Source organism: Heterodontus francisci, chromosome 5, assembly GCF_036365525.1.
Source record: "Heterodontus francisci isolate sHetFra1 chromosome 5, sHetFra1.hap1, whole genome shotgun sequence".
Classification (NCBI taxonomy): Eukaryota; Metazoa; Chordata; class Chondrichthyes; order Heterodontiformes; family Heterodontidae; genus Heterodontus; species Heterodontus francisci.
This window is the reverse complement of record NC_090375.1, coordinates 196,548,818-196,837,175: the sequence shown is the minus strand read 5'-3', so window position 1 is coordinate 196,837,175 and position 288,358 is coordinate 196,548,818. Positions and strand designations below refer to the sequence as shown.

General features: G+C 43.9%; 3 protein-coding genes across 5 annotated transcripts in view; 1 reads left to right on the top strand and 2 right to left on the bottom strand.

The window, feature by feature from the left end:
* The window catches only part of pkhd1l1.1 (PKHD1 like 1, tandem duplicate 1), a 258,831-nt gene extending 208,231 nt beyond the window's left edge, over positions 1 to 50,600 (bottom strand). Inside the window, exons 1-13 of the mRNA XM_068032692.1 lie at positions 50,567 to 50,600; positions 49,347 to 49,458; positions 48,914 to 49,000; positions 48,674 to 48,818; positions 48,338 to 48,419; positions 47,659 to 47,716; positions 44,160 to 44,253; positions 42,824 to 42,877; positions 36,220 to 36,293; positions 35,294 to 35,336; positions 34,772 to 34,842; positions 9,812 to 9,922; positions 8,847 to 8,936 (exon numbers count right to left, since the gene is read on the bottom strand). Of these exons, the coding sequence (XP_067888793.1) occupies positions 8,847 to 8,936; positions 9,812 to 9,922; positions 34,772 to 34,842; positions 35,294 to 35,336; positions 36,220 to 36,293; positions 42,824 to 42,877; positions 44,160 to 44,253; positions 47,659 to 47,716; positions 48,338 to 48,419; positions 48,674 to 48,818; positions 48,914 to 49,000; positions 49,347 to 49,419 (982 nt within the window). The 5' untranslated portion in view covers positions 49,420 to 49,458; positions 50,567 to 50,600. The remainder of the gene's footprint in view (positions 1 to 8,846; positions 8,937 to 9,811; positions 9,923 to 34,771; positions 34,843 to 35,293; positions 35,337 to 36,219; positions 36,294 to 42,823; positions 42,878 to 44,159; positions 44,254 to 47,658; positions 47,717 to 48,337; positions 48,420 to 48,673; positions 48,819 to 48,913; positions 49,001 to 49,346; positions 49,459 to 50,566) is intronic.
* A 23,380-nt stretch (positions 50,601 to 73,980) lies between these two features.
* Positions 73,981 to 93,342, bottom strand: eny2 (ENY2 transcription and export complex 2 subunit). 2 transcript variants are annotated; one of them, XM_068031011.1, is made up of 5 exons: positions 93,249 to 93,342; positions 90,660 to 90,736; positions 90,500 to 90,570; positions 84,322 to 84,396; positions 73,981 to 74,316 (listed from the first exon to the last, which is right to left on the bottom strand). In XM_068031011.1, exons 2-5 carry the CDS (start codon positions 90,725 to 90,727, stop codon positions 74,240 to 74,242), a joined length of 291 nt encoding a protein of 96 aa, XP_067887112.1. In that variant the 5' UTR covers positions 90,728 to 90,736; positions 93,249 to 93,342; the 3' UTR covers positions 73,981 to 74,239. The 2 variants fall into 2 exon arrangements, with proteins under 2 accessions (XP_067887112.1, XP_067887111.1); XM_068031010.1 differs by lacking the exon at positions 93,249 to 93,342 and adding an exon at positions 91,863 to 92,050.
* Positions 93,343 to 93,725: 383 nt separating this feature from the next.
* On the top strand, positions 93,726 to 231,476 carry nudcd1 (NudC domain containing 1). Of its 2 annotated transcripts, none has more exons than XM_068032588.1 (10): positions 93,726 to 93,869; positions 129,358 to 129,512; positions 151,318 to 151,503; positions 153,907 to 154,087; positions 157,714 to 157,902; positions 168,372 to 168,576; positions 197,463 to 197,607; positions 200,648 to 200,773; positions 223,688 to 223,844; positions 230,430 to 231,476. In XM_068032588.1, exons 1-10 carry the CDS (start codon positions 93,755 to 93,757, stop codon positions 230,726 to 230,728), a joined length of 1,758 nt encoding a protein of 585 aa, XP_067888689.1. In that variant the 5' UTR covers positions 93,726 to 93,754; the 3' UTR covers positions 230,729 to 231,476. The 2 variants fall into 2 exon arrangements, with proteins under 2 accessions (XP_067888689.1, XP_067888690.1); XM_068032589.1 differs by lacking the exon at positions 93,726 to 93,869 and adding an exon at positions 93,886 to 95,210.
* Positions 231,477 to 288,358: the final 56,882 nt, after the last annotated feature.

The following is a 288,358-nucleotide window of genomic DNA, read 5'->3' as shown; positions in this document are numbered from 1 at the left end:
CTTGCGTCCCTGTAACCTTATCCCCTACCTCACTACTCTCAACAGCCTGTACACTGGAACTACAATTTAGGTTCCCATTCCCCTGCTGATTTAGTTTAAACCCCCCCGAAGAGCACTAACAAATCTCCCCCCCAGGATATTGGTACCCCTCTGGTTCAGGTGAAGACCATCCTGTTTGTAGAGGTCCCACCTACCCCAGAAAGAGCCCCAATTATCCAGGAAACCAAAACCCTCCCTCCTACACCATCCCTGCAGCCACGTGTTCAACTCCTCCCTCTCCCTATTCCTCTCTTCGCTAGCACGTGGCACAGGCAACAACCCAGAGATAACAACTCTGGTTGTTCTCGCTCTAAGCTTCCACCCTAGCTCCCTGAATTTCTGCCTTAAATCCCCATCTCTCTTCCTACCTATGTCGTTGGTGCCTATGTGGACCACGACTTGGGGGTGCTCCCCCTCCCCCTTAAGGATCCCAAAAACACGATCGGAGACATCACGTACCCTGGCACCTGGGAGGCAACACACCAACCGTGAGTCTCTCTCGTTCCCACAGAACCTCCTATCTGTTCCCCTAACTATGGAGTCCCCAATGACTAATGCTCTGCTCCTCTTCCCCCTTCCCTTCTGAGCAACAGGGACAGACTCTGTGCCAGAGACCTGCACCCCATTGCTTACCCCTGGTAAGTCGTCCCCCCCAACAGTATCCAAAACGGTATACCTGTTGTTGAGGGAAACGGCCACAGGGGATCCCTGCACTGCCTGCTGGTTCCCTTTCCTTCCCCTGACGGTAACCCATCTACCTACTTCTTTTACCTGAGGTGTGACTGCCTCCCTATAACTCCTGTCAATAATCCCCTCCGCCTCCCGAATGATCCGAAGTTCATCCAGCTCCAGCTCCAGTTCCCTAATGCGGTCTGCGAGGAGCTGGAGTTGGGTGCACTTCCCGCAGATGCAGTCAGCAGGGACACTCTTGGCGACCCCTACCTCCCACATTCTGCAGGAGGAACATACAACTGCCTTTACCTCCATTCCCACTATTCTAGATTCCCAATAAATCTACTGAAAAACCAAACGAAAAAAAAAAAGTCAAAACTTGTTCGCTTAGCAATCCGACGGACTGAAGTTTTAAATAAAAAGCTTACCTTATCAACACCCTAGAGTCCTTTTTTTTTTTGGTTAGAGGAGGAGGGTGGGTGGGAGACACTACACGTGTAGTGTCTCGGGTACTGCCACTGCCCAAATAAATAGTTTTCCCCTACCCAGCAGTCCCCGGTCCTCCGAAACAAAAAAGGGATTAACTTGTAATTTACTGAAATTGACCGCTCAGCTGAAAGTCCGCTCCGCACCCCGTTCTATCAAGGCTGCTCCTCGCAAAAGACAAAGATTTTAAAACTGCCCAAATAAATAGTTTTCCCCTACCCAGCAGTCCCCGGTCCTCCGAAACAAAAAAGGGATTAACTTGTAATTTACTGAAATTGAAGGCTCAGCTGAAAGTCCGCTCCGCACCCCGTTCTATCAAGGCTGCTCCTCGCAAAAGACAAAGATTTTAAAACTGCCCAAATAAATAGTTTTCCCCTACCCAGCAGTCCCCGGTCCTCCGAAACAAAAAAGGGATTAACTTGTAACTTACTGAAATTGACCGCTCAGCTGAAAGTCCGCTCCGCACCCCGTTCTATCAAGGCTGCTCCTCGCAAAAGAGCAAATCTTTGGATATTGCTAAAGCAAAGACTTCCACTTCCTTCAGGAATGAGACATCTCCCAGTTCAGGTAGAACGCTTGATGCTCTCGATAATGTGTCAACTGTCACCTGCTGCTTCCCTGGGACATATTCAGCTGTTGTGTCAGATCTCATAAGTTGTAGTCGAAATCTCTGTACCCTTGGGGGTAATTTTGCTAACTCCTTGGAATTAAGTAACGTTACTAACGGCTTGTGGTCGGTTTCGATCTTGATCTTGAGGCCCAGTACGTAGTCTGAATTTTTTTTCTGCACGTCCATGTTGCTGCTAATGCTTCCTTTTCAATCACTGTGTAGCTTTGTTCTGACTCTGACAGTGAACGAGAGGCAAAGTATATCAGCCTGCATCGTGCATCTTTTTGAATCTGGAACAGGACTGCACCTAATCCTGTTGATGATGCATCTGCTGCAATAATTGTCTCTAGTTCCAGATGATAATGTGCCAAAACCTTTGGTGAAATCAACATTTCTTTGATCTTCTCAAAAGAATCTTTCTGGCTGTCTCCCCAGTACCAGGCATTGCTGTTCTTTAGCAGTTGTCGTAGAGGCTTGCTAATAGTTGCTAGATTTGGTAGAAATTTCCCTGCCTAGTTAACTATACCCATAAATTTATGTAGATCTGTTATATTCCTTGGCTCTGGGAAAATCTTTTATTGCCTTCAGCGTCTATGGATCTATCGTAATTCCATATCCATCAGTTATGCGACCAAGGAACCTCACTGCCGACTGTGGGACTACACACTTGTCCTTCAAGGTGAGCCCTGTCTCTTGTAACCTGTGTAATACCGTGCTTATCCTTGCGTCGTGCTCTTCTTGGTTTACTCCATGAATCAGAGCATCATCCATGTGGCAGATGATTCCCTCCAAGCCTTCTAAGATTGTTGACATTGTCCGCTGGGGTATCTCTGGTGCCAGCGCAATACCGAATGGCAATCTTTTGAAGCGGAATCTACTGAAGGGTGCGATAAAAGTGCTTAACAACTTAGACTCATCTAAAGGTAACTGTCAGAATCCACTATTTGCATCCAACTTTGAGAATACGGAGCGTTTTCCCAATTTGGCAAGGCTGTTGTTGACTGACACCATTGGGTGTATCTCTCTCTCTGCTGCTTTATTGAGTTGGGTTAGGTCCACACAAATCCTAATAGACCCCTGTTTGGTTTCCTTACTGGAACCACCCCAGAGCACCACCTAGTGGGTTTTGTCACTGCGAAAATAACTCTGTTTTAGCATGACATCAATTGCTTCTTTTCCTTTTCTAGGCGCGGGTATGGTCTTTCTTGGTGTGAACAAAAATACTGGTTCTGCCTCTTTATTGAGGGCAATATGGTACTCAGTTTTTAATTTCCCTAAGCCCTCGAATAGTTTGGGGAATTCTGCTCTAAAATCACTGTTAATCTCCTGTTAATCCTACATAACAGCTTTAAGGCTAGGCATACTTTTTTTAAAAAAATAAGGAGCGAACCTGCTTGTTTCCTAATGATACACAGGGTTTCCAGGATTGTGTTGTTTCTGTGTGTTAAGGTTGTCTATATTTCACCCAGAACCTTCAACTGAATCCTTCCTGGCCCATATAAATTTTTGCTGGTTTTCCTAAGTCTTTCTTTCCTCAGCCAAGGTGTTTGATCAGACTGGATAGAAACTGCTGCTCCTATATCTAATTTAAAAGTAGTTTTATTTTCTCCTACTAGAATATCTGTTTCCCAGCAATCTACATTTTTTTCCCTGTACTTCTCCTAGGAAGGAAGTATTAATTCTTTGACTCTCCTTTATTTCCTCGATCTTTTTACTAGTCCGCAGTGCTTCTTTTCGGCTGTGACAGACCTGCTGAAAGTGCCCCTTTCTCTTGCACCAGAAACATTCAGCTTTCCCTGCCTGGGCTGCTCCCAGCCACACCAATGCATTTCAGTCTTACTGCCTATAGGTGCCTTTCCTGCCTCTCTAATTTCTGGTGCCATTTCTCTGTTTTCTCAATGGACCCGACAGATTCCAGAATTTGAGAGGCTGGACTCCCCCGATCCCTCCAAACTATTAGCCGATTATTCCTTCGTACTTCTGTCTGCCTGCTCAATAAAATGGCTTTTTTTCCCCAAAGGCAAATCTTCTTTCGACTGAAGCTGGTCTGACAGCACTTCACCTATAACCCCGACTACTATTCTGTCCCGAATCATTTCCTCTCGCAGACTCCCATAGTTGCAATCCTCAGCTACGTTATACAGATCATTAATTAGCGAATCGATACTTTCACCGACTTTCTGGGCGTGCCTGTTGAACTTAGTTCGCTCCATGATTACATTTTTCTTGATCTGAAAGTAATCTTCCAATGCTTTAACCACCTCGCCATATGGGGTTTCTTTGTTGTCAATCTCCAGGGTAGTCAAAATGTCGTCCGCACTGTCTCCCATGGCATAAAGCAAAACACTGACCTCTTCTTTGTCCGACCGTGATGTTAAACCTGATGTGGAATGGTACCTGTTGAATCTTCGAATCCATCTCGGCCACACTTTGGTCTGGTTGGGCCCTGCTGCTTGCTCAAAGCTTTCTGGTAAAGGAATCGATTTTTCCAAGTTTCTTCAAAGTCTTCAATTTCTTTTGCTTTCTTATGCTCGGAAAGTCCTTTTTACTGCTGCCACCATATACTATCTTGTCAATGTCCTATTAGCATTGAACGAGAACAGTAGACTCTGGGTCAAAGTAACAGGAGTTTATTTACAGGGGTCTTCTTATTAGGCTGCTACACTGAGTAGCACGAGATATAGACTCATGACATCACATCCTCTGATGATGCTAAGGTCTATATACATAATCTACCCAGCAACAGCTTATGTACATTATACTACACTAAAAGGAGTGGGGCCAATTATGGACCAAAAAGGGGATTTACGTATGGAGGCAGGGGGCATGACTGAGGTGCTAAATGAATACTTTGCATCTGTCTTTACCAAGGAAGAAAGTACTGCTGACGTCACAGTGAAAAAGGAGGTAAAAATTGATAAGGAGGAGGCATTAGATAGGTTGGCTGTACTTAAATTGATAAGTCACCAGGACTGGATGGAATACATCTGAGGATACTGAGGGAAGTAAGGGTGGAAATTGTGGAGGTACTGGCCATAATCTTCCAATCATCCTTAGATTCAGGGGAGGTGCCAGAGTTCTGGAGAATTGAAAATTTTACACCTTTGTTCAAAAAGAGTGTAAGGATAAACCCAGCAACTACAGACCAGTCAGTTTAACCTTGGTGATGGGAAACTATTTAGAAACAACAATCCAGGACATAATTACCAGACACTTGGACAAATGTGGACTAATTAAGAAAAGCCAGCATGGATTTGTTAAAGGCAAATCATGTTTAACTAACTTGTTTGAGTTTTTTGATGAGGTGACAAAGAGGGTTGATGAGGATAATGCGGTTGATGTGCTTTTCATGGACTTCTAAAAGATGTTTGATAAAGTGTCACATAATAGGCTTGTCAGCAAAGTTAGAACCTATGGAATAAAAATGACAGTGGCAGTTTGAATACAAAGTTGGCTGAGTGACAGGAAACAGAGAGTAGTGGTGAATGGTTGTTTATTTGGAGTGAAGGAAGGTATATGTGGGGTTCTCCAAGGTTCGGTACCAGGATCATTGCTTTTATTGATATATATTAATGACCTAGACTTGGGAGTACAGGGCACAATTTAAAATTTTGCAGATTACAAAAAACATGGAAGTATTGTGAACTGTGAGGAGGATTGTGATAGACTTCAAGAGGGCATAGACAGGCGGATGGAATGGGAAGCACGTGGCAGATGAAATGTAATGTGTGAAGTGATACATTTTGATAGAAAGAATGAGGAGAGGCAACACAAAATAAAGGACACAATTCTAAAGGGGATGCAGGAACAGAGAGATCTGGGGGTATATGTGAATAAATCATTGAAGGTGGCAAGGCAAATTGAGAAAGTGATTAAAATGTCATAGGGATCCTGGGCTTCATAAGTAGAGGCATAGAGTGCAAAAGTAAGAAGTTATGATAAACCTGTATAAAACCCTGGTTTGGCCTCAACTGGAGTATTGTGTTCAATTCTGGGCACCACACTTCTGGAAGGATGTGAAGGCTTTAAAGAGCCTGCAAAGAAGATTTACAAGAGTGGTTCCAGGGATGAGGGACTTCAGTTATATGGATAGATTGGAGAAGCTGGGGTTGTTCTCCTTAGAGAAGAGAAGGTTGAGAGGAGATTTGGTAGAGGTGTTCAAAATCATGAGGGGTGGGGACAGAGCTGATAGGGAGAAACTGTTCCCATTGGCAGAAAGGTCGAGAGTCAGAGGACACAGATATAAGGCAAATGGTAAAAGAACCAACAGCAACATGAGGAAAAGATTTTCTTTTACACAAACACAACAGGCTGAATGGCCTCCTTCTTTGCTGTAACCATTCTGTGATTATACGCTTCTGTAATTCTAAGCATGTATTTTAAAGGCCAGTATAACAAGTCAGTCTAACAGCCACTCAATACAAGCTTTGTTCAGTGGTATCATTGTCCCCTTTGAGTCTGAAGTTTATGAGTGTTTAAGAGCCACTCCAGAGACTTGAACACATTACCTAGGCTGATAAACACTGCATTGTGGATGGAATATTAAACCAAGGCACTGTCTGCCTTTTGAGTTGCACTCAAAATATCATACAAGAGTTCTCCATTCATCCCTCAATCAGACCAATAAAACAGATTATCTGGTCATTTATTTCATTGCTGTTTGTGGAACCTTGTTGTGTTCAAATTGGCTGCTGTGTTTGTCTACATTATAACAACACAGTAAAACATCCCAAGACGCTTCATAGGACTGTTATCAGACAGAATTTGACACCAAGCCATATAAGGAGATGGCTTGGTCAAGTAGCTTGGTCAAAGAAGGAGGTTTTAAACAGTGTCTGAAAGGAGGAGAGAGGTGGAGGGGTTTAGGGAAGGAATTCCCGAGCTTGGGGCCCCAGGCAGCTGAAGGCACGGCTGCCAATGGTGGAGAGATTAAAAACAGAGGCCAGGATTGAATTAAATTCACACACCCAGATTAAAGCCTCATCTAAGGGAAGCTGGTGTCATTGTTCCATTCCTTATGGATGGAGAAATTTGTAATAGGCAGTGAAGTTACACATCGAGTATGGGTTTGTAAAATTACCCCTTTCATCTTTTCTGCATTTATGCACGATTGACTAAGTCCAATTAGATTTTCAATAGATGTATTAACAACCCAAACCAACCAAAGAAGAGGTTGTTTACCAACAAGAGATGAATAGCAACACGTTTCCTATTACAGAAAATAGCATTTTACCAAGAAGGTTCAAGAAGGCTAGAAATGTATGTTAGATTAGATTCGGTCCATGTCACTAGGCTATTTGAGTTAGGGAGGAGCAGGGGGCATAAGTTATGTAATTGGAGAACTAAGCGATGTTTTAAGAGATATTTCTTTGTGCAGAGTGTCACTGACCTCTGGAACAAACTGCTGGGTCAGCCAGTGAGTGCGAATCCACTGAGCACATTCAAAAGGGAGCCGACATGTTGGTGAGTGTGGCCAGCCTGGCTTTGTACAGGAGGGTTGAACATTAGGGGGATGTGTTTCTCAGTCAATGTGGTCCCCTGGAATTTGTTTGGTCGCATTGTAGGTATTGTTCTCCTATTGGCCGAAGGTCTGTTCTGTCTTTTTTGTCTCTCCCGGGAGATTGTGTGAGGCTGATGGATGGGGTCAGTCGGTGTATAAGTTGTACAGTCTGGGGCAGGGTCAGTGAACTAGCTGGTCTATTCCTCGGCTTCATTTCTGTATGTTCACTCTTTACTCAGGGAGGGGTTTAAAATCTATGATCTTTGAGACCAGCATGAAGCTCCAATCTCAGAGCCTCCAGAAACATACATTGAGGTTGGAAACCAACAGATATCCTTCTGGAAAATCCCGATTACAATCCTCTGATTTTAGATATCATTATTTGCCTTAGAACCTTACAAAGAAAAGCAACGTATTTAACCATTAGGTTTTCTGGAGAAAGTAGTGGACAGTTCACCACAAATGGTAGCACGACCGTGGGACTTGCAAACACAGACAGCTTGTTGTGTGCGCTGGATACTTTGGTGTAGTAGGGATTTGGATTTCCATACTGCTGCCTTTTCAGAAGGCAAACTAAAAATTGCCCTAATGGGGAATTTTAAAGCTGATTTTAAACCAGTAAACTTTGATGTCAAATAATGGGATGAACAGAATATAGTTTTCACAAGAAAATTTAAACATCTCCCTGTCACTCCTCACACCATAAAATAATCAGACAGCCCTGCCTCTGTTATAAACTAAACTTATTTTACAAGTTAGCTGTCCCTGAATTAACTGGCACTAGCCTTTGGTTATAAGCAATATTGATTTATTCTGCTGCATTTGAGTCCATGTTCTTCTGACTGACCCCAAAATAGTTGCGGGGGTGGGAGGAGGGAGGAGGGGGCGTTGGGAGGGAGGTGGGGGGGGGGGGGGTAGTGGGGTGTTAGATACAGTTGGAGAATAATAGAATAGATCTATTTTAGGATACCAAGCGTATGAATTAAGTTGAAATAACTAGCAAGTCACATGTCACATAGCGTTTCTAACACATTGCCCTGTATATAGTTTAGTTTAGTTTAGAGATACAGCACTGAAACAGGCCCTTCGGCCCACCGAGTCTGTGCCGACCATCAACCACCCATCTATACTAATCCTACACTAATCCCATATTCTTACCACATCCCCACCTGTCCCTATATTTCCCTACCTATACTAGGGGCAATTTATAATGGCCAATTAACCTAGCAACCTGCAAGTCTTTGGCATGTGGGAGGAAACCGGAGCACCCGGAGGAAACCCATGCAGACACAGGGAGAACTTGCAAACTCCACACAGGCAGTACCCAGAATTGAACCCGGGTCACTGGAGCTGTGAGGCTGCGGTGCTACCCACTGCGCCACTGTGCCGCCTACACATATGTATAGTCCGATCCATTTTCAGTAACTAAAGACTTTTACATACATCTCATTTGACATCAGCTGACAATATAATTTGATAATAGTTACAAAATTAAAATTTGTGAAGAAAAATTATAAATCAGCAAAAAATAAATGTCACCTGGAAAAACTGCTCTGGAAAGATTGGTTTCCTTTGCGATCTGACAGATTATTTGAATTGTATTGATACTTCGAATCTCACAGCTCTGACCTGTGTGTAAAACATGAAGAAAACAAAATATAGAAACCAAAACTAGGAGAATGGGTTTAGTTTCACATTTAGCGTGAACATGGCTGGTTTGTTAAATGAAAGCAAGCTTTTTTATTAAACTGATTGCAGTGTCATAGATGACAGGTTCATTACAAATGACTGTGGATATGTTCAAATAAAAATGGGTTCACATCACAGACCATAAACCACACTCCCCAGGACTGTATCTATATTTAAATTATAAGTGGTGTTAGAAAATAGGATCAGGCTTGAAGGAGGCATTAGTTGGGAGGTGGGAGTCACCTCCCATTGAGTGGAGCTCTCAGTGGGTTGGTCCATTTATCGCAGAGTTATTTTATAATAAATGGAGCATCTTGCACAGACTGGCTGTTAGCTGTGTCAGCCTTGACTCAGTGGGTAGCATTCTCACATCTGAAGTTTGTGGGTACGAGTCCCATTGCACAGACTTGAGCCCATAGTCTATGCTGACTCTCCCAGTGCAGTACTGAGGGAGTGTTGCATTGTCACAAGTGCCGTCTTTCAGATGTGATGTTAAACTGAGGCCCCATCTGGCCTCTCAGGTGGATGTAAAAAATCCCATGGTGCTATTTTGAAGAAGAGCAGGGGAGTTCTCCCCAGTGTCCTGGCCAATATTTATCCCTCAATCAATATAACTAACGGAGATTATCTGGTCATTATCACATTGCTGTTTGTGGGATCTTGCTGTGCACAAATTGGCCGCTGCATTTCCTACATTACAACAGTGACTACACTTCAAAAGTACTTCATTGGCTGTAAAGTGCTTTGGGATGCACGGAGGTGATGAAACATGCTATAGAAATGCAAGTCTTTCTGGTCATTCTCTTTTTACCTACCCCCTACAGTAACTCTGGCAGGGGCGTCTGTTTCATCAAAGAACCGCCCATTCACAGTCAGGTGGGTTCCTCCTTCCACACTCCCTTCAGACGGGTGGATCCCAGTCACCTCTTGAAAGATAGAAACAAACATTTTGTTTGACCCTGTAACATTTCAGGACTACAATGCGCTTCAAAACTGTCTCCACTCCAAATGGTGAGGCTCCAACAGGTAATATTTGATATTAAACAAACCATACATTGGCATGTATGTTATGTCAGAATGGTTTTTCTCCCAATCAGAAAATTTATCCAGCGAGTAGCTGAGACTGGCAAAAAGCAAAATGCTGAAATTCCTGAACAGAGACAGAAAATTCTGGGAACACTCCGCCAGTCAGTCAGTATCCATGGAGAGAACAGATGAGAAGGGTGACACCTGAAACATTAACTCCTCACTTCTCGCCACAGTTACTGCCTGACCCGGGTGAGCATCTCCAGCATTTCCTGTCTTTTAGCATACAGACCAGGTGATAGGAGTTCTGCACGTGTCCTCAACTCTCCTCCGGAAAAGAATACATAATCAACCAACACCTCCTCCCCCCTTCCCCACAATTGCTATTGAGTGACCCTGCTCCCAACACCAGATGTAAGATGTGAAAGTTGGGTAAGGACAGGATTGGGGTTGGGATTGAGACAGACTTTTGATGCAGAGTAGGGGAAGTTTCACTCTGATCTTGGAATTACACAGGAACAGGGGGCTTGGCCCCCAAGCAGTGCTAATCCTCCACATGACCCATAGTGTTAATCCCAAGTACCTTCCCTGTTCCCAAATCCCTTTATCCCCTTTTCATTGAACCACCTATCAAACCTTCAATATTGACATGGTCTTTGCTTCAATCACTAATTCCAGTGGTGAATTTCATTGTCTCACAAACCTCCATGTAGAAACATCTTCCCCCGTTCTCTGTCCTAAATCTCTTACAATGAATTTTTAAAATCTATGTCCCACAGTCTAGATCCATCTACCACTGAAAGCAGAGTTTCTATCTCCCCAGTCTCATCCCTTCATAATCTTAAAGTTCTCTATCAGCCCCCCTTCTAATGAAAACAACTTCTAGCTTCCTCAGCTTGATGTTGACATCAGAGCGTGGATTTGCCTTTGAAAACTGTCTGCCTTTTCCAGATGGTTTGAGGTTGTTACAAACCATGAACCAGCTGATCGTATTAATTTTCTAGAGATAATTTTTAATTTGGAATTGATTTTTTTTAATGCAAACCAAATGAAAACACTTGGTTTGAGAAGCTGGTAAACAAACCTAGGATGGTTACAAATTAAAGGGTGAATATGTTTATTTAGTAAGGTCATAATGGGAAGTATGAAGGACTTAAACAATGGGAACCTCTCTGACCTTGTTGATGGAGATGATATGTTTGCAGCTGCCTCTATCAGGGATTTAAATTATTCTGATTGAAACAGTTCTGATGAAAGGTCACAGACCTGAAATGTTAGCTCTGTTTTCTCTCTCCACAGATGCTGCCAGACCTGCTGTGTATTTCCAACATTTTCTGCTTTTATTTCAGATTTCAAGCATCTGTAATATTTTACTTTTATTTAAATTATTCATATGTTTTCCCGGAACAAAGAGAAGATTTGGAGCTGGAAATAATTAGTTTAAATTGCTATCTGGGACATCCCATATGTACCACTTGCTATGGAGAGAGATGATGCAGGGGGTATCTGCTGATGTTTTGATCTGTGTGCCTTCTGACAGACAGGTAGTTGGCCTTTGGAAGTCAGTTGGACTCCGAAGCAAAGAAGCCATCAGGAACTAGGTGTGATTCTGTTTTGAGGCAGGCCCATGCTCAAGCTGGGAAGTCCAAATTCGGAAGATATCACATCTCAGAAGATAGCTGAGAAACTAAGGAATCAAACTAAATTCCTAAGAGCTGCGGTATGCTTTGGATTGGTCCCAGCAGTAGTGAACAAACTGACAAGATTCTGTCACTTATAGGGGACTCTTGGGGTGGAAGTAACAGTAAAATAGGAGTGTTCCATTGCAGTTTAGCACTTAAAGCATACAACGTCATGTTCTGTTAAGATTTTAAGTTAAAAGTATAAATGTTACCAAATTGTCATGTTGTTAGTAGTGTTTTGCTTTGTTTAACTCTTGTACAGTAAAGTTTTTTGTTTAAAACGTGAAATCTTGTGGTGTAATTCTTTCAGTAGTAACTGAGAATTAGACTCTCTTTTTAAAAGTTAATGGTCCCTAAAGGGATTGTAACTAGTTGCAAAAATAAGATAAAATCCAGCAATGGGCTCACAGCCACAATCCTGCCTCAAGGTCCTGACCATGACTCTCCTCCCCAAGAGCAGCTTATCCCATTAGCTGCCCCTACACACCACGCCACCCCCACACCACCCCCCCACCTCCATTCCACCCACAGCCACCATTTTCATCACCTGATTCTACAACAATAGGGGCATTAAACCCTCTTTATGAAACATGGTGTTAGTTTACCAGGGGTAATTCATGTGTCTTGAGGGACCACATGTGTAGAAAGCATCTCCAGCTGCTTGAGCTCAAGCTCAGGATTTATAAGCTTGAGGGGCAGCTGGAGTCACTGTGGAGCATCAGGGAGGATGCAAATTTCCTAGGTCATACATTCCAGGAGTTGGTCACTCCACATGCAGTGAGTGTTTAGGATAGTAGATGTGTGGCTATCTGGAAGAGTAGGAAAAGGCAGAAGTTCAGGAGGCTTCGGGGTGTGTGCCACCCTCAAACTGGTACTCAGCACTGGAGACTTCTGAGAGTGATGACAGCTTGAAGGAGTGCAGTTCAGACAATGGCATCAATGGGCAAGGGACTGCACAGGAGGGAACAGCAAAGTGCAGAAATGCAATCATTATCGGACATTCCATAATTAGGGGGACAGACAAGCGTTTTGGCAACAGTCATCATGAGTCTCTCATGGTGTGTTGCCTCCCTGGTGCTGGGGCTGCAGTTGGGGGTGGGGGGGGGGGGTGGGTAAAAGGACACCACTAAGATGGTGCACAATATTCTGCAAGGGAAAAGGAGTGAGCCAGAAGTTGTGGTTCACGTCGGTGCCAGCGACATAGAGAGCGCTGGTATTAAGGTTCTACGGTCAGATTTTCAGGAGCTAGGGAGGAAGTTAAAAAGTAGGTGTTCGAAGGTTGTAATCTCTGGTTTACTCCCAGTGCCAAGCGCTAGTGAGAATAGAAATAGGAAGATAGGGAGGATCAATGCGTGGCTTGAAGCATGGTACAGGAGGGAGGCTTCAGGATCTTGGGACATTGAGGCCAGTTCAGAAGGCACCTATTCAAAAGGGACAGGTTGCACCAAAACAGTACTGGGACCAATGTCCTTGTGGCAAGGTTCACTAGCCTGGTTGGGGAGGGTTTGAACTGAATTGGCAGGGGGATGGGCACCAGCATATAGAAGTAGAAGAGAGGAATAAGGTGCATAAAGGAGTGAAAGGGTTGGATGGTACTAGAGAAGGCAACAGTACAATATTAGATAGGAACAGACTAAGAAGGACTATGCGGAATTCAAAGACAGGTTTACAATGCATGTATGTAAATGCACTAAGTGTGGTGAATAAGGTTGGTGAGCTACAAGCACAAATATCCGTGTGGGAATATGATGCAGTGGCAATAACAGAAACGTAGCTTAAAAATGGTAAGGACTTAATATTCAAGGATACAAAGTGTTCAGAAAAGATAGGGGAGGGAAAAAAGGAGGTGGGTGGCAGTACTGATTAGGGAAGATATTGTAATGTTGGAAAGAGAGGGGGCAAGGACAAAATCCATTTGGTTAGAGTTGAGAAGCCAACAGGGGATGATCACACTACTTGGGGTATTCTATAGGCCTCCAAATAGTGAGAGGGAGATAGAGGAGCAAATCTGCAGGGAAATCAGAGAGATGTGCAAGAACTATAAAGTGATGAATGGGGGACTTTAATTACCCAAATATCGATTGGGATAATGTTAAAGGGTAAGGAGGGAGAGGAATTTCTGAAATGTGTTCAGGAGAACTTCATTCACCAGTATGTTCTCGGTCCAACTAGGAAGGAGGTGTTGCTGGATCTGGGGTATGAGGTGGGCCAAGTGGACCATGTGCCTGTGGGGAACACTTGGGTCAGTCTGATCATTGTATCATAAGCTTTAGATTAGTAATGCAGAAGAGCAAGGAACAATCTAAAGTAGAACTTCTAAATTGGAAGAGGGTTAACTTCAAGGGAATGAGAGGCGATCTAGCCAGGGTAAAATGAAACCAAAGATTGACAGGAAAAACTGTAATGAAAAAGGGGTGATCTTTAAGGAGGAGATGTTTCAGGTACAGGCCAGGTACATTCCAAAACTGGTGAAAGGTAAAGGAACCAAAAACAGCAATCCATGGATGATGAGCGAGATAGAGGATATGATGAAACAAAAAAAAGAGGGTGTATTTTTCAAGCGAGAACCAGGACAAAGACAATAAGTTGAGAGGGGAAGGGAAGAGGAAAATAAGACTGGCAAAGAGAGAATGTGAGAATAGATAGCAGTTAATATAAAAAGGAGCTCAAACTCTATCAGCATGTAAATAGTAAGCGGGTTGTAAGAAGCAGGGTGGATAAATAAAAAAATAAATAAAATAAATGAAAAAAAAATTAAAATAAAAAAAATAATAAACTATTAGGGACAAAAGAGGGTGAAATATGCTTAGGAGGTACAGGACAAGGCTAGAATACTTACTGAGTACTTTGTATCAGTGTTTACCAAGGAAGAGAATGCTGACAAAATATCGGTAGAAGCGAGATGGTAGAGGCAATGGATGGGGTGGAAATTGATAGGCAGGATGCACTGGAAAGGCTGGCTATGCTGAGAGTGAATAAGTCACCTGATCCGGATGGCTTGCATCCCAGGTTGCTGAAAGGAAGTGGGGGTGGAGATAGCGGAAGGGCTTGCCATAATCTTCCAATTTTCCCTGGATATGGGGAGGTGCCAGAGGACTGGGGAGTGGCAAATGTGACACCCTTATTCAAGAAAGGGTCTAAGGACAGTCCTAGCAACAACAGACAGGTCAGTTTAACATCAGTGGTGGGTAGGGGAATTATCAGCGAAAAAAATAACAGGCACTTGGAGAGGTTGGAGTTAACTAAGGCGAGGCTGCATGCATTTGTAAAAGGCAGATCGTGGTTGACTAAGCTAATTGAATTTTTTGATGAAGGAACAGAGAAGGTTGATGAAAAGAATACATTGGATGTTGTTTATGTGGATTTTAAGAAAGTCTTTGACAAAGTACCACATAAAAGACTGGTTAGCTAAATTCAGGCTCATGGAGTAGGAGGATCAGAGTCCAATTGGATAAAAAATTGGCTGAAGGACTGAAAACTGTGAATTGTGGTAAATAGTTTTTTCCACACTGGAAAACGGTGGACAGCGGTGTTCCCCAATAGTCAGTGCTAGGATCACTGCTTTTTTGACATAGATAAATGACTTGGATCTTGGAATACAAATTCTAAAATTTGTCAATGCTATCGAACATGGAGGTGTGGCAGTAAGGATGATACCAATCGACAGCAACAGGACATAGATAGGCTAGCAGAATGGGCAGACAAGTGGCAGATGGGATTGAATACAGAGAAGTGTGAGGTGATGCAATTTGGCAAAAGGGATAGGGAGAGGGAATATATAGTTAATGGCACAGCTGTAAAAAGAGTGCAGGGATAGAGGAACCTGGGGATTCATGTGCATCGATCTTTAAAAGGTGGCAGGACATATTGAGAGAGTAATTAGCAAAGCATATGGGATCTTGGGCTTCATAAAGAGAGGTATTGAGTACAAAAGCAGGGAAGTTCTACTGAACCTTTATAAAGCTCTGGTTAGGCCACAACCAGGGTATTGCGTCCAGTTCTGGTCACCACACTTTAGGACAGATGTGAGGGTCCTGAGAAGGTGCAAAGGAGATTCACCAGAATGGTTCTAGGGATGGACGATTTTAGTTACAAGGTTAGGTTGGTCGTAGAGTCTTTTACGACATAGAAGGAGGCCATTTGGCCCATTGAATCCATGCCAGCTCTCTGCAAAGCAATCCAGTCAGTCCCACTCCCCCGCTCAATTCCCATAGCTCTGGTGAAGCTGGGATTGTTCTCCTTGGAGCAAAGGAGATTGAGGGGAGATTTGATAGAGGTGTAGAAGATTGTGGCAGGTTTGGATAGGGTAGACAAAGAAAAGCTGTTCCCATTAGCTGATGGTACAAGGACTAGGAGACACAGATTGAAGGTTTTGGGCAAAAGATGCAGGGGGGAATGTGAAGAAGAATTTTTCTTTTACACTGTGAGTGGTAAAGACCTGGAACTCACTGCCTATGAGGGTGGTGGAAGCAGAGATGATGAATGATTTCAAAAGAAAATTGGATGGACACTTGAGGAAAATAAACTTACAGGGCTACGGGGATAGAGCCAGGGAATGGGACTGATTGGATTGCTCTACAGAGAGCCAGCATGGACGTGATGGGCCAAATGACCTCCTTCTGTGTTGTTATTGACTCTAGAAACTGTTCTGGGCCAGGGGCCTCACTGCATGGCAATGTGGGTTGGAGATATAAGGCTTTTGGGCCAATTCTGTGACCAACTCTAATGTCAAATCAGATTCTATAGAAGCCTCCCCTCTCACAATGAGCAGTCTCGAATCGAGGCTGTGCTGTAGGATTGAATAGAAACATTAAGACAGAGATGGACAATATGACTGAATCAGTGGTCAATCAAGAAATGCGGGAGATGTTTTGAAAGAAGGAGGGTGATAAAGCAATGTGCCTGGATGCTGAGAGATTGCTTTAAATGATGGGGCAGATTAAATCTTTGCAGATTTGTATTTTCTTATATGTAGTAATTGATGCAAAGCCATGGCACTGTCTGGAGCCCAGAGACCTGATTAATCACAGCAGATGCTTCAAGACAATTACCCAAATGACACTTTTATTATTCATCTGGATTTCTTTGCCTCCTGATGCTAACTAACAAAGAAAATTTTTGTACCTTTTCTTATTCATTCATGGGATGTGGGCGTCGCTGGTCAGGCCAGCATTTATTGCCCCTCCCTAATTGCCCTTGAAAAGGTGGTAGTGACTGCCTTCTTGAACCGCTGCAGTCCATGTGGGGTAGGTACACCCCAGTGCTGTTAGGAAGGGAGTTCCAGGATTTTGACCCAGTGACAGTGAAGGAAGGGTGATATAGTTCCAAGTCAGGATGGTGTGTGACTTGGAGAGGAACTTGGTGGTGTTCCCATGTATTTGCTGCCCTTGTCCTTCTAGTTGGTAGAGGTTGCGGCTTTGAAAGGTGCTGTTGAAGGAGCCTTGGTGCGTTGCTGCAGTGCATCTTGTAGATGGTACACACTGTTGCCACTGTGCTTCGGTGGTGGAGGGAGTGAATGTTTGTAGATGGGGTGCCAATCAAGCGGGCTGCTTTGTCCTGGATGATGTCGAGCTTCTTGAGTGTTGTTGGAGCTGCACCCATCCAGGCAAGTGGAGAGTATTCCATCACACTCCTGACTTGTGCCTTGTAGATGGTGAACAGGCTTTGGGGAGTCAGGAGGTGAGTTACTCGTCGCAGGATTCCTAGCCTCTGACCTGCTCTTGTAGCCACAGTATTTATATGGCTACTCCAGTTCAGTTTCTGGTCAATGGTCGCCCCTAGGATGTTGATAGTGGGGGATTCAGCGATGGTAATGCCATTGAATGTCAAGGGGAGATGGTTAGGCTCTGTCTTGTTGGAGATGGTCGTTGCCTGGCACTTGTGTGGCGCAAATGTTACTTGCCACTTATCAGCCCAAGCCTGGATATTGTCCAGGTCTTGCTGCATTTCTACATGGACTGCTTCAGTATCTGAGGAGTCGTGCATGGTGCTTTCAACTAACAAAGTATTTTTACAGCTTTGCAATAAAACTACATTAGATGAAGAAAGCAAAACGAGCTAACAGGTTTTACTAAACATATACCTGTATATTAAATTATACAGAGGTATGGGAAATCTGCCACCCTCCCAGAATGCTCCCATCTGCAGGGCTCCAGCACATGATTCTAGCCTGGACGCCTGCCTCTTCTGCTGGAGCTATACATGGTTCTACTAAGCATAGAGGCAGTAGATAGGGACTTGATGAGACCAGGTGTAAAAAGGCCAGAAGTTGTGGGGTCCACCTGGAACAGGAAGTGGAGAGAGAGGGGGTGGTCAGGACTGCTGCTTGAAACCCCTTAGAAAAGACTGCAAATCTGTTAAACCAAAAAAAAAGTCTCCTGACCTCATAGACTGTGGCTGAGTTCAACACTGGAGATCGTGGCTGGGCCAACCTGAGCCCTTTCACCAGGAAACGCTTCGCCCAGGGCCCACCATGGAGTGTTGTTTCCATAGTCTTTAGACATTGTCCTGCTGAAAGTTTCTGGTGATGGATAGGGAGTGGCAGCACAGACATTTGACAAAATTATTGACTCAATCACGTACATGGGGGCAATTAATCTGTACATAAAGTGTATAGCCAAACTAATGCCATCAAAACTCAGTCTGATTTAAAATGCATTTCCCCTATAAATAAACGTAGCTAAGCGTACAAACATCAATGGAGAGCAGCACAACTGTATTAGCTAGCTAGCATGCAAAATAGTATGCAAAGCCAATGCAAATTACTTTTATTGACAGAATAGAACTAGCTGCACCATGTCACGGGGTGGTCGAAGAACCTTGTTGGTTGACTTCTATGGATTCACACTGTGTCCTGAATTCAAATTCATCCAATAAACCATGAAACCCAAGGAGAGGATTGTTATTGTGGTTATTGAGGTGATGCAGTGGAAAAATCAGCAATAGGAAGACCGATCATTTCTCACACTGCTGTTGTCACAAAAGAGTTTACAAGAGAAGGTCAATGCTTGTGCAACTTCTCCACCTGCTCGTAATAATGTGTCCGAAGACACAGCAGCCAACAACAGGGCACTGATCAACAAATCAGGAGTATTTTATAGTATGGAGTAGATAGTACTTCATAACAGTCATGTAAAACAGAAAAACAGAATGGGACAGGAAGGGACAAAGAGATTAACGGTAGGTAGCCATGACTAGTTTATTCATCTTGACAGGCTGTTAAACCAGGTCCTGGATTCTAAAATACAATAACAGAATCTCTCATGGACAAAATGTCATTTACTCAACAAAGCTAGTGACAAAATTACATTCACTTATGTCTATATCTCAGTCTATCACTGTCAATTCCAATTCAGATTCTCTAGCCAGAGGAAAAGCTCCTGGAAAGGACGGCATTACCCCTGAAATAATCAAGTGTGCCAAGCCTGCTATACTCTCAGCTCTCCATGAACTGCTTTGCCTGTGCTGGGATGAGGGAGCAGTACCACAGGATATGCGCAATGCCAATATCATCACCCTCTATAAGAACAAGGGTGACCGCGGTGACTGCAACAACTACCGTGGAATCTCCCTGCTCAGCACGTTTGAGAAAGCCTTCACTCGCGTTGTTTTAAACAGACTCCAGAGCTGGCTGAGCATGTCTACCCTGAGGCACAGTGCAGCTTTCTAGCAGAGAGATCCACCACTGACATGCTGTTCTCCCTTCACCAGCTACAGGAGAAATGCTGCAAACAGCAGATGCCCCTCTACGTTGCCTTCATAGATCTCACAAAAACCTTTGACCTCGTCAGCAGACGTCGTCTCTTCAGATTACTAGCAAAGATTGGATGTCCACCAAAGTTACTCAGCATCATCACCTCATTCCATGACAATATGAAAGGCACAATTCAGCATAGCGGTGCCTCATTAGACCCCTTTCCTATCCTGACTGCTGTAAAACAGGGCTGTGTTCTCGCAACCACACTGTTTAGGATCTTCTTCTCCCTGCTGCTCTCACATGCGTTTATGACTTCCGAAGAAGGAATTTTCCTCCACACAAGATCAAGATGGCAGGTTGTTTAACCTTGCCCATCTTAGAGCGAAGACCAAAGTACGGAAAGTCCTCATCAGGGAACTCCTCTTTGCTGATGATGCTGCATTAACATCCCACACTGAAGACTATCTGCAGAGACTCATCGACAGGCTTGCGGCTGCCTGCAACAAATTTGGCCTAACCAGCAGTTTCAAGAAAATGAACATCATGGGACAGGATGTCAGAAATGCTCCATCCATCAATATTGCCGACCACGCTCTGGAAGTGGTTCAAGAGTTCACCTACCTAGGCTCAACTATCACCAGTAACCTGTCTCTCGATGCAGAAATCAACAAGCACATGGGAAAGGCTTCCACTGCTATGTCCAGACTGGCCAAGAGAGTGTGGGAAAATGGCGCACTGACACGGAACACAAAAGTCAGAGTGTATCAAGCCTGTGTCCTCAATACCTTGCTCTACGGCAGCGAGGCCTGGACAATGTATGTCAGCCAAGAGTGACGTCTCAATTCATTCCATCTTCACTGTCTCTAGAGACTTCTTGGCATCAGGTAGCAGGACCGTATCTCCAATACAGAAGTCCTCGAGGCGGCCAACATCCCCAGCATATACAACGTACTGAGCCAGTTTGAGATGGCTTGGCCATGTGAGCCGCATGAAAGATGGCAGGATCCCCAAGGACGCATTGTACAGTGAGCTCGCCACTGATATCAGACCCACCGGCTGTCCATGGCTCCGCTTCAAAGATGTTTGCAAATGTGACATGAACTCCTGCGACATTGATCACAAGTCGTGGGAGTCAGTTGCCAGCGATCGCCAGAGCTGGTGGACAGCCATAAAGGCGGGGCTAAAGTGTGGCGAGTCGAAGAGACTCAGCAGTTGGCAGGAAAAGAGACAGAAGTGTAAGGAGAGAGCCAACTGTATAACAGACCCGAGAATCAACTTTACCTGCAGCACCTGTGGAAGAGTCTGTCACTCTAGAATTGGCCTTTATAGCCACTCCAGGCTCTGCTTCACAAACCACTGACCACCTCTAGGCGTTTATCCATTGTCTCTCGAGACAAGGAGACCAAAAAGGAAAAAAGGACCGTCAATTCCAATTCAGCTCTGATAAGATAATTATTAACAAAAAGCTTTTCTGCAAAAAGTTGAGCGGTTGTACTGCATGTATTATTTAATTACAAAATATTTAGTCATTATCTGTAAGATTGTACTCCAGATTAACCAATTTATGTCCAAGCCAAATCTCTTACCTGTTAGCAAAGATGCTTTTTTAACATAATGTAATTATATGATACAGACAACTTTCAAATGACATTGGCCACTCAGGTTATCTGCCCTCAAACAGAATAGCAAATGGTACATATTGCAGTTACGAACCTTTGACATACTTGGAAGCTTGTCCTTTAATCCAATTCACAGCAAAAAAAAATCAGTTAATGACTGTATTAGAAACAGTCATTTAAACATAGTAAAATTTATTATGTCATCCCCAACAGTTTTTAAAAACTGCAAATACAGCATGGATTTTGTTAAAGAATCATAAACAGTTCATCATAGTTTAATAAACCTTAATCTGTTACATTGTCTTTACTAACTATTTTATATGGGTCAGCGGTTTCCTGTTTTTGCCAATATCACTCAGCTCCAACACAAAGATAGGTAGGAAAGTATGTTGTGAAGAGAACATAAGGAGTTTTCAGACCGATACAGATAGGTTGAGTGAGTGGACACAAATCTGGCAGATGGAGTATAATGTGGGAAAATGCGAAGTTGTTCACTTTGGCAGGAAGAATAAAAGAGCAGAGTATTTCTTAAATGGAGAACTACTGAAAATTCCGAGATGCAGAGGGATCTAGGTGTTCTAGTGCACGAGTCACAAAAAGTTATTATGCAGGTACAGCATGTAATAAAGGCGGCTAATGGAATGCTATCCTTTATTGCGAGAGGAATTGAAAATAAAAGGAAGGATGTTATGCTTCAGTTACACAGGGCATTGGTGAGACCACTTCTTGAATACTATGTGCAGTTTTATTTAAGGAAGGAGGTGAATGTGTTGGACAGACAGGGCTTGTCTTCACTGAAGAGTGAGGGGTATATTTCCAGTGAAAACAGGCTCAGTCTGCCCAACCTTTCCTCATAAGACAACCTGCTCATTCCAGGTATCAATCTAGTAAACCTCCTCTGAACCACCTCCAACACATTCACGTCCTTCCTTAAACAAGGAGACCAAAACTGCACACAGTATTCCAGATGTGGTCTCACCAATGCCCTGTATAACTGAAGCATAACATCCTTACTTTTATTTTCAATTCCTCTCGCAATAAAGGATAGCATTCCATTAGCCTTCTTTATTACTTGCTGTACCTGCATACGAACATTTTGTGACTCATGCAGTAGAACACCTAGTTCCCTCGGCACCCTGGAATTCTGCAGTCATTCCCCCTTTAAGAAATACCTTGCTTCTTTTATTCTTCCAGCCAAAGTGAACAACTTCACATTTTCCCACATTATACTACACCTGCCAGATTCTTCCCAACTCACTCAACCCATCGTGGATAGGAAGGACCTGTTTCCCCTGGCAGGGAGATCAGTTACCAGGGAATACAGATTTAAGGTGATTGGTAGAAGGATTAGAGGCAACATGAGGAAAAGCCTTTTAACCCAGAGGGTGGTGGGTGTCTGAAATTCGCTGCCGGGAATGGTGGTGGAGGCAGAAACACTCAATTCTTTTAAAAGGTACCTGGACATGCACCTGAAGTGCTGTAACCTGCAAGGCTATGGCCCAGGTGCTGGAAGGTGGGATTAGATTGTTCGGCTAGTTTTTCAGCCGGCATAGACATGATGGGCTGAATGGCCTCCTTCTGTGCCGTATTTGTTCTATGGTTCTATATAAGATCCTGAACAGTCTTGACAAGGTGGATGTGGAAAGGATGTTTCTTCTTGTAGGTGGGTCCAGAACAAGGGGGCACTGTTTTAAAATTAGGGGGCACCTGTTTAGGACAGAGATGAGGAGAATTTGTTTCACTCAGAGGATTGTGCGACTTTGGAATTCTCTGCCGGAGGAGGAGGAGGAGGAGGAGGAGGAGGAGGAGGAGGAGGAGGAGGAGGAGGAGGAGGAGGAGGAGGCGGAGGCGGAGGCGGTGTCGTTTGCACAGTGGCGCAGTGGTTAGCACCGCAGCCTCACAGCTCCAGCGACCCGGATTCAATTCTGGGTACTGCCTGTGTGGAGTTTGCGAGTTCTCCCTGTGACCGCGTGGGTTTCTGCCGGGTGCTCCGGTTTCCTCCCACAGCCAAAGACTTGCAGGTTGATAGGTAAATTGGCCATTATAAATTGTCCCTACTATAGGTAGGAGAATTGAGGGAAGGTGGGGATGCTGTAGGGAATATGGGATTAATGTAGGATTAGTATAAATAGGTGGTTGATGGTTGGCACAGACTCAATGGGCCAAAGGGCCTGTTTCAGTGCTGTATCTCTCCATGACTCTATTAAATGTTTTTAAGGCAGAGGTAGATAGATTGTGAAAGCAATTCTTGTTCGGCAAGGGAAGCAAAGATTATCAGGGGTGGATGGGAATGTGGAATTCGAGACGGAAACAGATCTGCCATGATCTTATTGAATGGTGGAGCAAGCTCGACAGGTCGAATGGCTTACTTTGGCTCCTAGGTCGTTTGGTCGTACACCGTACCCTTGTATCCGTGAGGAAAATACAGTGCTGACTTCTGGAGATTCCTTGGATTTTCTTGCCTGTTTTCCCATTAATACATGTTCTGGAACAATGTGATTCCAATGTATAGCAGCAGAATTGTGACATTTATATAGAAACTTTCAACATGTCACTGAGCTTGTGTCCCAAGTGAAAGTAATGCCAGAACATAGAAATTGAGACATTCCCTAAGTGCCTTTTTCCATTTTTAGATGAGTTTACACAACACAAACCCTTAAACGTGTTTTAAAATAACCTAGCTGCTACGTTATTTTAAAATACAGGGTTAAGCCTTGGAGCAGGGCTGTCCAACCTTTTTGTGTGAGTGGTCACATGACAATTTTTGTCTTACATAGGGGGCTGGTGAGACAATTTTGGAAAGATAAAGGCATTAAAAATCTTATAAATCAAAAGAACAAATGTACATTTCTGAGAAGATGCTTTAAATGCAAAGACTAATTTATTGACTTAATTTCTTATCACTATGTTGGACACTGATTTAGTGAGATACTACTTGCTTACACAAGTAGTCACTGTTTACTCGCACACTTGTGTGATGATGTGGAGTATTCTGGATAGAAGTGAATCTATCAGGAGATATTTGATTGCTCTCTCTCTCTCTCTCTCTCCTCCCTCCTTCCTTGTGTCAACCCCGCACCCCCCCCCAACCCCAACCCCGGGGTCCCCTCTTCCCCACTCTCTGTTGCTTCCCTCCCACATCATCCCTAGTGTTACTTCTCCTCCTGATGCCCCGTGTCGTACCCACACTCTGCCCCCTCTCCTCACCCTACACTCCCCCTCTGCACCCCAACCCCCCCTCCTCTCTTTCCCACCCCCCTCCTCTCTTCCCCTCCCTCCCTTCCCCACCCCCTCCATCCCTCTCTCCCCCACCCCTCCCTCCCTCCTTCCCCACCCCTCCCTCCCTCTCTCTCTCCCCCCACACCCCTCTCTCCCCCACCCCTCCCTCCCTCTCACCCCCACCCCTCCCTCCCTCTCACCCCCACCCCTCTCTGCCCTACCCCTCCCCCACCCTCACTCTGCCCCACCCCTCCCTCCCTCACACCCCCACCCCTCTCTGCCCTACCCCTCCCCCGCCCTCACTCTCTGCCCCACCCCTCCCCCACCCTCACTCTCCCCCACCCCTCCCTCCCTCTCCCCCCACACCCCTCCCTCTCTCCTCTCTCTCTCTCTCTCTCTCCTCCACCCCCTCCTCTCTCCTCCACCCCCTCCCCCACCCCTCCCTCCCTCTCTCTCTCTTCCAACCCCCCTCTCTCTCTCCCTCCCCCACCCCCCCTCCCTCTCTCCCCCCCACCTCCTCCACCCCCTCTCTCCCCCACCCCCTCCCTCCCTCCCCCACCCCCTCCCTCTCTCTCTCCCCCACCCCTCCCTCCCTTTGTCTCCCTCTCTCTTCCCCACCCCTCCCTCCCTTTGTCTCCCTCTCTCTTCCCCACCCCTCCCTCCCTCTCCCTCTCTCTCCCCCACCCCTCCCTCCCTCTCCCCCACCCCTCCCTCCCTCTCCCCCACCCCCTCTCTCCCTCTCCCTTTCCCCCACCCCCTCTCTCTTCCCCACCCCCTCTCTCCCTCTCCCCTTCTCTTCCCCACCCCCTCTCTCCCTCTCCCTCTCTCTTCCCCACCCCCTCTCTCCCTCTCCCTCTCTCTTCCCCACCCCCTCTCTCCCTCTCCCTCTCTCTTCCCCACCCCCTCTCTCCCTCTCCCTCTCTCTTCCCCACCCCCTCTCTCCCTCTCCCTCTCTCTTCCCCACCCCCTCTCTCCCTCTCCCTCTCTCTTCCCCACCCCCTCTCCCTCTCCCTCTCTCTTCCCCACCCCCTCTCTCCCCCACCACCCCCTCTCTCTCTTCTCCACCCCCCTCCCCCCATCTCTTCTCCACCCCCCCTCCCCCCATCTCTTCTCCACCCCCATCTCTTCCCCAACCCCCCTCCCCCCATCTCTTCCCCAACCCCCCTCTCTTCCCCTCATCTCTTCCCCACCCCCTCGCTGTCTCTTCCCTATCCCTCTCTCTCTCTTCTGCATGATTGCCTTTAAGAGTAATACACCTTTAAGATCTTAGTATGCTAATGAGCCAAGTACCAGGACATAGTCATGTGACTACATGACTCTACTACTGTAACACCAAGAGGCAAGTCCTGTAATAGTTAGCTCTGTACTGCATATAGTTGTTAGCTGTTTAATAAACCTGTTTGAGATCTTCAAACAACTAGAACTCCATGTATCTCATTTAAGTTTCATCATGGATTCCAAGTTTTCCAGCATGAACTGGAAAGCCAAGGATATCCTATCAGAGTTCCAACTGTTCAAACAGAGAATGCTGTTACGCTTCACGGACCAAGTGATGGTAGAACCAGAGAATCAAACTCTAAAAACAATGATAGTGATTGGAAATGAGGGATTGCACAGAATCAATACCGTTAGATTGTCTGCAGAGAATCAGAGAGATCCCAGAAAGATATGGAAAGTGCTGGAAGATCAGCTCAGATTAAGAGTGAATTTTAGCATTCACCACCTAGAACTGATGTCCTATAAGCAACAGCCACAGGAATCAATAGACCAGTTCATCAGTAGATGCTGAAGGGCAACAAATGCAACTTCTCAGAAGCTGAGTTGTCGGAGTGAATAATGGAGTTGGTAATTGTATCGAGAGCCATTGAAGTGTTTCAGAAAGACCTCTTGGGGAAATGAAAGGTCACAGCATCAATGCACTGCTGGAAGATGGCAGGATGTACAAAGCCATTGTAGCTGGACAACAGCACCTGCAAGCACTAGGTGCAGCCGACAGTATCGGTGTGAAAACCAGGCTGAAAAGGACAAGCAAGCTGTGTGGTAAGTGTGGTTGCTCCCACTTACGGCGAAATTGCCCTGCATTTCGAGACCTGTACAAGGCGTGCGGTGTAAAAAGACATTGGGCCCACCTATGCAGGATTGCTGGCTCGAAAGGTGCAGCCAGAAGACACGGTAGGACACGAGCCAACAGAAGACAGGTGCAGCAGCACTGCAACAGTCGCAAGGACAGCGGCAGAGTCATGCATCGATGCAAGCCGATACACGAGGCCCACAGCCAAACAGACCTGAGTCAAGACTCAGGTAGGAGCAAGTCTCAGTCAGAAGACGAGCAAGCATTCCACATTGTGAACCTGACACATCATGTTGATGAAGTCAAGCAACTGGAAGCTTTTGCCACTGTCAACATCATGTGCCCAAAGAAAGCTGGTGAACATACACTCAAGGTCAAGACTGACACCGGCACTAGTGCAAATATCCTACCAGTCAGATTCCTCGAAGATATGTACTGGAGTCGTTGGAAGTCTATGATACAACCAAAAACTGCCAAACTATCTGCATACAATGGGTCACCCATTCCTTGCACATTAACAATGCAATGCAGATACAGCAAGTTGGCATGGAAACCACAAACATTCTACCTAGTAGACACGAGCAGACCAGCAGTGGCAGGACTACCAGTGTCTAAGGATCTCAGCATCATAACCATCCATGAGAGCATTGCCAAGGGGAAATCTCCAAGTAGTGGAACCAGCTCGCGGACTCCAACCAGCAACCAACCAACCAGGGCGGGAGGGAAGGGAGCGAGCGGGCGGGAGGGGGGAGGAGAGCGCACCTGCCACCACCAAGCTCTCTCCCCTCTTCCCCCACCCCCACTCTCTCCCCGCATTAGTCGATGACGTCATCTGCACATGCGCCAACCAGTCCTGGCAATGCGGAACGCAGCGCATGCGCAGAGAGTATGAGCAGATTGGCACAGACTGATGACGTCAGCTGCCAGCTGCGTTGTCAGCAATCAGTTTGTTAAGAGTAATGCACCTTTAAGATCTTAGTATGTTAATGAGCCAAATACCAGGATGTAGTCATGTGACTACATGCCAGTCTGACTCTGCTACTGCAACACCAAGAGGCAAGTCCTGCAATAGCTCTGTACTGTATATAGTGGTTAGCTGTTTAATAAACCTGCTCAAGATCTTCAAACAACCTAAACGCCACGCATCTCATTTATGTTGCATCAAATAGGCTGAATTGCCTACTCCTGCTCCTAGTTGTTATATTCTTATAAAAGAAGCTTCTCATTGCATCTGTACCCCCCACTCTCTCTCTCATAAGAATATAAGAACTAGGAGCAGGAGTAGGCAATTCAGCTCCTCGAGCCTGCTCTGCCATTCAATATGATCATGGCTGGTCTCATCTCGGCCTCAACTCCACGTTGCTGCCCGTTCTCCATAACCCTTCAACCCATTACTAATTAAAAATTTGTCTATCTCCTCCTTAAATTTACCCAATGTCCAGGCATCCACCACACTCTGGGGTAGTGAATTCCACAGATTCACGACCCTTTGAGAGAAGTAATTTCTCCTCATCTCTGTTTTAAATCTGCTACCCCTTATCCTAACACTATGATCTCTCATTCTAGATTGCCCCACAAGAGGAAACATCCTCTCTATGTCTACTTTGTCAATCTCCTTAATCATCTTATATATCTCAATTAGATCTCCTCTCTTTCTTCTAAACTCCAGAGTAAAGGCCTAAACTGCTCAAGCTCTCTTCATAAGACAAGCCCCTCATCTCTGGAATCAATCTAGTGAACCTCCTCTGAACTGCCTCCAATGCAAGGGGACCAAAACTGTACGCAATACTCCAGGTGCGGTCTCACTAATGCCTTGTACAGTTGCAGCAACATTTCCCTACTTTTATATTCTATTCCTTTAGCAATAAATGCCAAAATTTCATTTGCCTTCCTTATTACCTGCTATACCTGCAAACTAGTTTTCTGCGATTCATGCACGAGGACACCCAGATCCCTCTGCACTGAAACACTCTGAAGTTTCTCTCCATTTAGATAATAATTTGCCTTTCTATTCTTCCGACCAAAATTGATAACCTCACATTTATCCACGTTAAAATCCATCTGCCAAATTTTGGCCCATTTATCTAACCTATCCATATCCATTTGTAGATTTCTTATTTATTTCTTGCAACTTACTGTCCCACCTATTTTAGTGTCATCTGCAAATTTGGTTATAGTACCTTCTATCCCTGCATCTAAGTCATTAATATAGATTGTAAATAGTTGGGGCCCGAGGACCGAACCCTGTGGCACCCCATTAGTTACATCTTGCCAACTAGAAAAAGACCCAATTTTCCCGACTCTCTGTTTTCTGTTGGTTAGTCAATCCTCTATCCAAGCTAATAAATTGCCCCTAAGCCCAGGTGAACTTACCTTGTGTATTAACCTTTTGTGCGGCACCTTATCAAATGCCTTCTGAAAGTCCAGATATACTACATTTACAGGATCCCCATTATCCACTTTGCTTGTTGCAGCTTCGAAGAACTCTAGCAAATTAGTCAAACACGATTTATGCTTCATAAAACCATGCTGACTCTGATGGTTTGCATTTTGACTTTCTAAATGTCCTGTTATTACTTCCCTAATAATGGATTCTAACAATTTCCCAACGACAAATGTTAAACTAACTGGTCTATAGTTTCCTACTTTCTGCCTCCCTCCCTTTTTGAATAAGGGTGTTACATTAGCTTTTTTCCAATCCATTGGAACTTTTCCCGTATGCAGAGAACTTTGGAATATTATAACCAATGGATCCACTATCTCCACTGCCACTTCCTTTAAGACCCTAGGATGTAGGTCATCAAGCCCTGGGGACTTGTCTGCCTTCAACCCCAATAGTTTGCTCAGTACTTTTTCCCTAGTGATGATGATTGTTCTAAGTTCCTCCCTTTCTATAACCTTTGCATTACCTGGTACTATTGGGATGGTACTAGTGTCCTCCACTGTGAAAACTGAGGCAAAATACTGATTTAGTATCTCTGCCATTTCTGTGTTCACTTCTATTAACTCCCCAGTCTCATCCTCCAAAGGACCAACATTCACTTTAGCTACTCTCTTCCCTTTTATATAATCTTTTGCTATCCGTTTTTATATTTTGCGCTAGTTTTCTTTCATAATTTACCTTTGCTCTTTTTATTACTTTTTTAGTAACCCTTTGTTGATCTTTAAAAGTTTCCCAATCCTCCAGCCTGCCACTGGCATTTGCAATATGGTATGCCTTAGTTTTTGTCTTTATGTTATCCTTAACTTTCTTGCTTAGTCATGGATGTTTTTCCCCCTCCTAGAATCTTTCTTCCTCTCTGGAATATATTTTAGTTGGAATAAATTGAATATCTCCTTAAACATCTGCCACTGCTCGTCAACTGTCCTACCTTGTAGTCTTCCTGCCCAGTCCGCTAGGGTCAAATCTGTCCTCATGCCTATATAATTACCTTTGTTTAACTCCAGAACGCTCCTGTGGGACTCCAGCATCTCGCCCTCAAACTGAACTTGAAATTCTAGCATGCTATGATCACTTTTCCCGAGAGGATCCTTAACTATGAGATTATTAATTAATCCCACCTCATTACACAACACCAAATCTAGAATAGCCTGTTCCCTGGTTGGTTCCACAACATATTGCTCCAAAAAACAATCTCTAATACATTCAATAAACTCTCCCTCGAGGCCAACCTTGCCAATTTGACTAATCCAGTCTATATGCATATTAAAATCACCCATGATTTTTGCCGTACCTTTCTTACAAGCCCCCAGTATATCCTGGCTTATACTGTGCCGCACTGTGGAACTACTGTTTGGGGACCTATAGATTACTCCCACCAGTGACTTCTTTCCCTTGCTATTTCTTATTTCCACCCAGAGTGATTCTACGTCTTGATCTCTAGTGCCTATATCATTTCTCACTACAGCACTGATCTCTTCCTTTACTAACAAAGCTACACCATCTCCTTTTCCTTCCTGTCTATCCTTCCGAAATACTGCGTACCCTTGGATATTCAATTCCCAAACCTGGTTTCCCTGCAACCACATCTCAGTAGTTGCCAATAAATCATACCCATTCGTCTCTATTGCGCTGTTAACTCATTTATTTTATTCCGAATGCTTTGTGCGTTCAGATACAAAGCCTTTAAGTTTGTTCGATTATTAAATTTTCCTACTCTTGTACAATTCCCTGGTGCGATATGATGTTCACACATTCTGTCCCTTCCTTTTATTTTCTGGTAACAATCAGCCTCATCACTAACCTGCACTCCTACCTTCTCCTTTAACTTCCTAATTTTCCATGCAACTAAACCCTCCCCCCCGTTATTTAGTTTAAAGCCCTATCTACAGCCCTAGTTATGCAATTCACCAGGATTCTGGTCCCAGCATGATTCAGGTGGAGCCCGTCCCATCGAAACAGCTCCATCCTTCCCCAGTACTGGTGCCAATGTCCCACGAATTCGAACCCATTTCTCCCACACCAATCTTTGAGCCACGCATTTACTTCTTTAATCTTATTGACCCTTTGCCAATTTGCTCGTGGCTCAGGTAGTAATCCGGAGATTATTACCTTTTTAGTTCTACTTTTTAATTTAGCCCCTAGCTGCTCATATTCCCTCAGCAGAACCTCTAACCTCGTTCTACCCATATCGTTGGTACCTACGTGGACCGCGACAACTGGATCTTTCCCCTCCCACTCCAAGTTCCTCTGCAGCCCAGATGAGATATCCCGAACCCTGGCACCAGGTAGGCAACAGAGCCTTCGGGACTGTCAATCCTGGCCACAGAGAACAGCGTCAATGCCTCTCACTATACTATCCCTGATTACGACTACATTTCTCTTTTCTCCCCTCACTTGAATGGCTCCCTCTACCATGGTGCTGTGGTCAGTTTGCTCATCCTCCCTACAGTCCCTGCTCTCATCCACACAGGGAGCAAGAATCTCAAACCTGTTAGACAAGGACAATGGCTGAAGCTCCTGCAGCACTACCTCCTGGATCCCTCTACCTGCCTCATTCATAGTCACACCCTCCTGTCCTTGACCACTGGCCGAATTCAAGGTAGTTAATCTAAGAGGTGTGACTGCCTCCTGAAACACAGTGTCCAGGTAACTCTCCCCCTCCCTGATGTGTCGCAGTGTCCGAAGCTCAGACTCCAGCTCATCAACTCTGAGCCGGAGTTCCTCGAGCAGCCAACACTTGCTACAGATGTGTTCACCAGGAACCACAATGGGGTCCACCAGCTCCCATATCATGCAGGTACAACATCACCTGACCCTGAATTTCTATTTTATATAATTAGATTTTAATTTGTTATTTAAATTTCTGACTGGTCTTTCGTTTCTTTTAATCCGCTTTAGTCTTTAGTTTAAAAACTTACAAATCAATCAAGTCTTACTCTATAATAAAAGCAAAATACTGCGGATGCTGGAAATCTGAAATAAAAACAAGAAATGCTGGAACCACTCAGCAGGTCTGGCAGCATCTGTGGAATGAGAAGCAGAGTTAACGTTTCGGGTCAGTGACCCTTCTTCGGAAGTCTTACTCTATGTTGATTCAATTAAATTAAAAACTTACCTGAATACTGACCCCAGCTGCTCTCACTGTTCAATGTGACGTCACTCTGATGTCACTTTGAGTTTTCTCCGGCTCTTCTCTGTCTCTCTCCCACACGGGTTTTGGCGCGCTTTTTGAAACCTCTGGTCCTGTTGCTCCTCGGGCTCTGCTCCTCTCTGTCTCTCTCCACCACTCTCTCCCTCTCTGCCCCGTCACTCCCTCTCTCTCTTTCTGTATCCCCCCCCACTCTCTCTCTCTCTCTGTACCCCGCACTCACTCATTCTCTGTACCCCGCACTCACTCACTCTCTGCCCTTCCCGCTTTCTCTCTGACCGTTGCTGAGAGTGGGAACAGCACTTCTGAACTTCGGACAGATTCGTGGCTTTCTGGAGGGTTCCGATTTTTTTTTTTTTAAAAAGCCCGTAGGACAACCCTGAATCTGTCCTAAGTTCAAAAGTGCTGTTCTGCTTCAGCATCTGTCAGCTGTGAAAGTGACACTTGCAATTTTTTTTAAAAAGCAAGTCTGAAGAAAACAATGGGAAATTCCTCATCCGTGAAATTACCCGTCACGGACCCCAAAATTGTTTATGATGGACACTGGTGTCCGTGTACGGACACATTGCCAACCATTGGTGATGGAGCACATTACATGCACGCCCCACGCATGCATACCCCATGGCAGTTCTTCCCCTAAGGCATTATTGGCTGCCAGTGGCCACTTGGGAGGGAGCAGGGATAGGAGGAATCAATACGGACCCAGCCACCCACTGACATTTAATGGGATGGGGTAAGCGTAAGGATATCCACACCAACTGGGGCAAAGGAAGATCTTCTCGGATGTGTCTGGGTGCAGACCTAATATTGTGCCTGAATCCCACAATCTTTTTCCATTCTTACATTACAACAGTGGCGGTGCTTCAAAAGAGTCTTTCTTTTCATTGGATCTTTGGAATTCTCTATCCCAGAGAGCTGTGGATTCCTAGTCATCGAGTACATTTAAGACAGAGATCAATAGATTTTTGGATACTAAGGGAATTGAGGGATATGGGGATCATGCAGGAAGGTGAATTTGAGGTAGATCAGAAATGATTATACTGGATGGCAGAATAGGCTGGAAGGGCCAAATAGCCTACTCCAGCTCCTATTTCTCATGTTCTTATTGGCTATCCTGGGATGGCATGAGAATGGATGAAAATGCTGCCCATCAAGGAAGTTCATTTTCAATATTATTCAGGAGCAGAATGGGAGCAAATGATTCGGGCTCATTTCCTCTGCATTGTATGTGTGGTTTGGGTGCTACTGGGAATAGGACAGGGAGAATATTTCATTTCCTTGGATTTCCTACCACCGTGGGAACCTAATTAATTTCTTGGAATGAATTTTCTCTTCCAGGATTTCCAAACTGACTGTTTAATTTGAACAGAATGGCTTCTTTTAGTATCGAGGTGGGGCGGTGTAGGTTTCAGAAGGTGGCTCACCACCACCTTCTCAAGGGCAATTAGGGATGGGCAATATTGCCAGCGATGCCCACATCCCATGAGCCAACAAAAAAAAAAATCTAGGGCATGAGTTGCTAGGACATTCTGGATTTGGAATATTTCAGATTTGAAAGGGAACCATCAGCCATGTATAAACTGAACCAATCAGATATCATTGCTTACGTTTGAGATATTGCAGTCTCCAGCTTGAATTAACTTTGCAATATTGTACTAAAATAAGCCTGTTGCAGTGATTGGGATTGTAGATACTTTTTACATTGCTCGTGTAAGATTTGCAGGAACAGGGTGGTTTTGAGTTTCTCGCTATCCTGTTTCAACTGGAAGGAGGGTCAGTAATCAGAGAACACAGATTTAAGATTATTGCAAAAGGACTGAAGGGGAGATGAGGAGAATTCTTTATACTCAGCGAGTTGCTGTGATTTTACTGCCTGAAAGGAAGTAGATTCAATAGTAACTTTCAAAAGGGAATTGAATAAATACTTGAAAAGGAAAAATGTGCAGGGCTAGGAGGAAAGAATGGGACTAAATGGATAGCTCTTTCAAAGAGCCAGCACAGGCACAATGGGACAAATAGCCTCCTTCTATGCTATATGATTCTACAAAACTAGACAGAAATACCTCAATTTTGTCACACAAAATATCAATGTTTTGCTCCTGATAATTCTTTATCCGCAATTAGTGCGTAGAAGAGTATTGCCCTTTGAACTACCATGGTATTATTCTTAGCATTAAATGGACATGCTACAGAACAAAGTCTGAACCCTAATGAGTTAGTGCCAGACTTAACACTAAAGAAAAAGGAATGCCAATAAAGATGTAAAGCACCCTTGGAAAGCCCACCAAACTCCACCACCCCAAACCCATTTCCTTGATGGCCACATTCTGAACAGAGCTTTCAAATACCTCCATGGCCTCACCCCTCCCTATCTCAGTAACCTCCTCCAGCCGTCCAGCCCTCCAAGGTCTCTGCGTTCCTTCAATTCTGGCCTCTTAGAGCATCCCTGATATTAATCATTCCACCATTGGCGGCCGTGCCTTCAGCTGCCTGGGCCCGAGGCTCCGGAATTCCCTCCCTAAACCTCTCCACCTTTTTTGTCTTTCTCTTCTCCTTTAAGACACTCCTTAATACCCTGCCTCTTTGACCAAGCTTTTTGTCGCTTGTCCTGATATCACCTGTGGCTCAGTATCAGTTTTTCTTTGCTAACACTCCTGTGAAGTGCTTTTGCGGGTTACACTAAGTTACACGTCACACACGCACATGCACACACAGTTGCTATTGTTAACTTTGATATTCAATAGTGAATCGTATCCATAACCAAGTGTCATGGAGATGGTGGTGGCAGCCTGTGACTCCAGTCAACATGGTGTCGCAGAAAGAGATCAGGAATCACAGCTAGTTAACCCAAATAAATAACGGTGTCCTTACCTGCATAGGTTTGGAACATACTGAGTTTATTGAGAGAAGAAACAAAGTAAGTTTTCACATCAGGCAAAGACCTACAGTGGGAAAAATTAGGGCAACTTAAAAGAAAGCAGGACTTCCGCCACATCTGAACGGTGCAGGGTTCTGTATATTGTGACTATTAAAACAATTTCAGTCTAATGTCTAATTCTATGAAATAGTACAAGGTAGTGCAGTTTGGAATATATTGTTTGAAAAATTTATATTTTTACATGCCTATATATATATATATATATATATATATATATTCAAAGTTTCTTTAAAAATTAAGATTCCCATTGAAAATAAAGTTCTAGCTTTTGACCACGGCGATGATATATTTGGAGCTTGTGAAAAGCAAATAGTAACTGGTGTTATGTAATTACTTCTGTATAATAGCACAGGACCCATTGTGTCCTGGTAGAACTCCACACAGTGCTCCTGCTATATAATTACTACTGTATGAAGTTTAAATTCACATCCTATTAGTTGCTGTAAATACCTTACCTTCCGTGGCCATTGTCCAAAATGAAACTCACATTGTGGTGACCTGAAATAAATATTTACAAGTTGTCACATTGTATCAGTTACTGCAGGCTGGATTTTATTTGCACGGCACGCTTTAAACTTGGCGGCCTTCCGACGTGGAAGGGTTGCTGCACAGCCCCCGCGATATTACGCATGGGGTCTGATTTAAATAGAGGGGGCGGAGCAGCTACCCCCGATGACATAGAGGGGGCAGCCACTGCGTCCCTGGCAACGGCGTCCGGCGCCACTGCGCAGGCACCATTTTTAAAGGGCTTCAAGCCCTTCAGTAATATTTCAATATGTAATGGTCCCAGTCTCCAGGAAATAACAATAAGGTTTTATTTACACTCTAAATTCTGTCTCCCAACCCTCAAAGGGTAATTAATATACACATTTCCTTCTCCCCATGATTAACTTGTTTTGATCTCCCAAACTTACAACCCGAAATTTGTTCCCTTTCACCCACAATCCCTTCCCACCATACCCACAACCAATAAAACTTGGTTTCCCCACTCCCCCACCCCTCCCGCCCTGAAAATTTTATTGCTCCCCCTCCCGACTAGGTTCTCGCCTCGGAACTCTGTACCGAGTTCCGAAGGCGTGCGAGGTATGAACGGCGGCGGTAAAATTGGTGTGGTAAGTTTATTTGCATATCATTTAGATTCATTTTAATATGCAGATGAAGGGCCCGCAGCCAGGCAGCATGGGGGCCTCACTGAGGTCCCCTCCCCCGCCGCCAGTATTATGCAGTGGGCCCTTCTCAACGTCACAGGTTGAGGCAGCCCTCTCTCGACAAAATTTTAACCGGTGCCTCCCCCCCACCCTCGATCTCGAGGGGCTGGTAAAATTTAGCCCCGCATTTAGAATGTCATAAAGAACATTAATGAAACAAATATAAACCTTACCAACATATGTGCCAGTCATTTTACAAGTCATGGTGCCTCTGCTGCTGTACTCATGGTCAAGTTTCAAGCCATACCTACAATTGTAATATAAAATCTTGCAGTTATTCAATAATAATATAGAAACATAGAAAATAGGTGCAGGAGTAGGCCATTCGGCACTTCGAGCCTGCTCCACCATTATGATCATGGCTGATCATAAAACTCAGTAGCCTGTTTCCGCTTTCTCCCCACGCCCTTTGATCCCTATAGACCCAAGAGCTATATCCAACTCCTTCTTGAAAACATACAATGTTATGACGTGCCAAGTGCTCATCCAGGTACTTTTTAAAGGATGTGAGGAAACCCACCTCTACCACCCTCCCAGGCAGGGCATTCCAGACTGTCACCACCCTCTGGGTAAAAATGTTCTTCCTCAAATCCCCCTTAAACCCCTGCCCCTCACCTTAAACTTGTGACCCCTCGTAACTGACCCTTCAATTAAGGGGAACAGCTGCTCCCTATCCACCCTGTCCATGCCCCTCATAATCTTGTACACCTCGATCAGGTCACCCCTCAGTCTTCTCCACTCCAGCGAAAACAACCCAAGCCTATCCAACCTCTCTTCATAGCTTAAATGTTCCATCCCAGGCACCATCCTGGTGAATCGCCTCTGCACTCCCTCCAATGCAATCACATCCTTCCTATAATGTGGCGACCAGAATTGCACACAGTACTCCAGCTGTGGCCTTACCAAAGTTCTGTACAACTCCAACATGACCTCCCTGCTTTTGTAATCTATGCCTCGATTGGTAAAGGCAAGTGTCCCATATGCCTTTTTCACCACCCTATTAACCTGCCCTTCTGCCTTCAGGGATCTATGGACAAACACACCAAGGTCCCTTTGTTCCTCAGAACTTCCCAGTGTCAGGCCATTCATTGAATACTTCCGTGTCACATTACTCCTTCCAAAGTGTATCACCTCACACTTTTCAGCATTAAATTCCATCTGCCACTTTTCTGCCCATTTGACCATCCCGTCTATATCTTCCTGTAACCTAAGACACTCCACCTCACTGTTAACCACTCGGCCAATCTTTGTGTCATCCGCGAACTTACTGATCCTACCCCCCACATAGTCATCTATGTCGTTTATATAAATGACAAACAATAGGGGACCCAGCACAGATCCCTGTGGTACGCCACTGGACACTGGCTTCCAGTCACGAAAACAGCCGTCTGTCATCACTCTCTGTCTCCTACAGCTAAGCCAATTTTGAATCCACCTTATCAAGTTACCTTGTATCCCATGTGCATTTGCTTTCTTGATAAGTCTCCCATGTGGGACCTTGTCAAAGGCTTTGCTGAAATCCATGTAAACTACATCAACTGCACTACCCTCATCTACACACCTGGTCACATGCTCAAAAAATTCAATCAAATTTGTTAAGCATGACCTCCCTCTGACAAAGCCATGCTGACTATTCCTAATCAAATTTTGCCTCTCCAAGTGGAGATAGATTCTGTCCTTCAGAATTTTCTCCAATAGGTTCCCTGCAACTGACGTGAGACTCACTGGTCTATAGTTCCCTGGCTTATCTCTGCAACCTTTCTTAAATAGTGGGAGCACATTGGCTGTTCTCCAGTCCTCTGGCACCTCCCCCGTGGCCAGAGAGGAATTAATAATTTGGGTCAGAACCCCTGCAATCTCCACCCTCGCCTCCCACAGCATCCTAGGACACAAATCGTCCGGACCTGGAGATTTGTCCACTTTTAAGCCTGCCAAAACCTCCAATACCTTGTCACTCCCGATGACAATTTGCTCAAGAACCTCACAGTCTCTCTCTAAGTTCCATATCTACATCCTCATTCTCTTGGGTGAAGATAGATGTGAAGTATTCGTTCAACACCCTACCAATGTCCTCTGACTCCATCCACAGATTTCCCCCTTGGTCCCTAATGGGTCCTACTCTTTCCCTGGTTATCCTCTTCCCATTGATATACTTATAGAATATCTTGGGATTTTCCCTACTTTTACCAGCCAGAGCTTTCTCATATCCCCTCTTTGCTCTTCTAATTGCTTTCTTAAGCTCCATCCTACACTTTCTGTACTCCACTAATGCTTCCATTGATTTGCTCTCCTTGCATTTGCTAAAAGACTCTCTTTTCCTACTCATCGTACCCTGAATGTTTTTGGTCATCCATGGTTCTCTGGGTTTGTTGCTCCTACCTATTACCCTAGAGGGAACATATTGGGCCTGTACCCTCCCCATTTCCTTTTTGAATGCCCCCCACTGCTCTTCTGTAGATTTCCCGACAAGCAACTCTTTCCGGGTGTGGCCTCACCAAGGCCCTGTATAATTGCAGCAAGACATCCCTGCTCCAGTACTCGAATCCTCTTGCTATGAAGGCTGACATACCATTTGCCTTTTTTACCACCTATTGCACCTGCATGGTTACCTTCAGCGACTGGTGTACGAGAACAACCAGGTCTCACTGCATATTCCCCTCTCAGTTTATAGCCGTTCAGATAATAATCTGCCTTCCTGTTTTGTTCCCAAAGTGGATAATCTCACATTTATCCACATTATACTGCATCTGCCATGCATTAGCCCACTCAACTCAACATATTCAATAATATAGCTACTTTGTACAATTTATTAATTGAATGGAAGGATTGAATCCATAGAGGAAATCCTTCATTCATCGATTGGGGTAAGCCTTATAACATGTTGTACCCAGGCTTCCAGAACGTTTCCTGCTAAACTTCCACCTTAAAGGCTGTTTGTCAAGCACAAAGTTGCAAAATTCAGGGTAGAACTTGGGTATGGATAAGAAATTGGGGGTGGAATTGAGCTTAGTGCTGAAACACAAAACAGGCGATAGTGAATCAGCTTGAATGGAAATGAGAATCAGGTGTGATGTAAACTGACTGCAAATTTAAGATCTCTCAATTTACACTACTGCCAAAGCCAAATTCACACCTTGTTGAGAAAGAGGTCTAGGGCTTCCTCTCAGCCTTCACTGGGTCTTACTGTAACAGGGTTTAATTTTAAACACACTGTTTCTAGCACCCCCTTGGTAAATCCTTGTTCACCGCTTTCCAATTATAAGGCAAAGAAACCAGCACAAACAGGTTTTCTTAGGTTTAAAGAAGAAAAGTTGAAATTTATTAAACTTGAACTTAAACTCTAACTCGGTTGACGCCTATGGATACATGACACATCCACGCTAGCATACATCCGTGATATACATGCAAACAGAGACACAAAAGAGAAGAAAAATAAAGTGGAAAGGTTTGAGGCAATATCTGAAAAGTTTTTGTTACAGTTCTTAGAGCTCACTGTAGAGTCCTTGATTGTAGGTAGATGTAGCTTTTCATTGGGGCCCAGTATTCTTCTTAAACCTTGTTCGCTGTAGAAAACTTTTCCTGCGCACTCTTTAGAACTGTGCCATTAAGTATATGTTGCCTCCCCCTGTTCGCTCTGCCAAAATGCATCACCTCATACTTGTCAGTATTAAATTCCATCTGGTACCTGTCTGCCCACTGCGCTAGCCTATCTATGTCCTGTTGCAGGCAGTTCATATCATCCTCACTGTTTGCCGCAACTCCAACTTTGGTGTCATCAGCAAATTTTGAGATCTTATTCTGTATTTCAAGATCCAAATAATTTATATAGAACAAAAAAAATCACTGGTCCCAGCACCAATCCTTGGGGAACACCACTGTCTACCATCCTTCAGTCTGAAAAACCACCTTTTTTAATTCATTCATGGATGTGGGCTTTGCTGGCTAGGCCAGCATTTATTGCCCATCCCTAATTGCCCTTGAGAAGGTGGTGGTGAGCTGCCTTCTTGAACCACTGCAGTCTATGTGGTGTAGGTACACCCACAGTGTTGTTAGGAAGGGAATTCCAGGATTTTGACACAGTGACGGAACGGTGATATAGTTCCATATCAGGATGGTGTGTGGCTTGGAGAGGAACTTGTAGGTGGTGCTGTTCCCATGCATCTGCTGCCCTTGTCCTTCTAGGTGGTAGAGGTGCTGGGTTTGAAAGGTGCTGTCTAAGGGGCCTTGGTGAGTTGCTGCAGTGCATCTTGTAGATGGTACACACTGCTGCCACTGTACGTCGGTGGTGAAGGGATTGAATCTTGAAGGTGGTGGATGGGGTGCCAATCAAGCGGGCTGCTTTGTCCTGGATGGTGTTGAGCTTCCTGAGTGTTGTTGGAGCTGCACCCATCCAGGCAATTGGAGAGTATTCCATCACATTCCTGACTTGTGCCTTGTAGATGGTAGACAGGCTTTGGGGAGTCGGAAGGTGAGTTACTCGCCACAGAATTCTGAGCCTCTGACCTGCTCAGTAGCCATAGTATTTAAATGGCTCTTCCAGTTCAGTTTCTGGTCAACGGTATCCCCCAATATGTTGATAGTTGGGGATTCCGCAATGGTAATGCCATTGAACATCAAGAGGAGATGATTAGATTCTCTCTTGTTTGAGATGGTCTTTGCCTGACACTTCTCTGGCGCAAATGTTACTTGCCACTTATCAGCCCAAGCCTGGATATTGTCCAGGTCTTGCTGTATATGGACATGGGCTGCTTCAGTATCTGAGGAGTTGCGAATGGTGAACATTGCGCAATCATCAGCGAACATCCTTACTTCTGACCTTATGCTGGAGAGAAGGTCATTGATGAAGCAGCTGAAGGTGGTTGGGCCTAGGACACTACCCTGAAGAACTCCTGCAATGATAGCTTGGGACTGAGGTGACTGACCTCCAACAACCACAACCATCTTCCTTTGTGCTAAGTATGACTCCAATCAGCTGCGAGTTTTCCCCAATTCCCACTGACTCCAATTTTGCTCGGGCTCCTTGATGCCATACTCGGTCAAATGCTGCCTTGATGTCAAGGGCAGTCACTCTCACCTCACCTCTGGAGTTCAGCTCTTTTGTCCACGTTTGGACCAAGGCTGTAATGAGGTCAGGAGCTAAGTGGCCCTGGCAGAACCCAAACTGAGAATCAGTGAACAGGTTATTGCTAAGCAAGTGCCATTTGATAGCACTGTTGATGACCCCTTTCATCACTTTATTGATGATTGAGAGTAGACTAACAGGGCGGTAATTGGCCAGGTTGGATTTGCCCTGCTTTTTGTCCTGAGGCCCAGGCTAATGTCCTGGGGACATGGGTTCAAATCCCATCATGGTAGCGGGTGGAATTTAAATTGAATTAATTAATAAAAATTCAATTAATTAATAAAAATATGAGATTGAAAGCACGTCTCAATAATGGTGCCATGAAACTATCATTGATTGTTGCAAAAACCCACTTGGTTCACTAATGTCCTTTACTGAAGGAAATCTGCCGTCCTTACCTGGTCTGGCCTACATATGGCCCCAGATTTACAGCAATGTCATTGACTCCTAACTGAAATAGCCTAGCAAGGCTCTCGGTGGTCAAGGGCAATCAGGGATGAGCAACAAATGCTGGCCTGGCTAGTGATACCCACAATCCACGAACGAATAAGAAAAGTATTTGTTAATATATTCCCTGATTATTGTTTCTAAAACCCTACCCACCACTGATGTTAAACCAACTACCTGTGGTTGCTAGGACTGTCCTTACACCCTTTCTTGAATAAGTGCGTCATATTTGTCACTCTCCAATCCTCTGGCATCATGTCAGTATCCAAGGAAGATTGCAAAATTAAGGCAAGCCCTTCCACTTTCTCCATCCCCACTTCCTTTCGCATTCGGACCAGGTGATTTACCTTCCCTAAGCATAGCCAGCCTTTTTAATACCTCCTCTCTCTCAATTTTTATCCTATCCAATGCCTCTACTCTCTCCGCTTCCGCTGATATTTTGAGAGATTCTATTCCCTTAGTGAACACGGATACAAAGTACTCATTAAGTATATTAGCCTTACCCTGCGCCTCTAAACATATATTACCCTCTTTGTCTCGAATAGGCCCCACTCCACCTCTTACTATTCGCTTTCTATTTATATGCTGGTAGATCTTTGGGTTCCCTTTTGTGTTGACTGCCATCCTATTCTCATTCTATCTTTGCCAGTCTTATTTTCCTCTTCACCTCCCCTCTCAACTTTATTTTATATGGCCTGATTCTCACTTGATGTGTTCACCTGACATGCATCATACACCCTTATTATTTGTTTCATCATAATCTCTATCTCCCTCGTCATCCAAGGGGCCCTGTTCTTGGTTCCCCTACCTTTCACCCTTGTTGGAATATTCCTAGTCTGTACCTGAAGCATCTCTTCCTATTGGCTGAAAGATACTGCTAAGAGGAGGCAGGATGGGTGGGGGAAGGCAGCGTACTGAATAGAGTGACCCAGGGAGATTGGTTAGGAGTGTAGTAACAATGGCATGTGCAGAAACCCAAATTGATGACCTCTGCAGATGGCATTCAACTGGAGGGGCACTGGAATTGGAGGAGGTAGGTCAGAAATTACAGGACGAGTTGGACAAAATATGTAAATGGAAATCCTGAATCACTGAATTGGATACTGCAGTGGGAGGACTAGAGAATCAGACCGGATAGATGAACTAAAGCAGGCCAGATGGAATTTGATCATCCATAACTATCTTGCAATCTGTGTTACAAAACTCACAATGTGTCCGAATGAGGGTGAAGGAGGTCACATAGCCTTCCTCCAGCGTAGACTCTGGAATTGAAAAACACATCACGTGATTAGTTACTCGGTGTTATTTGCAGTTTCTGTTTATAACTTTTATTTTCAAGGCTTTTCATTCTTAATAAGAAAGGCCAAAGGCAAGATTTTTCCCGCCGTCAGGTTCAGAATGGGGTCAGAAGGCCTCACTGTGTGGGGAATACTCACTCAGCTGTGATTTTCCCCGAATTGGCCGATTAGTGGCCAAAGGGCATACTCATCGTCCAATTAAAGACAGTGGGTGGGTTCGCGAAGCTGGAGGTTCAATAAGAGGCCCTCCAGCAATTAAGTAGCAGAAGCTGGCCTTTCAGGTTAAGTGAGGTAAGGTACCCCAAGATGGAGGCGCCCTCTCTCCAACTTTTTAAAATTTCAAATAATAAAAGCCTTTAGCAGCCGGGCTACAATTGTGGAGAGGAAGCCCTTGCACATGGTGGCCTACAGCTGCAGCTGTAGCCAGGCAGATGGGGAAGGCCTCTAAGCCTGCCTGGAGTGCTGCCCACCATCCCCTGCCCAGTCTGCCGATAGGAGACTGGCTCCAGGCAGCTACACAGTTTCCCTACACCTCCAGGGACCTGGAGTTTTCCAGTCGGCTTACGACAATAGGCCTTAAGTGGTCATTAACAAGGCCAATTTGACTCTCTGTCGCTTGCAGGTGGACAGCCCTGCCACCCAACCCCCAATTCCGCGTCCGGGAAAATGTCCTGGGAGCAGAATGGAGCCAGGGAACCGTGCTAGAACCTGATCACTCCCTCATCGGGGCCTAAAAGTTCAGCCTCAAGTTTTGAAAAACACAAGTAATGAGCTTTAGTTACCACAGACACCAACCTACAAATGCTGATAGACCCCATATACTAAGAGATCCATAACTAAGAGAGTAGAACGGGACTTCTTGGCAAAAGATTTGATTCAATGATCATCCTCTGATGTGTTGAAAAGACTTTTCCTTGCTGTGTTGTCTCTGTTCTTTTGGCTAGATGTTTTAGTTTGAAGATTCTCAAGGACAAGGACAACCCAAACTGTGACCTCCCACAATCAGCCCAGGATTTTGACCCAGTGACGATGAAGGTCAAAAGGTGAAAAAGAAAACTGCACATCATCACAATTTATGCGAATTCAGTGCTATGACTGAACCACATTCCAACACCCTGATCAAGAAGCTACTTTCATACATCAGAGGAATGGGAATAACCCACTGAGCCACTTGAGTCTGATCCAAACTGCATTGTGTTTATGGCTGGGCTGTGTCTACACACTTTTCTCAAAGGTACATTTTTACCTCAAAATCCTGGTGTTTCTGTAATTGGAATCCTTTAGTTTATTACTGCCATATATATCAGTAAAAATACTCCCTCGGATGGTAATGAGTTGACCTAGCAACCGAAAGGAATAAGGAATAGCGAATTAAGTAAAAAGGTTAAAGAACCTTGTCACTGAAGCACAGTACACAAAGTTAGAACTCGTTATAACATTAACACAGGTATTATTTCTAAAGTCATAGGTTCAAGCCCCACTCCAGAGACTTGTGCACATAATCTAGGCTGACACAGAGAGTGCTGCACTGTCAGAGGTGCTGTCTTTTGGATGAGATGGTAAATCGAGATCGTTGTTTGCTGTCTTGGGTGGATGTAAAAGATCCCATGGCCACTATTGGAAGAGCAAAACAAGTCGGGGTGGAGGCTGAACTAGCTGCGGTTACAGAGAAGGTGCAACAGCCGAAAACTGCAGGATAATACGCAATAGTCATCACAAAAGGGAGGAGAAACCAGCTTGGTAAGACAGTGAACACAGCAGAGAAAAACAGAAATAAAAAGGGACAAACCAAAAGCTCCAAAAGGGGGCGGGGGCAGTGAGTAGGAGGTCAAGCGGAAAGTCATTACAAAGACCAGAAATAGAAATGGGAGAGAGATAGCGGAGGTATGGTGCCTGTTCAAGCCATTGGCTCAAAATTCCCACGGCGAGGGGACTGGGTGGCGGTTGGGGTTTCCTGACATTGTGCAGTAACTTCAGTGGAGACCCCAGATAACCCATTCATCTTCACTATACAGGATACAAGTAACATCCCAGAGTTAGCTGTAAGTCAGAAAATGGAAGGGAGGGAGCAACTCAATAAAATTACAGTCACCAGGGAAGTGGTACTAAACAAACTGTTGGAGCTGCAGGCTGACAAGTCCCCAGGTCCTGATCGACTTCATCCTAGGGTCTTAAAAAAAGTGGCAAGTGAGATAGTTGATGCGTTAGTCTTAATTTTCCAAAATTCCCTAGATTCGTAGAAGGTTCCTTTAGATTGGAAAATAGCGAATGTAAACCCTTTATTGAAAAAGGGAGGGAGACAGAAAGCAAGAAACTACAGGCCAGTTAGCTTAACATCTGTCTTAGGGAAAATATTAGAAGTTATTATTAAAGACATTATAGCAGGGCATTTAGAAAAATTGAAGGTAATCAGGCAGAGTCAACATGGTTTTGTGAAAGGGAAATCATGTTTAACCAATTTATTAGAGTTCTTTGAGGGAGTTACATGTGCTGTGGATGAAGGAGAACTGGTGGATGGATTGTACTTAGATTTCCAGAAGGCATTTGATAAGGTGCCACATCAAAAGTTATTGCAAAAAATAAAAGCTCATGGTGTAGGGGCTAACATATTGGCATGGATAGAAGATTGACTAGCTAACAGGAAACACGAGAGTAGGCATAAATGGGTCATTTTCTGTTGGCAAGATGTAACGAGTGGTGTGCCACAGGGATCTGTGCTGGGGCCTCAACTTTTTACAATTTATATAAATGACTTAGATGAAGGGACCGAAGGTATGTTTGCTGATGACACAAAGATAGGTAGGACAGTAGGTTGTGAAGAGGATATAAGGAGGCTACCAAGGGATATAGATATTGTTAAGTGAGTGGGCACAAATCTGGCAAATGGAGTATAATGTGGGAAAATGTGAAGTTGTCCATTTTGGCAGGAAGAATAAAAAAAAGCATATTATCTAAATGGTGAGAGATTTCAGAGCTCTGAGATGCACAGGGATCAGGGTGTCCGAGTGCATGAATCGCAAAAGGTTAGTATGCGGGTACAGCACACAATTAGGAAAGCGAATAGAATGTTATTGTTTATCACAAGTGGAATTGAATACAAAAGTAGGGAGGTTGTGCTTCAGCTATACAGGGCATTGGTGAGACCACATCTGGAGTACTGTGTACAGTACTGGTCTCCTTATTTAAGGAAGGATGTAAATGCGTTGGAAGTAGTTCAGAGAAGGTTACTGGACTAATACCTGGAATGGGCAGGCTATCTTATGAGGAATGATTGGACAGGCTAGGCTTGTATCCGCTGGAATTCAGAAGAGTAAGAGGCACCGTGATTGAAACATATAAGATCCTGAGGAGTCTTGACAGGGTGGATGTGGAAAGGATGTTTTCCCTTGTGGGAGAATCTAGAACTAGGGGTCACTGTTTAAAAATAAGGGGTCGCCCATTTAAGACAGAGATGAGGAGAATTTTTTTCTCTCAGAGGGTCATGAGTCTTTGGAATTCTTTTCCTTAAGATGCAATGGAAGCAGAGTCTTTGAATATTTTTAAGGCAGAGGTAGATAGATTCTTGATAAGCAAGGGGGTGAAAGGTTATCGAGGACAGGTAGAAATGTGGAGTAATCAGTTCAGCCATGAACTTATTGAATGGCGGAGCAGGTTCGAGGGGCCGAGTGGCCTAGTCCTGCTCCTAATTCGTATATTCGTATGTTCATGTGGTTTCCCTGGACAGTCTGCCAATCTGCGGGCAAAAATGAAGCTGGAGGTCGGGAGAAATGAGCAGAGATCCAGAGCCCAATGGCAGGTCCTGACTCATTTCCTCTTTTAACTTCAACGAACATCTCTAGTACATTCCGGGCAGTTTGAGAATTTGAATTCAATTTAAAAAGAAACAAATCTGGAAATAAAAATCTGATACCAGCAAAAGTAACCACGAAGCTGTTGGATTATTGTAAAAACCCAACTGGTTCACAACTGTCCTTCAGGGAAAGAAAACTGTCGTCATTATTATCCAGTAGAAACACAGGAACAGGAGGAGACCATTCAGTCCCCCTGCTATTCGACGGCTGATTAGTGTCCTAACACCATCTAATCCACCTTGGTTCCCTATCCCTTAATTCCCTTGCCTCACAAAAATCTATCAATTTCAGATCTGAAATATTCAATTTGTGCCCAGCCTTGACAGTTTCTTGTGAGAGAGAGTTCCAGATTTCTACTCCCCTTTGTATGAAGATATAGGTGCCCTATATGTGACTCTAGTTCCACAGCAATGTAGTTGACACTTAATTTCCCTCTGAAGTGTCCTAGCAAGCCATTAACTTGTATCAAGCAGAAGCCCCATCGCCACATTCTCAGGGCAACAAATGCACATCCTGAGAATAAATACAAAAACTCCCAGGAGTTCAAATATTGGAAAGTCCAGAAGCTGAAACAGTGTTGTTGAGAACACAGAGTTGTTGATATGAGAAGGATCTGTTGTTAGGAAATGCAATGTTAGGCCTTGTCTAAGACAATCAGCTGTCTGCAAAACCTGGACTGCACTCCTCCTACTCAGCTCCCGATCGATATGATTTTATCAATCAGTCTGGGTGTTTCATGAATGTACCAAAGTTTATCCGTTCCTCCTATTCACATGCTACTTCCATGGGAAGGTGAATACGACATGCAAGTTGCATGTGTGGTATTTTAGGGGGATTTTCGGATTTTCTTCTCTGACTCGTGAAAATATCTAAGAACATAGTTTTAGCACAGACCTGGCAATCCAGACACTGGTGAAATCCCATCAATAGTTGGGGTGTAATAGCGTTGTGACTGTTAAAAGAAAAGTAATAAATTAATATCTGGTGAAATCACGGTCTTGAGCTTCAGTTGGAAGGTGGGTGTTTGTTTTATCTCCTGTATTCCCAATAGTTGGTCTTTTCCTGAACATAATGGGGGAGGGGTACATATGCATGGAATGAAATTTGGGCAGATTCTATAATTGGCGAGTGAGCCGTTCCTTCAGATCACAGCCTAGACAGGTAGGGTGAAAATCTACCAACAGAATCATAAAATCATAGAATGCTTACAGCACAGAAGGAGGCCATTCAGCCCATCATGTCTGTGACAGCTCTCTGCAAGAGCAACTCACCGAGTCCCACTCCCCTGCCTTTTACCTCTTAGTCTTTCCACAAGAAATTGAACATGGACCCAAGTCTGACTGGCAGGATGGATTCTTTCACTCACTAAATGTGTGTGGCGGGTGCAAAGACCTTTTAAGAGCCAGCAGTGGCTACACCTTTAAAGTGCCAAATTTTGATTTTTTTTTACATGTTAGGATCACAGCACAGTTTCCCCATTATATTTATCAGTCAAGGTTATCATAGAATGAACAACACATGAAAGGCTTGGTCTGGGAGTATGTATGTATGTGTTTAAAAATGTTCCACTTACCTTAAAGATCATTGTGTTGCTGCCATCAATAGGAAACCCATCTACACTCACTACAACATGGTAGCTGTCTTCTGGTAGAGGTCTAAAACAAGGGAAAACATTCATTTAAACCAAAGGAACATGTTTTACACATCGAGTCCTTAATGCAACATCAGCAAAGCTCTCACTATCAACAACCAAAGCAGCATTCAAAATCTTTCATTTTGATCGTCTGGGTGTCAAAGGGATGGACAATAAATGCTGACCTTTGGTTTTCTGACTAGGAGATGATTTTTTTTTTTACTTTTAGGAAGCCTTGCAGGGTTGCCAGTACAGGGAGACTGGATGTATTTGTACCTGGTGTAGCAAATGACCTGTGTTTCATGACTGGAATCTTGCTCCACATCGCAGGGGATGGACCTGGTTTCCGACAGCAGCTGCACGCTGGTGCCCAGCTTTTCATTTGCTGCTCTGAAGTCAAACTGCTTCTCTCCCGAGAATCCTGTCAAGGCAGGCCAAAGTAGATTAGGAGCAGCAGCAGAGAGGTTGATCAATCAGCCCATTGGGGATTGGGGGGGAACAATCTTGCTGCCTTACCCTGTCCTTTAATCGTCAGCCTGGTTGCTCCATTTTTGCTGCCGTGGCGAGGATAGACATCAAAAACTCTGGGAACGGCTTGGGAAACTGATAATAAATAAATAAATAGAGAGGTAGAGATTTAATAGATGAGACAGATAAACAGTGATGGATACTATAGGTAGATAAATAGAGAGAAAGATGGATAGATAATATAAATAGAGACAGATAGCCGATTAGATAGATATAAGGGGAGCTAGACAGTTGGTGATAGCTCCTTGTTAAATTCGTTAAATTTGGGTTTAGTATCATGATTGATTGAACTCTGATAAAAAAAATACAGTTCGATAAATGCGATTTCGAAAAGCCGCCTGGCACTTACTGAGCACAGGCGGTTAAGATTCGTGATAGCACTAGGCTGTGCTCGGGCTGTTTTGAGTTGATCTGTCTTTACCTGATCCGGCCAGTGAGCAGAGACTGAGACACAGAGCGATAGCCAAACTCCACCGCAGCGACTGGCCTGCCATTGCCAGCCCACAACTCCTGTTCCCCTCTCCGTCTGTCTGCTGGGAGAAGGAGCACATTAGCCAACATCAGGCTGGACACATCCACTGTGATTGACTCAGCCCTGCCCTCCACCTTGTTGTCTCCTTCCCAACTCCACTTTGCCCGTACTTGCTGACAAGCTGTTAAATCTCCAGTTCTGATGAAAGGACACAGACCTGAAAACGTTAACTCGTGTTTTTCTCGCTCCACAAATGCTGCTTGACCTGCTGAGTATTTCCAGCACTTTCTGTGTTGTTTTTTAATTTCAGTGGTCAATGGCTTTAAATATTATAAAAAAGTAGATTTCATTCAAGGGTCACATCAATGGATTTTGCACTCATTTCCGGTTTTAAAATGCACCAGAATTCGGTTGGTGTTCATTTCAAACATCCAAGGTCACGGTGTTTCCAACTAGATTTTTCCCCCAATAAAGCACACATGTTCTCCCTATTGGGGAGCATGAGACACAGAATATTAAAGACAGCAGCTCAGTGTTTACCCCATTTATCTGGGGATAACGCGATTGGCTGGTTATATTGTCCCAATTCAGTCAGAATCGTGAGTGCGAACCGATACTGCAGATGCTGGAAATCTGAAATAAAAACAGAACATTCTGGAAACGTTAACTGTTTTTTTTTCTCTCTCTCTCCCTCCAGATGCTGCCAGACCTGCTGCGGATTCTATTGAATCAGTGAATACTGAGGCAGAGAGGGAGTCAGGACTTGGAATATAGATCATTATATATAATTGCTGATTTACCGAATCTATACGTTACTGTAGACCATGTGCATTTGTTTAACCTGTATGTTAAAGCATATACTTTCTGATTTGCTCAGTCTATATGCTGTAGTACACCATTCCTGATTTGCCTGATCGATGTTATCACACACAATTTTTGATAACTGGACCAGAGAAGGCTGAGGAAGATCCATCAACTTAAAGTCAAAAACCAAATTCCATCCACCAACAGCATCGCTGGGATTTTCTAACCCTGATTTTTTTGTCTGGTCCCAATTTAAACTCCCAATGCTGGGGGTTTGTAACCTGCGCTTTGGCTCATTCCAACGTTGGAAATAGTGACTAGAGTGAGACAGTGTAGATCTCTAGGGACACAGAGTGTCTCCTTACCTTTCCCCGGGTAAACGGCTGCTTCCCGCCAAGGTTCTGGATTCCCAATGTGGGGATGCAAGGAGTTCGCTGGATATTTGGATCACATCACCAACATTCAAATCACGCACACTGTGGTCACCATGAGCAACATGGCTGTAAACATTAGCCCAAGGAGGTTCCACCTGGACACCCGAGCCTGACTCTTGTGCTCATTGATGCTTTAATAGATACTTTGAGCGGTAGAATGGATAATGGGCCGATCCCAACGCATACAACCCGCTTCAATACCTGTCTTATCTAAATGAATGTTATTACAATACTCAATGTCATTCTGCCTCTGTCTGCTTATTTGTTTACGCTCTAGTTTTACAATTTCCCAATGCTAAGGTTTTACAATGCAATGCAGTGGAACAGTAAACCATAGCAACCACCGTCTCCACCTGCAATGGTTTCTGTGTGCTAAGGGCTTTGTTATCTGCAGTGGCGCAGTGGTTAGCACCGCAGCCTCACAGCTCTAGCGACCCGGGTTCAATTCTGGGTACTGCCTGTGTGGAGTTTGCAAGTTCTCCCTATGTCTGCGTGGGTTTACTCCGGTTTCCTCCTACATGCCAAAGACTTGCAGGTTGATAGGTTAATTGGCCATTATAAATTGCTCCTAGTATAGGTAGGTGGTAGGGAAATATAGGGACAGGTGGGGATGTGGTAGGAATATGGAATTAGTGTAGGATTAGTATAAATGGGTGGTTGATGGTCGGCACAGACTCGGTGGGACGAAGGGCCTGTTTCAGTGCTGTATCTCTAAATAAATAAAAAAATAAAAATAAATGAATATAATATAGCGAATAGTTGAGGCTACAGCACAGATCCTTGTGGGACACCATTGGCTGCCTCCTTCCAACTTGAGTACCTACATATTATCCCTACTCTCTGTCTTTTACCACCTAACCAAATCATTAATGTGACTTCAATTCTATGTGCTTTAACTTTTGCTAATAATCTCTTGGGTGGAAGCTTATCAAATGCCTTCTGTAAGTCCATAAAAACTATATCCATTGCCATTCCTCCGTCTACTATTTGAGTTTCTACCTCAAAAAAATCAATTAGGTTTGTGAGATATGATCTACTCTTTACAAATCTATGTTGGCTCTCTCTCTCTAATCAGCTCTAATTTCCTTAAGTACTCCAGTAACATTGTCCTTAATTATAGCTTAATTTCAATCCAATAACTTCCCCACAATAAATGTTAGACAAACAGTACTAGAATTTTTGGTTTTTTTTCTCTCTATCGTGTTTCTTAAACAATGAAGTTACATTTGCAATTTTCCATTCGAAAGCCCCTTCTCAGGTGAATGTAAAAGACCCCCTGTTGCTATTTCAAAGAAAAGTAGGGGAGTTCTCCCCAGTGTTCTGGCCAACACTTACCCCTTAGCCAAAATCACTAAAGCAGAATATCGGGTCATTATCACATTGCTGTTGGTGGGAGTTTGCTGTGTACAAATTGGCTGCCACATTTCCTACATTACAACAGTGACTGCACTTCAAAAAGTACATCATTGGTTGCAAAGTGCTTTGGAACATCCCAAGGTTGTGAAAGGTGATATATAAATACTTTTTTGCTGAATGATCCATAATACTAAATTCATACCTAAAATATATTTTATTATTTTTATTTAGAGACACAGCACTGAAAGAGGCCCTTCAGCCCACTGAGTCTGTGCCGACCAACAACCACCCATTTATACTAATCCTACATTAATCCCATATTCCCTACCACATCCCCACCATTCTCCTACCACCTACCTACACTAGGGGCAATTTACAATGGCCAATTTACCTATCAACCTGCAAGGCTTTGGCTGTGGGAGGAAACCAGAGCACCCGGCGAAAACCCACGCGGTCACAGGGAGAACTTGCAAACTCCGCACAGGCAGTACACAGAACTGAATTCGGGTCGCTGGAGCCGTGAGGCTGCGGTGCTAACCACTGCGCTGACCATTAATATTGAAACAATGCCATCTGGCAAAGCAGAATTCTTGCTGTAATTGAAAGAATACCCAGTCAGAATGGTCAAATTTTACAACAAAAACAACTGTCAGAGTTTTCACATTCTACTGCCAACGTACCTGGCTCGGAATGTGTGATGGCATGGCACAAACACCGGAGTTACAAAAGTGTTTTATGAAGAGCACCTGAACAGGGACTTGAACTCTGGACCCTCAGATTAAAAAATCTGATACTCTACCAACTGAGCTATCCAGACGTCAGATAGATTTTATCTCAATCACATTCAATCTCTCCTGCCATTCACTCAACCTACCCTTTTCTTCTTTCCTCCCCTCCCCAACATTCCCTGCCTCTGCTTGCTTAAAACCTGTCACATCTTGAACATTTTCTAGTTACAACAAAAGGTCATTGAGCTGAAACATTTGTTTTTTCTCTCCATCAATGCTGCCTGACCTGCTGAGTGTTTCCAGCATTTTCTGCTGTATTACAGTATTAAATACTTACATAACAGGTGTTAACCAATTAGTTTTTTGATGACTAGTACAGACATGTTGGAAAACAAGGGCACTCAGCAACTTTGGAAACTAGATCAATGAGGACAGCCACCCATTACAGTAAGCAGTAATCCTTGCCACTTAAAATATTAACAATAGGTAACACGTTTAGACATGTTCCTTTTCCTCATTTCTGGTAATCAGATACAGATGCCAGTGTCTGTAATGGTTACCTCATTATAGACTGTTTGGGAAGTTTGATGCTGTTTATTATGGAGAAGTAGCAAGTAGAATATTGAAAAACTAAGCTATCCCCCGTTTCCAAAGGGCCCCAATTCTTCAAAACACGACTGAAATATTCCAATTCCCTATTTTCTTCGGGTTACACACTGAAAGTAAAAATTATTTGCTGTCAAATGGAAAGTGCTGAGAGGTGAACTTATGGGGATAGCACAAAAATAAATGTGAACAAACTCCTGATCTGTCTCAGCAACTCCAGCAGCTGGATGAACATTTATCTCCTTTACTCCTAGTTCCTCCTCATTATGACCAAGGACTTACTTTCAGCATCTTTTGTGCTTAGTTTAATAGGTGGCATATTTTACTCTACGTTTCAATGTGTTTTCACATTTTTCATTCAAGCCCTTATTGCAGGTCTAGCACTCTGAGGGTAAATTTTCACTCCCGTTTGCAGGACATTTGTGATAATATAAACTGCACAGGGAAGGTCCGTACTGGGCATAAGACAATTGTGACTGGTTTCAGACATCAAAACACTTATCCCGTGTTTCCACGTGCTCTTTGAATCTTCTTGCGGTCCACCCGCCAAGTGTCTGTGTTGCTGAAGCTCCTAGTTTCCTGGGTTCACACTCACAATGCACTTTGGTTAACATAGACTGAGATTAAGAGGCACAGACTCTGCCAGGATATGCTGGTCAAAGAGCAAGTGACAGCATTTTTTAAAAATTCTTTCATAGGATCTGGGCATCGCTGGCAAGGCCAGCATTTGTTGCCCATCCCTAATTGCCCTTGATGATTGCCAGGCCATCTCAGAGGGCAGTTAAGAGTTAACCACATTGCTGTGGGAATGGAGTCACATGTAGGCCAGATCAGGTAAGGAACTTGAAGATTTTGAACACAGATTTATGCAGCTGGGAAATTACTGCTTTTATGATTTTATTGTTGCCATTCTGCCTGTAGATACTTGGACTTGCTTCTGAGCTTTTCTCACAGGGTAGATCTTTGTCCCTTCCCTGATCCCCAGTGAGGGCTTCCCAGGAGCAGGAATGGCGTTCCTTATTGGCATACCTTGGATGCCATTATCAAAGAGGAGGAGAAGCATAGGACAAAGGGGACTTGTTCAACATTTAACAAGGATACGACTCATCAGGTATGACTCTCCCTACATAGATTATTCAGGTAGCACAGTTCATATTGTGAAGTTGGCCATCAGAACAGAGCAGCTCTGCTACCCACTGCAGCCACTCTCGTCCGCCCACACTGCTGTCTGTGTGGTCATGAAGGTGAACACCGCACAGAACTTTTATGGCATAGAGTAATTGCAGGCAGTCGTGTGCAATCCTTGCAATATCAGTCAGGCTGACTTGGTAAATGCATGTATGCATCAGGTCACTGACAGTCTTTACCAGACAGCTGGAGAATCCAAGACCTGTGGCATCACAGAGAGGCAGCAGTGAGATGGGGCCTGTAAGATACCCTAGTTGTTAACATATATACATATGTAAGGCCTGGACAACGTATGTCAGCCAAGAGCGACCTTTCAATTCATTCCATCTTCGATGCCTCCGGAGAATCCTTAGCAACAGGTGGCAGGACTGTATCTCCAATGCAGAAGTCCTCGAGGCAGCCAACCTCCCCAGCATATACACCCTGCTGAGCCAGCGGCGCTCGAGATGGCTTGGCCATGTGAGCCGCATGGAAGATGGCAGGATCCCCAAGGACACATTGTACAGCGAGCTCGTCACTGGTATCAGATCCACCAGCCGTCCATGTCTCCGCTTTAAAGACGTCTGCAAAGGCGACATGAGGTCATAGTCATAGAGAGATACAGCACTGAAACAGGCCCTTCGGCCCACCGAGTCTGTGCCAACCAACAATCAGGAATAAAAGAATGACTAGAGTTAGATTAGGGCCAATCAAGGATTGTAGTGGGAAGTTGTGTGTGGAATCAGAGGAGATAGGGGAAGTGTTAAATGAATATTTTGCGTCAGTATTTACAGTAGAGAAAGAAAATGTTGTTGAGAATACTGAGATTCAGGCTACGAGGCTAGATGGGATTGAGGTTCACAAGGAGGAGGTGTTAGCAATTTTGGAAAGTGTGAAAATAGATAAGTCCCCTGGGCCAGATGGGATTTATCCTAGGATTCTCTGGGAAGCTAGGGAGGAGATTGCAGAGCCTTTGTCCTTGATCTTTATGTCGTCATTGTCGACAGGAATAGTGCCGGAAGACTGGAGGATTGCAAATGTTGTCCCCTTGTTCAAGAAAGGGAGTAGAGACAGCCCTGGTAATTATAGACCTGTGAGCCTTACTTCGGTTGTGGGTAAAATGTTGGAAAAGGTTATAAGAGACAGGATTTATAATCATCTTGAAAAGAATAAGTACATTAGAGATAGTCAGCACGGTTTTGTGACGGGTAGGTCGTGCCTCACAAACCTTATTGAGTTTTTCGAGAAGGTGACCAAACAGGTGGATGAGGGTAAAGCAGTGGATGTGGTGTATATGGATTTCAGTAAGGCGTTTGATAAGGTACCCCACGGTAGGCTATTGCAGAAAATACGGAAGTATGGGGTTGAAGGTGATTTAGAGCTTTGGATCAGAAATTGGCTAGCTGAAAGAAGACAGAGGGTGGTGGTTGATGGCAAATGTTCATCCTGGAGTTTAGTTACTAGTGGTGTACCGCAAGGATCTGTTTTGGGGACACTGCTGTTTGTCATTTTTATAAATGACCTGGAAGAGGGTGTAGAAGGGTGGGTTAGTAAATTTGCAGATGACACTAAGGTCGGTGGAGTTGTGGATAGTGCCGAAGGATGTTGTAGGGTACAGAGAGACATAGATAGGCTGCAGAGCTGGGCTGAGAGATGGCAAATGGAGTTTAATGCGGAAAAGTGTGAGGTGATTCACTTTGGAAGGAGTAACAGGAATGCAGAGTACTGGGCTAATGGGAAGATTCTTGGTAGTGTAGATGAACAGAGAGATCTTGGTGTCCAGGTGCATAAATCCCTGAAGGTTGCTAACCAGGTTAATAGGGCTGTTAAGAAGGCATATGGTGTGTTAGCTTTTATTAGTAGGGGGGTCGAGTTTCGGAGCCACGAGGTCATGCTGCAGCTGTACAAAACTCTGGTGAGACCGCACCTGGAGTATTGCGTGCAGTTCTGGTCACCGCATTATAGGAAGGATGTGGAAGCTATGGAAAGGGTGCAGAGGAGATTTACTAGGATGTTGCCTGGTATGGAGGGAAGGTCTTACGAGGAAAGGCTGAGGGATTTGAGGTTGTTTTCGTTGGAGAGAAGGAGGAGGAGAGGTGACTTAATAGAGACATATAAGATAATCAGAGGGTTAGATAGGGTGGATAGTGAGCGTCTTTTTCCTCGGATGGTGATGGCAAACACGAGGGGACATAGCTTCAAGTTGAGGGGTGATAGATATAGGACAGATGTGAGAGGTAGTTTCTTTACTCAGAGAGTAGTAAGGGCGTGGAACGCCCTGCCTGCAGCAGTAGTAGATTCGCCAACTTTAAGGGCATTTAAGTGGACATTGGATAGACACATGGATGAAAATGGAATAGTGTAGGTCAGATGGTTTCACAGGTCGGCGCAACATCGAGGGCCGAAGGGCCTGTACTGCGCTGTAATGTTCTAATTCACCCATTTATACTAATCCTACATTAATCCGATATTCCCTATCACATCCCCACCATTCTCTTGCCACCTATCTACACTAGGGGCAATTTACAATGGCCAATTTACCTATCAACCTGCAAGTCTTTGGCTGTCCTGGGACATTGACCACAAGTCGTGAGAGTCAGTTGCCAGTGATCGCCAGAGCTGGCGGGCAGCCATAAAGGCGGGCTAAAGTGTGATAAGTCGAGGAGACTTAGCAGTTGGCAGGGAAAAAGACAGAAGCGCAAGAGGTGAGCCAACTGTGTAACAGCCCCGACAACCAATTTTATCTGCAGCGCCTGTGGAAGAGTCTGTCACTCTAGAATTGGCCTTTATAGCCACTCCAGGTGCTGCTTCACAAACCACTGACCACCTCCAGGCGCTTACCCATTGTCTCTTGAGACAGGAGGCCAAAGAAGAAGAAGACATACGTAAGGTTTTGATTTTGTTAAAGGATCAATAGGGTTACCTCCCTACTTAGGGGAAAATGGGATAATTGTGTTAATTTCTCTGTTTGTCTACTGCTTAAAGATATTGCATGTGTGTGGACTTGTCAAACACAATAAAAGAATTTTGTTGCAAACATATTGGGTGTTGAATTTGAATCGAATTTGAATTTGTTGAATTGCAATCCATCCACCTTTTCAGAATTGTTGGCTTCAAGGTCCAGGATTAATGGCTCCCACATTGATTCGCTGGGTTCCCACAAAAATCTCTTCAACAGGAAGGGTATCCACTCCCTCAATGTGTAAATTGTATATCACAACAGGCAGAGGGATCTAAAATCAACGCCTGATATGCTAGTGGTTGCAACTGTGCCTTCACAGTACAAAATTTGGCCCGCCCAAACCTCCACAGGAAAGAAAATCAGGTCAACGGATGGCTTCTAAATGAGAAAACCCACCCTCTGATCCCATGGATAATGCCTCGTATGCATTGTTCCATCCTTACCAGTTCTCACGAAAAGTCGTCTGTTTTATTTCCTTCTTTCCTTACCCTTGTTGATCCCCAATCTGCTGTTGAAGTGTACAGACTGAACTGTCATGTTAAAGGCTGCACTCCAATTTCCAAGCAATGTAGCTAATTGCATCTGTTTTACATGGGAATTACTCCAATGAGCATGCAGATGAACTGATGCAGGACATTCTTCTGTAACTACCTCTCCTGACCACTAGCAGACCCAACTCTTTCCTCAATTCTGTGACAGCAGCATAACTCTCAGCAGGCATATTCAACACCTACATGTTTAGTTGAATTACATTAATGTGCGTCTCTTCCAAAATGTTTTGGGCTTTTATTGCTACACAAGTTATTTTAGATATGTGTTTGATTTGGGGGTACATTTGCCTAATGGGAAAAAGATTAGGAAACACACCATTTGCTTCTGCGCGATATCTCAGGCATTTGTTCTTACTTTAACAGCGAGTTCAACGCAATGTTGATGTAAAAGCAAAATACTGCAGATGCTGGAAATCTGAAATACAAACAAGAAATGCTGGAAATACTCAGCAGGTCTGGCAGCATCAGTGGAGAGAGAAGCAGAGTTAACGTTTCAATGTTATTCATGTATAAGTAACTCAGCAATTTGTAGTGACAAAGAGATAAAGCATGAGTTGCAAATTGGCACAAGTTGCTGGATGATTAGTGCCACTCCACCATTAGTTTCATGACAATGCAAAACTTACTGTTAACCTCCCCATGAGTTTTAAGAAATTGCTGCATTTGTGCTACCGAGAGCTCCATGCTGCAGTAAACACTGCTTTAGGAATGATGTTTTATCCCCAATCTGTCCATAACAGATTTTATTCACACTGTGCTGAATATACAAGGAATTCAACAACAGCCATTCTACTTTCCCACTTGGAAATATGCAGCATTTATCCAGATATTAATCAAAGAATTTGCAATTACTACCAAAACAAACATCAGTGAAAAACAGGAATAATCCTTTAATACGAGAGCAAAATACTGCAGATACTGGAAATCTGAAATAAAAACAATAAATGCTGGAAATACTCAGTAGATCTGGCAGCATCTGTGGAGAAAAAAAACAAAGTTAACTTTCAGGTCGATGACCTTTCATCAAAACCTGAAATGTTAATGCTGTTTTTCTCTCTCCACAGGAATAATCCATTACTGGTTTGCGAGAGAAGTTGCAAAATTAAACCATCAAGAACAAGAGTGAAAATCTACCAAAGACCCTGGAACCTCTGAACAGACTGTTAATTATAAATAAACACATTCTTTGTCAGATGAAAGTGAGAAGGGTCTGTTCAAAACAGTATGGGGCACATTAGTGTTGTGGTTGAATAATCTCCAAGCCTAAACTATGGAATGCAGAGTTCAAATCCCACAGCAGTTTAAGAATTTGAATTCAGTTTTTAAAAAGCTGGAATTGTTTCCAGTGGCAGGAGATTCAGTAACCAGAGGACACAGAGTTGAGGTAATTGGCAAAAGAACAGAGGGGGAGATGAGGAGAATTTTTTTAATGCAGTGAGTTATGAGCTGGAATGCATTACCTGAAAGGGCGGTGGAAGCAGATTCAACAGTAACTTTCAAAAGAGAATTGGATAAATACTTGAAGGGAAAAATTTGCAGGGCTAAGGGGGAAAGAGCAGGGGAGTGGGACTAGTTGGATAGATCTTTCAAAGAGCCAGCACAGGTATGATGGGCTGAATGATTACATGAAAAAGCCTGGAAATAAAAACTGGTATCAGTAAAAGTGACCATGAAGCTGTTGGATTGGTGTAATAAGTCAACTGGTTCATCAATGTCCTTTAGGGAAGGAACCTGCCGTCCATTACCCATTCTGGGCCTGTGTGTGACTCCGTCCCACACCAACCTGGCTGAATCTCAACTTCCCTTCGAAATAGCCACTCAGTTGTATCAAATTGCTACAAAGACTATGGAAGGCAGTAGTTTAAGAGGGCCGACCACAACCTTCTCCGGGAAACTAGGGGATGGGCAATAAATGCCAGCAATGCCCACATCCCAAGAATGTATTGGAAAATAAATAGAAAGAATTCAACAGGATTGAAGGAAGGAAATCAACTAAACAGATTTAGAAATCCCTGGATTAAAATATATATGACGGTTTCAAAAGTCCAGGGGCCATGCAGCTATGTTGGGATGTGTCCTCGCGTATTAACCCTCCCACAGTTTGATGAGTCAGTGGGAGGGCACCTCATTTATAGAGGGCCAGTGGTACCCATGGCACTACAGGAGCATCTCACATGGCCAGCTACCCACAGTCTAGAGATACCTGGACCCTCACCCAAAGAAAACATTTTTCAACCTCCTGTCCTGCCATTTATTTCTTACTTCCTAAATTTTTTTGTTTTGAAACAGAAAACAGTGACCACAAAGGGAACTATTGGACATCAAAAGCTAAAATACGCACAAAAAGAGCTGGTGGAGTGTGAGAAGGGCATTATCAGAAGGTATTCAAAATATATGCTAGTCATGCCTGTTGTATGTTTTGCTAGTCTAGCTAGGAGAGATTACCGATTCTTCGGTAAGTTTTAACAATAACTAGTTGATTACACTACACTACACTTTACTTAAACATGTCTAACTCCTCTGATGGTCATGATGCTTCTTCTCAAGTCTCTTTCTCATGTGATCTCTTACATCATCATAGTGAGAAGTGTTACACTGTCCCAGACTTTAACCCTTTCAAACCCTTGTACTACATTGACCCCCCCCTCCCCACCCCCCTCACCAAGTCTTTGTCCATTTTTTTTTGTACATTCATTTTCACTTTTACATACCACCCCATCTTCCCCCAAGTCTCTGACATCGCAGATTCAATCTGTCAGGAGGTTTCACAACTCTCCCTGATTGTATTGTTGTCAGACTTGGAAGATCAGTAGTCTTTCTCTGAACTCTTGTCTCTTGACTTGGATGGCCTTCATTGAGGTTTGTAGTATCCGATGCTTTCTGAATTTCAGGTTCAACATTCCATTCATCCAAATGTATGACTGATTGATGTCTTTGATGAATGGAAACAAGATTTCTCCTATTCTTACAGTATCTTCTGAAGTATGCACTAAATATGCTCTCTGTTGATTATCATCTCTCTGGATGATTATTCCTTCTCTGCCTTGGTCTTGTATCCATACCTTTTCTCCTTCCATCAACTAGGGTAAGTTCCTGGTATGATATCTCCTATTATAGTTACAAGCTTCTTGTTTTTGATAAGACTTTCTTCTGTCTTGAACTCTTATAATCCTGCTCTTCTAGTCCTGGAAGTAATTTTTAGGTAGGTTAGGAAGTTGTTCCTTCCTATCAACAGTTCTGATGGTGCTAATCCACATTGAACGTCTTTCATTAGTGGGTATGGTATCTTCCTAGGCATGAAAAGACATGCAGGTTTAGCATCTTTTCACAAAGTAATACTTTATTCGGTCTTAAGTCTTCCTAGAACAGTAAATAATTTCAGAAAGTCTTTTTGGCAGTGATTCCTGGATTCTTGCTGCTTAACCTCTTCCATTTTCCTGATAAGGTGAAGGTCTATACAAGCTCTTCTACTTAAAAGAGAAGATTCTTGATTCTGTTGAACATAGTGTTTCCAATATCTGCTTTCCCTTGTACTGGAGTGTTGCCTGTAGCTTTCCCTTCACTATCAGTTCAATCCCCTCTGGACCATGAAACTAAGTTTCTGTTGGTTGCAGGCAATGTGTTGATAACCACGATTCATTGTCTGATAAAACTATTATGCTTGCTCCAGTGTCCAGTTTAAAGTTGGTGATATCTCCATTGACATATATATCTGCAGTCCAGAATGTATGATTAGGGTCATTGATCTCACTAAGGAAGTTTTCTGATTTCAATTCTGATTGAGATTGTTCAACTTTATGAATAGCTCTATGTGAGAAGACTTTTCCTTTAGAATCTGTGAAAGTAGAGGTTTTGCTTTGGCATGTCTTCCCAAAATGGCCAACCTTCTTGCAGTGAAAGCATTCTGCTTTGTTTGCAGGACACTGTTCACGCCTGTGGGTCTTTGTGGTGCCACTGCGCTGGCAGGGTTTCATAGCATCCTGCACTTACCCTCCCATATGTACCTTCTTTTCTGGTGCTTTTTTTAAGTCCAGTGCTGAAGGAACTGTATGGTGATTGGAGATTTCCTGAAGTAAGGTTTTTCTTCACCTCTCAGGATTGCTCTGTTCTGCTTATGGACCTCTGCTTGTCTCACCAGCAGTATTGCTTTATCTAGGGTGAGGTCTTCCTTAGACTGCAATAATAGACTGATAATGATTCATCAGCAATACCGATTACAATGCGGTCTCGTATTAACTCTGCTTTTAGGTCTCCATATTTAAATCCTTCAACTAGCCTGTAAAGGTCATCAATAAAAGCATCTACCTGTTCACCAGGTTTCTGAACCCTTCTGTTGAATTTGGTCCTTTCTAGAATCCTCTTGTTCCTCAGGTTTAAATAATTATCAAAGGCTTTTAAGACATCTTCAAATTTATCTGATGCCTCATTAATGCTTTGTCTTGCAATAACATCATCTGCTATTGCTCCCATGGAATAAATCAAAGTGCTGACTTATTCTGCTTCAGACTTACTGTCTAATTTTCAATTCATTCTGTACATTAAAAATCATTTTCTCCAAAGTGACCAGTTTGAGTTTGATTTGGTCCTTCCATGTGTCCAAACTTCTCTGGTAGCGTAAATTTAAGATCCATGGCTTTTCTAAACATTTTAGGTAGTTTTCTTGCTATTTTAAATTTTCCTTCTAATACTGGAACTTTTCCTGTGCTTTTCAGAAGTATTCCCATGCTTTTCAGTCTCGCGGTCGTCCCATGTAATATCGCCAACCTCGGATCTGCTCTTGTTAAGATTTTGGTTGTTCCCAATGCTGCCTGCCTAGTGAGCCGTTAGAAACAATTTTTCACCCTTCTTTTTTAAGTGTTGCTCACCAGATCCCCGACCGTTGCTTGGTCCAACTTGAAGCCTGCGATCGCTGGACCCGGATTTTTTTTCACATACCAGCACGCCTTTGTGGTGTAACCTGAATGGCTCTGCAAGTGAACTCCCCAACTCTCTGTTTCATCCACAGATCAGCTGCGGAGCTCTTCACCACCTCTTCTTGAGTCTGCAGCTTTGGCGCTACTTCTCCAGGTGTGATGATTTTCAAACTTTTCTGGGTGATGTACAGCAAGAACAGCTGCTGTTCACCACGTTGTTTGTTTGGCTAGTCTAGCGGGGAGAGATTACTGAGTCTTTGGTAAGTTTTAACAGTAGCTAGTTTATTACATTTCAGGAACTATATACACTTTACTTAAACATGTCTAACTCCTCTGATGGTCATGCCACAAGTCTCTTTCTCATGTGATCTCTTACACCATTATAGTGGGAGGTGTTACTCACACTGTCCCAGACGTTAAACCTTTCACACCCTTATACTATAATGTCTTGTGGGATTTCTGCTTTTTTTTTATTGTGCAAAATAGCTTTCAACATTATTTCTAAGATGAATATATTTTCCTGAAAAGCAACTCAATTACTCACCAAGTTTTGATTAGAATTGCTCATCCTTCAGCCCCTATATCAATCTGAGAGCCTCAGTGTATTTGAAGGCTGTCTGTCCACAGACAGCAGAGGTAGGTACTGGCAAAGAAAAAATGAACTCAAAGCTAAATAAAAATTATAAAGCAAAACTCCAGAGTGAATTTTGTCTTGCAACTGAGACTCCACTCCTGACACAGTAACTCCTCGCTCACCTAACAGTATGGATCGCAGAGTCACAATTGAAGTTGCTGTACTTAATTTGTATTGATCTCAATTTTCCAGTGATTGATGGCCAGAGAATCAGGAATGCCTTGAATCATTAGCTCGATTCTCTAATCTGTCCCAGGAGTAGTTTCGCGTTTTCAGTGTGTTACGGCCATGTGCTGCGATGTGGGTGATTCCCGCTGTTTAACTCCCCAATTGACCGTAGCAAGTGTTTTGTTATTAGTGTTTAACCCCTTGGTGTTTTATTTTTCAAATAAATAGACAGCGACATGCTTTTTTTTTAGAACATTACAGCGCAGTACAGGCCCTTCGGCCGTCGATGTTGCGCCGACCTGTGAAACCATCTGACCTACACTATTCCATTTTCATCCATATGTCTATCCAATGTCCACTTAAATGCCCTTAAAGTTGGCGAATCTACTACTGCTGCAGGCAGGGCGTTCCACGCCCTTACTACTCTCTGAGTAAAGAAACTACCTCTCACATCTGTCCTATATCTATCACCCCTCAACTTAAAGCTATGTCCCCTCGTGTTTGCCTTTCTTGTAGGTTTATAAAAAACAGAAACTCAATTGTTTATTGATGACTACGCCTTATCCCAAAATTGTCGCAACCGCATCTGCTCTCACACTCACTTGCACAGACATACATACGCACACACATGCACAAACAATTAGATAGAAAGGGAAAAAAGGGAAGTGATTTCTAGTGGCAGGAGATCACAATAAACCCATTGAATTCTCTTGGAAATCAAGTTCTCAATGGGTGCAGGCCTGAGATGATTGTAGATTTCTCTCTTGATTGAAAGTTCAGTTGGAGATGGTGGGTCACTTCTAGTTCACTGCCGTTTAATGTAGATGTAGGATTCTACTGCATGGCACATGCCTTCTGGCTTGCTGGAAATCAAGCTATTGGATATTGTTTCTCTGTCTTTCTCTCTGGCTCTCTCTTGTTAGGCTGCCTTTTTTTATTAAGGTAAACCTGCTGTTACTTCTCACCTCCTGGTAGGAGACATTCTGATCTCTACTCCACGGTGATCACACAATGGCCCAGGGTGTGGTTACTTTACACCTTTTGCTTCAGAAGTAGACATTCAATTCTGGAATATTTTAGGGTGGGGTGCAATTAGCTTTGAAGATTTGTCCTTTGTCTTTGTCAGACAGTTTGAATACACAAAGACTAATCCCTTTTCTTCAGCCATTTTGGACCATTGTTCACTTTTCAAAATAAAGGTTCATTTTTTAAAAGACCAAGTCAGTTTTTCATAACGCTTCAGAGTTAGTCCGTAATTTGTATCATTGCATTTCTGGTGTACATGGCAAGTGCTTAGATACATCTACTTTTAAGATTTGGTGAATTTAATGGCAACACTTTCAAATCATTATAAACTATACAAGTTTCAAACTATTTGTCATATAAAGCCCTCAATGGCCAATATTTCAAGATTCTCACAACTGTAGCTTCACATCACTGTCATCTTGATGAATCTACATTGTACAATCTCGATGGCTTTAAATGTCCTTGCTATAATGGGTTGTCCAAAACTTCACAGTGCTGCAACTGTGACTTAACCAATATTCTGTACAGATTTACCATTACCTCAGTAGCACCGTACAAGGGTAAAGATCAAGGTTATTTCACTACAACTGTGCTTTGAAGAAAAAAAAAATGAATGTGGACTATGGTTTTACCAGCTATCAGTATTCCAGCTGTGTGCAGAATCCAAGCCAAACACTATTGATATAAGAGGCTCAACTAGAGCTTTGAGGCTATTTATTATTCATATATAAAATAAGGTGCCCATAGTTTCTTTTCAGGCAAAGCCCTCTAGGATACAGGACTAGTGTATTATTTAAGGCATATGGAATTAATTTTTCAAACCACCATCAGAGGTATCCTCAGGGTCCAGCAGGCTTCAAACAAAAACATCCATTACACCTAACTGTAAGCAACAAAAAACCCAATGCAATATGTTGTGGCACAGCAAGTGAGCCCATGAAGGAATTGCTTATGTATTTCCAACAGTGAGACTCTTGAATCTAGAAAGGGTTTGAAGAAAAACTACAGGAAAGTCTAAAAGAACTTCTCAAATTTCTCAATTAAAAAAAAAGATTAACAGGAACGTTTCTCCAGAGGGTCACGTTTGCCAACTCCCCCAGATTTCCATGCACTTTCTGCCAGCCGATTACAATGGGATGCTAGCAGGTTAATAACCTATAGAAATAAGAAAAAACTTATACGGTAAAATAAAAACAACAAGTGCTGAAAATACACAGCAGGTCTGGCAGCATCTGTGGAGAGAGAAGCAGAGTTAACGTTTCAGGTCAGTGACCTTTTATCAGAACTGGCAAAGGTTAGAAATGTAATAAGGATTTGAGCAAGTGAAAATGGGGATGGGGGAAGAAGACAAAAGGGAAGTTGTGTGATAGGACGGAGGGCAGGAGAGATTAAATGACAAAGATGTCATGGTATAAAAGGCAAAGGGAGTTGTAATATCCATGGTAAAAGACAAAACATTTGTCCAGAAAGAGTGTTAATGGCAGAATAATGAACAGCTCTATCCAAAAGCAAAAACATGAAAAACAGGTTTAAGACTGGTACATGATTTAAAAAACCTCATCAAAATGGTGGTCATGGTCTGAAGTTGCTGAACTCAGTGTTGAGTCCAGATGGCTGTACAGCGCCTAATCAGAAGATAAGGTGCTGTTCCTCGAGCTTGTGTTGAGCTTCACTGGAACACCGCAGCAGGCTGAGGACAGAAATGTGGGCATGAGAGCAGGGTGGTGAATTAAAATGGCAAGCAACCAGGAGTCCATGGTCATGCTTCCGGACTGACTGGAGGTGTTCTGTAAAGTGGTCACCCAATCTGTGTTTGGTCTCCCCATTGTAGAGACCACATCATGAGCAGCGAATACAGTATACTAAGTTGAAAGAAGTACAAGTAAATCGCTGCTTCACCGGAAAGGAGTGTTTGGGGCCTTGGATGATGAGGAGCAAGGAGGTAAAAAGGCAGATATCACACCTCCTGCGATTGCATGGGAAGGTGCCGTGGGAGGGGATGATGGAGGAGTGGATCAGGGTGTTGCGGAGGGAATGATCCCTTCAGAATGCAGAATGGGGAGGGGAAGGGAAGACGAGTTTGATGGTGGCATCACGCTGGAGGTGCTGGTTCCCTCTACTTTGGGGAGACCAAACGCAGATTGCGTGACCGCTTTGCGGAACACCTCCCCTGAGTCTGAAAGCATGACCCCAAGCTTCCGGTTGCTTGCCATTTTAATTCACCACCCTGCTTTCACACTTACATTTCCGTCCTTGGCCTGCTTCTGTTTTCCAATGAAACTCAAAACAAACCCGAGGAACAATATCTTTATCTTCCGATTAGGCGCTCTACAGCCCTCTATCTCAGACAATGGTTGTAATTTTGATTGTTTTTTACTATGTACCAGTCTTAAACTTATTTTTCATGTTTTTGCTTTCAGGCACAACTGTTCATTATTCTGCCATTAACACCCTCTCTGGACAAATGCTTTGTCTTTTACTGTGGCTATTATTACTCCCTTTGCCTTTTGTTCCATGACATCTTTGTCATTTAATCTCTCCTGCTCGCCATCCTATCACAGACCTTCCCTGCTATTCTTCTTCCCCCCCACCCTTCCCTCTTTCACTTGCTCAAAGCCTATGACATTTCTAACCTTTGCCAGCTCTAATAAAAGGGCACAGATCGGAAACATTGGGCTGGATTTTATTTCCAGCCCGATGTCGAGTTCTGTGACGGGGGCTGGAGATTTGGAGTGGCAGTGGCCGTCAAGGAACCCAATGCCGGGATTGCCAGGCCCGATTTTCCCAGCGGTGGGGAAGCTCCGTGGAAGCCCCTTGTCGCTCTGCGATGGGACATTGTTTTCCATATGCTAATTAAATCTTTGCGTTAATTTAAATGTAACCTGCTGTGATCTTGTCTTCAGTTCCTGATCTTCAGCGCGACTTGCGGCACTCACGCGCCTTCACTTTCCTGTTCAGGGAAAGCTGGCGCCACCAAGGTGGGGAAGGGGGTCAACTCTGCACCTTGCGTATTGGGAACGGGAGGAAAGGCTCAACTCTGCATGATGTTGAGTTGTTTGCAGGGCTGGCAGCCTTTTAAAAATGGCACCAGCAACTGCTCCCGCATCAGGTGACGCTGTGAACAGTGTTGCTAATGCTGTGCCCACCACATGACTGGGGGGGGGAGGGTGGCGGGGGAGGTGGGGGGAAAGCTGCATGTGTATGTGGCTGACTGCCGCAGGATTGTGGTGGCACAGTGTCATGGGTCCTGTGCAGGGTGGCCGCCATTTTCTGCTTTCCTTTCTGGGTGGCGGGACAACAAAATCCAGTCTGTTAACTCTGTTTCTTTGTTGTATGTTTTGGCAGTCTAGCTAGGAGAGATTACCGATTCTTCGGTGCTTTGTTGAAAGATAATTTTCTTTATTCCACTGACTGGAGACCTGAATTTATATTTTTTAAAGAAATTTAAAAAGGAACAGATAAAAGATGACTTTGCTAGCAGCTTAGGACAGCCACCTAATTTGTAACGCTGTGTCCTACATTGCAAGGCCTGTGAGGTGGAGATGAAATGTCTGCTCATCCCAGCAAGAACCAAGATCCAGGAAGTTTAATGGAGCTGCCTGTTCTGTTTAGCAAGGAGAAATACACTGCTAACTGCCATGCTTGAATTACTGTGTGACTATTATGCCACAGGCTCTCACTCTCTCCCTCCCATTCCAGCCTGCAAGCTTCAAACTCTGCCTGCTGACTAACCACCTTTGCACACACCGGCTACAATCAGAAACCCCTTTGGAGGAAATCATCTGCATCGCTATCTCCAAGAGACCCACCGAATCAATCATCTATCTCTTCAAACTAAAAGCCTCAGGACCGCTGAATTCAGCTGGATGTCAGCCAAATTACCAAACTCCACAGACAGTATACCCTTAATTTTTCAATGGTCTCTAATTCGACAAATCTACACTTCCCCACTCTGTAACCTAGTTGAGTGCGTGTGAACCTCTTTTGTGTGTGTGTGTGTGTGTGTGTGTGTGTGTGTGTGTGTGTGTGTGTGTGTGTGTGTGTGAAAATTGTCGCATAGTTTATTATTTCACTTAGTTCGGTTTGAGTACAATAAAGTTAACCTCTTTCTTTGTTAATCTCAAGAAAACCTGTCTGATTGGTTCTTGCTATGATCATAGCAAGTAAGTACTCAAACACCAACTGAATTGGCCAGTAAATTCACTTTAAAAAAAGAATGAAACCTGTTGTGGTGAAACAAGGAGACGGAAAAGAGAGAAGCCCTTCGACCTCCTCCTCACACAACTGTAACAGAAATTTGGGGGCTCATCCAGAATGAAACCCAAAAACAAATGGGAAATTGGAAATGGGAAACCAAATTGATCCCTAGCAATAATTTAAAAACGTCAGTACAGGTTTTCTTGTTGTTTTCAGTGCTAGAGTACCAAAATGTTCATGTTCAAGGCCAGTGCCTTTCTAAACCAGAGTGAAGTAACTTGGGACAGGTTAAACCCCCTATCTATTGAAGAGTTGAGGAATGTAGTTGGGCAGTTAGGGATTACTATCCATCCAAAAGCTAGGACACCTAAAATCCTAAAACATGTGGCCAACCATTTTGCACTTGAACCTGAAGTCTCATTAATAGGTCAGAGATGGAAACAGATAAAGTTACATTAGCTAAGGTACAACTAGAACAGAGGAGACGAGAATTAGAATTCCAGAAGGAGAAAGAGCAGAGAGTGTTTCAGGGAAGTGAAAAAGAGAGAGCTTTCCAGAAGAAGGAGGAGGAAAGGGAGTTAAGGCAACTCGAACTACCTAGGAGAAGACCCAATACAACAAGTGAAGGTACCACTAGTGAAGGAGTTATCCCTAGCTCAGGATCAAGTGCTGAGCTCTTAAAGTTCTCCCAGTTGATATTAAAGTTCAATAAGGGGATGTAGAAGCATTTTTCATCTCTTTTGAAACGCTTGCAAAACAGCTGAAGTGGTCAACAGAGAGCTGGACATTGTTATTGCAAAGCAAACTAACAGGAAAAGTCCATGAAGTTTATTGACCGTTGCCTGATGAGAGTTCATTAGACTATGAGATGACCAGAAATGCTATCCTGGGAGCATATAAGCTGAGACGTACTGCAAAAAATTCTGAACCCCCGAAAACAGCCTGAACAAGCTTACGTAGAGTTTGAAAGAGTTGAGCAGCTTGCTTTTGACCAGTGGAAGTGGGGACTTAAGATACAGCCTGCATATGAAAACCTCAAAGAGATGATCCTCCTAGAGGAGTTCAAAAACTTTCTCCGGCATTTCCATTAAAACCCACACAGAGGAACAAAAGTTTCCAACAGCCAGGCAGGCCACAATCCTGGCTGATGAATTTACGCTGTCCACAAGCCCTTACCCCAAGGGAAACCCTTCCCTAGTTACCCCCAAAAACCCAAAAAGGATAAAAGGTGGGAGAGTGATAGGAGCCCGAACACGGATGGGCGAGAAGGGAAAGCTGGACACATAGGGACTCTTCTCAGGGCAAAATGGATGGTGCTGAGAGCAATATTGATGCCTCAAAACCTGTGTGATTCCATTGTAACAAGGTCACCTTCGAGCTGACTGCTGGAAGTTACGGGGAAAACCTATAGGATTAATCGGGCACACCAGGCCAGTGCAGGAAAAGGGGCCATGATGAAGGCACAGCCGACCAGGCTATGGCTTTAACTATGGCAGTAAGACCCCAGTAAACATACCACTGTGAGCGCAGGAAAACTTAACAAAATCCCTGAGAATTACCAGGATTATGTGTCCAAAGGAAAAGTGACCCCTCAAGTGAGGCACACAAGCCCATAGTCATATTTAGGGATACAGGGGCCACCCAATTCCTTCTGCTGGGCAAAGGCATGACCTTTCCCCCAGAGAGTGCATTGAATACCAGAGTGTAAGTAAACGGTATCAGAGTGAAATATAGGCCCATAATTTTATACCGGGTGCACCTGGAGTGCGACCTTGTTTCAGGATGGTAACCGTGGGGATTGTCCCCAGTTGACCTCCTCTGCTAATTGGTATTTTGGGGTGGCACAGTGGTTAGCACCGCAGCCTCACAGCTCCAGCAACCCGGGTTCGATTCTGGGTACTGCCTGTGCGGAGTTTGCAAGTTCTCCCTGTGACCGTGTGGGTTTTTGCTGGGTGCTCCGGTTTCCTTCCACAGCCAAAGACTTGCAGGTTGATGGGGCAACTTACAATGGCCAATTTACCCTTGTGTAGGTAGATGGTAGGGAATATGGGATTACTGTAGGGTTAGTATAAGTGAGTGGTTGTTGCTCAGCACAGACTCGGTGGGCCGAAGGGCCTGTTTCAGTGCTGTATCTCTATGACTATGACCTGTGGACAGGGTCGACTTGCTCCTGGGTAATGATCTGGCGGGGGTGATGGTGATAGCTTCCCTAGTGGCTTTAGAGAGACTGAAAGAGGTCAGGGAGACAGAGCAGTTATAAGACAAGGTCCCTGGCATTTTTCATAGTAAGTAATCAAATACTGACTGAATTGGCCAGTACATACACTTAAAAAAAGAATTAAATCTGTTGTGGTGAAACAAAGAGAGGGAAAATAGAGAAGCCCTTCAACCCATCCTCACCTGACCGTAACAAAAGCAAATGGAATGTTGTTGCTTATTGCAAGGGGAATGGAATATAAAAGTAGGGATGTTTTGCTACACTTGTTTTGGGTATTGGTGAGACCACATTTGGAGTACTGTGTGCAGTTTGGTCTCCTTATTTAAGAAAGGATATAAATGCAGAGAAAGTTCACTCGACTGATACCTGGGATTTGGGCGTGGGGGATGTTATCTTATGAAGAAAGGTTGGACAGATTGAGTCTGTATCCAATGGAGTTTAGAAGAATGAGAGGTGATCTTATATGTTTCAATAAGATCCTGAGCGGACTTGACAGAGTAGATGCCAGAAGGATGTTTCCCCTTATGGGAAAGACCAGAGCTAGGAGACACAGTTTAAAAATAAGGGGTCCCCTATTTAAGATGGAGGAGAGGAGAATATTTTCTCTGAGGGTCATTAGTCTGTGGAATTTACTTCCTCAGAGCAGTAGAGGCAGGGTCATCAAATATATTCAAGATGGAGTTAGATAGATTCTTGATTGACAAGCTCATCAAGGGTTATGGGGGGCAGGCAGGAAATTGGAGTTGAGGCCACAATCAGATCAGTCATGATCTTGTTGAATGGCGGAGCAGGCTCGAATGGCCTACTTCTGCTCCTAATTCGTATGTTGGTATGACGTGTTCTGCTTCAGACATGCTGTCTAATTTTGAAGCAATTCTGTACTGTAAAAATCATTTTCTCCAACGTGACCAGTTTTGAGTTTGATTTGGTCCTTCCATGTGTCCAAACCTTTCTGGGAGTGTAAATTTAAGATCCATGGCTTTTCTAAACTTTTTAGGTAGTTTTCTTTCTATTTTAAATTTTCCTTCTCATACTGGAAGTTTTCTCGTGCTTTTTGGAAATTTTCCTGCGCTTTTCAGCCTTGTGGTCACCTTGTGTAATATTGCCGACACCAGCTCTGCTTTTAAGGATTTTTGTTTTTTTCCCCGGTGCTGCCTGTTTCGTCCGCTATTAGAAACTATTTTGTACCCTTTTTAAAGAGTTGCTCACCAGATCCCCGACCATTACTTGGTTCTCTGACTTGAAGCCTGTGATCATTGGACCGGGATTTTTTTCCCCCACAGGCCATCACGCCTCTGTGGTGCAGCCTGAATGCGACACCCTGTCTCTTCGTGCCTCACTTGTCCATGGATCAGCTCTGGAGCTTTTCACAGCCTCTTCTCCAGTTGTGCAGTCTTGGTGTAGCTTTGTTGCCATGTCTTCAGGTTTGACGATTTTCAAATTTTTCCGGGTGTTGCACAGCAAAAACCATTTGCCATAGAATCATGGGAGGTTTATGGCACAGAAAGAGGCGACTTGGCCCATTGTGTCTGCGTTGGCTGAAAAACGAGCCACCCTTTCTAATCCCATCTTCCAGCATTTGGTCCATAGCCCTGCAGATTACAGCACTCGAGTTACATATCCAGACTTCTTTTAAATGAGTTGAGGGTTTCTGCCTCCACTATCCTTTCAGACAGTGAGTTCCAAACCCCCACCAATCTTTTGGTGAAAAATGTTTTTCTCATCTCCCCTCTAATCTCTCTACCAATCATTTTAAGTCTATGCCCCCTAGTCACTGACCTCTCTGAGGTAAATAAGCCCTTCACATTCACTCTATCCAAGTCCCTCACAATTTTGTACATTTCAATCAAATCTCCCCTCAGCCTCCTCTGTTCCAAGGAGAACAACCACAGCCTATCCAATCTTTCCTCATAGCTGTAATTTTCCAGTCCCACCAACATCCTCATAAATCTCCTCTTTACCCTCTCTAGGGCAATTACATCCTTTCTGTAATGAGGTGACCAGAACTGCACACAATATTTAAGTTGTGGCCTAATCAATGAGTTATACAGTTCCAGTATAACCTCCCTGCTCTTATATTCTATACCTCGGCTAATAAAGGACTCCATATGCCTTCTTAACCACCTTGTCGACCTGTCCTGCTAGGGATCTGTGGACATACATTCCAAGGTCCCTCACTACCTCTGCACCTCTTAACCAGTTAACCTATTTGATCGTAAATACAGAAAATGCTGGAAATACTCAGGTCATTGACCTGAAACATTAACTTTGTTTCTCATTCCAGAGCTGCCAGATATGAATATGTCCAGCAATTTTTGTTTTTATTTCAGATTTCCAGCATCTGCAGTATTTTGCTTTTGTAACCTGTTTGACAGTGTTGGTCAAGGGATAAATATTTATCTAGTAACCAGAACTCCCCTGCTCTTCAAATGCAGTCATGCCATATATTACCTCCACTTGAGCAGAGCAACATGATGACACTTCTGACAATTCAGCACACACTCACCAGTGTCAATATGCTTAAATCCTGAGTGGGGTGTCAACCCATGACCATATGGCTCAGGCGAGAGTGCTCATCACTGAGCCAAACTAACAGGTTAGTGGCTGTTCACAGAACAAAAATGATGCAACAAATTCATGGACAACTTGAGCCAAAAAACAAAGGCACGTTTCACACACAGGCTTAAAGAAATGCAACCTGGACTTTGACAGTAGCAGCTTGACAGCAATAAAAATTTCCATTCACTAACTGTTCTGAACATTGATAACTGCATGTACAAGTCTACACTTCACAAAATAAAAGTAGATAAAGACAACAATCATTTCAAAATAATTTTATTGAAACAAATTTCTTAACATATCAAGGAAAAGGCAGAAGTGAGTAGAAAAGCTGCTTGTGAATCACGTTAACATAAAAAAAATGAGACAATAAATGTATCAAAAAAACTGTCACAAAAGCTTGTCACAAAAATAAAACTATGTGCAGCTTCATCTGAGCACTGGAGCCACTCTGACGATAGATGGACTCCATGTTCTGAAACAGCAAAGAAATGGCCATCTAATTTGGTCATCCCAAACTCAGAGACTAGCATGCTGAGAAAGGAAGGTCCTTATCCTCTGCAAAAGTTCCTTCTTCACACTGTCTGGCACTAGGGCTGAAAGAAAAACACATACAAAAAAAAAAAACACAAATGTAGCATAATGCACTGAAGTTGGAATTCCATCTCTGAATCATATTAGTCTGCATTACAGAAGTACACACATTTGAAATATCTACATTACTTAAATCTGTCACACGTTTACAGCAAGAATGCACCAATTCAAATTTCCAATGCTTTACATTTTACACAGGGCCAAGGAGTGGAGTGATTAGCTGAAGTATTTGGAGCATAAATGTAGCAGGCTGCAAGGCCTAAGTTGCAACAGGGGTGGAGTAGGACCAGTTTCTGCTTAACCGGCAGCAGGGAGCAAACAGTCTTGGGGTAGATGACGAGAGCACAGGCTCTCATGGGAGCCGAGGACCAGGCTAGCATGGAGCCTTGGCTTTGAGGTTGGGATGTTGACCGTGGTAGGGTTAATCCAGATAGTATGTAGTGTGTGTAGTATTACTTAAGGAAAGGAGACCCAATAAATAAAAAAGATCATATTCTGCTCCCACACTGTCACTTGTAATTGCTTTTCTGCCATTGACCCTGGCAGAAAAATTGTTGTAACGCAAATGGAAAGTTAAAAAGACAAAAAGGAGGGCTTTTTATTGCACTGTAGCAACACTTACCTGTCCAGTGCAGAGCTAGCCTAGGTTTGGTGGCAAAATAAAGTTACTGGAGAGAGTTATACCACATCTCTCATTCTCGCTCTCGCGCTCTCACCCATCCACTCTTTTCCAACATTCTCTGAGATTTGAAATTGTAATATGAGTGTTGGGGCTGGCAAGGGAAGGAAAAATAGAAAATCAATGGGAGTGGCCAAGGGTGGAAAGGATGAGACGAAGAGAGTGTGTTGGCTGAATGAACAGCAATAGTGATTGAAAGAAAAACAAGAAATACTGGAATCACTCAGCAGGTCTGGCAGCATCTGTGGAACTCCGAAGAAGGGTCACTGACCCGAAACGTTAACTCTGCTTCTCTTTCCACAGATGCTGCCAGACCTGCTGAGTGATTCCAGTATTTCTTGTTTTTCTTTCAGATTTCCAGCATCCGCAGTATTTTGCTTTTATTTTAGTGATTGAAAGAACTTGGGGAGTATTTCCCCCTCCCCACCACCACCGTGCTTAGAGTAAAAGCAAACTATTTTTGACTGGTGAATAACTCACTCCTCCCTACACGATCTCACACTGAATCATAGCTCAGTTGTGATTGACATTTTGCTGTCTTGTCTAAAATCTATTTTTTGCATCTGATGTGATTAGTTTGCATAACTGAAAGACAAAATTATATCTTCTAACCTTTGTAGACCTGTTACAGATGCTAAATGTATCTTTTTAAAATTTGAAAATCAACTGCTATAAAAAAAAATAAGTCAGCCATTCAGCCCCTCGAGCCTGCTCCACCATTTAATATCATGGCTGATATGATTGTGGCATTAACTCCACTTCCTGCCTGTGCCCCCATTACCCTCAACTCCCTTGTAGATCAAAACTCTGTCTAGCTCTGCCTGCAATATATCCAATGTCCCAGCCTCCCCTGCTCTCTGGGGAAGAGAATTCCAAAGATTAATAACACTAAGAAATTCTTTGTCATCTCCATCTAAAAAGGGAGATTATGAAACTGTGCCCCCAGTTCTAGATTCCCCGAAGAGGGGAAACATCCTCTCAGCATCTATCCTGTCAAGCCTCCTCAGAATCTAATATGTTTCATTGAAATCACCTCTCATTCTGAATGCCAATGGCTATAGGCCCAACCTGCTCAACCTTTCCTCATAAGATAACCCTGTCATCCCAGGAATCAGACTAGAGAACCTTCTCTGAACTGCTTCTATGCAAGAATGTCCCTCCTTAAGTAAGGACACCAAAACTATATGCAGTACTCCAGGTGTGGTCTCACCAATGCCCTGTACAGTTGTAGCAAGACCTCCCTACTTTTATACTCCATCCCCCTTGCAATAAAAGACAACATTCCATTTGTCTTCCTGATCACTTGCTGTACCTGCATGCGAACATTGTGATTCATGTACAAGGACACCCAGTTCTCTGTACCACAGCATTCTGCAGTTTCTCTCCATTTTAATATTATTCTACTTATCTATTCTTCCCGCCAAAGTGACAACCTCACATTTTCCCACATTATATTCCATCTGCCAAATTTTTGCACACTCACTTAACTGACCTACATCCCTTTGCATACACTATATGTCCTCCTTACAACTTGCTTTCTTACCAATCTTTGTATCTGACCAACTAAATGCATAAAATAAAAGCAAAATACTGCAGATGCTGGAAATCTGAAATAAAAACAAGAAATGCTGGAACCACTCAGCAGGTCTGGCAGCATCTGTGGAATGAGAAGCAGAGTTAACGTTTCGGGTCAGTGACCCTTCTTCGGAACTGGATGCAACTAAATGCATACTTTGGTTCTGTCTTCACAAAGGAGGACACAAATATCATATCAGAAATGTTGGGGAACTCAGGGCTTAGTGAGAGAGAGGAACTGAAGGAAATCAGTATTCGTAGAGAAATGGTGTTGGGGAAATTGATGGGATTGAAGGCCGATAAATCCCCAGGGCCTGATAATCTACATCCCAGAGTACTGAAGGAAGTGGCCCCAGAAATAGTGGATGCATTGGTGGTTATCTTCCAAGATTCTACAGACTCTGGAACAGTTCCTACAGATAGGAGGGTAGCTAATATAACCCCACTATTTAAAAAGGGAGGTAGAGAGAAAGCAGGGAATTATAGACCAGTCAGCCTGACGTCAGTACTGGGGAAAATTCTAGAGTCCATTATCAAAGATTTTATAGCAGAGCACTTAGAGAACAGTGGTAGAATCGGACAGAGTCAGCATGGATTTACGAAAGGGACATCATGCTTGACAAATCTACTAGAATTCTTCGAGGATGTAACTAGTAGAGTTGATGAGGGGGAGCCAGTGGATGTGGCTTATCTGGACTTTCAGAAGGCTTTCGACAAAGTCCCACATTAGAGATTAGCGTGTAAAATTAAAGTGCATGGGATTGGGGGTGGTGTATTGCGATGGATAGAAAATTGGTTGGCAGTCAGGAAACAAAGTGTAGGAATAAACAGGTCTTTTTCTGAATGGCAGGCAGTGACTAGTGGGGTACCGCAGGGATTGGTGCTAGGACCCCAGCTATTCACAATATACATGAATGATTTAGATGAAGGAACTAAATGTAATATCTCCACATTTGCAGATAACACAAAACTGGGTGGGAGGGCGAGTTGTGAGGAAAATGCAGAGAGGCTTCAGGGTGATTTGGGCAAGATTTTGTAGCAAAAACAGGAAGGCAGATTATCTGAACCGCTATAAACTGAGAGAGGGGAATATGCAACGAGACCTGGGTGTTCTCGTATACCAGTCGCTGAAGGTAAACATGCAACAGGCAGTAAAAAAAGGCAAATGGTATGTTGACCTTCTCAGAGAGAGGATTCAAGTACAGGTGCAGGGCTGTCATGCTGCAATTATACAGGGCCTTGGTGAGGCCACACCTGGAATATTGTGTGCAGTTTTGGTCTCCTTATCTGAGGAAGGATGTTTTTGCTATAGAGGGAGTGCAGTGAAGGTTTACCAGACTGATTCCTGGGATGGTGGGACTGATGTATGAGGAGAAATTGAGTCGGTTAGGATTATATTCACTGGGGTTCAGAAGTGTGAGGGGGGGGGGGGGGGGGGGATCTCATAGAAACCTATAAAATTCTAACAGGACTTGACAGGGTAGACGCAGGAAGGATGTGCCTGATGGTGGGGGGAGTCCAGAACCAGGGGTCATAGTCTAAGGATACGGGGTAAACCTTTCAGGACTGAGCTGAGGAGAAATTTCTTCACCCAGAGAGTGGTGAGCCTGTGGAATTCGCTACCACAGAAAGCAGTTGAGGCCAAAACATTGTATGTTTTCAAGGAGTTAGATATAGCTCTTGGGGCGAAAGGGGTCAAAGGATATGGGAGGAAAGCAGGAACAGGTTACTGAGTTGGATGATCAGCCATGATCATAATGAATGGCAGAGCAGGCTTGAAGGGCCGAATAGCCTACTCTTGCTTCTATTTTCTATGTATCATTCGCATATTTGGCTACAGTACGCCTGGCCCCGTCATCCAAGCCATTAATATAAGTTACAAATATTTGAGGCCCCAGCACTGAACCCTGTGGCACTCCACTAGTTACAGTTTGACAACCTGAAAATGCCCCATTTATGCTTACTCTCTGTTTCCTGTTAGTTAGCCAATCCTCTGTCCATGCTACTATATCACCCCCAACACCATGAGCTCTTCTCTTATGTAGTAACCTATGATGAGGCACCCTATCGAATACCTTTTGGAAATCCAAATACATTACATCTACTGGTTCCATTTCATCCATCTTGCTTGTTACATCCTCGAATAAATTTGTTAAACGCTATTTCCCTTTCATAAAACCATGTTCACTCTGCCTAATTGCATGATGATTTTTTAAATGTCTTGCTATTTCCTAAATAATGGATTCTAGCATTTTCCCAATGACAGATGTTCGGCTAACTGGCCTATAGTTTCCTGCTTTCTGTCTCCCTCCTTTCTTGAAGAGGTGGTACATTTGCAGTTTTCCAATCTACTGCGACCTTTCCAGAAACTAGGGAATTTTGGAAGATTACAATCAGTGCATTCACCTTCTCTACAGCCATTTCTTTTAAGACCCTAGGATGCAGGCCATCAGGCCCAGGGGATTTTTCAGCCTTTAGTTCCATTAGTTTTCCTAGTACTTTTTCCTCTAGTGACATTGATTGTTTTAAGTTAGTGCCTCCCTTTTGTCTCTTGATTTTCTGCTATTCTTGGGATGCTTTTTGTGTCTTCTACTGTGAAGACAGATACAATCTTCCTGCTCCTCCAGTTGTTCCGTCGTCCACTCCCTTGTCAAAACGGTTCGGAGAATACTCCTGCCCTGACAGTTCAGCAGTTGGCTTTCTGAAAAGAAAGCTGATCTTTTGGCTCACTTGCCTTCCCAAATTCTAATCTGGACAATTGCCATAGAAGACCTTCCCCCATCTGATTGAACCAATCATAATGATCAAAATCAAGTTCACCATCTTCACGTCTGACAGATCCACTGCTCTTTTGACTCCAGTAAGTCCTTTGGCTTCCATACTAACCTTTATAATGTCCATAAGATGTGTGCTTCCATATTTGCCTTTCCAGTGACATCTCTTCAGTCTCCTAATCTCATTCATCATTCCCTGTTGTTGGAAATGTGCTTGTGTTCACTCTGTTCCCAAGAAATATATTCCTCCTACCCTCATTACTACTGCCTTGTTACTGTGAGACCAGTACGTTACAAAGTTTAGAGTTAAATCTGACACTATCTTTAAAGTTCTGACTAACCCTGATCACCAGTCTGGTTCTCGGCATGAGAATAACTGGAATTCAACTCTTGGAACAGTATGGCCCATGAAAAACACAATATTAAGGGGCCTGTAACTGCATGGATAAAGGGATGGCCGAGACAAAAAGCAGAGTATGGATAAATGAACATTTTATGGATTAACACAGAAGTGGTATTTCCCAGGAATCGACTGGGACCTCGATTGTTTTCATTTATATAAATAGTTTGGACATAGGCATAACAGCAACAATATTGAACTTTGCTGTTTTCTACCAGATTCAGGGTCATGGAAAACTAAGGAAGATTGCAGGAAGTCACAGGCAGGCTAGCAGCCTGGGCAGATAGGTGACAGATGCAGTTCAACATTACATTGGATATATTGAGAGGAAAAACTGGAATGAAGCACACTAAATGGCAGATTGTGAACAGTCAGCATCAGGCTCCAATTACAGGTTTAAGAGCTCTAAAGGTACAAAGAACAAAGAACAGTACAGCACAGGAATAGGCCATTCGGCCCTCCAAGCCTGCGCCGATCTTGATGCCTGCCTAAAATAACACCTTCTGCACTTCTGGGGACTGTATCCCTCTATTCCCATCCTATTCATGCATTTGTCAAGATGTCTCTTAAACGTCACTATCGTATCTGCTTCCACCACCTCCCCCGGCAGCAAGTTCCAGGCACTCGCCACCCTCTGTGTAAAGAAATTGCCTCGCACATCCCCTCTAAACTTTGCCCCTCACACCTTAAACCTAGGTCCCCTAGTAACTGACTCTTCCACCCTGGGAAAAAGCTTCTGACTATCCACTCTGTCCATGCTGCTCATAACTTTGTAAACCTCTATCGTGTCGCCCCTCCACCTCTGTCGTTCCAGTGAAAACAATCCGAGTTTATCCAACCTCTCCTCATAGCTAATGCCCTCCAGACCAAGCAACATCCTGGTAAACCTCTTCTCTACCCTCTCCAAAGCCTCCACGTCCTTCTGGTAGTGTGGCGACCAGAATTGCACGCAATATTCTAAGTGTGGCCTAACTAAAGTTCTGTACAGCTGCAGCATGACTTGCCAATTTTTATACTCTATGCCCCGACCGATGAAGACAAGCATGCCATATGCCTTCTTGACTACCTTATCCACCTGCACTGCCACTTTGTGACCTGTGGACCTGTACGCCCAGATCTCTCTGCCTGTCAATACTCCTAAGGGTTCTGCCATTTACTGTATTTCCCACCTGCATTAGACCTTCCAAAATGCATTACCTCACATTTGTCCAGATTAAACTCCATCTGCCATTTCTCCGCCCAAGTCTCCAACCAATCTATATCCTGCTGTATCCTCTGAAAATCCTCATCACTACCTGCAACTCCACCAACCTTTGTGTTGTCCGCAAACGTACTAATCAGACCAGCTACATTTTCCTCCAAATCATTTATATATACTACAAACAGCAAAGGTCCCAGCACTGATCCCTGCGGAACAACACTAGTCACATCCCTCCATTCAGAAAAGAACCCTTCCACTGCTACCCTCTGTCTTCTATGACAGAGCCAGTTCTGTATTCATCTTGCCAGCTCACCTCTGATCCCGTGTGACTTAACTTTTGTACCAGTCTGCCATGAGAGACCTTGTCAAAGGCTTTACTGAAGTCCATATAGACAACATCCACTGCCCTTCCTTCATCAATCATCTTTGTCACTTCCTCAAAAAAACTCAATCAAGTTAGTGAGACACGACCTACCCTTCACAAAACCATGCTGCCTCTCGCTAATAAGTTTGTTTGTTTCCAAATGGGAGTAAATCCTGTCCTGAAGAATCCTCGCTAATAGTTTCCCTACCACTGACGTAAAGCTCACCGGCCTATAATCTCCTGGATTATCCTTGCTACCCTTCTTAAACAAAGGAACAACATTGGCTATTCTCCAGTCCTCTGGGACCTCACCTGTAGCCAATGAGGATGCAAAGATTTCTGTCAAGGCCCCAGCAATTTCTTCCCTTGCCTCCCTCAGTATTCTGGGGTAGATCCCATCAGGCCCTGGGGACTTATCTACCTTAATGCTTTGCAAGACACCCAACACCTCCTCCTTTTTGATAATGAGATGACTGAGACTATCTGCACTCCCTTCCCTAGGCTCATCATCCACCAAGTCCTTCTCTTTGGTGAATACTGATGCAAAGTACTCATTTAGTACCTCATCCATTTCCTCTGGCTCCACACATAGATTCCCATCTCTGTCCTTGAGTGGGCCAACCCTTTCCCTGGTTACCCTCTTGCTCTTTATATACGTATAAAAAGCCTTGGGATCTTCCTTAATCCTGTTTGCCAATGACTTTTCATGACCCCTTTTAGCCCTCCTGACTCCTTGCTTAAGTTCCTTTCTACTGTCTTTATATTCCTCAAGGGATTCGTCTGTTCCTGGTCTTCCAGCCCTTATGAATGCTTCCTTTTTCTTTTTGACGAGGCTCACAATATCCTGTGTTATCCAAGGTTCACGAAACTTGCCAAAAACTTATCCTTCTTCCTCACAGGAACAAGCCGGTCCTGGATTCTAATCAACTGATATTTGAAAGACTCCCACGTCAGATGTTGATTTACCCTCAAACAGCTGCCCCCAATCCAAATTCTTCAGTTCCTGCCTAATATTGTTAGAATTAGTCTTCCCCCAATTTAGCACCTTCACCCGAGGACTACTCTTATCCTTATCCACAAGTACCTTAAAACTTGTGGAATTATGGTCACTGTTCCCGAAATGCTCCCCTACTGAAACTTCGACCACCTGGCCGGGCTCATTCCCCAACACCAGGTCCAGTATGGCCCCATCCCTAGTTGGACTATCTACATAGGTAGGCGGGGCTATGGACAACACCATCTTGGAGATGGAACTGGACCATCGGCACTCAGTATACAGCAACACCATTTACCTTGAAGACCAGGACTGGGAGCACAAGATAAATCAAAAGCTAAATAAAATGAATAGGCAGGTTTCATCATAACAGAAAATGGAATACCAAATAACTTCTACATATCCAAAATGTAAAATGTTATTTTGATTTATGGTTGGAGAAAATAATGCATGATTGCACTAGTTTATTTTATTATTGTGAGGGTTGACTAGAATGATATCCTGCTCACCAATCACCTGTGCCCTTGCTGACTTACACTGACTGTCTTTCGGTGCCTGTCATTTAAAATGCTTATCCTCGTTTTAAATCCCTTCGCGACCTCACTCCTCCATCCCAGCAACTCCTGCAGAACTCCCGTCCTTCTGACTCTGGTTTTGTGTATCCTCTGCCTCTTCGCTCCAACATTAGCATTCGTCCCATCAGCTGTCTCAGCCCTATGATCCAGAATTTTCTCGCGAAACCTCTCTGCCTCTTCAGTCTCTCTCGCTCCTTTCAGACCCTCCTAAAAAGCCATCCCTTTGACTGAGCTTCGGGTCACCCCTTCCAATATCTAGCTGTTTGGCTCAGCATCCAGTCTGATGAGGCTTCTGTAAAGCACTTTGGAATTTTTTCCTACCTTAAACAGGTGCTACATAAATGCAAGTTGTTGTTACAGATAGTCATTCTTCAATTCAAATTGTATTTGCAAAGAAGAAAATATTTACATTTTTGTTTGATGGAGAGGGATAATATAGCGAGTATAAAAGTAATACCCCACCCAATATTTCTCTAGCCTTTCAGTATATTTTGTCTCGTGGACACCTGCAACTTTAAGTCTCTTCTTGCATATAGGAACACCACCAATGAATGAATCCCAAAACAGATCCACAGACTAGACCAGAAATTGCTTCAGTAGATTGGCTCACATTTGAAGTCAATAAATGTATTGCCATTCTGTTGTACACTCCACGTGATTCATTTTGGTAGGAAGAACACGGAGAGACAATATAAAATAAAGGGTACAATTCTAAAGGGAATGCAGGAACAGAGGGAAGGTGTCACTGAAGGTGGCAGGACAGGTTGAGAGAGTGGTTAATAAAGCATACAGTATCCTGAACTTTATTAAGAGAGGTAGAGAGGACAAGAGCAAGGAGGTTATGTTGAACTTGTCTAAGGCATTAGTTTGGCCTCAGCTGGAGTATTGTGTCCAGTTCTGGGCACCGCACTTTAGGAAAGACGTGAGGGCATTGCAGAGAGTACAGAAAAGATTCACAAGAATGGTTCCAGGGATGAGGAATTTCAGTTATGAATACAGATTGCAGAAGTTAGGGCTGTTTTCTTGGAGAAGGCCGAGAGGTGACTTGATATAGGTTTTCAAAATCATGAGGGGTCTGGGCAGAGTAGAGAGAGAAACTGTTCCCACTTGTGAAAGGATTGAGAACGAGAGGGCACAGATTTAAAGTATTTAGTAAGAGAAGCAAAAATGACACGAGGAAAACTTTTGTTTTGTTTTTTTTTTTACACAGAGTGGTTAGGATCTGGAATGCACTGCCTGAGAGTGTGGTGGAGACAGGTTCAATTGAGGTATTCAAAAAGGAATTAGACAGTTATATGAAAAAGGAAGAATGTGCAGAGTTATGGGGAGAAGGCAGGGGAATGGAACGGAGTAAACTGCTCTTTCGGAGAGGCGGTGCGGACACGATGGGCCGAATGTCCTCCTACTGCACTGTAACAATTCTGTGAATGAACACATATACATACCTCTCCCTTTTGGTGTAATTTCTGCCACCAAATCATCAACTGTAACATGTTCCAACCCTTTTTCCCTGATCACATCTATAAGAAATTTGGAAAACAATTTCAAAACCAAGACAAAAAGCATGCATCAAAATGACTAGCTCACTAAATATTCAGTTTAAAACTCCACATTTTGAGATTTGAGATTTGTTGGGTTAATGCCAAGTACATTGTACTTTTTTACTCAATTTGTAAAATCAACTGAGATTATCCCTTTCTGTATTTTCTTTACATTACTTAAATTGTATTATTGGTTATATACTTAAAGTGGATACAAAATGTCAGAACCTAGCAACAAATACAAACTGTAAATTCATACCTCAACAAATTCCTACAACTGGTTCAACAAACTTGTCCCCAGAACATGAACCATTAAAGCCATGTCCACACGCACCAGAGAACAATGTGCCGGAGTGGTACTCCAGGGCACTGGACAACACAGCTGGAAAATTGCCCTTCCACATCTGGGACTTGTCACAATAACTCGTTCAATCTAACTATCCATAACTGGATAGCTCTTTCAAAAGAGCCCAGACAACAGAATATTGCATGCAATTCTGGTCGCCACACTAACAGAAGGACGTGGAGGCTTTGGAGAGGGTACAGAAGAGGTTTACCAGGATGTTGCCTGGTCTGGAGGGCATTAGCTATGAGGAGAGGTTGGATAAACTCGGATTGTTTTCACTGGAACGACGGAGGTGGAGGGGCGACATGATAGAGGTTTACAAAGTTATGAGCGGCATGGACAGAGTGGATAGTCAGAAGCTTTTTCCCAGGGTGGAAGAGTCAGTTACTAGGGGACATAGGTTTAAGGTGTAAGGGGCAAAGTTTATAGGGGATGTGCAAGGCAAGTTCTTTACACAAAGGGTGGCGAGTGCCTGGAACTTGCTGCCAGGGGAGGTGGTGGAAGCAGATACGATAGCGATGTTTAAGAGACATCTTGACAAATACATGAATAGGATGGGAATAGAGGGATACAGTCCCCGGAAATGCAGAAGGTTTTAGTTTAGGCAGGCATTAAGATCGGCGCAGGCTTGGAGGGCCGAATGGCCTGTTCCTGTGCTGTACTGTTCTTTGTTCTTTAAGTACAAGGAATGGCCTCCTTCTGTGCTACGTGATTCCACAATTTGAGCAACCCTCAGTTCAGTTCACTCAGATCGACTCCATTTCCCAGTCACTACTGCTAGCACCAAGGTGCATGCTTATGTACTGCTTAAGAGATATAACTCCATTTTACTGGGGCTATTGTAAAGACAGTTTAATACTTGCTCATTGCAACTGGGACAAGTATTTCCAAGTGTTCCTCCAGGGATAAGGACGCAATTAAAACAGTCCAGTCGATTAAAAATAACTTGACATATTATTTAGCAATTCCATCCTCAATGCTGTTCAAACAACATCCTGTGATGCTCATCAGTTGAAGGAGGCTTCAAAAGTAACCAGTGAATACTGCACAAGCCCTCTCCACGTGCACTAGAGCTCAAAAACAGGGGAAGGAGTCAAAGCAACGCACTCTGGTTCCGGTGCTTGATTTCTTCCCCAACTGTCCTTAAAAACCCCTTTTATAAAGGCTGCAAATTAAGAATTGAAACGTGAGTGAATGTGTGAACCGATAATCACTGGGGAAGGAGTTGAAGCTACCCAAACTTATTTTAGACAACTGACAAAAAAACAATCTTGTTTATCGCTGTGGCGAATTTAAAACCCAAGTCACTAAGATGTCTCTTATGTTTAGGAGCATTTTGTGAACTGAATAGAAGAAAGTAGAAAAGTTGCATGAATGTTATACATCATCTTTTCTCTTTCATTTGGTGCTTTAGTCTGGAGAAAAGCATAATATTTAAATTCTCTTCAGTGTTCTGGGATTTCTTGGTTTTTTTTTGAAGAAATGTATACTGAAATACCATATTAGTTACAAAACAATACATGTTCTAAAGCAAGGAATTTAATCTCTCCTAGTGCATCTGTGGGTAAATGCCTGGTCTATTGCTACTCAGCTTTACAGACCAGAAAGTTCCTAGATTTGATACTAACCAGCGCTGATCTAGCCAGTCCCAGATGGGGTATGGTGGAGGTTGCAGAAATGGGCTTGTCAATTTTTCCCTCCTCAGCCTGAAAATATTGTGTTCCTGATCAATATCCTGTGATCACTGCTGGAAAGTGACATTACAGTTTCCATGGTTTATAGTAGGTGCATTGGCATCAGTTCAATTTATGCAGTGGATGGTAAAACTAAAAATCAATTGTAACCAAAAAATTAAATAGTAAGCGCCAAAGGTAAAGCCTGTGTAAAAGGTAAGGCAACATTCTAGTGCCAGCCTTAAATTTCCACACTGGGTATGCAGCAGGTGGTGAGGGAACCAAGAGGGAAAAACATACTTGACCTCGTCCTCGCCAATCTGCCTGCCGCAGATGCTTCTGTCCATGACAGCATTTGTAGGAGTGACCACCGCACAGTCCTTGTGGAGACGAAGTCCCGCCTTCACATTGAGGATACCCTCCATCGTGTTGTGTGGCACTATCACCGTGCTAAATGGGATAGATTTCGAACAGATCTAGCAATGCAAAACTGGGCATCCATGAGGCACTGTGGGCCATCGGCAGCAGCAGAATTGTACTCAACCACAATCGGTAACTTCATGGCCTGGCATATCCCCCACTCTACCATTACCATCAAGCCAGGAGAACAACCCGGGTTCAATGAAAAGTGCAGGAGGGCATGCCAGGAGCAGCACCAGGTATACCTCAAAAATGAGGTGTCAACCTGGTGAAGCTACAACACAGGACTATCTGCGTGCCAAACTGCATAAGCAGCATGCGATAGACAGAGCTAGGCGATCCCATAACCAATGGATCAGATCTAAGCTCTGCAGTCCTGCCACATCCAGCCGTGAATGGTGGTGGACAATTAAACAACTAACTGGAGGAGGTGGCTCCACAAATATCCCAATCCTCAATGATGGGGGAGCCCAGCACATCAGTGCGAAAGATAAGGCTGAAGCATTTGCAACAATCTTCAGCCAGAAGTGCCGAGTTGATGATCCATCTCAGCCTCCTCCTGAATTCCCCAGCATCACAGATGCCAGACTTCAGCCAATTCGATTCACTCCGCGGGATATCAAGAAATGACTGAAAGCACTGGATACTGTAAAAGCTATGGGCCCTGACAATATTCCAGCAATAGTACTGAAGACCTGTGCTCCAGAACTTGCCGCGCCCCTAGCCAAGCTGTTCCAGTACAGCTACAACACTGGCATCTACCCTCCAATGTGGAAAATTGCCCAGGTATGTCCTGTACACCAAAAGCAGGACAAATTCAACCCGGCCAATTACCGCCCCATCAGCCAAACCTCAATCATCAGTAAAGTGATGGAAGGTGTCATCAACAGTGCCATCAAGCAGCACTTGCTTAACAGTAACCTGCTCAGTTTGGGTTCCGCCAGGGCCACTCAGCTCTTGACCTCATTGCAGCCTTTGTTCAAACATGGACAAAAGAGCTGAACTCACGAGGTGAGGTGAGAGTGACTGCCTTTGACATCAAGGCAGCATTTGACCGAGTATGGCATCAAGGTGCCCTAGCAAAACTGAGGTCAATGGGAATCAGGGGGAAAACCCTCTCCTGGCTGGAATCATACCTAGCGCAAAGGAAGATGGTTGTGGTTGTTGGAGGTCAATCATCTGAGCTCCAGGACATCACTGCACGAGTTCCTCAGGGTAGTGTCCTAGGCACAACCATCTTCAGCTGCTTCATCAATGACCTTCCTTCAATCATATCAGAAGTGGGGATGTTCGCTGTTGATTGCACAATGTTCAGCACCATTCGTGACTCCTCAAAGCAGTCTGTGTAGAAATGCAGCAAGACCTGGACAATATCCAGGCTTGGGCTGATAAGTGGCAAGTAACATTTGCGCCACACAAGTGCCAGGCAATGACCATCTCCAACAAGAGAGAATTTAACCATCTCCCCCTTGACATTCAATGGCATTACCATCACTGAATCCCCCACTATCAACATCCTAGGGGCTACCATTGACCAGGAACTGAACTGGAGTAGCCATATAAATACCATGGCTACAAGAGCAGGTCAGAGGCTAGAAATCCTGAGGCGAGTAACTCATCTCCTGGCTCCCCAAAGCCTGTCCACCATCAATAAGGCACAAGTCAGGAATGTGATGGAATACTTTCCATTTGCTTGGATGGGTGCAGCTCCAACAACACTCAAGAAGCTCGAAACCATCCAGGACAAAGAAGCCCGCTTGATTGGCACCCCATCTGCAAACATTCACCAAAGCACAGTGGCAGCAGTGTGTACCATCTTACAAGATGCACTGCAGCAATGCACCAAGGCTCCTTAGACAGCACCTTCCAAACCCGCGACCTCTACCAACTAGAAGGACAAGGACAGCAGAGGCATGAGAACACCACCACCTGTAAGTTCCCCTCCAAGTCACACACCAACTGACTGGGAACTATATCGCCGTTCCTTCACTGTCGCTGCGTCAAAATCCTGGAACTCCCTTCCTAACAGCACTGTGTTTATACCTACCCCACATAGACTGCAGCGGTTCAAGAAGGCAGCTCACCACCACCTTCTCAAGGGCAATTAGGGATGGACAATAAATGCTGGCCTGGCCAGCGATGCCCACATCCCACGAATGAATTAAAAAAAAAGAAAAATGAAAGTCACTATCTACATACATCATTAAGGTAATCGCACTTTCATGAAGTCTGAACAGCTGGTTGAAGCTGTGTGAACTGCCCAAAATAGTCAGTGCCCGAGTGGCATCTTTTGTAATTAACTTCTATGGTCATATTGAGCATGATTCCCTGATTATATGCTTCCTCCCGCGATAAGTGGGGGCTGTTTATGAATTTTTGTAGTTCTAGCATCAGTTGTGATGGGTGACCCTTATGATTGACTAGCCTGGTGACTCTTGCTGGCCAGACTAGCACTTGGCCAAGGTTCTGGAAAGCTGAAGACACCTATTGAACTGTATGTTGTCATGATTGGCAAAAGAGCCAAAGACATGAGGAAAACTTTTTAATGTAGCAAATGGTTACAATGTGGTATGTATTGCCTGAAAGGATAGTGGAGGCAGATTCAACAACAAAAGGGAATTGGATAAACATCTTAAGAAAAAATGTTTGTGGGTTACAAGGAAAGGGCAGGGGAGTTGGACTAGTTAAATTGCTTTTGCAGGGAGCTGGCATGGGCTCAACGGGCCAAATGGCCTCCTTCTATGCTGTAACCATTCTATGATAAAATATCAATGTTCTGGTCCAGGCTCTCCCATTCATTCAGAAAGAACTTGTTTCCCCACTTGCTGTACGCAGACACAATGCGTCAAAAGATCTCCTTCCAAGCTATATGATTCCCTCACGATTCCACATTTAAATCAAACTTTGCATTCTTCACCGGCCAATTAAAGTTTTTCTTTGTCCTTAAACCTAACTAGATTTTAAAAGAAAGGAATACAGAGATGCTAGTTATTTAGGCTGCACACAAAAAAAATTACACCGAAGCTGAACTGTGCGTGCTTTTATGTACAGACTATCAGAACCCCGGATGCAGATAATAATGTGAAAGCAGTGAATGATGAGGGATGGTAGCACAGTGGTAATGTTATTGGACTAATGCACTGGATACGCGAGTTCAAATCCCACCATGTCAGCTAGGGGAATTTAAATCCAATTAATTAACAAATCTAGAATAAAATGCTCATCGCATTCATAAGGATCACGAAGCTACCAGATTGTCGTAAAAACGCATCTGGTTCACCAATGTCTTCAGGGAAGGACCTTTACCTGGTCTGGCCTCCATATGACTCCAGACTCACACCAATGCAATTGATGCTTAACTGCCCTCTGAAATGGCCTAGCAAGCCACTCAGTTGTGAGCAGCTCACCACCACCTGCTCAAGGGCAATTAAGGACAGGCAATAAATGACAGCCTTGTCAGTGACACTCACATCCCAGGAATGAATAAAAAGAGGATCCCAGTGCTCATTCTCAGTCAATCAACCTGTAGTCACCGCTGACCTGGTGCCAACTAGAACATTTTTCTAAAGTTCACAGGGTTCAAGTTGCAGCTGAAAGGTCTCCTGCAAAGTGAGGTCAGCCCTCTTCCCCAAAGAAAGTTTACCTTTACAGTGTGCTTTCAACTGATCTTTCCATCCACATTCAGTGAGCTTTGCTCGAAGCAACTCCTTCAGACTGTGGGCAAATAAGACAGACTAGAGTGAACTGATGGGTCCCAATTATTTTGAAGTTTGAAAATACATTTAAGGCAGAAACTGTCTCACCGTTCTCGCTCTCCCGTTTCTATCAACTTCTGGTTTATAGTTGCTCGGAGTTGTGTGTCTTTATTCATTTCAGAAACCTGGTATTTGCAACAGCATGAAAACATCAGCATTTATGAATATGAAAAGGAACAAAGGCATTTTGTTTTGACAGCTAACATGTCTCCAAACACTTGTTAAGCAAATTTATCAGCTGACCTTTTACTGCATTGGAACTTTTCACAATTGGTTCATATTCAGAGTGTGAGCAGCAGATGAGAATATAACATACAAATGTGAGAAGCCCCAAGTGCATAAAATAAAGGATTTCTGTCACATTAATAAAGCACGGAGCTCTTAGATATGAAGCCATTTTTCACAAGGGCATTGCATTGGAAGTTACCAGCACGTTCAGATTTTATACACTTCAGTTTCTTGTTCAATACAAACCACCACCTTGAATGGGCAGATGGGCACATGGGATAGGAGATAAACAAGCTGCAAGTTAAAAGCAAAATACTCTGTTTGGAAAAATCCCCATTTTCAATCTGTTTCTAGGTCTCAAAAGTAATTTTTGCCCTCTAGTTGTCCTTTAGTTTTCTTTCATTTTCACTTCATGCCAGCATATTACCTCAGATATATAGTATTTGGGTTACACTAACAAGTAGAGGGGCAATTTAGAGAGGGAAGAGGGCCTGTGACTGTCTGGTGGCTGTTCGGTTTTGAAATATTTGGATACAATACTCAATAAGGGGCAGGTCATTTAGGACTGAAATGAGGAGGAATTTCTTCAGAGGGTGTCACCACCCTCTTTGGAATTCTCTGCCCCACAGGACTGTGGAGGCTCAGTCATTGAGTATGTTCAAGACAGACATCAATAGATTCTAAAATATTAAAACAAAGGGATATGGGGAGCGTGCAGGAAAATGGTGATGAAGATCAGCACTGATTTGATTGAATGGCAGAGTAGGCTCAAAGGGCTGAATGGCCTGCTCCTGCTCCTATTGCTTATGTTAAGACAGAAAGCAACCAGAAACAGAACAAAAGCTTTTAACAAACAACCGCCCACCCCCACCCAGCCTGCAATTCCAGCCCTCTCCCCAATTGTTTAGGTTAAATCAGATGCCATACAATCCCCATGCCCAGTCCCACCCTGAACTGAGTTTCAAACCCCATGTTGCATCAACTACCAAGATTACTTTCTTCCACTTCTGTAATATTACTAACCTCTGCCTGTATTTCACCAAGTGCCACTGAAAATCTTATCCATGCTTGCTAATTCCAGAATCAACATCTCCAACACCCTTCCAGAGTTCCACCCAATACAAACTACGCACAAGTGTCCAATAAAAAAATGACTCTGGAAATAATTGCGTTGATGACTTGATTAGCTGGATCTAGTCTTCCCTGCAAATACATATTGCAGTTAGGAGACAAGGTTGTAACAAAAAGGAGATGCATTCACACCAACACAAGTTGCAGCTGCAAGCTTTTAAACTTGGCATTTTTCAACTCACTAAAAACTGCTGTAATATGTGACCCCTAGTGGTTCCAAGGATATTTTGCAATAATTGCACTTCAATTAACATGGGTGAGATCTAACAATCTCACTTGCAAATAAGAATGACTGAACAAAGCTTCACTTTTATCAAAAGCCTGGAAGGGACTGTAGTCCATCCTTTCTCCCAATATACACTGCAAATCATCCAGGAGACAGCCCTGCAATTAACATTGCTTCTCCACCACAACTGAAGTACCAAATTCACACTGTTCCATTAGATAGTTCTGAAAATCTCAGTGCTGTGTATAATCGAGCTGTCACTCAGGTGTCTTTGCAGCTATATTAACTGTGGTGCTCTTCAGTGCTTGAATTGCAACCCACGTTGTTGCCTTGCATCTTGACACTAGAATTTACATAACTCAATTAAAGTGCATTTCTGGCTAATCATATCCAGTTAGGACATCTTTCATCTGCACCTATGCTTAAGAAAAAAAGAGAATCGTTAGCAGAACAAAGACAGGGAAAAGCCAAAAAGAGATAATGGCTACTTTTATACAGCACCAGGACCTCTGCTAATGGTGACAGCATAGAGAGACAGAAAGAAGTGCCAGTGAAAATCTGGGTGCAAAGAGGCTATAGCCACAATTCAAAGAGAAGCAATCATTTCTGAATGAACTCATCTCTCTTATCCATGTCTTCTTTCCCCATACACAGTCCTGCTTCTCACTCACTGTCACATACCGGTTCACCGCAGCACCATCACCACCCAGGCACGTTCACCCCTCTCTTGCTTTGGCCTGCCCCCTCCATCCCCTTTCCTCTCTCTACCACCACCACCCACCCCACTCGACTCGACTTTCCTCCTCTACCAGCTCAGACCCAACTTCTCTTCCCCCTTACTCCACTGGTTCCTTCTCTCTCTGAACTGCCTCCTCCCCCTCCCTACCATCCCTTTCATTAGAACATGAGAAATAGGAACAGGATTAGACCACATGGCCCCCTCTCTCCTCCCCCTCCCGGTTCCCGCGCCCCTTCCCTTCCCGACTCGGGCTGCCATTCTTTCCCCTCCCGGGCTCGGAGTGCTGTGATCTGGGCCGGAGCTCCGGCCTCACCTGCGCCTCTCTCCGCCACAACAACCCGAGCGGATCCAAGGCGACAGTGCTCAGCGACTCCACTCCCCGGACACCCGCGGTCCCGCAGCACAGTTCCTGCCCACAAAGAACCAGTTATATAATCCATTGCTGGGGTGAATCAAAAAAAAACCCACAACACGCAACAGAAAGCGAGGAAGGGAAAACAAATTAATTCTGTTAACTTCTGGTTGAGAACCGGCGTAACGTTTTTATGGGAACTGACAAGTGCCTCCATGATTATCTTCCCCCGAAGATAATCACTGAACCGAACTACAACAAACCATAAACTTAAAACAAAGCTAAGCTTGTGTTACAAACTCAGAAACTATTTGTAAATGAACATTGATTAATAAAAATGAACCAAATCGTGGATATGTAGCTTATAAATGGGAAATCTAGCTGTAGAACTACAACTCCCGGCATGCCTATGGAGGGTGGCCGGAAGTGCATGGCGGCCGGAAGTGAGCGGAGTCGGTGTGGTGAGGATGGCGGCTGCTAATTGCTCCCTCACAGTCGCCCGGCATCTTATCGACCCTAAGTTTGACAGTTACAAGTTGTCTCTGGAGTCGCTGCCTACTTACACGGTGGAGTTAGATGGCGGTGAGTTACCCGGGCAGCCGCCCTTCCCCCAGCAACAACGTGTCTGAACTTACTGCTGAGGGATGCACAGAAGGATAAACTTGTGTTTCTATGGCGACTTTCTCATCCTCAGGAATTCCCAAAGCGCTTCACAGTCAGTGAAGTATTTTTGAAGTTTAGGAAACATGGCAGCCAATTTGTGCATAGCAAGATCCCACAAAGAGCAACGTGATAATGACCAGATAATCATCGCTTTGTGATGTTGATTGAGGGGTAAATATTGAGGCCCAGAGCATCAGGGAGAACTCCCCGGCTGTTCTTCAAAATATTGCTACGGAATCTTTTATATCCACCTGACAGGGTCTCGCTTTATAATTTTCTCCGAAAGATGCACCATTCCCTCCCTCAGTGCTGCACGAAGATTGTCAGCCTGGATTTTTGTGCTCAAGTCCTGGAGTGGGACTTGGACCCACAACTCTCTGACTCAGACACAAGAATGCTTCCAAATGAGCCACAGCTGACACACAAATGACTAGATAATCTGTTGGTAGTTGAATTAATACAGGTCCAGGACACCAGAGAGAATTTTTCTTCAAATAGTGGCCTTTGAAATCTGAGAGGGCAAACGGCCTCAGTTTGATGGCACAGCTGACAGTGCAGCACTCCCCTTGTGCTGGGAGCATCAGCCTGGAATTTTGTGCTCAAGTTTCTAGAGGGGGTTTGAATTCACAGTCTTCTGAGGCAAGAGTGAGGCCAACTGAGCTATGGCTGGCACCGTAACTTTTCTGGATTTTTTGTTGGACTTACCCAGGAACAAATTGTGCTTGAAAAAAAAAACTTCTAAGGCTCCTTCAGAAAAACAACTGTAAGATTCATTAAGCACTGGGATTCAATGTGCTGTGTTGCCTCATGGTAATGGCCAATTATTATTGGTAATGTTATAAAGAGGGAAATGTCAGTTTGTCTCAGATGGTGGCACTCTTCTCTTGAGCCAGAAGGTTGTGGGTTCAAGGCCTGTTGCAGGATTCTAGCAAATAATCTAGGCTGACACCTCTGTGTGTTAGTGAGGCGGGCTGCATATTGAGTGATGCTCACTGTGTTAAACTCAGAGCCTGTCTGCCTAATCAGGTGGGTTTAAAATATTGTGAGACACTATTTGACTAAGTAGAGTGGAGTTCACCTGGTGTTCTGCCTAACAATAATGCTGTGATCAATGCCACCAAAACCGATTTACTGGCACTTTTAATACTGTTGGTTGGATCTTGCTATGCCTAAATTGGCTGCAGTGTTTGCTTACTTGTCAACGACAGCACTTCAAAAGTAGTTGACTGGGAATTGCTTTAAGATGTGGTAAGCTGCTATGTAAGTACAAGTTCATAATGCTATATCTATTTTACTTATGTATTCCCTTTATGTTTCACTTAGTAAATTTACTGTCCATTGGGAAGCAGCCACACAGACCAGAAATGGACCAGGCTCAAATCCTGATCTATGCTGATTTAGCTGATATCAACCAAAATAATGAAGAGGTTTTTTATGGAGAGGGTTATTTGGACATGGATAGCTCTCTGGGGCATAGTGATTGAAGCAGAATTCTTAGAAACATAGAAAATAGGAGCAGGAGTTGGCCATTTGGCCCTTCGAGCCTGCTCCACCATTCATTATGATCATGGCTGATCATCCAACTCAGTAGCCTGTTCCAGCTTTTGCCCCATACCCTTTGATCCCTTTAGACCCAAGAGCTATATCGAACTCCTTTTTGAAAATATTCAATGTTTTGTCATAGTAGCTTTTTAAAGGGAACTGGTTAAAGTTTGAAAGTAAAAAATATTAGGATGTGGGGGAAGGATAAGGGAATGAGTAATTGGAGAGCCAACACAGGAGTGAAGACCCCAATGGCTGCCTATGCTGCAAAATGTGGTTTATCTATAATTCGAGTACATTTTACAGGTAGCATCTTGCATGCTGCATTATGCTGTATTATAGGATAGTCACTATACTTTCCTCTTACTAACCAGGTTATATGAGTGGAATCCACTAGCCTTAGATGAGAAAAAGGAGGACAACTTTTGTGTTCATTGCATATTAATAAGACATATTGGCATATGCTGACCCCTAGTAGGATAATAGTGGCATGAATTTCGTCAGTCATTGCTGCATACCCTCTGGCTTGTATTATAGAATCATACTGCGCAGAAGGAGGGTATTTGGCCCATCGTGCCAGTGCTGGCTCTTTGAAAGAGCTATCCAATTAGTGCCTAACACCCCTACTTTTTCCCCCTAGTCCTGCTCATTTTTCCTTTTTGAAGTATTTATCCAATTCCCTTTTGAACGTTACTATTGAATCTGTTTCCACTGCCCTTTCAAACCTCATACCCTTTGATCCCTTTAGACCCAAGAGCTATATCTAACTCCTTCTTGAAAACATACAATGTTTTGGCCTCAACTGCTTTCTGTGGTAGCAAATTCCACAGGCTCACCACTCTCTGGGTGACGAAATTTCCCCTCATCTCAGGTTTACCCCGTATCCTTAGACTATGACCCCTGGTTTTGGACTCCCCCACCACCGGGAACATCCTTCCTGCATCTACCCTGTCAAGTCCTGTTAGAATGTTATAGGTTTCTGTGAGATCTCCCCTCACTCTTCTGAACTCCAGCGAATATAATCCGAATATAATATAATCAAAGTGAGAGGGGAAAGGTTTAGGGGGGATATGCGTGGAAAGTTCTTTACGCAGAGGGTGGTGGGTGCCTGGAATGCGTTGCCAGCGGAGGTGGTAGACACGGGCACGATAGCATCTTTTAAGATGTATCTAGACAGATACGTGAATGGGCAGGAAGCAAAGAGATACAGACCCTTAGAAAATAGGCGACAGGTTTAGATAGAGGATCTGGATCGGCGCAGGCTTGGAGGGCCGAAGGGCCTGTTCCTGTGCTGTAATTTTCTTTGTTCTGTGAACCGACTCAATCTCTCCTCATACGTCAGTCCCGCCATCCCAGGACTCAGTCTGGTAAACCTTCGCTGCACTCCCTCTATAGCAAGAACATCCTTCCTCAGATAAGGAGACCAAAACTGCACACAATATTCCAGGTGTGGCCTCACCAAGGCCCTGGAAAATTGCAGTACGACAGCCCTGCTCCTGTACTTGAATCCTCTTGCTTTGAAGACCAACATACCATTTGCCTTTTTTACTGCCTGTTGGATCTGCATGCTTACCTTCAGCGACTGGTGTACGAGAACACCCAGGTCTTGTTGCATATTCCCCTCTCTCAGTTTATAGCCGTTCAGATGATAATTTGCCTTCCTGTTTTTGCTACCAAAGTGGATAACCTCACATTTATCCACATTATACTGCATCTGCCATGTATTAGCCCACTCACTCAACTTGTCCAAATCACCCTGAAGCCTCTCTGCATCCTCCTCACAACTCACCCTCCCACCCAGTTTTGTGTCATCTGCAAATGTGCAGATATTACATTTAGTTCCCTCATCTAAATCATTAATATATATTGTGAATAGCTGGGGTCCTAGCACCGATCCCTGCGGTACCCCACTAATCGCTGCCTGCCATTCGGAAAAAGACCCATTTATCCATACTCTTTGTTTCCTGTCTGCCAACTAATTTTCTATCCATCGCAATACACTACCCCTAATCCCATGCACTTTAATTTTACGTGCTAATTTCTTATGTGGGACTTTGTCGAAAGCCTTCTGAAAGTCCAAATATACCAAATCCACTGGCTGCCCCTGATCAACTCTACTAGTTACATCCTCGAAGAATTCTAGTAGATTTGTCAAGCATGATTTCCCTTTTGTAAATCCATGCTGACTCTGTCCGATTCTACCACTGTTCTCTAAGTGCTCTGCTATAAATCTTTGATAATGGACTCTAGAATTTTCCCCAGTACTGATGTCAGGCTGACTGGTCTATAATTCCCTGCTTTCTCTCTACCTCCCTTTTTAAATAGTGGGGTTATATTAGCTATCCTCCAATCTGTAGGAACTGTTCCAAAGTCGATAGAATCTTGGAAGATGACCACCAATGCATCCACTATTTTTAGTGCCACTTCCTTAAGTACTCTGGAATGCATACCATCAGGCCCTGAGGATTTATCAGCCTTCGATCCCATCAATTTCCCCAACACCATTTCTCTACTAATACTGATTTCCTTCAGTTCTTCTCTCACTAAGCCCTGTGTTCCCCAACATTTCTGGTATGATATCTGTGTCCTCCTTTGTGAAGACAGAACCAAAGAATGCATTTAGTTGGTCAGCCATTTCTTTCTTCTCCATAATAAATTCCCGTTTCTGACTGTAAGGGACCTACATTTGTCTTCACCAATCTTCTTCTCTTCACATACCTATAGAAACTTTTACAGTCAATTTTTATGTTCCCCGCATTATACTGCATCTGCCATGCATTTGCATGGAGTATTAGTCTAGGCCTCTAGATTACTGGTCAAGTAACATTACCTCTGCCCTACCATCTCCTACTTGCTTTTGCTAACTATCTTAAATCTGTGTCCTCTAATTACTGACATATTGTAGGCCATCTATCATGTTGCTGCTATTTTTTGCAATGAAAAGTCTGAAAGAGCTTGCAGGCATTTTTGGCAATTAAAAGTTAATGTTCTGTCCTGCAAATGAAATCTTAAGAGCAGTTGGAATGGATAGTGCAGTAATGTTTTGCCAAAGAATTTAGATTAGTTGTGTAACTGGGTAAACAAAAACGTTAAGACAAATGCAAAGTGTTACATATTGGAAGAAAGATTGAAGAATGAACAGGGACCTTGAAGTAAAAGTAGATTCGTCACTTCTGAATTTTGTGAATTAAAAAGAATAAGTTGCTGAATACTTAGCCAGAAGAGTGCAGTAGAAGTCTGCAAAGTGATAGACTGATTGTGTCTGTGCTCGCGGGTCCCTGGCGAGTGAGGACAACATGCCTGCTGGAAGGCTTGAGGCCTTCCTGGGGAGGCGGTGGCGTAGTGGTATATGGACTAGTAACCCAGAGACCCAGGGTATTGATCTGGAGAAATGGGTTCGAATCCCACCACAGCAGAAGGTAGAATTTGAATTTAATAAATCTGGAATTAAAAGCTAGTCTAACGATGGCCATGAAACCATTGTCGATTGTTGTAAAAACCCATCTGGTTCACTAATGTCCTTTAGGGAAGGAAATCTGCTGTCCTTACCTGGTCTGGCCTACATGTGACTCCAGACCCACCGCAATGTGGTTAACTCTTACATGCCCTCTGAAATGGCCTAGCAAGCCACTTAGTTGTACCTAACCGCTACGAAGTCAATAAAAAGGAATGAAACCGGACGGACCACTTGGCATCGACCTAGGCACTGGAAACGACAACGGCAAACCCAGCCCTGTTGACCCTGCAAAGTCCTCCTTACTAACATCTGGGGGCTTGTGCCAAAGTTGGGAGAGCTGTCCCACAGACTAGTCAAGCAACAGCCTGACATAGTCATACCCATGGAATCATACCTTACAGACAATGTCCTAGACACTGCAATCATGATCCCTGCAGAGGTGGCGGGTCAGTGGTCTACAGTAGGGAGGGAGTTGCCCTGTGAGTCCTCAACATCGTCTCCGGACCCCATGAGGTCTCATGGCATCAGGTTAAACATGGGCAAGGTAACCTCCTACTGATTACCACCTTCCCTCAGCTGATGAATCCATGTTGAACACCATTTAGAGGAAGCACTGAGGGTGGCAAGGGCACAAAATATACTCTGCGTGGGGGACTTCAATGTCCATCATTGAGTGGCTCGGTAGCACCGAGTTGGCCGAGTACTAAAGGACATAGCTGCTAGACTGGGTCTGCGGCAGGTGGTGGGGGAACCAACACGAGGGAAAAACATACTTGACTTTGTCCTCTCCAATCTGCCTGCCGCAGATGCTTCTGTCCATCACTGTATTGGTAGGAGTGACCACCGCACAGTCCTTGTGGAGATGAAGTCCCACCTTCACATTGAGGATACCGTCCATCATGTTGTGTGGCACTATCACCGTGCTAAATGGGATCGATTTCGAACAGATCTAGCAATGCAAAACTGGGCATCCATGAGGCACTGTGGGCCATCGGCAGCAGCAGAATTGTACTCAACCACAATCTAACTTCATGGCCTGGCATATCTCCCACTCTACCATTACCATCAAGCCAGGGAACCAACCCGGGTTCAATGAAAAGTGCAGGAGGGCATGCCAGGAGCAGCACCAGGTATACCTCAAAAATGAGGTGTCAACCTGGTGAAGCTACAACACAGGACTATCTGCGCGCCAAACTGCATAAGCAGCATGCGATAGACAGATAAAAGCAAAATACTGCGGATGCTGGAAATCTGAAACAAAAACAAGAAATGCTGGAATCACTCAGCAGGTCTGGCAGCATCTGTGGAAAGAGAAGCAGAGTTAACGTTTCGGGTCAGTGACCCTTCTTCGGAAGAAGGGTCACTGACCCGAAACGTTAACTCTGCTTCTCTTTCCACAGATGCTGCCAGACCTGCTGAGTGATTCCAGCATTTCTTGTTTTTGATGCGATAGACAGAGCTAGGCGATCCCATAACCAACGGATCAGATCTAAGTTCTGCAGTCCTGCCATTGTGAATGGTGGTGGACAATTAAACAACTAACTGAAGGAGGTGGCTCCACAAATATCCCCATCCTCAGTGATGCGGGAGCCCAGCACATCAGTACAAAACATAAGGCTGAAGCATTTGCAACAATCTTCAGGCAGAAGTACTGAGTTGATGATCCATCTCGGCCCCCTCTTGAATTCCCCAGCATCACAGATGCCAGACTTCAGCCAATTCGATTCACTCCGCGTGATATCAAGAAACGACTGAAAGCACTGGATACTGCAAAGGCTGTGGGTCCTGACGATATTCCGGCAATAGTACTGAAGACCTGTGCTCCAGAACTTGCCGCACCCCGAGTCAAGCTGTTCCAGTATAGCTACAACACTGGCATCTACCCGGCAATGTGGAAAATTGCCCAAGTATGTCCTGTGCACAGAAAGCAGGACAAATCCAACCCGGCCAAATACCGTCCCATCAGTCGCCTCTCAATCATCAGTAGAGTGACGGAAGGTGTCATCAACAGTGCTATCAAGCAGCACTTGCTTAACAATAACCTGCTCAGTGATGCTCAACTTGGGTTCCGCCAGGGCCATTCTGCTCCTGACCTCATTACAGCCTTGGTTCAAACCTGGACACAAGAGCTGAACTCCAAAGGTGAGGTGAGAGTGACTGCCCTTGACATCAAGGCAGCATTTGACCGAGTATGGCATCAAGAAGTCCCAGCAAAACTGGAGTCAATGGGAATCAGGGGGCAAACTCTCTGCTGGTTGCAGTCATACCTAGCGCAAAGGAAGATAGCTGTGGTTGTTGGAGGTCAATCATCTCAGCTCCAGGACATCACTGCAGGAGTTCCTCAGGGTAGTGTCGTAGGCCCAACCATCTTCAGCTGCTTCATCAATGACCTTCCTTCAATCATAAGGTCAGAAGTGGGGATGTTCGCTGATGACTGCACAATGTTCAGCACTATTCGCAACTCCTCGAATACTGAAGCAGTCCGTGTAGAAATGCAGCAAGACCTGAACAATATCCAGGCTTGGGCTGATAAGTGGCAAGTAACATTTGCGCCACACAAGTGCCAGGCAATGACCATCTCCAACAAGAGAAAATCTAACCATCTCCCCTTCAACAGTATTATCATCGCTGAATCCCCCACTATCAACATCCTAAGGACTACCATTGACCAGGAACTGAACTGGAGTAGCCATATAAATACTGTGGCTACAAGAGCAGGTCAGAGGCTAGGAATCCTGTGGCGAGTAACTCACCTCCTGACTCCCCAAAGCCTGTGCACCATCTACAAGGCACAAGTCAGGAGTGTGATGGAATACTGTCCACTTGTCTGGATGGGTGCAGCTCCAACAACACTCAAGAAGCTCAACACCATCCAGGATAAAGAAGCCCGCTTGATTAGCACCCCATCCACAAACATTCACTCCCTCCACCACCGATGCACAGTAGCAGCAGTGTGTACCATCTATAAGATGCACTGCAGCAATGCACTAAGGCTGCTTAGCACCTTCCAAACCCGCGACCTCTATCACCTCGAAGGACAAGAGCAGCAGATGCATGGGAACATCACCACCTGCAGGTTCCCATCCAAGTCACACACCATCCTGACTCAGAACTATATCGCCGTTCCTTCACTGTCACTGGGTCAAAATCCTGGAAATCCCTTCCTAACAGCACTGTGGGTGTACCTACCTCACATGGACTGCGGTTCAAGAAGGCAGCTCACCACCACCTTCTCAAGGGCAATTAGGGAAGGGCAATAAATGCTGGCCTAGCCAGCGATGCCCACATCCCATGAATGAATAATAAAAAAAAGACTGGTGGGCATTGGAGGGACTGGAGTGCATTATGGGTACCAGGAACAACAATATGCTTTAATTGATTTTCCTTTAATTTACTTAAAATTTGCAGTTTATTGTTTATGCTTCTTTAAAAAGGGGGCACTTTGTTAACTTCTGTTAATTTCTATTGATTACGCCTTTCATCCTAATTGCCATTTTATAAAAAGAGTGAGCAATGGACTGCTCAGGCTGCGCATGTTGTCCCCTGTGCAATTCTGGATGAGGGGAGTGCAGGGAGGAACAACAAGAATGATCATAAGTGTAGAAGGAATGAACTGCAAGGGAAGATTAAAATGAAGCACGAGTCCAGAAAGAAGGCTTACTGACATACATGAAATATTGAATGGCAGAGATACTCCAAGGTAGATCAAGCCTGTAGAAGGGTGATTCATGTAAACTACTAATGAAGGGAATGGAGCCAAAGTCCATATATAGATCCATATTTTTATGTAGATTTAAATTTGTCTTTTAACTGAGCCATGATCACATGTTAAACCATTAACTTTTAGCACAAAAATGATGCATCTGGAAGTATGTATTAATGTTAGTTTACATAGTCTGCATTCCGATCTTATTAAAGTCTGGATCAATTCAAAAGGAAAGGTCATGCTTGAACCACCTTATTGAATTATCTGAGGAAGTAACAGAACAGGCAAAAGTATTGTAACAGGTGCAATATATTTGGATTCCCAAAAGGCCTTCAGTAAGGTACCGCATTGTAGGCTCATGACTAAGGTCGGAGGGGGTGTGGTGCTCCACAGGGGTCGGTGCAGGGATCACTGTCGTCAGTATTTACATAAACGATTTGGACTCGAGAATTGGAAGTACAATTTCAAAATTTGCGAATGACAGACACCACATTGGGGGATATATTTAATACGGAGGAGGACTGTGACAAAGTACAAGAAGACACTAAAGTTGCAGGATTCATGTGGAATTGGCGAGTGAATTTCACTAAGTCTGTGTGATGTATAAGGTAAGTGTGTGTGATGTTACATTTTGATAGCTAGAATAAGGAGGCCACATACTACTTCACTAATCGTCTGGATGGTGTAGAGGAACAAAGGGATCTCGGGGTACAGATACATATATATCACCAAAAGTAGTGATACAGGTTTTTAAGGCTATTAAAAGCAAACCAAACACTGGGGTTCATTTCTAGAGGCATAGAATTGAAACGTCAAGAGGCTATGTCAAACTTGTACTCAGCCTTGGTTACACCAGACTTAGAATATTGTGCATAGTTCTGATCTCCATGTTGTCATGCAGACCCCCACCTGCCAAGAATGAGACATATTAATTTTGTCATATGAACATTGATTTTAAACTGTTGCTGGAGTGAAGAATGACTTGTTTGAAGATCACCAGACACTGGGCTGGAAGGACATTTGCATACTAAGAGACACTGCTTGTGGAGACAAAGGACTATTCCCTGCTCCAGTTAACCCAAATGGATTTTGATCACCAGGCACTGAAGGTGTAAGGAAGTGCATTTCAGAGACTGCTAAGGTACAATCCACAAACCTCGCAGGAGAGACTGTTCCATATAAGGAGCTAGTCACTTGACTAACCTGCTGGGCAACCTGGGGTTTTTAAAATTGTTTCACAGAGAAAGAATGAGAAGGCTGTTTGAACTGGAAACTGGAACAAGAAAACCTCTCTCTCCTGGCTGGCTCTCTCTTGCTTTCTCCCCAAGCCACCGGACCCATAGAAGACACGTAAACCTCAAGAGAGAAAAGACTCCTACATCGGAACAAGTTGAAGCGTGAACTTGGCCCCAACGAATTGTAAGACTTACCGGCAACCAAAGACTCCACGTTGAACTCAAAGGACTGTAACTGCCAGATATTATGTCAAGCCTTTTGGCAGATGGAATATAATGTGGAAAAATGTGAAGTTATCCACTTTGGTAGGAAAAACAGAAATGCAGCGTATTTCTTAAATGGTGAGAGATTGGGAAGTTGATGTCCAAAGAAACCTGGATGTCCTGATTTATAAGTCACTGAAAGCTAGCATGCAGGTGCAGAAAGCAATTGGGAATGCATATGGTATGTTGGCCTTTATTGCAAGAGGATTTGAGTACAGGAGTAAAGAAGTCTTGCTGCAGTTGTGTAGAACTTTGGTGAGACCACACCTAGAGTACTGTGTTTGGTCTCCTTAACGAAGGAAGGATGTACTTGTCGTAGAGGGAGTGCAACAAAGGTTCACCAGACTAATTACTGGGATGGTGGGATTGTCCTATGAGGAAAGATTAAGGAGACTGGGCCAATAGTCTAGAGTTTAGAAGAATGAAAGGTGTTCTCATTAAAGCATACAGAATTCTTACAGGGCTCGACAAGGTTGATACAGGAAGGATGTTCCCCCTGTCTGGGGGTTTAGAACCAGAGGACACAGTCTCAGAATAAGAGGTGGGCCATTTAGGACTGAGATGAGGAGGAATTTCTTCACTCAGGGTGGTGAATCTTTGGAATTCTCTGCTCCATAGGGCTGTGCAGGCTCAGTCATTGAGTATGTTCAAGACAGAGATCGGTAGATTTCTAGATATTAAAGATATCAAGGAATATGGGGATAGTGTGGGAAAATGGTGCTGAAGTAGAAGATCAGCTATGATCTAGTTGAATGGCAGAAGAGACTGGAGGGGCCGAATGGCCGCCTGCTCCTATTTTCTATATTCCTAAATATTCTATTCTGAATAACTGTTTTGCCCCTTTTATTTCATTTAGACTGATTTATTTTCAAAAGTTTTCGAAAATGTTCCATCTCGGGTTTGTGCATAACTGATTTTTTTTCTCTCCACCCCCACCCCCCCCCTTGATATTACATAATTTTTGCACATACTTTCCCTGACAGAGGTGGAGGTAAGAGAGGAGGGGGAGTTGCACTATTGATTAGGGAGGACATCACGGCAGTACTTAGAGAGGATATCCCAGGGGGAAAGTCCAGCGAGGCCATATGGGTAGAACTTAGAAATAAGAAAGGGGTGATCACTTTGATGGGATTATACTATAGGCCCCCTATAGTCAGAGGGAAGTGGAGGAGCATATATGTAGGGAAATCAGAGATTTCTTTTGGGCCTCCTTATCTCGAGAGACAATGGATACGCGCCTGGAGGTGGTCAGTGGTTTGTGAAGCAGCGCCTGGAGTGGCTATAAAGGCCAATTCTGGAGTGACAGGCTCTTCCACAGGTGCTGCAGAGAAATTTGTTTTGGGCTGTTGCACAGTTGGCTCTCCCCTTGCGCCTCTGTCTTTTTTCCTGCCAACTACTAAGTCTCTTCGACTCGCCACAATTTAGCCCTGTCTTTATGGCTGCCCGCCAGCTCTGGCGAATGCTGGCAACTGACTCCCACGACTTGTGATCAATGTCACACGATTTCATGTCGCGTTTGCAGACGTCTTTATAACGGAGACATGGACGGCCGGTGGGTCTGATACCAGTGGCGAGCTCGCTGTACAATGTGTCTTTGGGGATCCTGCCATCTTCCATGCGGCTCACATGGCCAAGCCATCTCAAGCGCCGCTGACTCAGTAGTGTGTATAAGCTGGGGATGTTGGCCGCTTCAAGGACTTCTGTGTTGGAGATATAGTCCTGCCACCTGATGCCAAGTATTCTCCGAAGGCAGCGAAGATGGAATGAATTGAGACGTCGCTCTTGGCTGGCATACGTTGTCCAGGCCTCGCTGCCGTAGAGCAAGGTACTGAGGACACAGGCCTGATACACTCGGACTTTTGTGTTCCGTGTCAGTGCGCCATTTTCCCACACTCTCTTGGCCAGTCTGAACATAGCAGTGGAAGCCTTACCCATGCGCTTGTTGATTTCTGCATCTAGAGACAGGTTACTGGTGATAGTTGAGCCTAGGTAGGTGAACTCTTGAACCACTTCCAGAGCGTGGTCGCCAATATTGATGGATGGAGCATTTCTGACATCCTGCCCCATGATGTTCGTTTTCTTGAGGCTGATGGTTAGGCCAAATTCATTGCAGGCAGACGCAAACCTGTCGATGAGACTCTGCAGGCATTCTTCAGTGTGAGATGTTAAAGCAGCATCGTCAGCAAAGAGGAGTTCTCTGATGAGGACTTTCCGTACTTTGGACTTCGCTCTTAGACGGGCAAGGTTGAACAACCTGCCCCCTGATCTTGTGTGGAGGAAAATTCCTTCTTCAGAGGATTTGAACGCATGTGAAAGCAGCAGGGAGAAGAAAATCCCAAAAAGTGTGGGTGCGAGAACACAGCCCTGTTTCACACCACTCAGGATAGGAAAGGGCTCTGATGAGGAGCCACCATGTTGAATTGTGCCTTTCATATTGTCATGGAATGAGGTGATGATACTTAGTAGCTTTGGTGGACATCCGATCTTTTCTAGTAGTCTGAAGAGACCACGTCTGCTGACGAGGTCAAAGGCTTTGGTGAGATCAATGGAAGCAATGTAGAGGGGCATCTGTTGTTCACGGCATTTCTCCTGTATCTGACGAAGGGAGAACAGCATGTCAATAGTCGATCTCTCTGCACGAAAGCCACACTGTGCCTCAGGGTAGACGCGCTCGGCCAGCTTCTGGAGCCTGTTCAGAGCGACTCGAGCAAAGACTTTCCCCACTATGCTGAGCAGGGAGATTCCACGGTAGTTGTTGCAGTCACCGCGGTCACCTTTGTTTTTATAGAGGGTGATGATGTTGGCATCGCGCATGTCCTGGGGTACTGCTCCCTCGTCCCAGCACAGGCATAGCAGTTCATGTAGTGCTGAGAGTATAGCAGGCTTGGCACTCTTGATTATTTCAGGGGTAATGCTGTCCTTCCCAGGGGCTTTTCCGCTGGCTAGGGAATCAATGGCATCACTGAGTTCCGATTTGGTTGGCTGTATGTCCAGCTCATCCATGACTGGTAGAGGCTGGGCTGCATTGAGGGCAGTCTCAGTGACAGCATTCTCCCTGGAGTACAGTTCTAGGTAGTGCTCAACCCATCAGAGATAGGTGTAGGAATTATCGGGTTGTAATAGGTGATTTTAACTTCCCTTAGCGCTAAGGGATCAGATGGGGAAGAATTTGTTAAGTGTGTCCAGGATAGTTTTCTGAAGCAGTATGTGGATGGCCCTACTAGAGAAGGATTTACACTCGACCTCCTCTTAGGAAATGAGGATGGGCAGGTGGTTGAGGTGTCAGTGGGGGAGCACTTTGGGACCAGTGACCATACCTCTATTAGCTTCAAGATAGTTATGAAAAAGGATGGGACTGGTCCTCAGGTTGAAGTCCTAAATTGGGGGATGGCTAATTTCGATGGCATCAGACAGGAACTCTCAAAAGTTGAATGGGAGAGGCTGTTTACAGGTAAAGGGACGTCTGGCAAGTGGGAGGCTTTTAAAAGTGAGATAGGAAGCGTTCAGGGCTGGCATGTTCTTGTTAGATGGAAGGGCAAGGCTGGCAAGTTTAGGGAACCTTGGTTGATGAGGGATATTGAGGGTCTGGTCAGGACAAAGAAGGAGGCATATGTCAGGTGTAGGCAGCTGGGATCGAGCGAGTCCCTCGAGGAGTATAGGGGATGTAGGAGTACACTTAAGAAGGAAATTAGGAGGGCGAAAAGGGGCCATAAGATTTCCCTGGCAGATAAGACAAAGGAGAATCCTAAAAGATTCTATAAGTATATTAAGAGTAAAAGGGTAGCTAGGGAGAGAGTGGTCACCTCGAAAAACTCAAGGATCAGTGTGGCAATATATGTGTGGAGCCACGGGTAATGGGCGAGGTCTTAAATGAATATTTCTCGTCCGTATTCACCGTGGAAAAGGTCATGGAAGCTAGTGAGTTCAAGGGAGGGAACAGCGATATCCAGGAGCATATCAACATTACAAAGGAGGAGGTGTTGGAGGTTTTGAAGCGCATTAGGGTGGATAAATCCCCAAAGCCTAACCAGGTTTATCCTAGGATGCTATGGGAAGCAAGGGAGGAAATTGCTGGGGCCCTGGCAAAGATTTTTGTATCATCGTTAGCCATGGGTGAGGTACCGGAAGACTGGAAAATAGCTAATGTTGTGCCTTTATTTAAGAAGGGCAGCAGGGATAAGCCAGGGAACTACAGACCGGTGAGCCTTACATCAGTGGTGGGAAAGTTATTGGAAGGGATTCTGAGAGACAGGATTTCTATGCATCTGGAAAGGCATGGTCTGATTAGGGATAGTTAGCATGGCTTTGTGCGTGGGAAATCATGTCTCATGAATTTGATTGAGTTTTTTTGAGGAGGTGACCGAGAGGATTGACGAGGGCAGGGCGATGGACATTGTCTACATGGACTTTAGCAAGGCCTTTGACAAGGTCCCGCATGTTGGTTGGTCCAGAAGATTTGAACACATGGGATCCAGGGTGAGCTAGCAAATTGGATACAAAATTGGCTTGGTGTTAGGAGGCAGAGGGTGGTAGTGGAGGGTTGTTTTTCAGATTGGAGGCCGATGACCAGTGGTGTGCCGCAGGGATCAGTGCTGGGCCCTCTGTTGTTTGTCATATATATTAATGACTTGGATGTGAATGTAGGGGGCATGATCAGTAAATTTGCAGATGACACCAAAATTGGTGGTATAGTGGACAGTGAAGAAGGTTGTCTAAGGTTACAACAGGATATAGATCAACTGGGAAAGTGGGCAAGGGAGTGGCAAATGGAATTTAACGCAGACAAGTGTGAAGTGATGCATTTTGGGAAGTTAAACCAGGGCAGGGCATATACAGTGAATGGCAGGGCCCTGGGGAGTGTTCTTGAGCAGAGAGACCTTGGGGTGCAAGTACATAGTTCCCTGAAAGGGCAACACAGGTAGACAGGGTGGTGAAGAAGGCATATGGCATGCTTGCCTTCATCGGCCGAGGCACTGAGTGCAAGAGTTGGGACGTCATGTTACAGTTGTACATAACGTTGGTTAGGCCGCATTTGGAGTACTGTGTGCAGTTCTGGTCGCCGCACTACAGGAAAGATATGATTAAGCTAGAAAGGGTGCAGAAAAGATTCACAAGGATGTTGCCTGGTTTGGAGGGCTTGAGTTATAAAGAGAGATTGGATAGGATGGGTCTGTTTTCCCTGGAGCGAAGGAGGCTGAGAGGGGATATGATAGAGGTATATAAAATTGAGAGGCATAGTTGGGGTAGATAGCCAGAGTCTGTTTCCCATGGTAGAGGTGACTAAAACTAGAGGGCATAGATTTAAGGTGAGAGGGAGGAGGTTGAAAGGGGATCAAAGGGGTAAATTTTTCACACAAAGAATAGTGGGTATCTGGAATGAGCTGCCTGAGGAGGTGGTGGAGGCAGGAGCTGTAGCAACATTTAAGAGGCATCTGGACAGGTAGTTGAATGAGCAAGGCATAGAGGGATATGGAATTAATGCAGGCAGGTGGGATTAGTATAGATAGGCATTATGGTCGGCATGGACGCGGTGGGCCGAAGGGCCTGTTTCTATGCTGTACGACTTTATGACTCTGACATATTGACCCCCAAACCTTAACTCAGTTGTGAGTGTGCTAACACTAGGCTAAAACTAATACTCTGAAAGAGGGAGACAGACAGACAGACAAACTGGAAGAGTGAGGGACAGACAGATGAGCAAAGCGAGAGACGGTGGAGGAGGAGATACGGACCGATGTAGCAACCTTATTTTGCCTGTCAGTAGTGATGTGAGAAAAATACCTGATATTACTGAATCATAAGGTCCTGGGTTCAAGTTCTATAGCGTATAATCTACACTGACATTCCCAGTGCAGTATTGAAGGAGTGCTGCACTGCCGGAGGTGCTGTCTTTTGGATGGCATGTTAAGCTGAAGCCCAGTCTGGCCCCTCAGGAGTATGTAAAAGAACCCATGAGACTATTTCAAAGGAGCGCATGGGAGTTCTTGTGTCTTGACTAATATTTATCCTTCAACCACCAGTCACTTCAAAAGTGCTTCATTGGATGTAAAGGACTTTGGGAAATGCTTGGTCGTCAAAGGCGCTAAATAAATGCAAGTCTTTTTCTTTAATGTGCCAGGTATTGTCAAAACAGAGAAGACCAGCTTTGTGACTAGATCCTGAGATTACAGTACCATAAATGAACACAGTGTGGTGTGCATGATCTTGAAATAAGAGTGCAGCATATTAGAAGAGCAGTCTGCCTTCACTGGAATTGTTCCTGCTATAGAGTTGCTAATAATGTGATATTGCAACCAGTAATCTTGTTATTTAGAATATAATTTTCTTTTTTATGAATATCAGTAGCATTTCTCTACTTCCTTAGCAGAGGACACTGATTGAAGATAATTGGCACAAGAACCAGAGGCAGGATGAGAATATTTTACACAGCGAGTTGTTGTGATCTGGAATGTGCTGCCAGAAAGGGTGGTGGAAGCAGATTCCATACAAGCTTTGAAAAGGAAATAGAATATGTGTTTGGAGCAGAAAATTTACAGGGCTATGGGGAAAGTCCTCGAGGCGGCCAACATCCCCAGCTTATACACACTACTGAGTCAGCGGCGCTTGAGATGGCTTGGCCCTGTGAGCCTCATGGAAGATGGCAGGATCCCCAAAGACACATTGTACAGCGAGCTCGCCACTGGTATCAGACCCACCGGCTGTCCATGTCTCCGCTTTAAAGACGTCTGCAAACGCGACATGAAATCCTGTGACATTGATCACAAGTCGTGGGAGTCAGTTGCCAGCGTTCGCCAGAGCTGGCGGACAGCCATAAAGACGGGGCTAAAGTGTGGCGAGTCGAAGAGACTTAGCAGTTGGCAGGAAAAAAGACAGAGGCGCAAGGGAAGAGCCAACTGTGTAACAGCCCCGACAACCACATTTTTCTGCAGCACCTGTGGAAGAGCCTGTCACTCTAGAATTGGCCTTTATAGCCACTCCAGGCGCTGCTCCACAAACCACTGACCACCTCCAGGCGCTTACCCATTGTCTCTCGAGATAAGGAGGCCAAAGATGGGGAAAGAGCAGGGGGAGTGAGACTAATTAGATAACTCTTTCAAAGAGCCAGCACAGGCAAAATGGGCCGAATTGATTCCTACATGCTGTAAAATTCTGTGATTGTATGAAAATTGTAGGCCGGCAGGGACTGACCTTTGTTGCGTGATTGGTGCTCAGTAACTGTAGATGCATTATTGTGACTTATTGCAGCTGAATTTGAGATATAAATGTGTTTTTTAGGGGTCTGATTCCTTACCTATTTTGCTTGCTTTTTTGCATCTCTTTCTTGATAATTTTTCTTCTGTCCCCTTTTCCTCCTGTCCAGTAAGTGTCGGCTCTATAACTCTCCTTTTAACCATGGTCCCCATGGGTGGGGTGTCCAAGCTATGGCCTGTGCTTTTCTATTTTCGCTTAAATATCTTTCTTGTTAGCTAGTCCTGTTTGAGATTTGTGGGCCTGGAGATTTGGAAAGAACGTTAGTATTGCTTCCTTATTGGCAGATAAATCCTAAAACAGAACACCAAGACCTGTTAGCTTCAGCACACGCACTAGTGGGGTTCCATAGTATGCAATTAAGTGGCCAGTGAAGACTCCAAGCTTGGATGCTGCCGCAATAAGGCCTCTCAGCACTTCAGTGCAGCATCAAATAACTCAACTTAAATGTTTGATGCAGTACTTCTAGATGTTGAGAGAGAAGACACAATAAAAAATTCACATCGGAGCAGTAAATTCAGCTTCTGCAGTTCAATTATTATTGTTGCCTAACTTATCACATGATGCAAGTTGCCTACTTATGCTGATTAAGGCACTCTATTTGCCAGCTTTCTGCCCCTCTGCCACTTCAGAATAAAACTTGCATTTTAACCATTTTTTAAATAGCATGATTGTCATAACTGTATGGCTCAGGCATGGAGCAAGCATACTGAGTCCAGCATACTTTCAAACAAAACAATGTAAATCAGCAATCAAAGCTCTGAAGTTCTGTTACTTTTAAATAAACCACGTCTTTCCAAGATCCCTTGCACCCAACAGACCAAAGGTGCTCTTTGCATCTGATGCATTCTCTTTACGTTCACCACCCTCCTAACCTTCCTTAATCTCTCCCTCCATATAAACTCCTAACCCATATTGATGGCCATCCCCCTAACCTTGCTATCTCATGTTAGTGTCGCTACTCCCATCATGTCAATCAGAGTTAAATGCCATCTTTGATCACTTCCTTGTATCGCTCTCCATCTACAACCCCTTCCTAACCCTACTTCTGTCCATTTCTGAAAAAAAACTCCCTCCCAATTCACTTGCAAATGCACTTCCAAAAACCCAAGTGTTTAACCTTTGGTCCTCCATTCACTGCAATATTTCTGCAGCTATCAATCTGCTCAGCCATACTCTTACCTCCACCTTTGATGCCCTGGTCCCCATTAAAACCATTATTCTCTCTTACCCTGCCCATTTGCCCCGGTACAGTCCTCAGCTCTGCTCCCTTAAGTTCAAGGGCCACAGATTTGAATGGGGAGGGCAGACATCTGGTTTAGTCATTTACCACTAGATCTGGCTGACCACAGAAAGCATTATAGGGTCATGTTCTCATCTGCCAAAACTGCTCAATATTTCAGGATCATTTTGGAATGAAAAGGTAACCTCCCGGCTTCTTTACTGCAAACCGGCTTCTTAAATCTGTCTCCCTCACTCTCACCTCCAGCAACAAGTTATGAGGAGCTTGTGGACTGCTTTATTACTAAGATTGAGGCTATTTGATCAGCTGCCTCTGCCACTTCCCTCCCATCCACAAGCCCACTGGGACAAACCTCCTCCACATCTTCCCCCTGCCCTAGCCCTGAACTGGTTTCTTTCCTATCTTCCCTCATGCCCCCTCAAGTTCATCTTCCATAGAGACCCACCTCCTGCTCCCTTGACCCTATTCCCACTGAACTGTTTACTACCCCATCTCTCTTTTTGGCTCCCATGTTAGTTGGCATTGTCAACAGTTCTGACCCACTCCAAATCTGTCGTCGCCATTGTTCTTCTAAAAAAAAAACTAACCCTTGACCCCTCTGACCTTGCAAACTAGTGCCCCATCTCCAACCTCCCTTTTCTCTCAAGTCCTAGAATGTGTCAAATCCTTGCCAATCTTTCCCAGAACTCCACGTTTGAATCCCTCCGATCAGGTTTCTTCCCCTGTTACGGTACAGAAACTACTCTTATCAAAGTCACAAATTACATCATGTGTGACTGTGACAAAGGTAAACTCTCCCTCCTCGTCCTTCTCGACCTGTCGGTAGCATTTGACACGGTTGACCATACCATAGGAGCACAGGAACAAGAGGAGCCCCTCGAGCCTGTTCTGACTTTCAGTGAGATCATGGCTGATCTACAACCTAACTCCATTTACTTGCCTTTGCCCCATATCCCTTAATACTTATGGTTAACAAAGACCTAGCGAACTCAGATGTAAAGTTAACAATTGATCTAGCATAATTTGCTTTTTGCAGAAGAGAATTCCAAACTTCTACCACCCTTTGTGTGTAGAAGTGTTTCTCTACTTTTTAGACAATGGGGGGAATTTTATGCTCTTCCCCCACGGCGAGTTTGGAGACGAGGAGAGCATAAAATCGTGAGGGATGGTGGTGGGGTCCCCCCTGCCACTATCCTGCCTTGGCCAAAATTTAATCTGGGTCAGGGAGGCCTGTGTTCTGCCTTCCCGCCCTGCCGCCAATTGAGGCCCTTAACTGGGTAATTAACCCCCAATTAAGGGCCTCTTCCCGCTGAAGCTGCAATTACCCGTGTGGCAGGCAGCCCTGTCGCCGCATGGGAAGCATGGCACGAAAACCGCGGGCTGCTCCGCATCGGGAACCCTGCCCTTGCTGCCGACACCCCCCCTCCCCCTGCAACCCCCACCCTGCGAGACCCCTCCTGCCCTGACCTACCTGAGGCCTGGGTTTCAACGCCTGTGCAGTGGCATTGCAGGTACTGGCCTCTGATTGGCTGGCAGCTCCTCTGGAGTGGGGCTTCCAGTGACTGGGTCCTAAATCCTATGGCAGGCCTGTGGCTGTCCACTTAAGTGCCTAATTGGCACTAAATTTGACAAGCCTTCTGAGAAAGAGGTAATGCAGGGATCTTGTCGGTTTCCCCTGACGGCGGGAACCCCGTTGCCAGCATAAAACTCCCCCCCCCCCCCCCCCCCCCCCCCCCCCACTGCGTGTTCCTAGTCTGTCCCTCTTCCTGGTAACTGTCTGAGGCTGTCACCGACTGTTTGGAACCTTTGTCTCATGTTTGACCCCACGATGAGCTTCCAACCACATACGCATGCCATCACTAAGACTTCCTTTTTCCACTTCCGGAACACAGTATGACTCTGCCCCTGCCTCAGTTCATCTACTGAAACTCTCATCCATGCCTTTTTTACCTCTAGGCTTAAGTATTCCAATGCAATCCTGGTGGGCCTCCTACATTTTACCCTCCGTAAACTTGAGGCCATCCAAAACTCTGCTGCCTGTGTCCTAACTCGTACCAAGTTCCGTTCATCCATCACCCCATGCTCACTGATATACTTTGGCTTCCCTGGTTGAGCAAAAACTCCATTTAAAAAAAAATCTTATCCTTGTTTTCAAACCCTTCCATGGCCTCACCTCTCCCTATCTCTGTAATCTCCTGCAGCCTCACAATCCTCCAAGTAATCTGTGCTCCTCTAATTCTAGCCTCTTGAGCATCCCCAATTTTAATCGCTCCACCATTGGTGGCTGTGCCTTCAGCTACCTGGCCCCAAGCTCTGGAATTCCCTCCCTAAACCTCTCTGCCTCTATTTCTTTCCTCCTTTAAGTTGCTCCTTTAAAACCTACCTCTTTGACCAAGTTTCTGGTTGCTGTCCTAATACCACCTCATGTGGCTTGTGTGTTGAATTTTCTTTGATAATCACTGCTGTTGAAAGACCTTGGTGCATTTTACTACATTAAAAACGCAATACAATTGCAGGTGGTTGTTATTCTAGCAGTAGGACCCAGGGCTGCCGACTGTTTCCATTTAAAAATTGGAGCAATGGTTACTAGGAAGGTCCTCTGCTCCTTTAGCGTAGTGATAATTAAATGGGAACTGTTTTTTGCTTCTGAGTGCAGCCCAGGCTGCTAATGCTGAACTTAAAGTTGGAGACAGCCCCGCAAAATAGAAATCTTTAGGTTAGCAGTAGAATAAAAGAATCCTTCAGCGCTGTGAATATTTAAATCCCAATTCTCTCTCTCCCAAGTTCAGCGCTGGCTCCATTGTTAGTTAAACTCTAGCAATATCTCATCTCTTGCTGATGCCAACCTGTGTAAAATCTCTAGGTTTAGGTCTAAACGTGGAGAGAATGTACATTCTACATCAGTCAAATAAAACCTCTTGTTTGAGGTTTTTTTCGTTCATGGAATGTGGGCTAGGCCAGCATTTATTGCCCATCCCTAATTTCCCTCGAGAAGGTGGTGCTGAGCTGCCGCCTTGAACCGCTGCAGTCCTTTGGGTGTAGTTACACCCACAGTGCTGTTAGGAAGGGAGTTCCAGGATTTTGACCCAGCAACAGTGAAGGAACGGCGATATATTTCCAAGTCAGGATGGTGTGTGACTCGGAGGGGAACTTGCAGGTGGTGGTGTTCCCATGCATCAGCTGTCCTTGTCCTTCTAGGTGGCAGAGGTCGCGGGTTTGGAAGGTGCTGTCAAAGGAGCCTTGGTGTATTGCTGCAGTGCATCTTGTAGATGGTACACACTGCTGCTACTGTGCATTGGTCGTGGAGGGAGTGAATGTTTGTGGATGGGGTGCCAATCAAGCGGGTTGCTTTGTCCTGGATGGTGTCAAGCTTCTTGAGTGTTGTTGGAGCTGCACCTATCCAGGCAACTGGAGAGTATTCCATCACATTCCTGACTTATGCCTTGTAGATGGTGGATAGGCTTTGGGGAGCCACGAAGCGAATTACTCGCCGTAGTATTCTCAGCCTCTGATCTGCTCTTGTAGCCACAGTATTTATGTGGCTGGTCCAGTTCAGTTTCTGGTCAATGGTAACCCCCAGGATGTTGATGGTGACGGATCCAGCGATGGTAATGCCATTGAACATCAAGAGGAGATGGTTAGACACTCTCTTGTTTGAGATGGTCATTGCCTGGCACTTGTGTGGTGCAAATGTTACTTGTCACTTATCAGCCCAAGCCTGGATGTTGTCCAGGTCTTGCTGCATATGGACACGGGCTGCTTCAGTATCTGAGGAGTCACGAATGGTGCTGAACATTGTGCAATCATCAGCGAACGTCCCCACTTCTGACCTTATGATGGTGGGAAGGTCATTGATAAAGCAGCTGAAGATGGTTGGGCCTAGGACACTACCGTGAGGAACTCTTGCAGTGATGTCCTGGGACTGAGATGATTGACCTTCAACAACCACAACCATCTTCCTGTGATTGAGGTATGAGTCCAACCAGCAGAGATTTTTCCCCCGATTCCCATTGACTCCAGTTTTGCTAGGGCTCCTTGATGCCACACTCGGTCAAGTGTTACCTTGATGTCAAGGGCAGTCACTCTCACCTCACCTCTGGAGTTCAGCTCTTTTGTCCATGTTTGGACAAAGGGTGTAATGAGGTCAGGAGCTGAGTTCCCCTGGCAGAACCCAAGTGGATTCTTTGGTAGCATTTTTCAGAGAGATTTCATCTTTGTGATGGATTCCTGTGTGCATCAAGCATCTGGCTGGTCAAAAGACACAATTGATTTAAAATTTACAGCCCTTCAGAATAAATATTACTGCATATAAAATAACCACACAGACTGCACACCCTCACAAAGGCACTCACGCTCACACATGTCCACATAGCGCACACGTTGGAGTCATACCTAGCACAAAGGAAAATGGTTGTGGATGTTGGAGGTCAAGCAGCTCAGCTCTAGGACATCATTGCAGGAGTTCCTCAGGGTAGTATCCTAGGCCCAACCATCTTCAGCTGCTTCATCAATGACCTTGCTTCAATCATAAGGTCAGAAGTGGGGATGATTGCACAATGCTAGCACCATTCGCGACTCCTCACATTCTGAAGCATTCCATGCAGCATGACCTGGACAATATCCAGGCTTAGGCTTGTAAGTGGCAAGTAATATTTGCATCACACAAGTGCCAGGCAATGATCATCTCCAACAAGACATAATCTAACCATCTCCTCTTGACATTCAATGGCATTGCGATCACTGAAACCCCCACTATCAACATCCTGGGGGGTTACTATTGACCAGAAACAGAACTGGAGTAGCCATATAAACACCGTGGCTACAACAGCAGGTCAGAGGCTAGGAATCCTGTGGCGAGTAACTCACCTCCTGACTCCCCAAAGCCTGTCCACCATCTACAAGGCACAAATCAGGAGTGTGATGGAATACTCTCCACTTGCCTGGGTGGGTGCAGCTCCAACAACACTCAAGGAGCTTGACACCATCCAGGACAAAGCAGCCCGCTTGATTGGCACCCCATCCACCACCTTCAAGATTCAATCCCTCCACCACCGACGCATAGTGGCATCTACAAGATGCCATCTACAAGATGCACTGCAGCAACTCACCAAGGCTCTTTAGACAACACCTTCCAAACCCACGACCTCTACCACCTTGAAGGACAAAGGCAGCAAATGCATGGGAACACCACCACCTGCAAGTTCCCCTCCAAGCCACACACCATCCTGACTTTGAACTATATCGCCGTTCCTTCACTGTCACTGGGTCAAAATCCTGGAACTTCCTTCCTCACAGCACTGTGGATGTACCTACACCACGTGGACTGCAGCGGTTCAAGCAGACAGCTCAGCACCACCTCTCCAGGGCAATTAGGGATGGGAAAGAAATGCTGGCCAATCCAGCGATGCTCACATCCTACGAACCAATAAAAAAACATGTTCACACACGCACAGGCACAATTTTAGTTTCAAAAATGGGCATACATTCTCATTTTAAGCTTGGTCTTTCTACATTGATCCTGGGTGTGTAGTGGCCAGAATCAGTAATGGGGTTGCTCCTGTGGCCAGATACTGCAGTGCAGTTTGACTCGACATTTTGATTACACAAGGTTTTCTTTCCTGATTTTGATAATATAATACAAGCCTCTGAATTGAAATGAATAAGTGGGATGTCTGTTTTGGTTTGACAACCCACTGGGGACCGATTTCCTGCAATATATTTTTTACAGACTGATGGACTGTTTTAGTAAGATGCTGATTTGCAGGCACTCCACTTAGGTTTGATTAGTTGCTTCATCCTGATGTGTTTGTCAGCAAACTGCCTAATCAATCCCATTGGCAAGGGGTCCGGGAATTGTTAATGAGCTGCAGTACTTAGTACTTAATCCTTGCTATTCAGCATGCATACTGATCCTATTTACACTTGTTATTTGAACCAATAAAGTGGCATTGTTTCCTTCATTACCCAAAATAACCATCAGTTGTTGGCAAGTCTATGAGGAGGCCATGCGAAAACTATCCGTTTTATACTGGCAGGGTTGTGAAATTAATCACACAGGAATCTGCCAGGTGGAGTTTGAGTCATCAGCTGTTAACAGTTGTTTGTCCTGAGGCAGGCCAGCAGATTAAAAAAAACTCAGGGTGATTTACACTCTGCTGGGAAAACCTGCTACATCTCACATCTGATTGAAATATGAAATGCTGAAGATCACAGTCTTTCAAGTTTTGATATTTTTTCTTTGCAAAGAATTTTTTGTACCTTTTTTATTTTTCCTTTACTTCTGTCTCCTCATGTTGGTATTTCTTAATTCTTTCCTGTACTTGATATGACATTTGTCCTCCACTCTTGGTTCCTGTGTCTTCAGTAGGACAGTTCACGGTTGTGATCCTGCCTAATTATTGAACCATAGGATCGTACAATACAGAAGGAGGCCATTTGGGCCATCTTACTGTGTGGGCCCTTTGAAGGATCTGTCCAATTAGTCTCACTACAGCAGCTATTTCACCATATCCATTCAAATGTTTCCACTTCAAGTATTTATCCAATTTGCTTTTGAAAGTTATTCTGCTTCCACCTCCCTTTCAGGTAGCACTAACAGGTCATAACTCACCGTAAAAAAAATAACAATTCTGCTCATCTCCCTTTTAGTTCTTGCTAAGTGGTTTCAATCTGTGCCCTCTGGCAATTGAAGTATAGGTGAGAAACACTTCTAGCTATTGTTGAAAGGAAGTGAGGGGAAATGAGTCGAGTTGAAATCCTTGTGTCCATGTATAGAAATTCCTCCTGCTGTCCTTGGACAAAGGAGGGGAAAATTAGCCAGGGTTCCCATTGATTGATGGCTGTCTGGTGAACCTCTGGAACTTGCAAATGTGTGACCGTCAGAAAAGGATGTCATCAGGCTTGGTGTGCTCCCACAGTCGAACAGCCTGCCAGTTCTCATGAAGAAAATCCACTCGGGAGGGCTGCTGGTGTCTATGAAACAGTGTGCTAGAAGAGAAGGGGAAAAGAAAAGCGACCTTCCTATGCCTCCAGATGCTGGCCTGGCCAGCGACGCCCTCATCCCATGAATGAATAAAAAAAAATTGTTCTGCTGGAGTGTTGTTGAGTCACGTCTTACTCACTTGACCACACTCCTGAAGTAGAAGTGATCCTATTCTGGCTGCAGAAGAGACTGATTCTTTCAAGTCCTGCTATGTGCTGTCAGAACCGTGGCTACTATATGTACTGAGCTAGCATCAAAATCTAGCTGATTGGAAGCAAGCCATTAAATAATTTGGGGCCATTCGGTGTAGAAGAGCTGTCTTCTGCACTCAATCAATTTCTAGTGGGCCTGGAGGAGACCAACAGCAGACCTCAAATCTAAAATATGGGGAACAGTGGCAGGGAAATCATCTGTTTCTCTCACTCTCGCAGGAGCCATAACGTGAAAGGGCCATCTGATAGACATTTTTATTATGCACAGAGGTACAGTAAACATTGTAATAGCTTTTTCTTCCCTTCCTGTGGAAACAATAGTCAAACCTGTTACCAGGACAAGTTCTACTGAATTATATTGAAATGTAGGGTAGCTACAATGAATTTTAATCTGTTTCAAAGTGCTTTTTTCAACTTGATATAGGGAGTTATTTGATTATTGCAAATTTCATCTGTTTCATTACATGCTCTGTTATGATGCTTCCATATTGATTAAATTTGTATTGCCTTTGTTTTTCTCTCTTTAATTTTTTTTATTTTCTCTCTCAATCTTTCTCTCTCCTCCCAAAAAACTTTCCTCAATGGAATATTGCAATGAAATATTCTCACCATACCTGTGGCAATACACACAAAATTTCTCACACTCAGTCACTGTGACAGTTCTTCACCCACTGCTATACTCCTTAAAAACAGCATGATAGGCACAAGAAGTTCAACAATTTAGAACAAAGATTATAAATGTATCCATAAACGTAACTGACACATCTTTTCTAATGACTCCCAACAACTATTTTCTTTCCATGGCTGGCTGTTGATGATTGCACCAGACTTCTCCAACAACCTCAAGCCTGGCTATGCTCTTCTCAATGAGCGGATAGGACCAGGTATACCGATGCCTCATTTCTGTGCTCTGGCCTGTAAGGCCTCCAGATGAGCAGAAGATCAAAGACCCACATACAGCACTCTGCAGTTTTTATTTAACCACATTATCCTGCTCCTTCATTGACCCAATGCTGGCTCTCTCCTCTCCTGCCTAATCTGAGGGCTCCAGTTTTGCTCCCTTTCTTTTCATACCTGCTTTGGTTTCAATTGCGCTGTGCTGCGCTCAGCTCCCTTCCTCGTAGGTCAGTCTGAGATCGCAAGCTCAGGTTCAGGGTCCCTTCCTCTTTCGCAGGCTTGTTCTTGGTGGCTTGACTCAGTACCACCTTCTCCAGTGCAGCTCCACTTTAGGGCTAGGATTCACTTTGATCTCTCTCTCTCACAGGCCTGACCTGAAAACTGCAGTTCCTTCCCTCCTTTATGTGCTCATGCTGAATGTTTTGATCATCTTCACTCCCTCCATCCTTCCAAACGCCCACTGCAAGACCCCTGCCTTATCAAAGTGGGACACGTCTCAGATAGAAGCTGTATATGTTAAAAGACGTGAGGTGATTTCCTGAGACACATTTGTCACATTCACAAATGAGGGCATTTTATTTGGTTCAAATTTTATATTCATACAATCAAGAACAAATGTGATTAATTTGCACATAGTTTCAGCAGTGTGCTGCATAATCTCTGCCAGGTACGTACAGGGACATAGATTGTTGGCATCCACACTTGATGTAATGGCTGCTTGTCTTGTCTGTGCTTTTTGGCGAGGAGTAGATTCTCTCCAAGCTCTAAAGATGGTGAAGTTGCATGTTGTACTCAGTAGAATTGCTGTCCCTCTAGTAATTCTGAGATTGCTGTAGGCTTTGTTCAGCCAGAAGGGCAAGTGTGACGGACAACAAACTGCTCAGAGCTGTCAATGTCCAGTCTTTCTGCTAAAGACCCATCCAAGCCACTAAATAACTGCCAACTAGCAAGTTACCTTGAGGCAAACAAAGCATTTAATGGAAAAGGCTCCCTAATAAAACAGTTCACAACAGAATTGCTAGAGCCTCATGGCGGAAGCTCTGCAATAGCAGTGCCTAATAAATAAAAGTTGCAGTCTGCATATTTAAAATGAAATGATTTCTCACTTTCCAGTGTTTTAAATTCATCTGATAAAGAAGATTGTCTTCAACAGAAGTACATAAATAGAAGGCTGGGGTGGCATGTTTTATTATAGGAAATTAAACTTCCCAGTCAATGCATGTTCTGCTTTGTTTGCTAATGTCCTATATTAATGGGGAATGACTTTAAATGTCATTTACAAGTTTTGTAATCTGGTTTTACTGTACAAAATGCATGTGATGGCTTATTCTGTATAATGGTTTAGATTATGAATGTTATATTGGATCTCCATTCTAGTTCATGCAGTGACTTGACTTTTGTTCTTAATGTTGATCACTAAATCTTGACATCAATCATCACTTCTCTACCAGGTGAATCACAGTGTGCAGCCCACAAGAATTCTTTCCTTCCTTCCCTTCCCACAGCAATCTTTTGCACCCCAATGAATTCTGTCTCCAACACTACTTCTTCTTTGGCCACCTTGTCTCGAGAGACAATTGATACGCGCCTGGAGGTGGTCAGTGGTTTGTGAAGCAGCGCCTGGAGTGGCTATAAAGGCCAATTCTAGATTGTCAGACTCTTCCACAGGTGCTACAGATAAAATTGGTTGTTGGGGCTGTTACACAGTTGGCTCTCCCCTTGCACTTCTGTCTTTTTCCCTGCCAACTGCTAAGTCTCTTTGACTCGCCACACTTCAGCCCCGCCTTTATGGCTGCCCGCCAGCTCTGACAATCACTGGCAACTGACTCCCACGACTTGTGATCAATGTCACAGGACTTCATGTCGCATTTGCAGATGTCTTTAAAGCAGAGATATGGACGGCCGGTGGGTCTGATACCAGTGACGAGCTCGCTGTACAATGTGTCCTTGGGGATCCTGCCATCTTCCATGAGGCTCACATGGCCAAGCCATCTCAAGCACCGCTGACTCAGTAGGGTGTATATGCTGGGGATATGCCTTGAGGACTTCTGTGTAGGAGATACGGTCCTGCCACCTGATGCCAAGGATTCTCCGGAGGCAGCGAAGATGGAATGAATTGAGACATCGCTCTTGGCTGACGTACGTTGTGCAGGCCTCGCTGCCGTAGAGCAAGGTGGAGTATTGAATGGAGCATTTCTGATGTCCTGTCCCATGATGTTCGTTTTCTTGAGGCTGATGGTTAGGGCTCACTTTTCACCCCTCTCTTGCCCAGTGGGAATGAGGTGTGGGGTGGGGAGGGGGGGTGGTTGGTGTTTCTGGTGGTGGTTAAGATCCGGCTGAGTCTGCTTGCTGGCCTGTTCCTGCATTACACCATTGTATCTGCGCCGGCTTTGAAGTCAGCTGAGGCTCCTGCTGCGGGCAAGTGTAGGTCTCATTTAAATTCAAATGTTGGGGCCTGCTGAAAAACACAAGAAATAGGAGCAGGAGTAGACCATATGGCCCATTGAGCCTGCTCTGCCATTCAATGCGATCATGGCTCATCTTGGGCTTCAATTCCACTTTCCCGCCCGCGCCCCATATCCCTTGATTCCCTGACAGACCAAAAACCTAACTATCCCAGCCTTAAATGTATTCAATGATGGAGCATCCACAATCCTCTGGGGTAGAGAATTCCAAAGATTCACAACCCTTTGTGTGAAGTAATTTCTCCTCATCTTAGTCCTAAATGATCATCCCCTTATCCTGAGACTGTGCCCCCATGTTTTAGATTCCCTGACCAGCAGAAACAATCTCAGTGCGGCGCAGTGGTTAGCACCGCAGCCTCACAGCTCCAGTGACCCGGGTTCAGTTCTGGGTACTGCCTGTGTGGAGTTTGCAAGTATTCCCTGTGTCTGCGTGGGTTTCATCCGGGTGCTCTGGTTTCCTCCCACATGCCAAAGACTTGCAGGTTGATGGGTAAATTGGCCATTAGAAATTGCCCCTAGTATAGGTAGGTGGTAGGAAAAATGTAGGGACAGGTGGGGATGTGGTAGGAATATGGAATTAGTGTAGGTTAGTATGGATGGGTGGTTGATGGTCGGCACAGAGTCGGTGGGCCGAAGGGCCTGTTTCAGTGCTGTATCTCTAAACTAAAAAACTAAAAGTGTCTACCCTCTACAGTCCCTTCAGAATCTTGGATTTTCAATGAGATCATGTCTCATTCTTCTAAACTCCAGAGAATATAGGCCCCATTTACTCAGCCTCTCATGATAGGACAACCCCCTCATCCCAGAGACCAATCTAGTGTACCTTTTGCATCTCCTTTCTTAAATGTGGAGACTAAAACTGCACATAGTAGTCCAGATGTGGTCCCACCAAAACTCAAATTTGGTGCCACATGTGATTTTCAAAGTGAGATGGGGGAGGTATGACCAGTGTTAGTCCCGACAGCCGAGCCAAAGTGGCTGGAAGAGGCCAAAGTAAGTTTTGAAAAATTACTTCTGTGCGAAATCCTTGTGGGCCCGGAGTAGCAGGAGCTTCCACCCCGCCCTTTGAGTCTCCCCAGCCTGACTTGACGTCCACTTCTGCAGCTGGCATCAGTTGTCAAAAGCCATTACCCAACACTAACTTTATGCAGATGACTGTCTTTTGGATGAGATGTTAAACTAAGGCTCTGCCTCTGCTCTCAGGTGGATGTATAAGATCCCATGGCATTATTTCTAAGAAGACCAGGGGAGTTATCCCCGGTGTTCTGGCCAATATTTATCTCTTCAACCAAGATCACAAAAACAGATTATCTGATCATTATCAGGTTGCTGTTTGTGGGAGCTTGTTTTGCGCACATGGGCTTTTGCAGTTTTCATATTACAATGGTGACTACACTTCAGAAGCACTTCATTGGCTGTGAAGTATTTTGGGACTTGAAGCCATGAAAGGTGCTATAGAAATGCAAGTCTTTCTATATTTAACACACACTTTTCAAAGCCTGATAGCTCATGAAAGGGGTTTGACACCTTTACAGAAATTTCTTCACCACCTTTATATTCTTTTAGTTTTAATTTTGAAAAGGTTACTCAGTGAAAATTAGTTGTAAATGCCTCGATAGCTTTGCAGCCAAGAGCAACGTCTCAACTCATTCCATCTTCGCTGCCTCCAGAGAATCCTTGGCATCAGGTAGCAGGACCGTATCTCCAACGCAGAAGTCCTCGAGGCGGCCAACATCCCCAGCATATACACCCTACTGAGCCAGCGGCGCTTGAGATGGCTTGGCCATGTGAGCCGCATGGAAGATGGCAGGATCCCCAAGGACACGTTGTACAGTGAGCTCGTCATACTCGTCACTGGTATCAGACCCACCGGCCATCCATATCTCTGCTTTAAAGACGTCTGCAAACGTGACATGAAGTCCTGTGACATTGATCACAAGTCGTGGGAGTCAGTTGCCAGCGATCGCCAGAGCTGACGGGCAACCATAAAGGCGGGGCTAAAGCATGGCGAGTCGAAGAGACTTAGCAGTTGGCAGGAAAAAAGACAGCAGCGCAAGGGGAGAGCCAACTGTGTAACAGCCCCAACAACCAATTTTATCTGCAGCACCTGTGGAAGAGTCTGTCACTCTAGAATTGGCCTTTGTAGCCACTCCAGGTGCTGCTCCACAAACCACTGACCACCTTTAGGTGCTTACCCATCGTCTCTCGAGACAAGGAGGCCGAAGAAGAAGAAGGCGCTTTGTATCCTAAAGCTGTTGGGTTTAGCATTTAAAGTGGCACGTATGCTGTTTGTTCACTGCAGAACATAATGTAGAAACCACGGCAGCCAATTTGCACACAGTAAGCTCCCACAAACAGCAAGGTGATACTAAGCAAATAACTTGTTTTGTTGGTGATATTATTGAGGGTAAATATTGGCGTTACGATCTTGGGAAGTGATGTGAATTCTACTGTTAGCTACTGAAACAGTTTCTTGAGAGGTTACCTAGAAATACAGAAGGAACCAGTTTGTGATTGATTTTAACAAAAGCAAAACATTTTTTAGTTAAAGTGTATTTAAGGTTAAATTTTATGGTCAGTGCAATCTATTTAGACTTGGTCAAGTGGAAACCACAATATGTGCAGCCACAGTTTTAACGTAACATTTTGTATAGTAACCATTTAATTCCAGTCAGCCATGGCTCATGGGTAACACTCTCATCTCTGAGTCGGAAGCTTGTGAGTTCAAGTCCCACTTCAGTGACTTGAGTCCATAATCCAGGCTGCCACTCCCAGTGCAGTACTGAGAGAGCGGCACTGTCAGAGGTGCTGCCTTTCCAATAAGACTTTAAACTGAGGCCCCATCTGTCCCCTCAGGTGGATGTAAAAGATTGCATGGCACTCTTTGAAGAAGAGAAAGGGAGTTTTCCCCCATTGCCTTGGCCAATATTTATCCCTCAATCAAAATTATCTGGTCATTATCTCATCGCGGTTTGTGGGAGCTTGCTGTGTGCTAATTAGCTGTCACGTTACCTACATTTATAACTGTGACTACACTTCAAAAAGTACTTCATTGGTTATAAAATGCTTTAAGTCATCCTGAGGTTGTGAAAGGTGCAAGTCTTCTCTCTCATTTTTAGCACTGCATGGAAAATGCTATCAACAGATGAGGCTAGAGTTTTCTAATTTGTAATATGATTTAGGGTGCGGTAGCAAAGTCGTTATATTAGTGAACTAGTAACGATGCTGCTTTAACATCTCACACTGAAGAGTGCCGGCAGAGTCTCATCGACAGATTTGCGGCTGCCTGCAATGAATTTGGCCTAACCATCAGCCTTAAGAAAACGAACATCATGGGACAGGACGTCAGAAATGCTCCATCCATCAATATTGGCAACCACGCTCTGGAAGTGGTTCAAGAGTTCACCCGGTGAACTATCTCTATATTGATAGGCTCAACTATCTCCAGTAACCTGTCTCTAGATGCAGAAATCAACAAGCGCTTGGGTAAGGCTTCCACTGCTATGTCCAGACTGGCCAAGAGAGTGTGGGAAAATGGCACACTGACACGGAACATAAAAGTCCGAGTGTATCAGGCCTGTGTCCTCAGTACCTTGCTCTATGGCAGCGAGGCCTGGACAACATATGTCAGCCAAGAGCGACGTCTCAATTCATTCCATCTTCGCTGCCTCCGGAGAATACTTGGCATCAGGTAGCAGGACCGTATCTCCAACACAGAAGTCCTCGAGGCGGCCAACATCCCCAGCTTGTACACACTACTGAGTCAGCGGCGCTTGAGATGGCTTGGCCATGTGAGCCGCATGGAAGATGGCAGGATCCCCAAAGACACATTGTACAGCGAGCTCGCCACTGGTATCAGACCCACCAGCCGTCCATGTCTCCACTTTAAAGACGTTTGCAAACGCGACATGAAATCCTGTGACATTGATCACTAGTTGTGGGAGTCAGTTGCCAGCGTTCGCCAGAGCTGGCGGGCAGCCATAAAGTCAGGGCTAAAATGTGGCGAGTCAAAGAGACTTAGTAGTTGGCAGGAAAAAAGGACAGAGGCGCAAGGGGAGAGCCAACTGTGCAACAGCCCCGACAAACAAATTTCGCTGCAGCACCTGTGGAAGAGCCTGTCACTCCAGAATTGGCCTTTATAGCCACTCCAGGCGCTGCTTCACAAACCACTAACCACCTCCAGGCACGTATCCATTGTCTCGAGATGAGGAGGCCCAAAAGAAGTAATCCAGAGACCTAGACTAATGATATTGAGACGTGAGTTCCAATCCCGCCATGTCAGCTGGGAAATTTAGGTTCAGTTAATTAAATAAATCTGGAATACAAAACTTGTAACAGTAATGGTGACCATAAAATTGGATTGTCATTTTATACAACAGCAACTGCACTTCAGAAAGTACTTGACTGTAAAGCACTTTGGGACATCCTGAGGTTGAAGGTGCTATGGAAATGCAAGTCCTTCTTTCTTTCTTGTAAATACTGTGATGGATTAATTTATTCTAACTTTCATTTGATAAGTCTTATGAGATTTTTTTTCTGACACTGACTGTTGTTTGGTCATTTATAACATCTTAGTCAATTGATTTTTTTAAAGATCATTAAACATGAATCAAAATGGAGTGAAGTTTTCTTGATGGCTTAGTGAATAAAGGCACCACACAATCTTCTACATTACAAGCCATGTAGCCCAGTAAATCCCAGGTTAATTTCCTGATCTGTGCTGTGTTATCTGATTAGCTTGAGCAGCCATGTGGTGATGCGATTCCTCCTTGGTCACCTTGGACTAGAGAATGAAATCTGCCGGCATTCTCTCAATGCCGCCATCCAGTGTCTTATGCAGAAAAGGCATGTGTATGGACATTGGATGAGAGTGGGATCATGCTTGGCTAAACTGTTTTCACGGTCAAATAGACTGCCTTCACTGACCCCATTTACATGTGAAGAATGACTACCTGGATGAGGTAGCAGAAACGTGTCAACGCCTTTGGGGAAGAGGAAGGGAAGGAAATTGAGTGGCGCAGTGGTTAGCACCGCAGCCTCACAGCTCCAGGGACCCAGGTTCAATTCTGGGTACTGTCTGTGCGGCGTTTGCAAGTTCTCCCTGTGACTGCGTGGGTTTTCACCGGGTGCTCCGGTTTCCTCCCACAGCCAAAGACTTGTAGGTGATAGGTAAATTGGTCATTGTAAATTGCCCCTAGTGTAGGTAGGTGATAGGGAATATGGGATTACTGTAGGGTTAGTATAAATGGGTGGTTGTTGGTCGGCACAGACTCGGTGGGCCAAAGGGCCTGTTTCAGTGCTGTATCTCTAAATAAAAGTGCAGCCTTGCTGGAAGTAAAATGATCTATTATTGTTTGGGATCAATCAAGTGAGCTGGTGTTGGAATGGAATACATTATGATTCAGGCTTTAAGGTTGAGGCGATTGCATCTCACTTGACTCTTTTACACAAGTGGAAGCATGAAGCATCTTTTAAGTGAAGGTTGAATGGATTTGAGGTAATGCCTACTTGTGCCTGTGCTCCTGTCTTACTGTTAAATTAAAAAAAAACAGTTGTTGGTGAAATCTTGAAGCGCGATTGATAGTTACAAAAAGCAATTAACTATTAACCTTAAGATTCTTGGAAGTCAGTAACTTTATATTTAAATACATCATAGAATTTTCTTTGCTATGGGTGTAATTTCAAATAGTACATATAATTAGCATACTTGGAACACAGACCAAGAGAGAAAGTATCAAGCCAAAATTTTGAGTATGTTCAAATTGTCTTATTTTCAACACAGTGTGCTGGCAATAAGCTTTGCTGTTAGAAGCCAGCTTGTAGTTGTCTGCCTTTAGCAAACCCTGCTGCATATGCACAGCGAATGCTAATGCATGCTATAAGCTACTTGCAATCGTAGAAAGACAGACTTGCATTTATATAGTGCCTTTCATGACCTCAGGATGTAAGAGTAGAAAAATTGTACTGACTTCTGTGCATCAAAGACATTGTTTTTTTTGTGTCTGCATTTTGTTGAGCTGAAATGATTGATTCTGATTCAGATGTTGGGAGAATTCAATTTAGTAGCCAGCTAGAAATGGAATCTCTTGAGTGTGTAAGAAATTTGTCTTTGAGTTGTTGTTGGTTATTCTGATCATGCCTTTGATTTTTATTTAGCTGTAGCTGAAGTGAAACTTCGAGAGGATCAGTACACCCTGGACCATATGTGTGTCTTTGGCATGTACAACTACCTGCACTGTGACAGGTGGTATCAAGACAGTGTCTATTATATCGATCAGCATGAGAGAGTCATGCACCTGGCTATCACTTTGGTAAGTTTGTCTTATTCTATCTCCATTTAACTTTTTGAAACGATATATGCTGTGAACTTGTGAAGGATTGAGAGATTAAACCTTTGTCTTCATAAAGGAAACTGTCAATTCAAATATCTGCAACTCCTGTAGGAAGTGTAGCCTGGAAAGAGTTGAATTTGACTTGATAGTGAATTGTTGCAACAGATGTAATCTAATACTTCAGTAATTTTCCATCTTGAAAATCCAGTTTGTATTTTTCATTAGGGAATAATGAGTCTGCTATACCTGTTCACATTCTGAAATGGATCTTTACTGTTGGACTAAGGGGAAAAAAACTGGGTACATAGGAACAGGAGTAGGCCATTTAGCCACTCAAGCCTGTCTACCATTCAAGGAGATCGTGGCTGCAACCTAACTCCATATACCTGCCTTTTCCCCATATTCCTTAATATCTTTGCTTAACAAAAATCTATCAATCTCAGATTTAAAATTAATAACTGATCCAGCATTAATTGCCTTTTGCGGAAGAACATTTCAAACTTCTATCACCTTTTGTGTGTAGAAGTGTTTCCTAATTTCACTCCTGAAAGGTCTGATTCTAATTGCCTATGCCCTTTAGTCCTAGATGCCCTAACCTGTGGAAAGAGTTTCTATTTACCCTAGCTGTTCCTCTTAATATCTTGAAATCTTCAATCAAATCATCCTTTAACCTTCTAAATTCCAGGGAATGCAACCTTAGTTTGTGTAATTTCTCCTCGTAACTTTGGAGTCCAGGTATCATTCTCGTAAATCTACTCTGCACTCCCTAAGACCATAAGAAATAGGAGCAGGAGTAGACCATTTGGCCCCTCGAGCCTGCTCTGCCATTCAATACAAACACGGCTGATTTTCTGCCTCAACTCCACCTTCCCGCCTGCTCCCCATCTCCCTTGATTCTCTGAGAGACCAAAAATCTGTCCGTCTCAGCCTTAAATATATTCAATAATGGAGCATCCACAAGCTTCTGTGGTAGAGAATTCCAAAGATTCACAACCCTCTTGAGTGAAGAAATTTCTCCTCATCTCAGTCCTAAATGACCATCTCCTTATCCTGAGATTGTGACTCTGTGTTTTAGATTCCCCAACCAAGGGAAACAACCTCTCAGCGTCTACCTTGTCAAGCTCCTTCAGAATCTTCATGTTCCGATGAAGGGTCACTGACCCGAAACGTTAACTCTGCTTCTCTTTCCACAGATGCTGCCAGACCTGCTGAGTGGTTCCAGCATTTCTTGTTTTTATTTCAGATTTCCAGCATCCGCAGTATTTTGCTTTTATTCCCTTCAGAATCTTGTATGTTTCAATGATATCACTTCTCATTCTTCTAAACTTCTGAGAGTATTGGCTGAGTAAATTGAGCCTCTCATCCCAGGAACCAATCTCGTGAACATTTGCTGTACCACCTCCAGTGTAAATATATCCTTCCTTTAACATGGAGACCAGGTGTTGTCTCACCAAAGCCTTGTACAATTGTCGTAAGATTTCTTTATTCTTGTACTCCAATCCCTTTGCAATAAAGGCCAACATGCCATTACCTTCCTAATTTCTTGCTGTACCCACACGCTAACGTTTTGTGTTCCTTGTACGAGTACACCCAAGTCTCTCTGAACATCAACATTTAGAAGTTTCCCGTTTTAAAAAAAAAATTACTCTGCTTTTCTATTCTTACTAACAAATTGAATAACCTCACACTTCCCCACATTATACTCCATCTGCCACCTTCTTGCCCACTCACTTAACCTGTTTATATTTCTTTGCAGCCTTTATGTGTCCTCCTCGCAGCTTACATTCGCACCTAGCTTTGTATTGTTAGCCAACTTCGATACATTACTCTCGGTCTCTTTGTCTAAGCCATTAATAAATATTGTAAATAGCTGAGGCCCAGCACTGATCCTTGCGGCACTCCACTAGTTACAGCCTGCCAATATGCAAATGCCCCATTTATCCCTATTTTCTGCTTCCTGTCCATTAACCAATCCTCCATCCGTGTTAATATATTACCCCCAGCTCCATGAGGTCTTATTTTGCCAGTTAACCTTTTGTGTGGCACCTTATCGAATGTCTTTTGGAAATCCAAATAAGCTACATCTACTGGCTCCCCTTTATTCTACTTGTTCCATCCTCAAAAAAATTTGTCAAACAGAATTTCCCTTTCTTTAGGGGTGGCGCAGTGGTTAGCACCGCAGCCTCACAGCTCCAGCGACCTGGGTTCGATTCTGGGTACTGCCTGTGGGAGTTTGCAAGTTCTCCCTGTGTCTGCGTGGGTTTTCTCCGGGTGCTTCGGTTTCCTCCCACTGCCAAAGACTTGCAGGTTGATATATAAATTGGCCATTATAAAAAATTGCCCCCAGTATAGGTCGGTGGTAGGGGAAGGTGGGGATGTTGTAGGAATATGGGATTAATGTAGGGTTAGTATAAATGGGTGGTTGATGGTCGGCACAGACTCGGTGGGCCGCAGGGCCTGTTTCAGTGCTGTATCTCTAAATAAATAAATAAAACCATGTTGACTTTGTCTGATCATACTATGATTTTCTAAGTTTATTGTTACGATTTCCTTAATAATGATGACTGATGTCAGGCTAATTGGCCTATAGTTCTCTGTTTTCTCTCTCCCTCCTTTCTTGACCGGTGTTACATTTGCTAACTTCCAATTCAATGGGATTGTTCCGGAATCTAAGGAATTTTGGAAAATCATGACCAGTGCATCCACTATCTCTACAGCTACCACTTTTCGAAATCTAGGATGTAGGCTATCAGGTCCTGGCGATTTGTCAGCTTTTAGTCCCTTAAGTTTCTCCTATACTTTTTCTCTGCTGATATTATTACCTTAAGTTCGTCACTCTTATTAGCCCCTTGATTACCCTCTATTTCTGGTATGTAATTTGTCTTCTGCTGTGAAGCCACATAAATATTTGTTCAACATCTCTGCCATTTCCTCATTCTCCATGATAATTTCTTTGCCTTCAAGGAGCCAACATTTACTTTAGCTACTCTTTTTATATACTTGCCAAAGCTCTTACAATCTGTTTTTATATTCCTGCCTCAAGACTTTCATATTCTTCCTAAGGTGTAGTGCCCAGAACTGAAGACAGTATTCCAGCTGTGATCTAACCAGGGCTTTGTACTGCTGAAGCATGATTTCAATCCCCTTGTATTCTAGTCCTCTAGACATAAAAACCATCACTCTATTAGCCTTTTTGAACATTACAGCATTACATTTTAAAAACAAACTGACACAGTAATATAGCTGCACTAACTATGCTTGTTCCTGGATATTTTCTCCCTTCCATTCTCTGTCACAACTAATATGGGTAATAATGACATTTCAGACTTAAGTAAAACTACAGGATCAGCCTATAGAAAAGTTTGATCAATGTGGAAGTCAGTCAGACCTCTCCCCTCTTCCTTCCTCCTTTCCCTTCTTGGCATAACTTGCATTTTACACTTGTAAGGAGGGGGTCAAAGGGCTTCCCTCTTTTCCCTCTCCTTGTTTGACCACAACAGGTTTAATTCTTTCTTAAAGTGAATGTACTGGCCAATTTAGTAGCTGTTTGGTTCTTATGATCATAGCAAGTAAGTAATCAGACAGGTTTTCTTGAGTTGACAAAGAAAGAGGTTAACTTTATCGTACCTAAAACGAGCTAATAAAAATAATAAACAACACACCAACTTCCACTCGCAGATACACTCTGGAGGTTTACACACACAAGTAGGTTACAGAGTGGGGAAAGGTAGATTGGTTGAGTTAGAGTCCATAAAAAAAGGTATACAGTCTGTGAAGTTTGGTGATTTGGCTGGCTAATTCAGTAGTCCTGAGCTTTTAGTTTGAAGAGGTAGATGACTGGTTCAGTGAGTCTCTTGGAGATAGTGATGTGGATTATTTCCTCCATTGGGGTTTCTGATTGTAGCCGGAGTATGCAAAGGTGGTCAGACAACAGGCAGGGTTTGAAAACTTTCAAGCTGGAATGGAGAGAGAGACCCCTACTCGGGTCTGCACATGTCAAGAGTCCTCTGCTGCAGAGAAAACAGAAGCTTAAAACCATTGATGGGGAGGGGCTTGTCACATGACAGTCACTCAGTGATTCAAACATAGCATTTAGCAGTATTTCTTCTTCTTGCTAAAAGAAAGAGAACAAACAGTTCCTTTAAATTTCCTGGGTCTTGGTTCTTGCTAGGAAATGCAGACATTTTGTCTCCCTCAACACAGTCCTTTGCAATGTAGGGTACAGTGTTGCAAACTAGGTGATTAGCTTAAGCTGAAAGCTTGACTTTACTGGCAGCTTATCTTTTAAAAATTTTTTAAAAAGTATATAAATTCATATCTCCAGTCAGTGGACCAAAGAAAATTATCATTCCACAAAACACATTGGTGTGACACACTGCATTATGGTTTCTGACCAATAGCTATCAAAAACTCTTGCTATTTAATGTGCTGAGCAAAGCAAAGTAAATGAAGTTGTAATGTAGTAATGGTGCTGCTTGAGTTACCAGTGCATTAACCTGCGAAGATTTTAAAGAATGCAAAATTTGACATTAAGGAGCATATAAGAAAACAAAATAAAGGTCAGAGTTGAGAAAAACCTAAAAAATGTTTATCCCTCTATTGCTCTAACTGTCCTGTTGTAGTATTTAATTATTTTGAACATCCCTAATGTTGTTAATACCCTGCCAGGCTGATTCTGAACATCTGTCTCTGAGTAAAGAACTGTTTTCTGACTGGTCTAAGCTTATTTTACTACTTTTTATTTGGTCCTGCTTCTCCCAGGTTACTTTGGAGCCATAATCTGAGTTTGTTTTATCTATATAACACAGTATCAATACACTTTAATTGCCTGCCAACTCGGCTGTCAGACTTAAGCTTCTCTAATCATTCCTCAACTCTCATCCACTTTCCATTTGGGAGAGTGTTATTGCTCTTCTTTGCATCCTTTACAATGTACTTGTATCTTTTTGTGGCATGGTGATTAGAACTGAACACAATATGCTAAGTCTGATCTGATTGTGCATTGAAAAAGTCGACCAGAACTTCTGTGTCTCGCATTGCCTATATATGCGAGCTTTTAATTGCTTCACTACGCTGGACTGATGTTGAAACTGCTCCCAGGTCTCTCTCTAAAGTCACCCGGTGTCAATTTGATTCAATTCCATTCGTGGACACTTACAACAGATTTTTTGAACTATGCACTGCTAGTTTATTTGCCATTTGTCAGTTCGGTTGCACAATAGATCTAGGACAACATTTTTCATGCAGCAATGTGGTTGACTCTCAAATGCCCTCTGAAATGGCCTAGCAAGCCACTCAGTTGTATCAAACCGCTACAAAGTCAATAAGGAATGAAACCACCTGGCATCGACCTAGGCACCGGAAACAATAACTGCAACGGCAAACCCAGCCCTGTCAATCCTGCAAAGTCCTCCTTACTAATATCTGGGGGCTTGTGCCAAAATTGGGAGAACTGTCCCACAGACTAGTCAAGCAGCAGCCTGACATAGTCATACTCAGTGAATCATATCTTACAGACAATGTCCCAGACGCCGCCATCGCCATCCCCGGGTATGTCCTGTCCCACCGGCAGGACAGACCCAGCAGAGGTGGTGGCACAGTGGTATACAGTCGGGAGGGAGTTGCCTTGGGAGTCCTCAACATTGACTCCGGACCCCATGAAGTCTCATGGCATCAGGTCAAACATGGGCAAGGAAATCTCTTGCTGATTACCACCACTGCCCTCCCTCAGCTGATGAATCAGTGCTTCCCCACGTTGAACACCACTTGGAGGAAGCACTGAGGGTGGCAAGGGTGCAGAATGTACTCTGGGTGGGGAACTTCAATGTCCATCAACATGAATGGCTTGGTAGCACCATTACTGACCGAGCTGGCCGAGTCCTAAAGGAGATAGCTGCTAGACTGGGTCTGCGGCAGGTGGTAAGGGAACCAACACGAGGGAACAACATACTCGACCTCGGCCTCACCAATCTGCCTGTCGCAGATGCATCTGTCCATGACAGCATCGGTAGGAGTGACCACCGTACAGTCCTTGTGGAGACGAAATTCTGTCTTCACATTGAGGATACCCTCCTTCATGTTGTATAGCACTACCACTGTGCTAAATGGGATAGATTTCGAACAGATCTTGCAATGCAAAACTGGGCATCCATGAGATGCTGTGGGCCATCAGCAGCAGCAGAACTGTACTCAGCCACAATCTGTAACCTTGTGGCCTGGCATATCCCCCACTCTGCCATTACCATCAACCTGGGGGATCAACCCTGGTTCAATGAAGAGTGCAGGATGGTATGTCAGGAGCAGCACCAGACATACCTCAAAATGAGGTGTTAGCCTGGTGAAGCTACAACCCAGGACTACTTGCATGCCAAACTGCGTAAGCAGCATGCAATAGACAGAGCTAAGCGATCCCACAATCAATGGATCAGATCTAAGCTCTGCAGTGCTGCCACATCCAATCATGAATGGTGGTGGACAATTAAACAACTAACAGGAGGAGGTGACTCCACAGATATCCCCATCCTCAATGATGGGGGAGCCCAGCACATCAGTGCAAAAGACAAGGCTGAAGTATTTGCATAGTGGCGCAGTGGTTAGCACCGCAGCCTCACAGCTCCAGGGACCCGGGTTCGATTCCGGGTACTGCCTGTGTGGAGTTTGCAAGTTCTCCCTGTGTCTGCGTGGGTTTTCTCCGGGTGCTCCGGTTTCCTCCCACAAGCCAAAAGACTTGCAGGTTGATAGGTAAATTGGCCATTATAAATTGTCACTAGTATAGGTAGGTGGTAGGGAAATGTAGGGACAGGTGGGGATGTTTGGTAGGAATATGCGATTAGTGTAGGATTAGTATAAATGGGTGGTTGATGTTCGGCACAGACTCGGTGGGCCGAAGGGCCTGTTTCAGTGCTGTATCTCTAACCTAATCTAATCTAATCTTCAGCCAGAAGTGCCGAGTGGATGATCCATCTCGGTCTCCTCCTGAGGTCCCCAGCATCACAGATGCCAGTCTTCGGCCAATTCGATTCACTCCACATGATATCAAGAAATGACTGAAGGCACTGGATACTGCAAAGGCTCAGATACCATTCTGGCAATAGTACTGAAGACCCATGCTCCAGAATTTGCTGTGCCCCTAGGCAAGCTGTTCCAGTACAGCTACAACACTGGCATCTACCTGGCAATGTGTAAAATTGCCCAGGTCTGTCCTGTACACACAAAGCAGGACAAATCCAACCTGGCCATTACCACCCCATCAGTCTACTCTCAATCATTGGTAAAGCGATGGAAGGTGTCATTTACAGTTCTATCAAGCGGCACTTGCTTAGCAATAACCTGTTCAGTGACGCTTACTTTGGGTTCTGCCAGGGCCACTCAGCTCCTGACCTCAACAGCCTTGGTTCAAACATGGACAAAAGAACTGAACTCCAGAGGTGAGGTGAGAGTGACAGCCCTTGACATCGAGGCAGCATTTGACCGAGTATGGCATCAAGGAGCCCTAGCAAAACTGGAGTCAATGGGAATCAAGGGAAAAATCTACTGGTTGGAGTCATACCTAGTGCAAAGGAAGATGGTTGTTGTTGTTGGAGGTCAATCATCTCAGCTCCAGGACATCACTGCAGGAGTTCCTCAGGGTCGTGTCCTAGGCCCAACCATCTTCAGCTACTTCATTAATGACCTTCCTTCAATCATAAGGTCAGAAGTGGGGATGTTCGCTGATGATTGCACAATGTTCAGCACCATTCACAACTCCTCAGATACTGAAGCAGTTCATGTAGAAATGCAGCAAGACCTGGACAACATCCAGGGTTGGGCTGATAAGTGGCAAGTAACATTTACACCACACAAGTGCCAGGCAATGACCATCTCCAACAAGAGAGAATCTAACCATGTCTCCTTAATGTTCACTGGCATTACGATCGCTGAGTGCCCCACGTTCAACATCCTGGGGGGTTACCATTGACCAGAAACTGAACTGCAATAGCCATATAAATACCGTGGCTATAAGAGCAGGTCAGAGGCTAGGAATCCTGCAGTCATCTCCTGACTCCCCAAAGCCTGTCCACCATCTACAAGGCACAAGTTAGGAGTGTGATGGAATACTCTCCACTTGCCTGGATGGGTGCAGCTCCAACAACACTCAAGAAGCTCGACACCATCCAGGACAAAGCAGCCTGCTTGATTGGAACCCCATTCCCAAACATTCACTCCCTCCACCACTGAAATACAGTGGCAGCAGTGTGTACCATCTACAAGATGCACTGCAGCAGCACACCAAGGCTTCACCTTCTAAACCCGCGACCTCTAGCAACTAGAAGGACAAGGGCAGCAGATGCATGGGAACACCACCACCTGCAAGTTCCCCACCAAGCCATCCTGACATGGAATATATCGCTGTTCCTTCACTGTCACTGGGTCAAAATTCTGGAACTCCCTTCCAAACAGCACTGTGGGTGTTCCGACCCCACATGGACTGCAGTGGTTCAAGAAGGCAGCTCACTACCACCTTCTCAAGGGCAATTAGGGATGGGCAATAATTGCTGTCCTAGCCAGCGACGCCCACATCCCATGAACGAATTTAAAAAAAGGTATTGAATTTGGTCATCTGATTGGGTTTCAGTGCCTTATCAATCCCACCACGGCTATGCAGGACCACGTGTATGTGGTCATATCATGCTCTCAGCAAGGGGGCAGGGGGGTCTTGGGTGCATACCACCCATGCATGTGATAGCTGCATCTTGATCAGGCAAGAATGAAACCATTCACACACATTTCAAAAGGCCATTGTCCTTAAGAGTGGTTGTGGACAGGCTGACGGATATAACAGCCCAGGCTACCACATCAGTGGCATGTTCTGATTTGTCTGTGTGTGTGTGTAATTATATATATTCCAATATGAACCTTGGCAATGATGTCTTCAGTCAGAATTCTGCTCCCTTTGTCCTGATGTCCTTCACCTCCACATTTTTACCACCCGGTGAGCCCCACACGCTGGTCCACGCCACAACTGGTTGCATTTTACTCATGAACAGAAATGCAAGAGATAAATGCCTCACAGCATAACGAAAAATACAAGTGATATGCAAATTCCTTATAGTGTGAGAACATTTGCAAACCATAGTTGCTTTCTGTATCAAGTTGGCTTGTGTGGATTAGTATTGACATGGGTCCAAGCATTTATTGTTTTGTTGCTACAGTTAGCAGCAGCTCTCCCTCGGTCTGAAGGTATAGCCTGTTCTGTATTCTTGATTTTTATCCTTTAATCAGTTGCTCATTCTGTATTTTTTTCACCTTAGTTAGTCATGTGCACCTCTTGTCTATTGCATTCTGAAATTCTTAGTGAAACTTCATATGTTTCAGTTTATTATCTAGTTTATCTGTAACATCCTCAAAGGAGACAGTTGTTTGTCATACAAGGTCTTCCCCTTTTAAATCTGTGTAGGCTATTTCAAGTTCTTGCAATGTAGGTGTGCCTTCTACTCCTTAAATGGGGCAACCATTTTGCACATTGCAAGATCCCACAATAGATTGTATTATTGTACCTGTATTGGGATTATGGGCCTGTAGTTTGGGTAAGATTAGTTGCCTTTTTTAAATAAAGACATTCCATTTACTTCCTTGCAGTCCTGTGAAACCTCTAATGAGATTTCTTAGACAATACCCAGTTACCCACCAAATTTCCTCCCTCATTGCCTTCATCCTCCTAGAAAATCCCTTTATCAAGTACCTTCCCCACAGTGACCTTCAGTATCATCTAGAATAGTGGGTGCAATACAAAACTTGGATAGTTTTATCATTTTCCTCTGTTGGTAAATGCTCACAGGTAATCATTTAATGCTATAAATCAGGAAATGTTCACTTTCAAATGAATCTTGTCCATTTGACTACAGTGGACTGTTGTGAGGCTTGGTTGGTGATGAAAGTTTGAAATGATACATTCAACCAGGATTCATCTATCTGTTCCGAAGAAGGGTCACTGACCCGAAACGTTAACTCTGCTTCTCTTTTCACAGATGCTGCCAGACCTGCTGAGTGGTTCCAGCATTTCTTGTTTTTATTTCATCTATCTGTTGCAGCTGGTTCAGTTGAGTGTTGCAGTTTTCAAAGAGCAAGGAGTTCCCTGTGACCTGGCCCACATTTCTACCTCCAAACAATATCACCAGAAAATCACCCAACTGGCCATTCTTCTTGCTGTTGAGGGATCGTGCTGTGCAAAAATGGTTGCCACATTTACTTACAGAAATCACTATACCTCAAAGCCAAGTCTTGCACAAAAGGAAGTCTTTGTTTTAGGTGTGAGGAAATTGTGGAAAGTGCCAGTGTTACAAACATTAAGGATTAATGAGAATATATGAGCAGGTGTAAAAGATGTTAGAGTTGAGTGGTGCTGCAAAGATCAAACTGTTAATGGTAAAATAATTGGGACATGATGCAGTTTGAAGGGAATATTTGAATAATATAACTGTCAGTGATAGATCCTGGGGAAAAAATTAAGTGAGTCATTTTAGATTAACTCTTCTGTATTTGTGGGAAAAGGCTAATTGAATTCCATTTGTCTAGAATTCTTTAAAGATTCTTTCCTTGTTCTTGAGAGTACAAGGAAAATGCAATTACAGAATCCTCTGAGATTAATGTGTACTACTGTGGCTAAACAGGTTGTAGCAGGATTCTTAATTGAAGGATAAAATGTCACATGCCAGAGTCAAAAGACATACCTAAAGGCAATCCTTAACTGGCTTCTGATACATGCGCTTGTTTTCAAATTCCACCATTGCTTTGCCCCTCCCTATCTCAGCCCTACAACGGCACCCCACCCCACAACCACTCTCACACCACCCCCAGCCCCCCCCCCCACCCCCCCCACCAACCTTGATCTGTGCGCTGCTCCAATTCTGGCCGCTTGCGAATCTCCATCGTTGGCAACGGTGCCTTCAGCTGCTTGGATCCTAAGCTTTGGAATTCCCTCGCTAAACCTCTCCACCTCTCTACCTCTTTCTCTTCCTTTAAGATGCTCCTTAAAACCTAACTCTTTGACCAAGCTTTTTGGTCACCTGTCCTAATATCTCCTTATGTGACTCGGTGTTAAATTTTGTTTGATAATGCCTCTATGAAGCGCCTTGGGGTATTTGCTATGTTACGGGCACTCCAAGTTGTTGTATAGAATTCCAGTGAAGCGAGGCTGATTTGTTGTCACCGCCACTGATGGTGTGCGTTACTGCTGCCAATTTTAGTGAAGTCACAATCTCTATCACTAAAAAATGGCAACTGATTCTTCAGTTTTCTTCTAAAAGTTCTTTGCCAATTTGTATTTATTACAAAGTCTTGTTTCAGAATCAGCATTAGGAGGTGAAAACATTATCAGTACCATAGCTAAATCCTTAAACAGTTTGATTCAAGGAAGTGCACATCAAACTTACTGAAAGATATAAGCAGTTGGTGTAGTTATCAACGCACACAATTGCAAAACATTTCTGTGCTGTAAAACACTCGTCGTTTGGCTTGTTGCAATAATTATTTCTCATCTAATATTTGCTTTGACATTCCCCACATGCTTTAGCATATTTGGAGCACTGATGCATGAGATCACTGGCTGTTACTACAATATAGGATTAGATGCAAGGCTTATTCAATACTTTCACTGACTTCTAATGACCGACAAAGGCTGTTTATTTTAAGGATAAATGTTGGAGTGTGGTTCACCACGGAATGAGCTCTTGAGTAATGTTGAATTGCCTTAAAATAATGGCATCTATCCTTACAAGTTGACTCATTCATTTGGCTAATAGCTGCTTTCTGTGATTGTTTAATGTAGGTTGAGTTTCTTTTTAAATATATAAAATCTGAACTTATTTCCATTGGCTTTAAAAAAAAAATTGAGAAGCAAGGTGAGAGCAGATTAATTGCAGCCTGTTACTGGATATCACTTTTACTGTTGACAGCAGAGAAAAACTGTAGGCTTTAAAAGAGTGAAAATTACCTTCAGTATTTGAAGGTAGGGTTCAAGAACTATTGAGAGTAATACTCTGTACTTTGCCTCTTTTCATGTTGAGAAGGATCAAAGAGGAACTGAGTTTAATCGTGTGAAAGGAGAAGATAAGTCAGTTATGAAAAAGAAGAAAGACATAGCGAAAGCTATTGAAAGAAAAAGTAAATTAGCAAGGGAATAGCAACTGAATGGAGTGGCTCAGAGGTAATGGCTGGATTTGGCATTAAAAGTAATGGTGAATCTAACATGTTATTATGAAATAAATTAGACAGCAGCTTCCAGAGTCTACACATACATAGTTAAATGCGGAAATCCGGAAGTTACTGTCTGAGTTACCATGCCTTTCCATAGGCTGCGCTATAACTAAATCTCGCCAATAGACTTGGTATTTAACTACATGCAATGGCGTGAAGTTGCAGTGCGTACTCACTCGTTTTCTACTGAAGACACCAGAAAAAGTAGGGCTGGTGCATTTAGGATTAAGTGAATTTTTTAACAGCGTGATAGGCCTTAATTACTGCTAAACAACCTCTCTAGCCCTGAAAATTTAATCTTTGCTAGTGTGGAGTCTCATTCTTTCAGAAAATTAATGTTGAAGTTTTTTTTTACTTTTTCTCTTTTATCTCTCTCTCTCTCTCTCTCTCTCTCTCAATCCTATCTGTTTTGCCCAATATTTATTCTGCCTCTTTTTAGGCTTCATTTGCTGACAGTGCAAGCACGAGGTGGTGCCCTACCAGCACATGTGCATATGCTGCCTCATCGACTGGAATGTCACTGTCTGCGACTTCTCAGGCAGCTGCCAGTAATAAAGATGGCGCTGCTCAATTTGACACAAAAAACAAATTGAACCCAAACCCCATTTACCCCTCAATGGCTGCGATCGCCACCTCTACCCCCTCCCCCCAACAACAATACTCTGCTCTTGCTGCAACTGCCACCTAAATCATCGTTTCCCTTCCCCCCCCACCCCCGGCGCAATCGCATCTTCATCTCGCTGCCGTCGTCTCGCCGCTTCTGGCTGCTCACCGCTACATTCCGCCGTTCTCTTCCGCGCCCGTCTCCTCGCCATTCTCTCCCGCTGCTCGCTCCTGCCTCGCCACCCGGAACAGCAGCAGTATGGAGCATATGGTTTGCTAGTGGCGAGGTGGGGACGCGACGGGATGGAGTGGTGAGCTGGGAGCAGACGGGAGCGGGATGAATTGGGGAGGCGGGAGCAGGAGGCAGCGGGGAGCGGGGAAGCGATGTGGTGATGACCGGAGGGAGCGAGGAAGAAAGCAGCGATTAAGGTGGCAATCGTGAGAGAGCATGGATGGGAGAGAAGCGGGGAGCGCGGGAGAGATGCGGGGAGCGCGGGAGGGAGTGCAGGAGAGAAGCGACGATCACAGGAGGGAGCGCGGGAGAGAAGCGGCGATCGCGGGAGAGAAGCGGCGATGGCGGGAGGGAGCGCGGGAGAGAAGCGGCGATCCAGGTGGTGATCGCGAAAGGGGGCAGTATGCTGTTGGGGGAGGTGGAGGTGTCGATCACGGCCATTGAGGGGTGAGGCAACATTGGGACATCATTGCGTCAGACGTCATTACGCTGGAGTTGTGGATAGTGTGGAAGGCTGTTGTAGGTTGCAACGGGACATTGACAGGATGCAGAGCTGGGCTGAGAAGTGGCAGATGGAGTTCAACCTGGAAAAGTGTGAAGTGATTCATTTTGGAAGGTCGAATTTGAATGCGGAATACAGGCTTAAAGACAGGATTCTTGGTAGTGTGGAGGAACAGAGGGATCTTGGGGTCCATGTCCACAGATCGCTCAAAGTTGCCACCCAAGTTGATAGGGTTGTTAAGAAGGCGTATGGTGTGTTGGCTTTCATTAACGGGGATTGAGTTTAAGAGCCGCGAGGTTATGCTGCAGCTCTATAAGGCCCTGGATTGACCACACTTGGAATATTGTGTTCAGTTCTGGTCTCCTCATTATAGTAAGGATGTGGAAGCTTTAGAGAGGGTGCAGAGGAGATTTACCAGGATGCTGCCTGGACTGGAGGGCATGTCCTACGAAGAAAGATTGAGGGAGCTAGGGCTTTTCTCATTGGAGCGAAGAAGGATGAGAGGTGACTTGATAGAGGGGTACAAGATGATGAGAGGCATAGATAGAGTGGATAGTCAGAGACTTTTTCCCAGGGTGGAAAGGGCTATCACCAGGGGGTATAATTTTAAGGTGATTGGAGGAAGGTTTCGGGGAGATGTCAGAGGTAGGTTCTTTACACAGAGAGTGGTGGGTGCATGGAATGCGCTGCCAGCGGTGGTAGTAAAAGCAGATACGTTAGGGGCATTTAAGCGACTCTTGGATAGGTACATGGATGATAGTAGAATGAAGGGTAGGTAGTTAGTTTGATCTTAGAGTAGGTTAAAGGTTCAGCACAACATCGTGGGCCGAAGGGCCTGTACTGTGCTGTACTGTTCTGTGTTCTATCTATGTTCTATGCATGCACGGACTCGTACTGGCAAGCTGGCAAATGTTTGGATGTACTGATGACGTTGGCGAATGCTCTGCTTTGTCAGGAGTCACTCCGTTTTTAAAATTCTTTAGTGGGATGTGAACATCGTTGGCAAGGCCAGCGTTTGTTGCCCATCCCTCATTACCCTTGACAGCTGAGTGGCCTGCCAGGCCAATTCAGAGGGCATTTGAGAGTCACCACAGTTCTGTGGGTCTGGAGTCACATGTAAGTCAGGCTGGGTAAGGACAGCAGATTTCCTTCCCTAAAGGACATTAGTGAACCAGATGGGTTTTTACAACAATCAATGATAGCTTCATAGCATCATTATTGAGACGAGCTTTCAATTCCAGATTTTTAATTAATTGAATTTATGAATTAATTGAATTTAAATTCCACCAACTGCCACGGTGGAATTTGAACCCTTGACTCCAGAGATTGAGCCTGGGCCTCTGGATTACTAGTTCAGTGACATTACCACTATTGTCTCTCCTTGCTTGCTGTACATGATTTAAATCTAATTTCTACTTCCTGCTTTATACTTGCTTGTTTAGATTCTGCATGTCTCAGTGATGATTCTGCAATCTGATTAGTTGAAGAGCCATGGCGATACTTGCCTTGCTTTCATATGCCTTGTAAAGGACACCCCTGCTCAATCAGATTCTGGATCAGAGCAAGGCTCTGCTCAAAAGCTGGCAAAAACTTTGTGGGCAACCATCAGCAAGGTGACCGGCGATTGCAGTTCCTTCGCTGCTTGACCAGAAAAGCCAGGCCAATGTGTGTGATTGATGGGACTTTCATCCTCTGGCTCAAACTAGTGCATCATGTCTGGATAGGGTAGTTTGATGGAGATTTGCTATTCAAGTATTTGCTCCTGTCCTATAAATTACATTAAACTGACATACACAGCCAATGCAACAGGTTTTGTTTTTTAAAAAACATCCACAAGGTTGCTGTAATTATTCTTTCATAAGTTTTTTCGCTCACTGCTTGTTCTTTCAGCAGACTCCCTTGAGAGATTAGGCAATGCTGTACTGCCACTATTGATTTTTTTTTTCCAAGAGTAGGGAGCAGCTACTCAATTTGTTCTGCTTGAGATCTTTTGGTGCATTTCTGTTCTGGGAACAACAAACTGGTAACTAGAATTAAGTGCGAGCAACACAAAGCCCAAAGCAGTAACTTCTTTACGAGATGTAAGTATGATGCTACTACAATCTATCCATATTGATATAAAAGCAAAATACTGCGGATGCTGGAAATCTGAAATAAAAACAAGAAATGCTGGAAATACTCAGCAGGTCTGGCAGCATCTGTGGAGAGAGAAGGTTTCAGGTCAGTGACCCTTCTTCAGATCCATATTGATAGTTGTATAGATCAGCTAACCTGGACTTAGAGTTCTTTAGCTGGAAGCTTTGCAGGTTTTCTAAAGATAGTGCCAACGAAGTCCTGGCATTGTTTGCATAACTATGTCAATGGGGAATATGCAATTAAATTGCCCACTTAGAACAGAGTGGCAGAGTTCTGTGTACTCGAACAAGTGACCAGGATTCCATCAGAGGGTTGTGCGACTTTGGAACTCTCTGCCTCAGAAGGTGGTGGAGGCGGGGTCATTGAATATTTTTAAGGCGGAGGTAGATAGATTCTTGTGAGGCAAGGGAATCAAAGGTGATCGGGAGAAGATGGGAGTGTGGAATTCAAAACACAAACAGATTAGCCATGATCCTATTGAATGAAGGAGCAGGCTCGAGGGGCTGAAAGGCCTACTTCTGCTCCTAATTCGTATGTTCATATGTACTTCACCACTTGTCCAACCAGTGAATTTTCTATTGATTTGGAAAGACCTGAAAGGACCGCGGTCTCCTGTCCTTCCGCTCAGGGCCTCTCCACAGCAGCACAATCAAAATCACAAACTCAGCACATAGAAAAACTACAGTGGAATTCCACATCCTGGCGTTTCTGCGAGCAGTGTGTTGTGCTATGCCACTTCTTCAACTTTTAAAACAAAAAGTCTTCTCATAATTTTATGCCATTTTTCAGGTTATGTGGAACCATGTCCATATAACCATGTAACGACAGATCACTAATTGTCATCCTGTGCACACTGCATTGTGTAAACAGTGACCAACTAAAGTTTGAAGGTGGGCCACATCCTCATTTTCTTGTTTTCAGCAGTAAAATTGCTTTTGACCAGGAATAACTAACCGCAACACCCCAATATTTCATTGTACACATGTCTTGTACTTGCATTTACTTCAATTATCAAACTTTGTACTAATCATTTACAGACATAACTGAGATGACTCATTTTGAGTTTCCCCTTTTTATATTCGCCACTTTCCCACATAATTTCCCAACCAGAAGAGTGGATGAGCTACTTGTCCAAGGCTTCTGCAATGCAACAATCCAGTATATGTGCAAGTAGCATATACATAGACCTCTGGTTATCCCACTTGCTCATACAAAGCCTTCTGGCTTCTGTTTGGCATTGCCAACCCTTTTTGGGCCGTATTCTGGAAAACTTTGTCCTATGACCAAGCACTTCCAACCACTCACCGCACACGTTCCCACCACAGGACATCCGATGTTGAGTCATTAATGGCAACTACGATACCCATAATCCTATGTGCTTGAGAAACCTCTCCATCCATTACGTGGTTTTACCAGAGTGCGCATGAACCAGGATTGTTTTCCGTGTTGCGGCCTAACTGTTTAGTTTGGCTGGAGGAAGCAAGAAGAAAAGTCTCCTATGATTTTTCTTTTATTAATTTTTAATTCTAAAGGAGATGCATGACCTGGGAGTATATATGCACAAGTCCAGAGCTCCTTGGATGACAAAAGAGATAGAGATGAAAAAGAAAAAGTGTGCTTTTGACAGATGTCACGTGGATAACACAATGGAGAACCAGGCTGAATATAGAAGGTTCAGAAGAGAAGTGAAGACGCAGATAAGAGAAGCAAATAGGGAGTATGAAAAGAGACTGGCGGCTAACAAAAGGGAATCCCAAAGTCTTCTATAGGCATATAAATAGCAAAAAGTTGGGAAAAGGAGGAGTAGGGCCGATTAGGGACCAAAAAGGGGATTTACACATGGAGGCAGGGAGAATAGCTGAGGTGTTAAATGAATATTTTGCCTTTGTATTTACTAAGGAAGAAGCTGCTACCCAGGCCACAGTGGAAGAGGAGGTAATTAATACACTAGAAGGATTTAAAATTGATAAGTATTAGATAGGATGGCAATACTTCAAGTTGATAAGGCACCAGGACTGGATGAGATGTATTCAAGGATACTGGGGGAAGTGAGAGTGGGAATTTTGGAGGCACTGGCCAGGATTCTCCAGTCTTCCTTAGACTTGGGGGTGGTGCCAGAGGACTGGAGAATTGCAAATGTTACACCCTTGTTCAGAAAAGGATGTAAAAACAAGCCCAGCAACTACAGGCCAGTCAGTTTAACTTTGGTGGTGGGGAAAGTTCTAGAAACAGTAATTTGGGACAAAATTAGTAGGCAAATGAACAAATGCAGATTAATTAAGGAAAGCCAGCTAGGATTTGTGAAGAGAGAATCGTGTTTAATTAACTTGCTGGAGTTTTTTGAAGAGGTAACAGGGAGGATTGATGAGGGCAATTCTGTTGATGTGTATACGGACTATCAAAAGGCATTTGATACAGTGCCATGCAACAGACTTGTGAGCAAAGTTATAGGTCGTGGAATAAAAGGGACAGTAGCAACATGGATATGAAATTAATTGAGTGACAGAAAACAGAGAGTAGTGATTAATGGTTGTTTTTTGGACTGGAGGGAGGTTTGTAGTAGAGTTTCCCGGGGGTCAGTGTTGGGACCCTTACTCTTTATTTATTTTTATTTTAGAGATACAGCACTGAAACAGGCCCTTCAGCCCACCGAGTCTGTGCCGACCATCAACCACCCATTTTATACTAACCCTGCAGTAATCCCATATTCCCTATCACCTACCTACACTAGGGGGCAATTTACAATGACCAATTTACCTATCAACCTGCAAGTCTTTGGCTGTGGGAGGAAACCGGAGCACCCAGCGAAAACCCACACGGTCACGGGGAGAACTTGCAAAGGCAGTACCCAGAATTGAACCTGGGTCCCTGGAGCTGTGAGGCTGCAGTGTTAACCACTGTGCCACTTGATATATATTTATGACCTAGATGCTGGTGTACAATTGCAGGGTACAATTTCAAAAATTTGGGGATGATCCGAAACTTGGAAGCATTGTGAAGAGGATAGTGTGGAACTTCAAAAGGACACAGACAAGCTGTGGAATGGGTGGACGAGTGGCAGATGAAGCTCAATGCAGAGAAATGTGAAGTGATTGATTTTGGTAGGAAGAACATGTAGAGACAATATAAAATAAAAGGGTACAATTCTAAAGGGGGTGCAGGAGCAGAGGGACCTAGGTGTATATGTGCATAAGTCATTGAAGGTGGCAGGACAGGTTGAGAGAGCTGTTAATAAAGCATACAGTATCCTAGGCTTTATTAATATGGGCATAGAATACTAGAGCAAGGAGGTTATGCTGAACTTGTATAAGACAATACTTCAGCCTCAGCTGGAGTATTGCATCCAGTTCTGGGCACTGCCCTTTAGGGAAGATGTGAAAGCATTGGAGACAGTGCAGAAAAGATTCACAAGAATGGTTCCAGGGAAGAGGAACTTCAGTTATGAAGATAGATTGGAGAAGTTGGGTCTGTTTTCCTTTAGAGAAGAGAAGGCTGAGGTGATTTGATAGAGGTATTCAAAATCATGAGGGGTCTGGACAGAGTAGATAGGGGGAAACTGTTCCCACTCGTGAAAGGAACGAGAGGGCACAGATTTAAAGTAATTGGTAAGAGAAGCAAAAGTGACATGAGGAAAAACTTTTTCATGTAGCGAGTGGTTAAGGTCTGGAATGCACTGCCTGAGAGTATGATGGAGGCAGATTCAATTGAAGCATTCAAAAGGGAATTAGACTGTTATATGAGAAGGAAGAATGTGCAGAGTTACGGGGGAGAAGGCGGGGGAATGACACCAGATGAATTGCTTATTCGGAGTGCCGGTGCAGACACGATGGGCCAAATGTGCTGTAACAATTCTGTGATTCTGAAATCATTGATGGTTGCAGGGCAGGTTAAGAAAGTGGTTAATAAAGCATATGGGATCCTGGGCTTTATAAATAGGGCATAGAGTATTAAAAACAAGGAAGTTATGATAAACTATATAAAACACAGCTTCGGTCTCAACTGGAGTATTGTGTCCAGTTTTGGGCACCACACTTTCGGAAGGATGTGAAGGCATTAGAAAGGGTGCAGGAAAGATTTATGAAAATGGTTCCAGGGATGAGGAACTTCAGTTACATGGTTAGATAGGAGAAGCTGGGGTTTATTCTCCTTGGAGAAAGGAAGGTTGAGAGGAGATTTGATAAAGGTGTTGAAAATCGTGAGGGTCTGGACAGAGTAGATAGAGAGAAACTGTTCCCATTGATGGAGGGATCGAGAACCAGAGGACACTGATTTAAGGTGATTGGCAAAAGAAGCAACAGCACATGAAGAAAAGTTTTTTTACACAGCGAGTGGTTAGGATCTGGAATGCACTGCCTGAGAGTGTGGTGGAGCCAGGTTCAATTGAGGCTTTCAAAAAAGAACTTGATAATTATCTGAAGAGAAACAATTTTCAGGACTGTGAGGAAAAGGCAGGGGGCTGCGACTAGGTGAGTTGCTGATGCAGAGAGCCAGAATGGACACGATGGGTTGAATGGATTCCTCCTGTGCTGTAACCATTCTATGATTGTATGAGCGTCTGGTAGATTAATTTTTAATGCCTGGAGACTCCAGGATAATCCGGGAGAGATTGCAACCTAGTTCTGCTAAATATATCAAATCCTACTTGTAAGTAGTCTTCACCACTGGGGGTTTTCCTCACCTTGTGACTGGGTCTGTTGTAGTCTACTTGATAGAGATTGATGGCTGTGATTAGTGAACAACTTCATTATCATTGTATCATGTGACTATCAGGAGGATAGAAGGCGAATTAGGTGGACCCTAGTCATCTTTCGTCCAGCGTTTCCTATATTCATGTGTGATTTCATATTGCTTGTCAATTCTGTTACGACCAGGTAAGGACGGGGTCTCAGGCTCCCCTTTCACCTCTTCTCTGGTTTGACCGCAACTGGTTTATCTTTTAAACACAATGGTTTAACTTAACAACTCAGTGAGTACTTGCTCCTGTTACTCTGGTTCATTTGCAATTATAATTAATCAGACAGGTTTTCTTGAGTTTAAACAAGAAAGATGTAAGTTTATTAACCTTAACACTCTAAACTGGTTAAAATTACTAAAATACGCGATGCATCCACGTGCACATTCATACGAGATGCACACATACATGAATAGATACAGAGAGGAAAAGATAGAGTTGGGAGGTTGAAGTAAAATCCGTAATCAGTGGAATTCAAATACTGAGTTTCAATGTCCTCAGTTGAAGTTAAAGTCTTGAAGTCCTCGCTGGGGCCACGTGCACAATTCAGGCTTGCTTCTCTGGTTCCAGAAGGCCGAAGAGAGGTTTTATCCATCCTCTGTGTTGTTGCCTGTGAGGGTCTGTAGATTTGAAGTTTAATGGTAGCTGAGACTCCCCTGGGACTTTGTTGGAGAGGGAGGGAGGGAGAGAGAGAGAGAGGTGCATCTTTCCTTCTTTGAGTTCAGTTACTGTCTCTCTACTTTCTGAGGCACAATTCACAAAACTCAATGTTACACCAGCAGATATGTCATATGTGACCACCTCTTTGTTTGAAAACGGAAGTTTCTGGAAGGTTGTTTTAAATTCAAAGTTCTTCAGACATACTAGATATGGGGCGCGGTTTGACTCTTTGAAAGTCAAAGGGCGTCGATGGCTTTTGATCACCACTATCGACAAAACCATTCTCGTTAATTGAATCAATTGTTCTAGCTAGACTGGGCAATTTACCTCTGTCTCCCAGCCAGCCTTTTGGCTTCTCATATGCAAATTGTGTGTGGCCATCTTTAGCTGTTCTGTTCTGCTTTTTTAAAAAAAGTTATTTGTGATACTGTCCAGTAAAAGTTCTCAATCAAAGTTTCATACGACAAACTTAATTGGCATGTGGGTTTTTTCGTCACAATTCCATTGTTAAATTGTTAGCTATAGTTGTTGCGCATCAGTTTATCTCAGTGACAATTAATAATGCCTGTTTAGGGCATAAATATGATGCAGGAACGTAATGTGGCTTTTTTTTAAATGTTAATTTTTGTTTGACTAAAGCTTCACTGATCTCTTGACTTTACAAAATGTGCATTTGTATTCAAAGGATACCGCAATAAGCAAACCCAGGGAGGTGTTCAGGCTATCACCAGAGATTAAATCTTGTGACACCTTGGTCTGCGCATCTATGCATTTTACATCACCTACATGGGCAGCCTTGTCAGATGGAACAGGAAAGCTGTACCTCCTCAGAACAAGCAAACGTGGAGCAAATAACATTGAGAAGTGGGAGGTGAGTTAACTATATTTAAGCAGGTGAGCTATGAATATTTATACACTTGTTATTTTGTATTATGGCTTGGGTTTTATTTCTAGAGGGAGCATAGCAATCTCTAGCAGCTGTTGTGGGAGAGAGGAGAGAAGAAAAGGCATTAATGCATTGTAAGGTTTGTACAAATTGTCCCACTTGGCGCTTTTTAAAAAGAAACTCTGCACTGAATTTGTTCAAACAATAAGATTATAAAAGAGAACACCTTCAAATACCTTCAGGTAGAATTTCATTGGCAGTTCCCTGATCTCTCATTATAACTGGGGCAGAAGATCAGTTGAAACCCTGTTTGCGCCATTTCTCCAGGGTTTCCTGCTGATTTTAATGGGACTGGATGTGTGCTGAGGTGGTGGGGATTATGTATCTCCACTGTGTTGGGTAAAAACAAGGTTCCTTTGTGTATGGAAAACCTTGTAGAACAGCTCATCACTGAATAATGGTATGAATTGCTGCTATTGCGACCTATGGATAGATATTCCAACTGTCTCGTCTTGACTGCTACTGTCTCCCTGCTCTCCACAATCCACAGTAGAAATTCCCTCAGTGCCTCATTCATTCTCAGATCTTTTCTCCTTGGGGTGGAGTAGGGGTGGGAATTATTTTTAACATAAAACCTATACAATGTTGAAAGGTTTCTGGACAGATGTAAAACACTTGCCCCAGTGTTGCTGTGGCAGCTTTTTGCTAGCATTCTTTGCAAGAGCAACAGAAAACAAATCCCATTGCCTCACTCTCATCCCTTAACCCTGTATCGTCCTTTGCTTCAAACATTTATCGACTTTTCAGTCTCTGTGGCAAAGCATTCCATATGCCTACAAGTCTGTATAAAGAAGATTCCCCAACCTCCTCATGCATAGAATTATATAGAATGTACTGCACAGAAACAGGCCATTCAGCCCAGTTAGCCCATGCTGGTGTTAATGTTCTACACAAGCTTCCTCCATCCTCCTTCATCTCAACCTATCAGCATATCTTACTATTCTTTTCTCCCTCATGTACTTATTTAGCTTCCCCTTAAATGCATCTAAGCTATTCACCTCAATTACCACATGGTGATGAGTTTCACATTCTCACCACTCTTTGGGTAAAGAAGTTTCTTGAGTTCACGAATGGATTTATTAGTTACTATTTTTATGTTTCTGTCCCTAGTTTTAAATTCCCGCGCAGTGGAAACTTTCTCTACATCTACCCTATCAAACCCCTTCATAATTTTAAAGAACTTTTATCAAATCACTCATCAGCCTTTTCTAGAGAAAAGAGCCCCAGCCAGTTCAGTCTTTCCTGATAGGTATAACTTCTCAGTCTGGTATCATCCTGGTAAATCTTTTTTGCATCTTCCCCCTTTGCTTCTATATCCTTTTTATAATATGGCGGCACAAACTGTGCACAGTACTCTTCTCTGTCTCAAAGACCATTTTTAATAGCTGATCCTTCAACCCTGACTTTCTGGGAGGGTATAATCTTTCCCTATCCATCCCATCAAAACTCTTCATAATTATTAATTTTAGATTACATTCTGTTGCAGGATGATTATGCTTTACTTTGCTGACCCTTATTTGGTCCTTTTATTAAATATCTTGCAGTTCAGTTGGTGCATTTTTGGTGTTTTGTTTTAAACAGCTTTGAAAACTTCACTTGTTTTCTACATCAAAGGATAAACTATTGAAATCTGCAGAAACACCATAGAATTGCATCGAATCTACAGCACCGATACAAGCCATTTGGCCCACCCAGTCTATGCTGGTGCTTATGCTGCACTTGAGCATATCACAGCACTAATGCCAGGAGCTGGCTCCGGATTGCTAACATTTCAAGGATTGTACTGCAAACGGCGTATGCCAAGCTTTCCACAACTTAGTACAGAATTTGTAAAAGTGTATTCTTGTACTGGTATTTGCACAATGTAGCTCCTGTCACGATCCTAGAGGTGCACACATTTCATTCTTTACAGGTTGTATTCCTCTTGGGAAGCTATACTGGTGTATTTTAGCCTTTCTGAAAGATTTATACATCAGTGCCTGAAAAATCCGTAAAGAGATTCTGCCTGTAAGAAAAAAGTACTTTTAGGATTTCTGCAATAAAAGTCACTGGACCCCTTTGTGAATGATATGACTTTGCAGCTAAAATTTCAACTTACTGCAAATTGTTCAAAAAGTGCAGTCAAATCTGTATAAATTCCACTTTCATGCAGCTGTTAGTGGATCATTGGAGGAATGAAGAAAAGTTTTTAAGTCTGAAAACTGCTATGGAACAGGCCAGTTTTAAATCCAAAGTAGGATTTTTGCACGTTTGGTGATGCACCTTTTAATGCTTGAGGATGCTCAAATCTAATATTCTGATCTTCTGACCATTTTCTTCCTATTACAGATAATGTTCCAGCACGAACTCGGGGAGCCCTTTGTGATAGTCCATAGCCATTCTTATCTGAAAGAAAGTGCTCATTCAGTAGATGTTGTTTTACTCAAGACAGAGAAGGACGAATCAAACATTAGAGGAAGTGGGTTCCACTCAGCTGTAGATTGGCTGACCATCACTAGTGCAAACAGTGGTAAGCTATAACCTGTATCCTTAGAAGAGATTACTGAATACAAATTGAAAACACTTCTTGTCTGGAGTGAAGGGACATTTGAAAAGTAGAATGAAGCAAAGCTATTATATGAATTCACATCCAGAAGCTGTTTGGTACTAGTGTGAAAAAATAACTGGTTTAATACTGTTTCTAGCAAAGCACTGAAGGATTAAATAATATACTTCTGATGATGTATACATTATTCATATTTCCATATACAGTTCATACTGAATTTTAGAGATTGGAATTTCTACTCACTATTGTTGGTTGAATTTATTCTCATTATTTTATGATTCACAATTGGGTTTATTGAAATTAATAGATATCTGCAATTGATTTCAGGTCAGCAGATTGGTGTTAGTGTACAGATGTGTTAAGCTCTAAGATCAAGACATGAGTGGTTTACAGCAGCCATCTAAATCCTATGATTAGATCAGTATCTTGGAATGACTCCAGGGTACTTGTCCTTTAAACATCGAGATTTTATGGATTGGATTTATTTAGTTTTCAGATGTTTATATGCCACCAGCATCTGTTGGTACAGATGTTAAGTGCCATTGTGCTGGATGACATTCAAGCTGAAGCATCCACAATTGTACAAGGTTAGGAAATAATTTGCAGCTGGCTTGTAGGAAATTATACAGCCAGTCTGCCATCTACTCCTGTTAATTCAAAGTAATTTTCACGCTTCAAAAAAATTCAAATTAGCCAGTAGTGTGCACTCAAGAATTTGAATGCAGCAGCTCATCGAATCTCTACGGGAAAGAATAGAAAGGTTAGTGGGAGGGATGTTAAATTTCTGTGGCACACCTTTCTTCATTTTCCAAGACGCATCTTCACACATTTTATCGTGTATTTTTCTTTTAGTGACTAGGGGTCTTGTACTCCTGGTATGTTCTGATACTGCTGTGTCTCCACTTATGAATGCACTGCAGTCAGGGAGGGAGGGCTGTCTGACCTAGGCACCTGATGTTGATCAAGGGGTTGAATTTGAATGAACCAGTGAATTTTACTGGCCAGGACTCATTGGTGATGGGAATTTGAAATTACTCAATAATTTGAATTAAGAGGTAGGGATTAAGCAATGGAATTTCAATGAGCGGCATTATTGAATGTTTTCAACTTAAATTAACAGACAATGCAAATAAAGTAACTCCAAAAGTAAGAGTGAACTGTATGTTAAATATAAATAATGTTTGGTGATACTGTTGTAATGCATCGCAGTGAATAACTTGCCACCAGTGTATGAAAATTCTGTGTGCAACAGAGTATTGTGAAACATTATCAGTAGAATAGTGGCTGGTTCATTAATAGTATGCAATCTTATTCCTTAACCTTCATTTAATGTAAATTCCTGATAAATAGCACTTTATTTGTGGGGAAAGGGAGTAGCGGATGCAGAAGAGGCCAGTTGGAAGAGCATAGAGTTCTCTCTGTTGTAGGCCTGGAGAAGGATACATAGATAGGGAGGGATGAGTGCAATGGAGGGATTTGAACACAATGATAAGTATTTTAAAATTGAGGCTTTGCTGAACTATGAACCAATATAGGTCAGCGAGCACAGGGGTGATGGCACTTAGTGCGAGTTAGCAGAGTTTGGGATGAGCTTAAGTTTATTGTGGATGAATGATCGGAGACCAGCTAGAAGAATATTGAAATAGTTGAGTGTGGAGGTAATAGCAGCAGGTGAGTGGAAGCAGGGGTGGCAATGGGTAATGTTATGGAGGTGGAAGTATGTATAAGTTGTTGCCTTTGGGAAAGGTGTAAGGAAAGAATACTGGGGTGGGGGGGGAAGGGAAAGGAAGTTGAGGGAAGATAAATCTTTTGTTGATGCTGCAGTAACTTCATGGGGAAATATGAGTAAAATCCTTCTGTGTTCTATCTGCTCTGAATCGAACAACCTGCGTCCTTCGACTAAGTTGCTGTCAGACATATTAAATCTAGATGACAAATGGTTTTGTGCTTCTGTGCTTTAATCGAGTAATGTCATAAAAAGAGACATGTTGAGTGATGAATGCTCCATTGAAGTGGTCACGATAGCACACTTTGACCAAAACATTCCTGAAAGCTGAGCAGGTAACTGGTGCACATGGTGTAATGGCTGAATCAAACCAACTAGGAAATTCCCTGGCTTGTGGCAAGCAGCTGGTCTCAGTCTAGGCATCAACAGAGTTGCTACAGCTGGTTCCTGTGTTCCAGGATAGGGGAGTGTTACGATCAGGTGAGGAGGAGTCGAATGGCAACCCTTTTGTCCCTTTCCTTTTTTGACCGTGACAGGTTTACTTTTTTGAAAAGGATATACTTGCCAATTCAGTGGGTGGTGTTTAACTGTTTACGTGCTGTGATCATAAAAATAACCAATCGGACAGGTTTTCTTGAGTTTAACAAAGAAAGAGGTTAGCTTTATTATACTGTAAGCGATCTAAGTAAAATAATAAAATACACTCCGACTTTCACATACACACATGCTCGAAGTTCACACAAACATACATAGGTTACAAAGTGAGGGGGGAGGATAGATTGGTCAAATTAGAGTCCAGAGAAGGTTGGTGACATGGCTGGCTTCAGGCTGAATTTGGTGGTCATGCGACTTTCCGTTGGTGGCCCTGAGGCTTCCGATTTGAAGATGTGGTCGACTGATTTGGCTGTTCCCCTGGTGACAATAGTGCGGGGCTGATTTCCTTCAAGGAGTCTCTGTCTGTAGCAGTGGCATCCCTGGATGGTCTTGGTCAGCAAACAGGGTTCGAAGCTTGCAAGGTGGGTTGGAGAGAGAGAAAGGAAGGAGAATCTTCTCTTGTCAGTGTCTAGCTGCTTGTCCGCCTTTTTCAGAGGTACTTAAGCACACGAAGGGTGGGCCTGTCACATAGCCGTCACCCAGTGAGTCAAGCACGGTTGTTACTAGTGTATTCCCTCTTGCAACTTAATTAGTCCATGTCTGGGAATCCCCTTATCACAGCTAGGGTCCCATTGTTCAAGTGATTAGGTTGAGTGTTTTGTCTCTACCATTTGAATACCTCAGGTAATGGCCTTGATGCCTTGCTAATGGGAGCAGGATATGTGGTTTACTCAGATTCCCCAGGTCATTGTCCATGATGGGTCTGTGCAGACATGCTGTCTCCATCTCTGTACTGCAATGTGGAAGGTACAGTGATACATATTGGTGTAGCCATCTTTAGCTGCAAGCATCGAGTCACCTTTAGTCTCTGTTCTGTTAAAATTCAATTCGGGTTTCCAGCTGGTGGATTAAAAATCATAATTCGGCATAAAGCACGCTTTTGTGACAGGAGGGAAATGAATGAGAGACGATTCCCTCTTCTGATTGAGGTAGTGTGACACTTGAATATAAGTGAATATTAAATGAGGATAAAACTGGCACTCCCAATGATTTAGTAGCTTGCTGGTGCTAATTGCCTGAGGTCACAACTGAAGAATTGTCCCTCAGGCAAGGGGCCAGAGAATGTCTGTGGTAACAAACATTTGCATGAGTTATTGTTTGGAAGAGAGAAGACAAGGAAATTTCTTTGGGTGTACAGAAGACAATGGAACTTCTCACTTGTGTCTTGCAAAAAGCAGAGAGTGAAACTCTTCTTTTTGTGCATTTGCAGAGAGCAACAAATATGAAATTTCAAGGCACAGAACTCTGCATGGAAAACTCGCTCCACACTATGCAGCTGTAGAGCAGGATGGCACTGGCCTGATGATAGCTTCTGACAAACCTTTCAAGTTTGTGCAGAATGATGGGAAACCTGTGGAGGAGCAGAAGCTGGAGAAAATGGACACCAGCCAGAAAAAAGGTTAGATTTCGTGCCAGTGGGGATGTTTATTTTTCCTCTTGTTGTTTGAGGCCGGTTACCGTTTTTCAAAAAGAACTCAAAATGAAAAATACAAACATATGAATTAGGAGCAGGAGGCCACTCGGCCTTTCAAGTCTGCTCTACCATTTAATAAGTTCATGGCTGAACTGATTACTCCACATTTCCACCTACCCCCCAATAACCTTCCACCCCCTTGCTTATCAAGAATGTTTCGACCTATGCCTTAAAAATATTCAAAGACTCTGCTTCCACCACCTTTTGAGGAAGAGAATTCTAAAGACTCATAACCCTCAGAGAAAAAATTTCTCCTCATCTCTGTCTTAAATGGGAGACCCCTTATTTTTAAACAGTAACCCCTATTTCTAGATTCTCCCACAAGGGGAAACATCCTTTCCACAACCACCCTGTCAAGACCCCTCAGGATCTTATATGTTTCAATCAGGTCGCCTCTTACTCTTCTAAGTTCCAGCTGATACAAGCCTTGCCTGTCCAACCTTTCCTCATAAGACAGCCTGCCCATTCCAGTTATTAGTCTAGTAAACCTTCTGTTTACTGCCTCCAATGCATTTCCATCCTTCCTTAAATAAGGAGACCAATATTGTGCACAGTACTCCAGATATGTTCTCACCAATGCCCTGTATAGCTAAAGCATAACTTCCCTACTTTTGTATTCAATTCCCGTCATGATAAACAGTAACATTCTATTAGCTTTCCTAATTACATACTGTACTTGCATACTAACCTTTTGCGATTCATGCACTAGGACACCTAGATCCCTCTGCATCTCAGAGCTCTGCAATCTCTCACCATATAGATAATATGCTTTTTTATTCTTCCTGCCAAAGTGGACAATTTCCCACTTTCCCACATTGTACTTCATTTACCAGGTCTTTGGCCACTCACGTAACCTATCTATATCCCTTTGTAGCCTCCTTATGTCCTCTTCACAAGTTACTTTCCTACCTATCTTTGTGTCATCAGCAAATTTAGCAACTATACATTCGGTCCCTTCATCTAAGTCATTTATATAAATTGTAAAATGTTGCAAACGTACAGCAGGTCAGTCAGCATTTGTGAAGACATGAGACAGATTGTTAACGACTCCTGACTATTCACTTTACAGATGCTGACTAACCTGCAGTGTGCTTGTTTCCAGCAGTTTTTTGGTTTTTTCTATATTTCTGATTTATAGCGTAGAATTACATAGATTATCCAGCACAGAAACAGGCCATTTGGTCCAACTGGTCTGTATCGCCGTTTATGCTCCACACGAGCCACCTCCCACCCCTCTTCATCTTCATCTCACCCTATCAGCATATCCTTCTATTCCTTTCTCCCTCGTGTTTTTATCTAGCTTCCCCTTAAATGGTATCTTTGCCATTTGCCTCAACCATTCCATGTTGTAATGAGTTCCACATTCTCACCACTCTCTGGGTAAAGAAGTTTCTCCTGAATTCCCTGTTGGATTCAGTGGTGGCTATCTTATATTTATAGCCCCTAGTTTTGCACTTTTTGTTTTTAAATTTACAGATTTAAAAGTTTACAAAGAAACTCTGACTCCATTAGGCTTCTAATTGCTTTAGGCACTGCCAGTGTGAATCAAAGAACCTCCATCAAATGGGACTGCCAGAGAGTACTTCTAAACAGAGATTGCACGATCAGGATTGCTTCAGTGGGCAGTTCAGTGAGGAATGTAACTGTCGGGGAAGTATTTTCGCAGTAAAATCTCGTGATGGATTTCTGTTGCATGAAATTAGTTTCCTTGCAAAGACACATTCCCAACGATGAATTGTGTCGCATCCCTCTGTTTTTCATGAGGCTGAAGGCTAGGAAGAATAAAGTAATGTTGATGGGAGAAATCATATTTTTATGAAATACCAGAGATGTATGTGCCCTGGGCACAAAACATCAGATTGAAATTTCACACTTCAGAGCACAGAGCATCAGCTCATTGTCTAAGCTCACATAGGACGAATGCACAGTTCAGGCACAAGTGGGAATGTATTCCAGTGAGAATCAAGCTTCAATGGGTGGCAGCAGCCTTTCACCTTACTCTAAATATTCTTGCTGTAATGTAATTCTTCCTGTGGCGTACCTGAGCCTGTCTTCACAGTGCATGGAGAATACTGACGTTACAAGGTCAGTAACTTAACTAATAGCGTTGCTGACCCTTGAATGCATTTGCTATAATCAATAAACCAGCACCGATGACCCTTTTTTTTTTGTTTCCCCAAATTATTATTGATGGCTGTTCTGCTTCTCATGAGCTTCCCGCAGCATAACAACTACGGTTGTTCCTACACTGATCTCAGCACGAAACGTGCGCAGTTCAAGACAATGGGGATCATTAACGGAACAAATGGTGTATTCTTTTATATCTTGAAAGAAAACTTGAGACTAAATTTCAAACTTTTTGCATCAGCAGGATATGATTGTACTCTAGGATTTGCAATTTTAGCTGAACCATATGACATGGAATACTGAATGATAAATACTGTAGTTTGTGCAAAGTATGTCTCTGGTAGATAAATCACCCACTGGTGAAATGTCTGTATACCAGCCGTTTAATGTTGCGAAACTGAATTTAAACAGGTACAGGGATGCTTCTGCTGGCTTTCCAAATTAATGGTTAAACATTAAGCTCTGTGCAGTTTTCTCAACCATTTCAGAAAGACTATTCAAAATTACAGCCTGATTGTGGTTTGACTTGTATACGTTAATAGTCTGTTTGCCCCAGGGTAGAAAAACTGTTTGGCAGTGTTAATAGATCTACATGTGCCAGCAACACAATATTTTCAATATCTCTGCTATTGAAAGTTAGCTCTGTGCTCACTTAACATATTAACAATAGCATTACAAATGTGCTCAGATAGAAATGGTTGAAATCGCTCTATAACTTTATTAAGGTGGTTCGCTTTTCATTAACTCGTTGATCTGAGCTGCTCTGTTATGTAGAAATATCAAGTATGGTCCCACGTGCTTTACAGCAGATGGAATGGGTTGAAAATCAAAGGGAGGGCTGCTGCCTGACTGCTCTGTGCAGCTTCTCCTGCAAGGATGTCAATGCCATTGGATAACTGACAGCCGGTCCCCACCTGCCTTGGCTGCAGGAAGTGTACAGTCAGAGCGAAGGAAAAAAATAGAGCGAGTCCTACCAGTGCACTGAAAAAAAAATTACCTAATGTTCTTGCATGTAAAAAAAAAAATGCCCAAGATCCAGCCAGTCTATCCCCTTTATAAGCCTTTCAAAATTAAACAATTAGGACTATATTATATATTATTATATATTGAAGCAGCATTGTGAAGTGATAGAGAAAAAAAGTAACAATCACTGGCTTACATTATTGTCACTATGCCATAAAAGTTTTTCTTCAGTCCATGTATTTTTTGTTTGATTTATTCTTTTCTAATCAATTTTCTAGTTATTAATGTCCAATTTCAAATTTCACTGTGACTGAAGGAAACTTCACCATGAATGATGGTCAGAAATATCTCTTTAGTTTACTCTCCTCAATTGTCTGCTTGATTGGCACCTCATCCACTATCTTAAACATTCACTCCCTCCACCACTGTGCAGTGGCAGCAGTGTGTACCAAGTACAAGATGCACTGCAGTAACTTGCCAAGGCTTTGTCAACAGTACCCTCCAAACCTGCATCCTCTACCAACTAGAAGGACAAGGGCAGCAGGTGCATGGGAGCACCACCACCGACAAGTTCCCCGCCAAGCTACACACCATCCGGCCTTGGAACTATATCACCGTTCCTTCACTGTCGCTGGTTCAAAATCCTGGAACTCCCTCCCTGCCAACACTGTGGGTGTACCTACACCACATGGACTGCAGTGGTTCAAGGAGGCAGCTCACCAACACCTTCTCAAGGTCAATTAGGCTTGTGTAACAAATGCTGGCCTTGCCAGCAATGCCCATATCCCAAGAATGATTAAAAACGCATATTATCTCGTGAAAGTTTTCTGCAGGCTTCAAATGGAGCTTAGAAAGATAAATAGGCTTCTAAATGCACTGAAAGCATTCCATGTTAATTTACTCTTTGATTTTTTTTCCCTCTCTTCTGTGCCTTCATCTGCAGAATGAGTAATGCATCCTGTGATTAAGAAAAAATAAACCGACGTCCATCAGTATCCCAGGTTACCAAGGCATTTCAAAAAAGATGTTAGAGAAATAGTTATTAGTGCTTAAACTGCGAGACCGAGCTGCAGGAGAAACCACTAATGGTTGGCTTGAAGGCAGTCATACATCAATGCCAGAAATCCTAAAAATAAATTGAAGTTTTGGAGAACATGTGCTAAAGCCAATAACTTCAGATGCAGTTGCAATTATTTTAGCTGTGGATCTGCATCATATGGTTTTCCTCTAAAGAATTTTGGAGTTCTAACTTCTTGTACTTGCTTTTTAGGAAGGAAAGAATGGGCTTGGTAAGAATGGTTAGGATTTGGAAAGCACTGCCTCATAGGATGGTGGCTACAGATCCAATAATAGCCTTCAAAAAGGAATTGGATAAACACGTGAAGGAGAAAAAAATTGCAGGAATACAGGGAAGGAGCAAGGGAGTTGGATGAACTGGATTGTTCCTTGAAAGAACCAGTGTAGGCTCAATGGGCAAATGGCTGCCTTCTGTGCTGTACTATTGTGCAATTCTAAGAGAGTAGAACACAGTTAATAGTAAGGGAAAAGAACACATGGCTGTTAGCTTGGTTTAAATCAGAGTGCATTATAGTGTTTGCTTACCGTCCATGATGCCTTGGGAAAGATTTGTTTTGCCGGGAGGCAAGGCTAACGGACAGGATAAGCAGAGACTAACAAAAGACCGCTGTGTTGCTGAGCTGTGAGAAACTGACATGAACATTAGCCTGTTCTATGCAGCAGCATGTTCTTGGACTGTTAAAATGGAAAAAGTGCACAAATATGGCATGAGCAAACCTGAGGGAGAAAAAAACTCAAAACCATTCTGCAGTTACGTTTAGGAGAATTATATGCAACATTGGAACAAGATGGCGTAGGAGAGGAACCTTCTTAGCTGCCAAGAAAAAGGACTTAATTAGTCTTTTATTCTTGAGTTGCATTCACAAAAAAGGTTGTTTCAGATGTTATACTTTCTGGTAAAATCTGTTGTGTCTGCAAATCAGACTGAAAATTCCTCAGTGTTAAATAACTGCAGTATCGTGCTTGATCCTTGACCTTTCATATCCTGAACCAGAGAGAGAGAAAGATATGCCTTAACCACAACACTTTCCTGGAACCCCAGTTGCAGAGCAGCAGGTTGAGAACCTCAGATGGGTAAAGCTTACAGTCCATAAAATGTACGCCAAGCAATTAGTGCTTGTAGCAATGCATTTCTTTTTGCCCTTTCTCTGGAAGCTACCAGCTTATCCTGGGGAATGGTTTCCATTCAGTTGCCAAAGTAACCATTTTTCACATGTGACCCTAGTATGTGCATTCTTCTTTCTCAAGTTGCAATCTGACATTTTGCTGCTGAAGTTATTCTAAGTGTCTGTTGGTAGGTTACTCAACTGAAGGTGGGGGAGATTGTCAAAACTGGTCCAATTATCTCCATCCCACATCCACATACACTCGTCAATCAGAGTCACTGGATGGTGATCAACTCTATTGCAGCAACTCACTGAGGCTGCTTCAGCAGCACCTTCCAAGCCTGCAATCTCCACCACCTAGAAGGACAAAGACAACAGCCGCAGGCAAACGCTGCCACCTCTGAGTCACACGCCATTCCAACTTGGGAATATATCCCCATTTCTTCAACTCTGGGTCAAAGTCCTGGAACTCCCTACTTAGCAGCACTATGGGAGCACCTTCGCCACATGGACTGCAGCAGTTCACGACTTCAGGCACTTCTCAGGGCAACTAGGGGTGGGTAATAAATGCTAACCTTGTTAGTGATGCCCATATCACAAGAATGAATTTAAAAATCCTGACCTGTTCCCATAGCCATGGCATTTATAAGACTGGTCCAGTTGAGATCCTGAGTGACCTCCACGATGCTGATGGTGGGGGATTTGGTGATGGTAATGCCTTTGTATGGTTAGACTCTCTCCTGTTGGAGTTGATCATTGACTGGCACTTCTGTGGTGTGAATGTTACTTGTCACTTATCAGCCCAAGCCTGATTGTTGTCCGGGTCTTGCTGCAAATGGGAATCAACCGTTTCATTATCTTGAGAAATTAAACATCAGTGAACAGCTCCCCTTCTCTTGGGAGGGAAAATCATTGATGAAGCAGCTGAAGTTGGTTGAGCCTAGGAAACTATCCTGAGGAACTCCTGCAGCGATGTCCTGCGGCTGTGATGATTGGCCTCTAACAACTGCAGCCATCTTCCTTTGTGCTAGGTATGATTCCAACCAGTGGAGAGTTTTGCCTCTCGATTCCCATTGACTTCAATTTTACTTAGGCTCCTTGGTGCCACACTCAGTCAAATGCTGCCTGGATGTCAAGGATGCGGTTTAAGTGGGGTTTGCTGAATACTGATTCAGATGAGAACCCTGACTGTTTCCCTCTCTTAACTACTTAACTCAGGCGTGTTGGAGCCATTCATAGCATCTTTACCACTGACCTGGACAAACTCAAGACATTCTGAAGAAGGATCACTGACCTGAAATGTTAACTCTGCTTCTCTCTCCACAGATGCTGCCAGACCTGCTGGGTATTTCCAACATTTCTTGTTTTTATTTCAAGACAGACCTTGGTTCAAACCTACAACAACTGTACAGCTGAGGTACTCACTGTGAGAGCCCACTGAGCTTTTTGAGGAAACCAAGTTGTGTTTGTTTTCAATATATCGACTTGATAATCTTAATGTATGCAGTTTTAGAGAGTGGCATTTGTATATTAATAGATGATATCATTTATAACATTTGAATTGCAAAGCATTTATTATTAAAAAAGCAAAATTTGACAGTTTTTTCAACATTCTCAAAGTCCACAAAATACATAAAAAAGGTAAAATACTGCAAATGGTGGATATCTGAAATAAAATACTAGAAACTCTCAGCAGGTTAGGTAGCATCTCTGGAAAAAGGAAGGGAGGATTAACGTTTCAGGCGAGGACCTTTAGTCTGATTCCACGAGAGGGAAGGTGAGGAAAGAAAAGAGAAGCAAAGAGAGAGTATGACAAGAGACTGGCAGCTAACATAAGAGGGAGTCCCAAAGTCGTCTTTAGGCATATAAATTGTAAAAGGGTGGTAAAAGGAGGAATGGGGCCGATTAGGGACCAGAAAGGGGATTTATGCATGGAGGCAGGGGGCATAGCCGAGGTGCTAAATGAGTACCTTGCACCTGTCTTTACCAAGGAAGAAGATGCTGCCCAAGCCATAGTGAAATAGGAGGTATTTGAGACACTAGATGTAATAAAATTTGATAAAACGGATAGTCTGGCTGTATTTAAAAGTTGATAAGTCACCAGGACCAGATCATATGCATCCAAGGATACTGAGAGAAGTAAGGGTGGAAGTTGAGGAGGCACTGGCCATAATCTTTCAATCCTCCTTAGATATGGAGTGGTGCCAGAGGACTGGAGAGATGCAAATGTTACAAAGGTTGTAAGGATAAACCCACCAACTAAAGGCCAGTTTAAACTCGAAAGTGGGAAAGCTATCAGAAACCATAATTCAGGACAAAATTAACAATCACTTGGACAAATGTGGATTAATTGAGGAAAGCCAGCATGGATTTGTTGAGGGCAAGACGTGTTTAACTGACTTGCTGGAGTTTTTTGATGAGGTAACCGAGAGGGTTGATGAGGGTCATGTGTTTGATGTGGTGGGCATGGACTACAAAAGCAAGGAAGCTGTGATGAACCTGTATAAAACCCTGGTTTGGCCTCAACTGGAGTATTGCGTCCAAATCTGGGCACTGCATTTTAGGAAGGATGTGAAGCATTAAAGAGGGTGCAGTAAAGGTTCATGAGAATGGTTTCAGGGATGAGGAATTTCAATTACATGGATAGGTTGGAGAAGCTGGGTCAACAAAAGTGTTTTTATGCAGCGAGCCTTACGTCAGTGGTAGGGAAACTATTAGAGGATTCTTCGGGACAGGATTTGCTCCCATTTGGAAACAAACAAACTTATTAGCGAGGGGCAGCATGGTTTTGTGAAGGGGAGGTCGTGTCTTATTAATTTGACAAGGTCCTGCATGGCAGACTAGTGCAAAAGTTGAAGTCACACGGGATGAGAGGTGAGCTGGCAAGATGGATACAGAACTGGCTCAGTCACAGAAGACAGAGGGTAACAGTGGATGGGTGTTTTTCTGAATGGAGGGATGTGACTGGTGGTGTTCTGCAGGGATCAGTGCTGGGGCCTTTGCTGTTTGTAGTATATATAAATGATTTGGAGGAAAATGTAGCAGGTCTGATTAGTAAGTTTGCGGACGACACAAAGGTTGGTGGAGTTGCGGATAATGATGAGGATTGTCAGAGGATACAGCAGGATATAGATCGGTTGGAGACTTGGGCGGAGAAATGGCAGATGGAGTTTAATCCGGACAAATGTGAGGTAATGCATTTTGAAAGGTCTAATGCAGGTGGGAGGTATACAGTAAATGGCAGAACCCTTAGGAGTATTGACAGAGAGATCTGGGCGTACAGGTCCACAGGTCACTGAAAGTGGCAACGCAGGTGGATAAGGTAGTCAAGAAGGCATACGGCATGCTTGCCTTCATCGGTCGGGGCATAGAGTATAAAAATTGGCAAGTCATGTTGCAGCTGTACAGAACCTTAGTTCGGCCACACTTGGAATATTGCGTGCAATTCTGGTCGCCACACTACCAGAAGGACGTGGAGGCTTTGGAGAGGGTACAGAGGAGGTTTACCAGGATGTTGCCTGGTCTGGAGGGCATTAGCTATGAGGAGAGGTTGGAAAAACTCGGATTGTTTTCACTGGAACGACGGAGGTGGAGGGGCGACATGATAGAGGTTTACAAAGTTATGAGCGGCATGGACAGAGTGGATAGTCAGAAGCTTTTTTCCAGGGTGGAAGAGTCAGTTACTAGGTTTAAGGTGCGAGGGGCAAAGTTTAGAGGGGATGTGCGAAGCAAGTTTTTTTACACAGAGGGTGGTGAGTGCCTGGAACTTGCTGCCGGGGGAGGTGGTGGAAGCAGGTACGATAGTGACGTTTAAGAGACATCTTGACAAATACATGAATAGGAAGGGAATAGAGGGATATGGGCCCCGGAAGTGCAGAAAGTGTTAGTTTCGGCAGGCATCAAGATCGGCGTAGGCTTGGAGGGCCGAATGGCCTGTTCCTGTGCTGTACTGTTCTTTGTTCTTTGAGTGTTTAGCATCTGGAATGCCTTGCCTGACAGAGTGGTGGAGGCAGATTCAGTCGAGGCCTTCAAAGGGGAATTGGATAATTAAATGAAGCAAAAAGATTTGCAGGGCTTTGAGGAAAGGGTGGGGGAGTGGGACTAGGTGAGTTGCTCTTCCAGACAGCCAGCAGAGACATGATGGACTGAATGTCCTCCTTCTGTGCTGCAAACATTCTATGGTTCGGTGATATTTGATGGGTCCATATGAGGGATTGAGAGAGAGAGAGAAAACAGACGAGTCAATGCATTTTGTAAATATTTTCTGATTTATTTGGGTGTGGGTTTTATTATAATTCACTAACTTGCTAAAACTATTACAGTTAATGACAAATAGTAGCTTACAATAATTTGGCTCTGTGGTGCTGTTTTCTTTCTGTAAGTGGCCTTGTAAGTATGGTTGTAGTACAGGAAGCAACTGAAGCAGGGACTGTTGCCATGTGATTGTTAGTAGCTTTGCATGTCTAATGTATTCTCTGTAATATTAGAAGTTTCAAACACAGAGTAAATTATCTTCATAACAAATTGCTGAGGTGATTAAAATTTACCTGCCCGGTTTTTTTTAAATAAAGGTAATCCCTACTAATGGAAGTTTTAAAATGGACCGAATCTTCTGGGAAACGGACAATGAGAGAAGATTTCCAGTAAAGATTTGCTTGATATTAAAGCACCATCCATGTTTGCAATTGGTCAGATTAAAAAAAAATGTTGCAGTAATGAACAAAATAAGTGTGGCAGAGGCATATTCAGTGTTAAGCCCTCAGATTTATTTCAATCATATTTTGGCTGACACAACTTGTATAAATTCAAAATTCAGCAACATCCCCTTGAGTATCTTCTGTAATTGGAGAAAAGCTCTGAGCGAATGCATATAATTTGTGTGTGCTGTGTTCAGGAACGTTTGTATGGAGCACTGCACAGCAGGCTGACACTTTGATATTTTAAATTATTACATTTGTGAAGGACTTGCTACTTTTTCTTACCCCCAACAAGGTCTAGGAAATGTTTAAAAAATTGTGGGGGTGCGGGAGGGGAGGTTGTGGGGTGGGGGGGGGGTGGTGGTTAGCTGGTGGTGCTTTGTCTTGGTTAGTAATGGTGAGAAATTGGCTTTTAATTTCACAGAACCCGTGTATTATTGGCAGCAGACGGATGAAGATTTGACATTAAACATTCAACTACCAGATAACACCACAAAACAGAACATAGACTTCCAGTTGTCATCAGGTCACTTGCAAGTTGGAATGAAAGGACAAGCTGCTTTCGTAGAGGGCCAGTTGTACTCTTCAGTTGACCATGACCTCAGCACTTGGACAATTAATGATAATAGGCAAGTACTTTTCCCACTCTCGTTCCTAATAATTACAACATAATGGAACAGTAACTGGGACAAGTGGACCTTGAGGTGTTTTGATAGAGTAGCTAGGGAGAAACTATTTCCACAGGCAGGAAGGTCAGGACACAGATTTAAGATAATTGGCAAAAAAGACAGGATGGAGATGAGGAGAATTCTTTTACGCAACGAGTTGTTCTGGAATGCACTGCCTGAAGGGGTGTTGGAAGCAGATTCAATATTAACTTTCAAAAGTGAATTAGATAAATAAGAGAAAAGAAGTAGTTTGCAGGGCTATGGGGAAAGTGCATGGGAGTGGGACTAATTGGATAGAAACTTACATCATAGTCAGGGAGGATAGAGGAGCAGATATGTCGGCAAATTTCAGAGAGGTGTAAAAATAATAGGGTAATAATAGTAGGGGAGTTCAACTTCCTCGATATTAATTGGGATAGTCTTAGTGCAAAAGGCTTAAAGAGGGCGGAATTCTTAAAGTGCATACAGGAGAGCTTTTTGAGCCAGCACATAGAAAGTGATACAAGAGAAGGGCGGTACTGGACCTAATCCTAGGGAATGAGGCCGGACAAGTGGTAAAAGTGTAGTGGGGGAGAATTTCGGGGATAGTGACCATAACTCTTTAAGATTTAAAAGCAAAATACTGCAGATGCTGGAAATCTGAAATAAAAACAAGAAATGCTGGAAATACTCAGCAGGTCTGGCAGCATCTATGGAGAGAGAAGCAGAGTTAACGTTTCAGGTCAGTGACCCTTCATCAAAACTGATCTGGCCAAAGTGGACTATGAGCAGCTACTTGTAGGAAAGTCTACATCAGACCAGTGGGAGTCATTCAAAAAGGAAATAGTGAGAGTTCAGGGCCAACATGTTCTGGTAAAGGTGAAGGGTAGGATCAACAAGTCCAGGGAGCCCTGGATGTCAAGGGATATAGAGGATTGGATAAGGAAAAAAAAGGAGGCTTATGGCAGATTCAGAGTGCTAAAAATAGCGGAGGCCCTAGAGGAGTGTAGAAAAGTAATTAGGAGAGCAAAGAGGGGCATGAAAATACACTGGCGGGCAAGATAAAGGAAAATCCCAAGGCATTTTATAAGTATATTGAGGGCAAGAGGATAATCTGGGAAAGAGTGGGGCCCATTAGGGACCAAGGTGGCAATCTGTGTGTGGAGCTGGAGGACGTAGGTAAGGTTTTAAATGATTACTTTGCATCTGCGTTCACTATGGAGAAGGACGATGTAGGTGTCGAGATCAGGGAGGGGAATTGTGATATACTCGAGCAAATTAGCATTGAAAGGGAGGAGGTATTAGCTATTTTAGCGGGCTTAAAAGTCCCTAGGCCTAGATGAGATGTATCCCAGGCTGTTATGTGAGGCAAGGGAGGAAGGAGATAGCCGGGTCTCTGACACAAATTTTCAAATCCTCTCTGGCCACAGGAGAGGTGCCAGAAGACTGGAGTCAGCAAATGTGATTGTATTATTTGAGAAAGGTAGCAGGGATAAACCAGGTAATTACGGGCCAGTGAGTCTAACATCAGTGGTAGGGAAACTATTGGAAAAAAAATACTGAGGGATAGGATTAATCTTCACTTGGAGAGGCAGGGATAATCAGCATGGCTTTGTCAGGGGGAGATCATGCCTAACAAACTTGATTGAATTTTTCGAGGAGGTGACTAGATGTGTCGAAGAGGGTAAAGCAGTTGATGTAGTCTACATGGACTTCAGTAAGGCTTTTGATAAGGTGATGGGGCATGGGAGATTGGTTAAAAAGGTAAGAGTCCATGGGATCCAGGGCAGTTTGGCAAATTGGATCCAAAATTGGCTTAGTGGCAGGAGGCAGAAGGTGATGGTCGAGAGTTGATTTTACGGTTGGAAGCCTGTGACCAGTGGTGTACCGCAGGAATCGGTGCTGGGATCCTTGATATTTGTGGTGTACATTAATGATTTAGATGTGAATGTAGGAGATATGATCAGTAAGTTCGCAGATCACGCGAAAGTTAGTGTTGTCGTAAATAGAGAAGCCTTAGATTACAGGACGATCTAGATCGGCTGGTAAGATGGGCAGAGCAGTGGCAAATGGAATTTAATCCTGAGAAGTATGATGTGATGCATTTTGGGAGGACTAACAAGGCAAGGGAATATACAATGGTGGTAGGACCCTAGGAAGTACAGAGGGTCAGAGGGACCTTGGTTTACTTGACCATAGATCAAGGCAGCAGCACAGGTTGATAAAGTGGTTAGGAAGGCATGTGGGACACTTGCCTTTATTAACCGAGGCATAGAATATAAGAGCAGGGAGGTTATGATGGAGCTGTATAAAATGCTAGTTAGACCACAGCTGGAGTACTATGTACAGTTGTGGTTGCCACACTATAGGAAGGATGTGATTGCATTGGAGAGGGTGCAGAGGAGATTCACCAGGATGTTGCCTGGGCTGGAGCATTTCAGCTATGAAGAGAGACTGGATAGACTAGGGTTGTTTTCCTTTGAGCAGAGAAGGCTGAGGGGGGACCTGATTGAGGTATACAAAATTATGAGGGGCGTAGATAGGAAGAAATGTTTTCCCTTAGCAGAGGTGTCAATAACCAGGGGGCATAGATTTAATGTAAGGGGCAGGAGGTTTAGAGGGGATTTGAGGAAAACTTTTTTCACCCAAAGGGTGGTTGGAATCTGGAACGCACTGCCTGAAGGGGTGGTAGAGGCAGGAACCCTCACAACATTTATGAACTATTTAGATGAGTACTTGAAACGTCATAGTATAGAAGGCTAAGGGCCAAGTGCTGGAAAATTGGATTAGAATAGATAGGTACTTGATGGCCAGCACGGACACGATGGGCCGAAGGTCCTGTTTCTGTGCCGTATAACTCTGACTAAATCATGTTTAACAATCATGTTGGAGTTTTTTGCGGATGTTACTAGCAGAATATATAAGGGGGAACCAGTGGATGCGCTATATTTCGATTTTCAGAACGCTTTTGATAAGGTCCCACACAACAGTTTAGTAAACAAAATTAGGGCACATGGGATTGGGGGAATATACTGGGTGGACTGAGAACTGGTTAACAAACAGAAAGCAGAGAGTAGGAATAAATGTGTCATTTTCAGGTTGGCAGGCTGTGACTAGTGGGGGACTGCAAGCATCAGTGCTTGAACAATTCACAGTGCTATTCACAATCTATATCAATGATTTGCATCTGGGAATTAAATGTAATATTTCCAAGTTTGCAGAGGACACAAAACTAGGTAGAAGTGTGAGCTGTGAGGAGGATGCAAAGACGCTTCAAGGCAATTTGGAGAGGCTAAGTGAGTGGGCAAAAATTTGGCAGATGGAATACAATGTGGAGAAATGTGTGATTATTCACTTTGGTAGGAAAAACAGAAATAGAGTATTTTTAAATGGTGAGAGGCTGGGAAGTGTTGAACTTGAAAGGGACCTGGGTGTCCTTGGTCATGAGTCCCTGAAAGCTTGCATGCAGGTACAGAAGCAATTAAGAAGGCAAATGGTATGTAGGCCTTTATTACAAGAGGATTTGAGTATAGGAGCAAAGATGTCTTACTGCAATTATATAGCGCCTTGGTGAGACCGCACCTGGAGTATTGTGTGCAGTTTTGGTCTCCTTACCTAAGGAAAAATATATTTGTCATATAGGGAGTGCAACGAAGGTTCACCAAACTAATTCCTGGGATGGAGGGATTGTCCTGTGAGGAAACATTAAATAGACTGGGCCTTTATTCTGTGGAGTTTAGAAGAATGAGAAGTGATCTCATTTAAACATACAAAATTCTTACAGGGCTCGACAGGGTGGATGCAGGAAGGATGTTTTCCTGGCTGGGGAGTCCGGAACCAGGGGACACAGTCTCAGAATAAGGGGGAGGCTATTTAGGACTGAGATGTGGAGGAATTTCTTCTCTCAGAGGGTGGTGATTCTGGAATTCTCTGCCCCAGATGCTGTGGAAGCTCAGTCGTTGAGTATGTTCAAGGCAGAAATCTATAGATTTCTACATATTCAAAACATCAAGGGATATGGGGATAATGCAGGAAAATGGTGTTGAAGTAGAGGATCAGCCATGATCTCATTGAATGGCAGAGCAGGCTCGAGAGGCTGAATGGCCTACTCCTGCTCCTAGTTCTTAAAAACCCATCTGGTTCACTAGTGTTCTTTAGGAAAGGAAATCTGCCATCCTTACTTGCTGTGGCCTACTAAATTTTTTGCCCTCCAGTATTTGGTTCTTGCTTCAGTGCAGTGGCGAGAGCTGGTTGTTGAGTAACTGGTAAGCTATTCTACTTATAATAAATAGTCTGTAAAGTTAAGGTATGGCAGGGCAGCTCAGCCAAGTGGAATGTACAGCCTGTGGCATGTGGGAAGTCATGGACTCACCATGTGCCCTAGACAAACACATCTGCAGGAAGTGTCACAGGGTGCAGAAGCTTGTGCTCCGGGTTTCGGAACTCGAGCGGCAGCTGGAGTCACTGTGGTGCATCTGCAAGGCAGAGAACTGCATGGATAGCACGTTTAGGGAGTGGTCACACCACAGGTTAGGAACATGCAGGCAGTTAGGGAATGGGCGACCACCAGGCAATCTAAGAGAACCAGGAAGGTAGTGCAGCAGTCCCCTGAGACAATCTCACTTGCTAATGGGTTTTCCACTTTGGATGCTGGTGAGGGTGATGGTTCCTCAGAGGAGTGCAGTCAGAGCCACGTTTGTGGCACCACAGGTAGCTCAGCTGCATGGAAGAGGAGGAAGAAGAGTGGAAGAGCAGTGGTGAAAGGAAATTTTTTTGTTAGGGGAACAGACAGGCATTTCTGCGGCTGTAGACGGGACTCCAGGATGGTGTGTTGCCTCCCTGGTGCCAGGGTCAAGGATGTCATGGAATGGCTACAGGACATTCTTCTGGGGGAGGGTGAACAGCCAGAGATCGTGGTCCACATTGGCACCAATGACGTAGATAGGAAGGGGGATGAGGTCCTGAAAGCAGATTTTAGGGAGCTAGGAAGGAGATTAAAGAGCAGGAACTCAAAAGCAGTAATCTCAGGATTAATCCCAGTCCCATGTGTGAGTGAGCATAGGAGTAGGAGAATTGAGCGATTGAAAATGTGGCTGGAGAACTGGTGTAGGAGGGAGGGCATCAGATTTCTGAGGTATTGGGACCAGTTCTGGGGCAGGTGGGACCTGTACAAAATGGACGGGTTGCATCTTAGCAGGACTGGGACTAATATCCTCGCAGGGAAATTTGTTAGTGCTGTTGGGGAGGGTTTAAATTAGATTGGCAGGTGGATGGGAACGTGTGAGGGGGCTCAGATCAGAGGGACGTAAAACTGGTAACTTGCCAGGCGTGTTGGAACAAGGAGCAAATATCAATCAGGTATACTAAGTGTTTCGACCAGGTGAGAAAGAGGTCTTGGGGTTCCCTCAGCCTTTGCCTGGTTTAACCGTAACAGGGTTTAATTTTACAAACGCTGTTTTTAGCTCCTCCTTCAGTGAATCCTGGTTCACAGCTTTCCAATTGTAAGGCAAAGAAATCAATCTGACAGATTTTCTTAACTTTAACTAAGAGGTGGAAGTTTATTAATCGTAAACTCTAATTCGATTAATGACTACGAATACGCGACGCGACTACGCTATCATACATATGCGCATATGCGATAAACATACACGCAGATAGAGATAGAAAAAGTAGATAGAACAAAGGGGAAAAGTTTGAGGCAATAGCTGGGTTTTATTTACGGTCCTCTGTGTTCGATATAGAGTCTTTGGTTGCTGGTAAGTCTTGCCGTTTCATTGGGGCCCAGTGCACGCTTTAAAACTTGTTTCGATGTAGGAGTCTTTTCTCTCTTGAGGTTTAAGTGACCTCAGTGGGTCCAGAGGTTTGTGAGAGAGACAGAGAGAGAACCAGACAGCAGAGAGGCTCTTGTTCCAAGTTCAGTTGCAATTTGCAGTCCGACCCAAGCTGCCCTGTGAGCAGTTCAAAACCAGACCTGGGTCAGCAGGTTAGTCATGTGACTCGCTATTTTTTTAAACAAACTCCTGCGTTTGTGGATTCCAAAGCTCTCAGTGGGCGAGATGTAGTGCTGTCTTTTACACCAAGATGTGGATCACCATTGCCCAGACCAATCTCTGTTAATTGGATCAGTGAGCATTTCCCATTGTCTTTTCCTAGGCAACTGTCTCTTAGATTTTTAAATTTCTTAAGATAACTTAATTTTTTTTCCAGCCACTGCTGATCTCTTTAAACAAGTCATCTCTTCATTCCAGCAACAGTTTAAAATTAATGTTTACATGACGAAATTGATATGGCTCATTCTTGGCAGGTGGGGGTCTTCACGACACAAGGTATTAGAGGCGGTGGCGTAGATGTAATGTCACTGGACTAGTAATCCAGAGTCCAGGCTAATGCTCTGGGGACATCGGTTTGAATCCCACCATGGCAGATGGTGAAATTTGAATTCAATTAATAAATCTGGGAATAAAAGCTAGTCTAATGATGATATGAAACCATTGTCATTGTCAAAGAAGAGATAGTTTCGGCACAGTCAAGGTATGTTCCCTCGAAGGGGAAAGGTAGGATAAACAAATCCAGAGCTCCCTGGATGACATAAGAGGTAGAGATGAAGATAAAGAAGAAAAAGTGTGCTTATGACAGATGCCAGGTAGAAAATACTATTGAGAACCAGGCTGAATATAGAAGATCCAGAGGGGAAATGAAAAAGCAAATAAGAAAAGCAAAGAGAGAGCATGAAAAGAGACTGGCTGCTAGTATTAAAGGGAATCCCAAAGATTTCTATAGAATATAAATAGTAAATGGGTGGTAAAAGGAGAAGTGTGGCCTATTAGGGACCATAAAGGGGATTTACACATGGAGGCAGAGGGCATAGCTAAGGTATTAAATGAATACTTTTCATCTGTCTTTACTAAGGAAGAAGATGCAACCCAGGCAATGGTAAAAGAGGAGGTAATTCAGACACAAGGAGGGTTTAAAATTGTTAAAGAGAATGTATTAGATAGACAGTCTGTACTTAAAGTGAATAAGGCACCAGGACCTGATGAGATGCATCCAAGGATAGTGAGGGTGGAAATTGTAGAGGCACTGGCCATAATTTTTCAGTCTTCCTTAGACTCGTGGGTGGTGCCAGAGGACTGGAGAATTGCAAATGTTGCACCCTTGTTCAAAAAAGGGTGTAAAGATAAGCCCAGCAACTAGAGGCCAGTCAGTTTAACTTTGGTGGTGGGAAAACCTCTGGAAAAAATAATTCAGGACAAAATTAGTAGTCACATGGACAAATGCAGGTTAATTAAGGAAAACCAGCATGGATTTCTTTGGGGAAAATCATGTTTAACTAACTTGCTGGAGTTATTTGAAGAGGTAACAGAGAGGGTTGATGAGGGCAATGCTTTTGATGTGGTGTACATGGACTACAAAAGGCATTTGATACAGGCCCACATAACAGACTTGTGAGCAAACCTATAGCTCATGGAATAAAAGGGACGGTAGCAACATGGATATGGAATTGGCTGAGTGTCAGGAAACAAAGAGTAGTGGTTAATGAATGTTTTTCGGGCTGGAGGAAGGTTTGTCATGGAGTTCTCCAGGGATCAGTGTTGGGACCCATACTTTTCCTGATACATATGAATGACCTAGACCTTGGTGTACAGGGCACAATTTCAAAGTTTTTAGGTGATACGAAACTTGGAAGCATTGTGAACTGTGAGGAGGATAGTGTGGAACTTCAAAAGGACATAGACAAGTTGGTGGAATTGGCAGAAGGTGGCGGATGAAGTTCAATGCAGAGAAATATGAAGTGATTCATTTTGGCAGGAAGAACATGGAGAGACAATATAAAGTAAAGGGTACAATTCTAAAGGGGGTGCAGGAGCAGAGGGACCTAGGTGTATATGTGCATAAGTCATTGAAGGTGCAGGACAGGTTGAGAGAGCGGTTAATAAAGCATACAGTATCTTAGACTTTATTAACAGGGACATAGAGTACAAGAGCAAGGAAGTTATGTTGAACGTGTAGAAGACACTAGTTCAGCCTCAGCTGGAGTATTGCATCCAGTTCTAGGCGCTGCACTTTAGGAAAGATGTGAGGGCATTGGAAAGAATACAGAAAAGATTCTCGAGAATGGTTCTAGGGATGAGGAACTTCAGGTATGAAGATAGATTGGAGAAGTTAGGGCTGTTTTCCTTGGAGAAGAGAAGGCTGAGAGATGATTTGATAGAGGTATTCAAAATCATGAGGGGTCTGGACAGAGTAGATAGAGAGAAACTGTTCCCACTTGTGAAAAGATGGAGACAGAGAGAACACAGATTTAAAATATTTGGTAAGTGAAGCAAAAGTGACATGAGGAAAAACTTTTTCATGCAGAGAGTGGTTCAGGTCTGGAATGCGCTGCCTGAGAGTGTGGTGGAGGCAGGTTCAATTGAAGCATTCAAAAGGGAATTAGACTGTTATATGAGAAGGAAGAATGTGCAGGGTTACGGGGAGAAGGTGGGTGAATGGACCTGAGTAAATTGCTCATTCAGCGAGCCAGTGTGGACACGATGGGCCGAATGGCCGCCTTCCGCTCTCTAACAATTTTGTGATTCTGTGATGTGACTCCAGACCCACGTCAATGTGGTTGACTCTTAACTGCCCTCTGAAATGGCCTGGCAAGCCTCAGTTATATTCAAGAAGGCAGCTCACCACCACCTTCTCAACGGCAATTTTGGTCTTACTGGAGATACCCATATCCCACGAATGAAAAATTAAAAGCAATTACCTGCAAATATGAAGTAAAACTCTAAAGGTTGTATCTGAAGGATTGAGCAGTAGAATCACACAGATACCATTACATATAGAGACCCAATTGAGGTGCTGCTGAACAAAATTTTAGGCTCACAATTGGATGCTGTGCTTTTGCATGTAGTTATATCTGTGTGTTCTTTCAACGTATGTCTCCAGTGATGGAAGAAGTTCTATAGCAGGATTTCTCAAATTGTGGCCCCAGCCCAAAGCCTTAGCAGTTCTCTCTTACATGCTGGTTCGTGCGAAACTTGTGGAGCTGAGGTTTGGAGAGAGTTGGTTCAGCTCTGCTATTCTCTTAGAGCACCAAGATTCAGGATCCATAAATGTCAGCAACTCAAGGTCTATGCATGTTATTGGGGATCTCGCGGTCCCGTAGCATACATTTACTGGTGTCGTGAAGATATAAGCTGGGGATGCTTCTGTCCCAGAATGGCCAGTCTGAGACAGTTGTGCCCTGTGGAAGGCACCAGGATAAGTTTGGTGGCCTTTTTCCTTCATTGTAGATGATATGCTGCTTCTCGGCTGACACTCACAGTGCAGTACTGAGGGAGCGCTGCACTGGCAGAGGTGCACTCTCAGATGAGGCATCAAACTGAGGCCTTGGCTGCTATTGGGTGAGTGTAAAAGATCCCACGGCAAGATCTGGGGAGTTCTCCCCAGTGTCTTGACTAATACTGCTACTTTTGTTTGATCCAGAATGCTTCAAATGGGCTGCCTCTGATTTGGTTATCCACTCGATGGCCTCCTGAAATGCTGTGTGGAGAAATGAGATGTCACCCGTAACAGATCTAAGTGGGCATGTGTTCCATGGTCTGGGACTCACGGCCACAACTGCACTTTAGTTGTCCCTCATCTTCTACTTAAGGGGTATGCGGCTGCAACATCCGTGCCCTGTGTAGATTCGGTTGAGCACGGTCCTCGAGAGAGGTTAAAGCCAGGATTTTTGGCTGTTGAATCAGTGATGAGGTGTTGGTTTTTTAATGCTGCACACGTCCCACAATACCGTCCATCTGGATAGTGGATTGATAACAGCTGTTTGAACGTTAGCTGCTGTTTCCAGAATGGCCGACGTGATTTTAAATGTTTTCTTTGAGTGTTTTCAAGTCTTTATGAATGAGGTCAGTGTTGCTCATGACTTTTTCCACATCACTGAGTACGATGGTGTCATGGTGAATGGCAGGGGTGGGTATTGTGGGACAGCACAGGGAGCCACTCATTTGGAGTGGACTTAAGCATCCCTGATACACTCCTCATTCTGCATTGAGCTGTACATTCACCATCTGTGTGTGACAGCTGCAGGACCATGAGGCAGAGTAGTATTCGGCAGAGTAGACTAGGGCCATTATCTCAGTGCACAGTGTTCTGGCTCTGGTCCCTATGCTGTTCCAGTGAGTTTCTAACCAGCTTCACACTGATCTTTCATTTTTGTGTGGTGTTAATGAAATGAGAGCGATGGGCGAGAGTCCTGTCCAGGGTGACACCCCAGTATTTTGGGTGGGGCTCAAGGGTAAGTCACTTTCTGCAGAAGGAAATGTTGAGTTCTTTCCCAGTGGGAGTTGGTGACAACCTACACATAGTTCCCCTGTGTGTGCTAGTTCAACAAGAGCTTGCCAGTTAATGTCCTCAAGAAGATAACCGATCACCTGAAAGTGGCCTCTCAGTATGAAAAACATGAAAGCGTCCTGACCAATATTGACCCCTCAACCAATATTAAAGCTGATTATCTGGTCTTTGTCACATTGCTGTTTGTGGGAGCTTGCTGTGTGCTCATTGGCTCCCACAGTTCCTACAACAGGGACTGCACTTCAAAAGTACTTCATTGGCTGTAAAACACTTTGGGATGTCCTGCGGTCATGAAAGGCGCTTTCATGTGCAAGTCTTTTCCACCATCAGCTCTTAGGAAAACACCTGGACTTTACATTGGGTCTGCTGAATTATCTTGTCAGCTCTTGGGTTTTAGCAGTTGTGTAAATGAGTACCGATGACTGGAGTTTGCTATGTCCTTTATTCAAGAGGTGGTATCTTGAGATTTCAGGTGTCCCATGAAATCCATGTGCGTGACTACTCTTATTCGGAATTTTATTCAGAGAAGTGTTCATTCTTTCAAGTTAATTTGTAGTTACACTTCAAATAAATTCGCTTTCGAGTTTCAACAAAATCTTTTTTATTTTTTCTACATGTCCTTCCTCTTGCAACTTGCTGAATCTGAATCTTGTGCTGCTGAACTCATTGCTCCTGCTCGCGCCCTTTCGCTCTGTCCCATTCCGTCCCGCTGCCTCTCACTCCATTGCTCCCACCCTATCCGTCCTGCTGCCTCCCTCTCAGACCCGCTGGCTCCCGCCCCGCCCCGCTCTCCCCCGCCCCGCGCTCTCTCGCTCTGCCCCGCTTTGCCCGCATTCTCTTGCTTCCCCTCGCTCTGTCCTGCTCTCTCAATTCCTCTCGCTCTCTCCCGCTCTCCCTGCTTTGCCCGCATTCTCTTGCTTCTCCTCGCTCTGTCCCGCTCTCTCTCGCTCTGCTCTGCTTCACCCCACATACTCGTGCTTCCCCTCGCTCTGTCCTGCTCTCTCTCAATTCCTCTCGCTTCACCCCGCTCTCTCTCGCTTCGCCCCGCTCTCTCTCGCTTCGCCCCGCTCTCTCCTGCTCCATCTCTCTCTTTTTATTTACTACACTTCTCATATCTACTTCACATCTAATTACATATCCTGGTTATCCTCTTGCTTAATAGTCAATAATTTTGTGTGTTGTGAGGATCTTGAACATGGATTATAGTCCCAGTGATGTATTTGTCGAGCCTAGTCACATACCACAAACATTGAATTTTGGAATGCTGTTAAAATACCTGCCTTCTCCTGTATAAATGGAATACCTCACCTCTTCAGTATATGATATGTATTCAACTTGGAGACCTGACGAGACATTTGTGCAGTTTCCTTCTTGGTGCTTTCTGCAATTGGGTTTAAATGTTAAGGCATTCCGATCAAAATTCAAATCTTATATACATGGAACAGATTGAAACGTTGGATTGGCTTGGCAGTAGAAAGTAGAAGTATGAATAAGTCTCTGTCACTATTAATAATGGGAACCAAGATTTTCAGTCCCTTTGCTCACAGTAAACTTAATGATTCACTGTTTTAAAATGACGGTCATAGGCGCTAGCAGGAGTGGCTGTAATTAATATGGAAGAAGCCATTCTTGAAGGAAATGCAATTTTTAATAATATGTATATATATGTTCAAGAAATTATATTTTTGAAATTAAATCAATAAAACCATCATTTTAATGCAGTTCACACAGAGATAATATAAGGGCCCAGTTGAAGGTGAGGAATCTCACCATGGATTAACACTGGCCAACATCCTCAACCTGCCTCGGATGCAACTCTATTCAAGTAGTACCTCCAGAAAGCTTGGCCTGTTGTTTCCCATGTTTCCCACCTGGAATATCAACTCCTTAGGTGTTAGGAAGCCTCAAATCAGACTCTTCCTTTCCCAGGAACAGATTTGCATTCTCACTCTTGAGAGAAATTCTAGGGCTTTTTCTGTATTAATTGAGCCCACTCCTAGTGACTGCTGTTCCCTTTACATTTTTAATAGGATTTTCCCATTAATGTGATGGACTATGATGCCACATTACTTTAAGAACTGCTTTAGTTCCATGTTCTGGTTACTAGGTCACACTGTGAAGTACTGCAGTTGGCTGTAGTTGCAGCTTTTTAAAATTCCTGCCATTGGAAATGAATAAACAGGTGAGATTTTTAGTTTTGTTAAATATTGACTATTTGCATTTTTACCTGAATGACTTCTTCCAGTTTCTCCCTCCCTTTGCGCCCTCCCTGCCAATGTTATTTTCAGATCTTCTATGTAGGGCCTCCAGCTGGCCTCTCACATTCAGCCCCTAAGCCTTAAGAAAGGCATTTCCTCTTAATATTTCACTTTAGTTTTATTCAATTTTTTGAATATTAGTATTTCAATATTTTAAAAAATTAAATTTCTGCATCACGCTGTTGGCCACTTCCTCCGCTAGTTGGCATTTTCGGGGCCAGTTTCCTGGCTGTCGCTGTTAATGCTAGTGGTGTTTCCACAGCTAGATATTCCCCTTCCTTCACCCACTCAAGTTCAAGAGCAACATTGGTGTCCAATTTTCCCTACTTCCCCTTCCTGACCTCTTAGTCGCCGGGAGCCCTGTTTCTCAAATACTGTGAAACCAAGGACCTTAAAATCGTGAACACTGGAAAGATGGGCTAATTCTATAATGCGTGGAATGGAATTCATTACTGGACTCTGACCTGAGGTTTTTCTCTAACATAATATTTAATTACTTGAGTTAGGGAGCTGAGGGATGACATAATATATGATAGGGTGCAATTCATTGCCGGGTCAAAGAGGTACGGTAATTGTCTAATATAATCCATAATGGACTCAAAGCAGTCAGATAATTATTTAAAATAGGTTTTGTGATGCAACACCAGAAAGCTTAAGTAATTATGTAATATTTCTGTATCTTATTAAAAACTTTGTGTCTGCACTAATATCCCCTGCCCTCGAACCCCGCTGTGGCAAGTGAACAATTTTCATTCCCTTTCTGTACACACTGCCATGGGTATGGGCTAGTACCTCTAAAAAAGGACAAACTTGCGTAGAAAATACCAAAATACCACTTCAAGGCTTTTGACAGGGAGGTGGGGTACTGGGTTTTGCTTAGCAGTAAACAAAATAATTTCACAGCTTCAAGACATTTAATATCCAAGATTAGTTTGGAGTTTAACTTCTGATTTTGCTGTATGCAGTTGAACACTCTCCATACAATTGAGGAGGGGTGAATGCAAATAATTTTTTAGGGACATCTTGAACTTTTATTTTTAGTTTTGTGTGGGAGGTTTCATATGAATAGACCATAGAGTCAGCAAAGTATGTGAAATAAGTTAAAGAAGGAAATAACTGCATCCCAGTTTAGATATTAAGGCATTTATCTTTTGGTGACTTTTCTTCTAAAACTCTATCACTCTTGTTCAATATTTTTTGTTGCTTTAAGCATATGTTTATAAATAACTCCAGAAAACTTTGCAGTTCTAAGTGATAATGGCTCTCTGAGTCCTAAATGATTACTGTTCCCTTTACTTTGCTTACAATATCAATTAGCAGAAGACAGCAAACAAGCTAATGCACATTAGATGAGGTTATAAATCATAAAACTTACTAATTAAGCAACAGTTTTTTAAAAACTGTTAACTAAGAACGTGGTTGCTAATGCACAGTAAACTTTCTATAGTTGAGCAGGTGCCTTACTCTGCATTTCATAATGGTTGCCAGGCGATCTCCCATGATGTCATTTCCTCAGCTTCTGTTACACTTTTCCTAGCATGAACCACGCTTGGGCTGACGATGATGTGCTGCAGGGAGTCTCTGCACCTGATCATTCATTCTTTCCTCCCCACTCTACCAGGGGGAGTGCAGTCTGAATACTATCATCTTGTGGGAGCCTAATGCCTGCAATCTGTGTATAAGTGCATGCCTCCATTTTCGTCCAGAATTTTATTGCTAAGAATTGTTTTATTTTAGTGAGGGTTGTACAAATCAGTACAAACAAAATGAAAATATTAGTCTTTTCTGAATGTATTTTAACTCTAATCGTTTGATTGTGACTCTATATTGAAATGTTTTGAAGTTCTTTGACACCACTGTAAAAGCAAAAGAATTGTTTGATAGCTCCTGTCAAATAAGCTGTTCCTCTTGACTCCCCCTCTGCTTCTGAGTGCTGAATCTTTCTGGGGTATTGTTTTAAGGGGCAAAGGCAGCCCTTTAACGAATTCTTCTTCTTTGTGTCATACGGGGTACATTTTGCACTCTCTATTAACATGTGAATAGCGTGCATTTTCAAGCTATTCTGCTTTTACATATTTTAATTACATTTAGCACACACATCCTGCCTGTCACACTGGATTTCCTCAGTGACACGCTTCAGGCACCGCACTATCCTATCACGCTGCATTTACTTTCCCATTTAGTAAATCATGATTCAGAAACTTTGCAACTAACCAATCAAAAATCAAAACTAATAAACCAATTATGAACTAAGCATTTTACACAAGAACATTAGTGGCTGTGCTTTCAGCTCCCTGGGCCTGAAGGTCAGAAAATTCCCCCCCAAACTTCTCCAACACTCTGTCCTCCTTTAAGAGTTACGAGAATTCTTTGAAGATGTAACAAGCAGCGTGAATAAAGAGGAACCAGTAGGTGTAGTGTATTTAGATTTCCAAAAGGCATTCGATAAGGTGCCACATAAAAGGTTACTACACAAGATAAGAGCTCATGGTGTTGGAGGTAATATATTAGCATGGACAAAGGATTAGCTAACAGGAAACTGAGAATCTGGATAAATGGGGCATTTTCAGGTTGGCAAATTGTAACCAGTGGAGTGCTACAGGGATCAGTGCTGGGACCTCAACTATTTACAATGTTAGGACCAGGTGATAAAGGTGTCTAGGGGTTCCTCTCCGCCTTCACCTGGTCATACCGTAACAGGGTTTAATTTTAAACACACCGTGTTTTTTTTAGCTCCCCCTTGGTGAATCCATGTTCACTACTTTCCAATTATAAGGCAAAGAAATCAGCACAAACAGGTTTTCTTAGGTTTAAAGAAGAAAAGTTGAAATTTATTAAACTTAAACTCTAATTTGGTTGACACCAGTGGATACACAATGCGCCCACACTATCATGCATATGCGATGCACACATGCAAATAGAGACAGAAAACAGCAGAAGAAATAAAGTGGAAAAGTTTGAGGCAATATCTGAAGAGTTGTTGTTCTGGTTCTTCGAGCTCACTGTAGAGTCCTTGAGTGTAGGTAGATCTTGCTTTTCGTTGAGGCCTGGTAATCATCTTAAACCTTGTTCGCTGTAGGAGACTTTTCTCTCTTGGGGTTCATGGGTCTTCAGTGGATTCAGAGGCTTGTGAGAAAGAGATGGGAGTAGACAGGCAGGAGAGGCTGTGACGAGCCAGCCAGGGGAGATCTTATCAAATCAGGAGCATTCTGCTTTCTGCCCAAACTGTTTGTACAAATTCAAAAAACTCAGGTTGTCCAGCAGTTTAGTTATGTGACTAGCTGGTTTGACTATGTCCATTTGTGTATTCGGCCATCTTAGCAGTCAACCTGGAATGCGAGCTCCCCCACCTTCAACATCTGGTGATCAAAAGTCCATTGTGAGTTGAATGTGTCAGGGAATGGTCCTTTGTCCTTTCCAAGCACTGTCTGTGAATATGCAAATGGTCTTTCCAGCCAAGGGTCCACAGTGGGTTGAATGTGTCAGCGAATGGCTGCTTTGTCCTTCCAAACATTGTCTGTTAATATCCAAATGTCTTTCCAGCCAAGATCTGGCAATTTTTTTAAAGCAAGTCCTTTCTTCACTTCAACAACAGTTTTAAATTTAACGTCCATATGGTGAAATTAATATGCCTCATGCTTGGCAGGTGAGGGCCTGCATGACGATAATCTATAATGACTCGGATGAAGGGACCGAGTGTATTGTAACCAAATTTGCGGATGATACAAAGGTAGGTAGGAAAGCAAGTTGTGAGGCGATCGCAAAGGCTGGGATTTATCCAGGCAACGGGGGTCTCGACCTCCAGCAAAAGCGCTGCAGACAACACCACGTTGGCCCTTCTGCAGGAGGCCTGCTGAACCAAGTGCCAATTAGGCACTTAACTGGACAGCGGCAGGACTTCCATGAGATCAAGGACCCCGGCGACAGAAGCCCCGCCCTTGAAGATGCCGTCCAGTCAGAGGCCAGCAGCTCTTTAACTGAGCAGCACCACCCACTTGAGACCGAGGAGCAGCGCTGGACCCAGGCCACAGGTGGGTCAGGGCGGAAGGAGTCTCATAGGGCAGGGGTCGCAGGGAGTGGGTGTAGTGGGCTTGGCAGCAAGGCCAGTGGGTGGCCCTTAGTGGGTCCCCCGTTCCCGATGCCGGGTCCGTCTTTCAGGAACTAAGCATCTTTTTATGAGGGACTGCTGCCACCAAACCCAATGTAGGAGAGAGCATAAAATTCCCCCCAAAGTGTCTGAAAAGAGATATTGATAGGTTAAGTGAGTCAGCAAAAATTTGGCAGATGGAGTATAATGTGGGAAAATGTGAGGTTGTCCACTTGGGCAGGAAGAATAGAAAAGCAGAATATTATTTCAATGGAGAGAGACCGCAGGCTGCTGCGGTACAGAGGGAGCTGGGTGTCCTGTTACATCACAAAAAAGCTGGCATGCAGGTACAGCAAGTAATTAGGAAGGCAAATGGAATGTTGCCCTTTATTGAAAGGTGGATGGAGTAGAAAAGTAGGGAATGCTTGCTGCAACTGTGCAGGGCATTGGTGAGACCACACCTAGAATACTGTGTACAGATTTGGTCTCCTTACTTAAGGGGGGATATAATTGCATTGGAAGCAGTTCGGAGAAGGTTCACTAGGCTGATTCCTGGAATGAAGGGGTTGTCTTACAAGGAAAGGTTGAGCAGGTTGGGCGTATACTCATTGCAGTTTAGAAGAACGAGAGGTGATCTTATTGAAACATCCAAGATTCTGAGGGGGCTTGACAGGGTAGATGTTGATGTTTCCCCTCGTGGGGGAATCTAGAACTAGGGGGCTCAGTTTCAAAATAAGGGTCTCCCTTCTAAGACCGAGATGAGGAGGAATTTCTCTAGAGGGTCGTTAATCTTTGGAATTCTCTTCCCCAGCGAGCAGTGGAGGCTGAGTCATTGAATATATTCAAGACTGAGTTAGACTGATTTTTGATCTACAAGGGAGTCTAGGGTTATTGGGGGACAGGCAGGAAAGTGGAGTTAAGGCCACAATCAGATCAGCCATGACCTTATTAAATGTGGAATAGGCTCAAAGGGCCTACTGCTGCTCCTATTTCTTATGTTCTTAAGATGTTCCTTAAACCTGCCTCTTTGAGCAAACTTTTGCTCACCTGCCCTAATAGCTCCTTATGTGACTCGGGGGTGTCAAACATTCCTGTGATGTGCTTTGGGATGTTTCACTACATTAAAGGTGCTATATCAGTGCAAGTTGTTGTTGGGGATGCTAAGATTTTGATTTAAATGAGTTCTGTTTTTATTGACCATGCAGCACGAGAGCTTCTTGAATGGATGTGATTTGGTATGAGGCAAAATCAGAAGCCGACGTTCTATATCATCTAAAAATTATCTTTTAGACTCTTAGCTCACCAACAAGATGAATAGCTCTTCTACATCGCAAACATCCGCAGGTTGTATTCCAAGCAAGACTTTGGAAAAACTTAACCTGTATTGTTTTGACCCAGTGTCACAAATACAGCTACTAAAAATAGCTGTTATGAATTTGTAGCCTATTTTGGAATTTGTGGTAAAGATCTGAGAATTATCTATTGTTGAGTACATGATTCTGTGCAAAGGAAAGCTGTCTTTTAATCCTTCCATAAGATTGAAGTTTCGGAGATAGGGCTTCAAACTTGTATGCACTCTGAATCTGACAGTGGATAAATTAATTACTTTGGTTTACTTGACGTTTGGAGTCAACAATGTAAGGAGGCCAGAAACAGATTGTCAGACAGCATACTGGGCAAGGGTGAAAAGCAATCAATCAGTATTCAGAAGCAATATCACATTTTATATTGAAGTGCATTTTTAAAATGTTTGCAATAAATTGTTCTGTTCCAACAAAACCAGTGGTATTGGATACGAATGGTTCCTTTGTCAAAGGTCCAGCACCCTCTATTTCCCACTTGATTACATCTTAATTTGTTTTCCTTAATCTGCGTTTTGAGGACATCTAAAGTAGTTACCCACTTTAGTGCACAGTTTTTGTATAATGAGCCACAGACTCTTGCATCAGAAATTAGAATGTTGCCTGTGACAGCATTTCTTAAATTTATGTTGCTTAAATTAATAGCCCAGACTTTGTGGTTAGCAGTGAAGTGACGATGCTTGTCACTGACCTCGAACTAAGGTATGAACTTACCTAAAGCAGTGGTGAGGCCAAGAATTTCACTTGCAAGGAAGGAGGGTGCCCTCACGTCTTGGGCCTCAGCGTGGCCCTGCAGCATTCTGTAACACGGGCGAAAAGGTCAGAGTACATGGTGCAGTGAATAGAAGCCATGCCCACAGCATGTCAAAACTAAGTTGCTGCAGTATCTGTCGTAACAGAATCATGTTTAAAAAGTCATTGCTAGAAAAAAAATTAAACATTTTTTAAAAAGTCATGAATTTGATCAGAATCATTTTTAAAAGTCATTCATTAAAACATATCATGTTAAAAAGCTATATGCTTTGAAGCACTAAGAAAGTCTGATCATGTTACAAGCTCAGATAAATTTGAGGAGAGTTGAAAAATCTACCTGTGTCTGACAGCAGTTTTGAAAGTTAAAATCAGTACCACTGTCCTCACTAAGTATTTGCAAACTGATTCTGGAGGATCTTTCTGCCTGGAAACACTAGCCTTAAAACATTGTGGTGAAAATACTTCATTATTAGTGGGAAATCAGCTCAAATTCTCACCAGTGCCATTTTTCCCATTTTAATCCTGAGGTTGGTGAGTGCAATAGCAAAACCTCTGCAGCAGTGCAGAATGGTCCACTGCAACTTCTGAACGCACTTCTGAAGTTTTTGGATCCCTCAATGGTGCAATGACGGCAAATGCTGACAGCTTCTCTGTTCTTAGCATAGCAAAATCGGGCCAATAATGTTTAATTATGTTGGAGTCAAAATTAATTGCTTTTTAGTTCAACTTTATTTTATTGTATACCGACAACAAATTAAATTTGTTTATTTTTTTATTCATTCATGGGATGTGGGCATCGCTGGCTAGGCCAGCATTTATTGCCCATCCCTAATTGCCCTTGAGAAGGTGGTGGTGAGCTGCCTTCTTGAACCGCAGCAGTCCATGTGGGGTAGGTGCATCCATAGTGCTAATTAGGAAGGGAGTTCCAGGATTTTGACCCAGTGACAGTGAAGGAACGGCGATATAGTTCCAAGTCAGGATGGTGTGTGACTTGGAGGGGAACTTGCAGGTCGTGGTGTTCCTATACATTTGTTGCCCTTGTCCTTCTAGTTGGCAGAGGTCGCAGGTTTGGAAGGTGCTATCTAAGGAGCCTTGGTGCGTTGCTGCAGTGCATCTTATAGTTGGTACACACTGCTGCCACTGTGTGTCGGTGGTGGAGGGATTGAATGTTTGTAGATGGGGTGCCAATCAAGTGGACTGCTTTGTCCTGGATGTTGTCGAGCTTCTTGAGTGTTGTTGGAGTTGCATCCATCCAGGCAAGCGGAGAGTATTCCATCACACTCTTGACTTGTGCCTTGTAGGTGCTGGACAGGCTTTGGGGAGTCAGGAGTTGAGTTACTCGCCGCAGGATTCCTAGCCTTTGACCTGCTCTTGTAGCCACGGTATTTATATGGCTACTCCAGTTCAGTTTCTGGTCAATGGTAGCCCCTAGGATGTTGATAGTGGCAGATTCAGCGATGATAATGCCATTGAATGTTAAGGGGAGATGGTTAGATTTTCTCTTGTCGGCAATGGTCATTGCCCGGCACTTCTGTGGCGTGAATGTTACTTATATAGCGCCTTTAATATGGCAAAATGTCCCAGAATTCTTCACAGGAACATTATCAAACAAAAATTGGCACCAAGCCATGTAAGGAGCTATTAGGACAGGGAGGTTGGTTTTAAGGAGCATCTTAAAGGAGCAGAGAGAGTCGGAGATGTATAAGGAGGGAATCGTAAACATCTTTCTTTCTTAGCTGAAAAGAATCCTGTCCTTTTAAAATTATGTTGGCTTTCTTTTTACATTGTTATAAATATGAATATTTGGTGTGATATACAATGTGTGATGTCCTGATTTAGTAGCAGCTGGTGATGTTGGTTACCCCAAGGACATTAATCACTGAAGAATCTTGGTGTTTTTGGTTTTGGGATAACTTAATGTTTCATGAAATCATGAATTAAATTATGAACTAAAGTTCAAAACAATGATCTTCTGTTATTCAAACGCTTCTGTTCAGTTTTTCCCTATATTTTTTCCAGCTCATTTCCAATTTAAAATCCTTTATGACAACATAAGCCATCAGAACCTATTGGAAGGTTTTGTATAAATTAATCATCTGATCAAATCCTTATGTTCTTGTTGAAATTTCTAACCGATTTAATAAAAGTTATTTCCTGTTCCTACTCTGTTTCAACAGCTGAATGTAATTTCATTGAATCCTGGTGAGAAAAACAATAATTTTTCTGACTTTGGCACCTGACTATCAACGCTTGGCCAACTCAATCAGTTTAGTCCCACAAGGAGTTGCCTTTATGCACGAGTCCTGTTGCATTTTATACTGGAGCTGATCCCAAAGCCAAGTTGAAGTTGTGGAACATATGTCCATGTATGCACAGTGGAGCCCTGGATTTCAAAGGAGAATTGTAGCCATGAAATACACATTAAACAGAGTGAACATTTTCAAAGGATATAAACTGTATATTATTTTGGACTCAACTATTAGTCACTGCACAAATAGCACATTAAAATATTGTAATATTTTACTTCCTAATACTAAAACTACATATGGTACATTACTGGAATGTAACTCTTAAAATATGAATTTTGTACTAAAATAAGAGCACTGACATTTAAGAGGGTTAACTGGCTGATACAAGAGAAACTTAACTATTGAGAGAAGTACACAATTATAAAGCGATTACTTGGGAGGATGATTATATCTTTTCCTTTTTCCTCTCCCAGCGACCCTGTTGTTCAGTTCTTTACGTATGTTCAATAGCCAAAGCAGTTGGAACTGTTAGCAAATAGTTTCACCGTATTATCACTTAGATCTGCACTGTGTTACTGCATGTTGACTGTGCTGGTTAGGGTATTCTAGTGTACTGGATTTTAAAAGCTAGTCAAGTCTGGTACCGGTTTCAGGGTTTCCTGTGGAGCCACTTGCTGATGGGCATCAATTCTGACTTACCAACTGTGTGTGTGGGGACCTTAAATGGCAAGCCTCTGCAAAGGGAGCAACAAATCAAATGTACAACTAGATCCAAATTTATTTTCATTAACCAAACACGATTGAGTGCTGACACCATTTTTGGTTTTTATACCTTTCAGTATTTTAATGCAGATCATTGAACTTAAAACTTCAATTTGATAGCATGAATTTTAAAATAAGTGTCCCAGGTGAGATTAAACATAGTACATACAAGAATATTTTGTGAAAGTGAAGGAGGTTTCTAAGGATAATCAAATACTTCATGGAATGTGATGTTTGATGCACTGATGGGACGTGTAAGTGATTTGGCTTGAATAATCTAGATTGTGATGTTAGATTGATGATCTGGAGTTGTATTAGATTGCTGGGGGCAAATCAAGGAGAAATGCCACAGAACATCAATATTTTGGAAGTTATGCCAGCAGTTCATTTCTCCCCTCAGGTTTAATAAGTTGGCTAGAGTCCATTATAGTGCAGATTGTCTGTGATCGGGGCAAGCTACGGTTTTGATGAATTGAAGGACCTTTTCTAAAAAAAAAAAAAATGTTTTTCATGTTATCATTCATGAAAGTGTTACAATTCAGGCTTTCTTGCAACTCTTTTCAACTTGTGCTTATACTTTCCACTATCAATCCAAAACCTGCATCTTTAACACATGCTATGAATGAGATAGCATGCCACAGAACTAACAATTATAACGCACCAGAGATTACATGAGATGACCGCTATGTGCTCCTTTCTTTAAATGTGTTAAATACTGCCTTGTCAGATCCATTGCATTTGGTTTGAAACCGTTAAATTTACTTACAACTAAGATAATGCAAAACAAAAATAAAGTCAGCCCAAAGTGGATTCATTTATCTTTAAGATAGAATTTTTCTCTCAGCCTGAATCTCCAGAAGAATTTTGGATGAAATTCATCACGTAGACTTCCTGAACCTTTGTTGTTTGTGGACACCACAGTTCCTGTGTTGGCCCATGGAGTCCATTTAGAACTCGACATAAAAGAGGCCTCCAGTATTTACTTCAAATTAATCTATCCAGCAAACAACAGTACTTATCCTGAATAAAGAGTTGTCAGTCACGCAAGTTTAAAGATGCACCAGAACTTAATGTGCATAGTTCCTACCTCATCCAGATCTTTTGTTTCTTTAACCCTTTCACCTAGCACAAATTCCCTCTGCTTCTTGATTAAATTACAGATTAAAAAGTTTCACCCCTATCTTGAGCCTGGGCAAGAGGTCAGATTCCATTTCAACTCTGCTTATTTCTGAAGTGTATGATCGAAAATATAGCAAGTTTCCATAGAGAGTTCTTCACTGATTTAGTCATACTAAAGTTTAACACTTTATATTAAAAGTTCTCCCCTTCATCCACACTTAACTGCTTTAACTGGCACATTCGCAACAATCTTTTGATATTTACTGCACTATATCGATGTAGCACATTGCTAATTAACTTACCACTGTCAACCAGAAGTGCCAAGTGGATGATCCTTCTTGGTCTTCACATGAGGTCCCCACCATCATAGCTCCCAATGACCAGCCAATTCAGTTCACTTCCCATAACATTAAGATGTTGCTAAGTGCATGGAACACACAAAGGCTATGGATCCTGGCTACATACTGGGTGTAATGCTGAAGACCTTTGTGCCAGAAACAGCCGCCTCTCACAACCCACCCTCAGCCAACTGTTGCAATGCATCCATTGCGCAGGCATCTAGCCAAAAATGTGGAACATTGCCCTGGTACATCCTAGCCACAAAATAAGAGGATAATTCTAACCTAGCCACTTACCATCTTATCACCCAATTATTGGTAAAGTTCTGGAAGGAGTAATTAAATGACCATCAAGCAATACCGGCTCACTAAAATCCTTCTCACTAATGTTCAGTTTGGGTTATGCCACAACCACTTGGCTTCAGACCTCATCATTAGCCTTGATACAGGCGAAGATGCAAGAGTTGAGGAGAGGTGAGAGTAGCTGCCCTTGACTAAGTGCAATCCCAAGGAACTCTAGCAAAACTGAGGCCATGGAGGTCGAAGAGAAAACCTGTCGTGGTGGGAGTCATACTTGATGCAAGCGGAAAATAGTTGTGTTTGTTGGAGAACAATTGTCACAGCCCTAGGACATAAATGCAGGAATTCTTTGGGCCTGCCAAAGGATAACATTAATTTATATTGACCATAATATCTCACTAGTGGGCTCTGTAAGGCCGCTGATGTGTAGTTGTACAAGTGTGTACCTCTCTGTGTCTACCTATGCTGCTTTATGGCGAGTTTGCAAGCCAGCTCTTAAGTTCACTTTGGGTATGGAAGGCCAGTTCATGCCATTATCTTGTAAACCTTATCTGAGTTGATTGGAATTGATTTGCATGGTGATATCGAGATGCATGGATAGAAAACAGTTTTGTTACCTTTGAAGCCATTAGAAATAGTTTTATCCCCAGGAAGGACAACCAATTAGGCAATGACTTCAGATGTGATTACATTTTGTTCCTCACTTGGTCCTGCTCAATTTTGACCGTTCAGACCTGAACTGCCAAATACTGCGTTTACTATGCAGTCTGTGTCTCAAATGGGGGGGCGTTTACCTTTTTGGTGTGCAGTTGAGTTTCATCTGGCTTTGATACTGTTGACACACCATCTTTAGCATTGCAACAAAAATAGGGGCTGCTTAGTTGTGATGGTTCCTTGGTGGAGGTGAAATTGATAGTTTCATTATGCTACAAAAGCATGAATAAGAACTTGTACTTGAACTTCAAGAGGGTTTGCTTATTGATGCAATAGAAAACAATATGATTCTATCTACATGAAGAAACACAGTTAATCACTGCCGTGCAGGAGCCTGGGTTAGGTAGCATGTGATTGGAGATGTACACAGGCTGTAATTTCACAGTGCACACTTTAGCTAACACTTTCAAGAACCGAATGTTCTGGTAGAAAAACAGTAGCTGTTTAGGTGAATGGAGCTGTTAATCACTTAAAAAGCAAAAGGGGAAATGTTGACTGCCTTGGCAAAATTGGAGCAAGTTTCTGCAGAGAATTAATTTAGGTTTAATTTTAACGTTTTTGCAGTCAGCAATGGTCACTACTTATTAGCATACAGATATGGAAATCTTAAGGTTTTTCCCCTCTGGAGTAAGCTTAAATTAGAGAAACTAAGATTTAAGATGACAGTTTAAAAAAAAACTGATTTGTTCAGTACTGCATCTTATTATCTAACCTATTCTTACTTATAAATAGATACCTGTCCAATTCTGTGCTGTGCAATGATTTGTGTAGAATATCTTTTATATAGTTCCTGTTCCATTTACTGCTTTCACTATCAATAACTCTTTTGGTTCAAAATTTTATTTTCTATAAATTTATTTTGCATTTGGTTTGTATGTACTTGTTTTGATTTTGCTTGCTAATCGCTATTCCTGATTTACAGTGCACAGTATACTTCATTTATTTTGCTGCCACCAAGAAGTACAAACATACGTTGTGCATTCTATAATTAATTTTGGTCTCATGCTAGTGTTTACTCTGTTCTGATTAATGACTTTTTTTAATCATTCATGGGATGTGGGCGACGCTGGCCAGGCCAGCATTTATTGCCCATTCCTAACTGCCCATTGAGAAGGTGGTGGTGAGCTGCCTTCTTGAACCGCTGCAGTCCATTTGGGGTAGGTAGACCCACAGTGCTGTTAGGAAGGGAGTTCCAGGATTTTGACCCAGTGACAGTGAAGGAACGGTGATATAGTTCCAAGTCAGGATGGTGTGTGACTTGGAGGGGAACTTGCAAGTGGTGTTGTTCCCATGTATTTGCTGCCCTTGTCCTTCTAGTTGATAGAGGTCGCGGGTTTGGAAGGTGCTGTCTAAGGAGCCTTGGTGCATTGCTGCAGTGCATCTTGTAGATGGTACACACTGCTGCCACTGTGTGTCGGTGGTGGAGGGAGTAAATGTTTGTAGATGGGGTGCCAATCAAGCGGGCTGCTTTGTCCTGGATGGTGTCAAGCTCCTTGAGTGTTGTTGGAGCTGCACCCATCCAGGCAAGTGGAGAGTATTCCATCACACTCCTGACTTGTGCCTTGTAGATGGTGGACAGGCTTTGGGGAGTCAGGAGGTGAGTTACTCGCCTCAGGATTCCTAGCCTCTGACCTGCTCTTGTAGCCACGGTATTTATATGGCTACTGCAGTTCAGTTTCTGGTCAATGGTAGCCCCTAGGATGTTGATAGTGGGGGATTCAGCGATGGTAATGCCATTGAATGTTAAGGGGAGATGGTTAGATTCTCTCTTGTTGGAGATGGTCATTGCCTGGCACTTGTGTGGCACGAATGTTACTTGCCACATATCAGCCCAAGCCTGGATATTGTCCAGGTCTTGCTGCATTTCCACACGGACTGCTTCAGTATCTGAGGAATCACGAATGGTGCTGAACATTGTGCAATCATCAGTGAACATCCCCACTTCTGATATTATGATTGAAGGAAGGTCGTTGATGAAGCAGCTGAAGATGGTTGGGCCTAGAACACTACCCTGAGGAACTCGTGCAGTGATGTCCTGGAGCTCAGATGATTGACCTCCAACAACCACAACCATCTTCCTTTGCGCTAGGTATGACTCCAGCCAGCGGAGGGTTTTCCCCCTGATTCCCATTGACCTCAGTTTTGCTAGGGCACCTTGATGCCATACTCGGTCAAATGCTGCCTTGATGTCAAGGGCAGTCACTCTCACCTCACTCTTGAGTTCAGCCCTTTTGTCCATGTTTGAACAAAGGCTGTAATGAGGTCAGGAGCTGAGTGGCGGAACCCAAACTGAGCGTCACTGAGCAGGTTATTGCTAAGCAAGTGCTGCTTGATGGCACTGTTGATGACACCTTCCATCACTTTACTGATGATTGAGAGTAGGCTGATGGGGCAGTAATTGGCCAGGTTGAATTTGTCCTGCTTTTTGTTTACAGGACATACCTGGGCAATTTTCCACATTGCAGGGTAGGTGCCAGTGTTGTAGCTGTACTGGAACAGCTTGGCTAGGGGCGCAGCAAGTTCTGGAGCACAGGTCTTCAGTACTTCTTCTTTCTTTTGGGCCTCCTTATCTCGAGAGACAATGGATACGCGCCTGGAGGTGGTCAGTGGTTATGGAGTGACCTCTCCATGGCGCATGCCTGGGCAAATTTATGGAGGTTGAGAGTTGCCCAGTCGTCAAAACCCCCCTCTCGGCCTTACTATTGCTGGAATATTGTCAGGGCCCATAGCTTTTACAGTATTCAGTGCCTTCAGTCGTTTCTTGATATCACGCAGAGTGAATCGAATTGGCTGAAGTCTGGCATCTGTGATGCTGGGGACTTCAGGAGGAGGCTGAGATGGATCATCAACTCGGCACTTCTGGCTGAAGATTGTTGCAAATGCTTCTGCCTTATCTTTCGCACTGATGTGCTGGGCTTCCCCATCATTGAGGATAGGGATATTTGTGGAGCCACCTCCTCCAGTTAGTTGTTTAATTGTCCACCACCATTCACAACAGGATGTGGCAGGACTTGCAGAGCTTAGATCTGATCAGTTGGTTATGGGATCGCTTAGCTCTGTCTACCGCATGCTGCTGACGTAGTTTGGCACGCAGATAGTCCTATGTTGTAGCTTCACCAGGTTGACACCTTATTTTGAGGTATGCCTGTTGCTGCTCCTGGCATGCCCTCCTGCATTGTTCATTGAACCAGGGTTGGTCTCCTGGCTTGATGGTAATGGTAGAGTGGGGGATATGCCGGGCATTGAGGTTACAGATTGTGGTTGAGTACAATTCTGCTGCTGCTGATGGCCCACAGCGTCTCATGGATGCCCAGTTTTGCATTGCTAGATCTGTTCGAAATCTATCCCATTTAGCACAGTGATAGTGCCACACAACGCGATGGATGGTATCCTCAATGTGAAGGCGGGACTTGGTCTCCAAAAGGATTGTGCGGTGGTCACTCCTACCAATACAGTCATGGACAGAAGCATCTGCAGCAGGCAGATTGGTGAGGACGAGGTCAAGTATGTTTTTCCCTCGTGTTGGTTCTCCCACCACCTGCCGCAGACCCAGTCTAGCAGCTATATCCTTTAGGACTCGGCCAGCTCGGTCAGTAGTGGTGCTACCGAGCCACTCGTGGTGATGGACATTGAAGTCCCCCACCCAGAGTACATTTTGTGCCCTTGCCACCCTCAGTGCTTCCTCCAAGTGGTGTTCAACATGGTGGAGTACTGAGTCATCAGCTGAGGGAGGGCGGTAGGTGGTAATCAGTAGGAGGTTACCTTGCCCATGTTTGACCTGATGCCATGAGACTTCATGGGGTCCGGAGTCAATGTTGAGGATTCCCAGGGCAACTCCCGCCCTACTGTATACCACTGTGCCACCACCTCTGGTGGGTCAGTCCTGCCGGTGGGACAGGACGTACCCGGGGATGGTGATGGCAGTGTCTGGGACATTGTCTGTAAGGTATGATTCTGTAAGTATGACTATGTCAGGCTGTTGCTTGACTAGTCTGTGGGACAGCTCTCCCAACTTTGGCACAAGCCCCCAGATGTTAGTAAGGAGGACTTTGCAGGGTCGACTGGGCTGGGTTTACCATTGTCATTTCTAGTGCCTAGGTCGATGCCGGGTGGTCTGTCTGGTTTCATTCCTTTTTTTAACTTCGTAGTGGTTAGGTGCAACTGAGTGGCTTGCTCGGCCATTTCAGAGGAACATGTAAGAGTTAACCACATTGCTGTGGGTCTGGACTCACATGCAGGCCAGACCAGGTAAGGACAGCAGATTTCCTTCCCTAAAGGACATTAGTGAACCAGATGGGTTTTACAACAATCGACAATGGTTTCATGGCCATCATTAGACTAGCTTTTAATTCCAGATTTATTAATTAAATTCAAATTCCACCTTCTGCTGTGGTGGGATTCGAACCCATGTCCCCAGAGAAATACCCTGGGTCTCTGGGTTACTAGTCCAGTGACAATACCACTACGCCACCGCCTACCCTACTTAATTCTAATATACCCTTTCTGAAATGAAATTGTTATTTATATGCGTATTTTTCTATAAATATATATCAAATAATGTGTGTGTATATATTTAATCCCTCTAGCTTGGAGATTTTCTTGTTAAAGAAGAATAAAGGAGTGATGTGGCCACAACTCATCATTGGTGACAGAAGAGGCGAATTCATCAGGGACCCTGATCAGGCTTCTCAAATAAATGAGTGTTTGCTCAACCTAACCTCTGAAGAACTGGTAAGTAAATCTCTTTAAAAAGGTTCTGCAATTCGCCTGTGAGTGGTCAAGTTAATATAATAAAATGATGTGACTCTGTCTCTCTTTGTGAGGAAGGGCATTATACTCCTGGTTTTGAACTGGTGCTTTTTGCAACACTGCTTTTAAAATACGATCTCTGCTGCCTTTAGTTTTGACTCTTGACATTTAGACATTTATAGTTTATTTTAAACATTGATTTTATGCATGTTTAATTTACTAATGAAGAGAAGTCAAAGGAAAGGGCAAGCTTATTTATTATGAGTTTGGATTACATGGGACAATTGGAACTATCAGAACCTCATTAACAGTCCATTAATAGTCTTACATGCATTTATTGAGATGCTGTAGAGCTCCTCTAACCTGAAACTAATCAGCACAAATTGTTAATTTTTTTTTGGCCAATATTTAACCCACAATCAACACGACCAAAAAAAGCGGAGGATATGAATGGTACCATGTCAATAAAGCTCCTTTATTCATTCATATTGTTGGAGTAAGACACTCTCTTTTATGTTCTTCCCAAAAGTAAGGATATTGTGCTTTCTTAACAGTCACCACATTCTGACGTTAGCAGTGTTGTATTTTCAGTTTATGCTGAGTTTTGACTCTAAATCCGTTCTACAGTGCCCACTAAACTTTGGCTTCAAGATCTGTATCATCTATGAGATGCCCTCTTCTGTGAAAGAGTTCCTGCCCACTGCCTCCAATGCAATATCACTTATGACATCTCCAATAACAAAATTGGAAGATGACCATTTCCAGGGTTTGAAGAATTGATCAAGATATGAAAGGCTAAGGTTTTACTTTGCATTAACGCCCCACAGTTATAGTGCAAATTCAGCCTAAATCCAGAGTTGGTGCCTGATTTGACTCCTGAGTGCGACTTGCCAGAGCTTGGCCCCTAACTATGCTCATTAAATAAACATGCATTCAAGTTGCTTGACTCGAGACACTAGGTAGCAAAAGAAATTTTAAGTAACACGTAAGCTTTGTGTCTGCATGAACATAGACGCCGATTTGCTTTTTGATTGTTCCATGTGGTTAGCAGGAGCTAATGAGATGCAAGAAGAAACATATAGCCTCGCCACTGCAGTTCCACACCAAAACCTGGTTTGCCTCCAGTACTTGTTAGCCTGTGACTCCATTTTTGAGCAGTCTGAGCCCGAATCAGAGTCAAAATCAGCTAATGTGTAATTTATCCTGCTTTGGCTATCAATGTTGAAAAGTTCCTGGTAAGATATATGCTCAAGATTGGTTCCTACTAGAACAAGATCTGGAAACCAAAAATATAATGAAGAGTAGTCAGCACAGATTTCAAAAAGGAAGGTCATGCTTGACCAGCCTTATTGAATTCTTTGCCCTTATCCATGTTTTGTTACTTCAATGTAGTAGACGTGATGTACTTGAATTTTCAAAAGACCTTCAATAATATCACAAAGTAAACTCATGACTAAGGTCATACTTATGAGGAGTCAAGGGGACAAGTAGCAGAATGGATATCTACAAAACAGAAAACAGAATAGAGGTTAAAGGTAGTTACTCAGACTGGTGGAAGGTGTGATCCATAGGGATCAGTGATGGAACCGCTGTTGTTCATTTACATAAAACGTTTGGAATCGGAAGTACAGTTTCAAAATTTACCCACCCTGAGTCCTTCATTGTGACCTAACTGAAATCAGTTTTCATTAAACTGTAAAATAATGTGAGCATTCAAAAAAAATATTGTTACAGAATGTCTAAGATGCATTTTGAAATCTTATTCCATTGTGCAAAGAAGTGAGGACTGCCCAGAGTGGTACTGAGCAGTACAGACCTGGAAGGTCCCAGGTTCAATCCCTGGTCTGAACTTAGCTAACTGACCTAAACCTGGATAGATTTGGCAAAGATACAATTGGGCTGCATCTCCTTGGATTAGAGGGAAAAGAGGTAGGCTGTGGTTCCAGCCTCTGATCACTGTCCAATTATCAATGCTGGGAAGTTCATAAGTGTGGACCTTTGTTGAGGATATGGGGCTGGATTTTACCAGCCCTCCGATGTCAGAGGTCATGGCGGGGGGGCTGGAAAATACCTCCAGGAGAGGCCCGCCATGGGCCTCGGCTCCAGGAAGGCCCCGCCCCATATTACTGTCAGAGGTGAGGCCTCGTGGCGGCCCATCCTCCGCTCGGCGAGGGAAACTTAATTTAAATATTTAAATAAATGGTATTGAATGAAGAAATACTTGCCTCATTGCGACGGCTGTCTGGTTCCAATATTCTGGCCGGTTGCCGGAACGCCCGCAACTTCAGATCTCCGTTCAGAAATCCGAGGCGGAACACTGGTGGGGTGGGAAGGGTGGAGTGAAGTTTTCAGGGCAGCGTGGGGGGTAACGGGGAAAACTCTTGCTATTTGGTTGAGGGGATGATGGGAAGAAGTTGAGGGTCAAAGTTAATAAAATTCGTTGTGGCGGGGGGGGAGGTTCAGGATCAGAAGAAATTATTTTGGGGGGAGACAGCAATAATAAAGTGATTAGTCATTGGGGGTGTGGGAGAGGGGATTGAAACTGTGAATAAATTTTTATGTTTAATTTTCACTTCCCTTTCATTTTAAATATTGAAATGATGCAGAAGGGCCTGAAGCCCTTCAAAAATGGCCCTGCGCGGTGGCGCCGGACACCGTTGCCGGGGACAGAGCACCCACCCCCTCCATGTCATCAGGGGTAGGCGTTCTGCCGCCTCCATGTAAATGACCTGCTGCGCTAAATATCGTGGCGGCTCCGCAGCGCACATCTTGCACGTGCGAGCTGGAAACATTCAGCCCATGGTTGAGTTGTGATGTCTCCTGTAGTTGAGGGGTCTACTAATACTCCCTGCAGGGGTTCGCATATGAAAACTGGCTGCACTGCTTGAAGAATTGTACCCAGCGTGAGTCCGCACTATCAGGAGTGGAGGGAGAAAATAGAACAGTAGGGGATTATGTAGGCACACAAAAATGACCCTGGTGCCTAAATGCTTTTCATTGTTTGCTCCCATGTCATTCACAGAATGCAGATCCTGAAAAAGGCAAGCCACCCTGCAACGCTAATGAGCTGGAAGAGTGTGACCGCTTCCCTGATGATACTGCCAGTTTAACTCGATTCGATGCCAACACGTTGAAAGCTACTCATGTGGTAAGAGGCAATTCTTGGTTGAACAAAAGATAGACTATCTGGAAAGTGTTGTAGCTGCCTTGTTAGTTTTGTTTGACTGAATCAGTTGTAGCAGTTGTTGACATTCTGTGTGTATTTTGCAAATAAGCATCTGTTTCGTGTGACTGCCTATGTTTTGATCTTTGAAATTATCATTGATAAGTCATGTATAAAATCTCAAAATGAAACACAAACAGAATGCACCACGATCAGCAAGTTCAGAACAGGAGGAGGCTTTTCAGACAATGTGCCAGGCCCAGCTCCAATGTCAGTCCTTGCTCTTTCTGTGAAAGGCTTTGCAATTCTCCCTCACGTCTTTGAAAAGATGCCAGCTCCAGAATGCATGATGAAAACAGAAAAAGACAGGGTAGGATTTAGCAGGTGTTAGAACTCAGATAGCCAGGCAGTGAAGGATCAAATAAAAACAAAATACTGTAGATACTGGAAATCTGAAATAAAAACAAAAAATGCTGAAAATACTCAGCAGGTCTAGCAGCATCTGTGGAGAGAGAAACAGAGTTAACGTTTCAGGTCTGTGATCTTTCATCAGAGCTGGATAGAACATTGGAGCCAAGTCTTTTTATACTTAAAGCTTTTATTTACAGAGACACATTACATATTGTGCACCAAGCAACAACCATAGTTTCAGCCTGCACCGATAATATCATAGGTTATAGCATAAAAGGAGGCATTCGGCCTGTTGTGTCCATACCAGTTCTCTTCAAGAGCAAATCTGCTAGTCCCACTTTGCTGTGCTTTCCCCTTAGCCCTGCAAATTTTCCCTCTTCAGGTGCTTAACCAATTCTCTTTTGAAAGCCACAATTGAACCTGCCTCCAATGCACTCTCAGGCAGTGTATTCCAGATCCTAATCACTCGCTGCATAAAAAGGTTTTTTCCATATATCGCCTTTGGTTCTTAATGCCTCCACTAATGGGAGCAGTTTCTGTCTGTCTAGATCCCTCATGATTTTGAATACCTCTATCAAATCTCCTGTCAGCTTTCTGTTCTCTAAGGAGAACAGCCCAGCTTCTCCAATCTATCCACATATCTGAAGTCCCTCATCCCTTGAGCCATTCTGGCGGATCCCCATTTAATGTCCACCATGTGGGCATAATTAAACACCCAATTAATGTACAATTAACAGCAGGTGGGATTTTGTTTTAAACTGATAAGAGAAATGTTAAAAATCCAACTGCATCCTGAACAATTTCTCTGTCACTGCCTCTGCTAACCACCTTAGAAATTATTCCAAACACTGTTTGAATAAAGGAATTATTTCATCTAACTTAATCGATTACCAGATGTCCGCTGTTTGTACTTCCTTAGCTTTGAAGTAATAATCTGAGATTACTTTATCTGTAGTTTAATATTTTATATACTTTGATATCTCGCCTTAATTATTGCCTTTCAAGACTGAAGATTAAGCTTCTCTAATCCTTCTCATAGCTCATCCCCTTTACTCTTGGGTTCATTCTTGTAGCTTTTTTGAGTGGTTGATCAAATCCCCATCATTGACGTTGCAGATTTTCAATCTCTCAGATGACCACCTCTTTGTTCCTGTTTCCAGACATTCACTGGCTCCTGCCGGGCTACATTCTGCAGAATTTGCTTTGAGTAAATTTGCAGCTGTGCTCGACTGATTAATCTCCCGAGGTGCAACCTAATCACTGGGGATGCTTTTTCTGGCGAGGAAACTTTGGGTCTGATCTCTGTCTGATTCCTGGCAGGTTGCGTGGTCTACATCAAAAGTCAGAACACATCAGCCTGGGATAAAGGGCTGCATCCAGTGATCAGAACTTTGGGGCAGAAAACCGGCTCTGAGAAAAGAAAGTGAAAGACTTACATTTCAATTCCACCTTTCATGACCTCAGAACATCCCAAAGTGCTTTACAGCCTGTCTTTGGTCTTTTGAAGTGTAGTCACAATTGTAATATAGGAAATCCTGCAGCCAATTTGCTCAGGGCTTGAAGAAAGATCCATCCGTGGTTTACCAGGGAAGTTAAGGATAGTATTAGATTAAAAGAAGATGTTTATAATATTGCAAAGAATAGTGGTAAGCCTGAGAATTGGGAGCAAAGGCGATGAAAAAGTTGATAGAAAAGGAAAAAAAATAGAATGAGAGTAAACTAACCAGGAATATAAAAACAGATTGTAATAAGAACTTTTACGAGTATATAAAAAAAAGGAGAGTAGCTAAAGTAAACGTTGGTCTCTTACAGGCAGAGACAGGAGAAATTATGATGAGGAATGAGGAAATGGCAAAGACGTTGAACAAGTATTTTGTGTTTGTCCTCACAGTAGAAGACACAAGTTACATACCAGAAATAGAGGGTAATCAAAGGGCTAATAAGAACGAGGAACTTAAGGTAATTAATATCCGCAGAAAAAAAGTATTAGAGAGACTTAAGGGACTAAAGGCTGACAAATTGCCAGGACCTGATGGCCTGCATCCTAAGGTTCTAAAAGAGATAGTTGCAGAGATAGTGGATGCACTGGTTATGATTTTCCAAAATTCCCTAGATTCTGGAACGGTTTCAGCGAATTGGAAGTTAGCAAATGTAACACCGCTATTCAAGAAATGAGGGAGAGAGAAAATGTGGAACTACAGGCCAGTTAACCTGACATCAGTCATTGGGAAAATGCTGGAATCTGTTATTAAGGAAGTCTTTAACAATATACTTAGAAAATCATAATATGATCATAAGAGTCAACATGGTTTTACGAAAGGGAAATCATTTTTTATTTATTAAATCAAATAATGTCAAATTTATTAGAGTTTTTTGTGGATGGAACTAGTAGGGTAGATAAAGGGGAGCCACTGGATTTCCAAAAGGCATTCGATAGGGTGCCGCACACAAGATAATATATTAGCATGGATAGAGGATTGGTTAACAGACAGGAAGCAGAGAGTAGGGATAGCTGGGGCATTTTCAAGTTGGCAGGCAGTAACTAGTGGAGTGCCACAAGGATCATTACAGGGGCCTCAGCTATTTACAATCTATATTAATGACTTAAACGAAGAGACAGAGAGTAATGTATCTAAGTTTGCTGACAATACACAACTAGATGAGAATGTAAGCTGCGAGGAGGACGCAAAGAAACTGCTGAGATATAGACAGGTTAAGTGAATGGGTACCAAGGTGGCATTTGGAGTATAATATGAGGAAGTGTGAGGTTATTCACTTTGGTAGTAAGAATAGAAAAACAGAATATTTTTAAAAGGCATGAAATTTCTAAATGTTAATGTTTAGAGGGACTTGGGTCTATGTGTACAAGGAACACAAAGTTAGCATGCAGGTACAGCAAGCAATTAGGAAGGCAGATGGCATGCTGGCCTTTATTGCAATGGAATTGGAGTGCTAGAATAAGGAAGTCTTGCTACAATTGTTCAGGGCTGTGGTGAGAGCACACCTGGAGTACTGTGCACAGTTTTGGTCTCCATATTTAAGGAAGGATATACTTGCTTTGGAGGCGGTACAGCAAAGGTCACTGGGATGAGAGGGTTGTCCTATGATGAAAGGCTATGTAAATTGACCCTATACTCTCTGAAGTTTAAAAGAATGAGAAGTGTTATCATTAAAACATACAGAATTCTGAAGGGGCTTGACAGGGTAGACACAGAGAGGTTTTTTCCCCTGACGGGGGAATCTAGAACACAGGGGCACAGTCTCAGGATAAGGGGATGGTCATTAGGACTGAGATGAGAAATCTCTTCACTCAAAGGGTTGTGAATCTTTGGAATTCTCTACCCCAGAGGGTTGTGGATGCTCCATCATTGAATATATTTAAGGCTGAGGTCAAGGTGACCTTGAAGGTAGATCCCAGTGGAGCCATCATCCACCCTCCCTCCAGCTTCGCTATCGGGGGAAGTCGAGGCTTCTTGGTCTACGCTGGGCAGCCCAGAGTTTGCCGCACCTGTGGCAAATCTGGTCACATGGCAGCCAACTGCAGCACGGTTGTTTGCAAGAACTGCAAGGAGGAAGGCCATCAGACCAAGGACTGTAAACAGGCTAAGTGTTGCAACTTGTGCGGTGCGGCAGGCCATCTCTACAAAACCTGCCCCAAACGCTGCCTCAGTTATGCTCAGGCGGCAAGGCCCAAGGGAAAGCCGGGAGATGGTTCGACGAAGGCTTCCGCTGTTGGAAAGGAGACCAGCAACCTTCTCCGCAGTGAGGAACTTCAACCTGAGAAGGAAGGGGAGGCAGCTGAAACCAGCGACCCAGCGCCTGGAAACCCCTCCTCCACAGACAGAATCAATGGAGGAGGAGGCAGCAGATGAACAAACAGGTCAGTGGCAAGTGGTCCAGAGGAAAACCGCAAAGAAAAAACACCCCAAAGCGCAACAGGCCACCACCCAAACCAGTGGCAAGAGGAGGCTATCTTCTGAATCAGACTGCAACAACTCCTCTTCACTGGACGGAGGAATGCTGGAACGACAGCCCCTTCAAAAGAGGCGGCAGAACTCCGAGATGGATGATAAAGCATCCCAGCCCCCGGGCACTGGAAGCTGTGATGGGCCTGGCGTGCCCCAACCCCAATGCGCCACACGTAACGACGTGGCCAACGCATCTCAGCTCCGGGACACCGGGAGCAAAGACACGTCTGGCGCACCTGAGCTCCGGGAAGCCGGGAGCAGTGATGTTTCCGAGGAGGAACAGATGGAAGCAGCTGAGGACAACCCAATCCCCTCTGCCTACAAGACCCCCCCCCGATGTCACCCGAGCGGAACAAACTGCATGAAAAAGCAGGAGGGGTTTCTGAGCCCAACCCACGTGAAACTGCTTGCACACACGATGGGTATGCAGGAACATCCTGAAGGACTGGGACTAGCAAGGACAAATGGTATGGGAAGCAACAAATAACGTTTTTAAAAAATGGGTGTAAGAATTGCTTCCATTAATGTGCATAGCATTAAATCTACTACGCGATGTGTTTCAACCTTGGATTACCTTGCCAAGGTCAAAGCTGACCTACTGTTCTGCAGGAGTGTGGAATACCACACCTCAGCACCTACAGGCAGTGGTCACGATGGTGGTCCCACGGGCCATCGATCTGGTCGGGGGGTAATGACTGCCGTTCCTCCGGCCTGGGTATTCTGCTGCGGGGAGGTAACTTCACCATCTCCGAAGTTAAGGAGGTGGTGGGCGGTCGCCTCCTCGTAGCAGACGTGATGTACAACAACGCTCCGCTCCGGTTGATCAACGTGTACGTCCCGGTACAACGCAGCGAGCGGCTGACCGTCTTCCAGCAGCTCCCACTGCTGCTGGCGACGTCCAGGCCGGTCATCCTAGGCGGTGACTTCAACTGCATCATTGATGCAGCTGGACGATCCGGCAGTGACGACAACAAACTGGACGCTACGTCCAGATTCCTAATGGAAACAGTTAAAGATGCCAAACTGCACGACGTCTTCAGCAAACCTGCAGACGGAGCGCAGCGCAGATACACATGGTCAAGATCGGACGGGTCTGCCCGTTCCAGGATTGACTTCCTGTTTGTGTCCCGTGCTGTCACGGTCGGATCCACTGACGTCAAGCCGGTGTTCTTCTCCGACCACTGCCTCTTACTGGCCGACTGTCACTTACAGGACGACCAGCGGGTTGACAGAGGGACGTGGAAGCTCAATGCTACACTGCTGACCCCAGAGAACGTTGAGGAACTCAAAAGGGATTACAAAGGTTGGAGGACCGTGAAACCCCTCTTTGAGTCTCCAGTTCACTGGTGGGAAGCGATCAAGGAGAACATCAAGAGGTTCTTCATCCACAAAGGTGTTCAGAGGGCGAGAGAGAGACAGAGGGAAATGTCCCGACTCCAGAAAATTATGCAAAATCTACTCCGGTTGCAGTCAATGGGGGTCGAGGTCAAAGAGGACCTCCAAGAGGTGAAGAGCCAGCAGGCCTTGCTCTTTGCCAAGGAAGCCTCCAAGATCATCTTCCGGTCCAGAGTCCACTCCATCGAGCAGGATGAGATGTGCTCGCGTTACTTCTTCCAAAAGGTACACAGAGAGAGCTCTGTTATCAGCAGCCTGAAGGAAGAAGATGGCTCGGTAACGTCTTCGCAGTCCGACATACTAAGGATCAGCAAATCCTTTTATGCTGGGCTGTATGACACGAAGCCCACAGACAGCAGAGCTTCCCAGTCCTTCCTGTCATCTATCACAGAGGTCTTAGATGACAGCAGGAGGGAGAGATTGGACAAGCCGCTAACTCTGGACGAGCTGACAAAGGCCGTCGAGTCCTTCGAGACGAGTAAAACTCCCGGGGGCGACGGCTTACCGGTCGAGTTGTACTCAGCCCTGTGGGACTGGGTCGGCCCGGACCTGCTGGAAGTATACGAGAGTATGCTCCTGGCCGGCAGCATGTCAGAATCCATCATCACCCTCATTTACAAGCAGAAGGGGGAGAGGGCAGAAATCAGAAATTGGCGGCCCATCTCACTGCTTAATGTTGACTACAAGATTCTGTCCAAAGTCATAGCCAGTCGAGTCAAATCTGCTCTGGAGTTGGTGATTCACCCCGATCAGACCTGTACTGTACCCGGCAGGAAGATCTCTGATAGTCTCGCGCTACTCAGGGATACGATCGCCTACGTACGGGACAGGAGGGTGGACACCTGCCTCATCATCCTGGACCAGGAGAAGGCTTTTGACAGGATATCGCACACCTACATGATGGATGTGCTTTCCAAAATGGGGTTTGGGGAGGGAATCTGCAATTGGATCCAACTGCTCTACACAAACATCAGTAGCGCAGTCTCAATCAACGGGTGGGAATCGGAAAGTTTCCCGATCAAATCTGGAGTCAGACAGGGCTGTCCTCTGTCCCCGGTCTTGTTTGTTTGCTGTATTGAACCCTTTGCTGAGTCTATTAGGAAGGATGCGAGCATAAGAGGGATGACAATCCCAGGCAGCGGAGGCACTCAGGTCAAAACCTCCCTGTACATGGATGACGTCACCGTCTTCTGCTTGGATCCGCTGTCCGTGCGCAGACTGATGAGCATCTGCGACCAGTTCGAACTGGCCTCGGGAGCCAAAGTTAACCACGGCAAGAGCGAGGCCATGTTCTTTGGGAACTGGGCTGACCGATCCTTTGTCCCCTTCACCGTCAGGTCAGATTACCTGAAGGTGCTGGGGATATGGTTCAGAAGGGCCGGGGCGTGCACCAAAACATGGGAGGAGCGAGTAGCCAAGGTACGACAAAAGTTGGGCATGTGGGGACAGCGATCTCTCTCCATTGTGGATAAGAACCTGGTCATCAGGTGCGAGGCGCTCACGTTGTTGCTATACGTGGCGCAGGTCTGGCCCATACCCCACTCCTGCACTGTGGCAGTCACCGAGCCATTTTCCGCTTCGTCTGGGGATCTAAAATGGACCGGGTCCGGAGGGACACAATGTTCAAATCTCTGGACAAGGGCGGGAAAAATGTACCCGACGTGGCCCTCATCCTGATGACCACGTGTGCGGCTGCATCAAACTGTGTGTAGACCTCCAGTACGCAAACTCCCAGTGCCACTACGTGCTGAGGTTCTATCTGTCCCCGGTGTTGCGAAGGATGGGCCTGGGCACATTGCCGCGGAACGCTCCATGCAGTTGGGCCGTGCCGTACCACCTATCCTTCGTGGAGCAGTTTCTGCGGGAAAACACCTTTGACCACCAATCCATCAGGCAGTGGTCTGCACGGAATGTCCTCAAGGCCCTACGGGAAAAGGAGACGGTGGATCCTGTCGGATGGTTCCCCGAGCAGACCGTCAAAGTCATTTGGCGGAATGCCTCATCACCAGAACTTTCAAACAAGCACCAAGACGTAGCTTGGCTGGTGGTGAGAAGGGCCCTCCCCGTCAGATCCTTCATGCACACCTGAAGTCTCGCCCCCTCCGCACAGTGCCCCCGCGTTGGCTGTGGTGGGGAAGAGACGGTCGCCCACCTCCTCCTGGAATGTGTCTTTGCAAAGCAGGTGTGGAAAGAGATGCAGTGGTTTTTGTCGAGGTTCATCCCAAGCAGCTCTGTAACACAGGAGTCTGTGCTCTACGGGCTGTTCCCAGGGACGCACACTGAGACAAACATCAACTGCTGCTGGAGGACTATCAATTCGGTGAAAGACGCCCTTTGGTCTGCCCGAAACTTGCTGGTCTTCCAGAGCAAAGAGTTGTGCACCACCGAATGTTGCAGACTGGCACATTCCAAGGTCCAGGACTACGTGCTGAGGGACGCACTAAAGCTTGGGGCAGCCGCAGCAAAGACTCAATGGGGAAAGACCACAGTGTAAGGTCCCCCCACCAAGCTGAACTGAGGGGCTGGATCCATGGGAAACCCCTCGAGCTGCATCGTTAATATTTTCATTTGCTGTAAATGTAAAACTGTAATTGGCATGACAATTGTGAAATGGAAGGGTTGTGAAGAAACTCATGATCGTATTGAAGGAAACTGATCTCCCTTGCAATGTTTGTATTTTTTGGTGCTGTTTGAAACTGGCAATGTAATTTTTGCAGATTTTTATGAATAAAGTATATTTTGGAAATTTTTTCAAAAAAAAATTTAAGGCTGAGATAGACAGATTTTTGGTGTCTCAGGGAATCAAGGGATATGGGGAGAGGGCAGGAAAGTGGAGTTGAGGTAGAAGATCAGCCATGATCATATTGAATGGGGAGCAAGCTCAAGGGGCTGCATGGTCTACTCCTGCTCTCATTTGTTATGTTCTTATGTATCACATCTGCATTAGATGATATCTGCTACCCATTTGCTAACCTACATCCTGCTGAGGTCTTTTATAGTCATCCTTACTTTTGTATTGGCAGAAAATTTCAATAGAGTGTGTTGTTGCCTCTTTCACTGCTGCCATTGTCAGGAGCTAGAGCTACTACTGCCACTTCCAATCCTCTCCCACACCTGTAGATAATATCCTTTTGAGTTCTCATACCCCATTTAGTCTGCATGATTTTCTTCGGACTGCATGAGCCTTGCCAGAGACTAACCTGCAAAGTAAACAAAACCATGCCTGTACAATCTGAGGTGCTTACAAAGTCCCTTTGGAAGAAGTTTGAATGTCTGCAGCACCCTCTGGTTCCTGCTGAAAGCAATTGTAAGCTGCTGCAATAGACAAAGGTAAGGCAGAGTCTACCACACTCAGTCTGACTGCACCTGGGCTGGCCTCTCACATTGCCCATCAGCAAGAGCTCCAGCCAGATTAGTAATATTACAAACTTGGCTTTGCACATCTGACAAGTGAGTGAATTTCCCAGTCATCACTGCTTTGAAATTGGTTCAGAAGTTTGGAATGATTGTACTTGCAGGAATCTCCTGTATGCAGTTACTTTTTTTTACCTGACCTGATCCGCAGTATAAACAAGATAGATGTGGTAATAATGGTTATATTAACAGTTTTGTAATGTACATTATTTGTAACGATAGCCAGAAGAAGCTATGATTTGCTTATTTTCCATCTGAAACCGTTTTATGTAATTTGGGAACTGACAAACTTTATGAGCAGAGCCAGTTATTGAGATCCCCTGTAGGATTAGGGAAGTGTGTTTGTAATAACCAATATTGTGTTTTAAAATCCTATATGGCCTAGAGCATATTAGAAATGTTTTGCAAACAAGGTTTAGGAGGAAAATATATTCTAACTAATTTGTGCAGGAAATACGTGATGTACTGTTGGTACCAGCACATTGAGCAGCGCCTTCAGTAATACTATATTTTTAATATTGTTGAAATGATCTCTCTTAATGAGGTGACCCACATCTAATGCCTTGCACTGGTAAGAAAGTGAGTTTGTAGCCAATATTCAGCTAACTGAAGTATGCCTGAGAACACCTGAATATTTGTCAGTGTGCTGGAAATAATGAAGGTTGAAAACTTTATTTTGTTCTTTTTGCCTTGAGATGTCAAATGCCATTATTTATCAACCTGTTCATATTGGCCTGGCATAAAGCAGTTCTCAGGAGCTAATCAATATGTGCATGCAGTAGCATTATGTTATATGGAAGCTAATAAGTTTGGATGCCAGTTATGAAGTTTTGTATGATGGAGCACAGTGAAGCCACATTTCATAGAAATATCACCATACAGAAATTGAAAAATGATTGTTTCAAGCATATTAAGAGTGCTTGATGGAAGCAGTGCAACCAAAACTATTAATGCCTCATCTCGCAAAGGAAGAACCCCTGAATATACAGAATGATACTTATACATTGACGAAATGTAGTGATTCAGTTGTTCAGCTAGATTCCTTGTCAGTTCATTAACACTGTTCTACTTCAGTGAAGCACTTCTGGATGTATATGATATCAAAATGATGCAGCAGCTGAAACCTCTGACGAATTAAAGTGGTTTATTTGAATACTTGTACCTTGTTGGGCACAAATCAATTGCATAAGTGGTGCGGTTCATCGTAATTTAGTTTAAAGTGCCATTTATTTTCTTAATAACTTAAAGTGCTATTTTAAAATTGACTAGTTTTAAGAAGGAGCATTATGAAGTCCACTTTAAACCTAGGACTGCATTGCCATTGATAAAGCACTCTTGGGTCAGAGGGAATTATTCTTTGCAATAGGAGGGCTTGCATCCTTATAGAAGAGTTATAATGGCAATAGTACCTGCGCATTTTGTTCTGTTGTAAGTTTGATATAGCATGCACCACATCTTAAATGTAAAATCTATCCCTTACATTTTAATGCTTGGTTTGAATAACGGTCTGTTCAGTTTTTACCCATTTGCTCATAATACCTGAGAAGCTAGTGAACGATAAAGCTGCTAATCAGGAGCAAAGATCCTGCACAGAATAACCCAGTCAAGTCAGGCAACTAGTTTTCAAGACGAACATGCTGGAACTATCCTTAAAATTAATTTATCAAATTACTTGATATTTTTTTCAAACTGCATTTGCCACTTTTCCTTCCTGTTCAGCCAGTATATAAAGATGAAAGTAACATTTTGTAGTAGTCTTTCATACCTTATAACCTACCAACAAAGGCAAGATGAGGCCATTGACCAGTTTGTTGCAAGGTGCTGAGACAAAGCTCAATATTGTGACTTCGCAGATATCGAACTGTCAGAACAGGTTTTAGAGCTAGTATGAGGGGCATAGATAGGGTAGATCGGAAGAAGAAACTTTTTCCCTTACTGCAGGTGTCAATAACCAGGGGGCAGAGATTTAAGGTAAGGGGCAGGGGGTTTAGAGAGATTTGAGGAAAAATGTTTTCACCTAGAGGATGGTTGTAATCTGGAACACACTGCCTGAAGGGGTGGTAGAGGCAGGAACCCTCACAACATTTAAAAAGTATTTAGGTGAGCACTTGAAACACCATAGCATACAAGGCCATGGGCCAAGTGCTGGAAAATGGGATTAGAATAGATAGGCTTGATGGCTGGCACGGACACTGTGGGCCGAAGGGCCTATTTCTGTGCTGTATGACTCTATGATGATCCTTGTTGAGTCTTCAAGAGGGCTCTCATGTCTATTTATGGCCAGTATAGGAGAAGAACTCTCCTGTGTGTTTCACAGACCCACACAGCCTATCTGAGGTGGATGGGCTGCACCTGTTCATGTTTCCCCATTGCTGTTTCGCCGTCAGGAGATCTGAACACTGCTTGCACTGGCTAATCCGTCACATGTCATTGTAGAAGGACAAAGGCAGTAGCCACATGGGAAAAAGATCACCTCCACACCCCATCCTTCATCGTCACTATGTCAAAATCTTGGAACTCCCCACCTAACACGGACTGCAGTGGTTCAAGAAGGAGACTCACCACCTCCTTCTCAAGAGCAGTTCGGGATGGGCAATATCCCATGAATAAGCTAAAAAAAGAACATGCAATTAGCCACAAGATTAGCCCAACCACGGAAGTTAAATTGAGGTTGTGTTTGAGCTTGTCGAAGCATTTCTTCTGCTGCTCACCTTGCTGTGCTGCAGTTGCTACACAGGTATATCTGAATTCTCCAACCTCTAGAACCGTGCCCTCATCAACCCAGTCTCTACCAGCTGGTGTGCTTGCTGTATTAGTGAATCTTGCAGTGCTGTATCTCTAAAACTAAAACTAAAAACCCGGATCCTACTGAGTGCTCACCTGTAGAGCACAGAGGTCTACAAACAAAAACTCACAAATTACCTCGTCTGGGATCCTTTGTTGAAGCTCACAATAAGTTGAAGAGCTTCCCAGCTGCGTGGAAGCTTACACTCACATCTTGGCCTCATGTTGCGTTGTTCAGTATTGCTGTGAGGAAGAATTCAAAAAGATCATTTTACAGTTTCCTTCTGTATATAACTTTGCACCCAAGCTGAGCTTTGCTTTCCAGACCCTCTCCATCACAAAGATGCTCATCTTCGCTCCTGCCTCAGTCCGTCTCTTACTGAAAAGATTAGATTAGAGATACAGCACTGAAACAGGCCCTTCGGCCCACCGAGTCTGTGCCGAACATCAACCACCCATTTATACTAATCCTACACTAATCCCATATTCCTACCAAACATCCCCACCTGTCCCTGTATTTCCCTACCACCTACCTATACTAGTGACAATTTATAATGGCCAATTTACCTATCAACCTGCAAGTCTTTTGGCTTGTGGGAGGAAACCGGAGCACCCGGAGGAAACCCACGCAGACACAGGGAGAACTTGCAAACTCCACACAGGCAGTACCCGGAATCAAACCCGGGTCCCTTGGGCTGTGAGGCTGTGGTGCTAACCACTGCGCCACTATGCCTAAAGAAAAGGCCCCATGAATTCAGTAGCGGTACTACCATCTGCGCAAATCAATCACAGACCGCCCCTTGCTAAATTGGTGTTCTTTGGGGCTGAACAACAGTTAGTGTGCATGGAATGAGGTAATTCAGTTCTGTAGAGGGACCAGAGAAGCTGCCATTGTTCTCAGAGTAAAGAAGGTTCAGGAAAGATTTAATAGAGGTGTTCAAAATAAGGGTTTTAATAGAGTAGATGGAGAAAAAGCTGTTTCCATTGATAGGGAGGTTGTTAAATAGAGGTCATGGAGTTACAATAATTGTCCAAAAAAAAAGCCAGGGGAGAAATGAGAATTTTTTTATGCAGCGAATTGTTGTGATCTGGAATGCGCTGCCTGAAAGGGTGCTGAAAGCAGATTCAGTAATGACTTTCAAAAGGGAATTGGATAAATACATAAAAAGAAAAGATTTGCAGGGCTACAGGAAAAGAGTAGTGAGAGTGAGACTCCTGTGCTCTGAGATTCTGAGAATGCATACCTATTTCTATCCTATTATAATGGGTAATCATCCACTCTGGTTCATGAAACTCCACACATCGAGTGCTAATGACAAATGAATTACCCTAGTGAGTATCCATAACTAAGACAATCTCTTACAATATTAATGTTTTGTGATCATTCAGTAGTTTGCATATTGCATTAAATCTAGACTTTTTTGAAAAATAACCGTACTTTATCTGTTTCTAAGTTCACAGATGGGTTAGATTGATATTTTTTGTACCAGTTTGTTAATAAACCTGTCAAGTTAGTACTCTCATCTGGTTTTTACTTTCTAGAAGCACCCATATGTCTTATTTTTAAAAATATATATATAGTGTGCCAGCTATTGCTGGGAAGCAGAATGAAATTTAAGTCATATTGCTGTAAGGGCAATTTATAATTTAATCTGTGGAAGACAGATAATGGACTTAACTCTGTGAAGAATTGTGCCTGCATGGAATGCACTTTTTTTAATAGCACATGAAGTATAGTGCTTTGAGGCTGCTCACCAGCCATTGGATTTTCTATCCACACAACTGAATTAAGGAGAATCTAAAAGGTTAAAGGTATCTACTTACTGGTGTTAGTCCTGGCTTCCATCTTCCATGTTTCATACTGTGAAATGGCTTCTCAGAAACCATTAGCAAGCACCTGTTTTGGAATGAAAGGTGTTTTTGTATGATTCAAGCTTCGTTTAAAAGTTAATAGAGTCATCAGGCTGGATTTTACCTCAGGATTTTACCGTAAAAGTCGGTGGCGAACCCGTTTCTGCCTAGCCTGGGGGATCCGTCCCGCATTTTACAGGCCCCCGGGCTTTAACTGTCCCAAGGAGGGACTTCCACCAGCTTGAGGGAGGAAGTCCTGCCTCAGTGAGCTGTCGGCCAATCAGCAGGGTGACAGCTTTTAGTCCCAGCAGTGCCACCGGGAGCAGTGGCCAGTGCTGGGACTGCAGCCCAGCTGACAACATGGAGCCAGAAGTGAAGGTAAGTTGGGCATGCCTCACCAGGGGGATTGGTCGTGCCCTGGTAAGGCTAGGGTGGTTGTTTGGGCGGAGTGGGGGGGGGCGTCTTGGGTCCTGGGAGTGGGTTGGGAGGCAGGGGTGCCCTTCACTCGGGCACCTTGTGCCCGACTGCCATGGCAGGCCCCCCCCCCCCTCCCTCGGTGTGCAGAAAGGCCGACAGCTATTTCTGGGCGGTCTTTCACGTCCCCGGCACGCCCACTTCCCATACGTAAAATACCCATGGAGGCGGGCAAGGGCTGTTAAGTGGCCACTGAAAGACCTTGATTGGCCTCGGGCGGATGGGCCGTTCCCCCTCCACCCCCCCCCCCTCCGACCGCCATAAAGTTGACCGGAGGCAGGAATGGGGCGGGAAGGCCTCCTGGAGCCTCCCGCTCAATTTTACGCTGCCCCCACGCCACTATCTGACCCATTGGGGCGGTGTAAAATTCAGCCCGTAGAGTCAGTACCTAGTAAAAAAGTTTATTTGTTACGTTCCTCGTTTTTGTCAAGCACAAAACGTATCCTGAGTATTTCAAGCATTTGGGGCTGTTTTTCCACATAAGTTTGTGATATAAATGCAAGTTGTTGACTCTTGCCTTGCTTTCAGCTGCCAGGATCTACTCCCTAAAACTCTCAGTGGGTTTGCCACTTGCATGGTAATGATCCCTCTAGATTTTCTTTGTTGTGCGCATCTTACAGGGGACAGCTTGTGAGCAGCCTGCACGGTACCTTCATAATTGCTGCACGGATGTCCAGCTTAAGGGGGATCATTGGTGCATGGTGCCTTTTGTCCTTGCTTTGTATCTGAAATATCTCATTATGAATTATGAACTATCTGCACATGCATTGTATCCTTTAGTTCAACCTGTGTAGCCCCTGTCCCCAGCAAAGCTGCCCAATATCTTCAGCTTGTAGGACAGTTAAAGGTTCCACTAGAGAACGTCACACAGATAGAAAAAAAGAAGTTTTAAACCTGGGGTAAAGCACAAATAAAAGAACAAACCAACCAAGAGTCAAAACATTGTACTGCCCTACACCTTGTCTATTAAGTCATTCTTTGCTAGGCTTTGTGTTTAAAATCTACCTTCTGATATATTTTGTCTTAAATTTGAAAAAAAAAAATCAGTAGGCTGGGAAAATTCCAGTCAGCCTCTGACAATAGGCTTTTACAGAACCTTAATTGACTACCCACCACTTGCTGGTGGGTAGCCCTGACGATTTCCCTTCCCCCCCACCCCCCACCCCCCCAACTCATCCTGTCTCCAGGAAAATGGTCCGGGGCAGGATGCTCCTGGCAAATGGGCATGCTGGCCAATGGCATGAAATTCCATGCCCCTCCTTCCCTGTTCGCCTCCATCGGGACCTAAAAAGCCAGCCCCTGGTGTGTGTTCGGCTGCTTTCAGTTTCCCTTCACTCAGTCATGTCCATTATCTCAAAACTTTTCTAATGTTTCTAAAATCTGCCCTATCCTCAACATTAAATGCTGAATGAAGTCTCAATGGTACAAAATCCAGGAATCCTTCATTAATTTGTTACTAAAAGATTTTTTCCAAATTACTTGTTTCATAGTCTAGTTCCTTTTACTATGCTCGTCAATTATTTTCCCCATTGACAAATACTTTCCTGACTCACATAGAACCATAGAAAAATGACGGCACAGAAGGAGGCCATCCAGCCTGTCGTGGCCGTGCCGGCCGAAAAAACTAGCCACCCAAAAAAACTAACCGCCCAACCTAATCCCACCTTCCAGGACCTGATCCATAGCCTTGCCGGTTACAGCACTTCAGGTGCATGTCCAGGTACCTTTTAAAAGAATTGAGGGTTTCTGCCTCCACCACCATTCCTGGCAGTGGGTGAAAAAGTTTTTCCTCCTGTCCGCTCTAATCCTTCTATGAATCACCTTAAATCTGTGCCCCTGATAATTGACCTCTCTGCTAGGGAAACAGGTCCTTCCTGTCTACTCTATTTAGGCCCCTCATAATTTTGTACACCTCAATTAAGTCACCCCTCAGCCTCCTCTGTTCTCAGGAAAACATCCCTAACCTATCCAATCTTTTCTCATAGCTGCAACTTTCGAGCCCTGGCAACATTCTTGTAAATCTCCTCTGTACTCTTTCCAGAGCAATTATGTCCTTTCTGGAATGTGGTGACCAGAACTGCATGCAATACTCCAACTGTGGCCTAACCAGGTTTTATACAGTTCCAGCATTACATCCCTGCTTTTGAATTCGATACCTCAGCCAATAAAGGAAAGCATTCCATATGTCTTCTTCACCACTCTATCTACCTGTCCTGCCACCTTCAGGGACCTGTGGCCATGCACTCCAAGGTCTCTCACTTCTTCTACCCCTCTCAATATCCTGCTGTTTATTTTGTATTTCTTCGTTTTATTTGCCCTCCCCAAATGCATTACCTCACACTTATCTGGATTGAATTCCATTTGCCACTTTTCCACCCACTCAACCAAACCATTGATCTCTTTCTGGAGTCTAAGGTTATCCTCTTCACTATCTACTACATGGCCAATGTTTGTGTCGCCAGCAAATTTCCTAATCATGCCTCCCAGGTTTAAGTCCAAATCAATATATACCACAAACAGCAAGGGACCCAACACTGAGCCCTGTGGAACGCCATTGGAAACAGCTTTACATTCACAAAAACATCCGTCGACTGCTACCCTTTGTTTCCTGTCATTGAGCCAATTTTGGATCCAACCTGCCACATTCCCCTGTATTCCATGGGCTTTCATTTTACTGACCAGTCTGCCATGTGGGACCTTGTCAAATGCCTTACTAAAATCCATGTAGTCCACATCCACTGCACTACCCTCATCAATCCTTCTTGTTACTTCCTCAAAAAACTCAATTAAGTTAGTAAGACATGACCTTCCCAAAACAAATTCATGCTGACTATCCCTGATTAATCTGTGCCTTTCTGAGTGGCAGTTTATCCTGTCCCTCAGAATAGATTACCCACCACCAAGGTCAGACTGACCAGCCTAAAATTATTTGGCCTATCCCTCACACCCTTTTTAAACAATGGTACAACATTCGCAGACCTCCAATCGTCTGGTACCTCTCCTGCATCTAGTGAGGATTTGAAGATGATCCTCAGAGCATCCGCTATTTCCTCCCTGTCTTCCTTTAACAACCTGGGATGCAATCCATCCGGCCCTGGCGATTTATCCACTTTCAAGAATGTCAGATCCTCTAGTACTTCCTCTCTCATTATGCTTATTATATCTAATCTTTCACACTCCTCCCCTTTAACTACAATGTCTACATCAACCCTCTCCTTTGTGAAAACAGAGACAAAAAAATCATTAAGAACCCTGCCCACATCTTCTGCATCCACGCATAAGTTCCCTTGTACATCTCTGATCGTCCCTACCCTTTCCTTAGTTATCCTCTTGCTCTTAATGTACTGATAAAACATCTTTGGGCTTTCCTTGATGTTACCTGCCAATAATTTTTCATGTACTCTCTTTGCTTTTCTAATTTCCTTTAATTCCCTGCACTTTCTATACTCCCCCAGGCTTTCTAAAGTATTAAGATTTTTGTGATCGTCATGGGCTTTCTTTTTCTGCTTTAACTTACCCTGTAAGCTTCTAGATCACTAACAGCCTCTAGATTTGGCAGTACCACCCTTTATCTTTGTGGGGACATGCCTACACTGTGCCAGTAGTATCTTGCTTTTGAATGCCTCCCACTGGTTTGCCACTGATCTTCCTTCAAGTAGCTGTATCCAGTCCACTTTCGCCAGGTCACCTCTCAGTTTCTTAAAATTTGCCTTCCCCCAATTTAGAACGTAGGGGCTAGTGGTTATTGAGGCTATAATAGAAGCCTTAAGTAGAATCTAATTGGTAACCTTCAGTGCCGTTGCAGAGATTTTCGTAGAGAGGGGTGTTACGGCCAGGTGAGAAAGGTGTCTGGGATCCCTCTCAGCCTTCACCTGGTCTTAGCGTAACAGGATTTAATTTTAAACACACCGTGTTTCTAGTTCCCCCTTGGTGAATCCTTGTTCACTGCTTTCCAATTATAAGGCAAAGAAACTGGCACAAACAGGTTTTCATAGGTTTAAAGAAGAAAAGTTGAAATTTATTGAACTTGAACTTAAACTCTCAATTCGGATGACGCCTACGGATACATGATGTGCCCACGCTATCATGCATATGCGATACACTCATGCAAATAGAGACAGAAAAGAGCAGAAGAAAAATAAAGTGGAAAAATTTGAGTCAATATCTGAAGAGTTTTTGTTACAGTTCTTCGAGCTTACTGTAGAGTCCTTGATTGTGGGTAGATTTTGCTTTTTGTTGGGGCCCAGTAGTCGTCTTAAACCTTGTTCACTGTAGGAGACTTTTCTCTCCTAGGGTTCATGTGTCTTCAGTGGATTCTGAGGCTTGTGAGAAAGAGATGGGAGCAGGCAGACAGGAAAGATCTTCTCAGTCCAAGAGCAAACAGTCTTTCTGAGTTCAAACTCTCTGTGGCTAGTTCCAAAGACCCTGGAACAGCCAGTTAGTCATGTGATCAGCTGGTCTAACCAATCCATGATTGCATCACAGTAGTAGTCTCTGGAATGCTCCTCTTACATACAATACCTGGTGATCAAGGTCCATTGTGGATTGAATGTGTCAGGGAATGGTCCTTTGTCCTTCCAAGCACTGTCTGTTAATATGCAAATGTCTTTTCCAGCCACGGCTGATCTGTTTAACAAGCCATTTCCTCGCTCCAGCAACAGATTGGTTTACTGTAAGGTGCCAGTTATGCCTCAGTGGGTAGCACTTTTGCAGCTGAGTCGGAAGGTTGAAGGCTTTAAGCCCCACTCAAGGCTGACCCTCCCGGTGAAGTGTTGAGGGGGTGGTGCTGTACTGTCAGAGGTGCCATCTTTCAGATGAAATGTTAAACCAAGGTCCCATATGCTCTCTCAGGAGGATGTTAAAGATTCCATGGCACTATTTTGAAGATCGGGAGTTCTCCCCAGTGTCCTGAGCCAATGTAAATCCCTCAATCAATGTCATTAAAACAGATTATTTGATCATTTCTTTCTTTGCTGTTCTGGGAGCTTGCTGTGCACAAATTGGCTGTGGCGTTTCGGATATTACAACAGTGACTAACTTCAAAAGTACTTCATTGACTTTAAAGCACTTTGGTGCGTCCTGAGGTTGGGAAAGGTGCTGTATAAATGCAAGTCTTTCTAGATTTTGTGCTCAAGTTTCTGGAGTGGAACTGGAATAGCTTGCATCCTCGCAGGTGAATAACCCTGTTTTACAAAGCATATTGCTGTCCTTGTAAAACCACCGACTTAGCGGGAGCACCCTATGTGACACATTTTCTAACCTTCACACTTCCTGCTTCGTACTTTGATAATTATAATAATTATATTCGGGATCCCAGGCAGCGTTTTGTCAGGTGTGTGCTGATTGCTCAGTTGTTTGACTCATTCAGATTTTAAAATTGATTCACGTGCAATTAACATTTTTATTTTTGTGTTTGTTTTCTTAGCATAGATGCATCGTGCTGAAAATATATCTGAGTGCATTTATTCTTTTTTTTTACTCAGAAGTGTGTTTGGGATTGAGGCGCCTGATGTGGTAATTTACCTTCTGTGCTGTACTATAACTGGTTTTGTCAGCTCTTTTATTTTAACCTTTTTGCTGTAGCCTAATGTGTACGTGCGGCTATCAATCTCATAGCCCACATGCTCACGATCTAATCACTTCTCTTAATCCTAGGATTCTCTGCCTACTGTTCCTGACCCCATTGTCCCCTACTACAGCCTCCCAGGAAGACCCTCCTCTCTCCATTCCCGCCCCACCCAGACCCATCAATACCATCACCAGATAACTCAAAAAGTTACTGCGCTGTGCTCCCTCTTCCATCGAGGCACGGGCCTTCCCGTCCACCACTTCCCAGAGCCACCTTCTCTTGCCCCTTCCCAAACCGACAACCCTTTATCTTCACTGGCACCTTCTTCTGACAGTTCACCATGACCTCCACAGTTACAACGGCAGATGATGCTGAGGCTGGTCAGACTTAAACATTCCCTGGACCAATTTAATAATTTAATCCAGCTATATTGAAATTTTTTAAATTGATTTGTAATCAAGTTCAGTGATGCGGATTTTGCAGTCTGAGACGAAACAATGGCACTTGCCACTGACCTTGAAGAAAGCTGCCCACAAAGATGTAGATATCTTTTTGGTGTGGATTTCCTCTTTCCTGACATCAGTTTGAATCTGGCGCCAAGTCAAGGGGATCTCCAGGTGTCCAGCAACAGTGATGTTACCAAGCAAGGTAAACAGTATTCTGTCAAACAGCATGGCAGTAAGTAAAGTGCACTGACATCCTTCACTTTTAATTCAGTTTTAAAAAGATCAGAATAAATGTTTGGGACCTAAACATAGGATTAAGATAGAGGCTGAAATATCATAAACTTTTTTTAAAAAACATTAAATGTGATTTTCATATCATAATGGAGAAATTTGACATTCCACAGATATGAAATTGTTTTATCAGGGTCAGTGAGGCTGTCCAGCAGTAACTATGAACTTAATACACCATTTTAAAAACCCAGTTATACCTTATTCAACAAGGGTTTTTCAAGGGTTTTTATAGCGAAACTAATGGCGTAAAAGGACAAGTTCTCGTCAGTTCAGTGATTTCTATTTGATTGCAGCCTTGGGGGACTTCAACAGTGCACCCTATGGAGAAGTGGTGAATTACTGACAGCAACCTCTGGATTTCCATGTTTTACTGCACATGTGCGGACTCCAGAAGTTGCTGTCTATTTCAGAAGAGTAATGACCGAACACTGACAGTTTCACATCATTACTATTGCAAAATACGGGTCACTGTGTTAGGCACAGGTATTTATCAGTACATGCTGGGTTTTTTTTGAGCTAAAGATTATGACAGTTTATTTGGGATTTTATTTCTATTTCATGCCAGTTTTCTAAATCAGAGATTACAGTTAATGGTGTTGAAACCATTAATTGCTATCTGACATCTTGAAGTTTTAAACAGCCAACTTCAGGAGTATAAATCCTGAACATTTTAAAAAGTACATTTCTCCACTTGTGGCTAAATTAAGTGGCATGAGCCTGGTAGTTACCCTGACAGCAGAACCCAGTGAGTCACCTGGCCACAGTTCTTCCAGCTCGATAAGCTGCTAAATAATATGCTGGAAGCCTAATGCTGATCCTGACAGCGGAATGAGCTACCCAGCATAGATATCCCAGCACAAAGCTCCCACAGCAGTTTAGTATTCAGCATTTCCAGTGTTTTTCCTTAACATTTAAGGTAATTGGCAAACTTGCCAGAGGGGAGATTAACAGCACCTGTGACCTTTTGATATATTGCATAATGTCTATTCTTAGTCACTTCCTTTCAAGACAGTTTCTCCAGTTCCTTTGATGCTGGAAATCAGTCTCTTCGGCAGTCTTCTACACTAACTCCATGGCTTGAAAGGTCTTTGCAATCGAAACTGAACACACCAGTGACCCAGGCACTACACTATTATGACATTTTCCAACCTAGTCGATCCAGCAGTATAATTATGCATTCTGTTCCCTGTGCTTACTGCTGTTCCACAGCAATTTAACAGCTTCATTGACGAATCTTACCTGCTCTCATTTCTTTCTACTTCACCTACATCATTCAAACTATACTTGCTTTTCCTGCCAATGTATAAACCTTGCACTTACCTCTGTTGAATTTCATCTACCGTTAATGTATTTCATTGCAGATTCTATATAACTCCTGTTGTAGGTCCCTGCAGCTTTGATTGCTGTCTCTTGTTTAATATCATCTGCGAGTTTCACCAGCTTGCATTGAATCTCTGTCCCTAAATCATTAATGTAAACTCAGAGTGGTAGCATTATCAATTATCAATTAGCAATTGTTTCGAAACTCTCCACTTCTGGTTGTTGTACTGCCAGCTCGATAATACTAAATGTAGACCACAATAGATAGTGATTTGGAAATAATTGTCTAAAGCATTCTCTTTCCAAACATGGACTTTGAATATGTTTAACAGAATGTTTAAAACATTATTGAGTTAACCGGAAAGGTGGTTTAAAGGAAGAGTCTCAGCTGTTCATCCGGAATCTGAATCTTTGAAAAGTCTTGGGGAAGTGCCTCCTCATTGGGAAATTCTTCTCCTGCTGTCTGAGCTGAAAAGGTCCCTTTTACTGCACTAATCAACATTAACATATGCTTTACGCTCAATGAAGGCCTTCAACTTCCACCAATTTCCTCCCAACCTTCCTAGTAGTGAAGAGAAAGCCATTGTAGAATTAAGATGCCATTGTAGGCAGAGGTTGGTGAAAATTGCTTGGGGCACTTGTATGGCTAGCTATGGAAGCTGTTGCATAGAGAAGCCCTGCATTTAAAGCATGATGACTTGAAGTAATTAATAAGTTCCTAAGTCCACAAAAAAAATTCAAATGTTTGTTGAAATGTCAAAGCTGTTCCAATAACAATATGGATCTCTTAATACGAATCAGCATAAAACATCACTTTTTTCAAAGATTAATGAGGCGACAGACAAGTTATTAACATAAGGTATGGATGCCCATGTCTTATAATAATTGTAAACTTGACCATGAGAGCTCTTGGTTACAGCAGCACCTGCCCACTCACCTGTATAAATGCTTGAGAGTCTTTAATTTTTGGTTTCAGGTTAATCTGAGCAGCCACCAGTATCTGTTCACAGCTGTGGTGGATCCGGCTGAGATGCCCTGCTTGTGTCTACGCCATGATGTTGATGCACTTCTGTGGCAACCACATGCACGACTGGAGAACATGTGGGAGCACATTGGGACATTCAATGCTTTAGGTAGGACATCTTACATGAACGCTTTGCTGGTCAGTTTGTTGGGCAGTCTGTGTTCCATGAATGCTTCACACGTTTTGATAAGTTGTGATTGACAGGTTTTTTTGTTCATTTAGGTTTCACTGTTGCGTTGTTATTTTTGCATGTTCAAGGTTGCCTTCAGTAGTAAATGTGTAAGGTTGTGTTTGACAGCCATCCGCATAACATGTACAATGGGGTATTTCAAATCAGTTTTATGAGGGATGCACTGCATCAGACGTCACACAATATTTTCAAGCCTTGACAAAGGGAGGGTGATTGTAATCGATAGTATATCTGTTTAGCATTAACTCTTGGATTGATAATCACCCTACAGAAGAATCTTTCTCCCTGGGCCAATGTTTTTCTTTGTTATCAGCTTTGCACTTTGACACCAAAATAAGCATGACAGTGATAGTTTAATGACTGTAACGCCAAGCTTATAGTTAAATATACACTTCAAACAAAATTAATGCAAAAGTAAAATAAACCTGTCATGCAGGCCCCCACCTGCTAAGAATGAGGCATATTAATTTTGTCATATGAACATTGATTCTAAAGTGGCTGGGAAGAAGAGAAGGACTGTTACAAGGGCTGCCAGACACTTAGCTGAAAAACATTTGCATACTAACAGACAGTGTTTAAGGAGACAAAGAACCATTCCCTGACACATGCAATTCACAAAAACAAGGACTGGTAAACCAGCTGGTCACATGACTAACTGGCTGATCCAGGGTTTTTTTTAACTAGCCACAGGGATTTGAACTCAGAAAGACTTTGCTTCTGGACTGAGAAGACCTCTCCTGTCTGCTTCCATCTCTTTCTTTGGACCCACTGAGGACACATGAACTTCAAGAGAGAAAAGTCTCCTACATCGAACAAGGTTTAAGAAGAATACTGGACCCCAGCGAAAAGCAAGACCTACCTACAATCAAGGACTTTATAGTAAGCTCGAAGAACCATAGCCAAAGCCATCTTCAAATATTGCCTGAAACTTTTCCACTTTATTTCTTCTGCTCTTTTCTGTCTCTATCTGCCTGTGTGTATCGCGTATGTATGCTAGCGTGGGCGCAACGAGTGTCCATAGGCATTAACTGAATTAGAGTTTAAGTTTAATAAAGTTCAACCTTTTTTTCTTTAAACCTAAGAAAACCTGTTTGTGCCAGTTTATTTGCCTTATAATTGGAAGTTAGTGAACAAGGATTCAATAAGGGGGAGCTAAAAAAAAAAATGGTGTGTTTAAAATTAAACCTGGTTATGGTAAGACCAGGTGAAGGCTGAGAGGGACCTCTAGACCCCTTTCTCACTTGGTCGTAACAAAAACTGTGAATATTTTCAATTCTATTCACCCTACTGATTCTATTTTCAAGGTATTATCTTTCAACTCATTCTTTCCTGTCCTATTTTTAAATGTTACTTTGTTTTTTCTACCTAGTCTAACTATCCTATTGTTTTCCCCCTGAAAATTAGTTTTTAAGCTTTTGCTTACCTTGTTGCTTTTTCCTGGCTTCCATGCATTTTGGAGGTGGGAACGAATTTTTTTTAAACCATCTTTAGCTGAAAATCTCTTTTAAAGTTCTACCTTCTAGCTGGTTGAAGGTTTGGACTTGAAAGCTTGATGTGGGCACATCATACTTTGAATCACCAGATTTTGATATCTTGTGGTGCTCGCTCTTTTATGTCACCAACTCTGACTGCTATTTTGATTACTGCCCGAAGCTGGACAACTCTCCAGAGTTTTTTAATGACTCTCAAATTTCGGCCTCGGCTGAAATCACCTTCTTTGGAGGTTCAGTGTTTGAACAATCGCTGCACTTTTCTTTGCCTCATCAGACTGGCAACAATATTTAGTCCTTTTCTATCCTGAATAACGTGAAACCTATTTGTATCCTTTACTGACCCAGTAGTTCGGCTAATCGTTTAGACGTTTTCACAGCTTTGCTCCTAATTCTTGCATTGTATCTGTTTCCTCACTGTTGAGTTCTTGTGATCACCATCTCATGTTTACCTCTTGTCGGATATCCAACCAACGACAAATTGCATTTATCTTCTCTTTTCTTGGCATTTCTTTGTGGACGAAGATTTTGAGAAGTTTGTAGTCATCGGTTTCAGGCCCACTGGTGGCTAGTCAGGCCTATCCGTGACCGGCAGATTCACCCACAGCGGGTACGAGTGAAGGTGTAGATGCTGCTGGGGGCAATTGGATCTATCCTTCTCCTCTTTTTCTCTTTCATACTGTTTCTTCACTCAGTCTCAAAGGTGTCTGTAGCCCTCCTGATGTAGCATCACGATCATGGCCTACACTCCCCACTGGTGATGGTCGACATGGCACACAGAGAGGGACTTCTTCAGCGAGTCCTTGAAATGTTTGCATCTGGCCCCTATGTATCTTTTACCGGTAGTCAGCTCACCAAACAACACGATCTTGGGCAGGCGACTGTTGTCCATCCGGGCAATGTGAGCCGCCCAACGCAGTTGGTTTTACAGGAGGATGGCCTCGATGCTGGTGATGTTGGCTGTTTCCAGGATTTTAATGTTTGTGATGTGATCCTACCAGTGGATCTTGAGGATGCTGCGGAGGCAGCGCTGATGGAAGCGCTCTAGAAGGTGTACACGAAGGCTGTATAGGACCCATGACTCGGCGCCATGCAGAAGGGTGGTGAGGACTGTGGCTTTGTACACTTTGAGTTTGGTCTGTACTCTGAGGCTGTGGTTGCTCCACACACATTTGTCGAGTCTGCCGAATGTACTGTTTGCTTTTGAGAGCCTATTGTCCACTTCCTTGTCTATGGTGGCATCAAACAAGATGACCCTCCCCAAATAAGTAATTTGCTTGATGGCATTCAGCTCGGTTCCCTCGATGATCATGCTTGGTGGTCTATATTCTTCTTGGGGTGCAGGCTGATGCAGGACTTCAGTTTTCTTTAAACTGATTTTTCGTCCGAAGTATTGTGCTGCCTCGGAAAAATGTGTTGTTATACGTTGCAGGTCTGACTGACTGTGCTCTCCTGGCCCACAGTCATCGGTGAGAAGAAGTTCATGGATGAGTTTTTCTTGTGTCTTTGTGTAAGCCTGAAGACGCCTGTCTTCGCCGGTTGAAAAGGCCTCCCTCAGTCCGGAAGCGTATATAAACTCCCTCCTTAAGGTCTTCCATTGTTTGCTGCAGCATCATGCTGAAAAAGATGATGAATAAGGTCGGGCCAGCACACATCCCTGCTTCACGCCTTTCAGATTCGGAAAGGACTCGAGAGGTCACTGTTTTGCTTGACTTGTCCGTACTGATTTTCATGAAACTGCTTCACCATGGCCAGGAACCTGCGAGGGCATGCAAGTTTTTCAAGGATTTTCCGAAGCCCATCTCTGCTCACAGTGTTGAATGCCTTTGTGAGGTCTACAAAAGTGGCATACAGACCTTTGTTTTGCTCACGACACTTTTCTTGTAATTGTCTGAGTGCAGTTACCATGTCTGTGATGCCTTTGCTTGCTCTGAAACCACACTGGCTCTCTGGGAGGTTTTCTTCCGCAATGCTTCTGTTCAGAAGTATTCTAGCCAGGATCTTCTCATCAATAGAAAGGAAAGTGATCCCATGGTAGTCGGAACAGTCTGATTTTTCTCCTTTGTTTTTGTACAAGGTGATGATAATGGCATCACAGAATCACAGAATAATTCAGTGCCGAAGAGGCCCTTCGGCCCATCGAGTCTGCACCGAAGCATTAAAACACCTGACCTGTCTACCTAATCCCATTTGCCAGCACTTACAGAAAGATCCTGTGGAATCCTGCCCTGTTCCCAGCAGGGCATGAAAAACTCATGGAGCTTGGTGTATAGGACAGGGCCACCATGCTTCAAGGCTTCTGGTGGAATTCCATCGGCTCCGGGGGCTTTGTTGTTCATCTGGTTGATGGCGGTTACAGTTTCCTCCAGAGTTGGGCTCTCATCCAGTTCTTCTTTGACAGGCTGTTGTTGGAAGTGATTGTTGGCAGTATCATGCACTGTGCCCTTGGCGCTGAAGAGAGTTTCAAAGTGCTCCGACCAGCAATCCAGGACTGACTCCTTGTCGGTGTGTAGGATTTTGACATCAGCGCTCCCCAGGGGGTTTTGGGTTTGATGTGCTGGTCCATAGACAGATTTTAGTGTTTCATAGAAACTTCTTATGTCGCCAGTATCAGCATACAGTTGCGTTTTTTCCGCAAGTGCGATCCACCAGTCATTTTGGATGTTCCTCAGTTTACATTAAAGCGTGCTGCATGCTTGACGGTAGGCTGCCTTTTTCTGTTGGCTGGCCAGGTGAGCCTGATAAACTGACTTTTTTATTTTTAGCAGAACTTGAATTTCCTTGTCATTTTCATCAAACCAGTCCCTATTCTTGGTGCTATTTATCTTGCATTTATATAGCGCCTCTAACATAGTAAAACATCCCACAGCACTTTACGGGAGCATTATCAGACAAAGTTTGACAGCAAACCACGTAAGGAAATAATAGGACAGGTGACCAAAAGCTTGGTCAAAGAGATAGGTTTTAAAGAATGTCTTAAAGGAGGAGAGAGAGGCAGAGAGGTTTAGGGGGGTGGAATTCCAGAGCTTAGGGCCCAGGCAATGGTGAAACAATTAAAATCGGGGAAGCGTAAGAGGCCAAAATTAGAGGAGTGCAGAGATTTCAGAGGATTATAGGGCTGGAGGATTACACAGATAGGGAGGAGTGAGTCCACAGAAGGATTTGAAAGCGAGGATATGAATTTTTAAAATTTGAAAACAAACCACACTTTAAACCAGTTCCCTATGGTTGGGCAGTACAGATCTTCTGATCCTCTGTTGGTGAAGTAAATGTTGTCGTTCTAGCTACCATGGAAGTTTTCAAACCTCACGATGCTCTTTCATCATGATGCTGCATCTTGGTTGAATCATATATGTCAGGTCTGCTGTCTCATGTCTCTGCCTGTCACACCTGCCTTCTTGATTAATTTGAAACATCCCAAGCCAGATTTATCCTTGCACAGAACATCTGAAAGTTCAATGCCAGAGCTGTCAAGTGCAATTTCATTAAAAAAAAACTGTCAACCACTTTCTTCCTGCACCGTCACCGCCCCCCCCACCCCCCCCACAACCCAACTGTCGGCAGCTGCTCCTTCTGCTCCCTTGCCCAAGCTGTCTCATAACTTTTGTGAAACCTCCTTTCCACCCCCTTCTACCCTGATTGCACAGTTGCTAGCCCGCCTGAAACAAAGCTGAGCTTTTTATCTTGTTTATTTTTCCACTTCAAACTGTAATCATAATGCTTTTGGTAAAGGTCACACTAACTGCACTCCTACCAGCGAGCTGGCTGAATCACTACACCTCCTCCATGTCCTTTTGTATTGTAATAGAAGACTTTCTGCTCATCTCAAACAAATTCCTTCATGTCTCGAATGCCTAACCCGGTGCCTATCAGCATCTGACTTTGATGGTTCCACCCTTCATCTATTACCATTCTTGGCTCCTTTATCTTTTCTGCCTTTAATGGAACTCCTACATCTCAATTGGCAAAGTTGCAACCAAAAGGTTGGACTTCCTCCTTTGTGCCAAGCAGTTCTTTGTCACACAAAGATTCCTAGTTCGAAGACATGAAAATTGTTGCCATATTTGGGCAAAATTTTCCAATATCTCTGTCACATTTCTGAACAAGTTAAAAGAGAAGATTGACTGATGGGCAATCCCTATCTCAAGCCTCTAATCTGTGCACGTGTCTCGCTCTCTCTCTCTCTCTCTCTCTCTCTCTCTCTCTCTCTCTCTCTCTCTCTCTCGGTCTCTTTGTCTTCTCCCCTTCTATTTTATTAATGTTGGTATTGTCATCTCTCTGCAGTTCCCCACCCTGCTTTCCTACTTTTTCCTAAATTGCACATACACCTTAAATGCTGTTCCTCGTCTGACATCCTCTTTGTGCTGAAATGCAGGAGCACCATGCAATCTCCTTCTTTAACTCATTCTTTTCCAGAACCTCAAGACTGTGGAACTCCTTATCTCTCTGCCTTTCCTTCATGCTATAAACCGAAGCTTGACATCATCAAATGGCTGTTGTCTGACTTCCTTTACTCTTCCCTGGTGGCTGCACTCTAGGCTGTCACTCCTCTCCTTAGCTTCTTGATTTAAAAACATGCAAACCCTCTCAATCTTGTATAACAATGTGGGTTCAAGTCTTACTCCAGAGATTTGAGCACGTAATCTAAGCTAACACTTCAGTACTGCACTCTTGGATGTGCTGTCTTTCGGATGAGGCATTAAACCAAGATCCCGTCTGCCCTTAAAAGGCGGACATAAAAGATCCCATTGCACTGTTTCAAAGAAGGGCATGGGAATTCCCCCTGGTGTCCTGACCAATATTTATCCCTCCATCAACATCACTAAAATCATCTGACCATTATCTCGTTGTGTGTGCAAATTGGCTGCCGTGTTTCTTCATTGCAACAGTGATTACACTTCAAAAAGTACTTCATTGGCTGTAAAGTGCTTTGAGATGTGAAAGTCGTTGTATAAGTACAAGGCTTTCTTTTCAGTCTACTGTCCAATAAACTTCAAACCTTTTCTTGTTCCAGGCTATGTTCAAGCATCTAAACGCGAGAAGAAGTTTTCGACGTGTGCTCCAAACTATTCCTACGCTGCTCTGTGTGAATGTTTCCGCCGAGTCTTCATTTACCGTCAGCCCACGCCTGTGCAGACTGTACTTTACAACCGGAAGGAAGCAAGGCGTGTAGGGCAGGTTGCCAAGCAGCAGGTTGCCAGCTTGGAAACCAATGATCCTGTGCTGGGCTTTCAAGCTACAAATGAGAGGCTATTTGTTTTAACAAGAAAGAACTTGTTTGTAATTAAAGTGAATGCAGACAACTCTCAGTAAATTCAATGCGATAATTCTGAGGGTTTCAGGATATCACGTAAAGTAGTTTGTTACAGTTCTAGTTTAGATTAGCGTCCCATAAGAGGTGCAAAACATATGGTGTTATCTGTTCATATAACTCAAGTTATCCCAGAATTACTACAGATTTTTACCACTTTGAGCTGATCTATGCACAGATGTGGCAGATTGTGCTCCATAAATGATGCATCTTGCTGATATATAGTTCAAAATGGCTTCACACTTTGGAATCCAAGCATAATGTTTCAGTTTGTGCAACAAAAACTGTGTGTGACCCTGCTGTGTCAAAGCACAGCTTTCTACCACTAATAAAAGTGGGAAGGCATCAGTGGAGTAGATGCTGATCTGGACTTGTGATATGCAGCCTCCACCGGACCGGGAAACTTATCAGCTTCCTTCCTGGAACCCCATATGACACACATCAAGAGGACCTCAATTCACACAGAAGGTGATTGCGAGCAATGAGAAAGAACAGCACAGTGACCCCATACCAGACCCAGGACCCTGTCAACTCGCTGCCCTCCACTCCCCAACCAAATGCAGAGTGCTGCTTACATATGGACAAATGCAGTCCCCACTGTTTATAGTGGGTGTGTTTGTGTGACCGTGATTTGCCTGTTATACATGATCGCCGGTATAATGGGGTAGTGCTTTGAGCATACTCAACTATATAACAATGTTGTAGATCACAAATAAACTAAACAAGACTGCTTGCAATGCATTGATTTATTTAAACTGTTTCATACAAACTGTAACCCCACACCACTAAGAGGATTAGAAGGGTTTAAGTACACAAAAGGTAATTGAACATTAACGAGTTATTACAAAAGCAAAATACTGCAGATGCTGGAAATCTGAAATAAAACCAGAGAATGCTGGAAACACTCAGCAGGTCTGTCAGTATCTGTGGAGAGAGAAGGACAGGTAACGTTTCAGGTCGATGATGGATGCTGAGAGATCTGCGTATTTCCAGAATTTTCTATCTTAATGAGGTTTTATTTATTTATGTATGTTCCTGACTCAGCGCATCTTACCGAGGTGTGTGCTAGTGAATAAAGCACGGCTTATCTCCACTTGAAATAAGCGGAGCGCTGAAGACAATGCAACCAGCAACTTTGAAATTGATAATGCTAATGTTTAATGGCCACAGCTTGTTGCCAATAGAAGCGGCTTCAGGCTTTAAGTGTGGATGGTTTGGGTGGTGGGGACTGTACCTCAACAACCTCAACGCACCATTACATGTGTATGCAAATATTGTGTGAACAGAATGTAGTGCAATTTAATGCAATATGAAAGTATCTAGATGTATTCGTTTGGTAGTACAGAATTTGAGTATTGCTGAAAATAGAGACATGTTGTCGAAGCTTTTTATCTTGCTCTTATCAGGACAATCTGCAAGAATACCAATGTAAGGGAAAACACTTTGCAGATGGAAAGAACATGTACAAACATTGTGCCTGTTCCAGCTAAACAAAGTAAATGACAGCCATTCACTGGTTCATTCCTCAGGGCAATGCCTTGACCAATCAAGAGTCAAGCTGCCTGGTCTAAATTTCAAACAAAGCTTGGCAGTTAACTGTCAGTCACTGTAAACTGGTGCATTTTCCATGGCAACACCTCTACCAATCAGAGTTCACTTGCCAACCAATCAGCACTCTCTTTTCATATAGTATCAAGTCATTGTTTTCCCTTACATTGGTATTCTTGCGGATGGTCCTGATGAGTGCAAGACAAAAAGCTTCAACAACATATCTCTATTTTCAGTAGTATCTAGATGTCTTATGGCCTAGATAAAACAAAGTTTCCAATATTCACGCATATTGATTTTCTGATTTCAGCAAACCTGGCTCAATTGTTACCTCAAAGCCAAAGTTTGTAGGTTGCAGGGTATAAGCTCATAGTCTAGGTTTATTGTTTGGTGCAGTACTGAGGGAGTGCTACATGGTTGGAAGTATTATCCATTGGATGAGTTTTTAAACCAAGGCCTTAACTGCGTACTTCAGTGCTTTAACTGGGCACTAAAGATCCCATGCCACTAAAAGACCAACAACCGAATGTTCTCTGGAGTCCTGACCAGAATTCCTCCTTCAACCAATATCCTCAAAAACAGATTAACTGGATTTTTACCTTGTTGCTGACAAGTTCTTGGTGATCCTGCTGGGCTTTTACTTTGCTGCAAACTTCAACTTTCGAAGCAGGTTCCCGTCATCGCAGCCTTTCGCTGTCTGAGGCTCCGAGAGCAGGTGTTCCCTCTTGAGACTGCCACCACTGGTTGTTTTCCTTACAGCCTGCTCTGAGGCTGTAATTGCTGGATTCCCTTCTGTACAGCCTGTCTGCTTGCAAAAAATCTAAATTTATCTGGAACCAAACGTCAATAGCTTATTGTCCTTTTCCAATATGCAAAGTCCAGAAGTCTGGTTTTGCAGAGCCACCTGGGCCTTCCCATTGTTCCCAGGTGTTACAGCTGCCTAGTACATTTGCATCTTCAGAATCATTGACCCCTGGTTTTACGACTCGAAAGTTTGGGAGGCTGAAACAAATTGTTTTTCAAAAAAAAATTTATTTGGTCTGTGTTCTCTTGGTAACCAAAATTTCTGACTTGTCCTTTCGCAGAGTGGATGTGAGGTCCCTTGACTTTCCGAATTCCATCTTAAACTTTTAAAAATCACATTTTTTAAAACATAATCATGTTATAAAGTCCAACATTCATAACAACTAATGTCCTTTAGAGAAGGAAACCTGCAGTTCTTACCTGGTCTGGGCCATACACGTGATTCCAGTCCCTCACCGGTGTGGTTGACTCTTAACTTACCTCTAAAATGGCACAGAGAGCCATCCAGTTTAGATAGATATGAATGAGCAATAAAATCTGTCCTTGCAGCATTGTCCACATCCCCAGAATGAATAAAACAAAATAGGGAATGTGGTCAGTGGTGTCAGAGTTGCTTTACATATTGCAGCCTCTCAGAATGTTCTTGTATTATCAAAGTAAAATTGGTGAGACAAAGACTTTTTTGACCTCCATTCATGCAAACCAGCTGCTTCTGTGCTCAGGTGAAACATAAGAGCCAAGTTTTTAAATAAGATCTCAGGGGGCTCTCCATAAGGCCAGAAATACCCAGAGATTATGAAAATGGTTTGGCATAGCTGAGCCAGATGTGCATCCATCAATTTTCTCCTAGCTCATGTTCCAGTCCACCTGCTCAAAAGTTTGCAGCTGTTCCTTACAAGCAGTTATACATTTAACATGTCATGAGCTGCTTTTATTCAGTGGAAATACCTATGTGTCAATCAGACCTCTGCACCAACTACTTCAGATACCATTCCGTACACCACAGTAAATCTAGTTGCATCTGTGTCCGTGAGCACTCAAAATCGCAGGCGATACTACTTGATAAAGTTAGAGCTCTGACAATCTTGACTCAGGGCCAAACTGCTTTTATGATGACAACCGAATCTACTACTGGGCATGCAATCATGGGAATAACATTACTCTTTGAAAAATAAAAGTCTAATTGAAGTAGAGATGCAAATGGATCTAGGTGTACAGATTGACAAATCGCTCTCGTGGAGAGAGTTTAAAACTAGGGGACATAAATATAAAATAATCACGAATAAATCAAAAAGGAATTCAGAAGAAACGTCTTTACCCTGAGAGTGGTGAAATGTGGAACTCGCTACCCATATGGCATGAATAGTATAGATACATTTAAGGGGAAGCTAGATAAACACATGAAAAAGAAAGGAATAAAAGGATAAGCTAATAGTTTGAAATGGAAGCGGCTCTTATGGAGCATAAACACCTGCTTAGACAAGTTGAATGATCTGTTTCTATGCTGTAAATTCGATATGGTATAGAGGGAGAGCATGTGCTGTTGCTAGTTCTGATGTAATCTGTTCTAAAACCCATTTCTCTGTATCCTTCCTTTTCAAATACATGTCCAATTCCTTTTTAAAATGACATTCTCCTAACCCTATATATGAAACCATTTCTTTTGCCTTCCCCCTTTCCTATTGCCAGGTTCTTTTGGCCACAGATTGATGCAAAGTGGTTTTGAGTATATCAATATAACACAGGCATAGGATCCAGGCCAGCAATCAGACTGAAGCACACTGAAGACAGGAGATGAAAGACCAGCACTAGTAGGCAGTCTCGCACCATTTGGACCTAGAGCCAGCTATATAATTCCACCTGGCAACAAGCCAAATCTTTAAAAATGTTAAGGCGATCAGTGGCATCTTCATAAACTTTGTAAACCAATTTTTGACTCAGACATTTAAAAAATGTCTGCCCATGGAATAGAGCTTTGCAAATGCTTGTTCATACTTCCTTATTGCTAAGTACACAGCCAGTGTATTACCTTGGGCCTGCCAGCTGTATATCATACGCAGGTAGCAGTCTGTACACAGTAGGAACATAGTATCAGGAGGAGGCTATTCAGCTGCTCGGGCCTGTTCCACCATTCAATTACATCATGACTGATCTATATCTTAACTCCATCTACCCACCTAGGTTAATACCCTTGCCAACAAAAAAAAATCAGCTTTGAGATTTTCAATTAACCCCCAGCCTCGACAGCTTTTTGGGGAACAGAGTTCCAGATTTCCACAACCCTTTGTGTGAAGAAAGTATTTCCTGACATCACCCCTGAATGGCCTGACTATAATTTTAAGGTTTTATCCCTAATTCTGGACTCCCCCACCAGAGGAAATAGTTTCTAGCTACCCTGTGAAGTACCCTATGGCATTTGTACTATAACTGCTTCTGTCAATACAAATCACAGTCATGATATCTGGCTTTTTCACTTTGAAACATATTTAGATTTGAATGTATTTTTTCCCCAACCTCCCCCCAGCCCCCCCCCCCCCTCCCCAACTTTTTAAATTCATTCTTAGGAGGTTGATGTTACTGGCAAGGCCAGCGCTTATTGCCCTGCTGCTGAGTTTATTCTTTGTCATGGTTTTGAAACAACTGAATGGCTTTCCAGGCCATTTCAGAGGGCATTGAAGAGTCGACCATGATGGTGTGGGATTGGTGCCACATATAGACTCAGACCAGGTAAGAATGGCAGGTTTCCTTCCCTGAAAGATATTAGTGAACCAGATGTAACTGAAAATGTTGAAAATACACAGTGTAGTAATCCACATTTGGGAAAGGAAAATGCAGGTTGATGTATCTGGGACAGAACTGTAAGTAATTTTGACAAAGTGTTTCTACCCAAAACATTAGCCTAACCTTTCTCATCTCGGATATAAAACAGAATGTGCTGGAAATACTCAGCAGGTCAGGCAGCATCTGTGGAGAGATAAACAGAGTTAACGTTTCAGGTCAGTGACCTTTCATCAGAACAGGTCTTTCTCATCTCGGACGCTGATCAAGCTGCTGCATTATTCCGGAACATCAGCTTTTACTTCAAATTTCCAGTATTTGCAGTTTTTTTTTCTTTTTATTGCCAAAGACTGACTTGTTTAGTGCCAAAAAAGCTGCTAGTAATTCAGGGTCCCTACATAGGATTATGAGAATCTAATCTGACTGATTACTGCAACCCCTTCTTTGCAAATTTAAGTGACAGCCTATCATGGAAAATAAGAAAAACCTGAATAATGAGTTGAGACATCACCTGATAAGGATACACTGGAAAATATCCAACACTTTCTGTTGCAAATTACAATCGTAGAGCACACTGATAGACCCCCTTTACCAGAGTGTAAGCTCTAACGTTACCACAAATACTTATTTCTCTCACTGTGTTAATTGTGACTAAGTGGGCATCACTCTCACTTCTGAGCCAGAAGGACATAGGCTCATGCTCCACTCCAGAGACATGACACAAAATCTAGGGTAACACTCCAGTGCAGTACTGAGAAAGGGCTGCACTGTCAGAGGTGCCTTCTTTTGGTTGAGATGTGAAATAATAAAGGACAATATTGGATTAAAAGGAGACGCATACAACGCTGCCAAAAAGACTAGTAAGCCTGAGGATTAGGAGAGCTTTAAAAATTAGCAACGGGTGACCAAGAGCTTGATAAAGAGGGAGAAAATAGAATATGAAAGTAAACTGGCAGGAAATATAAAAACATTGTAAGAGCTTTGACAAAAATGTAAAAAAAAAATTAGTGAAAGTAAATGTGGGTTGCTTAGAGGCAGAGACAGGTGAAATTATAATGGGGAATATGGAAATGACAGAGACTTTAAACAAGTACTTTATATCTGTCTTCACACAAATAATCATATTGGAAATAATGGAGAACCAAGGATCTAATAAGAGTGAGGAACTTAAAGTAATTAATATTAGTAAAGAAGTAGTATTGGAAGAATTAATGGTACTAGAAACTGACAATCCCAGGACCTGATGGTTTACATCCAAGGGTTTTAAAAGAGGTAGCTGCAGAGATAGTAGTTGCATTGGTTTTGGTCTTCCAAAGTTCCCTAGATTCTAGAGTGGTTTCCCTGGATTGGAAGGTAGCAAAAGTATCCCCACTATTCAAGAAAGAGAGAGAGAGAAAACGGGGAACTATAGGCCAGTTAGCCTGACATCTTAGTAGGGAAAATGCTAGAATCTATTATTAGGGATGTGGTAACAGGGCACATGGAAAATTATAATATTATTAGGCAGAGTCAACGCCATTGTATGGAAGGGAAATCGTGTTTGACAAACCTATTAGATATTTTTGAGGTTGCAACTGACGGGGGAGATAAGTGGATGCGGCATATTTGGATTTTCAGAACGCATTTGATAAGGTGCCACACCAGAGGTTGTTACACAAGATTAGGGCTCGTGAGATTGGGGGTAATATATTAGCATGGATTGAGGATTGGTTAATAGACAGAAAACTGAGTGGGAATAAATAGGGCATTTTCAAGTCAGCAGCTTGTAACTTGTGGAGTTAAGCTATTTACAATCTGCACTGGGCGGCGCAGTGGTTAGCACTGCAGCCTCACAGCTCCAGCGATCCGGGTTCAATTCTGGGTACTGCCTGTGTGGAGTTTGCAAGTTCTCACTGTGTTTGCGTGGGTTTACTCCGGGTGCTCCGGTTTTCTCCCACAAGCCAAAAAGACTTGCAGGTTGGTAGGTAAATTGGCCATTATAAATTGCCCCTAGTATAGGTAGGTGGTAGGGAAATATAGGGACAGGTGGGGATGTGGTAGGAATATGGGATTAGTGTAGGATTAGTATAAATGGGTGGTTGATGGTCGGCACAGACTCGGTGGGCTGAAGGGCCTGTTTCAGTGCTGTATCTCTAAAACTAAAACTAAAAACCAGTAACTGAAATGAATGAACAGAGTGTAATACATCCAACTTTGCAGATGATATAAAGCTTGGTGGGAAAGTAAGCTGTCAGGGCGACACAAAGAGGCTGCAAAGAGATATAGAAAGGCTAAGATTAGGCAAGAAGGTGGCAGATGGAGTATGATGTGGGGAAATCTGAAATTGTTCATCTTGGTAGGAAGAATAGAGAAGCAGAATATTGGTATGCAGAAGGATTTGGGAGTCCATGCTGTTATGAAAGTTTTTGTTAAAAATATTTTTTGAGGAATTCATAAACAAGCTGAACAAATGTTGGACCAATTTTTAAGAGGGTCATAAAGAGGACACTGAAAGAACTAGTTTGGCAACAACATTTATTGGTTGTCACATGATTCAAGTTAAAAATAGAATAGAAACCCTGGTAATTGGGGGAAGATGTGAACAGAGAAGTGTCAGTCGCATGTCCCTTGACAGGACAGAACCCCAGCTCAGCCCAGCCTGTTCCATCACTTTAAAAAGCCTGCAGAAGGAGAAGAGAATTCCCAAGGAAGGATAGAAGACCACAACCCAGCTCAGCTTTCCAGCACCTCTTTAATAGACCCTGAGAAGTCCACGGTATCAGCTTATCTTGTCTCCTGCTTTTGAAGAAAAGCCTGCTAAATTAATTCTCAACACTGCCTGAAGAGAGCTGTTCTAAAAGATCCCAGTAACCCATCTATGTGTACTCGGAGGCCAGACTGTTGGCCAGTTTTGGAACACAACAAATCTCATCTGCTGTTTTCTTCAATAGTGAACAAGTATTCAGCCCAAGTGTTTTTTTTTATCTGTAACAGAGCTCTGAACAAAAATCCCTTTTATTTTTCCGGTTAACCGGTATCTATATGTGTGTGCATCTGAGCGTGAGGGGCTAAGGTGAAAAGGGAACTTTATAATTTCAATCTGTATGTTTATGCTTTAAGTTTAGAGGGGATGTGCGAGGCAAGTTCTTTACACAGAGGGTGGTGAGTGCCTGGAACTTGCTGCCAGGGGAGGTGGTGGAAGCAGGTACGATAGCGACGTTTAAGAGGCATCTTGACAAATACATGAATAGGATGGGAATAGAGGGATACGGTCCCCGGAAGTGCAGAAGGTTTTAATTTAGGCAGGCATCAAGATCGGCGCAGGCTTGGAGGGCCGAATGGCCTGTTCCTGTGCTGTACTGTTCTTTGTTCTATTACCGGTTAAGACTTGTTTTATAATAAACTGATAATTTTGTTGTTCATTAAAGAAACCTGGTTAGTGTGTTTTATTCTGGGAAGAATAGAGTATATGATTGACTGTATCAGTAAATGGGAAAATTTAAATATATGTTGTGACCTGTGGAGAAGTGGGACTAGAATAAACAATGCACTCCTCCCACCTCGGTTGTAACAACATACACAAATCACAAAGTTAACATGCAATTTCTTTTTATTCTTTCATGGGATGTGAGCGTCGCTGGCATGTGTTGCCCATCACTAATTGCCCATGAGAAAGTGGTGGTGAGCTGCCTTCTTGAACCACTGTAGTCCATCTGGTGTAGGAATGCCCATGGTGCTGTTCGGACGGGAGTTCCAGGATTTTGACCCAGTGGCAGTGAAAGACCACTGAATACTGATTCAAGTCAGGATGATGTGTGACTTGGAGGGGAGCTTGCAGGTGGTGGTGTTCCCATGCGTCTGCTGCCCTTCCTTCTAGGTGGAAGCAGGCTGCGTTGTCCTGGGTACAGCAAGCAATTAGAAAGGCAAATGATATGTTAGCCTTTATTGCAAGGGGTTTGGAGTATAAGAATAAGAAATTCTTGCTGTAATTGTACAGGGTTTCGGTGACATGACATCAGGTGTACTGTGTGCAGTTTTGGTTTCCTTACCTAAGGAAGGATATAGTTGCCTAAGAGGAGGTGCAACAAAGGTTTCGTAGATTGATTCCTGGGATGAGAGGCTGTTGTCTATGACTCTATGAGAGACTGAATAGAATGGACCTATATTCTCTGGAGTTTAGAAGAATGAGAGGTGACCTTACCATCTTTAAAATGAGACATTAAATCCGAGCCCTTTCTATTCTATCAGATGAACCTAAAAGTTTCCATAGCACTATTTTGAAGAAGAGCAGGGATGTTATCCTGGCCAATATTTATCCCTCAACCAATATCACTAAAACAAATGGTCTGGTCATTATTACGTTGCTGTTTGTGGGAGCTTGTTGTGCACAAATTGGCTGCTGCGTTTCCTACATTACAACAGTGACTATACTTCAAAAGTGCTTCATTACTGTAAAGTGCTGTGGGATGTTCGGAGCTCATGAAAAGCACTATATAAACGTAAGTCTTTTCTTTTTTGAAACATATAAAATTCTTGGAGGGCTTGATCGGGTATATGCTGAGAGGCAGTTTCCCCTGGCTGGAGAATCTACAAAGAGGGATCATGGTCTCAGGATAAGGGGTCGATCATTTAGGACTGAGATAAGGAAAGATTTCTTCACTCAGAGGGTTGTGAATTATTAGAATTTTCTACTCCAAAGAGCTATTGGTGCTCAGTCATTGAGTATATTTAAGAATATCAATAGATTTTTGGGCACTAAGGAAATCAAGGCATTTGGGAATAGGGTGGGAACGTAGAGTTGATGTAGAAGATCAGTCATGTTCTTATTGAATAGCAGTGCAAGCCCGAGGGGCCGTATAGCCTAGTCCTGCTCCTGGTTTCTTATGTTCCTCAACCAAAGCCTCATCTGCCCATTAGGGTGAAAGCAAAAGATCCCATGGCATGATTTCAAAGTTGTCCCTGGTGTCCTGTCCAATATTTATCCCTTAACCAACACCACTAAAACAAATTATCTGATGATTTATCTCATTTCTTTTTGTGGGAGCTTGCTGTGCACAAATTGGCTGTCACATTTCCTACATTACCACAGTGACTATGCTTCAAAAAGTACTTTATTTAAAGGGTCATCCTGAGATTGTGAAAGGTGCTAAATGCAAGTCTATGTTGTTATCATTACTGCACAGTAACTGTTGTCAACAGATGAGGGTAGCATTTTCTATTTTGTAATATGATTGATATGCAATGTCCACCCAGTGGCCTCTAATATCAAAAGTTGTGTGATCTTCCCAATCTCACCCTCACCACCCCCACCCACTCCGCTCCCAGATGTAACTTACAAGATAATAAACTTACTTTCCGGTAAACTGGTTACACCCCTGGTCCATGGGTGACTGGAGCTAATTGGAAAGTAGTTAGGCAGTCTTTGTTTCCAGTACAAAAATTTAAGCTGACACTCCAGTGCAGTACTGAGGGAGTGCTGCACGATCAGAGGTGCCATCTTCTGGATGAGACATTAAATCAAAGCCCCCTCTGCTCTCTCAGGTGGACCTAAAAGATCCCATGGCACTGTTTCAAAGAGCATGGGAGCTCTCCCCAGTGTCCTGGCCAATAATTATCCCTCAACCAACATCACAAAAACAGATTATCTGGTCAGTATCACAATGCTGTTTGTGGGAGCTTGCTGTGTGCAAATTGGCTGCTGTGTTTCCTACATTACAACAGCGACTACACTTCAAAAGTACTTCATTGGCTGTAAAGCAGTTTGGGATGTCCTGAGGATGTGAAAGGTTCTATATAAATGCAAGTCTTTTGTTATGGTACAGATGCAAGTTTAGCAACAGTACAGTGCCATACAACTGGACAACGTATGCCAGCCAAGAGCGACGTCTCAATTCATTCCATCTTCGCTGCCTTCGGAGAATACTTGGCATCAGGTGGCAGGACTATATCTCCAACACAGAAGTCCTTGAAACGGCCAACACCCCCAGCTTATACACACTACTGAGTCAGCGGCGCTTGAGATGGCTTGGCCATGTGAGCCGCATGGAAGATGGCAGGATCCCCAAAGACACATTGTACAGCGAGCTCGCCACTGGTATCAGACCCACCGGCCGTCCATGTCTCCGCTATAAAGACGTCTGCAAACGCGACATGAAATCGTGTGACATTGATCACAAGTCGTGGGAGTCAGTTGCCAGCATTCGTCAGAGCTGGCGGGCAGCCATAAAGACAGGGCTAAATTGTGGCGAGTCAAAGAGACTTAGTAGTTGGCAGGAAAAAAGACAGAGGCGCAAGGGGAGAGCCAACTGTGCAACAGCCCCGACAATCAAATTTCTCTGCAGCACCTGTGGAAGAGCCTGTCGCTCCAGAATTGGCCTTTATAGCCACTCCAGGTGCTGCTTCACAAACCACTGACCACCTCCAAGCGCGTATCCATTGTCTCTCGAGATAAGGAGGCCCAAAAGAAAAGAAAGAAGTGCCATACACCATTCTACAGTATACATGTAAGTACAAACATACAATTCTCAAGTGTCCAGGTCCGATGTCGTGGATTATAATCCGATCCCCTGTTTAGGGCTATCGTGGATCAGGCGTACTTCTCAGATGATCACTCTCAACTTAAGGTTGAGAAAGACAGATCCTAAAGACCCTGAATGGGTCTGAAGGACTGATCAAATTCTCCCTAAAGGAAAGGAAAGGAACCAGCTGAGAATATTACCATCTTCCAGATATCCTTTTAAACAAGTTTCGGCCAGATTGTAATAACCCAGACATTATGAGGGTCTGGGAATCTCTCCTCAGTAATGTACCTCCCACCAAAGAGTGTATGGAAACGGGTTCATGAGTTAGTGATACAGAAGACTATGTGAGACAATAGAAGTTATAATTAATATAAAAGTTTATTCAAGAACCAAGCATGTAATTCACAGTTAGTGAGACAGTCAATCGCAATGTTAATAGTTCTAGGAAAAGATAGAAAGTACAATTTTATTTCTGGTGGAGAATCTAATTTTTAAATTGGATTAAGTTAACATTTACCTTAAATCCCCGAGTAGAAGACTGCAGAGTTAGCAAGATACCTCTGTCCTAGTTAAGGGGAGAATCATCATCGCTTCACTCCAATAGTCGCACCTTTAGTATGAGAGATGCTGCAGTGAGTCCATGAATCAAAAAAGCCAATGTGTGCTCCCAATATTTATACTGTTTTACAAATTGCATAACTATTTTCTTATGTATGAGAGTGTTAACTCAACTGTAAGTAGGTTCACCCCCTTTATTTCCCAAATAAGGCTGTATAACAGTTAATTTATAGGTAAGGTCCATCCTCTTTGATTCCTAAGAAATGTTGTATAACTGTTAATTTCTAGGTAAGGTCCAGGCTTCTTTGATTTCTAAGAAAGCCAAGCTGCGAGCTTCGTGATAGTCAATTTTTCATTAGTCATCTAAGTGTATTTAAAGATTATCATTCAGTTTTTGTGTTTGGTTAGCTTTGTCAAAAATTTGGTTGTGGTTTAAAGCTATCAGCATAAAACCATCTTATCAAGTTTACACTGTGGTAGCTTTTGTGACAGTTTGCAAAACGCTGTTATCAATGTTTTACTGTGTGGTGAGGTTTGTGACATTAGGAGCAGATCCCTCTTATCAGAAACTGCTTTTATGGTTCTAAGATGAGGCAAACTTTTTAACACGGAGGCTCATGTCCATTTAGTATTATAGAGATGAACTTTTTTAAACTTTTTAGGAAGATGAACACTTTTTAAAAATTTTAATCCCTCATTCATAGGAAAGTAACTCTTTTAACCTTATAACTCCTCATTATGGCTGGATTCCTTCACACCAATGGCATCTGAAAACAGAAGAGATGGCTTCAGGTAAAGACCCCTTTTCAATTTTATGTGTGTGTTCTACCCAAAAATGACAATGTTGCCAAATGCTGGCTCCCGGCCCATAAGAACATAAGAAATAGGAGCAGGGGTAGGCCATTCAGCCCCTCGAGCCTGCTCTGCCATTCAATAAGATCGTGGCTGATCTGATTGTGGCCTTTAGCCCACTTTCCTGCCTGCCCCCCATAACCCATAACTCCCTTGTAGATCAAAAATCTGTCTAACTCAGCCTTGAATATATTCCATGACCCAGCCTCCACTGCCTTCTGGGAAGAGAATTCAAAAGAATAACAACCCTCTGAGAGAAGAGGGTCTTAGATGGGAGACACCTTATTTTGAAACTGTGCCCGCTAGTTCTAGATTCCCCAATGAGGGGAAACATCCTCTCAGCATCTACCCTGTCAAGCCCCCTCAGAATCTTATATGTTTCAAATGATCACCTCTCATACTCCTAAACTCCAATGAGTTTAGGCCCAACCTGCTCAAAATGTCCTCATAAGACAACACCGTCATCCCAGGAATCAGCCTAGTGGACCTTCTCTGAACTGCTTCCAATGTAATCCCTGCTTAAGTAAGGAGACCAAAACTACACAGTACTTAAGGTGTGGTCTCACCAATGCCCTGTACAGTTGTGGCAAGACTTCCGTACTTCTATACTCCATTCCCCCTTGCATTAAAGGACAACATTCCATTTGCCTTCCTAATTACTTGCTGTACCTGTATGCTAACGTTTTGTGATTCATGTACAAGGACACCCAGATCCCTCTGTACTGCAGTATTCCACAGTCTCTCTCCATTTAAATAATATTCTGCTTTTCTATTGCTCCTGCCAAAGTGGACAACCTAACATTTTCCCACATTATATTCAATCTGCCAAATTCTTTGCCCTCTCACTTATATCCCTTTGTATACTCTTTGTGTCCCCATCACAACTTGTTTTCCTATCTTTGTATTGTCAGCAAATTTGGCTACGATACACTCGGTCCTTTCATCCAAGTCTTTAATATAGAACGTAAATAATTAAGGCCCAGCTCTGATCCCTGTGGCACTCCACTGGTTACAGTTTGCCAACTTGAAAATGCCCCATTTCTCCTGACAAAGCTGAGCTTTGTCTCCTGGGACTATGTTTCTGGAATTATTAGGCTTGCTCTTGCTTAAAATGAATCGGTGTAAAATCATGGTGATTTCTCGAAAGGAGTTCCTGGCAGAGGAACCTCGACGCCAGGGGCAACCATTTGGAAAATGTATTTCCAGTATTGTTTTGATTTCAGATTTCCACCCACTTTTCCTGATTCTCCCAGAGCTATGCATATCCTCTTCACTTACCATGATTTGGTGAAGTTCTAAAGGTGAAGTTCAATATTAGAAAACTGACAGCCTTTAATTTTCAGGGGTTTTTTTCCTGCAATTTTCTCTCCATCCTTCCCTTCTCATGCAGGTGTAGCGAGAAACCTCAGGTATAATCAACCTTAATGTTCCCAGATTACTTCTGACGTTTTGAAAGGCTGTGGTGCTCACTGTGGGTACTGAGAACACTGACTCCCTGCTCTGCTGCTTCATGGCTTTTGGACTCAAGTGTCTATTTGTGCTTTATGACTGAGAAAACTCATTACATTCCATGTTGCTTATTACTTTCTTGGTGCTATTTCATCAAATAAAATTGTTTCCTGCGATAAAATGTTGCTGTTTCAGGCGTGAGGAAATCATTTTTGCCTGTTGAAACTACCTGGATTATCATCAAATGCAGCCATTAAGTGACTCATATAATCCTTGAATCCCATTATGTTGCCTGCTACATTACAAGTAACTAAACCCCTGTAACATCACTGTGTGCCAGTTTTTTTCAGTAAACTGTCCCACTCTTTGAAATTATTATAAATATGCCTGTTACTACCTCTGGTCCTAGGGCTCTGTGCTTATTTATTAACAAAAGTAATTTACAAAGAGTTTCACAGATTGGACTAAAGGAGGGAGAGAAGGAAGCCGGCAGTGCGGCTGCAAAGGGGGAGATTTTGACGTGCAAAGTGATTATTGACAACGCAGCCAGCAGCGGACATCATCAGACTGCACCAATCTGCGTACATGCGCAGACGGGCTCCTGCTCTCTGCGCATGCGCTGCGTTCCACATTGCCAGGACTGGTTGGCGCATGCGCAGATGACGTCACCGTGTAACGCGGGCTGGGGCTGGGAGTGGGGGAAGCGGGGAGGGAATGTAGGGAGGGGAAGCGGGGAGGGGAAGCGGGGAGGGGAAGCAGGGCGGGGAAGCAGGCCCCCTCGCCCGTGCACCCCCCCCGCCAGCTCGCTTCCCCCTCCCTGCCCGCCCGCTTGCTCCCCCCATGCCCTCCCGCTCGCTCGCTTACCCCCCGCCCGCTCGCTCACTACCCCCCCCCCGCCCATTCGATCGCTTCCCCTCCTGCCCGCCCGCTCCCCCCTCCTCCCCCCCATCTGCTTCCGCCCGCCCGCTCGCTTCCCCCCTCGTCCCCCCCACCCCCTAACCCATCCCCCCCACGGTCGCTCACTCCCTCCCTGGCCGGCTCGCTCACTCCTTCCCCATCCCACTCGCTCTTTCCCTCTGGCCATTGTATGCTGCCATGTGTTTCAGTTGCCTTTGTGTGATTATTTGAGCAGTGCCATCTTTAGTCCTGGCAGCTGCCTAATGTCGCAGGCTGTGACGTTTTAGTGGCACAGGCTGCATTTGTGCATGTGCCACTGCAGCGCCAACTAGTGGTTGCGTTGTCAGCAAACGCAGCCTTTGACATGAGGGTGACGATGTGCAAGGTGAAGGAAGCTCCAGAGTGCAGTCTGTCAATCATTGGAGTCTTTTGACAGCAAAGTAAGAGAAAAAAAATTACTTCACAATGCAGAAGTATCATAATTAAAATAAGAATCAAGAGTAGGCAACAAACCACTTGGACCATTAAAGCTGTTCCTTCAGCACGAGATATTTTGTATACTCAATACAAATAATCACTGAACATTGCCAATAAAGCTACCCATATGTGTGTGTGCATGTTATTTGAAATAAAATCATTTATGCACATGCAGAACCCAGATAAGGGAGAGTTTTGCTGTACTGCCATACCATCTAAGTGGCAGAGAAGAGCTTGAAAATGCACACAGGTCATGCTGATGAGGACAGGGCCTCCCAGTACATAGTGAGGGCCACTCACATCCTTATCGGCATTGCTTTCCCAGCGCAGATTGGGCATTGTGTAGGGAGTGTATGTGTCCCAGAGGCGGATATCCAGCACAACCTTTGAATCATGATGCACAGCGCATCAAGAATGTATGGGTCAGGCTAGATGGGCCAGATGATCTTTCTCAGTCTGACATTTTTGCATATTTGTATATTCAGGGTATGGCATGCAGACAACAGAGACTATCAGCCTAACCAGGCACACCTTGAATTGGGATGCATGCTTATCACCTGGGCTTCCTTCATGCAACCATAAGCACATTCTTTTGAGGCACATCACAACATCATGCTGCCAAGGGAGCCTTCAATCAAAGTGTCACATATATCTCTAAATTCTGACAGATTAATCTCATTTATATCAGTGACTATTTTCATGCTACTTGTGTATGGTCTCCGACATATTTTTGGAAATAGAGTGACCACATGCATTAAAATCTCTGTTCTTCAGTTCTCCAGCTCTCCACCAATATGTTTCCGCTTGCAGGACATAGAGGCATGTGATAGAGAAGAACTGATGGTGGCTCTCCCTAAACTGATGTGCAGGAAATGGCCAGGGATCAGACAGAAGATTCTTAAAAGGAAAATGAAAGAATCTGCATTTATGTAGTATCTTTCACGACCTCAGGACGTCCCGAAGTATTTTTGAAGTGTAGTCACTGTTCTAATGTAGGAAATGCGGCATCCAATTTGCGCACAGCAAGCTCCCACAAACAGCAATGCGATAATGAGCAGATAATCTGTTTTAGTGATGTTGGTTGAAGAATAAATATTAGTCTGGGACACCAGGGAGAACTCCCCTGCTTTTCTTTGAATAATGCCATGAGATCTTTTACATCCAGCTGAGGACAGACAGGGCCTCGGTTTAACGTCTCATCTGAAAGACGGCACCTCTGAGTACTGCACTGGAGCGTCAGCAAAGAGGACTACGGAGAAAGACAGTGAATTACAGTCAAATCAGGAACAGCAAGATAAATAAAGAGAGGAAGTGAACATTTGGATTAACAGGGAAAAAACAAAGAGGCAGAAATAAAAAGCAAGGTTATTTTAATCAAAAATTTGACATTTTTAAAATCTCTAACAACAATTTACTACCTGCAGGAATGAGACTAAACCATTTAAATTGTTCCCTTTCTGGGGCAGCGAGGTTGATTGTCATTGCATTAATAATTAACACATTGTTAGAAGGTACTTACACTGTTAACTGTGAGCTTTAACTTTCTGTGGTGAATTTAAAGGGCAATTAATGTGTCAATGTTGCAAGTTCTTAAAAATAACGAAGAGGCTAAGGGTGAGAGGGTGTTTATGTGAAGCAAACTGTGGAGCAGCATAAATTGACCAATAAGTTCTGGAGATACACAGCTCACCCTGTATCTTTCTGTTCCCTGAACTTCACTGATTTGTGCATTAATAATAACATGCATTTTTAGCACTGTTATTTTTCCAGCAAGATTCAGCCTATAGTCTTCCAATTATATGTGTCAGGAAGGTTGTATATTCACTCTAGTACCAGAATCTGGCAGTGGGGTAAACAGACTGACTGGTCAGACTATAATTGGCTGTTTTCTTTCTTTTCGATTAATATACTTCCTCCTACACATGGCCACTCGTCTGAAACACAGCCTTCTCCAGCTGAGCTTTCTTCTGTTGGAATGCAATTGGCACTGACTGTTTCCATTCACATGCAACATGTAGCAGTTATTAAAGAGCCAGGGTATCATCAAACAAGAACAGAGGAATCTTATTGTAAACTGAAACTGATTTTTGCAGTTTGTGAAAAAGGGAACTGACATTACCATGTCAGTGAAAGCAAAATGGCCCAGCAGATTAACCAGAGGAATGGAACTTAGCTATCACTTTTGAAAAAAATATCCCTTATATGGCCCCTGGGACTCCTAGTCTCAGAGGAAAGCTAGCTGGAGGTACTTGGATTGGCACTCATAACTACACAGAATGGAAAGAGACAACTCATAATGCTGCAGCAGATACCTCAACCCACACAAACAGAAGTGGCACTAAAGAAAAAGGAAATCTGATATTCCTGTTCTGCCTTTCTGAACCTCAGGCACCTGGCTAATATTTATCTTCAGATAGGGCTGTGCGATCTTTTACATCCACCTGAGGGCAGACAGGGCCTCGGTTTAATGTCTCATCCAAAAGATGCCACCTCCAACAGTGCAGCACTCCCTCAGTACTGGACTGTCAGCCTATGTTCAATACTCCAATTTTTACAACACTGAAGTCTCTTATATTACAGTTGTATCCTTATGCAGTCCAACCAAGTGCCAAATCCTAAAAGGAAAGGTGGTATCAGATAAATTTAATTATTAACAGGTAAGAAGAGTAGGAAAATAGGAAACATTGGGGGTCAATATCCTTAGGACGTCAATGGCTTGAACACGGTAACTTTGACAGAAACGTCTTTGTTGCTGATGAGGGGGTTTCCAATGAAGTTACTGCATCTGAGCAGGGGAATCTTAGGGGGAATTCCTGGCTGTTATCATCATTACATTAGAAGTTCCAGCGGAATCAGTATTAACCAGACAACCAGAGGGGTAACACAACTGAGTTTGAGTTAGCTGAATTAATGTTGCTATGGTGACAGTTTATTTCAGTTCTGATGCCGTTCTACACCTTTTCATTTCTTCCATAATTTTATCTGGGACAGAGTTACAAGGCTGCAGGCTAATTGCTTTTAGATAATGCTAATGAAATACTAAGTATAGCTTGAATAGTTTGTAAGTGTATTCTGAACCCTGGTATCCGATTAACTCTTTAATTTATCCTGTGGACTTAATTGCTTTATATAGAATACATACTTTCCAGTCCAATATTGAAAAAAATGCTGCAAGTTTAAAATGCAGTTTCCTTCAGTGTTCCTACAGTACACAGAACAGTTTGGTCAGATTATAGACACAGTCCAATCCCACGTTCCATTAACAAACACCCCAACCTCACACCAAGAGTGGCTCGGTAGCACCACTCCAGGCAGATTAGACCAAGTTCTGAATGGCATATCTGCCAGACTGGGCCCCCAACACAAGGGAAAAATCTACTTGACCTCATTCTCACCAATCTACCTGTCACAGATGCATCTATCCATGACAATATCGGTAGCAATGACCACCTACAGTGCTTGTGGAGACAAAATCCCATCTTCTCACTGAGGACACCCTACGTCATGTTGTGTGGCACTATCACCATGCTAAATGTAATAGATTCGATCTAGCAGCTCAAAACTGGGCATCCATGAGGCGCTGTGGGTCATCAGCATAGCAGAATTGTATTCCACTGTAATCTATAACCTCATCGCCCAGCAGATCCCTCACTCTACCACTACTATTATTACGACTGAGGTGGGAGGAATGCACTGTCTTTCTCTAGTTCCACTTCTCCACAGATCACACCATATATTTAAATGTTTACCCAGTTACCGATACGGCCAATTATATACGCTTATTTCAGAATAAAATCCCCCAACTAGGTTTCTTTAATAAGCAACACAAATATTTATTGACGAAGTCTTGTTTTATAATAAATTAAGATGCAAAGCTTTAACACAAAGTTTAAAGATGACAATAATTATGTATATTCTTCTTTTCTTCTTTTGGGCCTCCTTATCTCGAGAGACAATGGATACGCGCCTGGAGGTGGTCAGTGGTTTGTGAAGCAGCGCCTGGAGTGGCTATAAAGGCCAATTCTGGAGTGACAGGCTCTTCCACAGGTGCTGCAGAGAAATTTGTTTGTCGGGGCTGTTGCACAGTTGGCTCTCCCCTTGCGCCTCTGTCTTTTTTCCTGCCAACTACTAAGTCTCTTCGACTCGCCACAATTTAGCCCTGTCTTTATGGTTGCCCGCCAGCTCTGGCGAATGCTGGCAACTGACTCCCACGACTTGTGATCAATGTCACACGATTTCATGTCGCGTTTGCAGACGTCTTTATAGCGGAGACATGGACGGCCGGTGGGTCTGATACCAGTGGCGAGCTCGCTGTACAATGTGTCTTTGGGGATCCTGCCATCTTCCATGCGGCTCACATGGCCAAGCCATCTCAAGCGCCGCTGACTCAGTAGTGTGTATAAGCTGGGGGTGTTGGCCGCTTCAAGGACTTCTGTGTTGGAGATATAGTCCTGCCACCTGATGCCAAGTATTCTCCGAAGGCAGCGAAGATGGAATGAATTGAGACGTCGCTCTTGGCTGGCATACGTTGTCCAGGCCTCGCTGCCATAGAGCAAGGTACTGAGGACACAGGCCTGATACACTCGGACTTTTGTGTTCCGTGTCAGTGCGCCATTTTCCCACATTCTCTTGACCAGTCTGGACATAGCAGTGGAAGCCTTACCCATGCGCTTGTTGATTTCTGCATCCAGAGACAGGTTACTGGTGATAGTTGAGCCTAGGTAGGTGAACTCTTGAACCACTTCCAGAGCGTGGTCGCCAATATTGATGGATGGAGCATTTCTGACGTCCTGCCCCATGATGTTCGTTTTCTTGAGGCTGATGGTTAGGCCAAATTCATTGCAGGCAGACGCAAACCTGTCGATGAGACTCTGCAGGCACTCTTCAGTGTGAGATGTTAAAGCAGCATCGTCAGCAAAGAGGAGTTCTCTGATGAGGACGTTCCATACTTTGGACTTCGCTCTTAGACGGGCAAGGTTGAACAACCTGCCCCCTGATCTTGTGTGGAGGAAAATTCCTTCTTCAGAGGATTTGAACGCATGTGAAAGCAGCAGGGAGAAGAAAATCCCAAAAAGTGTTGGTGCGAGAACACAGCCCTGTTTCACACCACTCAGGATAGGAAAGGGCTCTGATGAGGAGCCACCATGTTGAATTGTGCCTTTCATATTGTCATGGAATGAGGTGATGATACTTAGTAGCTTTGGTGGACATCCGATCTTTTCTAGTAGTCTGAAGAGACCACGTCTGCTGACGAGGTCAAAGGCTTTGGTGAGATCAATGAAAGCAATGTAGAGGGGCATCTGTTGTTCACGGCATTTCTCCTGTATCTGACGAAGGGAGAACAGCATGTCAATGGTCGATCTCTCTGCACGTAAGCCACACTGTGCCTCAGGTATTCCCTTCTAAATACCCAACACACACACACGCACAAGCATACGCAATGGTTAAAGGAAAAAATACAGATGCTTTGGCCAAAGTGCTTGTTAATTCTTGAAGAAAAGGAGAAGATATGTTATGTTCCAGGTGGCATTCAGTCTGGTGTCACTGGGATCTTTTCAGAAGCAGTTCGTTCAGGAAATGTTGAGAGAAAGTCTTCCAGAAACTTCTCAGGAGAAATGCTACTTCAGTTTCTCTATTTCTTACACTTGATTCTCCAGGCTTCTCAAAGAGATGGAAAAGGATGAGCTAGTGGTGGCTACTATCTTAGCAGGCTTTAACTCTAACAGAACATTCAAAACAGTCCACACCCCAACCAGAAAGTCAAAACCTCCTGACCACCATAAACTGAGATGTGTGGCTTCTCTATAAATATCTCCAATAGCCAGCAAAGCTTCTGATGTTTATTTAGCACTTCTTGATTATTCCAGTAATTGCAAAAAAAAAAATCCAACGTGTCCTTTTAGCGACCCTTTAAAAAAAAAACATATCCATGGAATCTCTTCAGTCCTCCAAAGGAATCCATTTCTACAATTTGAAAATATGAGTCCTCAAAAACTTTTTTTTTTAATGGAAGCCTTTTCATAACACTTCCATCCTTGGAGGACTGAAGCACCTTTTTAAATGCATTTCATTACAAAGAGTGGGAAAAACAGAAGATGAAAAAAATAGAAAACATTTACACACTCATTCTCATTCACTCTTTAACTGTAATTAATACAGTTCTGTTTTATACCATCTTTGCACTCAGATAACTCAAAGCAAAGTTAAATTCTAGACGAAGCATCAGCAATTACATTGTTTTTCCCGGCAATGTGGATAATCTTTAAGTGATAGGGCTGCAATAGTAAACTCCATCGAAATAATCTGGCATTCTGTTTTTTTTTACAAAGGCTAGGGGGTTATGATCAGTATATGCCAGGGTCTCTCTGCAGTCATGGCGGACAAAGACCTCAAAATGCTGAAAATCTAGCAATAAGCCCAAGGTTTCTTTTTCCACAGTTGAGTATCTCTTTTGATGTTGATTTAGCTTTTTGGAAAAGTATCCCACTGGCCTTTCTATGCCCAATTCATCATCTTGTAATAGGAATGCACGAACCCCCAGGTCACTAGCATCAATTGATACCTTGAAGGGCTTTGTGAAATTTGAGGCAGCGAACACTGGTTCATTGATCAAAATGGCTTTCAGCCTCTCAAAAGATGCTTGGCACTCTCCTGACCACATCACCTTGTCTTTCTTTTTTTGTAGCAAATCCGTCAGTGGAGCAGCTTTAATACAAGAATTTGGTACAAACTTGTGGTAGAAACCACACATCTCAAAAACCTCATGATTTCTCATTTAGCCTTAGGGGCAGGGAACTTCATCAACACTTGTCCTTGCCCTACTATATGCCCTAGGTAGGTTACCTGTGCTTTTGCAAATTCACTTTTGGCAAGGTTTATCACCAAGTCAGCTGATTGTAATTTTGTAACAGAGCTTCGAGTTTTTCCAAGTGGTCCTTCCAGTATCACTATATACCAGCACATCATCAAGATAAACCACACAGTTTGGAGCACTGGCTACCACTTGGTTCATCAGTCTCTGAAAAGTTGCTGAGGCATTTTTTTAGCCCATATGGCATCACTCGGCATTGGAAAAGACTGTCTGGTGTGACAAAGGCTGATTATTCTTTAGCTCTGGGTGTTACAGGAACCTGCCATTATCCCTTTAACAAATCTATGTGGCACTGCCAACTCTGCCCACTGTCAACAAATCTTCCAAGCGACAAATTGAGTAAGGGTCTGCCTTTGTTACTGCATTAACCTTTCTGTAGTTTATATAAAATCTAGTTGAACCATCAGGTTTAGGCACTAACAGAACCGAGCAACTCCAGCTGCTTTGACTGGGTTCAATTAGGTGGCTTTCCAACAAGTATTGGATTTCTGTTTTCACCTGGGCCTGTTTCCCTGGACTTAAGTGATAAGGATGCTATTTTATGGGAGAGGATTCTCCTACATCCACATCATTTATGACAAATGTTGTACATCCTGGTTTATCCCTACCGACTCCTTTAAATGCTGTGAGTAGCCTTGTTACGTCTTCTCGTTGTTCTGCATCTAAATATGAAACATAGTGTCTAGTAACCCTAATAATTCACTATTAGCTAACCAGATAGTAGGAGGCTCAATTTGAGAATTGTCTAGACCTCCTTCTGCCTTATCTTCACTATCCCTTTCATCCTCCACTGTCCCTATTATCTGTCATACCTGTGCATGCTTATCCTCCTTCCAGCGGTGATATTATTTCAATATATTGATGTGACAGCCGATTCTTCTTCCAGTGATCTGGGGTGTCAATCAAATAATTTACTTTATCAATCCTTTTGACTACTCTATATGACCCACTGAACCGTGCTTTCAGTGGTTCACCCTGTAAAGGCAGAAATACTAACACCTCATCCCCAGGTTAAAATGTTTGGGTCTTGGCATGCTTGTCTGCCCACTTCTTCTTGGTTGTTTGGGAAGCTTTAAGGTGTTCCTGAGCCACTTTGCAAGCTCTCATGAGCTGCTCCCAGAACACAGTTACACAATCTAACACAGAAGATTTGTCCCTCTGTTCTAAAAACGTCTTTTTGGTAGACTCATTAAATGAATCTCTGGTGGCAAACAAAAAAAAAATTCCAGCCCTTTATCCCAGTCATGGGGATATTCATGACAGTATGCCCTGATCATCGTTTTGAGGGTCTGATGGTATCATTTTAAAGCTCCCTGTGTCTGTGGGTGGTATGATGAAAACTTCGACTGTGTTATACCCAGATTACTCATAACTTCCCGAAAAATTTTAGACATAAAATTGGAACCTTGATCTGACTGAATCTCAAACAGTAATCCATATCTAGTAAAGAACTGGGTTATCTTCTCTACCACAACCTTGGCAGAAATTGTTCTCAAGGGAATGGCCTCTGGGAACCGAGTAACCATATCCATAATAGTGAATATAAATTGATGTCGTGCTTTTGTTTTTGGTAAACATCCCACACAGTCTACCAGCACCCTATGAAATGGTTCCCCAAAAATGAGTAAGGGAACTAGAGATGCCGGTTTAATGGCAGGTTGCAGTTTTCCCACAATCTGGCATGTATGGCACATTTTACAAAATTGCACCATGTCCTTGTAAAGACTTGACCGGTAAAAATGTCGACTTATACATGATTGGGTCTTCCGGATCCCTATATGTCCTGCCAAAGAAATTTCATAGGCTATCCATAATATTTCCCGATGGTGCTACTATCTGGTGAACAACCATCCACTCTTCATGTGAGGAGGTCTCCACTTCCTCATCTGAATCCCATTTTTAATATAGTAGCCTTCCGGAACTCCCTTTGCCTCAGCTTCAGTTAGAGCCGATTGTGCCACTTAACCCTGGATCGGCTTGCTGAGCCTTGATCAGAGAAGACTTACTGAACATTTCCTTCGGATTATCCAAATCCCCAATGAAAGTCTCAGACATTCAGCTACCTCTCTGTGCTGCCAATTTGACCTCCGACAATGGAACTTGTTTAGCTATTGCTCGGGTCACTACACATGAGGGGAAAGTTCTTGGAACCTCTTCCTGCAACTGCTTTGTCTCCTTGACTTCACGTGGTCTTTCTGTGACTACTGGAGAAGCTACTACCTTTGCTCCAGCCAAATTATTCCCCAATAGTAGGTCACCTCTGTCTACAGGAAAACTATGGACTACTCCTATAGTTACCGTACCAAACATTAGGTCACACTCTAGGTGCACCCAATGCAAATGTACTGGTATATACTCCCCGCTGATACCATTCACCAAAACGTTGGCATTTAGTGTGCTCTCTGGTGGAGAAGTTATGTCTTGCCCCAGCAAAAGAGTTTGGGTGGCGTCTGTATCCCTAAGTATAAGTATAGGTTTACCTGCCTCAATTGATGGATAAGGAGATACTTTTCCTTTTGACAAGAATTCCCTATAATGCTCAGAGATCTTGTTCATGATCCTCGCCATTTTTGTACTTGGCCTTACAGCTTGTCAGAGCTACAGCCTGATCTGTCATACTCTCGTTCAGGGCCCCTTTCTCTGCATTGGTTTTGTGTACCCCAATAAGTCCCATGGGTTTACCCCACAACATCCAGCATTCTGTGCGAAAGTGTTCCACCTTGTAGCAATGGTAACACTTAGGCTTTCGGACCTCACTTCCACCCTTAGCATCTTCCTTTCTGGCCTCAGGAGGAAATCCTGGGGCATTCCCAGCTGTCCCTTCTTGTCCCCAGCTGCTTGCCTTCCTTTTACTCTCCCACCTTCTATCCTTCTCGTGTTTGTGGGGGTGACGGACAAAGGATTTGGGCTTATAAACAAGCTCGTAATCATCAGCGATTCACACTGGCTGTCTGGCTTTTGAAATCTTCTGGTTCTCTACATCGATTCTTACTAATTCTTCAGGAGAAATATTTCCCTAAGGGTCTCATACGTGGCTTCTCCCTTTAGTTCCCACATCCAACGATCAAAATTAATTTCTTTTACCCTCTCAATTTCTGTATAAGTCTTCCCAGCTGTTTCCGGAGGTTCCAAAATTTCTGCCTGTAAGCTTCAAGGACTAACTCATAAGCAGCAAGAATACCCTTTTTTGCCATCTCATAATATGCAGAAGCCTCCTCGGAAAGCATAGCTTAAACTTCATGAGTTCTGCCCATCAACTTGCTTTGCATGAGCAGTGTCCGATTTTCTTTCAGCCACCTCATCTGTTTAGCTAGCTTTTCAATTTCAGAAGGGCTTGCACAAATTTAAACAGCACTCCACTGGGCCCTGGGTTGAAGTCAGATTCTTCCTCCTCAGAACTTTCACTGGAGTCAAAGCTAGCCTTTTGTTTTATTTCCAGCTTTTTCCATTTGAATTCCCTTTCTCACTCCCTTTCTCTCTCCTGCCTCTCTTCTTTTTGAAGTGCTCTCTCTTTTCCCTTTTCCTCTCTTTCTTCCTTTTCCCTTTCTTCTTCTTTTTCAAGTTCAAGTTTCTTCATTTCTTTTTCCTGTTCAAGCTGCTTCAACTGCAACTGAGTCCTAGCTAATTCAACTGAACTACCCTCTGGATTGCCTTTTCCTTCTTCCAATTTCAAATACTGTGTTATTACTTCTATTATGTCTGCTTTCTTAGCTCCTGGTTTTAACTCTAACTCCAACTTTGCTGCCAATTCCTTTAGCCTAGCCTTGGTTAAGATTTGCAAATCACTCAGTGATAAATCCTCCCTCTCCAGAAAGGTCGTAGCAACTGACAAAGCCATTCTGGTAGTATAAACTTTACTCCAATGCACAAGAAACCTGGTGTTTTCCTTTTCCCATTTTCAATTATTATCACCCCACTTACAATTGCACATCATTGGCTTTGGGTTATTATGGATGAGCACCCAATTATATGTTACAATTGAGGTGGCAGGAGTACACTGTCTTTCTCTAGTTCCACTTCTCCACAGGTCACAACATAGCAATAGTGCTGAAGATTTGTGCTCCAGGACTGGCCATGCCCTTAGCCAAACTGTTCTAGTCCAGCCACAACACTGGCATCTATCCAACAATGTGGAAAATTGCCAAGATATGACCCATCCACAAAAAGCAGGATAAATCCAATCCATCCAATTACCACCCTATCAGTATACTCTCAATCATCAGCAAAGTGATGGAAGATGTGTTCGACAATGGTATTGAACAGCACTTACTCACCTATTCACATAAGAACAGAAACAGGAGATGGAGTAGGCCATTTGGTCCTTGAGCCTGCACATTCAGTGAGATCTTTGCTGATCTTCAGCCTCAACTCCACTTTCCTGCCCAATTCCATATACCCAAGAACCTATTGATCTCAGCCTTGAACATATTCATTGACTGAGCAACTGCAGCTCTCTGGGGTAGAGAATTCCAAAGATACACAACCAGCTGACTGACTTCTCCTCACATCAGCCCTAAATGGTCGACTACTTACCTTGCAGGTCAGAGGCTGGGAATTCTGTGGCGAGTAACTCACCTCCTGACTCCCCAAAGTCTGTCCACCATCTACAAGTCACAAGTCAGGAGTGTGATGGAATACTCTCCACTTGCCTAGATGGGTGCAGCTGCAACAACACACAAGAAGCTCGACACCATCCAGGACAAAGCAGCCTGCTTGATTGGCACTCGATTCACCACCTTTAATATTCACTCCTTTCACCACCGCGCACAGTGGCAGCAATGTGTACCATCTATAAGATGCACTACAGCAACTCACCAAGATTCCTTTGACAGCACCTTCCAAACACGTGACCTCTACCACTTAGAAGGACAAGAGCAGCAGATGCATGGGAACACCACCACCTGCAAGTTCCCCTCTAAGCCACACACCATCCTGACTTGGAACTATATCGCTGTTCCTTCACCGTCTCAGGGTCAAAATCCTGGAACTCCCTTCCTAACAGCACTGTGGGTATAACTACACCACAAGGACTGCAGCGGTTCAAGAAGGTGGCGCACAAGAACATAAGAGCACAAGAATTAGGAGCAGGCGTAGGCTATTCAGCCCCCGAGCATGCTCTGCCATTCGATAAGATCATGGCTGATCTGATTGTGACCTCCAGAGAAGAGGCTGTCCAGCAGCAGTATATATGAAAAGGCACAAACAGCTGACAGAGAAGTCAAAATCTGCTGTATGCCTGCATAAGTTACTGAATAAATGATTCTGAGACACCTATGAAGGCAATTTAAACACAGAATTCTCCTGGCACTGGCATCACCACCTTCTCAAGGACAATTAGGGATGGGTAACAAATGCTGGCCTTGCCAGCGACACTTACATCCTGTGAATGAAGAAGAAAAAAGATCATAGCCACCACTGCCATTTTTTTCAGACAGCAGCTGTTGGTGATGTTTCTGCTGTTGCCATTTACACCTCCTCTAGACCCATCTTTTGTTTCTTCACTTGTGCCATTACCATCTCCTTTCCCCTTGCACCATCATCCCTTTTGTCATTTAATCTCTCCTGCCCTCCACCCTATCACAGACTTTCCCTTTTGTTCTTTGCCCCCTCCACCCTTTCCCTGCCTCTGTACTTGCTTAAAACCTGCTACATCTCTATCTTTTTCCAGTTCTGACAAAAGACCATTGACCTGAAACATTAACTCTGTTCCTCTCCACAGATGCTGTCAGACCTGCTGAGTATTTCCAACATTTTCTATTTTCATTTCCGAGAACTGGGCACTGTTTTCAGTACCACCATTCGCAGCAACCCACACCCCAACCCTCACCCCTGGCTCCCTAACCACCCCCCCCCCCCACCCCCAGCGCCCCTCCACTGGGCTTCCATCCAGCCTGATCAATGACTGAAAAATCAGGAGTTCCGGGAATTGGGGCAAACTAAGCTCTCCACCCAATTATTCAACACACAAAGGACAGTCTGCACTCAGAGTGGAGGATCTGGTTTTAAAGCCACAGAGGGGTTGGGTATGGTTCGGGCGGAGCTCTAACATAGGCACCAATCCCCAGGGAGTGCATGCTTCATTACCATAACTTCCTTCGGGGCCTGGCTGAACGTGCCCATTGGGTCCGGCAGGAGAGCGATCACAGGCAGGTGGCCACACCCAGGAACTCCCAGGACTAATGTTGTGTTTGATTGCTCAGTGATTGATTGCTCTGTGCTGTGTTTGTAAGACTGCTCACTATGCTGTCAGTCAACCCTGAGGGGGTGTGGTTCCAAAAGTGAAACCAAGACAGATCCAGGCAGCCATCTTGAATAAAGCCAACATGCACAGAAAGCGTGAGTCTAGTTTCTTCATGCTTGTTGTACAAAACCCAACACCTGGTAATCAGGTGAATGGTAAGGTGGGAGTGGGGGCAGGTATTGGGATGTGATTGGGGGAGTGGGAGATGCCCAGCGCAAGAGAGGCCCAAGGCTTCCTTGTGAAACCTGGAGGAGACATTACTGCTCCTGCTGGACCACGAGGAAGTGGTAAAACTTACCAGCCTCAGCCTCTCCTGGCCCACAATCTCCCTTCCGACGGGCCTGGCCCAACAGGGAAACTGTCACTGCTGCTCCACTCAGGTACTCTCTCTTCCCTGTCTCCTCCTTCTCCCAATCCCTCCTCCTCCCCTCCCTTTTCCCTTCCTCTCCCCTCCCTCACTCAGGCTCCCCTCCTTCACCCCTAAAACCTACCCTCCCTTTTCCCCTCCCACACTCAGGCCACCCTCCCTTCCCCAAACGCTTATCTCCCTCTCCCCTCCCCTGCTTGGACACCCCCCCCCCCCCACCCCACCCACCTCTCGCCACTTCCCAACACAGGCCTCGCCCCTCCCTCCCCTGCTCAGGCACACCCCCATTCACTGCATGCCTCCCACACCCCCTCCCCCTCCCCCTGCACTCCTTCTCCCCTTCCCCTCTCCCTCACCTCTCTACCCTTCCCTCCCTCTCTCCCACCTCCTCCCCCCACCCATGCCTTTGACTAACAGCAGACCAGGTCCATAACATCACTGGATCCCAACTTGGGGCCAAGCATGGACATGGGGGCAATTAATCTGTATATAAAGTGTATAGCCAAACTAATGCCATCAAAACACTGTATGATTTAAAACACATTTCTGCCTATTAAGTGAGATACCTGGCATTGTTTTTGCTTGTACAAGTAGTCAATGTCTTCCCACACACTTGACGTAGCGATGCAGAGAATCCAGATAGATGGCCATCTGTCAGGTGTGATCTTGATCTCTTTCTCTCCCCTCTCGTTCTCTCTCTCCCTCTGTGTCCATCTTTCATCCTCTCTCTCTCCCCCCTCTGTGTCCACTGCTTTCCCCCTCTCTCTCCCCCTCCTTCTCTCTCCCTCTGTCTCTCACTCTCCCCCCCTCTGTCTCTCCTCTCTTTGTGTCTATCTCTCTCCCCTCTTCTCTCTCTCTCTCTTTCTGCTCCCTGGGTCAGTGCCTGTTTAAAGTGCTCCCTCACTCTCAGTGTGCTCCATGTGCTGGCCTGGTTCCTGCTCTCCCCTCGGCCTCTCTCTCCCTCTGCCCCACAGCAGCCACTCCCTGAACTGCGCGAAAACAGCAGGGGCAGCCGATCCAAGCATGCCTGTGCCGCGAAGCGCCAATCAGCGCTCAGGCCACCCATCAGGCAGGTCCTGCCTACTCCCTCCACCTGACTTACACTTTAGGAAGGCTGTCAATCAAAGCTGAGCCACAGGCAGCCCACTGTCAGTCAGACGGGCTAGATGGAAAATTCGGCAGGCCAAATCCTGGCTGCTGGGTTATTTTAAAACACAAGTTTAAAGTCCTGGAGCAAGACATTTAAAATTATCACAGACCTCAAAGTTTTTATCACTGACACTGGTCTCTGTGTACAGACATGTTGCCGAACCCCGCTTGGGCCCTGTCAGGAGGACAGCGGGATTGAAGGGGTAAGATGTTCCCCAGTCTTAATTGGGACCCACCCTGCTCGGTTTATGCCCAGTTTCCACCCAGATTCCACAGGCAGGGAGGGGGTGGGGCGTTAAAATGGGGGTGATATTTTTTACAATCTCCATAAATCACTGGTTCGGAGTCATTCATTCTCACACTGGCCAAAGCCTCCAGGTTTCATGCTTAGTCACAAACAGGACATTGCTTGAGGTTTGACGTGGATTATGAAAGTATCTGAGAGTGCTCAATCTCGATAGGTAATTGCTGGATGTGGTCTGAGACTCATCGTAAGTTTGGGGGAGAATTCCCCCTGTGTGGCAAGAGATCAAAATCATTCTTTTGATGATTTATGAATTTGGCACAGCCAGTGCGCAAAAAAACCTGCCTCTAGGTAAGAGAGAGATTTTTATAAGCAATGTTTTTTTTTGTGTGTTTTTGTTTATAGTGTCTGGTTTTCACTTGCACTAACATTGCTGTCACGTTCGGTATCAAGTGATGAATTTGTAAAACTCCTGCCGTGTGTTCAGAATACATTACAGGAACTGTGGCTTGGCAATAAATTACTAAAAGAACATTCTGGCTGCCAGCACCATGACTGAGAGCCTTCCCCTAGCATTTCACTCCTCACCCCACATGCCTCTTCCCGTTTGTTCCAGCAGTCCTAAGAATATCAGAAATAGGAGCAGGAGTAGGCCATTCAGCCCCTCGAGCCTGCTCCACTATTCAATAATGCAATTGCTGAACTTCGACCTCAACTCCATTTTCCAGCCCTAACTCCCTATTTCTTATTTCCCTTAATGCCCAAAAATCTATTATTTATTTATTTATAGATACAGCACTGAAACAGGCCCTTCGGCCCACCAAGTCTGTGCCAACCAACAACCACCCATTTATACTAACCCTACAGTAATCCCATATTCCCTATCACCTACCACCACTAGGGGCAATTTACAATGACCAATTTACCTAACAACCTGCAAGTCTTTGGCTGTGGGAGGAAACCGGAGCACCCGGCGAAAACCCACACAGACACAGGGGAAGAACTTGCAAACTCCGCACAGGCAGTACGCAGAATTGAACCTGGGTCCCTGGAGCTGTGAGGCTGCGGTGCTAACCACTGTGCCACTGTGCTGCCCTTTTTTTGGAGAATATTTTGGGAATTAATCTCAGCTTTGAATATCCTCAACGATGGAGATGAGATTCACAGCCCACTGGGTGAAGAAATTTCTCCTTATCTCATTTCCAAATGGCCGACCCCTTTATCTGAGAGTGTTCTTGCGATATTCTTTGTGGAAAGTTTACCAGCTGGGGTATTTGATCTGCTGTAGCCAATGCTGTCTTTACCTCCCCAGAATAAATTAAGGGTGCAATAGTGTTGTGGGTTAGGTTATAGCAATCCAGAGAATGCGAATTCATAATCCCACTGGGAGCAGTTTGAGAATTTGAATTTGGTTTTTAAAAATCTGGAAATAAAAAGCTGGTCCCAGTAAAAGTGACCATGATTGTCGTAAAAAAGCCCTTTAGGAAAATAACCTGCTGTCCTTACCCAATTTGGGCCGATATGTGACTCCAGTCCCACACCAACGTGATTGACCCATAACTGCCCTCTGAAGTGTCCTAGCAAACCACTCAGTCGTATCAAACCCTCTGCAGAAGAATCATGTACTAAGATGAAGGTCCACCTCCATCTTCCAGTTACAGGAGTGCCTGTTTTTCAAAGGATGTCACCTGTTCTATATTTCATTACCATTGGTGAATGTGTGCCATTAGCCTGATGCATTAAAACAGACGTACTTGCCTAAAGAGGCATTGGTATAGCTGTAATTGCTTGTGGAGACTTTGTCCCATATTGTGGGACCCACTGCAGGTACTGGAAAAGCTTTTTCACATTTGCTCGGGAAGACTTCCCTACATTACCTGTGAAGCGCCATCTATTTCATCACAATTACCGAGCTAGGATCTGAGGGCTGCACACGGAGCTTCCCAATGGAGATCCCCTCCTTGACGGATGAGGAGGAGGAGCAGGAGGCTGTAATGGAAGCCAAATTAACCGGGCAGCACCAGAGGAAAGCCAGAGCAGCCCAACGCTAGATGGTGGCAACTGTGGCTCAGTGGGGGTGGCCCTCTCAACTTGACATTGGAAGGTCATGAGTACAAATCCCATTCTAGAGACTTGAGCACATAATTCAGACTGAAATTTCCAGTGCAGCACTGAAGGAGTGCTGCACTGTTGCAGATGCTGTCTTTCAGATGAGATGTCAAACTGTGGTTCCGTCTGCCCTGGCAGGTGGATGTAAAAGATTCCATGGTCAGACTTGTTCACCAGGAGCACATATTGGGGCATGAGCCCAGCCTCCAAGACTCTGCATAGGAGCACCAATTCAAAATGTTCTAAGATCTTCTCCAACCCTACAACCCTCTGAGATCTCTGCACTCGCTCAATTCTGGGCTCTTGTGCATCCCGTGACAAAAGTGATTCAATTTTAAAAAATATTTTATGTTTTGCAGACTTGTGTTAAACTGAAAAGATTCCATGGATGTGTTTTCTTTCCCAAGTTCACCGAAAGGACGCTTGAGATGTTGTCTGAAAGCCACCTATGCTGGAAATCATGTGCTTTGGGCTCAGTAAACAGCAGAACCCTTGGTGACCTGGGGAAAAATGGTTACAGAGAAGTCACATGTCAAAGTTTATGGAATTCAGGAGGTCAACTCTCTGTTTGGAGTTTGGACATTGTTTTCAGTTTAATTGAGTGTGAATTGTTGGAAGACAGTTGCTGTTTTTCCTGCCAAGGAAAAAAGAAACTACCCAGCTGACATCCTTCTCTACCGCTTTGAAGAAATCCTGCAAAGATCCAGTGTGGGAGAGCTAAAATCCCTGTTGCTGCATGGCTCCTGAGAAGCTGAAAAACATCCTGCGATTCAAACCCTGATGCCACATTTCTCCTAGAAAGCCTTCTAGAATAATTCTTGATATCTCCAGAATGGACTGCTTCTGAAATGATCCCAGTGACCTGTCTCCATATACTTGGACGCCAGACCAAAAAAGGGACAACTGACATCCTTCCATATCTTCTCCTTTTTCATCAGGAATTGGCAAGTATTTGACCAAAGTATTTTTTTGTCTTTTTTTTGTAACAAACCTCAGCAGAGAGAATTTCTGTATTTTTTTCCAGTGTGTGTGTATGAGTGTAAGTGGGGAATTTGGAAAGGGAACTTTCGTATTTCAATCTGTATGTTAATACTTTGCTTTGTTACTGGTTAAGTCTTGTTTCATAATAAACTGATAATTTTATTAAAGAAACCTGGTTGGTGTATTTTATTTTGGGATAAAAAATAGAGTATGTGATTGGTAACTGCGTAAACATTTAAATATATGTTGTGACCTGTGGAGAAGTGGAACTAGGAAGGACAGCGCATTCCTCCTGCCTTGGTCGTAACAATCCCCACCTTCCTTCACCCCAGCATTGGCAGCCGTGTCTTCAGCCGTCTAGACCCTAAGTTCTGGAAGTCTAGAACTAGGGGGTCATAGTCCCAGAATAAGGGGATGACCATTTAGGACTGAGATGAGGAGAAAAATCTTTACTCAGAGAACGTGAATCTTTGGAATTCTCTATCCCAGAGGGCTGTGGATGTCAGCTGTTGAGTATATTCAATACTGAGATCCATAGAATTTGGGGCACTAAAGGAATCCAGGGATATGGGGATAGGGTGGGAAAGTGGATCAGCCATGATCTTTCTAAATGGTGGAGTAGGCTCAAATAGCCTACAGCTGCTTCTATTTCTAATGTGGTTATTGCTGTATCATCAGTGACAGAAGTCCACTCCATCTTCATCTCAAGATGTAGCTGCAGTCTATCCAACTTTTTATACTTTAAAATAAGAAGTGCTCTTAGCAGCCAGGCCGTTGTTGTGGAGGGCGAGTTCCCCACAGGGTGGCCTGTGGCTGCCGCTGAAGCCAGGCAGTTGGGGAGGGTGTCCAAGCCTGCCCGGAGCACTGGCCCCCCCAGGAGGCCTCTTCCAGGCACTGGGCTGTTCCCTGATGCCTCTGACGATAGGCCTTAATAGGCCTTTAATTGGCTCAATTGGCAACCTGCAATTTGTTTAGTCTTGATGCTCCCCTATCCCGCCTCCAGGAAAATGGCTTGGGGCGGATGGAGCCGGGAACCAGCACACCAGCTGGCGGCGTGAATCTCTGCAGCTGCCCGTCTCCATACTGACATCCCTTGGGGCCTAAAACTCCAGCCGCTGGATTTTGCAATCCCTCTGTTCCTATGTTTTGATGAGGAGATAGAAGAGGCCATATTGGAGGTACTTAAAATGAGGCTTCACTGAAGATATAGATACCTACCCAGCAGGGTCTACAGAACAAGAAGGTCTTACTTAAGATATCTCTTCACGTTATTGCTTCATAAGGCTGCCTTTATGTGTGATATGTTGACGCGACTCATTTCTACCAATGAAACAGTACTATTTGTGCCAGCCAAAGTCATCATTGCTTAATTGAATGGCAAGCCATTTAGGACTGAGATAAAGAGAGTGGTGAATCTTTGGAATTCTCTGTCCCAGAGGGTGGTGGAATTTCAGTCACTGAGTAAGTTCAAGACAGAGATCGATAGATTTCTAGTTGAAAATTACATCAAGGGATATGGGGATGGTGCGGGAATATGATGTTGGGATGGACAATCAGCCATGATCTAGAATGGCGGAGCAGGCTCGAAGGGCTGAATGGCCTACCCCTGCTCCTATGTTCCTATGTTTGCAACTGTATCCTTCCAGGCAGCATCTGGTTGATATTTGCAAGATTAATCAGTCAAGAACTCACTGATGTATAAAATAGCTTGCAGATGCTCTCTTAAGGTAGGCCTTGAATTGCCCAATGTGACCGGAGAATCAAAGTACTTGAGCTATCTGGCTCACAGATTGATGCAAGAAGCAACTGATGGAACACATTTTGCACTCAAAGCCCATTATGAATGCTCTCTCAATTTCACAAGCAAGAAGAGCTTTCATTCTGTTAATATGCAGCTGGTTTGTGATGCCACTCACCTTATCCTGCCTGTGAATCTCAAATACCCAGAAGCTGTCTTGATAGCATAGCATCATAGCAGACCCAAAGACTCAGAGCGATGTATACATGTGCCAGCTGTGGCTCAGAAGTGACAGTGTCACCCACTGAAACCTTTGGGGTGGCACAGTGGCGCAGTGGTTAGCACCACAGCCTCACAGTTCGAGTGACCCGCGTTTGATTCTGGGTACTGCCTGTGCGGAGTTTGCAAGTTCTCCCTGTGACCGTATGGGTTTTCGCTGAGTGCTCCAGTTTCCTGCCAAAGACTTGCAGGTCTATAGGTAAATTGGCCATTATAAATTGCCCCCAGTACAGGTAGGGGAATTGTGGGGATGTGAGAGAGTAATGGAATTAATGTAGGATTGGTATAAATGGGTGGTTGACGGTCGGCACAGACTCGGTGGGCCGAAGGGCCTGTTTCAGTGCTGTATCTCTAAATAAATAAAAATAAGTAAGGTGAGCCTTTCATCCCTGGAATTTGTTGAGTGAACCTTCTCCGAACTGCCTCTTTTGCAATTATATCCTTTTTTAAATAAGGAGACCAAAACTGTACACAGTGCTCCAGATGTGGTCTCACCAAGGTCCTGTACAGCTGCAATAAAACTTCCCCACTTTTGTACTCAATTTCCCTTGCAATAAATGCCACCATTCCATTTGCCTTCCTAATCACTTGCTGCACCTGCATACTAACCTTTTGTGATTCATGTACTAGGACACCCAGATCCCTCCGTACCATAGAGTTCTGCAATCTCTCTCCATTTAAATAATATTCTGCTTTTCTATTCCTCCTACTAAAGTAGACAAGTTCACATTTTCCCACATTATACTCCATCTGCCAAATTTTTGCCCACTCACTTTATCTACCTTTCTTGTTACTTCTTCGAAGAACTCTAATAAATTAGGTAAACACGATTTCCCTTTCATAAAATCATGTTAACTCTGCCTGATACCATTATGATTTTCTAAGTATCCTCCTATAACCTCCTTAATAATGGATTCTAGTAATTTCCCTATGACAGATATTAGGCTAACTGACCTATAGTGTCCTGCTTTCTGTCTCCCTCCTTCCTTGAATAAAGGTGTTACATTTCCTGTTTTCCAATTTGCTGGGACCCTTCCAGAACCTAAGGAATTTTGGAAGATTATATCCAAAACCTCTACTATCTCTGCAGCCTCTTTGAAGACCTGAGGATGCAAGCCATCAGGACCTGGGGACTTGTCAGCCTTTAGGTCTAATAGTTTTCCCAGCATCTTTTCCCTGGTGATATTGATTGTTTTAACTTCCTCCCTCCCTTTCACCTCTTGATTTTCAAGTGGCTTTGACAGGTTTTCTAAGTCTTCTGAAGTGAAAATAGACACAAAACATCCATTCAACACCTCCACCTATGGCTGTATGAACATTTCCTTGTTTTCCATTATTAATTCCCCAGACTCACTCTCTAGAGGACCAACACTCACTTTAGTTACTCTTTTCCTATTTAAATACTTGTAGAAACTCTTATTATCTGTCTTTCTATTACTAGCTAGTTCTCTCTCATACTCTAATTTCTCCTTCTTAATTATTTTTTCGCATTCTTTGCTGGTTCTTAAAATCTGTCCAATCTTCTGACCTACTGCAGATTTGTACAGTGTTTCTTTCAATTTGATACTATCCTTAATTTGCTTTTTTAGCCACAGTTGATGCATCCTTCTCAAATAATATTTCTTTCGCAGTGGGATAAATCTTTGCTGAGAGTTATTAAATATCTCCTTAAAAGTCTGCCACTGCATCTCTACTCTCCTACCTTTTAACCTAGTTTCCCTGTTCACTTTAGCTAGCTCTGCCTTCATACCCTTGTAATTACCTTTATTTAGGTTTAAAACCCACACTTCTCCCCTTCAAACAGAATGTGAAATTCTTTCATGTTATGATCACTGTTGTATAGAGGCTCCTTTACTATGAGGTCATTAATTAATCCTGTCTCATTGCACATTACCAAGTCTAGAATAGCCTGCTTCCGAGTTGGCTCTAGAACACATTGCTCTAAGAAATTGTCCTGAATACACTATGAACACATCTTCCAGGCTACCTTTGCCAATCTGATTCGCCCAATCTACATATAGATTACAATCTACGTGACTATTGCAGTACCTTTCTTGCATGTCCCATTTATTTCTTCCTGTATACTCTGTCCAATAGTGTAGCAACTGTTAGGAGGCTTATAAGCTACTCCTCAAGTGCCCTCTTATCTTTCCTATTTCTTATCTCTACACAAACTGATTCTACATCTTGCTCTTCCGAGCTAAGGTCATCTCTCGCTACTGTACCAATGACATCCTTAATTAACAAAGCTACCCCACCACCTTTTCCTAGCTTCCTGTCTTTTCTAAATGTCGAATACAAAATGTAGAAAGAGCAGACGAGCATAAAAGCATGGTGATACTTTACAAAAGCTGATTCCACCTATGGCAAGCATCCACCAAGCTTCTGTTGGTTAAAGGACAAATGCCTGGCTAGGACAACTCTCCTGTTTCTCTTCAAATACTGCTGTGTGACCTTTTACATCCACTTGAGAGGTCAGACAGGGCTTGGTTTTCACAGAAGTTGGATCTCTACAGCTCAGCACTCCTGTACTGCACCACGGTGCCACCTTAAATTATGTGCTCAAGTCTCCAGAGTGGGACTTAACCCCACAACGTTCAGGCTGAGAGGTATGCATGTTACCTACTGAACCACAGCAACACTTTGTGCAACTTTGCCCCTGTGAACCAGCTTTATAGTAACAGAACTTCTGATTATAAGACTAATCTCTCTATAAGAAAATAATTAATGGGTTGAAATCAGGCACTTCTGTAAAAGAGTTTCAAACATTTTGGAAAATAGCAGTTCTGTGTTCTGTGAAAGGCTGAAATGAGTTTGATCACAATGAGCTACAGATGTTGTATTTAAGTGATGAAGTTCATTTACTTGCTGGCCCCAGGTTAATAACCAGTGGCTCTACATTAAATAAGTGCTGAGACTGCATTTCGAGTAGTTTAATCAACAGGCTAAAGACATTTATTTCTGAGGACACACAGCATGTAAGTTATGACTTGGTACAATATTAAAAATGAAAATGTTCGATTTCTCAAATGATCAGGTCTCCAGTGGACGTATATCATGCTTTTGGCCTGTTATTTGATTGCAGAGAGAGCACATTAAGAGCACTTAAAGAAATACCGAGTAGAGCACAGCATGGAAAAGAAAAATATTAAATAACTCAAGCCAGTACAGGTAGAGGCTCAACTGCTATTATTTTTCCTAGTCCTTTTCCTTCCAGTAGATACTTGGCGGTATCATTTCTCATGAACTACTTGCTCCCGATTCCCCCTTCTCCCAATTTATCACATTTAAAATCTTTGTTCTCGTCTATAAATCCTTCCATAGTCTTGCGTCCTCCACCCCCACCCAATTGCTGATATCTCCAATGCTCCATTCATCTGATTCCCATCTTCTGTACATCCTTCAACTCACCATTGATGGAAAATCCTTTAGCCACTTTGCTCCTACGCTTTCAAACTCCCTACCTAAACCTTTGCACCTCTTTCCATTTTTATAAGTCCCTTCACAAGCCATTCCCTTGATCAAGTGCATTCTGGTGCAGTGCCCAATCCCCTCCCCCCTGCTTGTGAAGCACTTTGGGATGCTTTCTTACATTAATGGTGCAATATGAACGCATGTTTTTGCAAACAATGTGCAACATCCATCCTCATCGATTAGCTGACTATACTCTTCTGCATCTATTAATTCAATGGTTCTCAAACATTTACGTCGGCAGACCACTTGGGTGGGGGAAAAAGACCCCATGGACCACCTTCCGGTCCTACTCCACCCGCTTTCATTTGCCACTGCTAAAAAAGCTAATCAGAATTATTTAGAAGAATGGTGCTGCTTTTGATGAGACACCAATGAGGTGATGTCTTGTTCCAAGCTGGAGAGCTTCAGGCTCATGTCGGGCTCCATGTTCAGCCAGTTCTTCTTTGTTTTCAGTCCCACAAGTGTTGAAAATCTGATCTCGCAATTGTATGTTGTAACAGTAACATAAATCTTGCTTGTAAAACTCCATTGTTGTTGCTCTTGCTTACAACAACTTGTGCTGTGCACGTGGGAGCTGGTCTGGTTGTGTGGCGTCACACAAGTGGTGGGAATGAGGGTTCTGGCTGTTCCCTTGCATGGCCTTGGCCGTGGCATTGAACGTCACTGACTTGCATTTTGGACCAGCCTGCAGACCACCTGGGAGACCCTCATGGACCTCACTTTGAGAACCACTGTATTCATTTCTGTCTGTGAAGGTGTGTGTCGGTGGAAATGGAAGGGGTGAAAATGAGGAGTATATTTTGTATTTATAAACATGCGCATGTGTTCGCGTTCAGTACTGCAGGAGAATTACATGTTGGAAACTTGGATGAGGGTGATATACTCTCCTAGTGTGCATAGATTTACACCATGCTCCAGGCAGATGGAAATAAAATGGATTTCGCATCCAGGAGCAGGCCAAGCGCTGGTTGTAAAAGGGAGCTTGTGATTATCCAGTTGTTCAGCATCAGGTAGAACTTGTTAAATAAATGGCAAACATCTCCACATTGATGTCATTAGTTCTTGGCCACATACCATTTATAAGAAGTGAATGTTGGTAGACATTAGTAATAACAACTGACTGCACTGTGAGCATGTTGATTTATGATTCAACACTTAACAATTTGTAAATGATATTAGTTTTTATCATCATAAATGAAAAAAAATCACACAGGCAGAAACAATACAGTGACTGAATCTTCAAAGTCTTAGATTTCACTGTATACGAGCCACTTTGGTGCATTAGAAAAGAGCTGCAGACCAGGCACTTGAGGATAGTTTGAAGATTGTTTCCATGCTCTCTCCCTTTTCTCCAGTAAAATATCACTGGGTGGAACACCACACCTTCAGAAACAATGGGCGGAATCTTACCGCCTTTGCACATTTTCTGAGGTTGGGATCGGCAGAAGTGGCTCTGGGGGAGGGAGAGAGCGTAAATAAAAGAGGCCTCATTGGCCCTGGCCTGCCACTGGGAGGCTGCCTCAGGGACCTGCCAGTGGGGTGTGGCCTGTCCATCACCAGTAAGATCCTGACAGCATCCCTAATCTGGGTGTCCTAGTGCATGAATCACAAAAGGTTAGTATGCAGGTACAGTAAGTAATTAGGAAAGCTAATAGAATGTTGTTGTTTATTGCGAGGGAAATTCAATACAAAAGCAAGGCTGTTCATTATTCTGTCATTTAACACCCTCTCTGCACTAACGCTTTGTCTTTCACCACACCATTAACACACCCTTTGCCTTTGCTCTATGACCTTCTGGTCAATTATTCTCTGTGACCCTCTGTCCTATCTGTCCTATCCTTTTGTTATCTTTTGCCCCATCCCCACTTTATTTGCTTAAAACCTATTACCATGGAGCGATCCTCCGGTCTTTTTAAATCAATTTTTCAGGACCCGGGATCGCCGTCCCTTTAAAGATGGGGATCCCGTCTCCAAGAGCTGCCGGCCAATCAGAAAGCCGGCAGCTCAGCAGTATCGGCAGCGCAAGAGGAGGTGGTGGGCACTGCTGGTACTACACAGGCCTTGGACCCAGGTCCAGCACTGGAACCCCAGACCAGAAGTAGGTGAGGCAGGGTCGCCGGGGCCGGTCCGGAAGGCCCCAGCGAGAGGGGGATGGGAGGGGTGGAGGTGTGGTCAGGCACCCGGGGGATGGGGCTCCTGGGGGGTATAAGGTTGTTCCCGGTAGGAGTATGCCCACGAAGGGGGGACCCCTCCCCCCCAAGCCCACAGGTAGGTCGCCTCTTATTGCAAGGCTTCATCCGCGTGCAGCAGAGGCATGAAGCCCTTAATTGGCCATTAATTGGCCACTAAGGGCCTCAATTGGCCTCTAGGCGGGAAGGCCGTCATCAGTCCATCCTGTCCTTGGGAAGATTACTTGGCGACAGACCCTTCGCCCCGCCACACCACTAACCCCACCCCCCCCAAATCCCCGCCACTTGTCACGATTCTCCATGCCCACCTGCCTCCGACCCCACTTCAGGGGGGCCCATAAAATCCAGCCCTTTGTGTGCGATCGATTTGAAGATTTGTTGAAGCAAAAAGCCATTTTATTCTTCAAAGCTTCCATGTCCTCCATTGTAAAAGGTTAACTTGGAAACTCAAGATACAGAGGCTGGATATTATCCTGAGGGATCTCAACACTTTGCTATTGAATGAGGAACATTTTGTTGTAGTTTTACGTAGGGAGTGAAGATGCTCAACAAGACTAGTTTATCTGAATCATGTCCAACTCCTCCCACTCAACCTTTGTGACAATAGCATTCCCAATCAGGTGGGGATCTTTATTTACAGAGACCATTTGCAGTTCAAACACCGAAGCACTTAGCTCAAGAGTATCAGGCGGGTGAAAAAAAGTGCAGAAAATAACTAAGAATAATTAAAGGAAAGGATTAATAATGCAAAGATCTAAATAGAGTAACCATTGTCAGTGAGTGGTGTCAGGAGTTTCTCGGTCATCCCCATTGATAACTCTCTCACGGCCATCTATGGAGCCAAAGTTTATTAATCACAGAGGACTGTATAGTCTTAAAATAGGTCCATAAAATTCATGGCCTGGAAATTCGACTGCGTAATCAGGAGCTAAATAGCCTCCTAAGCCTCCATTATGGTGGGCAGAAAGAGCAGACACATCACAAACCGGAGTGCTCCCATGACCGTACATTAAAAGCATGTGGGCACTGCTGGCCAGCATCCTCACTGCCCATTGAGACGTCAACCACCCCCACCCCCCTACCCGCCCCCGCCGAATCCCGGCCTCTGTCCTCCCCAATTATCACCAACTGCAAACAACAACAACTTGCATTCATATATCCCCTTTAATGCAGTAATACATCGCAACGTGCTTCACAGGAGCATTATCAATCAAAATTTGACACCAAGCCACATAAGGAGGCATTAGGGCAGATGATCAAAAGCTTGGCCAAACAGGTAGGAATTAAGGAGGAGAGAGAGGCAGAGAGGTTTCGGGAGGGAATTCCAGAGGTTAGGGTCCAGACAGCTAAAGTCACAGCCACCATTGGTGGACAAACATGAGGCGTTAACCCTTCTCGATAACCACTACCCTCCCCACCCAACCATCCCCTCATCTTTCTGATGGCGACCTTTCCAGGTCAGCCCCCACATCCCCCCCCCCTCCCCCCCACCGCCATCTCGCGGTTCGTTATAACATAAGAACATAAGAAATAGGAGCAAGATTAGGCCATTCAGCCCTTCGAGTTCTCACCGTTCAATGAGATCATGGCTGATCTACTTTAACACCATTTTCCTGCACTGTCCCCGTATCTCTTGATGTTTTTAATATGTAGAAATCTATCGATCTCAGTCTTGAACATACTCAATGACTGAGCCTCCACAGCCCACTGGGGCAGAGAATTCCAAAGATTCACCACCCTCTGAGTGAAGAAATTCCTCCTCATCTCAGTCCTAAATGTCCTGATCTTTATTCTGAGACTGTATCCCCTGGTTCTAGACTCCCCAGCCAGGGGAAACATCCTTCCTGCATCTAACCTGTTGAGCCCTGTAAGAAGTGTGTATGTTTGATTGAGATCACCTCTCATTCTCAAAACTCCAGAGAATAGAGGCCCAGTCTATTTAATCTTTCCTCATAGGACAATCCCTCAATCCCTGGAATTAATTTGGCGAATCTTTGTTGCACTCACTCTATGGCAAGTATAACTTTCCTTAGGTAAGGAAACCAAAACTGCACACAACACTCCAGGTGCGGTCTCACCAAGACTCTATATATTTGCAGTAAGACACACGAACATACAAGCTAGAAGCAGGAGCAGGCCGTTCGGCCCCTCAAGCATGTTCCACCATTTAGTAAGATCATGGCTGATTTGATTGTGGCCTCAACTCCACTTTCTGCCTATTCCCGATACCCTTTGACTCCCTTATTAGTCAAGAATTTATCTACCTCTGCCTTACAAATATTCAATGACCCTGCCTCCACTGCTCTCTGGGGACGAGAGTTCCAAAGACTCACAACTCTCTGAGAGAGAAAAAATCTCCTCATCGTCATCTTAAATGGACAACTCCTTATTTTTAAACTGGGTCCCTGGTCTAGTCTCTCCCACAAGGGGAAACATCCTTTCAGCATCCCCCCTGTCAAGTCCCCTCAGGATCTTATATGTTTCAATAAGATCACCTCTCATTCTTCTAAACTCCTATGGATACAGACCCAGCCTGTCCAACCTTTCTTCATAAGATAACCCCCCCATCTCGGGTATCAGTCGAGTGAACCTCCTCTGCACTGCCTCTAACGCATTTATATCCTTTCTTAAATAAGGAGACCAAACTGTACACAGTACTCCAGATGTGGTCTCACCAATGCCCTGTACAACTGTAGCAAAACATCCTACTTTTATATTTCATTCCCCTTACAATTAACGACAACATTCCATTTGCCTTCCTAATCACTTGTGGTATCTGCATACCGACCTTTTGTGATTCATGTACCAGGACAATATCTCTACTCCTATACTCAAATCTTTTGTAATGAAGGCCAACATTCCATTTGCCTTCTTAATTGCTTGCTATACTTGCATGTTAACTTTCAGTGACTCATGAACAAGGACAGCCAAATCCCTTTGAAGTTCAACACTTCCCATCCTCTCACCATTTAAGAAATATTCTGTATTTCTGTTTTTCCTACCAAAGTGGATAACCTTACATTTCTCCACATTGTATTCCATCTGAGGGTCACTTTGCCATTGCACTGGCCCAGTCTTCGAGTCCTCTTTGCTGGCGTGTTTCTTGCTGATGCCTATCAGGTGTCTGCAGTTTGCTGACTCGATGGAAATGAGGCCTAAAGCCCTTTGCCTCAAGCCTATCCATTCAGGCATGGGATCGTTCCCTTCTCTCCTCTTGCTGGGACACTTGAAGTTCTAGGCTCAGGTTTCTTATTTCACAAATTCAGCAATGCAGCCCAGGGTTGAAAACTGTAACACTTAATGTGCAGATACACTTGGGCTAGTTTGTAGAGTAGATGCTGACAGTGGAGAGGCCTGGGCATTTAGGGGGTTAAGGGTGTAACCGGGAAATAACTACTCATGGGCCCCGGATTCCCACCTGGCCCTAGGAGGAAGTGGGATGAATTGCTCCAGAGGGCCATGCAGAGCTAGTTCTGCTGGGATTCTGCCCTGTTTTCTCTGCTCCATTTTCTAGTTGGAGGGGTCATGTGCAAATCTACTTCCACCCTTCCCCTTGCCAATGAGGTGGGTTTGATTACGTTCCCAGGGTACATTTATTGCCTGTGTGGGTGTAAGTGGAGGTCTCATTAGCTTACAGTCAGCATGAGTTCTCTTGAGCGGGTTAAGCAGCCCGAGATCTATAATAGAGAACGGTATTGGATCCTGAAGGGCATCAATGGCCGTCCCCCAAGTGGCCCATTCCTCCATTGGGAGCAGAAGGTACGAAGAGGCTGCCTTTACTTTGGGTCTCCTCTCTGCTATTGGAATGGCATGGTGATGTTCCGACATTCTCCTGCCTGTTCAGGGCAGGCTCCACTGATAGCAACTCTCAGATTAGCTGTGGCTCTGCAGGTTGTACTCTTGTCTCTGAGTCAGTAGGTTGTGGGTTCAAGTCCCACTCTTTTCTCTACAAAAGAGAAGGCTGAGGGTTGACTTGTTTGAGATCTTTACAATAATGAAAGGATTTGATAGGGTGGACAGGGAGAAAATGTTTCCATTTGTTGGGGTGTCTAACACTGAAGATCATAAATGTAAGATGGTCACTCATAAATCCAATCAGGAATTCAGGGGAAATGTCTTTTCCCAGAGAGTGGTGAGCATGTGGAACTCACAACCACAATTTAAGGGAAAGCTAGATAAGCACTGGATGGAGAAAGCTATAAAAGGTTAGACTGATTGGGTGTGGTGAAGAGGGTGGGAGGAGCCTGGTGTGGAGCAGAAATGCTGGCATGGACCAGTTAGGCAGAATGGCCTGTTTCTGTGCTGTTGACTCAATGTAATTCTATGCAACTCCCAACACTTGAACATATAATCCAAACTGACACTCCCAGTACAATACTGAGGAAGTGCTGCACTGTTGGAGGTGCCCTTTTTTGGATGTGATGTGAAACAGAATCCCTGTCTGCCCTATCAGGGGACCGTAAAACATCCCACTGCACTATTCCAAAGTAGAACAGGGGAGTTCTCCCCGGTGTCCTGGGGCCAATATTTACCCCTCAGCCAATGCCGCCAGAAGATTATCTGGTCAGTATCACATTGGTGTTTCTGGGAGCTTGCTGTGTGCAAATTGGCTGCTGTGTTTCCTACATTACAACAGTGTCCTCACTTCAGAAGTATGTCATTAGCTGTAAAGTGCTTTGGGATGTCCTGACATTGTGAAAGATGCTATATAAATGAAAGTCTTTCTTTCTTTAACCCAGCCATATAGATGATCCTGTCCTTGGAATTAAGGTTGGAGTCTCCGGTCTGGGGCCAGTCCAGGTGGTGGTTCCACCATTGCCATCCCTGACACTAGTGGAATGGGTCCCCTGAAGGTAAAGGCCCATGAGTTTTTCTCTATAACTTTGTTGAGGACAAACTACAGCATTCAGGTTTTGTCAAACCCTAATGTGGAGCTCAATGTCTGTCTCCTTAATTCATTTAACATGTAGGTACAGCAAGCTTAAAGAAAACCGTCAATGCGACAGGACGCGCATTGCAATTTCTGATCAGGACACAGTCTGAGACTGCTCCTGGCATAGCATCTAGACAGGGCAATGACGAACAACTGTTCTGTTTTTTCTGCTGTTAACTTAAATTGTACTTCACTGATCTGCTCCCAGAGTACCTGTGCTCTGAAGCTGTGAAGAGTTGATAGACATCTTTTAATATTCAAAGCCACAGAAGGGAATGTTCCACATCAGATGTCGACACATGTGTGAGATACAATGTTTTTTGCATAAAAGGTCATCACACTCTATGTGGGCATTCAGAACGGTAGACTAAGCTGCCTATTATCTTAAGGAAGTACTCTCCTAAAAATTACTATTAAGTACCCACTCCTAATTCTGTTGTCTACACTTGTCATTCTGAACCAATTGTTAGCAGAGACTGAAAATCAATATTTTCACTGTCCTGTTGAACAAATCTACCTGTATTGTACTTATTAATGGGAAAACCAATCATTTATTACATCATGTTATTATTCCCTGGTTGCCTTTCATAGTCACAACAAAATACTTTACTCCCACCAATTGACTGATCTATACATATATATATTTTATTCTCGGGATATGAGCGTCACTGACGAGACTGGCATTCGTTGTCCAACTACCCTGATGACTGAGTGACTTTCTGGGCCATTTCAGAGTCAACCATATTGCTTGGGTCTGGAGCTACATATAGACCCAGACTGGGTAAGGACAGCAGGTTTCCTTTTGTCATGCTAGGCCCCCTCCTGCCAAGAATAAGGCACATTAGTTTTGTCATGAAGATTGATTTTAAACTGTTACTGGAGTGAAGAAAGGACTTGATAAACAGATCAGCCGTGGCTGGAAATCCATTTGCATATTAACAGACGGTGCTTGGAAGGACAAAGCAGCCATTCCCTGACACAATCAACCCACAATGGACTTTTGATCACCAGATGTTGAAGGTGGGGGAGCTCGCATTCCAGATTAACTGTTAAGATGGCCAAATACACAAATGGACATGGTCAAATCAGCTAGTCACATGACTAACCTGCTGGGCAACGTGAGTTTTTCAAATTTGTACAAACAGTTTGGGCAGAAAGCAGAATGCTCCTGGACTGAGATCTCTCTCCTGTCTGCTCCCATCTCTCTTTCTCACAAGCCTGTGAATCCACTGAAGACACATGAATCCCAAGAGAGAAAAGTCTCCTAAGGTGAACAAGGTTTAAGAAGAATACTGGGCCCCAATGAAAAGCAAGACCTACCTACACTCAAGGACTCTACAGTGAGCTCGAAGAACCATAACAACAACTCTTCAGATATTGCCTCAAACCTTTCCACTTTATATTTCTTCTGCTCTTTTCTGTCTCTATTTGCATGTGTGTATTGCATATGCATGATAGCGTGGGGCGCGGCGTGTATCCGTAGGCGTCAACCGAATTAGAGTTTAAGTTCAAGTTTAATAAATTTCAACTTTTCTTCTTTAAACCTAAGAAAACCTGTTTGTGCTGGTTTCTTTGCCTTATAATTGGAAAGCAGTGAACAAGGATTCACCAAGGGGGAGCTCAACACACGGTGTGTTTAAAATTAAACCCTGTTACAGTAAGACCAGGTGAAGGCTGAGAGGAATCCCTAGACACCTTCCTCAACTGGTCATAACACTTCCCTAAAGGGACATTAATGAACCAGTTGGGACATTACGACAATCTGACAGCTTCATGGTCACTTTTACTGAAACCACCTTTTAAGTTCCATAATTTGTAAAATTCTAGTGGGATTTGAACTCATGTTCACTGAATTATTCACCCAATCACTACTCGACTCTACCTAATATCTGACACTGTGGATAGTGAAATCCAAGGCAATAATCGGTTTCTAACAGCTACTTGGCTTCACTTAGGCATCAACCTAAGGGGACTAACCTTTGATAAAGGTTATAATATTTCTTAGCTGTTGGTGGGACATGGGTATTATTAACATCAAATATTAGGGAACAAGTTGGATATTTTTCCAACAATCCAGCAGCTTTTATGGCGAAGTAGGGAGCTGATTCTCGTTCCCTGCTGCTGCCAAACTGGCAGCGTGATGCTGGGCATGTGTAGCTCGCCGCTGATCTCCAGCCGAGCTCTCCATCAATCTGCATGCTTCTGCTGGAGTGCTTGTCATGATTGGATCAGATCCCCCTGAAGCAAAAGGTGGGGGAGGGAGAGGGTTGTTAATACAAGGCACTGGAACCATTCGCACTGGGCACTTGGGAAAACTTGCTGTTTTCCAAGTCCAGTCCAGCTCCCTGTAAGCTGTGAGAGGTGCAGATATCTGAAAGTAGCTCAACAACCTCTGAGACAGGGCAGATTAAACAACCAAGTGTAATGAAGACCCACAATTACATTTCTGGCTTGGGAGGAAGACCTCTGCCACTCCCCACAACCCCCAACCATGATAGGGATGGACAATAAATGCTGGCCTTGTCAGGAGCTCCATGAGCAAATAAAGAAAATGATCATAGAATCATAGAAATCTAATACATGGAAAGAGGCCACTTGGCCCATCGTGTCCATGCTAGCCGACAAGTAGACATCCAGTCTAATCCCACTTTCCAGCTCTTGGTCTGTAGCCTTATAGGTTCGAGCATTTCAAATGCATATCCAAATACTTTTTAAGTGTTTTGCGGGTTTCTGCCTCGACAGCCCTTTCAGGCAGTTCCAGATCCCCACCACTCTCTGGGTGAAAAGATTTCCTCTAGATTTCCTTCTAAACCTCCTACCTCTTACCTTAAATCTATGCCCCCTGGTTATCGACTCCTCAACCAAGGGGAATGGAGCCTTCCTATCTACTCTATCTCGACCCCTCATGATTTTATACACTTCAATTAGGTCTCCCTTCAGCATCCTCTGTTCCAAAGAAAACAACACTAGCCTATCCAGTCTTTCCTCATAACTCAAATTCTCCAGTCCAGGCAACATCCTCATAAATCTCCTCTGTGTCCGCTCTACTGCAATCACACATCTTTCCTGTAGTGCAGTGACCAGAACTGATATGGAAAAAGTAAACAGGTGCAGCAAAAAGCAATAGGCTGAGTTCAGTAATCTAGACAGTACAACAAGCATCTGCATTAAATGTAGGTTCTGCTTCTCCTTCGCAAACTCTTCATGATAAATTACAGCAGGCAGTGCAATTGTTAACACCATTAGTTTGAAAGAGTGAATGTGCATGAATTTAAATAATCCCCTTTCTAATCGTGTTGTTGGCAGTCAAACAAAAAGCTTTGGAAATATTCATTAATTCATCCAGGCATACCAATATCTCATTTCCTCTCACCTCTAAAGCATCCCAAGAGCAAAATGTTATTTGTGGTTTAAATTGGAATTCTACACAGAGGCGTCAGCGCTCTGCTCTGTGTGGGAACCTCCTGGTAAGACATTGGGCAGTGTCTTATGGCCCTTTCAAAGATTTCAGGCGTGGGGACCGTTTCGACCAGAGGTGCACTGACAGTTGGAATGTTCTGGGAGGTGGCTAATTAACAGGCCCCCTCCTCATCCACCATCCATCCAATATGAATTTCAAGGCCTCAGATAGGAGCTAGGCGAGGCTACTGACAATTTTGTAACAAGATTAAAAAATGCAGTCAGAAAATGTGAATTTAAGGACACAGATAAAAGGCTGATAGATCAGCTCATTTGGGGTTCTGCACATCCTGAGTTCCAGAAAGCTCTAATTGGAAAGGATAAGCTCACAATATCGCAGGCTGTAGACACTGCCAGAGCCATGAAGTCACGAGCAGACAGATGAAGACACTCAATACCCAAACAGCTAGCCTTCAGTTAGGCCGAGAGAAAGGCAGCAGGGTTGATGTGGTGAACCAACCACGAAAGAATGTACACCAGACAAAGAGAAAGACGTGCAGGAGCTGTGGACGACCACATGAATTGACAGACGGAAGGAAATGTCCCACATATGGATCAATCTGCAGAGTTTGCAGAAAGACCAATCACTGGGAAAAGATGTGCAGAACAAGGCAAGAAGGTGGTAGACGCGTCATCAGAGCCGGAGTAACTGGGCGAGGGAATAGTGAAAGAAACCAAAACATCCATACCCTGGAAGATGGCGATGGGTTTGAGAACATGATAGACATAGGAACCATAGAATTGCATGAAATGTCTGGATGTGACAGTTCCTAGAGAAAAGTAATTCACACAACCATTTAAATCAGGAAGAGGCTGAGAAATAAGCCCACAATGATAAATCAGAAGGTGAAGATTGAGACTGGAGTGCAGAGTAACATCATCCCACTCAGACTATACCAGCAGAGCTTTCCTGAAAATTTGGAGGAAAATGGTTATCCAAGGAAAGGTGCTCTGAAACCGAACAAAGTTATGCTAACAGCATACGGGGGAACTGAGATATGACAGCTAGGAACAACCCAAATCAGTGGACACACAAAGGAAAAGATGTTAATTGTATGTTCTACGTCACAGAAACAGATGGTCCAGCTATGAGCAGTTGTGAAGAGTTGCAGATTATCTCAGTAAGCTATGAGGTGAAGGAGACGACACTGAGGGTTGAAGACAGTGCACCCATTGAGAAGCGTCCTCCGATTAGAAGCAAATAATGTACCCAGAGTGTTTTAATGAGACAGTTGGATGCTTCGAAGATTTTGAGTATCACATCATTATTGATCCAGTGATGAAACCAGTGATTCATCCCCCACGTAAAGTACCAGTAGAACTAAAAGAAAGCTTGAAAGAGAGCTCTGAGAAATAGAAGAAAAGAAGGTGATCGCCAGAGTCACAGAGCCTACAGATTGGGTAAATTCCATCGTGGTGAGAGAGAAGCCAAATGGACAGCTAAGAATCTGCCTAGATCCCAAAGATCTTTACAAAGTAATAAAGAGGGATCACTACTCTATTCCAACATTGGAAGAAATCACACCAGGGGCAAAAGTTTTCAGCAAGCTTGATGCCAGAAATGGCTACTGGAATGTGAAGCTAATCTCGAAATCTTCACTATTGACAACATTCAACACACCCTTTGGATGGTACAAATTCCTGCATCTATCTGTTGGCCTTAAAGTGAGCCAGGATGTGTTCCAACAGAAAGTAGACGAGACATACAGGGGATTCAAAGGAGCAGTCGGCATAGCTGATGATATCCAGATATATGGTGTAGATGGAAAGGATCATGACAACCATCTACATGAAACCATGGAGAAAACGAGGAAAGCTGGGATCAAGCTAAATACAGACAAATGCATTGTGAAAATGACAGAATGCTAGTTCTTCGGAATGGTGCACACACCTGACGGAGTCAAGCCGAGTCCTGAAAGAATCTCAGCCATCTCGGGATGGAAGCCCCAAGCGATAAGAGAGAGTTCAGAAGTTTCCTTGGTTTGATCCAATACATGAGCTGCTTCATATCACACATGTCGGAACACACAGCAAACCTGCGGGAACTGATGAAAGAATATGTAGAGTAGCAGTGGTCAGAGTCACACGAAAGGAGTTTTACCAAACTCAAAAAGGTAGCATGCAAGGAGACAAATCTGTCACACTATGACGGAAAGAAACCTGTCACTCTGCAAGTAGATGCTTCCACAAAAGCCCTGGTACAAGAAGGAAAACCAATAGCATTTGCATCCAAAGCCCAAACCTCAGCTGAGACCAGATATGCCAACATAGAAAGAGAGCTTTTGACAGTTGTGTATGGATGTGGGAGTAGGTTCATAGTGGAGAGTGATCGTCGTCCACTGGAGCAGATCTACAAGAAAAATCTATGTACAACACCAGCAAGACTGTAGAGGCTACACTGAGTCTTCAGAGTTGCGATTTCATTTTTGAGATACAAGCCAGAAAGAGAAATGGAATGGGCTGGAATTTTTCAGTTCCTGAATGAGTGGGCTGGTGGGGCGTGGGGGTGGGGCGTAAAATTGAGTGGGGGGAGGGTCCGTTTTATGCAGTTTTACACAGGGTGGCGGTGGCGAGAAACAGCTCACCCGCCCCAGGCCAATCAAGACCCTTAAGTGGCCAATTAGCGGGCACTGAGGGCCTCCTCCCACCACCGCGGGTATTTTACCCTTGGTGACTGGACGGCAAAGGCCTCAGGAACCCCGCCTGATCAAACCAGGCGGCCCTCTTGCGGGTTGGGGGTGGGCCCTCCTGATTGGGCACCCTGTGCCCCACAGAGGGCCGCCCCTGAAACTCCAACCGCTCCCAACACACAACACTCCCTCTCCCCCTGAACCAACAGACCTTGGGGCCTGACCGATTGTCTCCAGCGAGGCCTTAAAAACTTACCTTAGTTCTGGCATCCTTCCTGTTGCCTCCGGATGGCTGGGTGCAGGCCCAGCAGTGGCCACCGCTTCCGGTGGCACCGCTGGGACTAAGAGCTCCTGGCCCGCTAATTGGCCGGCAGCTCCATTAGGTGGGACTTCCTAACTCAAGGTGGTGGAAATCCCGATCAAGACAACTAAGGGCCTGGGGAGCGTAAAATCATGGCCTGGCTCGCCCCCGACTTTTCAGCTGGTGGGTGGGGCTTCCCGCCCAGCATAAAATTCTGGCCATGGTGCTGGTAGACACCCTATCTTGGTTGTCACCACAGGAGAAACATGAGATAGAAGATCTAGGTATAAAGATTCATCACCTAGTGAATGTAACACCACCGAAACTGAGTTCATTTAGAGATGAGACCAGAAAAGATGAGGAGTTACAGATGCTATCTCAGTAAGTGATCCAGGGATGGCCTGATAAGATACAGCACACACAGCCAGCAATACGGCAATATTGGTCCATCAGAGATGACATCTCACTAGAAGATGGTGTTCTGCTGGCCGGATCCAGAATAATTATACCCAAAACAATGGAGGAAGAACTTCTCCAAAAGATACATGAAGGCCATATGGGAATGGAGAAGTGTAAGCTCAGAGCCAAATCAGCTGTGCACTGGAGAGGCAAATGCAAAGATATCAAAAATATGGTGTCTACATGCAATGTATGCCAGAAGTACAAAAACTCCCAACAGAAAGAGGAAATGAGAGCTACCGAAATACCACCCAGACCATGGCATACTGTAGGAGCCGATTTATTCACACGCAATCAAGAATGGTACCTCATAGTCGCAGACTACTACTCAAAGTACTCTTTTATCTGAAAGGTGAAAGACCTGAGAGCCACAACAATAATCTCAGCAGTACGAGTTCTGTTTGCTGAGCAAGGGATTCCTGAAATATGTGACAATGGCATCCGATTCACATCCAGAGAATTTAAGGAATTCACTCTCCAGTTGGGTTCAACACCATCACCTCATCACACTACCCACGGGGACATGGGTTTATTGAAAGACATGTTCAGGTGGTCAAAAGACCCCTTGAGCTGGAAAAACAGAAAAGACCATCAACACCACCAGAAACATCACTATCCAGCGAGACAACATCAACAACGTCACCAGCAAGTGATACAACATTAGCAACAGCAAACACCAGGAGCAACAAGCACAACAGCGCCTGTACAGCTTGCCAACTCACCACTGAGAGCAACAAATACCAAATCTACAAGCTGGAGACGCAGCATCTTACCACCTAAGTGATACCATGAATAGTATTCTCAGGAATCTCCAAAAGGAGATCAGATTATTTCCAAAATGGGTTGATAATCTTCCTTAGTTTAGAAAAAGTTAATGACCGGGACAGTTATATTAACATAGGAGCATTATGTTTTCATAGAAAGAGGAATGTTATACATTGTTATACTATCTGTAAAGTGCTAGGAACTAATTAGCTTGGAACTAATTGTTATGTGTATGTGCTCAAGGGGGCCATTTTCATGGCTGCACTAGAGAGTCATGTGACATGTACAGGACACCAGCCTAGGGCAGTCCTATACCAGGCAGCATGGAAGCTGAATGAGTAAAACAAAGAACTCCAGTCTAAAGTGTGGTCATTTTTAACATATGGGAAGACAACCAGGAGACATAACAGTCAGGGCCATCAGTGTGGAGGGGGAGCGTGCCACAACTGTGCTTTCTCATCCCAGCAGCTCTGTGATATGGGGGATTGAGGAGCCTCTGATAGACCCAGGGCCTGCCGCTGGGAGGCCATCTCCAGGTAGCTGCTGGGCTCTGATCTCAGTGGGAGGGGCCTGTCCCCCAGTGGGAAAATCCCAGCAGTTTCTGGAAATGGCACCTAAGTGGGGCCTTAATGGCCCTGATTGGCTGCCCATCTCCATGGCCACCCCTGTGGCAGCCATCCCACCTCTGCAGCAAGATCACTCCTTTCAGAAATTCCCCACCCCATTGCCTGCAAAGTTGCCTCCACTACCTGATAAGATTCCAGCTGTGCCCACAAATTCCTGGATAACTGAGGCTTAATGGTCCAGCCCATCCAATTCCAGTCTTCTCACATAACCATGTGTCGTGATTTCCTACTGACCATGTAAATAGGATCCCCCCAGCGAAATTCTGAATGAGACTAAAGCTACAGGCTGAATTTTACCGATCCCTGGGTGGTGGGAATAGAGGTGGGAGGTGGGAGTGTGGGGGGGTGGGGTTGGTGTGGGGAGCTCCAGCAAAATAGCAGAGATCCGTGTCTCACTGCTGGGGAACTTACTCAGCAGCAGGCAGGAGGCAGGCTGGGGTGCTGATCAGCTGCCCCCTCTATAGAGGCAGGAAGCCAATTTACATAATTAAGGCACCAATAGGGGCCACTAAGGGGGACCACCCCCCATTGGCAAAATGCCAATGGCGGGGTGGCTCCCTCCGCCACCTTTCCGTGTGGTGAGGCCACAAGGTTCATGAGGCTCCACGGCCCAGCGAAGAGGCCACAGGCAGGAAAGGCAGCTCCCCACAGTGCCAACAATCTCTCCGGAGGTCTTTCTCCTCCAATTGGCGGGGCCTTCCACTCTCGGTCATCCTTACCTGGAGTCCTCGCCATCCCTGACCTGCCCCCTGAGGCTTCAAAGCTGCAGGCCCTCTGATTGGGCTGGCAGCATGGAGAGCCCACCTGCTAACCTTAACTGGACAGTGGGCCCAGAGGTGGCCAATTAGGAGGCTGCGTCTGGTAGAACTGCTGAGCCGGTCCCCCTGTCAGCATGTGTGACCTATTTGGGGTCCCGAACCCACAGTAAAATTCAGCCCTGTCACTCAGTTCCTTCTGTCAGGAAGATCACTACAATAAATTAGAGGAAGGCACAGGGCTATCTCTTTATCCACACTGTGTAGATGAGATTTTGTCTCTCTCTTTCCCTCCCATCCATGCTCCCAAGTCTGAGCTTGGCTTACCCCACCAATTGGAGCTTCCTCTCATTCCCCCACCAAATTAGGGAAAGTTCCCAAGGCACCCTAGAACTCACGTGATCAATATTCCTTAACAGTGTGGATCTGAACCATACCGAAGGTATAGTTGCTAAATTTGCTGATGACACAAAGGTAGGTAGGAAAGTAACTTGTGAAGAGGACATAAGACCTGGCAAATGGAGTATAATGTGGGAAAGTGTGAAATTGTCCACTTTGGCAGGAAGAATAAAAAAGAAGCATATTATCTAAATGGTGAGAGATTGCAGAGCTCTGAGATGCAGAGGGATCTGGGTGTCCTAGTGCATAAATCACAAAAGGTTAGTATGCAGATCCAGCAAATAATTAGGAAAGCTAATAGAATGTTATTGTTTATCGCGAGGGGAATTGAATACAGAAGTAGGGAGGTTATGATTCAGCTATACAGGGCATTGGTGAGACCACCTGTGGAGTACTGTGTACAGTACTGGCCTTCTTATTTAAGGAAGGATGTGAATGCATTGGAGGGAGTACAGAGAAGGTTTACTAGACTAATACCTGGAAGGACGGGCTGTCTTATGAGGAGAGTTTGGACAGACTAAGCTTGTATCTGCTAGAATTTAGAAGAATAAGAAGCAACTTGATTGAAACATATAAGATCCTGAGGAGTCTTGACAGGGTGGACGTGGAAAGGATGTTTCCCCTTGTGGGAGAATCTCGAACTAGGGGTTACTGTTTAAAAATAAGGGGTCACCCATTTAAGACAGAGATGAGGAGAATTTTTTTCTCTCACAGGGTCATGAGTCTTTGGAATTCTTTTCCTTAAAATGCGATGGAAGCAGAGTCTTTGAATATTTTTAAGGCAGAGGTAGATAGATTCTTGATAAGCAAGGGGGTGAAAGGTTATCGGGGGTAGGTAGAAATGTGGAGTAATCAGTTCAGCCATGAACTTATTGAATGGCGGAGCAGGTTCGAGAGGTCAAGTGGCCTAGTCCTGCTCCTAATTTGTATGTTTGTATCTCTGCTGGCGTGGATCATAGTAACTCACTGTATACCCTGTCTGCTTTACCTTTCTCTTCCATGTTTGAGTTGTTCTTTGTTCTGTGCATGTGTGTGTGTCTCCTCTTCTCATTCTCATTTCCATACACATGTACTCTTCTCTCCACCGATTGCAGTCCATTCCTACCCCTCACTGTCACTTTGACGTCGCAATACCAGGGGGCCATTGATCTCTTTCAGCCACCTCTGGTGTTCAATTAGATCCTGGCTGATCTGTATCTCAATTCCATTTTCTCACCTTTAATCCATATTCCTGAACACCCTTACCTAATAAAAATCTATCAATCTCAGTCTTGGAAGCTCCAATTGACGTCCAGCCTCAACAGCTTTTTGGGGGAGAGAGTTCCTGATTTCCTCTCCCCTTTGTGTGAAGAAGTGTTACATGACATCACCCCCTGAACAGCCTGGCTCGAACTTAATCTTCTGCCCCCTTGTACTGGACTCTGCCCACCAGAGGAAATAGTTTCTCTCTATCTATGCTATCAATTCCTTTAATCATCTTGAACACCTCAATTAGGTCACCCCTTAATCTTCTAAACTCACAGGAATATAAGCCAAGTTTATGCAACATTGCTTTATTTACCCTTTCCACAGGAAATGGGTGCCTCTCTGTTACCATGGTTGCCATCCCATCTGTATAGCCTGCCCTAGCCCCAGAAGTGGTCCCAGTGTCCCAGGAATGTGAAACCTTTTCTTCCAGCCATGTATTAACAATCCTAGATGCTGAGAGGATGTTTCCCCTTGTGGGGGAATCTAGAACTAGGGGGCACAGTTTCAAAATAAGAGGTTTCCCATTTAAGACAGAGATGAGGAGGAATTCCT

Excerpts from the sequence above, each read along its gene's own strand:
- eny2 (XM_068031011.1), bottom strand. The coding sequence starts at position 90,727 with ATGAATAAAGACACACAACTCCGAGCAACTATAAACCAGAAGTTGATA. Across the intron at positions 90,571-90,659 it reads GAAACGGGAGAGCGAGAACG|TCTGAAGGAGTTGCTTCGAG; the intron begins GTGAGACAGTTT and ends ATTTGCCCACAG. Across the intron at positions 84,397-90,499 it reads GTTGAAAGCACACTGTAAAG|ATGTGATCAGGGAAAAAGGG; the intron begins GTAAACTTTCTT and ends AATTTCTTATAG.
- nudcd1 (XM_068032588.1), top strand. The coding sequence starts at position 93,755 with ATGGCGGCTGCTAATTGCTCCCTCACAGTCGCCCGGCATCTTATCGAC. Across the intron at positions 154,088-157,713 it reads CATCACTAGTGCAAACAGTG|AGAGCAACAAATATGAAATT; the intron begins GTAAGCTATAAC and ends GTGCATTTGCAG. Across the intron at positions 168,577-197,462 it reads TGGACAATTAATGATAATAG|CTTGGAGATTTTCTTGTTAA; the intron begins GCAAGTACTTTT and ends TAATCCCTCTAG.